At 34.9% G+C, this 288,358-nt stretch overlaps 1 protein-coding gene across 1 annotated transcript; it reads right to left on the reverse strand.

Moving 5' to 3' along the window:
* Nucleotides 1-33,710: 33,710 nt before the first annotated feature.
* FAT4 (FAT atypical cadherin 4) lies at nt 33,711-185,491 on the reverse strand. Its single transcript, XM_045552311.1, has 17 exons — nt 180,317-185,491; nt 115,294-115,425; nt 106,016-106,277; nt 104,347-104,697; nt 98,123-99,045; nt 97,300-97,474; nt 83,010-83,190; nt 72,251-72,501; nt 66,378-70,727; nt 56,973-57,077; nt 52,576-52,883; nt 48,021-48,106; nt 47,290-47,469; nt 45,608-45,732; nt 43,678-43,895; nt 39,057-39,318; nt 33,711-36,748 (listed from the first exon to the last, which is right to left on the reverse strand). The coding sequence occupies exons 1-17, from the start codon at nt 185,489-185,491 to the stop codon at nt 34,884-34,886; spliced, it is 14,949 nt and encodes a 4,982-aa protein (XP_045408267.1). The 3' UTR covers nt 33,711-34,883.
* Nucleotides 185,492-288,358: the final 102,867 nt, after the last annotated feature.

The following is a 288,358-nucleotide window of genomic DNA, read 5'->3' on the forward strand; positions in this document are numbered from 1 at the left end:
TTGCTAGAATAAAACCTAAAGGAACAAAAACCTGGACAGTATTTTGATTTCTAGAATTTAACATGATATTAGATTTTCATAAATCTGTGCCAAACTTATCCTGGTATTTAAGACTTTTCCCAAGTATTTTGTGCATTTGAGGCTTCTTACAAAAGGAACTTTTCAAAATTGAGATTAATGAAAGTGTTCTTTATCCCTGTGAGTGATGATAGTTTAGCATATCTGTCTGTCTATTGAACCTGAATATGTCAAGATCAATTTTGACAGAGATAGTGACAGATTTGCAAATGTTAAGGCTCAAAAACAGATGCCACGTGGTTTTTATTCATTAATAACAGTGACTAATATAAAGATATGTTGTTCTCCTTTTATCAAAGTGTATATTCATGTAATTTAAAAGTATTAGTCAAATATTCTTTTTCCTTCTTAATACTATAGTATTTTAATGGTTATATAATTCAACATATGAAGTTTAGTAAAAGAAACTTTTCAATGGCTGTATTTTTTTTCTGGCTTTTTATCACTTCCTGATTACTACTAAAAATAATTTTATTGCATAAAATCAGGGGTATTAAAAATGATCCACTTTGGGTGTTAAATACATTAGAAATGCCACTACCGAAGGGAAAAACGAAAAAGCTGATTTCTAACATTTTTTAAAGACAAATTTGACCCAATTGGAATAAAAAGTTTTCAGCCAATAATGAGTATGTAAAAGATATGTTTATCCTGTGAGAAAAAAGTTTCCTTTCTCTGGATGAGTTCAGGAAGAAGCTGTGATCACTTCAGTGAGTTAGTGTCAGAGATTCAAACACAGACAAAGAATTTGGACTAAATGGCCTTCTAGCTCTATGTTTTAACTCTTGAGGCAAGGCATTTCCTTCCTATACTTTCTCAAGTAAGAGAAAAATGTAATTGTGTGTCTAATATGAAGTGGATACATCTCTTGTCAGGTAAATCTTGCTAACTGTTTTCCTCCAATTTTCTTGATTTATAAAACACTTAGGTGTATTTCTCAGGACTCTAATGAGCCCTGTGTATACCCAAGCACATCTAGAAAATTAACACTGCAGTTGCATTGTATGATGGTTAATTCAAGTCATCAACTTGCCTGGGCCAACGCTATTAAAAATTATTTCTGGCTGTGTCTGTGAGGGTGTTTCCAGATGAGATCAGCACGTGAATTGGTGGATTCAGTAAAGCAGATTGTCCTCCCTGTTGTGGGTAGACATCCATCCAATCCATTGTGAGTCTGAATAAAACAGGAGGAGGAGGAAGAGGAAGAGGAATTTGGCCCTTTTTCTCATACCTTACTACTTGAGCTGGGACATGCTATCTCATCTTGCCTGCCTTAGACAGGGATTCACACCATCATCTATTCTGGTTCTCAGGCCTCCAAGCTCAGACTGGATTACATCACTGGCTTTTCTGGATCCCTGGCTTGCAGACAGCATTGTGGGACTTTTCAGCCTCTATAACTACATGAGCCAACTCCCCAATTCCTCACAAGGAATCTCTCTGTCTCCCTTCTCCCCATTGGTTCTTTTTCTCTTAAGAACTTAAGTAATATACATTGTAATCCAAAGTATTGGGGAAAAAAGCAAAAATTGATTGTACCTAACATCAACAATCCATATAATGTTTTATTTTAGCTGTGGTTTTCCTTAGTCCATATTGCTATTCATAGTCCATGGAGGTTTTTACAAACATCAATTTAATTACAGTAATTTTTCACCTGCTGTCTCTGATTTTGATTTTAGTAATTTTTAAACAATTATATTACTGGAAAAATATTGTATAAGGCCTGAAATTAAGGCCTAATATTATATGCTGCCTTAATATGTGATAAATTGGAAGGGCCTTACCTGGTGTAATGACAAGTTCCTTTCCTCAGAGAAGGTCTCCTAGCCAGCCAACCCTCCTCCTCAAGGGGGCCAGGCATAGTTCCTTGTCATTCTTGAGTAACAGGTTTAAGTTTCCTGCCAGCCCATGGAATAACTCAAACAAGCCAATCACATCCTCCTGCAGGAATAAGGGGCACCTCACCCTACTATAAAGCCTGTCTCCACAGCTCTGGGCTCTTTTCTCTTTCTCAAGTGCAGCTCCCGCGTGGCCCTGTGTGGCATATAGTTTCCTCCTCCCCAGGCTGTGAGTGTATGTGCTAATAAATCGCTGTTTATCTCAGCTGCCCAGTGATGGATGTTCTGTGTTCAACCATTTCCTTCCTCACCAAGAGGGTGAATAGGGGATGATTAAACAAAAGGAAAATCCCATAGCATTTATAAATATACATGTCTCTATTTTATTGGACTGTTATGTCACAGACATTTTAGTCTATTTATAATTGGCTATTCAGTCTTTTAAAAAATGGGATTTTTTGAAACCATTCAAAATATGCGTATTATCTTCTTAGGTTTTAGAAAAACTGCTATTTCACATAGTGTGAGAGTAGTACATAGATTCTCCTCAAAAACAGACAAGAGAAAGAAAATACGCATTCTTCCTGGTAAAAAATAAAATAGCCACATTTGATGACCATCACTGTTAGGTAATAAAAATAAGAAAATAATGTGTGAATTTTTGTATGTATGTGTTTTTATGTGTGCATGTGTGTCTATCCATTTTCTCATTGTTTCAACGTTTTTTATTTTATTGATTAAATATTATTGATTGATATTTCCTTACTTTACCTCTCTATAGTCTTATTCCAGACCACTAACACATTATTCTCATTATACTATTGGAGATAGGTTCATATATAATTCACAAGGTATGTGCCATAAGTACTGAGCTTTTTTAAAAAATTATTTTTAATATATTATTACTATAAACCTGGATATGTGTATATGTGTGTAAGTATGTGTGTGTATGTGTATGTACATGTGTGTATATATTTAAATTGGTTCTAAATTTTTTTAAATAGTATTTTTCAGGGGGCAAAAATTCCCCCATTCTTATTTTTCTATGTTAGCAATAAGTTTCACGTAAAAAGACAACCCTCTGAAAACTTTGAGAGTCACTCTGTGTTCTAGACTGAGTGTTAATTGTTTTATTATGTGTGACATGATCAGAGGCAAAATAATTTGTGGCACCTCAGTCATGTGCAATAACCATTTCACATCAAAAAGCAAACAACCAATCTGACTTTTACTATTACACGGTTCATATGAAATGTGGTTACTAGACCTGAAGTAGCAAGCAAGCATGAAATGCAATATTGTTTAACACTGATGTAAAAATAATTGAGGGGGAAAAAAAAGGAAAAGAAATTTTAAAAGTAAAGGGGGTGAAATTGGTAGAAAGAAAAACTCTGTGAGGAATAAAGTCCCTAACCAGTTAAATTGTTGTAGGCCCACGTTCTGCTGGTGATTGCTTGTGATGCTGGAACATACAATTGAGCAAACAATAATTAATAAACTAAAGATTGTAACTGTGGGCCATTCAGTTTTCTCTAAAACAGTGGGGGAAGCTTTGATGTGAGAGAATCTCTTTTATTAGGAGGGAGTCTTGAGAATCTATGGATAAACACTATATTTTGATCAGATTTCTCCAAGGGCCATAAATAAATATCTTCTGACTTGAAAATTAAAGCAGTTCAAACTTATATAAAATCTTTGAGAAGAGTAAGGTTTAATATTACCTAACCCTTTGAAGGAATACATAAGACAGAGAATTAGAATTGTTTAATGAAGACAACCTCTGAAACTTTGTAAAAAAAAATTTTAAATAGTGGGCAGAAGCTATTCATTTCTCACTAATGGTTGTAAAATGCATGACTATAATTAAAACATATTCTGGAAAGATTAGATGAAAAGTAGAGAGGCATCTGTGAAGTGAAAGAAATATATTCAAATAACGTTATGCCATGAATTGTTTTTAAAATGTCAGTTCAATAGTCACTAATGAGGTGGGTTTTTTGGTTTTGTTTGTTCATTTTTTTGTTTTTAATGGAGTTGGGGTCTCGCTCTATCACCCAGGCTGGAGTGCAGTGGCATGATCATAGCTCACTGCAGCCTGGAACTCCTGGGCTCAAACAATCCTCCCACCTCAGCTTCCCAGTATCTGGGACTATAGGCGCCCAACCACTGTGCCTAGCCACTAATGAGGTTGAGTTGCCAATTCTGAAGTAAATAATTTTTTATGACTGCAATCATTTCATGACTGACAAATAAGCTAAATGAGTATGCATAAATATGGAGGAACTTCCAAAACCTTAATTTTTAAGTAAATAAGACAGATATTTGCTTGTACTAAACTTAAAATTGAGTTGTTTTCCAATAAACTAATATAAACTAAATTAATATATATTTAATTCAATGAATATTTATTGTACAACTTCTCTCAAAATGCAGTTATGTGTGATTGCTGATAGAGCTAGTAGTTAATATTTGGAATAAAAAAATAATTACAATAAAAACTTAAAATGTTCATCGTCATTCAGATATGGAATTATATATATATATATATTTTTTGAGACAGAGTCTCACTTTGTTGCCTGGGCTAGAGTAAGTGCCGTGGCGTCAGCCTAGCTCACAGCAACCTCAGACTCCTGGGCTTAAGCGATCCTACTGCCTCACCCTCCCGAGTACCTGGGACTACAGGCATGCGCCACCATGCCTGGCTAATTTTTTCTATATATATTTTTAGTTGTCCAGATAATTTTTATTTCTATTTTTAGCAGAGACGGGGTCTCGCTCGGGCTGGTCTCGAACTCCTGACCTCCAGTGATCCACTCGCCTCAGTCTCCCAGAGGGCTAGGATTACAGGCGTGAGCCACCGCGCCTGGCCGGAATTTTATATTAATTACATTAATTTATGTGGGGTAACACAGGAAGGAAACACAATAGGTGTATACCAGAAGAATTTTTTAAACCTCAGGAGTGGCGGTACCTTTGGGCAGCAACTTGAGGGTGAGCTACTACAGGCACCTTGTTGTCCTGAGTGAGTCAGGTGTGGCTGGAGGGACTGGGGAAGGTGAGGTCAAGCTGAGGGTAGTCTCATTTGGCAGGGGATGGCCTTCTTGCAAGATATGGAAAGAAGTAGCCATTGAAGAGGTATAGTGGAAGATGACGAATGCCAGGCTGGGATAGTATATTCATCTTTTAAGTAATAGAAATCCACTGAGAGCTTGAGTAGAGGGATTATATGAAGTGCTGATGCTTTCAGGATTTTATTTTTTTACCCAGCATTTCCCACTGGAGGGCCTCTGTCTCACCTAGAATTGTATGTCTTGGTGTGTTTGTGTGTGGCTGTGTATGTGTGTGTGTGTGCAGTGCTTCAAGGTTAAAACCTAAGAACATTCTAAAACTACATTCTTCCACTACAGTCTTGCGATGGAATTCTCTAAGAGGCGGACTTTTTGAAATTCTTTCCTCTAAAGATATTAATTTTTGTCACTTAAGATGCCTGGCTCATTCATCAAAGTACTTTGAGCCATTTAAAATATGAAATGGACTTTGCTTGTCTTTTTTCTTGTTATTACCAGTATTATTATTGGATTTTTTTTTAGTTTTTTCCCCCACTTTTCTGTTCTGACCAAGAATTACTGGTATTATTGATATTAATTTATTACTTTGTCACCTACATTGCCATCAGATCAGAATATATTTAAGCCTTTGTTGTCTCTATATATGCTTATATTGTCTTTTCACATTTTACTGCATATGAGATTGAAATAACATTAGGAATTGTCTTTGCCCAAAGCCAGGGAGGATAGAGAATTTCCTCCACTTTGCTCCATTAAGGCCCATTATTCTCCCTAGTGTAAGCAGTTTCAATCGCTAGTCTCTCTGTCCCTAAAAACGACCCTCTAGAAATGATTTTCAGTTTCTCACATTTAAAAAAATTGCTTTGGCAACTCAGAATTTGAAAGCAGGATCCTCTCATTACCTCCATGGAATTACAGAGTGGGAAGTTAATAGCCAAAGAAGTCTCAATGGTTAACGGGAATGTTGATCTGCCTAGATAAGCAATAGCCAGTAGCAATATATATAATGTGAATTTCAGATGAACTTTTAAATTTTCTAGTAGCCACATTAAAAAACAAAACATATGAAATTAATTTTAATAGTATATTTGGTTTAACCCAATATACTTAAAATATTTCCATTCAGCATGTAATTAATCATAAAATTATTAATGAGATAATTACATTCTTTTGTTCATACTAAGTCTTTGCAATCAGGACTGTATTTTCAACTTACTGCACATTGTAACTCAGAGCAGTTGTCAATAACCATATGTGGTTTATGACTACCATATTGGATCATTGTTCCTTTCTCTAGGCAGAATAAAAATTCATGTAATCCTTGGGTTATCAGGGAATTTTCAGTCTATAAATGAAAAAATTTTTGAATTAATATTCTTTGCTTCAAATCTATGTGGTTGGAAACATCATACGTACCCTATAAATACATACAACTGTTATATACTCATAATAATTAAAAATAAAAATTTTTAAAAGACAAAAAATTGTTGAAATGGTAAGTTTTATATATATTTACCACAATAAAAAATTTCATTGTGAGTAAAAAACAAAAACAGAAAAATCTATGACTGGAAAGTTGTGCTAAAGAAAATCTCTGCTACCGATTTAATTTCAATAAAAATCCAGACAATTGTGAACCTTTTATAAAGGTTCTAGATGGCGATATCAATAAGCTATTGGAATCTTCTCTTATTTCCAGTCTCTTTGTAGAAAAAGAAAATGACAAAAATTATTCCCCTACCATCTAGGGAGATGTCTGGTGTTTGTGCTTTACAACTTCAGGCAAAGAGAAGCTTGCTGGCTATGCTAGAGACAATTCACAGGAGGAAAGTTGAGAAATTTCATACCCTGAACCTTCCAAGTTTCAGTCTGCTGGGGCTACCATTATAAAATACCATAGACTGGGTGGCTAAAACAACAGAAATTTAATTCTCACAGCTCTAGAAGCTAAAATCCTAAACCAGGGTGCCAGCCAATTTCCTTCTCCAGTGAGGATTCTCTTCCAGGTTTGCAGATGGCCACCATTTCACTATGTCCTCACGTGGTGGAGAGAGAGAACACAGCTATACCATGTGGCCACACAATAGATTGATGTTTAGGATGACTTTTAATTTTGGTCCATTCTAGAAAAGAGACTGTGGTTTGCTTGTGGACAGTGGTCTGTAAGAGCTTCCAGAGCAAAACATCAAAATAAAAAGATAATTTTATGTGTAATGTATATATTTTAAAAAATCCTTTTCCATCCAAGTAAGAATGTTCAGGGACAAAGATGGTGAATGTGATAAAGAATCTCCTTCTGTCCTATGTCTATTAGTTTTTCTTTAAGAACCCCAAACAAGACTGATACAATTTTTAGTCAAGTCATATAGCCCCTTTAAATTCTGTCTATTGGGATGCTGGGTTGTGTAAAGGAGATGTGGAAAATGTTCAGAAAATGTAAACAGACAGTGTTTTCGGACCAAATAATTTGTATCGAAGAAATAGTTGGAGATAAACCTGGAAATAAAGATACTGGATAGATTTTGGAAGATATTTTATCTAATTTGTACTTTTTAATAGACAATGTGCCATGTAAAGTGTTGAACTAAGGTATATAGCCAAAACTTTAAAATTATAATTCTGGAATGAGAGTTAAGAGTCAGTTAATTGAGAGCCAAATGGGAGTGAACAGGCTATTCAAAGGATATTCCATGATCAAAGCATGATGCTAAAAAAAGAAAGCACCTAAATTAAAATAATTGGAGTGGAAAGAAAAAAGTAAGCACAAGAACCATTATTAGGCAATAAGCAATAAGATATTGAACATGATTGGATGTGGGAAAAATGTAAGAAGGGGTTATTGATTATGATTCTAAGGCTTCAAACCTAGATTTGTGGAAGTACAGTGGTGCCATTAGCGAAATAAGTTTAAAAAAATGAAGGTTATATTAAAAACTATTTATATTTTATAAATAATCAATTCCTCTATTGTTCTTGGAAAGAAATTAATTTAGTGAAACTAAAATATTCATTGGAAATATCCAATTTTTAATGAATGAATGCAAACATTGTTTTAAATGCTTTCTTTATTTGGAAAAAAACAGTGATGATGGTATGACATTTAAAATTGTCATTTGTTAAATGACTAAGTTGTGGGTATAAATATTTGTTCATGTATATGAAACAGATCTACAATATTTAAAGAATTGTGATCTATTATTATTCAAAGCTATAAAAAAGTGAAATGGAATTTTATCCAAGATAGAAAAATAATTTCTTTTTCTTAGGTCTCAGGAAATGCTAGCAGCTTCACGTTAAGTATTTCAGTGAGAAAAGTGAAAATAACAGTCCACATTTTTAACACTATGTTTTATTATAGTAAATAGAATTATCTGCAACATTTCGCAGTTTCTTTTCTCTTCTTCAACTTTTCCATCTGTTATTTTTAGGCTTCACACCTACTGAGTCTGAGGAAATTGGACAGATCACAACTAGAGAGATTAAAACAACATTTTTATTTTGCAAAATATATATTTATAAAATGGTTTGTTCTGAAACTAATAAAAATTGAAAATATTACTTGAGATTTTGTACGATCTCTGATTTTTGGAAAATATAAACTATTTTAATAAAATAAAATTACTCATCCGCATGGATGAATAATTTTGAGTCATAAACATCATTTTCCTAAAATGTTTTTCCCTAGGAATTGATTGGAATAAAGTAACATTTTGGTACTGCCATTAGCTTGTGTATATTAGCTGACTCACTTTATAGTTTTTGTTATGCATAATATGAGAAATAATATCGAGTCACCCTTTATAAATTATATTTTTATATGACTACAGTATTAAATTTTATCTATTGTTCAACTGTGGATAATTTTAATATGTGTGTTTATATATATTAACTTTTATATATATATAAGATATATTTATATATATATTAAAAATGGCAAAGAGGTATTGCTATTACCTGAGCCACTCCTACAATATTAAGGGAGTGAGTATATCCAACAAGCATTTTGAGTAACATTATGTATTACAAACTAGAAAATACAAAAATTAATAAGATTCCACATCTGATATTGGAGGGCTTGTGGGAAAAGTGCAGAGAAGTGTGTAATGAGGAAATAAGCGAACTGTGTGTTAAAGTGCTATAGAGGTACAGGCTGAGAGATGTGGTAATAGAAACGTGTACCATTTCTGAAGTCTGAGAAGTTTCAACATGGGTTTATGTTTGAATAGTTTTGAGGTTGAGTAGATGTGGCAGAAGTAAAGCCATGCGGCTCCTCAACCGTCTTCACTGCCCGCCCCCACCCCTTGCAGGCACAAAGAGCACATCCTCCAGACTCCTTGCACCTAGATGAGTCTGGGTGACCAGATCTGGTGGTGACATGTGAGCTGGAACCATTCAGGCCACTTCCAGACCCAGTCCTTGAAAGTCCCACAGGATCTTCTTTCATGTTTCTTCTTTTCTCAGGCAGCTGGAAGTAAAGGCCTCTCCTATGGTCGATCACACAGTGTAAGGAACTTGGATCCCTAAGCTGGTATTAAGAGTACTGCTCTCTAGTAGAATCACTCTGCTTAATTAGAGCTGGGAAGGAAGCAAGCCATGAGTTGGTGATGTGTGTTAGGGCAACAGCTGTTGGCTAGAGCCACTATCACTGTTGTGCTGTAGGAATGTCCCCTATAATATAGAGATAGAAATGATTTCAGGAGTTTTGCAGGGCTTTGCCCTGAAGGAACATATGAACATGTTAGTTCACATATTAAAAGCTGCCTCGCCTCAGGAGGGCATCTCACCGGTCAGTCAGCGCTTTCCACGGCGACGCTGGGTCTCAGACCTGTTGGCTTTCGCCTGCTTCTGTACCACAGAACTTGGCATGGAACCACAGGGTGAGAGCTGATCAAAGAGTGCCCACCCAACAGAGACAGACACCTGCGGCTAAAAGCAATTAGCCCAAGGGACAGTTCCTGCTTCACTCCTGACTACCTGTCTCAGTGAACAAAAACTAGATAAAGAAATATAGAGCCACTATATCTCTGTTTAACCTTTCTGCTAAGTGATAGTTTTATCTTAGAACTTAGAAGTTTGTCTTTGAATGTTTTTGTACCCATTTGCTTATGTAGATAGAGTTAATTAAGGAATCTCTAGAAACTTTTGCGAGACTTTTAACCTAAAACAAACGACCTGTTATTATGTAAATCTGTTACCCCTGGCAACCGATCACTGTACCAATAAATACTGATGTGAAACTTTACTTGGGGCCTCACAGCTTGTAGGAGTGCTGGGGGTCTCCTGACTCCCCCAACTATAAAATCTATATTTTATAAAAACTGTACTTTCATCTCTGTGTATTCTTTTATTTCTATATTCTATTATTTTCTATTTTCTAATATTTCCTTATCCCTTGTGATGACCCCTGCCAAAGGGACCCGATTTTTTGCTGGGAGTGTAGCTAACTCCCTGCATATCACCTATGTCTTTTCTCTTCCTCTCCCCTTATTTTATTTTAAAGATATCTTTGAGCTAGAAATGGCAAGATTTTGTGACTGATTAGATATGGTGAAGGAAAAGGACAAGAGTCAAACAGCACGAACTTTCTGGTTTAGGATAGCCAACACCATAAACTGAAATAAGAATAACTAGGACAAATACTTACTCACAAGTGACAGGAGCTGGTAGAGGTGGAGATATTTTATTTGTGATAATAGTGTCACTTTTGGGACAAGATTGCTAGATATTAATAGAATTAATGCTCTTGAGCTCAGGACAGAATGTGCCACCAAAATATGAGATTGCCCATAAAGATTACTGATGATAGCAGGCCTCATACTGGGGGTCCATGGGCCTTTTGATACACTGATCAAATTTATGAACCATCTTCCATGAAAAATACACATTCACCATAATAAGTGTTCATAGACTCTTTTAAGATAGGACTCAAGTTAATGAATATGAACATAGATAACAGGAAACACAGAAGAATAGTTTCTAAGAAGCCAGGAAAATAGAATATTTCAGGAAAAATTTGTATTGCCAATAGTGTTAAGTGTTGCAGAAAGGAGGCCACATAAGGTGAAAGTTCAAAACAGATGATTAGGTTAATGTCTTAGAAGAGTCTTTTGACTGTTGGCATGGTGCTACAATGTGATGAGTGGTAATGAGATATTATCAGTAAGAGCAGACCATCTTTTCAGGAGTATCTTTAGTGATAGAAGAGATAAAAAATGAGTTAAAGAATAGAATTCAATAGCAGTGTAGTGACTAATAATTAAAAGTAAAGATATCAACAGAACAAGGTCCCAAAGGAGTTTGCAGGGAATGCACCCAAGTTCACAAGGGGAAGATAAGCCTTGCAGAAAACTTAGTACAAAGGTATAGGAAGCTTACAGGAGAGAGGAAAGTCATGGTAATCATATCTGATGGCTTCAGTTTCCTCTATAAAGGAGGCTGATCATTCTGGTTTTGTGAACTATACTGAAGATGAAACGCAATACAAATTTTTCTAGACAGCACTTCACTCCCAATTTAAACTTATTTGCTCTTAATATCATGAGTATCAATTGTAAGATGAGACATAAATGCCACCTGTGTTTTCAAATATCAATTTTTTTCAATGCATTAAAAATATATTCCAAACTTACTCTGTTAATATGTATTGGAAACTTAGTAGATGATGAGATTGATAAATTATGCAATTTTCTTGCCAGAGGTAGCTGTTCTGGGAAAATACCAGAGATCTTGATTAGTTATATTAGTTCTATATCAAATGTCAAAGATAAATAAGCCTAGACACTAGTTAAAGTGGTAAGAACAGATTTTAAGCAGTAATATACTATTGTAATAAGGAAAAATTGCCCAGCATGAACAGAACTTTGTGCAGAGGTGACTCAGCACTTTAAAGAGAGAATGAAGGGCCGGGCGCGGTGGCTCACCCCTGTAATCCTAGCACTCTGGGAGGCCGAGGCGAGCGGATCGTTTGAGCTCAGGAGTTCGAGACCAGCCTGAGCAAGAGCGAGACCCCGTCTCTACTAAAAATAGAAAGAAATTATCTGGCCAACTAAAAATATATATACATAAAAATTAGCCGGGCATGGTGGCGCATGTCTGTAGTCCCAGCTACTCGGGAGGCTGAGGCAGTAGGATCGCTTAAGCCCAGGAGTGTGAGGTTGCTGTGAGCTAGGCTGACGCCATGGCACTCACTCTAGCCCGGGCAATAAAGTGAGACTCTGTCTCAAAAAAAAAATAAAATAAAATAAAGAGAGAATGAAGGAATGGGGAGCTTGTGAGCAATGGTTCAGCAGAGTCAAGAAAGTGAAAAATTACAAAAATTTGGAAAGGGAGATTGGTCCATGTGAAATCCACCTGGGTTTGTTAACTGTCTCTTGCAGAAGTTAGGCTCCTACTGTCTCACATAGACGGGGAGGCGGGGGCCCTGTCTTCGGGTGCTGGCTGGAACAAACAGTAAATGCATTTGACAGCTTTGAGTTTTCTCAGGCAGACCCTTTAAGCAGGCCTAGAGTCATCTTAGGGATGCAACCTTGAACTGTTAGAAAACTATGTTAGTATTTTGTTCAAGTTTTTATAGGTCAAGGTTGAGGCCAACAAAGGGCTCCAAGGAGTCTGGCTAGAGTTTGGCCATGGGAAAAAATCTTTGTCAATGGCTAGTCCTGATTCTATGAGTGAAAAACAACCATTGTCAATATTCATGTTTTACTTTCAATGCCTGTGATAGGACATCCATACTGGCTGCCAGACTAGTCAGTGTTTCTGTTTCTTTAGAAAATTCTATAGTATCTCTCTTATTTTTATATTCTTTGAATTGAATCTTCAGAACCTGATTCAGCCACTTTTTGTTTCTGTACAGATTTTTTTGTCTTTTTCTGAAATAATATAACCCATCCACTTTAGGAGCTCTTTACTCATTTTGATGAGTTAAAAAGTAAAGCATGGCCAGTTGGCACGTGTAGCAAAATAACTGGAGAAGACTATGGAGAGGAATACAAAGACACTAATGAGAGGTCAGAAAGGAGAAGAGGGTGGTTAACTAGAATCCACTAAGTATCAACAGTGTGCTAGGGACTCTGCTGGCTGCTTGATCAATGGTTTAATTTGTTTCTAATAACCATCTAATATCCAGACAAAGACACTAAAACTTAGAAAACAAATTTGTAAAACTTTCACAATTTATAAGCACCAAACATTTGGCTTTAAAACTGCTTTTTTTTTTTTTATAGAGTACAATATATTGTGCTCCCTCCCAAATAATACTCTACAATCTTTACTGGTTTCCAGATTGCCTTTGTTTGCAGTGTATTGAAATATATTACATTTGTGTAAATATTGAAAGAGGTTGTGTATTATACCAAGTGAAGTGCTTGGGTTTTTCCAGTATAGTCAAGTTCATATCCCGCATCTGAAAAGGAAGGATCTATAGTCACAGGACAGACACTCTCCTCCAACCTTTTCTCAATGGTAAATGTACAGAGATACTTCCAGCATATTCTACTATCTAACATATTTCTAGCAATTTACATTTGATTTAATCATACAACTCTGCTGTTATTTTCAACATTGGTAGCATTAAGATTAAAAAGAAAATAGCAACTAGAACAGAATTTACATCTAGGATTTGCTCCATATTCTATACTTAGAATAGGTTACCGCTTCCAAACTAACAGGTTCTCAGTGTGTTAAAAGTTAAATTGCTCATATGATTCTCATCTGTATAGGAAAAATTTAAAATTATTCCCTTTTATTATACTTGGGAATAAGCCTAAGTAATCCTAAAACTGAATAATAACAGCAGAACTGTTTGTTTTGGAATTCAGCTTAATTCAACAAATATTTATTGAATACCTACATTTGGAAGTCAGTGTGATGAACATTTAGAAGTTAGTGGTCTGTTCTGAAATTTCATTTTAAGTTCTCTGATTTCTAGTTTTATCATTTGTTGCAAAGCTTAAGGTATTAGCAACTTGATATATAAACTGAGAATAAGCTTTTATCCCTGTAAAGGTTTTGATAGAAAGGAGCCCTCAAATCACAGGAGGAAGTTACATGGCAACATTGTGTGTGCTGGTACATCAAGTATTAAGCTGTATACAGTGATTACTTTATACATTGTTTTCTAATCTGAGAACTCACACAATACTGACTGTCACAGATATGAATGATACATTGGCATCCACGTCTCCCTAGTGTTTGGGTTTCTTCTCCTACTTATGTATTTTCCATGTAGCTCAGCTGCCAAGTCTCACACCTAAAGGGTCAATCCTTCACTGTATGTAGTTTAAGTAAAATTCCACATTTACTTCCAAACTGATGCCTATAACAAGGGATTTCTAACCATTTGGAAAAAAAAGCTAGGGGGTAGACATATCATTTGGTACTGTCTCACTTACAAATTACTCATGCAGACTTATGGAGACTTCCCTTACTCACTAATGACCAGTACAGACCTTCTCAAATGGTTGTCGCAAGCTTTTCTTTATACAATCCATGTAACTGACGGTAGTATTTGTGAAACGGGAATCCAGCCTCCAAAACTAGAATATTTTTCCAGCATTGCTAGATTTTTCTGCAGGGATAATTTCCTGCTGCTGCTACTGTGTATTGTTAGGAAAATGATACCAAGTTAAAATAGCTTGGGTAGTTAATGCAAAATCACAAAGTCACCTGACACTGACTTTCTCTCAGTTTCTTGAAAGAAATAACAGGGGAGATGTAAATCCAGTACCAATGAAATGCTAAGCAAAGCAAGTTAAAAAGGAAAAGGTTTACTTTCCACTTTAGTATTGTTATGCTTTTAGAGTGGTTGTGAAAAGATGTAGGCTTAGTCTTGGGTTTTTGTCCACATTTGTGCAAGTTCAATGATTTGTGTAAGGCAGTGACTTATTTTAGTTGTAAATGTTTTTATCTATTGAAAGAATTATGTACCCTGCCCTATCAAATGATAGAGAATCTTATAGGAGTCTGATTTATAGAAATAAATAAATAGTGATTTGAAACTCCACTCAGATATCTTCAGAGTTTCCTTAGGGGCTGATAAATCCTAGATAAAAATTCTGAGTGTATGCAAGCCATTGGATTGAATATAAAAATAATGACCCAAAAAGTGGGAAATAAAAGATTAATGATGACTGAGTGCCTACAACTTGCCAGGGATTGTGTTGTGTGTTTGACAGACATTATCTAAGATAGTCATTGATACTAGAAACTTACTAATGGCTTCTAGCTGATATATGACTAGAATGTAAGTGACTGGGAATATTAACAATTAAAATTTGTCTTACTTAAGTATAGCAGTTGGAGATAGGCCCAGGATATTTCAAAGGGATGAAAGAGTATGAAAGCTAATGATTCTTTTTCTTATTTATTTTTTCCATGAAGATAAAGAGAAGAGAAAAAGAAGCATAGAACAGAGAAAGGAGAAAAAGAATTCATTTTGCCATATATTTTTTAAATGCTTTGCTGATCAACCTACAACATCTAAGGGAGGAGTAAAGTGCTTACTCCCATGTAGTTATTGGCTTTGCTGGATGGTTAGGTTGGATGGAAATGATTTCATACCTTTCTGAGTTTCTATTTGTTCTTGAACCGCATGGAGACACCTGGTCAGCCTAAACTCTGGGTTTTCTATTTTGTTTTTAATTGTTTGTTTTGTCTTACTTATTTTTTAATATATCATGTGTTAAGTTTTATAGTGTTGAATTATTTCAAGAGTCTAAGAATATGTATTATGTGTTAGCATTAGCCATTTTCTATGAAGAATCTGTAATAGTACTCATTAGATTTATCCATAGAAATGTGTCTCTTCTGCTGCCAATATTTCAAGTAATTTATGATACCTATAATGTTTTTAGTAAACTCTCTAAGGAATTATTTGCTAGTTAAGTATTCTCCCTTCTTCAAGTGATCTTGGAGAAGAAATACATTCAACCTAATAAAACTAAAAATCTTTGATCATAACAATAAAGTAATTCTTTATAATCTGCAGTGATTTCCACCTATAGCAGAGTTAATTTGTTTCCAAAAGTAGTGTCTGAAGGAGAAAAAGGAGAAAGGGAGGAGGAGATGAGGCAAAAGGAAAAGAAATATACTACAATTTGCATGGTGCTTCCCAAGGCTAATTTAAGTCTCTGTGCAGTTACCACCTTAGAAGATGAGGGAGAAAGAAACCAGAATATTTCACCCCCAAATATATTTAATTGACATAGTTTGAGATGGCTACTCAGAAGGGCTGCAAACACAAAACTAGCCCTGAGAAGCTATCTTTCGTGGGCGATGTTAACTAAAAATAAAATCCTAAGCCCTCTGATAACTGAATGGACCCTCTCAGCCAAGGTGACCTCAGAAACACCTTAAAACCAAGTTCCCAGCCATGACAGGATGAGAGAGAGATACAGCACAATTACAAATACACATGATTTCCCTTTTCCTAAATACTCATGACTCCTCCTATATATATATTTGACCATCTCACTCAGTATAAAATCTTGTTCCTTTTATCTATCCTTTGAAGCATGTTTGCCTGGCTCCTGGCCGGGGCTCTGCTTTCCAGCCTGTTGGAATGGCCCCCCAACAGGCTGCTACCCTTTATGACAAATAAAGCTCTCCTTTTTTTCTATACTATAAACCACATTAATTTTTTTAGTTAACAGGGAGATTTGCATTTGTAGGGGAAATCTACATTAGTGAAATGAAGTAAACAGTAGATGTAAACAGACTTTCTCTGGGGCCCTTCTTATCTGGATCTAAGAAAGATTAACTCACCAAAAAGTGAAGTCTGACACTTTTAAAGGTCTTACAGAGAAACTTTTACCACAGGCCACCATCTATTCTTTTGAGAGCAGCTCCTAGAAATTACCTTTGAAAATTTATCTGCATGAGACAACCTTGGCTCACAGTGAAGTTCTGCCTCTCTCCGTCTCCCACCTCCCCTAGGGCTTGGGGGCAGTTGGTCCCAGACCATTGTTCTTTGGATCATTCATTTCCCTGAAAATCATTTACTCCTACACTCCTCCCATCTCCTCTATCCCTAAAGAAGAGGGCATTTAAGGCATCAACCCTCCCTTCCACCCTTTTGTGAGTTTTCATATTTTATATGACTCTTGTGCACACATGTGCATGTAATAAATTTGTTATGCTTTTTTCTCACTAATCTATTTTTTGTTGTAGGGGTATAGACCATGACCCTTTATAATGGGGAGGAAAGGGGGTAATCCCTACATAGGAGTGGAATACACAAGTGGTGTTCATTGTGGGAATTCTTAAAATAAATGTCTCATTGTTCAGAACCTCTAAGAGCAAAATGTCATGACTCAATTCTTGAGTGACTTATATATGCAAAATAACCTTTCCCCCTAAAAAAGTGTCTGATTTAGTTTTTAAATGTAAAACAGGCCGGGCGCGGTGGCTCACACCTGTAATCCTAGCCCTCTGGGAGGCCGAGGCGGGTGGATCGCTCAAGGTCGGGAGTCCGAGACCAGCCTGAGCGAGACCTTGTCTCTACTAAAAATAGAAATAAATTATCTGGACAACTAAAAATATATATAGAAAAAATTAGCCGGGCATAGTGGCACATGCCTGTAGTCCCAGCTGCTGGGGAGGCTGAGGCAGTAGGATCGCTGAAGCCCAGGAGTTTGAGGTTGCTGTGAGCTAGGCTGATGCCACGGCACTCACTCTAGCCCGGGCAACAAAGTGAGACTCTGTCTCAAAAAAAAAAAAAAAAAAAAGTAAAACAAATTCAGAAATTTAAACTTTATTTTTGATAGGCAATTAAACCAAATCTGATTACTTTAGATGTCAAATATATTATAAATTTTTCGTTACTATTTTTGATGAAAAATCTTTTACATAAATAGGGAATGCATGTACAATTTCAATGACAGTATAAAAATATTAATTGACCTAACAGTCAATTTAAAAACTGAAATTTAGTAACTTTGAAGGTCCAGTAGAACACTCCTTAACCAAATATCTTCTCTCCTTCCTTTAGTGTTATTGAAACTGCAAGGGGGTTTCAACCTAGGTCCTTTTGCTCGTTGCACAAAGATCCAATTATTGAGACAGCTAGGATTGCTAAGGAAGAAAGAAATTTTTTTTAAGTACAAAAGACATCTTGTTGGCAGAACAGGAGAAGCTGCCTTGAATCTGTCTCTCTTCAGCTAACAGAGATCATGGGCTTTTTAAGGAGGGCCATGTGCCTTGGGGCAGGTTGAGGGTGCTGGTGAGTCTTGGCATCAGGAATTCTGCCCTGGGGGCTTCAGAATCTCAACTCTTTTGTACTTCAGAAAATTCACCATTTCTGGGAAACAACACTAAAGATCAAGGACTAGTTAAGGGAGAGGATTATAAAAAACATTATAGGGGTTATTGAAATTTGTTCATGGAGTTAGTTATAACTCCCTCCTTCTTGTTAGTTCATCCTTCAATCTTGGGGAATTAGGACGTCACTTTATTTGGCTGCTTCCTGTTGAAATGGGACTTAGTTGGGGTATGAGGAAGAATGAAACCGTTGGGCCTGTAACTGAAACTTTTTAGTACATATCATTGAATTGCCACCTTCTCCCCACCAACGTAGTAAAGTATATCAAAAAAAGTACCCATCCCTCTCTGGCATCCCTTCTGGGAAATATTGGCCCAGTGTCCTCCAGATGGAATTTCCATTCCAAATTCCTCTAGTCATTCATGAAAACAGTTTTAGGGAGGATTTCCAACAACAAGTGTCCAAGGATTTTGTTTCTGTTGACACCACAGGCAAAAATATACTCAAAGAGTGTACCAACAGAACCTGCTCCTGTTTGCCTGTCCCTCTGGGAGCTGGTGTGTTATCAGTTTCCCCAGACTTTGGGGAAACATTATTTCCTGACATACTATTGTACAAATAGGGGCCCCCTGGCTATCCAACTGGAGGGAGGGGATTAAGGCCAATTGGTCAGACAATTGCTGGGCTGCTCTTTTGGCCCTCAAGTCTACCATAGACAGTTCTCTGATGTCCCTGACAGTGCCTGATGGTACCTTCCTGGGCCGTAAGACAGCTTTTAATAACTCAAGAATTTGTGGTCCATATTTAATTTTCTTGTTTGCAGAGGTATGGTACCCTATTTCTTCCAAACAGCTTTAAGAGCGTGTACCACTGTAAAGGCATACTTAGATGCAGTCTAGGTAGTGCAATTAATTTATTCTTCTGGGCAGATGTCCCAGGGATAGGGCTTGTGGCTCAATTACCTGTTGGCCAGGAACCACAGCATACCCAGCTTTGCATTGTCCTTGTTCCATAAGGCTGCTTCCATTGTTGAAGAGCTCCTTATCTGGGTCCAACAGGGGCTGCTCGGTCAAATCCAGGAGACTAGAATACACTTAGTCAATAATCAGAATGTAATCATAGAATGGGGAACAAGAGTCCATAGGCAGAAAGGTGGCTGGATTTAAGGTGGACATCACCTTCAGAGTTACATTAGGATTATTAACAAAGTAGCCTGATATGTAATTTACCCATCTGGCCACTGGCCATTAACCAAAAGACTCCCTTTTGTTATAGTGGGGGTATTATACATAATGTATGATGTGAACAGTCACCAGTTGCCCAAGGGTAAACTTTTCAGCTTCCTGTAAAATATCATAAGTAGCAGCCACTACTCTTAGACAAGTGGGCCATCCTTTTGTTATCATGTCTGATTGCTTAGAGAAATAAGATACAGGTTGCTTATGATCTCCCATTATTTTGTTTATTGCCTTTAGGTATTGAGCAAACTGGTAGACATATCCAACCTCCCTTCCATTCATGGCAGGGAACTCAGTTTTAATGTTTGTTTGCTTTTTGGGGGGTCCCCTTGGCCAAAAGTATTGACGAGCCTAGGATTTTATTTTAGTTTGCATTTTCCCCCTCTTTGCCCAAGTTTGGCCAAAGGCGGCATTGATAGCCAAACTTTTATTTTGTCCCATCATTGCTGGGTGGTATGGCCCCTTCCCCTGCTCCCATCCTGTCCCTTGGTGGGACCCTTATGGCCAAAGGACTTAAAGTCAAAAGATGTCTAGCTAATTAAATGTTTTATACCAAATGGGAATGGAGGTGGACAGACATTTATCAACTTTTAAAATCTTTTAACAACATAAGAGCAAAAAATCAAATGCCAAAGCAAGGTTATAAAATGAACATATCTATAAGCATTGAGCTATTATAATCTTGAGTTTAGTTACAGACTTATGGCAATTTGTTTTATAAAATATAAGCATTATTAATTATTTAAGCTAAGGTATTTAGAGACTTTTCTTTTACAGCAATATGATTTGCCGGTCACTTTAGTAATTTGTCCTAAGGTGGCCAGTAAATTTCTTATTGTATGTTTATTTGCATAAACCTCATAACTGGGAACAACTATACCCAGGAAGCTCTGTCACCGGGTATCTTGATAGCTACCCTGTAATTTTCTTTTACATCTATGAGAAGCATGAAATTCTTTATGATTGGGATGGGACCAGTGTTCATAAGGGTAAAGTCCCTCATTTTGCCAACTGTTTAGGCATCTGTGTGTGCCTTTAAAACTTACACTATATTTATAGATCTTACAGATGTTACATTATTTAAATAGCAAGTCTTACTAGAATACCTAATGTTTGCTATCTTGGTAGGTTTTTTTAGGAGTTTAAAGTAATATTAAAACTATATTTTCTGACTGTTTCTTGGTCTATGTTTTAAAATTCTGTTCCTTTCCTCAATTTTTAGGGAAATATGTTCAGTTATTAAATTTGTTTAGACAACGAATGACTTTATTGAGGGCACAATTGATCACACTGGTTGTATACCTAATATGCATAGGCTATAAAAATGGTTAACAGGAAAATAGCTTGAAATGATAACTAGAATCTAAGTAAACTGCTAAAATAAATTAGGTAAATATAAATGAGATAAATGCTTATGACAGGCAATTCAAGATTTCTTGCCCCCTAGGTTTTCACTAAGGTTTGCATTACTGGGAGTTAAAATTTCTGGCTAATGTATGTGATATTATATATAAAGTGAGGCAAAAATAAATATACAAGATATATTTTTATAGAAAAAATTATAAAATGAGCATAAGATGCTGCTCTTTATTAAAAGGAATAATTTTGTTTAATTCAGGTTTAAACCTTAATTAAGTAAAGGCTTAAATCTTTAACTGTATTTAAAGGTTTTTATAAAATAAGATTAAAAACTAGTAAATAGAGAGAGATGTAGACAAAGTTATAAATATAAAGATATATTTTGATGAATAAGGTTAAACAGAAAAGAAAATAATTTTATATGATCAGTTTGGTCAAAATTGACATCTTTATAATATTTATTAAAATACATAAAGAATATGATACAGCTGTTGATTTAAACATTTTTAATTACTGAATGCAAAGTTATGCTTTTTAAAATAAGGAAATGTTAAAAGACAAATGAATCTGAGCAGCCAGTTTTATAAAATAGAATAAGAGCTCCCATTGGGCAATGGCAGAACAGTGGGTCTTGTGAGGTAGAAACAAGAAAAGAGAACAATAGGGAAAAAAAGCTGATGGTTAACATTAGGTTATTTCAGGTTATTTTTTGGGGGAAGAATTAAAGCAGACGGGTCTTTGTTATTATACTGATTCAGGTAAACTGGAATCTCTAGTGTTTAGGAAAAAGGTGTTGGAGGATGTCTATGCTTCCTTAAAGTTTCAGTTTAACTATGTGACATTTAGCATGAGTGACTCCATTTTGGTTTGCTCTGGTCTGTTGGGGCCTAGTACAGGAGCTTAGGCCAAAACAAAGACCTCCTATAATTTTTGTTTAACAGGAGATATTAAGCTTTTGTTAGATGTAGTTCTCCATATTTTACAGAAGATTTAAAGGTCATCTCCTTTACAAACGTATTTGAAATGATTGTTAATACTAAGCAGAAATGGTATTTATTTGTAAATATTAATGATTTATCCAGGTATTAATGAATTATATGTGTAAACTTTTTAATGGAAACATATTATTTGCAATAATGACAATATGTGTTTCCTTCCAGTCCTCACATCCTGTGCTTCTTTTGTCTTGTAGTATAGCAGCTTGGACATCTAGTAAGATGCCAAATAGAAATGATAACAACTGACGTCTTTACATTGTTATTGATTTTATTGGGAAAGCTATCAACAGTTTGCCTTGAAGTGCAATGTTTGCTGTGGCGTTCTTGTGCATACCTTTTATCAGGTTCAGAAAATTCCCTTAATTTTATGTCCATTTATAATCATTTGACATAAAATTAACTTGAACAATACTTTTGTTACAATCTTTAATTTTCTAGCATTATGATTTTATTCTATTTGAGCATGATGTCAATGAGACTTTAGTCCTAGGAAAATGGATTTAAGATTAAATAGATGACAACTCTCTGAGAGTTTGGAAAATAATCGTAGGGCATGCCCTTGCAATTCAGGTTAATCTTTACTTGAGTCATTGAATCATAGCCCTTAACATTTCTGCTTCACAGTGGTGGTGGGGGGGACATAGAGAATCTTTTGCTCCAGAAGGGTAAGAGACTTGTTTAGTAGGAAAAAAACACTGCAATCTCCAGGTGGTTTTACATGAACAGTTAATTGAAAAGCAAAATAAGTTCATTACTTAAATAGTTAAAAATAATTGACAGCTTATAAATTAAAAAAAATTATCTGATACTTCAAACTTATGACTTATAATTGCCCTTGAGTTCTGTAATATTATCTCCATTTTACAGATTAGGAAACAAATGTTTAGTTATAAATATATGACTTTACAAATTTCTCAGAGCCTAGTGAGAGAGCCAGAAGAGCAAGTCAATCTTGTTATCTTTAACCTTTTTACTTTACACCTTGCTACAGTTTTTCCATCTCTTTGAATCTAGCTTCAAGTCAGCTTCTCTTACAGAAGAAAAGCTATGAATTGAATTCTCACGTAAAATTTAGTACGTAAATCGATTACTTGATTATTATGATTAAAATAGATTTCTGCTACATCTTATGGAATGTTTTTAATTCTCGAAGTTCTTAATATCCTTTACTGTTCATCATCCAAATGTAAAATGTAAAATTCACAAGCTCCTCCTGATGTCAGCTCTGCCAAAATCTGTCACCTCATTGGGCTAAATATTCTCTTTCGCTCTGCAACTCAGATCTGAGAAACAGCTTGTCACCTTAAGCTGCATAAGCAAAACTTTCTGTATAATCTGTGACTGACTTGTTCTGGGAAATGCCCAATCAGTTTGACAGTGACTTCAATTCTGCTGTATCAGGCTGAGATTAGTCCAATCAGATCAGACTCTGCAGGCTGTCGGCTGGTGACCCTCATTTCTAGTACATTTTATTAATAATATCCTCGGCTTACTGAGAAATTTGATAAGGCATTAAAGGTATTGCTCATCTTGAATTATTCTTCTCATGGAATCTGTTTACTTATCCACTCAATGGTAGGGACACATCTCATTGTAGGGAAACCAAAATTGAAGATTTCAAAGATCTTTGTAAACTTAAAAACCTAATATCTTCATTATAATTACATATTATATATTAATACAAAATAAAGTATCAGTATATAGTGTTATATTTAAAATAATAATATTGTTATTGGCGTAATTTTCCAAGTATAGTCACATCTTCCAGAGCCAGAGATTGACTATAGGTTGGTTATCTATTAACTACCAATTGTTTAACATTTTAAATTAATACTTAATAATGTTCTCAAGTCAACATTGCTTTATTTTGACTCCAAAATATTTATTAACATAGTACAGAACTTTTTTCTTTTTGTTTTTGAGACAGAATCTCACTCTGTCACCCAGGCTAGAGTGCAGTGGCATGATCATAGCACACTGCAGCCTCAACTCCTGGGCTCAAGTGATCCTTACTCTTTAGCCTCCCAAAATGCTAGGATAAGAGGCATGACCCATCACACCCAGCTTGGAACTTCATTTTCAACATGTTTTTCATAAACTTTTTCCTATAGACTAATACAGTTTAATCAGACTAGTATGTGTGTGTGTTGGCTGCTACTGAAGCTGCCAAGGATGCAGAGATGCCCACATGGTTCAGAATGAGGGTCCACAGCTGAGAGGAAGGAACCTCAGAGCACAGAATCTTTCCACAGTGATTCAGAAGCATCACAGTGCATTCATAGAATCTATACGCTCATCTAAAAACAACGTTTGAGAAAACCTCTCCATTTTTGCCATATTCAAGTTGAAGTTTTATCTTTGTGTGCTTGTTTTTGACCTGAAATCAGCTCACTAATAGGGATGTTGTCTGAAATTTTTTATATTTTCTATAAAAAGTAATTTTAGAAACATTTTTAAGTGCCAGGCTTTCATTTCAGGAAAAATATCTAAACTTTTAAAGATTCATTTTGTGTTAGTTGAAGACCCAGAATTTTTTTCATTTCATTTCCATTTCTTCAATATTAAGCAGAAGCAAATGGATAATAATTATTTAATTACCATAGCAACAGAGATTGTCTGAACCCCACATATTTAAAAACACAATTTTTAACAGGCTTATAACTTGAACATAATTACTTACAGAAGAATAAGATCTTAGGATGACCTTCTAAGTGATTTGCTTGGAGAGCTGAGACATGTATTTTTAAAGTTGAATATTTTAGCCAAGAAAATACACACACAAAAATGTGGTTCTTTCCTTGATATGCATCCTCCAGAGCCCAGCAGGCATCAGGAAAAAGACTCCCGGGAACATTGCTGAAACAACTGAATTGCCTTTAGGGGCAGACAACCAAACCCAGCTAAGGAGTTTTGGGCTATATCCCAGACAGTTTATTAAAAAAGCAAAAGGGATAAAAATTCCCCAAACATCACACACTAGTTGTGCCTTAAAACTGTGATTTTAATTCTATGGTGCTGAAACTCTGTCAAATAGCCTATAGCAAGATATGTACTATGTGCTGCAAAATGATGCAAAATAAATACTCAGTGTGTTTTGAGAACAAACTCATTAGTAGAGGAAATACTGTACTATACACACCCTAAGGATATTTGAGTGTTCACATAAGCACACAAATGTTGATATGAAATGTCATTCATAGGTGATGGTAGCTGTACATTTTTTCATTGACAGAACTATTAGATTTCTATTAAGTTGACTAAGGGCTTTATGAGATTTGTTAGTTTAGGGAAAAACACCAGGATAAAACTAATTATCAAAATGGCCATAATTTTAAATTTTAATGACATACTCCCTTTTAAAAATATTTTTACTTTCTCATTTGAGAAACAAAATGCTATAAGTAATAATATCATTAGCCCAATTTCACAGGTAGAGAAATTAAGGGGATCACAGTTTGAATTTCCCAGGACCCTGACATGGAGATGTGTGTGCATGGTATTTATTAAGAAGTGTGTTTGTGATTCATACTTGTGGAAGGGAAGTGTGTCTGTGACTCATACTTGTGGAAGGAAGGAGAAAGAAGCAAGATCAGCAGAGGGAGAAGCTGAGGTGAAAGCAGACCCAACGAAGGCATCAGTAGACATCATGTGGGGGGGAAGGGAACTCTAGATCTGGTGTGACCCTTCAGATTCACATCTGAAGGGTATTGGGCCTATATCTCCCCACCGTTATCAGTCATCCCATGAAATCTGCTCATGAAAAGAGGTGTGAAGCTGGGGAAGGAAGTTTTCTTCAATTGCAGTGATCCCCAAAGAAGGTGACAGCTCAGGAGAGTTGTGGTGTAGCATTCCCAGCAACTAGGGAATGAGTCCTTCATTCTTGAAGGGATATCTGGATAGGACAGCATCCACCACAGAGGGCGGGGAGCTACACAGGTAAAATGCGCATGCACCAAGATACACTAGAGTTTACAGTTCTAAATTCTATTCCTATGTTACCACACCCTTATAACTCCATGTTAGCATTTTGTAAATTGTTCTAGCATTTTGTATGGATTTGTATTACTTCAGTCTCCACTCATAAATTCATCTAGAACTGAGTTTTAAAATAGCATTCAACTATAAGCAAAGGAGTCTGTTTGCATTACAAAAATAAAGTAATATTAGTAATATTTATATTAGCTTGCTTATTTTCTGAGATGATGAATCTGTTCAAATATGTAAAAACAGTACTGAATATATATCCATCTATTCAGTTAAAAACAAGAGTATATGAAAACTGAATATAATGATATTTTTGGTTTGAAGCATATCTGGATATCAACAGAAGCAGAAGATCTGAGAATTATAAAAGAATGGGAACCTGACAAAGGACCAACCTATTATAGATCCTCAAGCTTCTTTTTCTTTGGCTACATGGTAGTGATTAAATCATGAACCATACACTTATTCTTTTTTTTTTTTTTTTTTTTTTGAGACAGAGTCTTGCTCTGTTGCCTGGGCTAGAGTGCCATGGCATCAGCCTCGCTCACAGCAACCTTAAACTCTGGGGCTGAAGCGATCCTCAACCTTGGCCTCCCAGAGTCCTTAGGATTATAGCCCTGAGCCACCGTGCCTGGCCTCACACACTTATTCTTGAACCTAGAGTAATGGGACAACACACAGAGCAAGTATTCACGAGAAATAGTAACTGATTTTCTAGACACATGTGATTTGTGATACAATTTCTAAGTTTCCATATGAAAATAAAATTGGCATGTTTTAATGGTTCATTGAAATACATTCAATGATACTTGCATATCATGTCAACATCTGTGTCTTCACCTGGAACAGTATCTACTGATTACTCCCTTCTTAAATATCAACAGCACAGGCTGTTGATAAGACAAAGATGAGTTGATTGTTTATCATCTAACTGAAAACATGGCCTCAGCAGAACTTTGGCATTGCCTTGCAGGGAGAAAGACAAGGTCGTGTTTTTTTTGAGAACTTAAATTTTGGTTTAAGGTGAGTTTTTCAATTCATGGGCTTGATTTGGATTGGGTAAGTTAAGGTACACTAGTTTAAGATTTGTGAAAACAGGATGGTGAAGATTTTGAGGCAAGGAGTTTGGATAGTCTTAGGGCATAAACCTCAGTGAATATTCTCTACTAAAGAGCTAATAGGATTTTGGGGAAGTTCCCAAAATGAATAATCACATTTTTTGGACAAGAATCTCCTGGAATTGTAGTAAAGTCATGTTAATATAGACAGTTGTGTTTGAGGGAAGATGATTTCTTTCTCGTGGTACCAAAAGTTCAGCTCTCGTCCCCAAGGCTGTGTCAAAAGAATGGGGACAATGGGGTTTGAGGAGAAGGAAGGAGGAATTTATTAATTTGCTGGCAAATGAGAAGGTGGACAGATCAGTAGAATTCAGTATCTAAATATATATTTAATTTAGTTTGTGACATTAATGATAATAACATGTATATTATGATAATATTAAACTCTATTTACCAATTACCTCATGATAATTATGGAGTCTATAAAATATTTTTTGCCTGTTGCTAAATGCAGCACCTTTCTGAAATGTGTGATTTGCTTAAATGCAAGGCTTAAAATGTAATAACAAATCATATTGAATAATATAGAGGAAATTTACAGTAAAACCAGGACACATAGGGTATTTTATTTAGTTTCAGCACAATAGTCAGAAAAAATACGGTTGGAAAAACAAAAATGTCTGAGAAAACATGAGTCATTAGGTTCTTTTTTTTTTCTTCACAGTTTCGAATGTCTCTTTTCCACAGAATATAGCCACAAATGGGTCCTATAACCATTTGAATGAGGGCTAGAGAAATTAAAATGGAAAATTAACAACACTGAAATTGGAAAGCAAAGGGAACGCTGAGATAGCTAGACTACTGTCAGAAGTAATTATTCAGTCATTTTACCCAAGCTAAACTTTAGTTCTACTTACCACAAACTCAGCAAAACATGATCAGTCTGGATAACCTCACATACTTTTTACTAGGGATGACACCAGATTTGTGAAAAAGTATAATCCTGCAACCAAATGAACCAACTTCAAAATAAGTAGCATATGACAGGAAAGAAGCTGACAGTAGTTAGTTTATGGCAATAGCTTTCAAATACTAGAGATTTTATTAAGTCTTGCATAATTAGACAGTACAGGCACTGCTGAAAAATATTAGTAAATTCCCTGAAATGTTATTTAAAGCTCACTAAACCTATTATTTTGTTACTTTTGAAAATGTAGTAGGTAACCAAAGCTTAGGAAGTAATTGATTATATTAATTGTCCAGAAGACTGTATGTAGCGCACATATTTACATTAGAAATATTTAAATAATTCTCTGAAAACACAGCTATGTGAATCTTAAGCTACTTCAGAAAAGGAAGAGAGCCTAGTCACCAAAAATTGCAAGTTTCTTGAAGGCAAGAGTCATCTTCCATTTATCTGGCTCTCCACAGTGCTTGGCACACAGTAACTCTAGTGTTGAACAAATTAGAAAATGTATGTATCACCAAGACTCATTCACAGACTAACTTAAAAGGTGTAGTTATTTAACATTTGTAACTCAATGCTCTACACATATCTATTTAAAAGTACCTGTTAAATTCAGAATGCCCAGGAATTATACTTTAATTTGAATAGAAAGCTACCTATGAATTATAAATAATTGTCTTTGCTGCTGCTGTAAAATCTATAGAGTATTTCTTGGGCTGCTTCTGTTCTTGATCTGAAGTTGCATTCATTAAGATAATTTCAAATGAAAAATATATTTTTTAAATATCTTATAATACTGACAGCCCAATCCATCATCTTTCTTAAAACATTATCCAATATTCACTGTCTATAAAGCTTAAACGAAAAAAAATCTAGTTTAAATTCACTCCCCAGATCCATGTACCAGTCTGCACAGTATGTGCTACTGCAAGCTTTTTGCCTGGATTAGACAAAACATTTATAAGACATAAATGGTTCCTTGTTAAATACTAGATGATTGTCAAATTAAGTTTCTTGATGACGATTCTGCCAAAGCAAATGAGGACAGTTCTCTTTTTATTTTCTATTTATCCAAAGCCATTTGTCAAACTTATCAGTTTCCTAAAAAGAGTACATCTCATTATCTGACTTTCTGAGTGGAATTACCCCAGATTCTGTATACAGCATCGTTTTCTGTCCTCAGACTCGTAGCTGCGAAAGATTTCACACATTCTTGGAGTAAGTTATGCTGCTCATTGTCTTAATCATACTATTTTTTGTAAAGAGATCTTTTCCTGGAAAGTTTTACTTTTTGACTTCAAAGTCAATTATCAACAACTCTGTTTTCAGCAGCATTCTGGCCTGTAACTGCGCAACCAGAGTACGGGGAGGATGATTTTGAGTGAGTAGCCTGCTCTGGCAAAACAGAATCTTATTTTGATCAACATCTGCACCACATTCAATATGGTTTCAATGAAACGGGGAACTCAGTGACATTGCCAAAGAACTTTGTCAGTTGTTGGTTATTTTATTTGGGCTAGAATGGTACATAGATTAAGATCTTAACTTTCTGCCAGAATACCATCATGACTGCACTTTGTACTTTGCAACCTGAGTTGGGAGTTTGGATACATAAGCTCATAAAATTTCAAATGGGTATTTCAAATGGGTCACCTGAAAACCATTTGCCTTTAGGCAGTATGTTTTTAAACATTCTGTGAGTCTTCCCATGTCTTCAGCTATGAAGATTCTCTCACAAATATGTCTTAGTAGGTCTATTTTGAATATATCACACATTATTATGAGGATTTGATGAATTTGTCATTTATTCAACATATTCCTTTAATCCGTGTAAACAGTCTTTAGATTATCTGTATTATTGTCAATTACACATTTTCAGAATTGTGTGAATAATAGCACAATTTTGGCTCCAACATATGCATATTATACAGTGTGTAAAAAGACTTCCCCAAGAGTTTTCATGGTCAATGTCAAAAATGTCTTTATATTTTAATCCTATTTCAGCACACTCCATTTGGATCCTTAATGAAATTCCAACATACTTTGACAAAAAAGTTTATTAGTGATGGACAGATGGAAGTAACTACACTCATTATAAACAACTCATTAAAAGCTCTTTGGGCAACCCTTTGTTGCCTTGAATTCAGGCATAGATTACCATTGTGTCTCAGAGGTATCTTATTTATCATCACTCCCTCCCATCAATATGAATCTGTCTCGTTCAGTTTGAAAAATTTTCATTACCAATAATCCACTTCTAAAAAATCAAAATCAATTTTCAAAATAAAAAATTTCTACAACCTCCTTATCAGGATGTATCTCATACTTTGGGTGTATACATGACTCAGCAGTAAAGCACTACATTACCTTGCTACCATATATCTCACACTCTTCCTATTACTATTCCTTGAGGTTTGGGGTGGTAACGAAGGATAGCATGACTAATCAGTGTCAGCACAGACAAGCATCTTGAGTATACATGTCTTGCTTTTGGTCTTCTGGATCTTAGACGTCAGTGCAGAGTGAGTGCATATTCACATTCTCAGAATTCATTGCACATTTGAAGATTTGCTTCAACAATAGTTCTGTTTCTGGGTCTGTTTTGAGTTATCATTATTGTTTAGTATCCTCACATACATTCATCCCTAGGCGTTTTATGGTTCAGTCTTTGCGGATGTGTTGACAATGACCTGGCCTAATTGACCCTCTTGCTGTTCCTCTAACATGGACTGTTCCCCTCCTCTGCGGTTCCCCTTGCCACTGCGTCTGCCTGCAACAGGGTCACACGTGTGTCCACTCACCTGTCGCATTCAACTCTCTCCTAAGATGTCACCTCCCCAGAAAGGTCTTCCTGATCAATGCATCTAAAATAGCATACACACTCCCACATCACTCTTTCTCCGTGATCTGTTTTAGTTGGCTTGAGAGTATTTGCCTCAACTAAATATTACAATACACAATTATTACTGTATTTATTGTCTACCTCCTCTACTAGAATGTAAGCTCCAGCAAGGCAGATGTTATGTCTGTTTGTTCACTGCTTTATTCCCATGATCTATAAGAGTGCCTGGCATGTAAAGGGCATTAATTATTATTTGTGATTAAATTTAACCCAGTTCATTAAACTTCTTTGTGTCATAATGTATTTCTCTGTTAAGGAAGATTATTGTACTTCATGGTCTTTAGTCCAGAATATATTTATTTACAATGATAATCATAAATGTATAGGTTACATTATATTGAACCACTGATATCTAGTTGTATGAACCACAATTGTATTCACCAAAATCTATCAGAAAATAGTGCCTTTTCCCTCATTAAGAACAAAGGAAAATATCAAGTTCATAGATAACACTGACCTATTACACTTGGACTGATAAACCCTTAAAAATACTAGCTGGCTCAGTAGTAGTAACCATATAAATTATTAATGATGTGGCATTTCATTCAAAATATCTTTAAGGGACATATACTAGATTAATCATAGACTTTAATATTGTACTCCATACTGAAATGTTTAATAATGTGTTAAAATGTATTTCATTTCTAGGTTTATTTTTTCTAAGGGAAGTTAAGTTCAGTCATCTTGAAATGCTTGTCCTTTCAAAATTGAATCTATGACATAAAATGAATGGGAAAAGAGAAATTGCATGGCTGAATTATTGATTTATAATTTTAAAAATTTTACTTTTCACAGATTTTACCATAATGGTAAATTCAAGTAAAATTAAAATGCGGTTACATGACAATAGTGATTTGTTCTTAGACAGACTCTCTGGAAGTAATAAAGTTACTAGATGATATATTCTATTTTCCCTGTTAAATAAAATATTTATAAAGGATACAACTTGCAATAGTGTAAGCCAGTTGTGTTTCTCCTCAGCCTTAGTGTTGGGAAGCATTTTGTTAACAACATGTAATTCAGGAGTTGTGCTCCAGGCCCTTCTGATGCTCCATTTTCTTAAAATGATTTTAATTTATCTTAACAAGCTATCAGTAAAATCAGCTCATTTCGAAAATTCCAGAAACAGCTTTGAAAGAAACAGAAATGTGTTCCTTATGAACTGAGTAAGCGGAGTCCTATGTCATGCTGCCACTCAAGCCCACAGATCTCGTGGCTGAGTGATCACAGGCTTCTTTTCCTGGCTCAAAGCATAACCACTGGGGTGTTTTCAGCATGCACCTGAAAGAAAGTAATGTTTTCTCCACAACACAGATGCAGGAGGAGCCCAGAAGAGTGACTGTACTCCAGGCAATCTAATCAACCTTTACTGGGTCTGGATTAAACTTCTGAAAAGCTCATAATTTTATGTGTGAACATTCAGGTCACTACTGACCATTTATTTGCGAGGATTGTTACCCTGTCAACTTGCCTATAATCCCTTCCCCCCAGGATATGCTATGTCACTTCAACACTTCAATAAGTTAAGTATTAATCTCCATTTTAAATGAGAACTTAATTTCATACATTTCTGATTTGTTTTGCTATAAATATTGTTCTTGCTTCAGTGGAAAAGATTTCCAAATGGAACCAAAGTCTACAAATTTTCCTACAAGAATTCTCTCTTGTTCCTACACTGGAATTGATTAGTCAAGGGAATAGTAATTCTCTATCTCACAAAGAATTCTTAGAGAATAAGAATACAGAATCTTGGCATCAAGTTCTATCTATCTCTTTAACCCTTAGCTATAATCATGTTTATCATTTTACTTTGAGCTCTGTTCTAAATTATAGAGTTTATATTCTTGAGGACATTGAGATGCTTCAGAGTTTCTGAAAAAAAAAAAAAAAAAAAAAAAAAAGTATTCTGTTTTGAGTTACACACAGCAATCAACATGTTCCCATATTTGGAACAGAAATTTATAATACTGAAATTCGTAGGGAAATACTAAAACATGCTGGCTCATCACAGGTGACAAAAATAAAGAAACAATTAGATTAGAGTCTTACATTCAGTGTCTAAACCACATTATTTTACTTCCTATTCTGAAACAAAAATTAATAATCTCATCATTATTAAATGACAAAACAATTCTAGCATATATCTCAACCTGTCGTTGATTTAAAAATATTTTATTGATTGAAACACTCACATATTGTTAAAATTCCTATTGAATATGGTATAGTCAGTATTATAGGAGAATATTTTAACGATTATTATGTTTGGGACAGATATTTAATTGCAAGTGTTCTGAGATTGTGAGGTAATTTTTAGAAGTCCTGTTATTTAAGATGTAACTATATGACTCCTGATCTGGGTGATTCTTTACTTCTGAGTAGTTTTCCTCTTGGGTGACTATAAAATAGAGGATTGTCTTGGCTAATATAGCATGTAAAATTTGTTTAGAATTTATGCAGCAGGGTAATCAATAAATTAAAAACATGTATGTGTAACAGAGCTTTTGCTCTGTTTTCTACCCACCATTGGACTTAAAAAATTTGGGGCTGGATCCTTGAAGAAAATCATACTCAGGCATTTTTCCATAATTAGCTTTAATTCATTGCTGCTTCTATAACTATAAGCCTGGTCCTGAACTGAACTTCAGTGAAAATATTCTACTGGGAACTTCCAAACATTTATTCCAAGAATGCTTAAACCGGGTTTATAACAAACGTAGCCCCTAAGATCAACCTAGTCTAGACTCATTATACTCCAGGGAAATCCAAGAATCCTGACAAGTAGGAACGCAGTAAAGTGACATCAAAATATCTGTTCTGGCAATGATCCATATTCCTGTTTTTTAAAAGAAAATGATGCTGCCCATATACTTGCCATACCCTATTGACAAGCAGAGATTATTCTCAATTGGTCATACAAAGATTATAGAATGATAAAATATTATATTACACTCTGAATACAAAGTATTTTAAATAAATATTTTAATTCTATTGTTGACATTTACAAGTAGAAAGCATACAGTATGTTACAAATATCAAAATGTGGAAAATATGAATGTTACATAAGTAACAAATGTAAAAAAAGTCTTTTCTTACCTTCCCCGAAAGTAAGAAAACTATTCATCATAGGAAAATATCAGTATCAAAAACACAGCTTAGGTGTAAAAAAAGTTTTTACACAGTATTAAAAAAAATGATCTAGAAAATGACAGAAAATAAGTGTTGAAATTGGACTTCATATAAATTATAAAAACTGGGTACTTGGTGTAAATGTTAAATGGTTGAAAAATAAGTCCAATCATAGGCTTTCCTTAGATCAATTCTTTAAGATGTTAAAAGCATAGAATATTTTTTTCAATAAATAACTTTTGAAAATGTCTCTTAGGAGTGCTGCTGCGAACACCATTCGCAGCAGGAAGATGGCAGTGTTCTGGGGACAACATGCAATCATTTTGTTCCAAATGGAAGCCTAATGAAAGTCAGGAGACTATAATCATCTGCAAAAAGGTTCAGAAGTTTTAACACAATTTCATAAGAAAGCTTTAAAGTGCTTAACAAAATGACTTAATTTTAGTACCCACTGTCATGTAAAACTTACTCCAATGCTCAGGTATTTCTGAGCAACATCAAACACGGAATCTATAATTCTGAAAAATGTTAATTGTACTTAGTCTTTCTTTCATTCAAGGATAGGGGGGGTTCTTTACTACACTTCACGAGGATTGGTTAAACCTTCTGGATCTTGCAATGCAAAATAGAATTATAACAATACAATGGAAACAGTACACTTACCCCACTGTGAAAGTACAAGTTCATCTCTGCAATGATAAAAGTATTAATTTTAAAAATCACAAATCAAACACTGGTAAATAAGAAAAACTTTGCAAAATGCTGCATGCCACATAGCTAGTTACAAAACACAATGCATGCAGGAAAAGGAATTCAACCAAGCATATTTAAATTAAGAGTTGTTTTGAGTCTGTTTTCAGCAGCATTGTGGTTATTATTCTTTAAAGTTTCCCTCCACCACACCAGATCCTACTGGCCTGTGTTTCAAATGTGACCCAACCTAGTCGGCAACCGTACGTGGTTTGAGTGTTTCTTGTTTTTATATTTTTATAACGCCAGTACATAAACTTCACACATACTGTTCTGCCTCCCCGTCTTTGGGGCCTGGCTTAGTTGTCCCAGCTTTGCCTTCTTCATTTGCTGCTGCTTTTTCTGGGAGAGACGCCAGATCTTTAAAAACATCTACATAATGGCCAAAGCCGGGGCCCCAGTTCAAGAGGTTGTCCCAGTTGAAAGTCCCCACCGGCTGCCCGAGCGCCAAGGGCAGCGAGCTGTCGGCGGGCCCGGGCGCTGTCGCCTGGGTCCCCGCGGGTCCTCCCTCCGCCCTGCGGCCGTGGTAGCGCCGAGGCTTCAGTCTGGCTCCGTAATTATCTTCATCATCTGCGTCAGACTCATTGACTTGAGATAACTTGGGCATCCTGGAAGTGTACACCATTGGCTTCTCCCTGTCATATTCCATTTCTGAGCAGGTGAAAGACTCATGCGAGTCACTGTCAGAGGAAGATTCTGGGGCCGGAATGCCATCGGCTGGGTTCCTCGTCCGGGACAGGGGCCTTCTGCAGTCGTCCTCTGAAGACGACCTCCCGTGGTCCGCGCTGCAGATGCTCGGGTTTCTCGGGCGGGGGGTGTTGAGCCTCTCCACCTCCTCGATGGAGAGCCCCACCGGAGGAGAAGATTCCAGAGGGATCTGCCCCATTGGCTGCTTCAGGCGACTCCCCGGTCTGGAGCCGTGCGAGGCCATGGCCTGAGGGCTCTTGCTTCTCCTGCCCAGCCTTGTGGCATAGTTGAAGACGCCAGGCTGGCAGGCGTCCCCGTGCATGTCCAAGGCGTTCCCGTCCCTCACGGGCAGGTGCAGTTCCCTGGCGGGGCTGTTCCTGTAGAAAGCGGCGGGCTTGGAGAAGGGGGCCGGGCTGTGCCGAGCCAGCGCGCTGGGAGTCGGGCAGGCGGCGTGGCTGAGCGAGCCGGCTCGCAGAGCCTGCCCGTAGGAGGGCTGGTAGGTCAGACTGCTGGCTCCCAAGGGCATGGGCGATTGCCTCGCAAAGCCCAGCGGACTGTGCCTCTGGATAGAAAATTTCGGGGTGTGGCTCCGGAACTGCTTGTAGTGCTGGATGATGTCTGCATCGGAAGGAGCGATGCTGCTGGCGTTGTCAATGTCGTAGTGCTCTATCTCCTGCTCCGGAGACGCCAGAGGGGCGCTGGGGACGGTTTCTGAGTTGTGAGGAAGGTCCGTCTCGTCGTAGATAAGGTAAGGGTTTTCCCTTTCGATGATATCTGGCTTCGGGTTCCCTTCAGGCTGCTTCCTCACGGTCATGTCGTCCCCATACGGGGGGATGTTGTCTGGATCATCGAAAGCAACGTTCTCACTTCCTTTTTTCTTCTTTTCCTTGGGTTTCTTCTCCTCTTTGGGATTTTTGGCCTTCTTCCCCCTGCACTGATTGCACAGGATCAGGCTCAGGACCAGGAGGGCCAGGACGGTGGCACAGCTGCCCACGATGGCAGGCACGGCCCACAGCGGCAGGGAGATCTCTTCAGGGGCTTGACTCAGGACACAAACATAGCCCCCGGGACTTCCAGCTTTGCACACCTTCCCCTGAGGACAGAGGACCCCAAGACAGGCCACCACCATCTCACAGGTCCTCCCCGTGTAGGACTCTGGGCAGCTACAGGTGAAGCCAGAGTGCAGGCCTGGCTCACAGCTGCCCCCGTTCTGGCATGGGTGGGAGGCGCAGTCTCCAGGAGGAACACACTTGTAGGCATACCACTGATTAATGCACAGTAAGTCTCCCCAGCAGGGGTTGCTGGCACAAATGTTCGGGCCACGACAGCCAATCTTCACCGAGGGATCTGTTTTTGAGATGGAGGCCAAGCTATGCTTCCCACTGAAAGGAAGACTTTCTCCACCATACAGCACAGAAGCAATGCAGCCATCAAAACCTGCAGGGGGAAGAAGTAGCAGTGAGGCCTTCGGGAAATGAAGCAAAGGCTTACACTACACTGCTTGGATTGTAAAGAGAAGCTTCACGATCACCTCTTGAGAGAGTAGAGAAACCACAGTCTCAGCCACCGTCCAGTTCACAAGCAGTCAAGCTGTGCATGGTACATCTTAGCACGACGTGTAAGGTTACCATGACACACACATGGAGCACAATGCCTGGATCCGGCTCCTTCTGAAGATTTATGAATGACTTGGACAGGCTGGATTTTCTTTTTCTCTCTCTTTGCATTTATCTATTTCTTTTGTTTTTATAGTTTATTGACCAAGAATTGCATACATAGAAGTAAAACGTTTTTTAGACAACTTAAAAAGAACAAAAATAGGCTAATAACTTCAACCACTCGATCATGCGTTGCCAATGAAGGTGATATTGCTCCCAAGGAGTTAAATGTAGGTTCTTGGGGAGCAAAAGAAAAATTTTAGCTAATATGATGGTTTCTGGGCCTCGAAAGTACAAATGAAAAATATGACTATGATATTAACATTTCATGACCTGGGGATGGCAGGGGTTAGAAAAAAATATCTACAATGTCTCTTTAGGATGCTGATAAAGACAAGATGAAAAGTTGAGAAGCACCTTGTTAAACTTGAGTGCACTAATACCGGTAATGGTTCTATCTCAGAGCCCAAGAACCTCTTTTGACACTAACAAAAAAGCATGATTTGTTTCTGCTTCTTTTCTTACAACATCTAAATGAATTAGTGTCTGTATTCTAAAATAAAGTAAATACATAAGTACTTGTGACCTGGACTTTAACTTTTATGCCTTAACTCTATTACTCATTCATGCATTTTTTCCAGTGTTCCTTATTTGATGCATCATTTCTCTCTAGTGACATTCCCATCCCTGATACCCACTTTTTCCATAAGGGTCGGAACATCGGCTTCTGTTCCTACACTGCTGGCTTTATTCCTATTACTTAGTCTCCTTTCTGACTCATTCTACTCTAAACTCTTAGAGATAGTCCAGGGAGTACCCTGGGCATATTAGGTGGCCACACCCAGGCCCAGTACTTCAATTACCTGCTTGACACTGACAACCCCTAAATGTGTATTTCCAGCTACAGTCTAACTTTGAGTTCCATCCCATCCATCCAAAGGTCTTTCTCAAATATGTGTCGAACTCAAAAAGTCCCAAACCCAATCTGATGTTTCCCAGAGATGGGCTCCTTTTGCAATGTTCTGCAATTTCCTTTCTCAGTGGCACTATACTTCTTAGAGTTGAAAAGTCAGAAACCTCCCTGAATTTTATGTAGTCACCACGACCTTGTGGTGACATTAGTTCCCAGAATACTTTTTGCCTATCCATTCCTTTCTAATTCTTCAGCCACCACACTAATAGGAGCTCACAAGAAACCTTGCCCAGATCACTGAAATGTCTTCCCAAGTAATTTCTGCAAATCCCCTCATGCCCTTCTCAAATTCATTTTCCATGTGGTAGCCTGAATGATCTTTCCTATTGCTGCATATCTAATCTTAACACTCCTGTGATTAAAAAGTTTTCAATAACTTCACATTCTTCTGCGAATAACAACAAAACTGCAACATGGTCTTGAAATCCCTGCTTCATTTCCAAACTCATCTTTTGCCTTTTGACATCAGCCCCAATGTGCTGTGTTCTGTAACCTTTACACAATCTACTTCCTTTTATTTAATTCTCATCAATATAAATTAATCTTTCATATTCTTTCATCATTGTGTACTCATCATTCAGATTTCAGTACACATGTCAATTTCCAGCTAATTTTCCTTTCTTTCTTCTTTTTTTTCACTATATCTTAGAATTATACATTCTTCCTTCACAACATTTATCATAGCTTAAAATAATACATTTACTTGTGTAAGGATTTGATTGATGTTTGTCTCCCTTAATGAATCATATGTTCCATGAAGAGTGTGGCTATGAATGAATAATAAAATAAATAAATGAATAAATGTATAAATAAATGTTTGGTGGACAAGCAAAGCATGGAAGAACCATGGGCTGAATTATATCTTGGTAGGACCGATGCAATTAGCTAAAGGAAGTGATGGCTGATAACTTACTACAAACTTTCTAAAGTTAATTATGATAGCCTTAGAATATGGGATCCATGCTAAATGAGTAGATTTTAGCTGCTCTTTCCACCAAAACCAATTACTTTTTTTTTTCATTTTTAACATGCTCCCCAGAAAAGTATAAACTGATTACTTTTTGAGGAACAATTTTACTTTTCCTTTGTGACTCTACTCAACATAAGCATTTACCTGTTTGAGTGTCTCGATGAGCTTGATTGGGTGGAATTCCTCCAAGAGATATAGTAAGCACATCAAAGCCACCAAAATCTTGAGTAGGATGGATGATATCTCTGTTATATATTCTGTCAATGGACAATACTGTGGCTGTTCCATTTTTCCCAATTAGGAAAGTATGCCAGTGGCCATCGGCAACATATACTTCAGGAATATTTCTCTCCACTTTCCCAGCAATTCCTGCATCTGATGTAAAATGTACTTTGCCATTCTTAATCTGTAAAACATATTAAAAATAATATAAAATTAAAATATAATATGCTTAAATAGAAATTCTTAGGGAAACTAAAATTTTGATCAATCTCAAACAGAGAGCATAGCTGAAGTATCTGGTTATATTAGAGTATACTTACACATCTTGTCTTTACAATTTGAAGTAAAATATCCTTTCACATTTAATCGTTTTAATAGTTTTTAGAGTATTCTTATATTTATACCTACTTTTTCAAGATATACAGAATTATTTTCCAGAATACAATTAAGATAATACAGGGGTGAATAATCATTTAAAAATAAGTAAATTACACCTTCTTTGTGATTATTTGTATTTCAATGGAAGTGGTGAGTATTATATTATTAAGTTTAGTAAAGGGCCCACAGTAATCAAAAAATGTGAAAACCACTTGCAAAAAGAAAAATGAATGCTCAGCTAAAAAGGAAACATAGTTGGAAAAATAAGGACGAAAATAAATTGTTTTACCTCTCATCTATTACTCACTGGAATTTTAGGAAAAATAATGCCTATTATTTATATCACTTATTGAGATGAAAAGCTATGATGAATAAATGGTGAACTCTTAATAATGAGGTGTCTGGGCAAGTCTTCACTTTGGCTGTCTTTTACAATTTATCTAAGGGATATTTGGTTTCTTTTACTTTGCCCAGTAGAACATTGGGTAACAGGATGCTCCTACTCCAGTTTCCAGCTACCAATTTTCCAGTATTTTGAGAAGACCACTTTAGAACATGAAATAATTTATGAGGCAGGATGAGCATTTGGTTCAGGGAGCATGATCCCGTCACAACTGCCAGAGCCGGTGCCTTGGCTAGGGGATGAGGTGGCACTGTGCCTCAAATAACGGGAATCAAAGGCTAGACCGGTTTGTTTTGTCACTCAGATCAAATGCTATTTCTACATGCAACAAATACATCTGGTAGAACTAAAAATCAGTTCATTTGTACTCTGTGGAAAATATGCCTAACACATTTACATACGTTATTCATACAGTAATATTTTATTAAAGCAACCTTTCCAGATAATAATATGTCAGATAGGAAAAAAAAAAAAAAGTTAAATGACAATAACATTTCATCAAATGGGCAACATCTCATGACACAGTAAAAACAGCAACTTCTTTTTAGTTATAGCCAGAGTCGTTTTTGAAAAGAAGCATAGGAAGCAGCCTCCTCCCAGTTTCTCTCCTAACTGGTCTCACCATGTCATCCTTCACCCAGAGCAACTTCCAGTCCTGCAAGCTCCATTCATGGTCAGAACCCTATATAGGTGTACCATTTTTTATCTTTTATATCATATTTTTACTGTACCTTTTTCTATGTTTAGACATGTTTAGATACACAAATACTTACCATTGTGTTACAATTGCCTACAGTATTCAGTACAGTGACATGATGTACAGGTTTGTAGCCTAGGAGCGATAGGCTAAGCCTGGGTTTTTGGCAGGCTAGAACATCTAGGTTTGCGTGAGTACACTCTACCATGTTCACACAAGGATGAACTCACCTAATGATGCACTATGCACTTATCAGAATGTATCCCTGTCATTAAGCAACACATTACTGTACTTATTTGTTCATTTATTTGTTTTTGAATTTATAGAGCTTTAAATCTCTTATTCCAATTCTGTAGACTCACTTAAACAAACACACAAAGAAACACAAAATGATAAAACTTATTTGGAGTAGAAATAAAGTCCATTACCGGCCTATTATTACAGAACTCCAAATATGGAGCTACATCATATGCTAGGAATGATAAGAGATTTGTGAAATGCTTTAAATATCATGTCAATAAAGTTACACAACAGTAGTCTTTCTTTTTGCCTTTCTTTGTGAAATTTTCTCTTTTTATGTTTTTTTTTTTATCTGAACAGATCCAATCTATTCTACATATTCTTCTCTCTCCTCATATTACCATCTTTACCTCCTCCTGATACCTTCTCTCTGCTCTATCCACATGGAACCCCACTGGCTCAACCCTCTTCCTCATTTTTCAAAAAATATCTTCATCTTCTGCCTGCCTGTCTGTGTGTGTGTGTGTACACATGAGGGAGAGAGAAAAAAAGAGATAGACTGAGATAAGGAGAGAGATTGAATCAGAGTATGCAAAACATAAGAGAGAAAGAAGAGTGGAAGAGTCAAAAGAAAAGAAACCCAAGCACCTTGGCCACTGATAAACTAACTCCTAAGTCAAAGTACATTCTAACTAGCTTTCTAGCCTGTACAAGCAGATCATATTCTGGCCATCCAAATAATTTGCCTGCTTACAACAGCCACTGTCTTCTAGGCTTATTTAGTTCTTCTTAGTCACTGTCTTTATTTTATTTTATTTTTTATCTATTCTCTTTACCTGCCAAGCCCATGAATCTCTGAAAAGCTTCTTTTAAAAATTTTCATGCCCAAAGTATGCATTTTGGTTTGTATTAGTCACGATTTTTATCAATTAGCACTTATGTTCCTTTCAGAAAAAAAAAATCTATTAATAAGTGTTTGCTACCAAAGGAACAATCTAGAGAAGTTGCATGCTACCGTCCTGTTGGAAATGCAAGAATTTATGGTGACAAAAATGGTTTTTAACTTTCAGCTTCTTCCTTAGAGAAGAAAAAATTTTGTCTCTGATTTTTTTCAACCACATTGTATTTTGACTGAATTCCTTGGCTTAAAGAGATAATGAAGAGAAATATTCGTATGTCATTTAAATGGCACAAGGACTTGGAAGCAGCTTAACAGATAATGCACAGACCTCAAAGTCAAAGCCTCTCAAAGCACATAAAATATAAAATACATTTCTTGTAGAAGAAGATTTACTTCTTTCTTTGCTTCTTTAATTTTACTTTTAATATCTTTTCAATGAAAATTATAAATACCAAATAATAACATTATACAATGGGGTACGTGTTATGTTTTACAGTTGATTTATTAATTCTCAAACTGGGACCTTTGCTTCAATAATAGAGATAAAGTTATAACCTGAAGCTGTTCTTTTGTAGGGTAGAGTATCTCCAGTTGGCACTACTGACATTTTGGAGTAGATAATTCTTTGTTGTGGGTGCTGTATTGTGCACTGTAGGATGCTGAGCAGCATTCCTGACCTCTACCCACTAGATGCCCATAGATCCTTCCCACCCCTCCAACTATGACAATCAAACCTGTCTCCAGACATTGCTGAGTGACTGTCCCCTGGCCGGGGAAGGCGGGGTAGGAGGGGAGGTAAAATCACCCCCAGTTGAAAATGTCTGGTCTAGGAGGATTATAATTTGAGAAATTTAAAAAAATGATGTTTGTACTACTTATTAAAGATATGTACATGCAACATAACAACCAGGGTTGGCTTGGGCAGACTGAAATTTTGAGGAAAAGAAGGCTAAAGTTTAGAGGTGAACTTCTATTTTTATTTTTAGTAGTTTTTTATGAACTAATCTTTTCAGTAATTATCAAATATTGATTTATGGGTGAAAATACGGGCTTGGTTTCCTAAGAATTTACTAAAATTTATATCAAGAATTATCAATAGAATTATACAAAATAATATTAATGAAAAGTAGTTATAATAACTAAAGAAACTGTTGTCTAAGACATGATGACTTAGCTGTGGGAAAGAAAGCAGAATAGTGTTTTAAAAATTCAGAAAGCTAAAAGCTGATGGAAAAGTACATTTCTAATAAAATTATTCACCAGTTCAGCAACTATTTACAGATGAGAAAAAACAAAATTATGTAAAAGGCTAATGAATCAATCCATTGTTTTCATGAAATGCAATTTTAAAAAATTATTTATTTAAAAATTATTTGGAGAGGTTAGGTAAAATTTTACTTGTACTAAGTTCCAAATATACTTAACTTCACAGAGTTTACCTAGATGGTAAATTGAACATATGCTCTAGAGTAAAGTTAGATAATTTCAAAATGTTTTTCCTTATTGTAATCCTGCCAATTAACGTATACTTATCAGAATTTGAAATAATTCTTAGAGAAAATCTTTTTCCATTTCAAAGCCACATTATATTTTTGTTTTGCTTTGTTTAAAAGTAGAAAAAAAGACATATAAATTTCCACCAGAAAAATAGATTGCAACTAATTCTTTCTGAGCTGGCCTACCTGGCAGTGATCTCTCTTCTAAACCAAAACAAAAGTGTTTAGAAGCCAGACCATTCAGATCTTTGTTACTCTGGCCAATGCCTGGGGAATAGTTAAGACAGATGATATTGGAATAGTGCCCAGCATTAGTCGGAACTCCAATGTGTTGTAAAGAAAAGGACAGAAATTATGGGAGAAGTGATTTAAACCATGACACAGCAGGCGGTCTAGTCAAATGAAGTCACCATTAGCTTTTATCTTACCTTCACAGTAGTGTAATTGCTGCTTTCTTGGATATGGATTAAAATGCCATTCTCGCTTCTTGTCCTGAATTTTATTTCCAGACTGTTCACACCAAAAGATTCCAATGTGGCACCTCGTATGCTCTGTCTTAACAAATACTCCCGCTTCTCATTCTGACTCATGTGGTAGTCCAAGCGCCCTTTGCCTTCTAGAGATAAGGCAGTGTCAGGGGTAATGGCTGAAAGCCAAAAAAAAAAAAAAAAAAAAAGGGGAAAATGAATGCACCCATTAGGCATTTCCTATAGAGTTTTCTATAGCGACCAAACATTTTTAAAAAGGACAATGAAAATATCAAGGTTTGGATTTTTAATGTACCTTAAATCTACTCTTGAAAAAGTAATTTCTATATGTGAATTATTATATAAGTTGATTTCAAATACTTAAATCCATTTCAGAACCATGAAATGTAAAACACTTTCTAACAGTCATTAATCATTTGGGAAATAGTCAAAAAATATTTGCCACATGATATAAATCATGAATATCTGAAGACATAGCCACCTGGAAATATACAGTTGAAAAATTTGTTTGTAATGAGTTTAACTATATTTCCAAAATTTATAACGGAATATATGTTTTCATAGTTACAATGACTTGGGATCTTTAGTCTCTAGCATATTATAAATTTGGACAAATGTGTATGATCAAAATTTATATTTGTAATTAATTTTATTTTCAGTTATCATTATATATAATTTAATTTATCCTCATGTATAATCAGCATATATAATTATAATTTATGATAATCTGATAAAATGTTCACATTCCAGAAATATAGAAATTTAAAGTTATGGTAACAAATAATATAGCTAAAGAAAGGACATTAAAAGATGAGCTCAAAAGGATTTTAGCACTAACTGGTACAATTTGAAAGGATAAATTTTATAGTATGCGACTTATATCTTGATTTCAGAAAAAGAGGCTCAGCCATTTATCTAGCCAATGACTCATCTGATATTCCAGATATATTTAGGTTCCTATCTAGTAAATTCTCATTACTTTAAAAAATCATGTGACAACATATTTTTAAAAATGTTTTCATTATCTCCGAAATAATTAAACATAATTATACTTTCTGCTACTAAGATATTTTAGATTATACTAGAGCCTAAATTTTGTCATACATTTCTATTCATTTCCATATTATAAGTGAATCAAATTTCTCCTTACAAAGTGGTCATGTACCTGTAATTAATATAACTAGTAACCACCTATTTGAAAATGGAAGTACTTTTTATAAAAGAGGCCCCATTAAGGTTAGTTAGTGTGATGCACAGCTTGAAATTAGGGCGTATCATTTTCTAATGATGGCTTGCACATATTAATGTCCTATAACAATAACATTAGGTCTTAAAAGATAATTAACTAATGAAGGGACTTAAAAACTAATATTCAAAACTAATTCCAGGACTTTCAAATTAAAATGAAAGTATCATTCTTAATTTTAACATATTGTATTGCTATTGTATGTTTTGAGCGCAGTGCTGAGTGCCTTAGTGTGTATACTTTTTTTTTACCCAAATACAGAAAATTCAACAAAGAAATATTCCCCAAAGGCAGATAATATGAAACCAAAGCCTGAATAAAGTCCTTGATCTTTTAAATTGACTAGCATTCCTATAGGTAAAACAAAAATAACAGAATGATATATTTATAAGACGGAAGCTAAAGATTTAGTTAAGTTTAAATAATTCTTTATATGGATGTCACTTTTCTTCAGGTTAAAAAAATAAATTTAATATTGTCACTGTATTTTTCCAATTATTTTCCATTTAATATTTTCAATATTTAGTATGAAAATATAATTTCTAATTCAATCACATATTTAGATGCATATATTTGTCTTCTCATGGTTATAATTTCCAGTGAAAGATGGACAGGCTCACATACATTTTTCACAGTATTTCCCAGTCAATCCTTCTTTGCATTGACATTGCTGCCATGACCAGTAGTCCATACAGGTGCCACCATGTTGGCAGGGGCTGCGAGTACAAGCACCTTCTAGTCTAGGGCATCTGTAATAAAATCACAATAAAGAGCTATAAAGCACATGCAAGATAGGGGGGAGTTTGCAAAAAGTAGACATCAACTTTCATGAACCTGTTTAATTTCAAGCACTCTATTATTTGAAGCTCAAGTTCTAACTACATTTAGACTAAATGTAGTCTAATCAAACTAGCAGTTGTCCTGTAATATATGGTCTACCTCATACTAAAGAAGAAGATTAAATAAAAATAATAACTTTCATGATAAAAAAAAGGGGTTACAATTTCTTCTTGAAATTAAGTCTTATTTGGACAAAATACCTCGGTCAAATAAGCATTTCAGCTCAGACGATCCAGGGGCCACATACTTGATACCTCTCTACCAGGCTACTCAGGCAACTAAGGTTTATTGAATGTCTACTATATGCCAAATACTGTTCTAAGCATGGAGGTAAAGTGATAAAAAAAATCCATGCATTCATGAAATATTTATATTTCCTTGTGGAAAAGACAAACGATAAAGAAAAAAAGTTGCTATATATGTAGTTATGTTAGAGAGAGGGAAGTCCTACGGGAAAATTCAGACAGAGAAAGGGCATAGGGAGTATGGGGGTTTGCTGGGTCTTTAGATTAGGCAGTGAAGGAAGGACCTGTCTTTGTTAAGATCTAAACAAAATAAGGGAGCAAAGTATTTCTGGTAGAAGATCACTCCAGGTAGAGGAAACAGCAAGTGAGAAAGCCCTGAAGAGAAAGTGTACTGCCATGTTTGAGGAACACTAAGAGGCTCAATGTGGCGGGAGCTGAGTGAACAAGAAGGAGAAATTAAGGATTCAGGAAGTTAAGGGGTCAGGAAGTTAAAGGGGAGGCCATATCATAAAGCCTTGTCACTCAGGGTAAGGACTTTTGACTTTTACCCTGAGTGAGATGGGAAGTTATTGAAGCACTTGAAGCTGAGAAGTGATAAGACCTGACTTGGGCTTTCAAATTGTCATTCTGGTTGCTGGCACACTGGATATAAGGTCTGACAGAAAGAGAGGAGTCAACGGCAAGTCTAAAAGTTTTGTCTGAGCAGATGTTGACCTAAAAAGATGTTCACAACATATTTTTAAAAGAAAAAAATATTCAATATTTAAAAAAGTATTTGTGTGAACATGGAGAAAGATACAGGATCCACTCCAAAGTATTACCAATGGTTGGCAATCATGACCCTGTATTTTTCTATACTGTTCAATTAATAATAATGATGAGCTAGAAATACTTTGTAACAGAACAATAACAACATATAGAATAAGAAAGGCAAATGCCAAATGTATTCAAGCACTTAAGTTACAAACATGAGAATGTATTCACAGCTTTGTCTTTGTAATTTTATTTCTAGAGATCACATCCAAGAAACTAATGTGCAAAGATTTTTGTGAAAATGTGTTCATTGCAGAGTTATTAATAATATTTAAAATTCAAAACAATGTAAGACATTTGGTATTTTTAGGGATTTGAGTACAATAATTTCATCTTTCGATGCTCAATTACTGCATCATATACTTTTTGCATTTCTCTTTAAAATTGTAAGAAATAAAATTGCCTTACTGATCTAGTATGCCTTGTGCTGCCAAAGCTTGGCTGGGTTCCAGAGGCCTCCCATTGACTGCAAACTCCATTATACACCCAACAAAATCGTGGCTTTCCACGTGTCCTCTCCTCTGAAGGATTGGTTCCAGTGACCTGATACCTCCAACTGTGACTCTATTTGGCTGAACATCAAGAGTCCTAAATAAAAAAGCAAAGGTAAGAATATTAGTACCAACAAAAAAGATTTTTAGTAGAATGTTTAATTTTAAAAAAGAATGAATATGAATGATGTATCAATATTTATTTTTCCCTCTTTGTTACTGTTTCTATTAAAATCACTTATTTTTTGATAGACGAATGGTATATTTCAGCTTTAGGTGCTATTAAAAAAATCTGATTATCATCACATAAACTTTTACAGAATGTGTTTTGAAAGAATTGGGGTCCTTATCTTACACTTCTTCCAGGACCAAAATCACATGCAATTATTTCATGAAGTTTTCCAAAAAATACTGGTGTCATTAAACTTTCTTCTCTCTAGTTTTATTTTCATTCTAGTACTTTATTTCACACCTTTTTAATACAATATTCTGTAATTTAATTTATATTAGAGTATTTTATGGTATGAAAAAGTTTTGGGGGGAAAAATAAAGTATCTTAAACTTTTATGTAATAGTGTAATTATTTTTAAGTGTAAAATTTCTTTAATTTCAAGTAATAATGAAGATCATACTAATTATTTTACTTACCAGTCATCTGAAACTGCCACATTACTGACAGTACAATATCCTGGTTCTTGGTTCTCAGAACAGGAATCCACAGTTAAGGAAGCGGCCTATAATGCAAGAGAAGGTAACGTTCAGCTTGGGTCCAGTGTCCCCATGAGCCTTTCCAGCCAGTACTATCCAGGACTTGTTTCTACGTGGACATGATTTCAAAACTGTGATAACACTTTGATTTGATGTACTATGAAAGGTAACATAATATAATTACAATGTAACATTAAATTATGAGCATATATTTCCTTTATATCTATAAAAGTAAAATTGTTACTATCTTTATATAAAGAGATGGAAGGGTGCTTTCAGAAATCTTCTCCTGCTCCTTGTTTTATAGATGAAAGGATAAAAATGCCATTAATATTCCTTAGAATCTTCCCAGAATACCTTAGGTCTGGGACATCTTCCTCCGGTTACAAGCTTAAAGAGAGAATGTTTATTCTACTATCTGGCTATTCTAACAAATTGAAAAAACATTCAATTTTTGATTTTCAAAAATCTTATTCTAGGCCAGGCATGGTGTTTCATGCCTGTAATCCTAGCACTTTGGGAGGCTGAGGTGGGAGGATCACTTGAGGCCAGGAGTTTGAGACCAGCCTGAGCAAGAGTAAGACTCTATCTCTACAAAAATAGAAAAATTAGCCGGGCATAGTGGCCTGCACCTGTAGTCCCAGCTACTTAGGAGGCTAAGACAGAAGGATCGTTTGAGCCCAGGAGTTTGAGGCTACAGTGAGCTATGATGACACCATTGCACTCCAGCCTGGGCAACAGAGTGAGACCATGTCACAAAACAAAACAAAACAAACAAAAACCTCCCCAAAACCCATGGAAAATCTTATTCTAATAATATTTCATCCTTATTTACAAAAGATTATGAAAATATAATATTTTTATAGCAATCCAAAAATTTTAATCCTCAGATTAAAGTTCAATAAAATAAATAAAATCAATGCTTTTCTCATTTATGTTAAGAATTATTTATAAATATTACAGCATACCTATATATAATCAGAATACCTTATTATATAATGCTATACAGTAGAAACTCCCCAATTGTATTTAAACCACAACTAACAGTACTCATTTTTGCATTCTAAGGGATGCATATCCCCTGAGACAAAGGCTTTCTATTTAGTAGAACATATATATATATATATATATATATACATATATATATGTTCTATATATGTGTGTGTATACACACACACATACATACATACATACTACACTCCATTCAATCACTAACCAAAGTCATAAATTTATGGGCAAAAGGCCTGAGATATGAAAGAAGTCAGTGTTCTCCATATTGACTATCAGCAATTGAAGAGGGCTGTAGTTCAGTTTAAGACCAAAGTTGTATATCCATATTATTCTGTACTCTGCAGGGCTGTGATGCCCCTCCTTTGTTCCCTAAAGTTCAGTAACATTTGACTGATGACAAAACTTTGCATATTTTTTTTATTTCAGCATACTACGGGGGTATAAATGTTTAGGTTACATATATTGCCTTTGCCCCGCTCGAGTCAGAGCTTCAAGCATGTCCATCCCCCAGATGGTGCTCACCGCACCCTTTAGGTGTGAACATACCCACCCCTTTCTCCCCCCTCCCACCTACCCTACATATTTTCTTTGTTGAAATTATAAGGAAGGTCTTCAGATTGTGGCATTTCAGAAAACGGTCAGTAAATCACAAAAGAGGCATAACTCAATGCAGAATTACAGCAGGATTGAGAGTTTCTCCCAACAGAGAGAATAAAGGGTTCTACCTAAATTTATGAATGCCACAAAACAGGACTAGTCCAACATCACAGAACTTGTCTAAGAGAAATATACATACTGTGCAGGTATCCATTTATCAGAATGCTTACCATTTGAGGTTAATTTTAATAAGAACAAAGCAAATATAGGAAACAGCACAGGAAGGTTAAGCAAGCTAATGTGACACCTCCCCTGCATGCAAAGAGGATAAATATCAGATTTTCTGTCTTACAGAATCAGGTCACTTTCATTCTGAAAGGAAATGATTCATTTCCTTAATATCCCAATTTTATCAATATTACTTATTATTTTAGGTGCTGTCCATAAAATATATATTTAGATGGGATATATTTAGATGGGATATTTGTAAATATTTATATTTATCTTAAATAGGTCACATTTTAAAAATAATGACTGACTGGGGTCAATTTATAATCACCTTATAAACTGTGCATCAAATATTACTGTCCAGCATACTTTTAAATATTTCTATGAGTTAATTATTATAAGCTCCATGCAATAAATAAACTCTGGTGAGCCATGTGAATTTTTTCTTGCTGCCTTTTCAATTAAATTATAATAAATACTAACATTTTTAGGAAACATTTGCACTTTTAATTCTTTGTCAAGACATTCATGCCTCCTTTAGTTAAATTTTCAGTAGTTATGATTCTTTTCAGTTTTCTATAAAATGGAGTGACATTCAGTCTCAAAAGCAGTATTAGGTTTTCATGATACAACTTATGTTGCTTATGTCGACTATTTGATTTAACACATCTCTCTCTACATACAAAGTATCCATTCTAGAGATCCCTGAAGCTATCATAAGCTAGACAGTATCACATGAATATTTATGAATACCTCAACTAGAAAAATAACCTTAGAATTATTTAAAATTTTGTGTTAGTTATTGTTTCTATTTCATATCAATATATTTTTCTTATTTTCTAAAAGCTTAGTGACACCACTCAAAGAAAGAATAACCAAGGGGCTGTTTTATTTGAACAGAAGATCATGCAATTTAATCTTCAGAGTTAAATACTCCTTCTTTTACTGTTGAATTTTTCTACCAGTACCACTGTAAATTGATATGTTTCTATCCTGACTATGCAATGATTTAAAGCTGAGAGGTTAATGATATTTCCAGTTTCCAACAAAAATCATTTGAACTGTAGAAAATAACAAACTCACAATCCAGTAGGGGGCTTAATTTGGATATTTTCAGAAATAGGGAGACTTTTTTCCTATGACCGAAGTAATAATGGAAGAGTTTTTTTTCACTTTGGTTTTATTTAAAACTTGATTACTATGGCCACATATCACAAATGAGCTGCATACTTTACAGAATTTCTTCCACTCACCTCTCATTCCCAGTCTTTGTCTGATAGAATCAAATGTACATGAAGTTTAAAGGGACTTTGGAGGTCATCAGGTAAAGTTGTCTCTTCTACAGAATAGTCTGCTTGACAACATCTCAGAAATATGGTTATCTTATCTATGCTTGGAGAATTAGGGTAAAGTGGTATCTACTATCACTCATTAGGGTCACCGATCAGTTTTAGAATATTATTGTGGCTATAATAACCCCCAAACTAGATACACCAATCTCCAAATATTTATTCTAATTATGGAAGGCTCAATATTCATGGTTACATCAATATTTATGAATATGCCATAAACTTAGTCAATAAAGCAGCAGCAGGGTTTGAGACGATTGACTGCAATTTTAAAAGAATTTCCACTGTGGGTAAAATGCTATCAAACAGCATCATAGTCCTAGAAAAATCTTTCATGAAAGGAAGAGTCAATTAATATGGCAAACTTCATTGTTGTCTTATTTTAAGAAATTGCCACAGCCACCCCAACCTTTCACAACCACCACCCTGATCAGTCAGCAGCCACCAACATTAAGGCAGGACCCTTCACCAGCAAAAAGATCACCACTTGCTGAAAGCTCAGGTGATTGTTAGCATTTTTTAGCAATAAATATTTTTAAGATATGTACCTTTTTTAGATATAACGCTATTACACACTTTATAATAGACTACAGGATAGTGTAAATATAACTTTTATATGTACTGGGAAGCCAAAAAATTTGCATGACTCACTTTATTTTGATAATTGCTTTATTGTGATATTTGCTTTTTTGCAGTGGTCTGGAACCGAACCCACAATATCTCCAAGGTATGCCTGTATGTAATCTGAAAGTCTCAGATATAATGGACTTGTCATTCTGAGAATACCTTAGATAGTCCAAAAAAGCCCATTTCATTCTAACAGAGTTTTATATCATAGACTTCACAGATTACAGTATATTGAGGTGCTAGTGTAATAAAGATTAATAAGACTAGTACTACATTGAAGTAAGTATTAAATATCATCTTTGGTGAGTAATGTATTCGTAAAAAAATATTCTCCCCTTGTTCCTAAATTGTTTCTTCTGTTATGGTAGAAATTCTTATGAAAGAAAAGTAGCTATTTTAAGCATAGTCCTGACATGTCCTTAAAAATACACAGGAAATATCAATAAAATTTTTATGCACTAGGCTATTTACTTTCTCCCTTTTAATGTTTTTGAGATAGCAGCATAGTCATCATGAGCAAAAGAAAAATAGCACTTCTAATACTGTTGTAGTCCATAACTAATTTGGTCAAATGATGAATAAACATAATTTAACTCTGCACGTCGATTCATGCTTTACTTGAAGGCCTGATTAACTGGATATACAACAACAGGACAAAGTTAATGTAGGATGAACCATCTTACCATTCCTGCTCTCCGGGCAATCACAGTGTGAAAATGTCCATCTGATACTTTCTTCATGGTAGTGAGTTTATAGGTACCACTGCCTAAATTATAAGAAAATCTTAGTCTTTCTTCGGCAATTTCAAGGGCCAAAAACTCAGCCCGGTCCCCTGTCTGGTTGTCATAGTTGTAAAGCAATAAAGCATGACTTTTGATTGTTGCAAATTTGACATAAATATAGTTGTTATTGGGGTCCAAACTTGGAAATTCCATGTATGATAACTCCTCAAATCCATAACTGTTCAACTCGCAGTGTTTTCCAAAGACACCTGTAGGTGGGAAAATTGGCAAATTGACACATAAAATTCCAGTGAAGTTTCATTATATCATTTTGATTAAAATATTTTAAGTTACAAAATGAATCATGCTTTTTAACAACTTTCTTATTACTTTCCAAAGAATATCATCTAAACTAAAATTGAATCAGAACAAATTGATGAACTTTATAAAAGACATGATAAACTACTGTAATTATTTTTCATTGGCCAATTAGGGAATGTATCCAAATATGACCCACTTCTAAAACTTAGGGACTTAGTGGAATGGAGTATACCTAATTAGATTTCTTTCCTGGAAAACTCTCAAAATTATTTTGTCAATCTTCTTAAGATTTTACTATGCTGTAATTTTCAACCAAGATACTTCCTTCATAATATGTAATTCTTAAAAACAATCTAAATTCAATTTAGGATGGCAAACTCATTTGTTTTGACTTTTAAAAAAATCAATTGTTTATATTCATGATATTTTCAAGGGTCATAATATTAGAGAAGGGGAATCATGGCTTATAGGGAACGAAATAACTGTCTTAAGTCTTTATCTCTTTCTTGTTTTATACCCTCTTTGGGTATGAGTCAAAGAAGACTACATTAAAATAGCTTTTTGTTTTTCTGAAATTCAGAATTCCCATTTGTTTGTGCTGGTTCTTTTTCAAACTTGAAAAGTTTTATTGATGTTACAATGCTATGCCAAAATTCTTTTCCCACAAATATTAGTAGACTGTGGCAAATGATTGGAAAATTAACCTATGCCAATACATCATGATTCTCATTAACTTGCAAAGGTTTTATTTCTTAATTTTGGCTTTATAGCTCTAGTAAATGCATTACATTGACTTATATATTTATTTTGCATTACATTTAGAATCAGAGAATTGTTCAGCTGGAAGGAACCAATGCCATTATTTTACAAAGTATTTAAAATTTGCCCAAGGTCACAGAACCATGGGAAACAACCAAAATTTGAGACCAGATCTACTGACTGTTTAGTTGTTTTGACTATATCACATTTTATATCCAAACATTCTTTAAATTAAAATGGCCTAGAAGCTGATATAAAAACTGTGTCATTTATCTTTTCCTTTTCTGTCCAGACTGAGATAATATTGATTATAAATGAGTAGAAAATATGTATAATTTATTATTTTAAATCTTTAACTGAAGTTGAAGGAAAGGCAAGCAATTATAGAAATGATATATATTATATATTATATATATTATACATGGTATACATGTATTTTCATATAATACATAATACATTCATTATATCTATCATATAATATTTATATGGCATATAATTAATATATATGTATAGTGAATTATATTTACTTACATTAAATATATATTATATTATATATACATTATATATGCAGCAAGAGTAAATGAAGTTAAAGAAAAAGCAAAGATAAAGCATACAAATGAAATAGAAAGATTATAGACAAAAACTTATACTATGTCCCATTCTTGTCTCTCCCGATTAAATTTAAATTAATCTGTAAAGGTGTACTTAAAATTTGAACATAAATATATGTAGAAAATATAGAGATACTGGAAAGATGTTTCACATTTCTATTCAAACTGATTCTGTATTTTCAAACATGAAAATTTTGTTGTGGATTTTATTTTCTTCTTAAAGGGTTTTGTTACTGTTTCTACAGAAAGGTAGCTTCTTGTCTTTGAAATATAATAATAGAATGTAATGAGTATTTTAAATCTGCCTTTCAGATAGAATGCCATGAAATAAATCTAAAGGTCAAGAGAACTCATAAAAATTACTCTAATATGGGATAATGTGTATACATATTATATTAAATGAAATCTAAATTACTTAATGGAGAAATATATAATATTTTAGTAATTACATATAATACACACATATATACACACTCTATAGTTTTAATATATAGGATATTATGCATACATACATATATATACTGTGTATATATATTACATATATAATACCAAAGCAATTCTAAGAAGTTATAATTATACAGGCTGTCTTTGTAAAGTTAGAAAGCACTTTGTTTTTCCTAAAACAAATCCCCAAAAAATAAGCATCTAAAAAATTTTTAAAAATCCAAATAGCCAGTCTTTTACTAATGAGAAGATAAATAACGCAAAAAAATTTTCTTATCTTCAGAATGATAGTTTCAGTGTTGTTCTGTGGGATACATGTGTAACTATCTCTGGCTGTTTGCTTGAGGCATTCCATCTGCCATTATTATTTGTATACTTCTTCTCATTCAATATGAGAAGAAAAATCCTTTTTCCTTTTAATTCTATCTTTGTAGTCTCAAATTATGTATTGGTGTGTCAGGGTTTTTGTTTTGTTTTATTTTGTAAGTGTTTATGCTGTTAACTAACAATATCTAAGTTTAAATGTTTTTTGTCTTTATCACTGGAAGGAATACGGGAGAAGTCTACCCTGCCAATTACCTGTGATCTGTGTCTATTTTATGTTCTGATATTACCCTTTCCTTGGAGATGTCTGGTAGGGTGAGAGGAAGGTACATTTGGACCCCAAATCACTTCACCTAATAATCACCAACTGTTTTATCAGCTATACCACTGCAACAACTTGTCACTATTTGCTATTGATTTTCTTAAATCCTCATGTTTGCACCTGGAATGTAAAGGAGTCTCTAAAAATATAAACAACTCTGTTCAGTCGTTTGAAAATCATTTTCCACTTTCCACTCCAATCCCCTTATCTTGTATTCCAACACACAAGTAAAACCATAAAACCTGACTGCAGTTATCTGTAGAAAGCAGCACCATTTAAAATTATAAGAGACCACGGAAAGAAAGGAAAAATGTTAGGACATCTAAAGTTGTGGTTATTTTGACCTTATATCTTCCTTAATTACTTCCTGGGCATTCCTGGTGAGAATCTCAAGGTCATTTTATAAAGGAAGGGTGCCATGGATGTCATACTGGACTGAAAATAAAATTTGTGTTCTAGTCACTATATCATCCTGGGGTAGTTTTGTTTGAATTTCATTTCTGGACTTTGGACAAATCATTCAATTTCTGGGTCTCAAACCCATTGGTGAAATATGTGGATCAAAATGAGATATTTTTATATTCTGTTTATCTATATCATTCTATTGATGTTATGCTTAATAAAAAATAGAGTCATAGAATTTGTTGAAAATGAATAACACAGTATATGTTACTGGTTCCTAGAAAGTTCGTATTTCAAATTCTATTCTGTACTATAAATGGAACTTCACTTTTCAGGTGTATATATCATAGTAATACATTCAAGGAAAGTTCAGAAAAATCTTCTTTCTTGCTTAAGGAAAAGGACAGGGTCATTTGGAGATAAATTCTGTTTTGGGATTAAGCAACCTTTAAAGAAAGGGAATGATCACAAACTTATGACACAAAACAAGTTAATATAAAAGGTTCCTCCTAAACTGCTCTCATAGTCCTTGGCTGGCCCAGTAACGGGTAACATTTGAGTAAGATCTGGAAGAAATCCTTTAGTTCCTTCCACTAAGATGAATAAACATGTATGTGCAAAAACAAAGTTCTCTTTAACAACTTTCTTCCTCAAAATAACACATTAGTCTGAATTTTTATGAGTCATGTATTATTATCTACAAAAAAACCTATGAAAACTACAAGTTTGAGTTATTAAATTCTTCTAATAGCAGTGGTTGGATTAATGTAAAGAACAAAGTAAAAAGCAAAAGCAAAATAAAAAAACCCACTTTGACTATTTTTAAAGATTTTAAATAGAAAGTGATGTCAAATAGTGCATAAAGGATTTTTTATTTGATAAGTTCTAGGCTCAAAATAAGGCATCCATAAATATTGGAGGTGAAATGTCTTAGGGAGACAACATTGATTCAATTATCTTAAGTTGATTATTTTTCCAGTAATTATCAATGCTATTTAGTAAAAGGAATTTCCATAATTAACTTCAAAAATTTTAAAGATTTAAGATTTTATTTTAGAAAACTTCTTGTGTAAAACAATATTTTCTTAATCACTCGTGGCCATAATAAAACAAAATTGCTAAACTGTGTGACAAAATAGACTGATATTTTATATCAACAAATAAGTTATACTCACCAAATGGACAATGACAATAATATGAATCCACACCACTCTGGCAGGAACCACCATTAAAGCAGGGGTTGCATTCACAGTAATTTACTGAGGATTCACACAATTTCCCTAAAATGTATCAAATTTGTTTAAAAATCTTATAAATATATTAACATTATTACAGCATTACCATATGCAAAAATTTATCCCAAGGCATATCTTAGAGAAAAGAATTATAAAAACATTTTACTTGACATGAGGAAATGGAAATGATATTTCAGAGTTCAAAATATTATTTAGTTGTTCTATTGTGAAGATACATACTACACTCTTTAGCAAATAATTTACTTAATCATTTTGGATGAAAATACTGTTTTCAGGAAAATGACATGGTGAAAATATTTCAATGCTTTCACTGACTTTATTTCGTTTGTCAATGTCCCTTCATCTTTTATGTTTCACAGATGGAGAGTTTTCAAACCTTTATAGCATTCTTTTCACTGTAGGGATTTTCTTGATTCAGATTGTTCAAAGGTAAGAATTCATCTTATTTAACTTATTTGTCAGACTATAATCCTTCTACTCTCAAGAAATATCCCTTAACTTATACATACCTGTTGTAAAGCAAAATAAGAAATGATAAAACACATCAAACATTTTCAAATGTTTATGAAGATGTCCTTTTTTTTTGAAAATATATTACCTAAAGAGCATATTTTTCAGTTGAAAAAGACTTTTTTCATACATCATCTGTTAAGTTGAATCAACCAGTATTGATTATCATGGGCCAGGCTTGATAGTAGACGGGAATATAGTGTGAAGAAAGCAAACAAGGGTCTTACATGATGTTTGCATCTTAGTAAGGGGAATTAATCCATACAAAGAAAATATTTATATTTCACAGGTGAAGGAGAAAAGGCCCTTGGAAGCTAATATCTTGCCTGAAAAATTTTAAGACTATGACACAGACCAATTGAGGTCATCTGCTTCCATATCCAGCTTTAACAAAGCTTTGATTAAATAGTTGATCACACGGTAGACAAAACTTAGGGTATAAATCCCACTTGTTCTTATTGTTGTTTATTTATTTTTACATAAACTTAAATATGTTCTAATGCCACTGTTCTATAACTTTAAATTATTGTAATAATTTAAAATATACATTAGAACAATCTAGTTTTTCCATAAGACATATTTCATAAATTCCATAAAATAGTGAGATGTTTTAGAGTTCTTATTTCATATTCATTCATTGACAGTAGGGCTTTAATTACCATAGAGTTTGTTTCTGTAAAGGTATTTTCTACTTCCCAACATGATTGTCCTAATGCAAATATCTCATGAAAGCATATACATTTTACATGCACAATTAGACCTAATGTTGAGCATAGATAATCCATTTCAGCATAATAACTATGCTTAAAACATTGCCAAAGTTTTGTTTAACTTAGTTTTGTTTTTGTGGTTTAATTATGGAGCCATGATTGTTCTGGTCTGAAATTATAAGTGTGAGTCAGATCTCATGACACTGCTAACTGAGCCCATTTCTGTACATCACAGGATCATAAGCACATTTTTTCCTTTATAAATAATCTTGGGAACCTGCTTACAAGGCAAGACACTGAGCTAACAGAATTTCAGAATACTTTTCTATTCGGAGGGGAGAACATGGACATAAACAAGTTACTAATCCTGGGGCACAGAAATCAGGTTTTAAGTATTGTAGCAGCGTGTTGTTACATTTGAGAAACAGGTAGGAAAACTTTACTCCTGCAAGTTTGTGCTGGATTTCAAACCAGAGAGTTGCTGTTTCACAGAACTCCTTCCTATTTGGTTTTCCAGCTGGGTATCTGACAGGCCATTTTAGAGACATGGATTTTGTTTTTTTTTTTTTTTGATACAACATAGTAAGGCCCGGCAGAGAGTACGTAAGACCTGCTAGTTATACTTTTGATTATTTGCCATCAGGAAAGTTACATCCCACCCCTTCAATTTTTTTCACTATAAAAGCATATGTAATTTTCACATGTGCTACTGGATTAAGTGTGGCTTTTGTTTTTTTGCTTTCTTTTTCTGAAAATTTAGTTTAGACTTGTGTTAGAAGTAACATGTATTAAATACATAGATTCGTATATTTTATAGTGTGGTCAACATAGCCTTTATATCCTGAAAACCTGTTAGTATATTATAAGATTGCCAAGACTGGAAATGGGGAACCAAGGATAACAAACTTGGAGAGGTACTCTCATGTACACTTTCTCAAATACTTGGACATAAGTACTCTCGACGAAGAAGGTACAGGTATAAAAGCTCAAGTAATTGTTCCCAGAAATCTCAACTATATCTTTTTGAACTTTGCCTGGAAATACTACTTTTATAAATCTTGGTTTAAACAACAATGATGGAAATGTAGGTATTGTTCTTTTTGTGTATAATTTACATAAATCAGTTATCTTATTTACCCATTACAAAATGATATAACACAGACATCTGAGTTTAATTCAAATATAAACTATAGGCTATTGCAGTTAGTCCAAAGTGAGGGGTGGAAAGACATCCTAAAATAAAGATTTATTCATGTATTAAAACATACAGTGACTACAGAAGTAGTAGAAGAGGTTACAGACTAAGAAAATATTAGCTTTGAGTATGAATTTCCTTTAAAACTTTAATTCTCAATAGAATCTGATTCTTTGAGTATATAATATTCTAAGTGGAAATTGGTAAAAAAAAACAAATTCAAGATTTCATTTAATATTATAATTTAAAATAGATTTTATTTTCTTATTTTATCTTAGTAGATAATTATCAAAATGTATAAGATAGCTTTGCTTGCTTGGGGTTAAATAAAGAAATGTGTTGTTGAATTTGGGAAAAAAATAGACTTAACTTGTTGGTGATAAGGTATGTAAATGTTTACCATTCAAAAACTTAGTTTGAGTTCTGTATGTAATGAGTAAACATTTTTACAATTCATGATCTCAAAGAGGTTGTCATACTAGATCTTTAGATTAAAAGACAGTTTGAAAACTTAATGTTTTAATTTAAATTATTATTTAAGATACCTGTTTCTTTTGTATGAACAAAGGGTGTCATAACTTTACTTAGAATCAAAAGAAAGGCTCTAAATGCATATTTCTCAGATTTGGAAAGGTTATGCTCTATTACTCATTTAGAAATCAACAACAAATTCTGCATTGTTCTTTGCAAGTCTATCTACTTAAATTGTAGCATTAATGGCATAATGATTATCAGAGAATGCAGTAGTTTGAATTACTCGAACATGCTCCTGGTAAAATGATGTGTTGAAGCACTGTGAAACAAAATCTTGGATCATTAACTTAATTAATGCGGCAAGTCAATTAACAATAGTGTCATTGCCTTCAGGCTTGCAAGGAGACTGATAGGACTTGCACAAATTTAGGCATCCAAGCCTCTTGAATGCAAGAGGTCTTTTTCTAACAAGATATGTTTGCTGTCATAGCAGATGTTTAAAAGAATAAACTGATCTCATTGCTTTGACATCCATCAATTAATTGTGTTGACATACACTATTTATCAGAGAGAGAAGAAGATGTGCCTCAAGAAGTGTAAATTCTTAGCACATGAGGAATAGCAATTGCTGAAGATGAAAATAAATGCATAATAGGAGGCCAGGGTATCCAAAGACTTTCCAACATTATGCTTTAAACTTCCAGGAGAAATTGAGCCTGTATCTTTATCTTCAGGGACAGAAGATGTGATGATGTGTTAAACATAAACGGAATCTATTGTGATCACCTATGGTCTTTTCAACAAGGACATATCTTCAAGTTTTACTTGTCCAATAGCACATTTTAATGCTGAGCTATGTAGAGCAGAGCTGAATTTATTCTCAGCTGTTAAACTAGACCACCCCATGAGGATATGCTAACTTTTCATATCCTATAATTCATGTAGCCTTCAATTTAATATCTTAGATCACAGATACATATGCATTAGACTAGTACAAGTATTATTTTTGTATCTCTTATATTTATACACAGAGGGGGGAAGGATGTGCAACTATCAAAGTCCACATTATATCTAAATTGGTTATGTTATTAATAAATATAATTCTAAAATATGTTTGCTATTCATTCTGAATATTTATGTACTTATGTTTATAAACAGCAGCTGTTTTTTGTGCACCATGCAATTGTTTCCTGTTATTATTAAAGGCACTAGGTAGGAAGATGGTGCATCTAAATATCCTGCTTAATAGTATTATGGGTTTTTTACATCAAAACAAAAGAAAAAATACCATGTTTTGACAAGGGTTGCCAGTAAGAAAAGTAAAAAAAAAAAAAAATACCTTTTTTATTTTTATATTTTTACCTTTGTATTTGATAACAAGCACAAATACAAACATAATTTCAATGAGGCTACAAATGATTATGTATGGTTACATACATAATATTCATGATAAGCTTACAAACACATGCTTATTTTCTGTAAAAATAAGAAGCATTTAAGTTAGTACAACCATAAGGCATTAATGCCTTAAAAAGTTAATGTATTACCTAAGGTAAACTGCCTAATTTCATTCTTGGACATAAAATGAAAACAAGACTTGCATCCTTTATCCTCTCTTACATCAGCCACTCTTCTATATCTCAAAGAAAATTTCATTTCTTATCTATTCACTAAATTTCTTTAATATTCTATGGTTTTCTGGTCCCACGATCAAGATTAATATATGACTGTAGTGATTTTAAAAGAATGCCTCTTAGTTACTCCTTCCACCTTTACAAAAGCAAATATTTGGCAAATTTCTCAGTAAAATTACTATGCACAGACTATATATAACTTTTTATATCTCTAAAAATATTACTGATTATACTGTCAAATGACATAAAAGTGATGAATGGACAAATCTCATCCTGCCTGAAATATCAGGACTTGGTTGAGAACACAGTAAAACTTCTCCATATGGTAATAAACCCCTGGCATTATTCCAAATACTACACCTAAAATGCATCCAGATGTGTGAAAGTGAATGGAAAAGGTTAAAGGGACTATGAACTAAACATGTTATAAGAGATCCAGGTTTAGAAACAAGCTCTGTCTACATGCTGCATTTTACAATACCATTCATTACAACAGAGGACTTAATGCCACGGATGTGCTGCAAGCAGTGAAAAATTGGGAGCAGGAAGACAAATGCCGAGGTGGTTACTGGCTGTAATTGTGTTTGCTAATTATTGTTCTATTAAATGCAACACATTTTCATTTGTATAGGAGAAGAAATAGCAGATTTGTAGCTATTAGGCTAACGCTTTCCTCCAGGATCCTCTGGAATTCTGAGGCATGAATAATGTGAAATATATGTTTTTTTGATTTACTGAGATATATTGACAACTGATGTAATTTTTTGTATCATTAAATTTTGTGAAAATTTAGAAATTAATTTTTCGCATGGCATATGTTACGAAAAACTTTATTCACTTTTCTAGTATTCCATACTACAGCTAATCAAAGTTCCATTTAGTGGTATAAAAATTAAATTATAGGAAAATTTCCTTAGCAAAGAAACATAAAGTGATTGTAACTGAATATGTTACAATCTATTTTTTTGTATTTCCTTTTGGTTCTTTTTCCAGTAACTAAGAAAAAGACATCAGAAATGCAAGTTACACAAGCAAATTCACCCCTCAAATCATTCATTCATTCAGAAATACAGTTATTTCATATTTATTTTATATGCATGGTTACAAATTTAAAAATAAACCTTAAAAATATTTCAGGAATAAATTGGTGGCAATATGATAATAACTACATCCCTTCATATTGTTTTCTGTAATTTTCATTTTCACACTTGCATCCTTATGGGATGTTCTCTACACAAAATCTCTGTTCGGCTAAGACATAATCACTCTCTGCGGGATTCTGAGGATAACGTCTCTCAGTTCATATCAATTCATAAGCCCCTCACTCTTCTTATCTTTAGCACAATTTCTAACTCCACACTGATACAGTTTGGATGTTTTTGGCCCCTCCAAATCGCATGTTGCAATCTGGTCCCCAGTGCAGAATGCGGGACCTGGTGGGAGGTATTTGGGTCATAGCGATGGATCCCTCATGAATGACTTGCTGCCCTCTCTGAAATAATGAGTGGGTTCTCGCATTATTAGTTCATGTGAGAGCTGGTTGTTTAAAAGAGCCTGGCACCTCCTCCTCCCTCTGTTGCTCCCATTTTCACCACGTGACACGCCTGCTCCCCCTTCACCCTCTGCCTTGATTAGAAATCCCCCAAGGCCTCCACCAGAAGCAGATGCTGGCGCCACACTTCTTGTACATCCTGTAGAACTGTGAACCAAATAAACCACTTTCCTCTATAAATTACCCACTCTCAGATATTTTCCTTATAGCTATGCAGATTGACTAATACACACATAAACTATGCAGTGGTGTTTGTGAAAGAGAGAGAGAGTGAGATGGGGGGTCAGTGGCTGAGGATCATTTTAAGCAGAAAGCTCAGAAAATCTCGCAGCTCCAATTTGCGATTCATTAGACTTCAAAAACCACTGATAAAATGCAGGGGAAAGTTCACAAAAGCAAATAGAGTATGAAAAACATAGGTGATTTGAAATATTTCTGATGGTCCAAAAATATGTGAATATATATAGTCCTTGAAGCAAGGCTTTACTAAGGCACTAGTATTCAATTAATGTTAACATAGTAAAATTAAGCCAGTATGAGTAATTTTTTAAAAATTCATTTTATGAGGCACACATATGTGTAAGTATGAACACATGTGTATATATAAGTGTGCATATATAAATATGTACTATATATATATGTAAGTATGAATTTTTTCCTCTGGATTCTTAGCTCTGACTAGATTTTTAAGATGTTTTAGTGTATCAGTGTTGTCTTCCTTACCTGGCAGAGATTAGCTAAAACGATTAACTCAACAAGATCCTTTAGAAATTAACTTTACAAAGAACATTAACCATACAATATATTCTTAACTTAAAGTATGGATTAACATTTGTGACCATGTTTTTTGTTATGTTATTTCCTGCAAAATGAAACAAAAGAAATAAAACTATCAGACTTTAATCTGCTAGTTTTACTGGCTGATTTGGTCATATAGAATCTGAAATAATGAATTGCATGATTTCAAAAACTGTAAGTCATATTAGTGACTCAAGTTTATGTTTGTTTACATCAGTCCTGATCGGTTGGATTATGTCCATATGTGCAAATGGGGACTGCAGTGAACTCCGAGGGGAAGAATGTAATGTTAATATGTAACTTCAAGTAACCTTCCTTACAGAAAGAGGCTGTGTTATAGACTTTGGCAGCTCTGGCCCTAGAGTCACTAGAGTGTAGGTTCAATTTCCTACAATGTAAAATAGGCAAAATAATAATAGCTTTTTATGCCAGATATTATCTGTTGACATTCAGCATCATTCCTATCTTTCTGTTGCAGGGGCTGGAAGTCGGAAAACTTCCTTTTCCAGTCTCCCTTCTAGCAGAGTTCAGCTTTATATTCTACCAATGAAAAAGACTTGAATGATATTTGATGGTGAAATCTGCTTATGGTACCTTTGCCCACACCAGTGGCACTTTTCCTATTCCCTATCAAGACCAAATGCTTTTGCACTTTCTTCATCCTAGGACTTAATGTAAACTCAATTTAAACCTGTGTGAATAAGTGAATTCTACTATAATAGAACAAGGGAAAAAAATCTTTATTGTTGAGTTCTCAGCTGAGGGAGTAATTTTTTTGGGTGGGTAGGAAAGAGTGAGGAAAATTTTCTAGAAATCCTGAACTCAGCATGTATATAGCCCTATTGCTCATGATCCTAAGACACAACTCTGGTAAGACTCACGGTTATATTCTGCTACTGAGGCTTCCTGTCTTTTTAAAAATTTTGTGGGGCACCTCTATTATTACCACTATACCAATACTATTACTAATATTACCAATTGGCATGACCACTTATAGAATGCTGGGCACTGTGCTAGGTATTTTACAAACATATTTACTCATTATAACAACCCTAAAACATAAGTAATAACAATTGTTCCCATTTTCCAGATGGGGAAATTGAAGGTCAGCAAGGTTAGGTGACTTTTCAAAAGCTATAATAAGTCATATTCTACCAAAGCTATTTTTCTTTCCATTATACATGCCTTTTGTCCCTTTTCTTCATTTATATTTCAAGGACATTATTTTGTTAGAAGGCAAAGCTTGTATGTTCTGATTCAACTTTTTCAAACTTGCTTTATATTACTATTAAGAAGTTTAATTCTCCAAATATAAAACCAGAAGTATACACAGGGTGGACCATCTCAAAAATATGGTACCCAAATGTATTTGCTTAAAAATTTCCTTTAAAGTATTATTTTGCAATACATCTATAAAAATCTAAAACAATCTATCCTGATTCTACCTATAGTACTAGTACGTTAACTTGTGCTTATAAGCACTACAGAGCAACCCAAGGTAATATGTATGTTCTAAAAATGTATAGTGTTCAAATTATAAGGTAGAATTTTGCTGTCCTCAAACTTATCAACAGCATAACATTTATTCACATTCAAAGGAACATCAACCACTGATCAGCTAATAGATGATAGATACATGGATAATTATGATAGATAGTTACAATGATAGATATCTAGATAGATATAGAGATTAGAAATAGAAACAGAGATATTTGTATGTACAGATATCACTTCCTATTAGGATGCTAAAGACTAGTTGAACAGATTTTCTGCTATATATTTAATGCTGCTTCTAAAATGTCAAGGTGAATTGTGGCTCAGTTTTGTTCTGGCTTTCTTGAGAAATCCGCCAATTATTCTTTCTACCCAACTACTAGAAATAACATATCATTTTAATCTCAGTCTTAAAACATGATTCTTGCTGCATTCTCCTCACAATGTGGATCACATTTCAATAATAATGATGATTATGATTTTAAAAGATCATGAAAATGCCGATGATAAAAGAATCAACAATAATTGTTAACTATTATTTGGCATGCAAAATGGCCCAGGTCTTATGCTTTATATATACCATGTCCTTTAAACTTTAGAACACTCTTTTAGGAAGGTATTATTCTCTTTCAGCTCTTCTTAAAGACACTGAGCAGATTGACTTAAGAGCTCAACCTCTGAAATTAACTGTGTAGACTTGAATACTGACACTACAACAAAGTAACTGAATCACCTTGGAAAACTTGTTAACCTCTCTCTACTTCTACTTCCTTGTCTGTAACAACTGGAAAATGTCCCTACCTCGGAGGTTCTCTTGCGAGAAGTATAAATCCTTAAAAACATTTGTTATGATTATGCCTGTTTTTGTGGAAAATCATTTATAGATGACAAAATTCATTCCTTTCTATGATACTTGACATGGCTAAAGTCAGTGAGAAAAGCAAAACACTGTCATACCTGTGTATCCAGATTTGCAAACACAGTTGAAGCTTCCTGGAAAATTCTGGCAGACGGCACCGTTCTTGCAAGGACTAGGCAAGCACTCATTGATATCTCTCTCACAGGCTCTACCCGTGAAGCCATCTGGGCAGCTGCATGAAAATCCTCCCACTAAATTGTGACAGGTGCCCCCATTGTGGCAAGGGGACGGAAGGCATTCATCTATATCTATTTCACACCAGCTACCGGCGTATCCCGGCAGACACCTGCATAAGAAAGGCTGCAGAGGTTCATTTGCTACAATGATGACTGGAAGACTCTCGCGGCTCTTTAACACGGAGCTCACAGCCAGTCTTCTTATGCAGCTCCCTCCGTTCTGACATGGGCCATGAACGCATGAGTCGTGGTCCACAGATTCCACCCTTACTCCACTCTGCCGGAGAAGGATCTCTTTGATGCTTTCAAAGAAGGTGGCTACACCACTGGGGTTCACATACTGATTATTATTTCGCTTCACAGCTGCCAAAAGAAACGTTCTGTTGTTTTCTTCATATGCGCCATACAGTTGCACAGCGGTCCCGAGGCCTGTCAGCTGTGAACTGGCAATGCGTAAAAAATGAAGGTAGTGGTTAGTCAGGAAGTCCTTTACCGTTGGTACACCAAGACGTAGTAAGATGCTGTTGTCCACTGTAGCATTGGAAAATCCAGCAAAGAACACTCGGATGTTGCTCGTGACTGTGCTGTGAACTCCATCATTGCTAAGGACGGTCAGATCGAATGTGCCATCTGCGGACCTCGGCTGGGAACTCAGATCACAAGTACCCGCCGGAATACTGAAGAGGCTTGTAACTCCCGAAGTTAGGGAGCAGTGGAAGCTGTCTAATACGTCCGGATCCTGTGGCTTCACAGAGCCTAAAATCCCACCGGGAAACAAGTTGCCATAATAATTTACAAATATCTCCACCGTCCGAGACTGTGAAGGATTGTCATTTTGGTCTATAACTGTGATATGCACGGTTCCTGTGGAAGACATTTGAGGAACACCAGAGTCCCTAGTAACCACAGACAGGTAGAAGTCTGCAATCTGCTCTCTGTCGATCTCTCTAGTTGTGCTCAGAACTCCAGCAGTGTTCAGACTAAAATAATTGGTGGCAGGGCCCGTGCTCAGCAAGTAGTAGGTAAAGGGACCTTGATTTGGAGGGAGATCAGGATCAGTGGACTGGAGGGACATCACCAGAGTTCCTGGGCGTTTGTTTTCCATAACTTCTCCTTCACTGACGGTCAGCATAGGCCCATTATCATTTATATCTTCCAGGGTGACCAATAAAGTGGCGCTTCCTGTAGCTGAGGGGGTCCCTGAATCAACAGCCAAAACCGAGAGATTATAGATGGGTAGAGTTTCTCGATCTAATTCTGCTGTAACAGTGATCTGTCCTGTCTGTGGATTAATAGAAAAGGCACCATTTTCATTCCCTGATCCAATGAAGTAAGAAAACCTGCTCCAGCTGGGGATAGAGTCTGAGTCAAAGGCACTGACAAAGGTCACATGAGTTCCTATTGGGACCCCTTCGCTGATCTGAACGCTGTAGATGTTTAGACTAAAAATGGGTGGGTCGTTGGCATCAAGCACAGTGACATTTACAGTGACCTCATCTATGTCTGCACCCCTAATGCTGCCAAAATTCTTGGCCAATACCTTCAAAGACACCCTTTCTTCTTTTTCTCTATCAAGAATTCCAGAAACATAAATTTGTCCTGTCTTCTTGTTGATCTGGAAACCCTTCGTTCGACTATTACCAAAAATCAAATAGTGTACCTCCCCATCAATGCCCAAATCGCGGTCACTGGCAAACACTTCTCCAACAATAGTACCTTTAGGAGCTGCTTCTGAGATTTCAAAATAGTAAAGTTTGGAAACAAAACGAGGCACATATTCATTTGTTCCTTTTAACTGTATATTAACAGTGGCGAAGCTACACCTTTCTTCATCGGGGACATTGAAGGCTTTCACAGTAAGATGGTAGCTCTGCTTGGTTTCAAAATCCAAGAAGCCTTGAGTGGTTATGACTCCTGTGTTAGGGTCAATGACAAAGAGGTCACTGTCAGATGACTGTACAGTATATGCAATCACAGCATTTGTCCCAGAGTCAGCATCTGTTGCATTTAGGTGGATAACTGTTGTTCCACTTGGGGCATTTTCCAAAACAGTAGGGAAATATTCATCAGAGGGGAATACCGGAGAATTGTCATTCACATCAATCACATTTACAGTCACACTGCAGTAACCGGTTCTTGCAACCCATCCTCCATCTACAGCACTGATCGTCATTTCATGTTTCTGGCATAGCTCATAATCGAGAGCTTTGGCTAGTGTTAATATACCTGTGGAGGAATTGATTGCAAAAATGCCTTCTTCATTTCCTGAAGAGATGCTGTACCTGATCAAGCCATTCATAGCTGCGTCTCTATCTCTGGCAGAAACAGTTCTGACAATGGCGCCTACACTGTGGCTCTCAGGGATAGTTGCACTCATGTGGCTTTGAGAGAATTCAGGTGTGTGGTAGTTTTCCTCAGTGACAGTGATCTGAACAGTTGCTTCAGAAGAAAGTGGGGGGTTTCCTTTATCCCTTGCAGTGACTGTGATCAGAAAGTTTTGATTTAAGTCAGAAATCAGGGAAGATGCCACTGAAATCCACCCTGTATCATTGTCCAACTTAAATTTTCCTAAATGATTTTCATTAGAAATGAAATACTCCACTTCAGAATTCAGTCCAAAGTCTTTGTCATCTACTGCAGTAACTTTGATTAACTTTGTACCGACTTTAACATTTTTGGTGACCGGAGTAAAATATTTAATTTTAAGAAACTGAGGGGCATTGTCATTACTGTCCACTATGTTGATGGTAACTGTTGTCTCACTAAGTAAGGAAGGATTACCTCGATCTGAAGATGTCACTATAAAACTATGCCTGTTGATGTTCACATTACTGAAGCCACTGACATTTTGGTATTTTAAGATCTGTTTATTAAAAATCTCTCCACTGGTGGCATTAATCCTGAAATACTCTGACTGAGATTTTATAAAATAAAACACTTGTCCATTTGATCCCTCATCGGGATCTGTTGCAGATACCTGAGTCACTTTGGAGCCAATCTCAGTGAGTTCAGGGCAATCTAAATAATAGGAGGGTCTGCTAAATCTTGGAGCATTGTCATTCACATCTGTCACAAATATTGTGACATCTGTACTTACAGTCCAACCAGAATCATGTGCAGAGACTCGGATTCTGTAACGTTCTGTATCTTCCCTATTTAAAGGTCTGCTAATGACAATATCCCCTGTGCTGGGATTAATTGTAAATGGAAGACTTGTGTCCATTATAGAATATCTACTAATTGCATTAATACCAATGTCTTCATCAGAAGTTGTGACACGTGTAACTGTGTATCCTAAGGGGGAATTCTCAGGAACATGGGCACTAAATATCTGAGAAAACCTAGGGGCGTTATCATTTTCATCTAAAATATTAATGATGACTTTTACTGAGGTACTTTGAGAAGGGGAACCTTTGTCTGCAGATTTTATGGTGAGCACATAATGAGATACCTTTTCCCTGTCTAAAGGTCGAATGCTTCTAATTTCACCAGTAGCATGATTGATACTGAAACTATTTTCTTTGTTGCCATTAACAATTTCATAATCTAACTGTCCGTTGGGTCCACTGTCCTTGTCCATTGCCAAAACAGTAAGTATTTTTCGAGGAGAGAGGTTTTCCAATATTTCTGATACAAATGGATCTTCCTTAAAAACAGGGGGATTATCATTGACATCTAATACTGTTATATCAAGTTTTTCATAAGAGGAGAAAGGAGGAAAACCTCCGTCTCTGGCCTCTATCCACACAACATATTTTTGTGTCTTTTCAAAGTCCAGAGGTTGACTAATAGACACCTGCCCTGTCAATTGATCGATTTGGAAAGTATTGCCAAGATTCCCACTTGCAATGTAATAGGACAAAGGTTCTCCTCTCAAGGAGGATCCTGTAATGGTGGTGACAAGAGAGCCTACTGGTTGGTTTTCAGGAAACATGAATGTTTGTTCTTTGGCTCTGACTTTAGGGAAATCTGCCTTGTTCACAAATCTCACAGTCACTGTTGTAGAATCTGTCTTTGGAAATGAGCCACCATCCTTTACGTGTACAGAAAATGTCACTTCTGAAGCTCCGTTTAGTGGTCCAGCTGCCATAATAGCTCCCCTCAGTGGGTCAATGTGAAATTTTTCCGAGTGTCTACCCGAAAGAGAATAATGCAGTTCAGAATTTGGCCCAATGTCAGCATCTGTGACTGTAACCGCAAAGACAAAGGAACCTATAAAAGAGGGAGTGTGCAGTTATAATCAAATGGAACACCAAAGAAAATATTTGGTAGTAGGTTAATTCACATAAAACACTATATTGCTGCCTGATATGACTACTGTTGATTCCTTATATCCACTGTTCTATGCAAAATCCCTTTATCTGTGAGCTATTGTCACATGCAAATGAAGTATATACATAGATCAATTAAAATAATTATAAAGTAGTAAGAAATAAGAACTGAAGAATGGACTCAGTTTGGATTCCAAGAGTTAGTGCTTGGAATGAATGCCAATGGAACAGATTGTAGTAAATATATGCAGAAAAGCTGCCATAAGAACATGTTTTCAATATACTCATTCAGAAACCATTCCCAAACTCGCACTTCCACCCCTACAGAAGACTTTGTAACAAAGTAAAAAGTCTTTTATTTTAAAAAAGTCCAGTGATTCCAATTAATTATAATAAGTCTAATGAGGAAAAGATGCTTAAGCATACCTCATTTTGCGTAGGAGATGCTATGCCGCATCACCACACGTTAGATGTTATTAGACTCACGCCTGCCAACATCATTTCAGCTAAAGATCTTCATCAGGTATTTGTGACTTTGATATTGACATTTCCGTTTGACAAAAAGTTGGCACATACATTTATGGATTTGATACTTTAAATTGGTATCAATTAGGCAGACCACTGAGAGGAGTAATGCTGGATTCATTTATTTTATTTTTTTAATTTTTCCCTTGAATTAATAATATTTTCATGCAAGGAAGATTAAATTAATAATGTGCCATATTTGTGTATTTCCCTATTCAAGAATGCATTTTAAAAATTACAAATGGATGAAGATTTGTGCAGTTCTTAATAGAGTATGTGCCATTCTTTCAAAAAAAGAAAATGATATCAAACTAAAATTTTTAAAAGATACAGGAATGAAAATACATATTGTCACATGAAAATGGTTCATAAATGGCTCTGTAAACTTACTAACAAAAAATTATCCAAAAAACTGAAATAGAAATAAATATTAATAAGAATATTCATTTATTCACATTTTTGAAAATATATCTATGAAAATTGAAGTAAAATATTCATTTTCTACCAAAAAATATATATAAATACATATTGCCGCTCAGATAATGTTTCTGGCACTGGTGTATGGCATGAAAAATAGAGACAATGTCCCTATTCTTAGGGAAATTACACACAAATTATACCTCTGGGCACCACCATCCTTGACTATAAAGTGATATCTATTTCAGTCATTTACAATATGCAAGTAATATTATGAAATAGTAATAGGAAAGATGTGGCAATTATAAAATCCTGTACATAATTGGTCTGGGAAGAAAGAACTCACTGAAAAGGTTCAAAGTTCCTTCAATTTCATTAGGCAAAACAATCTGAATTTTAGAGGATTTGCAAAATTAGGCTAGATTAGAAATACATATGTAAAAATGACACAAATATATTTATAGAAAATGTCTGAGATCTAGTTTGCTTATACCCATGCAGCCTCATAGTTAGGGTGATTACCTGGAAGAGTAGGAGATGGCACGTGCGTGACGTATGGGTGATGCTGAAATCGTGGTGGATTGTCATTGACATCAGTCACAGTGACGAGCACACTGGTGGAACTAGAAAGAGGCTTCGGGGACCCCGCGTCACTGCAGACCACTACTAAAGTATAGTTATCTTTTGTTTCTCTGTCTAACAATGCACTGGTGATGATTTGTCCTGTGGATGGGTTGATGGTGAACTGAGAGTTTCCTCCAATGATCCTATAACTAAAGCAGACATCAGAGATAGGCATATTTCTTAATAGTTTTAATATTATAACATCTATTTACCATAACATAAAAACTGAGGCAGAAATATAAGCAAACATTACAAGTGAGATCGCACAACAATAAAAGCATGAATATGGCTAGAAGATAAATATTTCAAATTTTATGTGAATACCACATTGACAATCTTTATTGTGAGATGTCCAATGACATTAAACAGGTCTTCACAAGTCATGCAAGGCCCCCAAATAAACCCAGAAGGCTGTTGTGTTTGAAATAAGTTAGCCTGAAAGCATAAATCAGGGCCTTGCTCTCATATTGTGGTTAGTGGCCAGGATTACAAATTAATATCTTTTAAATGAACCTCAGTAAAATTATTTTTCTGCTGTATACCATAGTAAACCAGAGATAATCAGTTGAAGATTTTCTTCTTTCAAGACAAAATTCTGTATCTGACTTACATTGGCTCTCAGAACAACTGAAGAACTGATTATTTATACAGAGACCATCCTAGTTAGTAATTCTCTCATTTGTCATCCCTCATATGGCTTTGTTGCTTTCCTGTCAGGAGAGGTATGACGTCTTCATGGCTATTTTGATGCTAGCCAGATTGGTTAACGGGCAGGAGTTTCCACTGAGAATAGCTTCTCTCTTCTTTCCGAAGAGTAAAGCTGTCTGTGTATACTTCTGATTTTATGTTTGAGTTGGGGTCCCAGAGATCAGCCAGGAAACAAGGAACTAAGCTTGGAGGTTCAGAAATTGGCTGTGGTCCATAATTTTTAAAGTTGGAGAGTAGCAAAAAAGTAGATATCTTTAAAGGGTTTCTTCTTTATAATAGCAATGAGATACCTTTCTTGGAGTTAACCGCATGTTTCTGTAGTTTGGTTCCTGTCCCTATAAACATAGCAACAGCATGTATCTAATAGAAATGGCAGGGGAAAAATAAATAATCCCCTACATTGCAGCCAGTAGCATATACACTCCTCCCATTATGCTCACCGCTTAAAACAAATATTTCAAAGTTTTTATGCTATGTTAGTGAAATAATAAACTATTGGGGACCTTATATTTACAAGCAATAGAGGTCTCATAAAATGACAGCAAAATAGAAAAAGAATACAGAGGGGGTTTGGTTGAGAAATGATTTCAGTATTGATAAATTACTTGGTATTGCTCGGATTTTTAAGACTTTTTGGCACACGCACATGCCACAATCAGGAGTGAATGAGAATAACACTGACTATATTTCTTGGACTAGAAGAGACTCTGTGTAAAGTATAATTATTGCTCTCATACAGTAGATAATATCTATTGCCTTTATCAAAATAAAAATATCAGAGTTTTATAAATGAAGCCTTAAAAATTAGAAATTCAGGGCTCACAAAATAATCAAATTACCTTACCTTTTCAAGAAAGTCTGTAGGAAAGTGGATTTTAGCATTGTGTGATATTATTGTGGGAATTGTTGCTCTCAGTGGATAGCAAGTGGATTAGGCCATGAGGTTCCACCACCATAAATGCATTAATGCCTTTATCTCAGGAGTGGGTTAGTAATCACCAGAGTAGGCTCCTGATAAAAGGATGAGTTTAGCCTTATTACTTCCTCCCTTTGTCTCGTGGGCTCACTTGCCATTCGATGCCTTCACCCTTCCACCGGGAAATAACATAGCACTGAGGCCTCACCAGATGCTGGCCCCATGTTCTTAGATGTGTCAGCCTCCAGAACTATGAGCCAAATAAAACTTCTATTCTTTATAATTTGCCCACTCTGTGATATTCTGTTAGAGCAACAGAAAGTGAACTAAAAACCTTATGGTATAAATTCTTATTTTTTTAATTTTGTGCTATTGTATACGCTATGCACCATACGATTGTCTGTTTAAAAGTAGGTAATATATTTTTACTTTTAAAATGAAAAAACAAATTCTTATACTATGTGATTAATTTTTTTCTAGACTTCATTAGATTCTAAAGCATATAAAAAGTACATTTTATTTTATTTTATTTTTTTTGAGACAGAGTGTCGCTTTGTTGCCCTGGCTAGAGTGAGTGCCGCGGCGTCAGCCTAGCTCACAGCAACCTCAAACTCCTGGGCTCAAGCAATCCTCCTGCCTCAGCCTCCCGAGTAGCTGGGACTACAGGCATGCGCCACCATGCCCGGCTAATTTTTTCCATATATATTTTAGTTGGCTAGATAATTTCTTTCTATTTTTTTAGTAGAGACGGGGGTCTCGCTCTTGCTCAGGCTGGTCTCGAACTCCTGACCTCAAGCGATCCACCCGCCTCGGCCTCCCAGAGTGCTAGGATTACAGGCGTGAGCCACCGCACCCGGCCAAAAGTGCATTTTAAATATGAGCTATTCTGTAACACTGGTTGCATACAAACTTATAATTTTAAGTTAAAAAGAAGGGAGACAGAAGCTGCACAAGGGGCCCTGTCAGAAGACTGACAGCTAAGATGCTCTGCCCACACCTCTCTGACTTGAGGTTTGGTTCTGTTCTCTTCTCTCATGGAGACCTCTCTTGTTTCTTTGGCTGACATTAATTTGAAATGTTATGAACTTGATTTGATTGTGTCTTGTGCTATTTTCTTAAGATTTAAACATCTATGCTGTTTTTTTAAAGATTTCTGGCAACTTATTGACTTAGTATATGCCAAGCACACAACTGGGCAATTTATATATGCTCTCATTTAAACTTCAAAACAATCTTAACAGTTTGGTTTTAGTTTTGGATTTTTATAGATGAGGAATCTGAATCTAAGGGAGACTAAAATAGTTGCACAAAGAAACATACAATCTATAAACGGTAGATCCAGAGTTTGAACTTCTGTCCTTATGATTTCAACGTGCACTTTTTCCTTTATACCACAGCAAAAGAAGACAAAACTCAACTGAGGGAATGTAGTGAAGACAAGAAATGCTGTCCCTGATTGCTCAGGCCAAAGTGGTTTCTTGCTTATGGTGTGACAATGTAGAATTAGTTTACATTGATTTAGTTCAATGCAAATGAACAAATGTGTTACTTTTTTTCTGATTTGAGAATAAGAAATTACTGTTTCAAATTGTTTGTATAAACTGAGACCATTGTCATCTGAACTCTGAATCAATCATTGTATTTGTATAGTTAAAATATCCCCCAGTTGAGTTTTTTAAACCTTTTTTGCCTCTGCCTGAGATCTGCTGGTGTTATAAGGGCATGTTTGTGTTCTACTAACACTTTACAGAAGCAGGCACTGGGCAGAATTTGGCCTGCAGGTGGCAGTATGCTGAGCCCTGGTCTATGATACAGAATGAATTAAAGTTATAAGGCTTGGGAAAGCGCAGATTCTCTTCCCAGGAACAGAAAAGGATGCAGTAAGGCTGCATTGTGACTATATGTTGGGGATTTGTGCACAATAAACTTGGGAAGGTTCTGGGGCCATTTATGGAGTGACTGGAATATGGAGACTGGGTGGCTTGCCATAGGCAAACTGGAAGTTGAAAGGTTTTTGAGGAAGAGAGTATCACTGTTAAGTGCAGAGCCAGTGGATGCTGAAGCTGATTTGCATTACTGCCATTGCCTCTTCATTCATTGCCTCTGGCTTTGCTTCATACAAATTATTTCCTACAACACTGGGGAGGAATCACCATAAAATATAAACTAGTCATGTTATTGCCTTGTTTAAAACACTTCCATTGTTTCTTTCCTTAGATGAAGAAAGAAATGTTGAATTTTTTATACACTGCACAAGGTCCGCTGTTAACCCACACAAACCTACTGAAAGGCTTTGTTTCTCTAAGGCCATGCTTCTGCATAGCTCTTTGCCTTTGTACCTGTTCTTGTCATTATTGTCTTTCGTCCCTTCATTTGCAGCTAAATGACTTTGTTCTTCTAAAAATCATTAACTACTTGAAGCTTCTACTTATTTTCTGAGTAGTATTGACTATATTGTTCTTTCTACTATTCTGTGTTTAAATTATAGTCGTTACAAGGTACAATAATTACAAGATTACGAAATAACATCTTGTATTAAATTGTACTCCTTATGGGACTTAGAGTGCCTAACTCCTCAGAGTTCAACAGTGTTTGGAGGCTCCATAATTGTACAGTATGGTGTGGCATATAGAAACTAGAAACTAGGGATTAGAAACTAGAGTCAGGGAAGTAAGTTAATTTTTATTATAATAGTCCAGGAATAACGCATGGACTGAACTAGGATCTTGGCAGAAGGAACACACAGAAAAGAACGGATGCCAGAGACATTAGAAAAAAAGAAACATGAGAATGTGTCCACTGATTGAGTATGGGGGTAGAGGATGACCCTTACCCACAAGGTGTAGATGAAAAAGCAAGGTGACGTCATTAAGAGAAAACAGAAAACCAAATGAGAAACAGTAATGGTTAGGGGTTTCAGGTGCATTGTGTTTATGATGCCAACAGAACCTCCAGGTAAAATATGTCTATCAGAAAGTTATAAATATAGGTAGGAAGCTCTGGAATGGAGTCAGAGTTGATAGTACAGATTTGGAGGTTTTCTACATAAAATTCATGTTTTCATCCATGAAAATGCATCTCAGTCAATCTCTCTCTCTCTCTCTCTCTCTCTCTCTCTCTCTCTCACACACACACACACACACACACACACACGTGCACATGCACACACACACAAATATAAAAAAAGAAAAGAAAGGACTGAAAAAATAATGCTACGGGGAATGTTCAAATTACTTTGTAGGGAGATAAAAAAGACAAACAGAAGGCAAATTAGATGTGGTTGGAGATAGGGGTGACAAATAAGCAATAACATTTACGTTGACATTGAGAAGGAAAAAAATGCCAGAAAGAAAAGATGACCGGTAGTGTGAACATTGCAGAAGGTAACAGAGAATAAGGATTCAGAAAAAGTCACTGGACTTGACATATTGCAGTAGAGTCTTCTGACAGAGCCTTTTTTAGTAAAGCAATAGAGGAGAAAATCAGACTGAAAGATTTTTAGGAATAAATGGCCAGAGAAAACAGTGAGGTTGTGAAGCCATCCTTTCAAGAACACTGTAGTAAAAGTAAAGTGAGTGAAAGCAGCACTTCTAGAGAATTTAAAATCATTGATTCAATACATTTATTTAAGTGACAGCCACTATGATATGCCAGACGTTAGGTAAGAAAGAATATATTGGTAAGAGATAAAAGGATAAAGGATAAAAAGATATAAGGATAAAAAGGAAAAGAAAACTAACATTAATTTAGTGACTTCTATGTCCTAATAATTGTGCCAAAGACATTTATGGATATGAACTGATTTCATATGTACTGCTTGACCCATAGTAGGGGTCAATAAATATATAATTCTCACAAGTTATAAAGTATAATTTCTTATCTCCACTTTTATTGTTGCAGAAACTGAGACTGAAAGACATTAAAATGACTTCCCTAGGTCATGGCAGGCAAATAAAAGAACCAGAATTCAATCCCAGATACTCTGAGCATTTCTGTAGATATGCTAACTTATATAGATAAGCATTCATGTAGATAAAAAATAATCAAAGGAAGAAAGATAACTTGAAGGCACAAGAGAGAAATGCAGTAACTGTTGAATTAAAGTCTTGGAGGGAATTGAATGGGATGAGATTAAGAGCACAGGTTAAGGGATTTTCCTTAGAAAGTGGACCCTGTCAATGCAGTTTTATGATTTTCTCCTGGTTAGGACATAAAAGAATTAGAAGTGAAGTTTGAATGAAGGTTTGGACCAGTTGGTAGAAAAGGGGATAAAAAGCTGTAAACACTAAGTTCTAGAATGGGTCTGTGGAAAGTAAAGATACAAGACTTAGATAGATCAAGAGTAGGAATTACCACGGACTGCTATGCTAGAAGGGAAAATATTAAAGGTGAAGTAAAAGGTATAACTCAAAGTAAGTACACCATGTGTAGAAATGCATAGTTTGATCAAATACAAATAAAAATATAAATAAATATCTGTTGGCTGGTTGCTGTGTGCAAGATGATGCTAGAACGTAGGGGAAAATTAACAAACTATAAGCCACATAGAGGTTTGTGCTTCTAGAGAGCCCATCAGTGGTTGAGTAAATAACTTAAATATGTAAAATTAAAATGGGCAATATAACAATTAAAAAAGTAGCTCTTTTAACAAGAAGAGAGAATGGAATTTCTCCAGGATTCTATGAATAGCAAGGAGTCATTAACACTTACTATAAAAAGCCATTACATTCCATTAAGGTTTTATTAGGCTGGAGTAAACAAGGTTAAGGTTGTCATTACCATTTACTTTACCTATGCAAATATTTTTAATTTAAACTAGAATATTGTTTGCCTTAAATTAATTTACAAGTGAAAATTTTTTTTCACAAGATAAAAGCAACTTCAATTTTTATTTTAACTGATTCTGTGATAATCTCTATAGTAATTTCAAGATTTTTACTGATGGGTTTTTTGGATTTCAGTGAATGGGAAAGTATAAAGTTAATTCTATGATATTAAAAAAGAAAACAAGGAAATTCAGCCAACCAAACAACCAAAATACATGCTACTAAACCAAAACAATCATATCAGACCTACCTGTACAACTCTGTAAAACATTCTGAAAATATGAACAAGATTTTCTAGACCAATTTTACAAGCATAGTTCATAAGCATAGGATGACATTTTTCAATGAATCTTTGGCATATGCTAGAAGAAAACAGCCTATCATAGCATTTTATTCTAACAATGAACAAATGGATAAATGGATGATGGGATCAAATTTGTAAACATTTAACTGCACAGTCAGGAATTTAAACACCTCAGACAGGAGAATGGGCCTGTTACTGATTGGCAATATTCTATATCTGCCTTAAGTAGGAGAAAATTTCCTCTACATGATAGATTAATAATTATTAGATTACCACACTATAAGGGATAGGATTTCTCTTCCAAAATCATTATCAGAAACTTACTGAGCACTAACAGGTGATAGATGCAGAGCTAAGTGCCTTTCATGGATTAGAATATGGGTTGACAGTTATTGAGCATTTTTTGGTTCCACTCACTATTCTAAGTAGCAGCTCAGTTAAATTATTTTATTTATTCTTATAAATTCAGTTTTCTTATTACTATACCTAGTCCATTGATAAGAGAACTTTGTCCAGAAATGCTAAATAAGTTTCCCATACTCATGCAGTTCATAATAGTAGAGTCAGGATTCTATTCCACACAGCTTGATTCCCAAGGCTCTGCTCTTCACATTAAGCTAAAGACTTTGGACTTAATGTCAGGATATGAATTTCATTATTTCTATGCTTTGGTGTAGGACAGGTAAAGGAGAGGGCCTTTTGAAGCTCATACCCTGGAAGAAGTTCAGTTGTACCTGCCTCTCTCTGGGTGGTTGGTGGAAGCACAATGACCCAAACAGTCTATGACCCTGGACAGAAATGTCCCCAATCCACAGTGATTTGACTTCATAGGCCTCTGGGAATTCAGCTCTTCTCTTGGAATTAGATCCGAAAGAAGTTTGTATGTTGTTTTCCCTCCTTTCACAATGCATGTAAGTGTCCATTCTGTCCTGGATTTTCCTCCTTTATCTACGGCCAGGCCTTCTCAGCTGCCCTGGAGATTTTTTCTTCTAAACCTGCTTTTCAATGTTGGCGACCATTTCCAGCTCCTCTTTCCTTCTCTTGCTACACTCTCTCCTAACTTGTTCTCATTGTTTTTAAATGTCCTCTAAACACTGATGACTCCCAAATCTGTTAATCCAGCCATGACTCCGACCCTAAGCTCCATACTCATATCTCCAACTTCCCAGCTGATATCTCTACATGAATGACTAACAGTCATCTTAAACTGCATTCAAATAAAAACTGATTTCTCCCAATTTTGTTTCTCCTCCAATCCAACTCACTTCAGTAAATGATATCACAACCTGCCCAAGTATTGGAGCAGAAAACTCAGTAAATGATTCTGATTTCTCTCTTTCATTTACTCTCATTTCCAATCTTAAGTGTATAACCCAAATCTATTCACTCAATTTTCATTTCTCCATATAAGTACAAGGCCAGTCCACCTGGAATACCTATATTAATTAGTTCCTAAATTGTTTCACTAGTTTCTCTCTATAAAACCTTTCTCTACAGTCCTGTCTCCTCAAATCCAATCCAAATACAGATCAGTTTATCTTTCTCCTCTGTTTAAAACCTTCCAACTGTTTCCCATTGAAAAATACATTTTAAAATTCTAATTTTTTACCATGACTTAGAAGGCCTTATATGGCCTGTAGGATCTGGCACCTGCCTACTTCTCTGATTCCCTTCTCATTCTGATCCAGACACACTGACTTCCTTAGATAAAACCACACACTTACTTCCAATCCCACTGCCCAGTCCTAAAGATCACTTGCTTAGAGAGGCCAATGCTATGATCCAAATGTCCCTACAAAATTAATGGTTGAAACTTAATGGCCAATGTGATAGTACTAAGAAGTGAGGACTTCAGCAGATGATTAAGTCTTGAGGGGAGCCTCTCTTGGACAGGATTAGGCCCTTAAAAAAGGGCTTGAGGGAGTGGGTTCCCTTTCTTTTGCTCTTTTGACATGTGAGGACACAGCCTTCATCCCCTCCAAAGGGTGCAGCTACAAGGTGCCAGCTTGGAAACAGAGAGCAGCCCTCCCCAGACACCCAACCTGCCAGTGCCTTGATCCTGGACTTCCCAGCTTCTGAATTGGTGAGCAATAAATTTATGCTGTTTATAAATAACCCAGTCTTAGGTAATTTTTTACAGCAGCACAAATGGACTAAGATACCATCTATAAAAAAATCAAATCTAAAACCCCTCCTTATTACTTTTTATTTATTATCTTGTTTTATTTTCAAGGCTGTCATCCCTATATGAAATAATCTTGTTTATTTATATTTAATTGTTAACCTCAAAACAAATATAAGTTCAAAGACGGCAGAGATACTCTCTTGTTCATCACTGTTATTCATATCGGCAACTCAGTAAGTGTTAAAATGCCTCTGAAGCCTCCTGCCTTCACTCAGTCATCTCTGACATTAGGAAGAGACTAATTAAAGTCAGTTTCCCAAGATGACTTTGTTAACTGGAAATTAGTAACAAATGATAAAATAAATCATTAACCAGATCATCACCATATCAATACACAGGCTACTCACAGCCAGTGATTCCTCTGAACTCTTCACATTCTATCTTCTAATCCGTTATTTTCATAGCCATCTAACCCACTCTAATTTCCCTAACACTTAGCACCAGCCTATAGGAGGTGGAGGGTATAAAAATATTTATGTCTGTGAGGTTTTCTCTGAAATTTTTGGAAATCTTCATTTCCTACAGTTTAGAATAGGCATAGAAGGGGAGAACCTGGATCAACCAAAGGTTACAACTCAATTGTTTTCATGTCCTTTCAGAGCAAGCCACCATATTGCTGTTCTCCATTTTAAGAAGATTTAAGCAGCCAGGCGCGGTGGCTCACGCCTGTAATCCTAGCACTGTGGGAGACCGAGGTGGGAGGATTGTTTGAGCTCAGGAGTTCAAGACCAGCCTGAGCAAGAGCGAGATCCCGTCTCTACTAAAAATAGAAAGAAATGATCTGGACAGCTGAAAATATATATAGAAAAAAATTAGCCAGGCATGGTGGGGCATGCCTGTAGTCCCAGCTACTCAGGAGGCTGAGGCAGAAGGATTGCTTAAGCCCGGGAGTTTGAGGTTGCTGTGAGCTTGACGCCACGGCACTCTAGCCTGGGCAACAGAGTGAGACTCTGTCTCAAAAAAAAAAAAAAGATTTAAGTAGAGTAAAATAAACTTCCCAAACTAAGAAAACACAAATATTTTTACTGGGGCCAGTGGTGGGTTAAAAATGGCCATCTTTGACATTTCTCCCAACAAGGCGTGGTGTGTGTTTCTCCTCCCAGGGAATCTGGGCTGGCCATGGCTATTTTGACCAATAGAGTATTGCAGAAGGGATGCTGTGCCACATCTGAACCTGACCTGTAAGGGAACTGGTAGCTTTCACCTGAGGCTCTTGAAGCCCAGAGCCACCAAGTAAAAAGTCTAACTGCTCTGCTGAAGAATGGCATCAAGAAATCCTGAGACTACATGTGAAGAGAGAACGGGCCTCAATGAATCCAACCTTCTAACCATCCTGCCAAGGCACCAAGCATGTGAAGCCATCTTGGACCCTTCAGATCTCTAGTCACCAGGCAAATACCACAAAGTGACATCAGTCAACCACATGAAGCACAAGAGCCACCCACCATAGTCCTGCACTACAAAATCTACAAAATCATGTGATGTAACAATGTACATAAAATTAATAAGTAGAATAAAATTTTAGTATAGTAAGTAAATTATTTATTGCTTGAATCCTCATTTTAGGGATAGTTATTTTATTCAGCAATACATAACCAGAATAGCATTATGTGTTAATATTATAAAATTTCCAGTTAAATTAAACACTATGTTCATTTAGTCTAAAACTATTGTTTAATGAGAAAATATTCAAAGTTTACAAAGGAAAATGTACTGACCTTATAACTGCATTTGTTGAAGCATCAGCATCTGAGGCGTTTACCAATAAAACGTCTGTTCCAGTTGGTGCGTCTTCAGGAATTGTTGTGAAATACATTTTACTGGCAAAAGTGGGGACATTGTCATTGACATCATCTACTATGACATTGATTGTTCCAGTTCCAGTCAAGGGAGGAGATCCTAAAAGAAAAAAAAAATCAAATCTTAATGCTTATAAATGACAAAAATAATAACAAATTTAGCAATAATTAGCTGTAGACAGAATTACTGAAGAGAATTTAGAAAACCTCAAAGTAAAATTTCTGACCACATGAGACAAGTGACTGAGTGAGTTTTTAGTTACAAGAAAAATATTTTCATTTATGAAGTAGAATTTGAACTCTTTCCCAGTGATTTTGCACAAAAAGCATAAATCATGCTCTTATTCTATTTTAAAGGTGCTGATTCAACAATGTAAAACACAACAATATCATTTAAATGCCACAAAAGATGCACTGCTGGTAATTTATCTGAAATTACATTAAAATAGCACAAACCAGATTTGGAGAATACCCATGGGCCTAGAAATGCTGACTGGGCAACTAACAAAGCAGTGTTAAAAACTGTATTCCTAGCTGTGACTATCACCGTTACTATCAAAAATCCCAAAGAGTTTCTGAGGTAATTAAGTCCATTTCTCCATACTATTCTATACATGTTTGTAAAGAGAACAAAAGCTTCAAGTTATATCTCAAAAGTGTAATCTTCCACCTGTTGGAAATAACTTTATGTGGATAAGCTAACTTAGGAACCTTTTTGTTGCATCTATTTAATACTTAATAGAATGTGAAATACTTTTTTATTTCCTATTGTAGTGCTGTTACCATCATATAGTGAAAACCCAACATTTATTAAAAACTTGGAGTATGCTATCTGTACTACACGAAGTTAGCACACTCTACTTTGTGGTGAAGGCCAGATGCCATATTTGGTTAGAATTCTGTGGGTTGTCCCCATAACTAAGAGGCAAATCATCTTCTTTTGGTTGTGTTTTCAAAACCATTTTTCAAACTCTAACTCTTCTAAATTGAAACAATAAAATTCCATTTAACTGCATTCATCTAAAATAAAATAAAGCCCTGGATAGTCTCTTTTTCTGCTTAAGATATTACTTTTTCTCCAATAAAGTTATTTCTCTTTATATGAAGTTTAAACCTACATATTTTTACTATTCAGTATTCTGTAAATAAAGTAATTCATTCATCTTTAAAATGTTTATGGAATACCCTTATTATCACAGAATGGTGTTGAGATTCACAAGCTTCCAATATTATTTTTTTCTAATAATCTTGTGATTTGTTGATTTTTTTTTACTACCATTCAAACTTTTTTCCTACTTTCTTGGATTGTCATTATGGATAGCATACTACCAAATCAGCTTTTTTGCTTAGTAGTAGACAAACCAAAATTAACAGACTAGAAAATTATGGAATGCAATGGTTGTAGCAGAATAACTCTCAGAAACCTATGTCATTAAATTTAAGCTACACACTGATAATTGTTGCCATATAGATCTTTCTTAGTAAGATATTTTATATTAAGCATTTCATTTACATTAATATAAAATTCATGACTGCAGAAATCTTACCTATTAGTGTTTGACTTTGCATTAGAGGAAAGAAAATTAGTCTTCACTATAACAGTTACATGCATAATTAACTACAAGCTTTTTAAAAATAGTGTAAATGCCTTTTTACTAGGTGCTTAGTGTAAACAATGGTAAGATTATGCAACAAATATTTCACACACCCACATAGAGTTGAAAGTATTATAAACACTGGAGAAGCGCATCAAAGTAAGACTTTAAAAATCCCATGTAACATATTAATATCAATAATAGCAAGTATTTATTTAGTACTTAGGTATACATACGCTGGTTAAAAAAATTATGTAATTATCTTATCTAATCCTCATAAATTAGTACCACTGTCATCTCCATTTTTTACATGAACAAATTAAAGTTTAGAAAGTTTAAGTAACTTTTTCAAGGCCACAGACCCAGTGAGGAATGGCACCAAGATTTGATCCATGTTACACAGCTCTGAAGCATTTACCACTGGCAAACAGCCGGCAGGTATTGCCAGCAGTTGGACCAGGGCTGCTCCGTGTGATGCTCTGGGACTCTGGACAGGCAGTGCTGTCGCTGAGCCCAGAGAACAGAACAAGGCAGGAGCTAGAGCCAAGACCAACGGTGACTCTAGCTATCTGCCAGTTTAAATTGGTGAGGCTCTAGGGCACAATAATCTTGGCATAGATTTTATTTAAATTTATCACAAGCAACATGTTAAAACGGAAATAAATATTTTTGAGTGTTGTTGAGGACTCATGTTTGGTCTAAATTTCTTGAATGTGTGCCTCATTGTATACAGTTTGGTGACATAGAAGTTAATGATCTGAATAATGTTAGTAGTGGTCCCACTGGTTGCATTTAAAAAAAGACCAATTTACCTAGGGAATATCTATGCATTTGCGTGTTTGTGTGAGCAAAAGGGGGAGTCATGAAAAGGAGAGGCTGCATATGATAAATTGAGAGAAGAGATAAATAAATCAAGGTTCCAGAGACAAAGGATGGGAGGAGATGCAGGGTTCTTTAATCTCATTTACTTATATCTTGCTCTACTCACCAAAAACCAGCATTCATCTGTAAAATCAGAATAATCGGAAGAGACTCTATCCAAAGTGATGTTGAGGAGAATGTGATGTGCTTAGGATAATAACAAGCACACAGCAAAAATATATCCTGTTACTCATGCTTGTTCTTGAACATTTTTTAGAAACAAAAAAAAATAGAAATTGACTAGATATAAAAAATCTATTTTTAATTATATAGATTTCTGTATTATGATTCTCAAGGTTTTTCTCCCCACAAGTCTTTCAACTCAATCTTATGATAATATTATTCAGGAACACATTTTGAATCATAATTCAACTCAATAATTGATTTGTAGTAAAAATATATGAGACCCAGCTCTCAAAAAATTCATAGCTTTGTGGAAGACATATTAAATTGGAAATTTGGAAATACAAAATTTAAAAAATTATAGTGAGCTTTTAAGGAAGACCTGCATACACTCAAAATCACAATGCTTAAACTCACTAAGAAAATAATCCAGCAACTGCAAGCAAAGGTTTTATCTTTGGTATTCTAAAGTGTCTGGTGGTACACATATGGAAAACCACATAAAATGATGACTGACTCATTTGGTCAGGGACATGTGATTTCTTTCTTTGTCTATAAACTACATATTGTTGCTCACATGTTTTCTGAGTTAGTAAGCAAACAGAGGGGGGGAAAAAAGCCTGTTTACCCAAAAAACTTTCAGCAAGTTCAGTCTCACTGTCTTCATACCAGAGAATATTTTATTTTTCCAGATGACTTTCAAAGCACCCAGTGACAACCAATAATTCTGGCTTAAGAACTAGCCCCACAGGTGATTCTACATCCACATGGGTCCCTTTCTTCTACAGCCAAGAACTTTCCCCGGAGTCCTCTTTTCTTCCCTTAGCATCTGTCACAACCCACTTTATAAGCACTTAGAGTTTTCTTCTTCTTATTTTTCCCTTCTCAAGAAAAATGAAGCACAATCTCTGCAACTGTCTTGACTTCCTTGTTGCCCCAGGAGATGTGCACAAAGGTCTTGTTATTTTGTTTTTAATTTTTTCAAGAAAATCTTCCAAAAACTGTTTTAAATTTATAAGTCTTTTACCAAGATTTTATTAACCTGAAATTTGAATTCTGCCTTTAATATTTCTGCCTGTCATTCTTGGAAATGGAGCTTACCATCCCTCCATACCATTCCACCTTCTTACTTGCCCACTAATAGCATGAGCTCCAGAAGACACTGCCTCTCAGATTTAGGCAGGAAAAAATAAAATCAGGGGAGGAAAATGGAATGTCGCTTGATTTCCAGTAAGTCTCATGGCTACAGCATTCTTGCCAGATGAGGGACCCACGCTCCCTAGTCCTTGGCGATCACAGATCTTGGCACTTACTTTATGTGCTAATTGAATGAATGATGAAGTCATGTTTTTGCTGTTACTTTTCTGTGTTTGTTTTGCTTGCTTATTGTTTAACCCTTTGTTTTAACTGTGTGAAGAAGTCATCTAAGGTGCTTATATTTCTGTTTCCCAACATTTTTGTGTATATATCTCATTTGAAGTGCTGCACAGTGTTTACTATTACTTTATCTTCAGTCCAGAGCTTTTTGCTATCTCCAAGCTAATACACCCAACTACCTATTTGTTGTCTCCTCTTGCAAGTTACCAAAAAGCCCCAACATTAGTATGTCAAAAATTTAAATCATAATTATAGTTTGCTAACCTAGCCCATATATTTATATATAAATGGAAATATATGTAAATATATAATACATATGTATTATATATATTTTTGAACACTTATTTGATACCCGATCTATATATTATATAATAATTATATGTATTACTCATTTAATATGTAGATTCCATGAAGTAGGTATTATTGTTTAATTTTTATAATGAATACCTTGAGACTCAAAGAACTTAATTGATTTTTTTATATTCAGCTAAAATGGACAGAGAGCCAATTTTAAACTCTTAATAAAATCTTTTCTAAGTTAATTCGGGTCAGATAAAACTATGCTACTCTTATTGCAGATGTTTTACTGTATATTATTATCATTATTGTCAACATAACTCCTGCCATATCCTCTATTAACTTACAAACTAATTGAGGGCAGGAATAATTCTGTTTAATTAATTTTTATTATACATAGACCTATAATGCATACCATGATGCCTCATGCTCTGCATTTACTTCTCCTTTCACTTTATATATGGAAATATGGTCTAGTGACTACATGGCTGAAAGTTCAAAGAATTGAATACTTCTAGAAATACACAATCTGGGACCATAGGCCTTAGCCACAGCTGGGGTCAGAGAACAACACTGCAGACAAAGGTCAAAGCTTGGAGATAGTATGCTGCTTAGAAACAGAGGGTCCCAATTAAACCTGAATCCCATGAGAAGAATCAGAATACTAGGGGCCAACATTTAGCTCAGCTAGATCTGATAATGATGAATTATATAGGTGGTGGCGTAATGGGGCAAAATTGTTCAATTTCATCTAGGATTGATTTATGAGAACCAGATGCAATCTGAAAGAAACAACAGGATGGAATGACACAGGTTCCTGCTGGAGGATAGTGAGCCAATGAAAGGGGTGGAATATAAATGAAATAAAAGGTCAAGTTCTCAGAAATTTGTATTTGAGTCTAGGAGGGTACAGTGGACATTTGAATTAGAAGTCAGAATTACAATTAAAAGCCAAAAGTCTACTTACAATTAGTAGTCAGCAGATAAAAGAAAATTCAAATTTCAATTTTTTAAATTATATGTATTTTATATATATATGTATGTGTGTATCTATACAAATATAAAATAAACAGGTAAATTGATGAGGGCTTTTTAAAATTTTTAGAGAAAGTAGTAAAAAATACATATTATTCTAAATGGCATTTTTTAAAGTGTGCAAAAACCAAATCATGCACGCACACATGTACACAAGCACAGACACACACACACACTGTCCACCAATTAATCCTCTTATTGTTCATTATATTATGGCTAGTCCCAAGCATTGTCTGAGTCACATGTTATACTCTTAAATTTGGAAAATGATTAAACTCGTATTGCCTTTTAAGACTTGTGTCTTAATAAGCTCAAATATATCAAAATGGAGTTCAAGGAAATTTAAAATAAGATTTCAAAACGAAAAAAGTTTCAGGCAACTGCTCTATCAGAAAACACACAAGTCTAATAAATGAGTCTAAATGACTAAAGTTCAAACGTTAGGCAAATTACATTTTTATGTTAGTCCCTATAAATTAAACATACTTTCCTGAAACATGAAAAACTATTCAGCAGAAATAGAATTTTTGCTTAACTGAAATCTGTTGCTTTGCAACAAATCCGATTTCATTCTTGACATCAAACATTTGGTGAATGGGTCCCCTGACTGGGTGTGTGTTTGTTGTAATAAAGTATTAGCTTCTTTTTTCCCATGAAGTAAACTCATTTTTCTCACAGTAAGTAAGCCATCCACTGAAAATGTATTTAAATTCAGCCATCCCATATTAACATTGAAGATTATGTGGTTATATTTAAATCTGAATCTAGAAAATACATAAAACAAACAAGTATACAACATTTTACATATGAACAACAGCTTTGTATTTTAAAAAGTCCATTTTATAAGATAATTTATTACTGCTAATTAGTTCTATAAATATGCTTATATAAATTACATATATACACGCTTAAGTATCACTTTATTTTCAATATTTATTCAGACATCAAAAACACTATATTTCCTTAATATAAATTGTATACTATATAGAGGGAACAAGTAAAACTAAAAGAAACAATTTAGTAATACAATGAAAATGACACTGAAAAATTGCACAATGTGAATATGTTTAATGTCATATGCTTAAAAATGTTTAAAATGGTAAATTTTACCTTATGCATATTTTACCACAACTTAAAAAAATCATAAAATAAAATATTAACTAAATATTATATCCCTACAAAAAGCACACTATGAAGAATTACTATTTAGAGGACATTAAAAAACAGATATTGAACAACGCAGATATTGAAACTCTGAAATGGTAGAGGCTACCACTGAATTTTAAACTCAACCTATCTCCTACCTCCTTAGTGAAATTATCAAATCATGTATGTATGGAATAGTAATCAAAATAGGCTACAAAAATTAGCAAGTTTTAAAAGGATAAAATTAGAAAAAAAGAAAAAAATTCTCATAATGAAATAGTTATTTTCTATTGTATATCATGTTTATCTCTCAGGGGATACAAACTTTTTGGTTACCATTGCAAATAATTTATTGCCATTCAAAGTTGAGTTTCCATTGTGTACTCAGATTTACAATTTATGTGGAATAAATGGATAATGGACTAAAATCGTTTTATCAAATTTTAATTCTATGGAATATAATGGCAATTCTGGTTCTCTTTCAATAGAATTTTGGAAGTTAATTTTTTTGTATTTTTATCTTATGAAAATATAAATAAAATTCTATGTTGGAAAATTTTTCCTACTAAAGAGCAGCTGATTTAAAGATAGCTATTTAAAGAAATGATTTATAATAACACTTATGTCAATAAAGGACATGGTGCAAAGTCTTGCTTTAAATAAGAGGAAGTAAAACAATAACCAATTATCAACCTTGGAAACAAAATTCCCGTCTAAGACAAATACTCCAATGGAAATAACCAAAGCTGCCTTAGACTCAAATATATAAGTTGAAAAAAATAAAATAAAATAAAAATAAAGTCTAAAAAATATATATACAAGTAAGTTAAATGTAATTAATTCCTGATAATCGAAAGTAACTCTAGCACTATTTGATTTATGGAATCATTGGCACCTTATGAAAAGTTTTCAAGCAATTTTCATTAAACAAAGCAAGCTTTCCTACCATATTTTCCCACAAATCATACTGACAAAATGCCATCTTTCTGGAATATTTAGAAACAACTGTCTTCAGATGTAAAATGTCATATTACAGAATTCTGACCTCTCTTTTAACGAGGGTCATTTGTAATGAAATGACCCCCTTTAAATAATATGAAAGACAGTATTAATTCAAATTGTTATCACATCCTCACCAAGAAAATAAAGCATGATGATTAGTCCTTTTTGTTGTTAACATTAACTTTTGCAAAAGCATCATGTTTTCCCTCCATTAAAGAGTAATTTTCAATCCCTGCATAAGAATGAAGTTTATTCTATCTCAGTTGGATGATAAATGCACTTAATAAGAAATGCTAATAAGTGAACTTTTCCCTGAATACTTATTAATTATGCTGATGCACAGACACTTCATAACTGAACTTTGGGCCAAATCTATAGTTGGAGTATCTCCATATCCCTTTAGTATATTAGACTATAAATAGGGAAGGATAACATATTTAATTTGTGCACAGATTCATCTCCCACCCCTAAATTAAATGCAAATACACATACAGCCCAACTCATTACATTGTCTATGCATCTATGTGTATATTATACATACTGTTTATTCTTAGTATAGTATCTAACATTTGCTTTGTACTTTGTACCTTATAAAACTCTTAGACAGACATGTCTTCACTTGATGAAGAGAATAATTCTGTGATTTCTAATTTATGAATATTCTTACCTTACAAACCATTTTAATGACAGAGAACCACAAGGTTTTTTTATTTCTAATGTTCTTTTTAATATAAAAATGATATTTAATCCACAGTGAAGAAAATTTTATAAATATGGTCTATATAAAACAGAATATGGTAGACAAACTGACATGAGGGAAGCAGTGAGTAACGGTTAACAAATGGTCCCTTGATCTGGTTGACTGGCTTCAAATCTTGTTCTCACTGACAAACAGCTGGATGAGACCTAAGTCAAGTCGCTTACCATGTTCTCTCTCAGGGACTACTGTAATGGCCTCCTCACTGTCACCTCTATTTCTAATCTTCGTCCCCACCACTGCTCCTCATACTTTGTCCTCCACAAAAATCAGATCTTTTCAAAATCACCTGCTACTGCCCTGTTCAAAGCCCTAACAATCCTCCACCTGTGAATAAAGTGAGAGCTTCTTAATCTGGGCTAAAAGGCTGCGTGATCCAGCCCCTGCCTGCCTCGTCATCACAGCTCTTCCTCCCTTCTGCACGAGCCCGGCCACCGAAGTCCCCTTGCTGCTCTTTGGTGGTAACAAACGTGATCCCTACTTTAAGGTTGTTTCATCTCCAGGCGACACTATTTACCAGATCTTCACAGTGAACATTCCTGATTCTACCATCAAAAATAACACCTCCAACTTGCCACTCTCCAGCCACTGAGCCTGCTTTATTTTAACTTCATCACGTTTCGTATTACTCCCAGTGTATGCATTATATTTTTATTCATTTATTGTCTATCTCTCTGTCTAGAATGTAAGTTTTGTAAGGACAGAGATCTTCTTTTTTCAACACTGTCTCTCCAGTACCTGGAAGACTACCTGGAAGAGAGTGCTTCATAAACATTTTCTGACAAAATAATATCAAGATGCTTGTTATCTATTAATAAAACCCACAGAAGCATAACAGCCTCATTGACTGTAATCAGCACTTACAGATAAGGTGCATTAAGTTAGCATGACAATGATTTTAATAAATGCAAAATAATAATTGGCAGCAATAATTAGCAATATTGTCATCTTCTACCTGCAAAGCCTAATGAATTCTTTATATCTTTTCCTATAAAGCAATTTAATTAGAATAATGTCTAAATTTAGCTTATTTTGAAAAAAATCAATATAGAAATTACTGATTCCAATTAATTTGGCTTCACTTAAAAATGTTTTGAAACATGTATTTATTTGGGGAAAGAAAAATAACAGTTGCATGTTTTATTTATTAAAGTAAAATGAATGGCATATGAGAAGAAAAGGTTTTTAAATTGCATGTTTGGAAATCTGGCATGCAGAGAGTCAGCAGTATATTTTAAGGAATATTCTGATTTCCTTAAAATATTTAATAAATATGGTATAGGTGAGCAAGAATTTGGTTGAATGGCAGAAATTCTAGATGTTGGTCTTTACTCTGCTGCTACCTGAGTCTGCAAACTCTGGTAAATGGCTTACTTCTTGCAGGCTTCAAGTCTCTTATCTACAAAATAAAGGAAGTGGGCTGGCTCATCTCCCAGAAATCTGCCGGCCAGAAAATCATCATTTTAAGTCAGATTTCTCTAACTTAGAATTTCTTTGCACATAGTTCTCTTTAAAAATCCCTCCAAACTATGCAATGAATTATAACTGTAACATCCCCAACTGTCATACCAGCTTGTTTTACTGCCTTCTCACACACTAGACAGATATTAATGGCTCACAGGCATAAGATTATCTCTAGTTAAAAAAAAATTCTAAAGGACCTAGAAAAATTACTTGCATAGATGTCTATCTATTAGAATAGTATATACAAACCCTAAATGTTCCAAAATAAAATTCAAAATAAGCAAATTTTTCAAATTCAGGTGATGTGAAGAGTGATGAGCCCTTATATTTAAGCTATGTAAAACCATATATGCGCTGAAAAGGTACTTGGATATTTAGGAAATATGGAAGACTCACAGTGTTTTTGCTTTGGGATACCTAGGTTTCAGAGAATTGCCAAATGGTAAAACTTCTCAAAAGCCCATAGTTTCTGCTTATGCAGATTTTGAATTAGTGAATCAAACTAAGAAAAGGTGAATCACAAAGCACAGAGTAGCAATAAGACCTGTCCAGAAATGTCTAATAGATAACAGAATTGAGTAAGAGCCAGAAAGTTCAGGGGTAGAGTCATGAGAATATAACTCAAGCAGTATTTTAAGCACTTGAAACTGAATTAAAGCCATAAAATGCTTCAGTGGATCCTTACATATGACTGCAATTTATCACATCACACTAAACACCACAGAGCCTTAAACACTTGTGCTGCTTTTCAAAACAGAGGTCAATGTGAATGACCACAACCAATGTAGCAAAAACTTCTGGAATTTCAGCCATGATTTAAAAAAGATTTGCACTTTCCCTGTTGGAAGTTCATTTTAAAAATCTGTAAGTGGTAAATACGTAACAGTAAACTAAACACAAGTATGTTAAAGAAATATAAATAACAGTTGCTTATTAAAATAATATGTTAGCTTTAATTGATAACTAATTATCATCATTTTCCACTCATTAAATCATTCACTCATTCAGCAAGTATTTATCAAGCACCTATTATGTTACAGGTCCCATTGTGAGTGTTTCTGGGAATTCAGTTTTGAGTAAGATTTAGGAAATTTACATTCTACTGGAAGGATGATGAGATTGATGAGACAAACAAACTCTACTTACTCATATATCAACATATTTTATTATATATAAGCGTACAATTTTAGATAGCAATTAGTGTTAAGAAGAAATCCCAACAAGGTGAAGTGATGGAGAGTGACACTGGGCACTGAACATTAGATCACTGATCAGATAAAGTCGTCTCTGAGAAGTTGACATTTTACCTAAATATAAGGATAAAATGACATGAATGCCTCACCGTCAAACAAAACAAAACAAAACAGCTGGCTGCAGAGTACATAACTCCAGGCAGAGAGAACTCTAAGTGCAAGGGCCATGGGCACTTGAGAAAGGTTGGCATTTTTAACAAAGCCAGATTGACTGGCATTGGCAGTGTGCACTAAACGTTTAGCAGCTGCTCCCAAGAAACAAGCCACCCCAAGCAGAAGCATTCATTGATTTCCATAGTGTAACTATATCCACGCTGGTGGATTTCAACCTAACCACATGATGACACTGAATGCAGGGTTGGGAGGAGACAAAGGTTGAGCCGGGGCCAGTGCTCCAGGGCTTGTTCAAGACAAAGGCAGCCGCAGGTGGTGGTAGCTGGGTCAGATAGGTGGGCAGAGGCCGGGTCATTTAATGCCATGTGGTCAATGGTAAGAAATTTAAGTTTTATTCTTAGAAACCACTGGAAGGTTTTTTTATTTTGTTTTGTTTTTTTAAGTCTGTCTGTTGCTTGTTGGATAAAGTACTGTGTAGGAGGAAAGACAGGGAGTTAGGAAGCTATGATACTAGCCAGGGCTTAGAATAAGGTGGCAGTATCAGAGGTAAAGAAAAGCAGGTAAATTCAGGACACTTTTGGAAATTTTTGAGTCAGGGTTTACTTGTTAACGGACATGTTGAGTGCGGGGAACAGAGGAAGAGGAATGAAGGATAATAAGAAGTTGCCTTTGGCAATTGTGAAATGAGGGACAGAAAGATATCGCTGGAGGGCATGGAGGTAGAGGGAAGTCAGAAAGTGTTACTTTGGCCTTACTAAGCTTGAGATGTCTAGCAAACTTGTTGACTAATATTCTATTAATAGCTAAAATAAACCATTCTCTTATCTATTCTGGCCAATAAACTGTTCATGCAGGTATCAGTATTTCCATATATAGATACGACCACGAAGGAACAGGCAGGTTTTCCAAGTTTATGTAGCTGGGAAATGGCAGAGGTACGATTTGAACCTAGGTTCAAATCCTATATATTTAAACCTAGGATACACGTTCATTTTAATTATTTAAAATAATTTTTAAAGTGTGCTGTTCTGATTTCTCTAATTCCCTGCTACTTGCCACATTAAAAATATATTATTTATTGCACATATGAGAAAATGGTAAGGCATAAGGCAGACTCTTGTAAGGAAGGCTACTTAGGAATAGAATGTCAACCATGTGAAGGACATTAACTGATTTCGAGCAAGCTCCCCTCTTAGAAGAACCCACGTAGTAGTACCTGCGTTACTGTACCAGGCAGATGCTTTAGCCTCCTAGGACTTTCTATAATACTTGGTACAATACATATTTCTAAAAGAAATAATAATAAGCAATGCATAATGAAGGCAGAATATCCATACTTTTAATTATAGATAAAATATCATCAATAATTGAGTTATAGTCTGCTTAGCAATTTAATCCTATAGGAAAAGAATGAGCTAGAATTATACTCCATTCTGGTTTTGTTATTTAGTAATGTAACATTCAGTCCCACACACATATGATAGTGTGGTTGTAGCTTATTTTGAGCAGTAGACAAGAGTAGTTAGAGAGTTTCCAGATGTGCTACTCTACAGCCATGCAGTCAGTAAATAAAAAATATGATGATAGTTGGAATGCTAATGTCTTCTCCCCCCAAAAGTCAAAGATTTAGAGGTTTGCATGATTAAAAAGCTGCCCCTTCAATTTCTACTATATTGCCAAAGTTGATCTATCTTTGGGCTGCCATCAAGCAAGAGCTTAAAAAGAGCAAAGGAAAAGTGATTTGTGAGATAAGGAATAAAACTCTCAAACTTTTTTCTTTGGAACATTTTGATATTTTCCAGGTCCCTAGAACACTACGAATTTGAGAATAACATGGCATCTGGGATCTAAAAGATGCCATATTTTTTTCAATTTTCACATGTCATCTACCAATTTGACTTTTAAATCATAGCAGTGAATATGTATTTTAAGATTCGTGTCAAAGACCTCATTCCTGGAAAACAGGATCAAACTGCAGATTCTAAAACCTGATATCTAAAACTCCCACATTCTCCCAAAAAAGTGGTTAAAAAGTGTGCATAGAATTGCGGTTACACATGAGTTTTAATGATATCAAAAGTATGCCAGGGAAGTAACTGAACATACAATTGTGGTCACATATGAGTTTTCTAGTTTGACTTTTTTTTTTCACAATATCTGATTGCTTTCTACATCACCCATATCAAGTGATGTTCAGACATCTAACTGAATACTTTGCCCCCAGTGGTCTCAGAAACACCAGTCCATTTTGGGGCAGCTTGAATCAAAGCACTCATAGAGAGTTGTGCTTTGGGACAAGGGTCAAAGAATTACTTTCCAAGACTGCCAAAATACTTTGACCTAAGGTACCAGTGTCACTGAAACTCATTTTTGCCTCTCATCATGCTCTTTAGCTCCATTTTTAAGGCCCAGTATGGCAGACTTCCAAATACATTAATTTTACTGATAATTTAAATTTTCACTCTTTATAACTCAGGACTCTCCATAACTCATAACCCCTCTATATCAATATTGGGCAAAATTTTCCCACACCTGGTTGACATTTCTCATTTAATGGCAACAGTCCTTCACTGAAATTAGTTACACTTCTGCTATTTGTCCTTATATTAAGAATTCTAAGTCCCTGGTTTTCCCCCAGATTTCCCAATTTGGCTCCTTGGTACCAGGACTTGGTTCTTGAGCAGTCTGTGCATTTAGATAAATGCTTTACTGAACCAGTTTCTTGTGAAAGTTCCTCCTAACAGTCTGACTCACCCATGTCTATCATGAGAGAATAGAGGGCTAGAACCATCTGAATGTTTTCAAAGCTAAAGTATTTTAAATGCATCCTCGCTCATGCAATAGAGTGTAAGGTCACACCCAGAGGTACTCCGGTAGCTTAGTGGTCAAGGATGCATTCGTTTTACAGGAAGAGAGCTTTGCTTGCGATGTTCTTAAGCCCTTACCACTTACATAGAAATTTCATAAAGTGATTTATGTGCTATAAATTACATACCTATAATCCAGAATTTCAAGAATTAGTAAATTTCAACAAATATTTAATTTACTGGTACACAAAACATACTTTCTTTCACTCATATTATGAAGAAATTATTCACAACTGAACAAGGTTGCAATGGACTTACCTGAATCTGTAGCTGTAATCATTAAGACAAAGTGCTCCTTGGTTTCCCTGTCCAGACTCTGTGTTACTTTAAGTTCTCCACTGGCTGAGAGAGTAAAAGCATTGTCTTCATTACCACCAAAAAGAACATATGAGAGTTTGCTGTTAGATCCTTGATCATCATCTCTTGCCACCACCTGTAGGAGAGAATAGTACATGCCATGGATGTGAGCAAAATAAAGACAATGCATCCCATGGGATTAAATGTATTCGTTAAAAATAACAAGGTAGAACGACACTCAAAGATTCCTAAGATGTATTTTTTCAAGTAAAAAATGAAAAAATACAGTATGGTGTATATTGCATAAGTCTATTTATGTAAAAATATGCATAAAACTAATGCATAGAACTAATACATAGCATTTTCGGAAGGCTTCACAAAAATTTTTAATAGCAGTTTCACCTGGGTAATTGAATTTATGAAGAGAGAAGGTAAAACAATATTTGTAACAAATTTTTTAAACATTTACGTCATTTTATTTTCTTACTATGTGCAGATATTACTCTCAGTGAAACAAATTCAAAAACACAAATACATAAATGTGTGCAACATGGATATGCACAAAAGAATGTAATTGAAATGGAATATTTTCATCTATGAGGAAATGAATAGGTTCTTAGGTTTGGTGTTTATACACCTTTTCAAGATTTGCTATATCTGTAATTGAGTATTTATGGATGAGAATGGGGGAGAGGGTGGGGAAGCACGAACATTGTAGAAGAGGGGGGATTTTCAGTTAGATGTCTTATAGTGAACACATATTGTTTTATTTAAATATACTGACCTGAAGAATTGTTCTGGGTAGTGTCTCTAAATTCTCAGGGACATTTACAGAATATGGAGATAGCTCAAATATCGGAACAAAATCGTTAATATCCAGTAGGACAATGCTCACGGTAGAGGTATCAGTTCGGGGGGTGCTGCCCCGATCTGTTGCCTGAACAGTTAAAAGGTAAGTAGGGTTCTTCTCTCTGTCCAAAGGCTTAGCCACAGTGATGGCACCTGTGACAGAGTCGATTCGAAATTCCTGATTGGCATTACCATCAACAATGCCATAGCGAACCTGTCCATTTGTACCTTCATCTCCATCTGCTGCAAATACTTGTATTATATCTGTTCCAGTAAGTGTGTTTTCATTAATCTCCACTTTATACAAAGCTTGTGCAAAAACAGGGTTGTTATCGTTGATGTCCAGTACCATAACCACAACTTCTGTAGATGAAGAGAGAGACGGTTGACCTTTGTCTGTAGCCACCACTGTCAGAGTATAATTAGAAACCTCTTCTCTGTCCAGTTCTCCAGTGAGCCTCACTTCACCATCAATGGTTCCAATACTGAACTTGTTTCCCAAAGGGTTCAGCAGGGTGTACTCAATGTAGCTGTTTGGGCCACTATCTGGGTCAGTTGCTTGGGCTTTGAAAACAACAGTATCAATAGGTGTGTTTTCTGGAATGTATGTCAACTTAGGGGAAAGAAATGCTGGTGGGTTATCATTTACATCCAACAAAATAATGGAGACTTGAGCAGTGCTTGTGAATCTGGAGGCCGCAAGCTGGGGCAGGTCATGCACCTGAACAACCAAGTTGTAGAAGGACTGACTTTCCCGATCCAGGGCTTTTAGAACTTTAAGTACGCCATTCTTGTCAACTGTGAACTGTCCGAGGCTATCACCTGAAGCAATGCTATAAGCCAATTGAGAGTTGATGCCTGAAATTGAGGGAAAAAATAAAACTTTCTTAAATGTATGCCGATAGCAAACTAAGCTGCAGCAAATCTTCTGGCCTGCTTGATATATCGCGCACTCAGACACACTTTAAAAATGATTTAGCTACAGTTAATTTATTTAGTAAATAATGCAAACATATAACTCTTTTCCTGCTAACTTTTGATCTGAAAAGATGTTTACAATCTGGTGAACAAATGATCTATATGTTGCTTGCTATTTACTAGGGTGTTGAAATGTTAAATTACAAAAGTAAAAGTATTCTGTAGAGCGGATATTTTTCTATACTTTTCCTTATTTCTACCACATAATTCCCGATGGTCCAATACTAACAGTGCCACGCTCCATACTATTAGCCAAACATTTATAACTTCAGTAATTTATTGAAGCCAACACCAATTTTCAGAGAAGGGTAATAAAATGTTCTGATGTATGGCATTACTCATGGATGCTGTAAGTCTACTTTTACATTCCTTGTCAGAACCAATAAGTACTTATTAATTCCTATTAAGCATTTAGCCAAGTAATAATCTTCGAGTAAGTAGTTCTTTCTCAAACTTTGTTATACATATTTAAAGTTTTTAAAAAAATTTTTCTTTAAAGGAATCGTTAGCATGTTGGGAATATTAGAGGATATTGTGATAAGAAACATATTATGCACCTAGATAATCCATCTTTAGCAGAGATTCTATATTCTGGGACTTGGGAATATCTACTGAGTAATATGAATTGCTTCAAATAGCTCTTATGTTTCTAAAGTTAATTAACTATCCAGGTTTCTGAATTCCACCTATCAGAAATGATACCTACTCTTTCCCAAGAGTCTTCTAGAACAATTTAATCAGCTTTTTGCTCTTTATTTATTTTAAATATTCTTTTTACAGTACTCTATGACTGCTTCAGTTAGCTTTTGCCTTTTCTTGAACTTCATCAAGTTTTTTACAAAGGCAAGCTTTACCTGAGTAATGAGATTTTCTTTTCTACCATGTAGGGCTTGTTCTTTTTAAAAATGCCACAGTTACTTTTTTCCTGTGATTTTATGGTCTTTAAATAATGTCCTTTGCCTAACTTGATGCATAGGAAAAATATTTATAAAGATAACTTTCAGGCACTGGCTTATTGACAACAATTTCTAGGGTAAACAATGGTTGAGTCGATCTTTGAAGAGGTAGGGTTTCCTCCCTCATTATAAGTCCTGGCTTTTAATCTTTACAGTTTATTTAAGACTATTCACAAGTGAACAAAGCAGAGGTTATACAGTGTGGAATACTTAGGAGCCTGAGGATCAGGAAAAAAATGAATAAATAAAGCTAACACAGGTTACCGGTCAATTCACCAGCAGGAGAGAAAGAGAATTTTAAGATCTGGATAGAACAAAGCCAACAGCCTACTTCAATACCTTATAATAAAATTCCAAAGGTTTTGAAGGATAAAATGTTCTAGCAATTTCATATACACACACAATTGGTGGAACTTTTTATTTCTGATTATGTGTATATATGTATATTCACAAATATTTATATATGTTATATATATATAAAATCTAATTACTTTTTAAGGAAAATTTCTGCATTTCTTATGACCAATCTACCAGCAAATATTTAGTTCCTATTCTTTTGAGGCCCACACTCAGACATTATTAGAAACAGTTATGAAAACACCTGAATAAAAATAATACCAACAGAGATATAAAATTTAGTTCTACGAAAGCATATAAAATCTTTCCTATCTATGATCAAAGGACGTTAAACAGACTGACAAAATTTCACATGGCTGTGAAGTGATGGTCTAACATGTCCACATAAATCAACAGCAATGGGAGCAATTAAAGCAAGAATCTGAATATCCTTAGTCCACCACGTCTGCTGCTTCCTTGGGTAAACAGCTAAATTACAGAGGCAAAAAGAGAACACGATACTGAGATTTTATGGCCTTGCTGTAAACTGCAGAACAGCCTCTTTTATAAAGGGGAAAAGTGTGGTAAATGGGTGAGTGGAGGAAGTAATAAATTTTAAACTAACTAGAATTACAAAAAAAAATTGATCTTATACTGTAATCCATAATGACAAATACATTAGGTAGCAATATTAAAAGTGAACTGAAGATAACAGTTATTATCTTTGATAAAACAAACACAAAAATTTAACAACTTTTGCACAAAATATTACAACACTAGGAAATAGTTCTTATCTCAGGAACCAAAACCCAACTGGTGCAATTATAGGCCACGGAAGCCGTCTACATTTGCTTTACTGTAAAGAAAAGGACTTTTCATTTCCTGACAACTCTAATAAGTAACATTGGGCATATGCTCTACATCTAAAAATACATGTGGACATATTAAAACTCAAAATTCTCCCTGTACATTTGTAGTATTCTGAAAAATACTAAGCATGGACCATTTTTCTCTCTCTTCTCTTGGTATCAAATATCTGAACCATGAAACAATAAATATATTATTTTTAAATTGTACACTTTATCCATAACTGTTGGAACTTGAATTTAGTGGGCCATAAAAGCCCACTTTAACTTAAAACAGCCCACATTTCAAACCCTTTATGTTCAATGCTCTGAAAATCATTTAGTTACATGATTCTTCCTAGCAGTTTTATTGTTGTATGTATGGTTCCGTTATAGATAGACAGATAGATATAGATTGGATTTCATCCTTATGAATAATTTATCTCCAGGAAGCATAGCCTATAAAATATATAAAAATATATATACATAAGCATATACAAATAATAAAATATTTTAAAAAATGATAGGTCTATGGTCCCATGTTTAAAAATGTATATTTATTCATAATCTATAAATATTATCTTATGATTTCTATAAAGAACTAACATTTGTCAACTTTTCACATAGCTGCAACACATACAAGTGTTCTGGATAACATTCATTTTTATGAAGCAGTTTCAACAAGGTCAAAAGATCACTAGAATATGAAACTCACTGACTAGTCAAATGGTCTTCACTGTGCACTAAGAATATATGGGTATATTTATTCAGCAAAAATTACCATTGCTTTATTAGTAAAGCATTCTTACATGATTCCCCAATATTTTCACATGTATTATTCTAGAAATTTATTATTTCTAGAAGCCTCATGATTAATACGGATATTACTTATCTTGTGAAAACAGTAAAAGATTTGCTTTATTCTTATGAAATGTCATGTGACCTAAATTTTAATCTCTGAGAGAATCCATATGCAGATAACAAAAAATGTTAAATTTATTTTCATATAAAACTACTTCACTTAAGAAGATGACAATATTACGTTACCAAGAATTTTCTGATTAGAAATTAAGAATAGTTAATTTAAAAACATCTGAACAATAGTGTTTGAGAAAAACTTTGAGAATCTTTAGTGTAATTGAGATTGGCACATTTTGCATGCAAGGTTACCCTTGCGCAGCCTTATCATTGTCCTTGAAATTCAGCAAGAACAGGAACTCTGTCCTATATTTCAGGCCAAGGTACAGGAAATTACACTGATAAAAGTATTCAAAACTAAAACAATGAATAAAAGTGGCTTGAAACTTTTACTCTACACAATTAAAGAAAAAAAATCCATGAAAAGTGACTTGGAGTCAATGGTTAATGTATTTCTTTGCGTACATGTGCATGGAATATTCCATCAGGTGTTGACAAAGAAAGCTTATTTTATGCTATTTTCCCAGTTTCCCTACACTTGAAGCTATGAAGATAAATGAAATTCATTGTAGAGGAGCACACAATCCTATGAAACAATGGGCTCTCTTTGATGCCAAACAAATCAAAAAGGAAAATGGTGGAAAATTCTTCATTACAGAAAGCTTAAGCACAGTCACAGGGACAGAGAACTTAAAAACGTATGAGTAGCATTGAAAATATTCACATTCAGGGAACAGGTAAACTAACCAAAAGTTATGATAACAGAGAAATTAATCTCCAAAGTAACAATTAACCTTATGTATAGATGACTAATTGGAGCCCATCCACAGACTTGAGATGAGGTATATGAAATAGCATGTTCCACATTCTTAGGCCAGGACTTGGTACATACTAAATATTTGACCTATCTCAGTTATTGATGCTATTATTAATATTGCTATGATGAGTAGTAGTATTATTGGCAATAGTAGTAGTACTAGATTACAGCTGTATCTATGGTAGACATATTCATGTATCCAATTTTAACTGTACTTGAATAAGAGGAGGAAACTTCAAAAGGCACTTACTCAATGAATTCTAAAGAAAGTATTTCCAATTTCGTTTATTGAAACATATATAAAATACTGTGCTTTTTGCTTCTCATATCTTTCCAAGTGCCATTTCTAGACACTACTGAAAAGAAACTAAGTATAGAATAGAATGTTAAAATAGAATGGTATTCTGAGATTACATAAATCATCAAAGTCGTAAGAATGAGAAAATTCTAAATTGAGGTGGATATGCCTATGGTATTTGGCATTCCTTAGGTTAGAGACCTATTTCCTCTTCCCTTGTTCTGTATACTGATAGGACATTTAATTGCATCCAGTGGAAGGGAAAACAATATATTAATTTTCCAAATAATTTGGCTAAAGACTGGTGATCTCTACAATGCTATCTTTAATGCTATCTTATCTGATATGCATACTTATAAAACAAGTCTTGGAAGAAAGGCCAGGGTGAAAGCTTTTAAAAGAAAGCATACCAAATGCTTTTGCAATAAATAGAAATCAAACATATGTAAAGTACAGAGTAAGTGCAAAATCTCAACTTGAGTATATAACTTAAACAGATTTGAGACTGTCCTTTGAGTCAAAGCAGGAAAGCTTGCTAAAATATTATTAGCAATTCTGGGGTCAAAAATATAAAACTTAGTTATACACTTCTAAGTATTTTTCTTTAAGGCTTTAGTTTCCTTTAGCTTCTAAATTTTATCATTTTTAAGTTCAAATAATATATATATACACATAAATATTTTTATTTATATAGTAAAAACCTACCAAAAATTGTTATGACTTACTTCTACATTACTAAACTTTTACTGGAAAAAAAGAAGATAGTTTATAAATTTTATATAATGATGAAAGGCATGCTGTGTAATTACAAATAAGAACTCAACTGATAAAATATTTAATTTTTAAAATCTTCTATAGTTAAATTATAATTCTATTCCTTGACTTTGGACCTATAGTCACAAAATGAAAATTTGTGACAGCTGAACGGGTTAAATAACTATAATATAAATGACATTTTTTTCAGTGACATTTTAATGAAGTTTTTAAAAGTGTATTAAATAAAGTACATACCATCATCTGCGTCAGTAACATTAAACACAAGAACAGTAGATCCTAGAGGTAGATTCTCCATTAAAGATGTGCTATATGAATTCAAGCTGAAAATAGGTGGATTATCATTTACATCTAGAATATTGAAATAAACTCTGATGGTAGTAAATTGTCCCCCACCGTCTTCAGCTCGAACAGTGAGGATATAATATTGCTGAGTTTCAAAATCTAATACTCGAGTCAAATTAAAGACTCCAGTAACTGGATTCAAGAAAAAGATGCCATCTTCATCATCTTCATTCACAATGTATGTAATTTCTCCATTCACACCAGAGTCATCATCCGTAGCTAAAATAGCTGCTACCAAAGAACCTATCAAAAAGAATAAATTAATAGTCTAAAATTAGTGAAACAAAGGTTATTACTGAGATAATAAATACAAAGTCATCAAAAATGTATTTTTACAGTAAAATATCTTAACTACAGCACCACTGTGAAAACTTAGTGAACACAACATTCCACAGATTTCTACATTAACACTGATACCAACATTCCCATGTATCAATAAAACATATAACACATTAGATAATCAGTGCATCTCAGGATGCAGTATAAATATGCTGGTTGATTAATCCTAGTCTGATATTATTTTTCCACCTAGCAGTACCAATTCATAAACATAGTGGTGAATTGGGTGAACATATACTGTCACCCAATGCTAGTGTCAAGAACTGAGGATGCCAAGAAATAATATAGATTTATCCCCTGGGGAGATCACTCTATAGCTCATATGGTCATTGCTATAATTAAGGCAAGAAATAAACGTGATTGGAATTTCATGAAGGATAATGTGCAACACATCTTGGGAAATAAAACTGTAGAAAGAAGTAGTTCCCTATAAATGTTTAATTCCTTTGCCAAATGGTGTTTCCAGACCATATGTGTTATCATGCACACTCATTCCAAATTTAATTCAGAATAAAATTTCAATTTTAGATAAAAATTTCCAATAATGGACATGAAGCATACACACATACCAGAAATATGGATATTGAGTACTCAGACTCAACAATCCCAATATAATATGTTCAAAGAGGCAAGATTATAAATCAAGGTTCAGATTTTAGTAATACTGGGCACCTGCCAATATCCAAGTCTCATGATACAAACTCACAAATATTTTCCAAGTTAACCTTTACCCTAATTCTAACAGAATTTAGTTTTTATTTTATAGAAGAAAAAAATTCAAGCTAAGAGAAATGAATTAATTTGTCCTTGGTCACACAGTAAGTGTTTAGAACCAGTAGTCACAGTTTTCCATGTACTTTTTCTGTTCTATTTATACACAGCAGCATAAGCACATTAGATATTTTTAAAGTGGAAAAAGAGTATCAAAACCGTAGTTGCCAGAAAAATTAACAACCCATGTCACAATACTTTCAGACACAGAAATACCTATAATTAGTAATCAGATAAATGGCTAGCCTCATTCAGTCTCAAAAATCTAGCGATTTGCTTGGGAATTGTAGCAAAGATGGCTAATTAAAAGACTCAGAAATCCAGCATATATATTTTTATAGCTAGTAGCATATGGTAAAAATTAGTCACTAATTGAGAGCAGCCAAAATATAGTCTGTAATTTTAGTCAAAGGTGATCCTTGCAAAATGCACTTAAGGGCATGTCACCTACCAGGGATGGTGTCTTCTGGGATGTCAAAAGAGTACACAGGTCTGGAGAACTTGGGTGTGTGGTCATTCACATCACTGACAGTGATATTAATTCTCATGTCCGAGGACTGAAGACCATCATCAGCACGAACCAGCAATGAATATTTGGAACGGCGTTCCCGGTCCAACCGCTTGGTTGCTATCAAATCTCCAGATTCAGGGTCAATGCGGAAACTATCATCAGCTCCACTAATGATAGTGTATGTCACAAGAGCATTTGCACCCTAAAAAAAGAGACCAAGGAGCTGAACTATTGGAATTAGAACACTAGAAGTGAGAGCATTGCTCCTTATATTTCTTTTGAACATGTATTTGACAAAGTGAGGCTTTTTGGCTTTAAGTTCACATGATATAGGATTTCGAAAGGTAATAGGAGATAAACTTAACTAAGGAGGTGAAAGATTTGTACTGAAAATTATAAAACATCGATGAAAGAAATAAACAAACAAATGGAAAGATATCCCATATCCATGCATTAGAAGACTCAATATTGTTGAAATTTCCATAATATCTATGCAATCTGCAAATGCAATACAATCTATATCAAAATCCTAATGACATTTTTTACAGAAATAGAAAAACAATTCTAAAATTTATGTATGGAACTACAAAGGACCCTGAATAGTCAAAACAATCTTGAGAAAGAACAAAGCTGGAGACATAATGCTTCTTGATTTTAAAATATATTACAAAGTTATAGTAAATTTCAACAGTATGGTACTGGCATAAAAACAGATATATACACCAATAGAACAGAGTAGAAAGCCCAGAAATAAATCCACACATAATGGTCGACTGATTGATTGTCAATAAGGGTGCCAAGGATATACAATGCCTAAAGGATAGCCTCTTCCAAAAACGGTGTTGGGAAAACTGGATATCCACATGCAAAAGAATGAAATTAGACAGTTTTCTTACACCATATACAAAAATCAGCATGCAATGTATTAAAGAGTTACATAAGACATGAAACTGTAAAATTTGAAAACTAAAAGATGGTCTTGGCAATGGTTTCATGGATATAACCCCAAAAGCACAGGAAACAAAAACAAAAACAGACAAGTAAGACTGCATAAAACTAAAAATCTTCTGTATAGTAAAGGAAACCATCAACAAAATGAAAAGGCAAACTATGAAATAGAAGAAAAGGCTTGTAAATTATATATCTGATACATAAATAAATCTTCAGTTATGCAAGGTAAATAATTTCTAGAGCTCTGCTCTATAACATTGTGCCTATAGTTAACAGTACTGTATTGAACTCTTAAAAATCTGTTAAGAGGGTAGATTTCTTGTTAAGTGTTTTTACCACAATAAAATAAAAAATAAGAAAGGTAACAGATGAGTATACTATTTTACAGTCTTTCACCATTCACTCCCCTAAATAACATAACAAGTTTAAGCCTTCAATATTAGCTTTATTTTTTTAACTCATAAAATATGCACATGGAAAGGAGTAAAATAGTCACTGTGGAAAATACCAATAATACTATTACTTGGAACCACATTAGCCAGAAGGTTTGCTAAAGGCTCGCTCAGTGCCAGGCACTGTGGTAGCACTATGCACACATTATCTCACTTTCATTCGTTACACCACGAGGTACACCTTCAGAAATGAAGCCCCTGGGTCCTGATGTGCAAGTTCACTCACACACAGGCACACTCTAAGTGTTAGTGCGGATTTCAAACTCAAGTCTGCCTGACTCTGAGCTGTGTTCTTTCTGATATATCCTGAAAAGGTAATTAAATGACAAGGCAGGTGCTAAATAGAGGAGGCTTGCAGTAGCACTGTAAGAACCAAGACAAGCGAGAGGGATTATTTGGAGTTGCTTTATTTAGGGAAGATACAATGGAGACTACGGAGCTGTACTGAGTTTTGTAGAATGAAATTTTTTTTTTTAAAAGTAAAGACTAATAAAAATGTTTGAGTGTAAGCAAAAGTGCAGAAGGAGGGAAAATGATACGCCTGGCTTACTTTGCTGTCGAACAGTTTGTTAGAGTGGAGAGTTTTAATCTAGAACAAAAGAAGAAAGGCTAAAATGTTAGGTTATGACTATATTTTGCAGAATCTCAAATGGAACACAACTTGGTTTGAATTCTATGGCCAAGAAACCTGTTTCTTGTTTAAATTGGAAGCACCCTTTAAAAGTTATTGATATAGTATTATGGACTAGAGTGAGAAAAGGTCAGAGAAGGGAAACACCAAGTAGAGTTTGGGACCAAAAGATGGGCCTCATTTCCCCAAAGTTGGTGAAACAAGTCCCAAGTCCCCGTCCTGTACAATGAAAGCGTGGGTGATTTCATGTGTTCTCTCAGGTCTTTGAACTCAAAACTCTGAACTCTGAACTAGAAAGTTGGCAGAGGGAAAGGAAAGGTTGGGAAAAATAGAACATCCATTAAGTGCTTACTAGGTGCTAAGCACTGCTTTGAGCACATCACTTCAAGGGCACTAATTGATTTAATTCTTAAAGGCAAACTATTTAGTTAAGTACTATTATAATCCCCATTTTAAATATAAAGAGACTGAGACAAAGGAACTGAAATCCTGGCCATTTTTGCCTCAGATCTTAGATTCTGAATCACGATGTACGCAGCAAAATATACAAGTCGAATTAGTATGATCTGACAGATTATTGGACATAGAAATAATAATGTCTCTCATTTGTTCAACATTTTCATATATGTTCTCACTTCTTTTAACAATCGCATGTGATGAGTAAAAGTGAAAGAAAAGAAAAAAAAGTTTTTAAATTTCAGATTACTTTGGCTGGGAATTACTGAAGACATTTCAGAAATAGGATCTGGTTTGACGTAGGAAAAATTATGAAGTGAAATTTTACTTGTGGTGTGTTCAGTCACTGAAGGCTAGCGTCGTAGAAACGGTGATCTGGCGATTAGAGATTTGGGAATGCGGTTTGAGAAAAACGTCTGGGGGTCATTGTATGAGGTATCTTGAAGCCGCAAAAGTTGTCCAGAATTTAAATTAGAAAAGATAAAGAAAGGAACAGCAGCAGCATAAGGACTGAACAAGAATGTGTAAGGAGTGAGAAGCAGCAGCAGAGGAAGGGATTGGCAGTGGGAAGAATGAAGAGAGATATTTCTTAATTATGTATGTCATAATCAGAATATTGAGTTAAACATATACTGTTTTGATCGGGATATAACATTCTGGGGCTATACTTGTGGGGCTGAAGCTCTGCTCCACTACTTACTAGTTGTGTGGCATTGGGCCTCATACCTAACCTCTTGGAGCCAATGTTTCCTTATCTGGAATGATGATATTACCCCCCAAATAGGGTTGTTGTGAAGATTAAATTGGTTAATACATGTTAAAAAACCCAGAACAACACTTCAGAAATGTTAAGTATAGGAGAATGCCAGCTATGATTTTATCGTATTTTTACTATTTTCTTATAAGAGAAACGTGATGGGTTAGATGTATTTGACAATTTAAGCCTCTGCAAAAGAGCAATTTAAATCAAAATATGGTTAGAGTTGCTGTATATTCTAGGGAAAATATGATTTCCGATTTCCTATTATGTGATTATTGATCTTGACTCTCAGGTATAAGTTCTGTTGGAATTGACTTCAAAAATTACTTTTTGTTTTAGATATATAAACAAATGTACCTATTACTGTTATTAACCTCTAAAAATGTGCTTATTAAAATATTCATACAAAGAGATCTTAAGAAGAATAGTAGGGGCTGGGCACGGTGGCTCACGCCTGTAATCCTAGCCCTCTGGGAGGCCGAGGCAGGTGGATCGCTCGAGGTCAGGAGTTCGAGACCAGCCTGAGCAAGAGCGAGACCCCGTCTCTACTAAAAATGGAAAGAAATTATCTGTCCAACTAAAAAAAAAAAAAAAATATATATATATATATAGAAAAAATTAGCCAGGCATGGTGGCGCATGCCTGTAGTCCCAGCTACTCGGGAGGCTGAGGCAGTAGGATCGCTTAAGCCCAGGAGTTTGAGGTTGCTGTGAGCTAGGCTGACGCCACGGCACTCACTCTAGCCTGGGCAACAGAGCGAGACTCTGTCTCAAAAAAAAAAAAAGAAGAATAGTAGGGAAAACTTAAGTTTTGAGTGTGTAGGAATTTAAAGCTGACATACTGGAAGATTGTAACATCCACGTTTCTATACATCTTTTTCCTCATTGCTTACATATGTTTTTTCCTTCATGTTCAAACATATAAGGGAATGATTTCTAACAGTCTAAGGCAAGAATATTCCCTCTTTCAAAATTTATGTGTAGCGATATTTGCTATCTTTTTACACTGCATTCCCCAAGCCAATCCGAAATTTAGTAAAATGAATGCCTCCAAGCACACTTTAATTTAATAATGGCACAGCTGAGTCTAACACATTATCCATATTCATCTTGTATATTCAGGTGTACATGGAGTACCTAACATATTTATTATAATTTTATGGTTTAACAAAAACATTCCGTAAGAATTTTAGACTTCTAATCTGACCATATTCTGTACTATTTGTTCCATTTTACTAGGAATTCTAACATTTTAGTAAAGTAGCCCACGTATGAAAACAACTACATTCAATTTTGACCTATTACAATGGTAAGTATTTGGAAATTAAGGGAAAGCAAAGAAACAAAAACCTATTTAAAGCTATTACAAAAATTGATATTTAGAAATGTCCTCTCTACAAAATGACTGTAATAATAATATTCCTAAGGTTGTGATAATTCTTCTGAAAAGAAGCAAAGACACATCAGACTGTGTTGATAAAACAATATTTTTTCTTATTCAAAATCGCTGATGTGGTGAATTAATACTAGTGAATGTCTGAAAATGCCTCACCAAGAGTAATGATTTAATTAGGTTTTTTTGCAAAGTATATTTATTTAATATCCAAAATGTGCCATATCAGCAAAATGTCAAGAAACAAATATTGTGTTTCAGCTGCAGTGCAGTGGAAATAATGCTGGGTAAAATATTCTACTCTCCTGAACCACAGAGACAAAAGCACATGGAAGGAATTCTAAAAATAAATAGCTATAAATTGCAAATGCATTTTACAAACTTAAATAGTATTTTCAAAAACAAGTATGCTACCATGAAGCAAAGTGTGAGTATCCTGGCTCGTTACTAGAATAATCATTCTGTGTGTAAAAGGGAACAACAGACTGACAGAGTCATGTGCTTCCAAAAGATGTGTATCTTCATCCAAAACATGTTTCAAGTGATATTTCAATTAAGTTGAACATGTACATATTGCTTTCTAAAACTGTAATTCCATTACCCAGGTTTTATTCTCCAGAGCCCTTTCTCTAACATACTAATACTTATATGTTAGCTTGAGTAATTAAGTAAAAGTGTATAAATAATAATAAAAAAATCAACACAATTTGCTGATGACCTACATAATCTTGAGTCCTACTCAAACTAGATGAAAAAAGAAAACAGAGCCATGATTTGGTAAGAGGGAAAACATTTCAAGTATTTTTTTCCAGGTTCAACTAAGAGTAAGGAACTGAGAATAAAGTAGAAAACAGAATAAAGGTTTATCTATTATTAAAAGCATCAATATTAATTTATTTTAAGCAACTCAAAAAAGGGAAACAGCCAAAAATTCCAAATGCCCTAAAGCCATTCTGCTTGGCATAGGGCCAAAGAAATGTGGGTTCGAGTCAAGAGTTCTAGTTGATAGTTTTTAAAACACTATTAAAAATTTTTAAGAGAAAATGTATTCAAGAAGAAAACAACCTCATGAGCTTCAACTTTAAAAAGTAAGGTCCTAAAGCAGTTTTACAAAAATGTCTCCCTTGCCTTTAAAGTTGTAGGTGCACCTACTTACTCCCTTTCATCATCCTCTGCTGCCTTTCTATACACATACACACACACACACACACACACACACACACACAGATCCCATTACAAAGAATGTGGTGATCTTTATGCCTTCAGGCATAAAGTCACACCTTGCACATATTGTCAGCATTCCTCTCTCCCCAGGAATTTTAACAACCCTTCCTCTATTTCCCTTGTCTGTTCCTACTTTATAGCTTTACACTTTCCACCTGGTATTAGCCCACCCTGTCTCATCCCAAATGCAGTTCTTGTATATCCTAGATATCATCATTTTACATTCAGTATTTTTTAAACTAAATGTCTAAGTGATAAAACCTGCATTGTTCATTAAGTATTTTTTAAACTTAAGAAAACAAAGCTCAATAGAAATAAAACAATATTCATTAAAATAAGTGTTAGTATAAATACCTAGATACATAAAGACATTCAAAAGATGAACTTGAAGGCAATGGAAGTGTGAGCACATATACACATGTACACACACACACACACACACACACACACACAGAAGTCAGAGAAAAATAAACATGCAGGCACCATTGCATTTATATTAACACTTATTTGTAATATTCCTTAAAGGAAAATATAGGGAGAGAAATAAAATTATAACAGTATCAAGAGCATAATGTTAAAAGCTTTGAATGTTGGCATCTCTTTGACATAATCAATTCTTAAGAGAGAAGTATGATGATTAAAACAACTAAATTTCCAAATACAATTTTATTTTTGACTCACTGTAATTTGTACTGAATAATCCCACTCTAATTATAATATTCCATGGAGTAAACAGCCATCCATTAGAATATATATTATAATTAACATGATTATTGCTTCATTCTTTTGACATGATTAGAATAAATCATTTCAAACAAATGAGTTTTATTTGCTCTATTCCTACAGAGAGTATAGCCAATAACATAGTCATTACAATTTCAATTGTTTGATGTGAATTGTCTTATGTCAATTACATGTGGTTTTTTTGGTTGTTATTGCTATTTTCAAATAAGTTAATGAAATTTTATGAATTGATATATCCAAATATATTACAAACCTTAAGAAAATGAAATATTTATTAAATTATAGCAACATTTATGTTTAAATGTTTACACATATAAACATTTACTAAATAGTGATAAAATATATCTACAATAATAGAAGTGTTCAGTCACATAACTCTTTTAATGACGGCTAAATGTGGCATAAGTGTGAACTTTTCTCTACATAAAATTGAGGGGAAGGTACTAAAAACAAGACACCAGATCTTTTCTAACAGGAAACTATAATTATCTAAATGTCTATACTTTATTCTGTTCCGTTTTACTAGTTAGATTTTGGTAAAATTTGTAAATGACCGAGTCATTACATTTCTGTATTTGCTATTAAAATTAGTCTTACTTATTCACCTTTTTAAAGTTAAAGAAATAAATTTATGAGTTTACTTATAAACCAAAAATCAAATTTTCAGATATTTCTGGAGTTTGGAAGAGAGTAAGGAAATTAAATTCCCTTCTCTGTGTTGGGGTTGGCTTAAGGGGCAAAAGGTAAGGAGATCCTGGTGTCTGGGAAGGTTATTCCTCTTTCCTCAACACCAGAGTGTTAATTAAACTCTTTACCCAGTAAGAAGGCAAAAACAAGCTGTGAATTTTTTTCCATGGGAAAAATATGTAAATGACAATTATATAAATTTCCATAGCATTTGGACCATGGTGATTACATTGTTCAACTTAAAATATGAATATAGAAAATAGTGATCTAAATTGTGCCCCCTAAAAAGCTTCTGCCCAGCAAAAGAAGTAATCACCAGAGTGAACAGACAACCTGCAAAATGGGAGAAAATATTTGAAAACTATATATTTGACAGAGGATTAATATCTGGAATGTACAAGGAAATCAAACAACTCAAAAACAAAATCAAGAAACAAAATAAAACCAAATAACCCTATTAAAAAGTGGACAAAAGACATAAATAGCCATTTTTCAAAAAAAGACATACAAATGGCCAACAGACATATGAAAAAATGCTCAACATCACTAATCATCAGGGAAATGAAAATTAATACTTCAATGAAATATTATACCAGTAAAAATGGCTATTAATAAAAATGCAAAAAATAACAAATGTTGGTGAAAATATGGAGAAAAGGAACACTTATGCACTGTTGGTGAGAATGTAAATTAGTACAACCTCTATGGAAAACAGTATAGAGATTCCTCAAAGAAGTAAATGAAGACCTACCATTTGATCCAGCAATTCCACTACTGGAGTATTTACCCAAAGGAAAAGAAATCATTATATCAAAAAGATACCTGCACCCTTACATTTATTACAGCAAAATTCACAATAGCAAAGATGGGAATCAACCTAACTGTCCATCAATTGATGACTGGATAAAGAAAATGTGCCATATATATATATATATATATATATATATATATATATATATATCTACACACACAATAGAATACTATTCAGCTATAAAAAGAATGAAATCATGTCCTTTGCAGCAACATGAATGGAACTGGAGGCAATTATCTTAAGAGAAATAAGTCAGAAACAGGACAAATACTGAAAATTCTTCTTTATAAGTGGGAGCTAAATAATGTGTACACATGAATGTAGAGTGTGGAATGGCAGACAAAGGAGACTGAGAAGGGTGAGGGAGTGGGAGAGGGGTGGATGATGAGAGATTACTTAATCAATACAATGCATGTTATTTGGGTGATGGGTTACCCTAAAAGCCCTGTCTTCACCATTACATAATCCTATGCATATAACAAAATTACATTTGTACTCCATAAATGTATAAAAAAATTGTGCCCCCAAATTTCACATTCACCACTACACATGAAATTTCTGTTTATTAAAGGAACTGAAAAAGCATGAGCTTGCCAAGATAATATCCTAAAAATATATGAGGATATTATTGAACTATGTATTTTGTTTTTAAAGATATACGTGTGTATATATACACATGTATGCAAATTAAATGAAAAATTGTAAGGTAACCTTAAAATTCTGTAATTTTAAATTATTTGCTTGTTAGAATTACAAATAGAAATCAATCCTTAGCTGCTATAAGACAGCCAATTGGGATAATAAAGGTATAAAAAAGAGATATGTCTTTAGATATTTTTATTATTTGAGAAAATAAAATAATTTGGCTAAGAAATCTGAGATGCAATCAGCAATTAACTGAGTTGCGGATTCCCAATAAAAGGAAAATTACCTATTGATAGTCTCTATCTTAATATTCTTACATCACATTTCAAGAATCAATATTCTTTGGAAAGGGGCACACAATGCTTAACCTTGATTATTGGGTAATTAAAGTTGTCAGCATATCTAAACATTTGATAAATCACTGCAATACTCAGTTTTAAAGATTCAAGACATGTTCTGAGCTACCTCATCAGCATCCATGGCTGTCAGTTGCATAATCTTAGAACCATCTCCAATGTTCTCCTCTACAGTGAGATCCAGCATGTCCGTTGGAAATACAGGTGGATTGTCATTGATATCCTGAAGTGTTATTTCTACCTACAAAGAGAGAAACAAACAATGCATGAATACCACCATGTGTCTGCAAGATACCAAGTAAAATGTATACCAAGAACCCATGGAACTAAGACTACCAAAATGAATCTGAACCTTTGCATATAACATCCAAACAACAGAAACTACTCCTAGGGAAAGTTGTGAAATTTTTATGGGAAAACATAAAGTGGAAGCTAAGATTGTTTGACTTTTTGATAGTAACTGATTTTACATAATTGCCATGGAGTTTATACAAGAATAGTCACAGATCACCTGTCATTTTAATCCCTAGATATGCGTATCAGTGAGGAACTGCCAAGGATTGGAACCATCTGTCATTCAATCATTAAATGCCATCTGACATGTAGATGAAGTGGTGTAAAATTTCTTCCTGAAATGTTTGCATATTGACAACTAATGTCTAGGGGAAATAAAAAAGTTATCATATTGTTTTAAGAAACACTCAGAATTTCTCCCTGTAATGTCAACCCTCAACCTTTCAGGGAAGAGAAACACACACATCTTCTCTTCTTATTTCCAATCCTATTAGCACTTTTTATTTGTAACTGAAACCAAATGATCACAGTTGTCATGTTTATATAGGTTACAAATATCAAAAGTTTTGCTTGAAAGATCCTAGCCAGGGTTACTTGTTTGTTTCCCTACCTAAGAAAAATTGTTTAAAGGATTTGTGAAGTCTAAACAATAACTTCAAACCCTGTGTTTTGTCTTTTGAGCTAGGTGCTAAAAGCTGATGTTCTGATTAGAAAAAAGAAGACAGCTGCCAGTAAAACTGAAAGCTTCCCCAGATGGATCACAAAATGAAGTCATGGAGAAAAACCCACTCATCCATTTATCTAGGATATGACCAGGGCATTTTTTTCTTATCAGATAGAATGTCATCTTTTAAAGTTATGCTGCAAAAACTCCATCAGATCCAAGAGTGATGAGGGTGGACATGAGGAGAAGGGGAGAACAAAAGAATTCCGGTTTTCCTCCTTTTGGGGGGTAGGGGACAGAGGTCAAGGGGAGAGGGAAAGACAATATGTTGGATTGTCATTATTCTTTGACAAGGAATGAGTGGGAAATATAGGAGAGCTGGACAAAGAAATGAATGAGAAATTGATAAAAAGAGAAAACTCCAGAAAATAATATACAAAATTAAGTACTAAATAATTGTTACACCTCTAGTTCCACCTTTTAGTGGGAGAGTTAGGATTATAAAGCAAATGCCTCAAATGACTCCAGGGAATGGTTCAGACAGGAAGCCTCAGGAGTTGGAAATCTGCTACTTCTGATTTTAGCTAGCATCATTCATTATCTACACCACTTCCTTTAAGAAAAGACCCACAATAGCCACAACTGCATCCTATTAGAACCATTTCCAACTTTCATGTGTTTTAGAATTAGAGACACATGAAGTTCAAATTCTGATCTGCCACTTACTAGCTGGATGAACTTGGGCACTTAATTTCTCTTAGCCTCAGTCCTTCATCTTAAAATGAGGATAATAATATGTGTCTTAGAGCATTTTAGGAAGACTCAACTTTGATGATATAGGTTAAGAAAGGGCTTGGAGCACGCAGTTCCTGGAATAGAAAGATGTCAAGATCTTGGATTTTATGCTGTTTGGGAAGACCTAGGAGGTTCTTTAGAGCCAGAGAGAGGCTATGAGAAAAAGTATTCAATCAATAAGAATTCTAGTCCCACAACCAGATTCAATCAGTATAATCTGTTGTTCATCTCTGGTACATATTGAATGTGTACTAAGCATTATGTAGGGAAGAGCTTACATAGATGTATTTCCAAAGACTGAAAAGGTTGAAAACTGCTGATTTAAGAATAAGTGATTCTGGAATCTGATCTTAGCATAGGTAAGTGTTGCCCTGCAATCCCTTCACTTATCCTAATCCCTAGTGTAGATCTTTCTATCTACAAAGAATTGCAAGATTGTGGACCCATATGCCTGTGTTGTGGTCACTCAGTCTAACATTCATTCATTCAACATTTTAGAATCTATCACATAACAGGTATGTGTTAGTCACTGAAATATGAAAGAAAATAAGACAGGTCACCATACATTGCAGAAAATAGGTGAAATACGTTAATAGAATGTTTTTAAATAGGAGCATTTACATTTATCCCTGGGAAAATATATTGTTGACATCTTTATTCCAAGAAGCTTATCCCTCACACCATGGGTAATTTTTTTTAGCTGCCTTACCTCTTGCTGTTGGCTGTTACCATTTTTTCCTGATGATTCCAGATCCTAACATGTCCTTGGCTCACTCTCTTGGATCTGACACCAACCATTACTATACCCTCTTTGGACTAAGATTTGGTATGATTTGTTTTAAAATGTTAACACACAAAACAGGAATCAAACATTAAAAGTTTAGAGAAAATATCTGGAAACAATAATTAAGACATTATAATGTATTATAGACCCCTTTCTTTCTATGCAAATTGGGTCATTTTAAAGAATACAGACAATGGCTATTAGCAGTTTAAAATTCTGAGATCTTGAAACAACCTACAATATTATTCTAAAACTAAATAATGTATATGTTGCAAAATATACTCTATTCTTTTAAAGACAAACCAAACACTACTGCATAGCTAAGTTTTTAGTGCTAGCATTGCCCATTTGGTGTTTTACATTTATCTTTACATTTGTTTAGACCAGAGGTAAAATAATATCATTTGAATACTCATTTTGCAAAAAAAAAATCACGTTTCAAACTCAGAAGCTTTTCTTCATGAGGTTGCTGTATTTTAAATAAAAAGAAAACACATACTGCCAACAGATTGATAACTTAAGTTGGGGATAACTTTAAGGTATCAACTCTGAAAGTTGTGCAAAATGCCCTTCAAAGATGAAAGAGACATTACCCTTAAGATAAGGCACTCTCATATTTTATGCATGCCTATCAAATGCTGACTGTTGTGCTTAGATATTTGGCCCTTAAGGAACATGTGTGATTTCACCTGCTACAGTTAGAAGAAAGGCATTTGGTAGTTTTGTGTTTGACTTACCCCTAAAAAATAACATCAGCCACAGCTAATGGTTGAACCACAGGTTTTGTCCACTTCCAGGACTATTGTGACTATTTGGGGACCTTTAGAATAATAACTTTCTTGACTAAGATGCCTGCTCCCTAGACAGTGAAACCTGGTAAATAAAATAATTTTATTTTGAGATAAAAGATGACAGAGATTGAGGTATGACCAATTACTTCAAAAATGGTCTGTCTTTCAGTAGTTTTGTAAAGGTAATGTTAAATTAAAAATACAGCTTTAAATATTGTTACCAAACCATGTTATGCTAAAGAAATAAAGTTCCTGGTATTCAGCTTGCTGAATAGTCAAATGGATATTAAAAAACTAAAAATAAAACTATGGGAATAGTGCTATAAAATTTACAATGCTTTTCTCTTTTAATTTTTTTCTGTAATATGCAGTCTATCATTTTATTTTGCACTGACTCAAGAATGATATTATATCTTGGAGATTTGTTTTTAATTTTTTAAGTGAATATATCAGCATATAACTACATGATCATTATTTAATAACAATTATCAAACCATTAGTCTAACTATAAAACTAGATCTAACTATAAAACATGACATTTCACTGACTTAAATTGATATTATGAAAGTAAAATATTATATGCAAGTTTCAGGAATTGACTAAAATAGCAAAGTCCATGATGAGTACATTCCCCAGTTAATAAACTGATAATTGCCCTGTGGTCACCACCTCAACCACAATTAAAAACATATTCTTAAATGCATAACCTCTGGCAAGTTAAATAAAATGGTTCTTAATGAAGTAGATGAAAAAAACTCTAAACCATTTTAATTCAAATCCGTCCTGCAACCTACATAGAATGGTTCTCAAATGAGAATGAAAAATAATATATTTTCTTTTAATTTGGGAGATTGTAGGATTTATACAAGACACTAAAAGTTCAGAAATCCATTCATTTGCAATTAGAAGTATTAATATTTTTGAAGAATCTTAACTATCATGAAGTCCATCTCTCTTATGTTACAGAGAATAAAAACCAAGACATTGAAGTGTCAAGTAATTTGTCTAAGAAAAGAAAATTTAGATCTCCTAACTCTAGCCCATTGATTTTTCCAGGGACCTGTAGGGAGAGCCAGACCTGGGAAGCAAGCTGAATGACGTGCCTAAGACCACACGGTGCCTCTGATCTTTGCACAAAGACAATGATCTTTCATATAAAATATGCATTTGATGTCAACAACAAGAAAATGATTTTTGAGAAAATTAATATCTGATGGGCTGCTTTACAAACACTATTTTATGCACATCCTTGTCCATTTTCAGGTTATTTTACATTTACATTAAAAGAAAATAATCTGAGTGTTTGTCTTATCAATCTCACTGGAAGACTATTAGTCATTCAGCAGGAAGGTCATGGGTATACATTACAAATAAAGATAATTTAGTTAAATTCTCTGTAGATACCAGTGAAAGTGATTGCTTTTAAAATGTCTACAAAAAGCTATTCCTTTCTTAAAAGATGCAACCTGTAAATATTCATTTTCAGAAATGACTGACATTTAAATAGTTGGCAGGATACACAGAAAGTACAGGAACTATAAAATAGTAAGATCTTATGCATCAAGGCAAATGGTGCTTGATTATTTGCTTTGTTTAGTGGCAATAATTATTTACATTATTAATTTTTTATTTATGTGAAACTGATACCCCTAAACTAAATTCCTTACATAATGTTATCACCTAGACCAGTGGTCCCCAACCTTTTTGGCACCAGGGACCGGTTTCATGGAAGACAATTTTTCCATGGACCCAGGTGGGGCAGTGGTGGTGGAGCTCAGGCAGTGATAGACGCCCTGTTTCTAACAAGCCATGGACCAACACGGGCTCATGGCCCGGGGGTTGGGGACCCCAGACCTAGACAACAAAAATTGTGACAAGCTTCACCCTAAAAATATAGTTTAGAATTCACAAATATTATCTCTAAATATATTAAAATAATGACATCAAGATTGCATTTAAATATACCTTGTAATTAGGAGTTCTGTAAAAAAAAATTGATTTCAAAAATAGTATTTTGTAGCATTCATTTGTTTAATACATTTATATATTACATAAATTGGTAATTCCAAATCTCCTCTGGTTACTGAAGATCATTGTTCTACCCTGGACATAGTCTAGAAATTTAGAGACTTCCAGATTCTGAGATTTTGAAAGCAAGAATTTGTTCTGCTCATTCTAACAACTTATCTATATCTAGTACATAACTTTTCCTTTACAGATATTTCCATTTTTATAGCAAATCTGGGTTATTTTTACATTTGTATTAGAGTTACATGTTCAACAAGTGTAATAATAAAGTAGATATTTTACTGGTATATAAAGAGTATTAATCAAAGTTGTTCTCTGTTACAATGATATTTAGAACCAATTTAATCATATCGATTGCCATATGTGCCCCTTATGCCATCATATATAATGTTTATGTTATGAAATCAAATGAACTACTGACTTTACAAAAATGCAATAACTTCACATGCATCATGATGACTGAAAATTAAAAAAGCTTCAGAAAAACAGCTTCTATATGCTTAATTTAGAAAATCTCTCATTTAGAAGATTGGAATAAAAGGTCTTAAGCAATCCCCGTCCCTACTTCAGAAGCTGCTACACTAAATACCACGAGAAGCACGACTAAACCTGAAAGAATAACTGAGCTCATTCAAGTGTGCATTACCCTTAATAGGCCATTACGATGTCATTCCAATAACCCTTTGCGAGATGATGCCCTAGTTTATGTTGTGTAGGTAGCACTGAAATTCAGTGAGGAAAAATATATAATCTTACACTCAGAACAATTTCACTTGGCCGGAGTGAAACAAGACTCTGGAAACCTACAATTTAATGTTCTATATGGAGTTTCAAGTGAGGAGTTGACGTTGAAAGCAAATGAACCAAACTGAAACCCACACGAGAATCAGTACAATCATTATGCCTGAGCTGTCACTTCCTTTGGCTCTGAAAAGGAAAACTCCACCTTTCCTGCCCAAGTTGAGTTCGGAGTGTGGAGTGTGAGTTTGCCCACAGTGCAGTGACAGGCTCGGTGCATCAGTGTGTGCAAAGGAATTCCATGCAACTTGACCTTAAACGAGGGAATCAAGTAGACAGTCAAATTCAGTCATTAGGAAAAAAAAAAAAATTCAACACCTTCTTATATTATCATTTATGGGTTTAAGCTGTAAGTACTTCCATTTCTTAACAACAGTAAAGAGCCGTATTGCCATGAAGGGATGGTGCCAGAGTCTGCATATTTCCTTTAATTTTGTTCTTCATTTCTTTCCCTATTTTGGGTGACCACGGGGAATTCTACTGCCATGAGTCTGGGTGAAACGTTTCACTACATCCAGAACACTTCATCATGTAGCAGAGCCAAAATCTATTATGGTTTGCAAGTGACTCATATTTTAGTTATGAGAAGGCCCTAACAAAGAACAGTTTACATTTAAATGCCCTAAATGTCAGGAATGTAATGTTTGGACTATGTAGGTATGCAAGGTCTGTTCTTACTCTATGAACGATATGTTTAGGTATTTATTTATTTATTATGTACAACCAACCTAATTCAAAAGAGTCTGTGGTGGCTGAAATAAGTGTGCTGTCTCATCTTGATGGTATTACTGAAATTTTGAAACTGAAATCTTGAAGAAAATGGGAGAAATCAAACTTTGGAGAAAAGATCTATGATTTTATTCCACGAAAGACTGGCAGGGACTAGATGTGACCTATTAGGGGAAAAACAAGAGGGTTGCTACCACAAAAGCTTGAAAACATAAGTCTGTTGTGGGCCCAAACTCTACTGAAGTTTCAGGAATCATCAGAAAGTAGATCTATGCACTTGGGTATATATTTGTTCCTCTAGAACTCAAAGAAAAAATTGAATAAACATTACATTTTACTAGAAGATGAGAATTTAAATCACATATACTAAACACCATGTTACTATACTGTTTTATAGAAAACACTTAAGTAAAAGAAATATGATATAATGATAATATTTGATGAAGTAACTTGTAATTAGAGAATTAGAATATTCTTCTTTTTAGAACTTTAGGCTAATGAGCATTTTTTTTTTTTTTTTTTTTTTGAGACAGAGTCTCGCTCTGTTGCCTGGGCTAGAGTGAGTGCCGTGGCATCAGCCTAGCTCACAGCAACCTCAAACTCCTGGGCTTAAGCGATCCTGCCTCAGCCTCCCGAGTAGCTGGGACTACAGGCATGCGCCACCATGCCCGGCTAATTTTTTTTATATATATATTTTTAGTTGGCCAGATAATTTCTTTCTATTTTTAGTAGAGACGGGGTCTTGCTCAGGCTGGTCTCGAACTCCTGACCTCGAGCGATCCACCTGCCTCGGCCTCCCAGAGTGCTAGGATTACAGGCGTGAGCCACCGCGCCCAGCCAGCATTTTGTCATTTAAAACTTTATACCTTAAATTCAAATGAAATTATATATATTTAGAAATGTGTTCATTTACTTTATACAAAAATGTACTGATCTAGTCCTAGTATTCTGAAATATTAGGAATAAAGGAAGCATATATATTTTAGATTCTTTTTAGTTTCATTTTTAAAAGAAAAGTTAAATTAAACATAGTGAGTTTTAAAGCAATGTATTTCTCACATAAGCAAGATGTATGTAACTGTGACCAATTATATTTCTTAAACAAAAGCAATTACATTAATCTCTCACCACTAAAACTCTTCTAACAGTCAGCAGCATATGTTCCTGGGATTTTGATGCATTTCTTACTAGGAAGAAATATGTATGAGTAACAGGCAGGCTTGGAGAGTAGCCAGAAATGACAAGAATGGCTAGAAGTATGGATAAGACATAGTTAACTCCATTCTTGAAACAAAATGCTTTCCATAACTCACTAAATGTGTGGTGACTTAATAAAAAGCTAGTTTTGTTGTGCTTTCAATATTGTTCAAATTAGAACCAAATAAGGATTTCTTTTAAGGCAAAGGCAACCATGTGTAACCACTTCAACTTTTCCTGAAATCAATACTGCATAATTTCTGCATTTTAACAGATTCTTAAGGATGCCCAAAAGTAAATGCAGAATAAAAGATCATGTTAAAATATGTGTGGTTGCATATGAAACTTATGGAAATTTTTATACTATTCTTCAAAACAAACACCCTGCAAAAGCATTCTGTACTATACTTTTTAATAGATGTTAGTCTGAATGTGGTAGACACATATCAAAGGGAAAATTCAGTATAAAACAAACAAGCAAAAGCATGCCACTAATTTTTCCTTCACTTCTTTTTGCATAATACTGGATACTCTGAAATAGAGAAGGCTTCTATTAAGACTGTTGGAAAACAAAAAAATTGTTTGATTTGTACTAAAGGTACAAACTGTGGTAGACTGGATTACTGGTCCCAATTTGTCATCTCTCCCTGTAAGTAACTTTGCAGTCCCTTCCACTAAAGTTGGAATTTCTCTCCCTGCCTCTTGACTTTGGGCTTACTCATGATACTTGCTTTGAACAATAGGATATTTACAAATATGACACAAATAAAGGCTTGAAATGTTCTTGTTCTCTTGTAACTCTGCCATGGTGACTTGAACAGTTTGTCCTTGCTGGCCCACTAGTACCAGGAGGAGGACAACAGATACTGAGTAGAGGAATCCCAGTAGAAAGATTTGTAGACCGAAGCAAGCTTTCCAGCTGAGCCTAGCTTAGAGCAACCCAATCACAGTTACTCACCAATGTATGAGAATAAATGTGTATTTTCATGGGCCTTTGAGATTTTGTGGCTCTTTATTGTGCAACATTATTGTGACAATACCTAACAGATACACGAGCCAAAACAAGAGATTCATTAATTGAATATTTTAGTTTTCATGTTCTACATAATGAATTATTATTCTGTCTAAAATAAGAGGCACAAAGAAGAGAAAAAAGACAATGTATATTGATCTATGGTATGTCTTATACTGTGAGTTAAGTTTTGTTGCTCTGAGCCTATTAATAAATTGTCCTATCCTATATAAACTTCTCAATCTCACTTAACAAACTATAATACTATCTGTTAAAAGGAGCAACTCAAAATAAAATATATCAAGCTCCTCTTCCCCCCTACAATCCAAAGATTAGGGGAGGAGTTGGAATACATGACCCAAGAGGAATGAATCATAGGCTGGGTTGAATCAATCAGATTATCTTTTTTAAAATTAGAAAATAATAATTTTTTAAAACCAGGAGGAACACTACAAGAGAACAATAAATGCACAAGTACAATAAGAGAATGCACCCCCACGAGAGCACAGACTTCATCTTTAGTGGCTTTCTAGTGCCCAACATGAGACCTGGCTATGGTTGTTTTCATGGAATTACTGCAATGTCAAAATAATCCTTCTGCCTCACTTCACCTTTGCATAACAGTCTTCATCTTTGCAGAAATTTCTATGACTTGATTAAAAAAAGACAAAATTTTCACTTATAGCTACGCTATGCTATTTCATTTGGTTATTAGTCTATAATGCTTATATTTCCTTATATCTTTTAAACAGCTATCTCAAACTTTAAAACTAAAGGCCCATTTCAGAGTTTTGTGTTCTTTTTTTACTTCAAAACTATAACAAATTTATGTGAAACCAGCATTAGCTCATCAATAAACAATAATAAATAAAATTTTTATATGATCTAAAATGTAAAATATGTCTTCTAAAAGTCTTGAACTCACTTTTCAAAATATTTTTTTAACTGAACTGTGCTTTAAGTATATTTAGAAATCCTGTTTCAATGATCTCAGAAAGCTTGCTTCTCTGCTGAACTTCAAACAGTGAGACATTTAGATTAGTTTTTAGCATAATACCTAATACAGAGTAGGCACTTAATGTATGTTTAGTCAATGATGTAAAAGCCAGTTTGTCCACTGCACTAGTGTATTTCATTGCTATACAAACACAAATGAAGAGAATGGTGTTTTATGTGCGAAATGAAGAGCTGGGTGAATCGCGAACTATTACAATTAGATGGGGTAATGAAAGTCCTAAGGATGATCCCATGATGATTATCAGAGTGAAAACTAATAAACAGAAGGAAAATTTTTTAAATGTCAAAAAATAAAAAATGACAAACTAAATTTTCTTTCCCAAGGCATTTTGGCATGGAAGGTTATTTCTTTGCTATTTCTCATTGTTAAAACCAAAGTACCAAAGTTTTTAGTGGAATAACAATATGACAAAAAGCTTAAAACATATTTTTGATATTTCATTTTCAAGAAATATTTGAACTGCTACAGAAATGTACTCTCCAAATAGAAAGAAAAAAATGTTCAAAATAAAACGTGTATACTGATGCAAGATTTGAAGTTAGTCTCCCGAGTATTGGAAAAGGCTATGCCAGTTATAAATACTTACTGACTACAACTAACCATCCCTGTAAAATAACATGGTTTGATGTTATTTTCCAATACAGTCATTCTGACTCCAATTTTGAAAGAAGTTCTACCGTGAGTAAAATGCTATCGAACAGCATTGCATACTACAGAGAAATATTTCATCAAAGTGTCACTCTACGCCGCAAACTTCACTATTGTCTTATTTTCAGAAATTGCCCAGCCTTTAGCAACCACCCCCCGATCAGTCAGCGGCCATCAACATCGAGGCAAGACCCTCCATCAGAAAAAAGATTACAACATGCTGAAGGCTCAAGTGACCATTAGCAATTTTTAGCAATAAAGTACTTTTAATTAAGGCATGTACTATTTTTAGACATAATGCTACTGCATACTTAAATAGACTACAGTATAGTGTAAAATAACTTTATATGCACTTCAAAACCGAAAAAAATATGAGACTCACTTTATTGTGATACTCAGTTTATTGCAGTGGTCTGAAATCAGATCCATAATGTTTCCAAGGTATGCCTTTATTTAAAGATCAAAAATTCAAGTAGCTACTCAAAGTGACCATAGCAATATAACCATAGTCTATAAGCTTTGAGAAGTACAGAAGGGCATAAACAGGTCAATAATGTTTGTCAGCTGTATCATGGGGCTTTTTGTCCCTTCTAAATACATACCAAGAGATTGACTAAATGAGTAAGTTTCTTGGTTTTCTCTTAATATCATGTTATTGATGGCCTAATATGACTATAATTAGTACTAAGAATGCATAGCCTATAATTTGCAAATTTATTTTAGTTGCTTAGAAAAACTGTTTGACTGCTAACATTAGTTTTTTGGCATTGAAATGTTTCTGTACTAAGTAATTACAGGTAGTACAAAGATGAATTCATGGTATCTAAATAAGGTAATATATACCCATGTTTACCCAAAAGAAAGCAAATATTTAATGTAATCTTCTACTAGTTTTTTTCTACTTTCAAATTTAAGAAATTACTGCATTTTTAAACACCCAGGAAATATACAAAAATTAAACTATATCAATGTAGGGGATTTATAGAAACCTGTTTGTGCAGAATTGCAAGCATTTCAAATCTGTCAAAATGAATAGACAAGACAAAAGAAACGTTATACTTCTCCTGTCCACGTTAATAGAATTCTCACAGTGTGCTTATATTAATAAATTTTACAAGAACTCTATTGCTTTTCTCTACTGGTTGTATTTAGATATTCAGGGACTATGATTATTTTTTCAGCAAATCAGGAAATAGTTTTTAATAAGGGAATAAAGTATAATTTGAATAATTTTTATTAGCTTTTTAAACTAATACTAAAGAGCAGTTAATCCTTGTCAACATGTTTTATTAATGGTAATTTTTAATATTCTATTATATATGTAACATTATTATGCAAATTTTAACATGAAATTTCCCTTAAACTGTCAAAGGTACATTACACTCTACAGATATCTCTTTTTACAAGTATTTTCTTTAAAGAACCTCAACATACACTATTCATTGTGCCAAAAATGACTTGACCTTTGCTGGTTAATATCGCTACTTAATTGTATTATTAGTGTTCTTAACAGCCAAAGTTTACTTCTTTCAATTTGTATCTTTTTAGTAGGGTACCATCTTCACTCACCTAAAGTCTCTAAGAGTAAACTCCATAAAAGCATGGAATTTAGTTCTTTAAGATATAGAAGGTATGAGATAAGTTCAAAATTTGGTGCAGAGAAAGGTTAAATAAATACAACTTATTTACTAGAAAATATTGATGTCTTTTTTTTGGAGGTCTACAATCTATGATTTCACTTTCTAAAAGTTAGTTTAACGTGTTAATATTTTTCATTCATTTTAACATGTTTTTAATTATGTCAATAAAGAAAATCTGTTATATAATTTTTTAAGTGTATTCTTTGTCAAAACATAGGCATCACAAGCTTTGTGCTTCCAAATAACTGCAAACTCAAAGAAATGGGAATGGGCCCATAGCCATTTTCTACACTTCATTTAATCAAGGATTTTCTGTTGACCATTGTTCAGACACATTTCTTATTCACAACATGGCATCTTTTTTTTTTTTTGTATAGGATGAACTTACAAGGCAATCAATGAAGTTGCAAATCAAGCTATTTTCATAAACATTTTGCAATAGAGAATATTGTTCCCAGTTACTCCATGGCCAACAAAACTTCCCTTTAGGAAAACTTAATTTCAATTCAGTTTACTTCCTTACATTTAAAATTGTCATACTTGAAACTGAGAAAGTAATCTAAGTTATGTTACAATGATAAATATTGAACACACAATTTTTCTTACTTTATGGGACAGTATTTTGAAGGTTGTTACATTTGGAAGTTATGCTCATATCTATTTGAGAAATTGTATTGCACGTTTTGATGAGGAGGAATGACAACAAATAACTTAGTCATATGATAAAATAATTTTCCAAAACCAAAGATTAGAAGATATGTATCAAATTTCTGGAGACAAAAATCTATAGCACCACAAATATTAAAAAGAAAATACAGTACAAGTAATAATTATCCATTTGGGGATAAGGATAAAATTTGAGATTTTTCTATAATTTTCAAATTAGTTTTATGATTAATCTGTGATTAAGACACAAGTTTCTGGACCAGTATCCATTTCAGCAAATCTCATGAAATTGCATTGCATTTTTATATTACCATTGGCTGATATGTCATATGTTGTTACTTTCCTGAAAAATAACTATGCTTCTGTAATCATATTTCATTTATTTATTTAATAAATATGTAAGTAGTACCTACTATGTGTTTGTTGTAAGTGGTGGATATATACCAATGAACGAAACCAACCATATTTTCTACCTTCATATAACTTACATGCTAGTGGCATTCTTAAAGCTATCCTTTATATTGGGCTCTTACAATGATATTTTGCTGCAAACAGTTTAGATTTCAAAAGACTAAATATTCCTAAATCCATTGGTCTATGTGTCCAATTGAGTACAATATATGCAACCAATAATGCATCAACAGATGCAACGTGGGGCAGAGTTGGCATAGTTTTTTATCTGGCAAAAGCTATGTTGTTGTCTATCAAATTTTCTAAATTGTGAATGTTTAAAGGCTTACATTTAAGCAAATCTTGGCAAAACTAAAATTAACTTGTTGGGGGTCTAGTTTCAGAAAGATATTGGTTGTAAGGCAAATAAAGCATAAGGATAGGGAGGAGCAGTGGCATAATCTGGAGTGGAAACTGTAAATGAAGGTGAGTAACTCCGAAGTTTCAGTTAACGGCTTTCTCAAACAGCATTAACAGGGACCTTATCCCTAATTATTTCAGTAACAGCTGTTTGTTTCAAATTCAAATATTGCAAAGATCATTCTTTTAAAAAATATAATCTTGCATGGCTAAGTGTCAATTTAAACTGTTTTAAAACACTACTTTAAATAGTTAAAAATATAAATTTGGTAAAACCTGTGGAGATGTATAGATCTTATACAAATGAAAAACCAGTACAAATTTGCAAATCAAAGAATTTGAGTTAATAGTAATAGTTAGGTATGACAGGTGTTTTGCTGAAATTAAGTTCTTATCCATTAACGGCGTGGAACTTGGGTAGAGATGCCTCTACTATCTGTGTTCTAGACTTAATGCCATTAACCAGTTATTTGAAAACTTTTCTAAGTCTCAACTTCTTCATATATAAAATGGTGTTCCCAAATACAAAAAGAATGCAGTTTTACATAATGTCAGGTAAATATATGGTAATCATAAGTTTTGTTTAAATGTAGTGCAGATGACTATAAATCTAAGTACTTACTAAAATATAAAGGTTACTGGTAATTGTTACACATTAAACAGTTCATTAATAAAATCTTATAATTGGTTAAAAACAGAAATTAATTCCTTAAAATGCATTTATGGATGGCCTCAAAAATCATGAAAGTCTTTTGAGCCAAGTTACAAAAGACATCTTTGGTTACTGAAAACTACTGAATCCAGGGCAGAGAACTGAAAGAGTTTAATTATTCTTAGTGCAATGTTTCTAACTAGCTTTACAAATTAGAATTATTGGATAGAATTTTCAAAGTACACATTTCCAGGCCAAATCCCCAGAGAACCCCACTCACCAGGGCACCGAGTTGGTTGCCAAGGCCTGGGCAAGTACATAAAGAATGACCATTCAGTGACAAGAAGACGAACACTCCAGCCAATGCTCACTGGAGGCACAGGGGAAACAGGATAGAAAATTAAAAATTCATGCTTTGTTTGTCTTTTATGTTGCAATAACTGCCCCAGCCAATCATATACATGAGAAATAATTTAGCTGCTTTTCTAAATGTGTTGTGCTATTAAATTTTAAGACAAAGAAAGTTGCCAGTGAAAATGTTCTTCCTGTACTTAAGAATTTAGAGTCACCAAGAGGGAATCTAAAATAATGATTAAACTCTCCTTTCTTTGGTTTTATGAGCTGCTAAATCACTAAGGCCTATAGGAAAATTTCACACTTTGTCATTAAATGTTATGATGCAGCCTTTTCTCAAGCGATAATCTATTGAAAAGTAAAAGAAAGAACTCAGGAATGTTAATTCATTTTGCTCTGAAGATGACAAGGTGTGCCTATGAATTTAAGCCACACATAAAGTTATTCAAGATATATAAGGAATAAATGTTTTATTTGACCACTTATCTGATGTTAAAAAGCCTACATTATTTTTCTAGGTGTTAATATTACAGCTAATATTACAAATAAATGTGTTTTTTAATCATTTATTTATATTTTTCTTGAATTTATATCTGAATATTTAATTATTGTTTCTGTTTTTGCAAGCTATTTCATCTGAGTTTAGCTAGGATTATCTGGCCCTTTCTGCTATACCCTTGTATTTATCAAGCAATTTATTCAGCAAGATAGAATGTCAATGTTGCATACTTTACTGGGCAGGATGCTCTTGAACAAGCAAAAAGAGAAAATAAGGGTCAATCTGAACTGCCCTGTCAATATACTAAAAATGCACCCTTCAAAGGAGTGAACTTTATGGCATGTGAATTATATCTTGCAAAAACTCTTAAAAAATAGGTAAGAAGCCTTTTGCAATTAATGTCTATAGAATAAGAAAGTGAATCTTATTTCATATAACTTATTCATTTGGAAGCCAAGCTGGCTCCTTACAGATAGCATCTCCCCTTCTGAGTTTTCCAAAGAATATTTTTAGTAATCTCTCATGGAATATTGTCAAGCTCACTGATTTTCATTGATATATTCTGATGCTTCATCACTTTGAAAATAGGGCACTTGCTTGTCAGCAAATCTGGAATGCTGTAACTTCAAAGACATTCACATGTGACTATAGGTTTACATTATTTCATTAAACTCGGTTTCACTTTACAACTAAGAATATAAGAAAAACATTTGCAGAAGACTGAAGCCATCACTTGCTCTATAAGACCCAAAGACAAGAGATAACATAGAGGGTGAGAAAAGGATTTTAAGATTGGCAAAAGCTGTTGAGATCATTTCATCTGATACCTTTGAATAACAAGTCCCAGGCCAAAGAGTTAACACTGGGATTGGTATCCCCAATTTTAGGGTTAGTAGAGGTCTGTGATTAGAACTGAGATATTTTCCAACACTCACCTTGTAATGAATATGCTAATTATCCTAATTTATTTAAAGAGGAAATAGTCTAAAATCAAATGTATACAATTCTCATTATTTTCTAATACATTTATTGTCTTCATATAGATGCTGTTTGAAATTACATATTAAAGAAGGGTTGTTTCTTGCCCTCAATTAATTTCTAAAGAAAGGTGTGGATGCTATAGTTCTATTCATTAGCTTAAATACTGCCTATGTCATTTTTGCCTGTGTGACCCTGGGAATTTTTTAACCTCCCTGTCCCCCGTTTCTTCATCAGTAATTTTAACATAATAAAAGTACTTTCCTCATATGGTTGTCATGATGTTTAAATGAGAAGAAGTATGAGGCTCATAGAATAGTGTCTGACACACAGTGTTCATTAAAAGAGAGCTGATAATAGCATTAATATTATTTAATAGCACACTGCTAAAGTTTCATTTGTTACCAACAGAACACAAATATCCAATAAACACATATATGCATATATAAACATAGATTAAAATTTTAGAAATAAAGCTTCATTTAAAGTAGGAGCATTTTGGGCACACAGTAATAAATATCAAAGTTCTTTTAGAAATCAAATCCATATTCTGATTTCTACATCTCCTTTTGGATAAAATTTGTCTGTTAGAGTAATTAAGATAAAAAGAAAAGTATATATTCCTTGTGTTGACTTCCTTTATATATGTAAAGCTACATCATGGCAATTCTGATTTGAACAATTCGTTGAATTATTATTATTTCACTAAATCTAAATTTAAATAATAGTTTTAAATAAAATCATTCTCTAACTTTCACACAAAACATGATTCAACTTTGTAATTTTACAGGAAAATGACACAAAACATGCTTCAACTTTCATAGGAAAAAAGGATTTCAATTACTCATACCAAATTATTACTGGTGGTCATTCCTGTTTTGTTCTTTTGTGTATTTTCTAAATTTCTTATAATAAAAAGCTAACATTTTATAAGAAAGAAAAACAGCAAAGCTATTTTTATTTTAAATGTTTTAAATAGCAAAGCTTTCAGGTTTAGAATTTAAAAAAAAATATTTGACTACATAAAAAATCCATGAGAGCATAGATTCTTAGCTCTAGACCCTAGATTAAGAACACAGCAGGCTGAGGAGAAAGAAGAGAAGCTGGGCGCTTTTGTGTGCCCCAAGGACAGAGACTGCCACTGCTGCTGAGGGATGAGAGTGTAAGCAGACCACAAGCCCTTCGGCTGCCTGCCTCCAACGAGGGGGACCTGCACTCCCTGGCGACAGGCCTATGGCACAACCACCCTGTCCCACCAGAGCATTTCAACGGTAGCTCAGCACCATTGTGGGAGCCCAGTCCCCAGAGGTTTGAGCTATTGCAGTCACTACCACTGCCACTGCTGTTGCCAGGCCAAGGAGGGCTCAGGGAAGCCAGACGCTTCTATGTGCCCCAAGGACAGAGACCTCCACCTGCTGCTGAGGGATGGGGGTGCTAGCAGACCATACACCCCACTGCTCACCTCCACTGAGAGGGGCCTGCTGATACGGTTTGGATGTTTGGCCCCCCACAAATTTCATGCTGAAATTTGATCCCCAATATTGAATGTGGGCCCTGGTGGGAAGTGTTTGGGTCATACGGGGTGGGGGGGGTGGATCCCTCATGAATGGCTTAGTGCCCTCCCCTTGATAATGACTGAGTTATCCCTTTATTAGTTTGCAGGATAGCTGGGGACAAGTTCACCAGCCTGGTCCTGGTCTGGTCCTGCCAGGAACTGAGCATGCTGTCCAGGGGCCTAGGGATTGGGGATATCTAAACTAGTTTCCCATTGCTGGCACCTGAACACTCTCCCAGGGATCTAAGGTGAGGCTGACCCAAATTGCCAGCAACTCCATAGCTAGTACCCACTCACACAGGCTGAAAGGTGGGGCCCCTCTCCCCATCTACACAGAGCAGCAGCATTCCCTGGAGGAGGACAGGAGGGCTGCAAAGCTGTCTGTTGCAGACTGAGGGAAGAGGTTCTGTTTCCAAACCATTTAGGCAGAGAGCTGTGGGACAGGATTTTTCTGCAACTCTCTGTGACATGTTGTCGCCTGAAGGTAGATGATAGTGTCAAAATGAACTGAAAATCATAAGTTCTGGGACAGGCGCATGATAGGGGAGTGGATTGTATTCCTGCTGGCCTAAGACATGGAGCTGGTACAGCCCTCTCCCTGCTGCCCCTGATGGAGACCGAGGTGCAACTTACCAGGCGCTTCCCCCAGCACCCCCATCAGGGCCAGAGCCTGCACTCATGGTTGTGGCATCCGTGGGTGAGATTGGCAGTCCAGCCCCTCCCAGCTTTGTCCTCCACAGAGCAGGAAATTTAGGCCATTGGGCATACCCTGGCCCAGCTCATCACCTAAGAGAACAGAGACCCCATCCCAATAAACAAAGATCAAACACATACCCATCAGCTTCTAGTGCACCCAGCTCTCACCTGTAAGTGCCACCTAGCTTGGAGGTTGAACTGCATAACACGATATAAAACCTTTAGTCAGAAGGGAACAGAGGAGGAGAACCACATAAGCTTCCTGAGACAATCACAATCCCAGTCCTATAGAAGGCAGTGAGCCTGCTCTTCTGCCCAGCAGATCTCCACTACGATCAGCATTTGAGAAAGTCACTGCACAAAGGCTACCTATAACGAAGAAACTCATTCAGGGTTTTGGCCCCCTGAAACTGCTCAAAATTGAAGACAACCAACCAGATACAACACAAATTACAGTTATACCCTCAAGAAGGAAAAATTTTTAAAAACTTAAAAATATAAAAATGTCCAATCTAAATGAAAGTTCAAAAGCAAAAGCAACAGTTTCTCCAGATGAGAAGGAACACAAAGGAAAAATACTGTATGATTCCATTTATGTAAGTTGCCTAAAATAGTGAAATTCATAGAAACAGAAAGCAGGATGGTGGTTGCTGGGGCTGGGAACCGGGTAATGTTTAAGGGGTACAGAGTTTCCGTTTGGGAAGATGAAAACATTCTGAAGGTAGATGGTGGTGATGGTTATATAGCAGTGTGAACGTACTTAATGCCACAGAATTATACATTTAAAATGGTTTAATGGCAAATTTTATGTTATGTATATCTTACCAGAATTTTAAAAAACTCAATGTCATGACCACACTTTTGCCATTTATAATAAACAACAGAATGAATTAATTAATGCAGGTGATAGTAATCTCCCAAATTGTTGCAGGAAAACTAGGCATTTTTCTTCTTGGCCATTTCTGATTGTAGATAGTTATTCTCTCTTCTTTTTAAAAAAATATATTGATAAGATTTAAAACATTAAGTTCCTATTAGAGGTCTGCTAATTTTGCGTTATTTACCTGAAATCACATCTCACTTATGCCCTCCAACCACAGCATATTTATGTCAAGTATCTGATGGGTATTTGTTTTAATGAAAAAGCAAAAGGTTGACATATATTTGTCTAACATAGGGATATGTACATATTATGCATGAAAAATGTAATTCAAGCTACATAATATGATTCTCCCTTGGCATATTCATTCTTAAAGTATTCTAAGATTGCATAGTGCCAAACACAATATTTTTCTTTTGTCACCTCGCCAAAGTGAAACTTGACCATTGAGGTCAGAAAGGATGTACAGCAACAAGGCACAAATAGATGAAACTTTAAATTCACTCAAGTAACGTTTGGGGCCATGAAACTATGGAAAACATGAATGCCTTAAAAAGTACAGTTTCCAGAAAGTCTCATAAGAACTCCCCAGCATGCATTTGGCTAGAATCCAACTTTCTCCTTTTCTGAAAAAAAGAGGTTTTGGATATTTCCCATCTTGACATTTTAGAGAGATCTGGGGCATTGCCAAATGTCATGTGTGCATGTGGTATTTTTTAAATCATACTTTTAAAAAATCTTAATTTGCATTTGGTTTTGAGTTTCAGAATCAGAAATGTCCCAAATTCAATGGAAAGAGTTAACATTTTTTTTATCATACACACACACACACACACACACACACACACACACACACACACACACATCCTAACTAGAGAAATATCACAGACTACCTGGCTTCCCTCCAAAGACTCTACCAGTCAGGCTCATTGGCTCAATTCCGATTCTACTCTAAAACATCTTTTTAGTTTGCTTTTCTTTGTCTTTTTCATATTTTAACCACATAAATTGTTTACTACTAATGCTATGGAGCTTCCCTCCAAGTAAGTCAAATAAAAAACAGAGCTATTGAATAATCATGTAACCGTGCTGGAAAAAATGACTTTCTCAATCATGTACCTTATTTCCACAAACCCACACTGCTCTCTACAAATCTGGATTTGCACTTCAGTCCATTCAAGTTCTTCTACCACAGGGAAAGGCCATTTCAAGATCCTCTATATTCTTTGCCAAAGTTTCTGTCTATAAATACTTAGCACTTCATACTGCCTCCAGAAAAATAATTTTGAAACTAGTAACAAATACTAAATTGCCTATTTAGAAAGTCTTATAAAAACTAAAACAGAAGGGGTAAAAAACTGAACTGGCAGATTTAAAGAGTTCCACACCATCAGGTAGGAAATTGCCTTTTCCCTTTCTATTCCTATCTACCTACCTGAGACTGAGTAGAGTTTCCACACATTTCCCCTGATTTAAAACATTGGCACATTTGTTGGCAAAAGTCACCAAACCCAATTTTTCTATATAGTACTTTGTGGCAGTTTCTTACATGCTACTTAAGGAAAGGTGAATGTTATAGATGTATGATAATAAATAGCAATGGTCACCCTTGAGTTTCCCCTAAAGAAACTAGAATCTTTTTCATTTCAGCAATCTCTCATTGAACTCAACTGACTTTGAACAACAAAATAACTTAACTTTCTATGATATTCAGTTTAAAAACTACTTAAAGAATGTGTTCTTTTTCCCCAACCTGGTATTTAAACTATGTATAAAACTTCTATGGGAAACAATATGGTGATTTCTCAAAGAACTAAAAGTAAAACTACCATTTGATCCATCAATTCCACTACTGGGTATCCACCCAAAGGAAAAGAAATCATTATATCAAAAAGATACCTGTCCTTGTATGATATCACAGCGCTATTGACAATAGCAAAGATATAGAATCAACCTAAGTGTCCACCAGTGAATGATTGGATAAAGGAAATGTGTTATAAACACACAATGGAATGCTATTCAGCCATAAAAAGGAATGAAATCATATCATTTGCAGCAACATGGATTGAACTGGAGGCCACTATCTCAAGGGAAACAACTCTGAAACGGAAAGTCAAATACCGCATGATCTCACTTATAAGTGAAAGCTAAAACATGTGTACACATGGATACAGAGTGTGAAATGAAAGACACGGGAGATTCAGAAGAGTGGGAAGGTGAGAGGGGTGTGGGTGATGAGAAATTGCTTAATGGGTATAATGTACACTAGTTGTGTCATGGATACACTAAAAACCCAGACTTCACCACTACACAATATATGCTTGTAACAAAATTGCACTTGTTCTCCTTAAATGTATATAAAATAAAATAAATGAAAATAAACTATGTTTATTTAAATATAGACTCATGCATATTTTCATACATTCCATAGTTCTTAGCACATTAGTAGGTGCTTAAAACATACACAATCCTTTACTTTCCCAGATTAAAGTACATATCCTGGAACCAGAACACCTGGGTTCAAGTCTCCTTCTGACAGTTACAAATTGCGTGACCTTGGGAGAGACTCTCCAGAACTTCTGTGTCTTCATTTCCTCATTTGTAAACTGTGATGTGTTTCATAGAATTTTTATAAACATAAAATGCTTTACTATATATGAAGTATTTAGGAAAGTGTCTGGCAAATACTTAATTCCTAGCTCTTCCAGAAATTGGTTCAAATCAATATTATCTGAAAGAACTGTTATTGGTAGATGATGCTTTGTAGAGTGGTATGGTAAAATAATTTGATGTCATTTGATACATACTTGCTATGCTAAAATAAAGAGGAAAAAGTTCTAGTCTACTTATGTGTTAAGGCATTTCTAATGTTTCTCCTACTAATTCTAGACAAATATTCATTTTCCATTCTCCTTTCTCATATCCTTTATTTCTTAAATCTATTCACTTTCCTCTCCCTACAGCTGATATTAATAACTATGTTCAAACGACAGTCATAATCTTGAGCTTACTGTAACAGTCTATTAATCCTGGCAACCAATCTTGCTACCCTTAAATATATAATAGCTCTGGTCAGAAATAACAAGACTCTAATTAGACTATTGGAAATAGAAACGGTGACACAAATAAGAAAGATAATAGAGAGTAAAACTGATAAGATTTGGCAACTGATTTACATATACGGAACAAGAAAGAAAGAGGAAGAGAAGTCAACTTTATTAAGTAGCAGTTTTGAGCTTGAATGATGATGTTTAATATGCAAAGAGGGCCCACTCTCTTTTGGATAATACATCTAAGTTCATGGCTACTTTCATGAATACTGAACTCTGGATCTAAATTTTCACTAGACTACTCTGCTGTGCCCCAGATCACATATCCATCTGCCTGCTGTATATTTCCATTGGGTGTCTCAAACTGACCACACATTTAACAGAACGCAAACTAATTTACTGTCTTCTTCTTATTTTTCCCCCTTCACTGTTTCCGAACCCACCATCCACTTAGCTGTTCAAGTAGGAAACTGAGTCATTATCCTTGCCACTTCCATCATCCTCCAGTTCATCACCAAAAAATACCAGTATTATCTCTTCAGCACATCTCAAATCAATGCCTGTACCACCAACTTCACAGTTGGTAAACTGTTAGTCCAGGGCCCCATATTCTCAATGATGAACTGCTAAGACCACAATGCCCAACCTCTACCTGGTTTCTTTGCATTCACTCTTGGTTCCATTTAACTAGAAGGCTTTTAATGAAACATAAATAGGACAAAATCAATAATCTGATGAAAACTCTCAATGAATTCTCCTTTTGGTTTGAGAAATATCAAACTTTTATCCTTACTCTGGGAGCTCTACTCACTCATACCCAGGCCGACTCTCCTGGGTCTTCTCTTTCTTCTTTCCTTTTAGCACTTCATTTGTCAGCTCAGTAAACGTCTCCTTCTTCAGTTACTCAGCAAAGTTGTGTGCTCTCCCACCTCAGGGCATTTATGCATGCTGTTCTTTCTGTTTGGAACTCTGCCTACTGACTGTTGAACTTTGCCTAATTAATTTCAAGTGATCCCTCAAGTTGCAGTTTAAATATCACTTCCACAGAGACTGCTTCAGTGACCCACAGCCCAATTTAGGCTCCCTTCCGATATATTCTGAAAGTCCCCTGTTTGTTTTCTCCTTATTATATAACCATCATACTTTATTAAAGTACTTTGCTAATAAGTGGCTTTCTGAATAGACAGGGTGAACACGAAATGCACTGGGGGCTAAATTTCCAGGTAGGAATTTCCAGCACATAACCAGACTATGATGCAGAAGAAAAGCAGGGAGAGAGGTAAAGAGTGATCAACATAAATGTGGCAGGTGATTCCCTAAGATTGCTAAGGAGACAACGCAGCGAGAGAGATGTCCAAGAAAAGGTCTTTGAAAAAATCTATATTTAATTTGTATCAGGAGGAAGGTTGGGGGGAGAAGGGGGTAAGAAAGAGAGAATGGTAACAGTTAGAAAAGTAACCAAAGAAAAAATGAGTTTCAAGAATGACAATTGACAACTGTTTCTGCTCATTTTCATATCCTTAATATCTAGAATGATGCTTAACACATAGTAGATTCTAAATATATATTTGTCAAATGAATGACCAGTGTCAAAAGTTTTCCAGGAACTATCAATAGGGAAACATATAAATGAAATACTAAGGAAGCCTTTCTGTTAACTGAACGGTGATGATGACATAATAATCTATAATCTTTGTAATTCTAAAAACAACTTTAGTTTTTTTTTTTAAAAAAGTAAAGTGCATTGCTAAGAAAAGAATTAAACAGGTAAAATGACATGACTTAGTCTAAAATTAAATTTTAATTTTAGGACCTCACTCCCAGTTTATCACTCTAAAAGAAGGGACTAAATAAAAGGAATTATAGGTGAATATGAATATTAAAATGTACTTACAGATATACTTCTATTTTCTTCTCTCAAACTAAGAAAGTATATATAAATATATACAATAACCCAATTTTATTAATATATTTATTATAGCTGACTGTCTTTGAAATTAGGCATTTATTCCTATCTAAGGACAAACAAAAATGTGCATATAGTTTGTCTTGCACAGCATTTCCATTGCTGTAAAACCTGATGATTATTTCAGTCTTATTTCTTTTTATTTTTAACTATAGGAAAAATTTCTTTTTGCTCAATTGCAGAATTTTTTTTGTAACAAGCTCTAAAAGGTTTACAACCTTTGTGTAAACTATCTAAATAATGTCAGGCTAGAAAAAGATTACCTTTCCTTTTGACATGGTCATAATAGCTGGATCCCCTCACATGTGTTTCATAGAAATTCTCTTACATCTATTTGTCTTTTTCTTGACAAAGTTCTTTATTCAAATGAGAATATACAGTTCAATGAATTTTCCTTATCAATAGCAATTTTGGACCTTTTACTGATATTTTACTAATAATTTAAATTCATATTATATTTAATCATGTGATAAAGGTCAAACAGTAAATCTATATATCTCCAGACCCATTTCTAAACTGAAGTATCTGTCTAACCAATTATTCATTTGCATATTTTGGGGAACTTTATCGTTTTTATCCCTCCTATCAAAGGAGAGGAATTATTTCTTTGCCAAATCATACCACCAAATGTCTTAAATTACTGTTGTCAAAATGATATCTCCACCTATTCTTTCAACCAGTATCTTTCAATGCATACTTGATGTCTGGCCAGGTTCTCAGAATATTGCGCTTCACAGCGCATGATGCTTGCCCTCAAGCAGTTTACAAACTCTTCTCTTTTTGAAAGGACGCACATAGACTGCATTTCCCTAAGGGTTGAGAAAGGGAAAAAAAAAATGTGACCGTGTAAATATGCACATGCTGTTAATTGATAACCATCAAAATGGAAGGGTCAATATAATGAAATAACAACGGGAAAAATAAACTTATATGATATTCTCAGTGGGTCATGGATCTGGAGAGTGGTACAATCACCAAGAGCATCTAGTGAGAGAGAGGACTCGCACAGCAATTGGTATAAGAAAACTGCAAAGGTCCTTGGATGAGAAAATCTGGTCCAAAGTGTACCCATGGTTTGTCGGGAAAATAATAGAAAATAAAACTCGAAATAAACAGGGCAATAGTCTATCCATGCAGCAGAAGTCTGATTTGAGTCCAACAGTGCTTTGTCCCCACTGCTTGTGGGCGTCTCTGTGCTTCATGAGTGACTTAAGTTCATCCAGTGAGTCTGGGATTTGCACATGAGGACAAGTGAATAGAGCTCATGACTGAAGTAGGAGGACGTCAAATGACAGAAAATCAGAATGACTGCAGGTGATAAAACTATCACCTTTTTACGTGAACAATCTTGCCTCCCCACAATATCACTCCTATTATATTTCCTGAAACAAATATATATGTGTATGTGTATACACACACACACACACACACACACACACACACACATACACACACACATATATGTAGAGAGAGAGGGAAAGAAAATCAGTACCACCTTTCTCGGATCCTGTGCTACCAACAGAGTAACTCTTTCTCTGTGTGGCTTTTGTCTCATATAATAACCCCCAGGTCACAAATATCACAATTTTAAAATTAATTGTTTGGTTGCCTATTTTCCTTGTTAGGGCACAGTTTATGTCTTTTTATATCATCTAGCACAGTCTTTTGATCAAGGTTGCAGGTTTTGAAGGAACAATTAGCAGATCACCTCTAAGCATTATCACCTGCACACTCTCTTTTAGAACAATGACAATGACCTCTTATTTTGAGTGGGGGTCTCACTCACGACACCTTCCAGATTAACACAATCTGATGGATCTCATTTCTTTTATTCCCCCTGTATCTTCTTATTGTCTTCATTGTCAAGTCCTACTGAACTGGTTCATATGTGTAACTGCTCCATGTGTTTCACTAATAATAGATTGAAATCACCAAGAAAAGAGACACTTTTTTTTATTATCTTTGAATTCCCTCCAACACTTATCACTGTACCTCTCCGAGAGAGTTGAGATCTAATACATATTCATCACAGCTAATTGGATTTGAACTTTGCCCCATAGGGAAACAAATACAATATTTAGCTATACAGTAGCTAAGAATTTGACACTGAATTTAATGAAAAGTATCTGAAACGATACACATTAATGTACTCATGTTCCTAAATATTTATCTCAGAATTTGTGAAATTAAGCCAAACCATATTTTACACATTTACAATCTTTAGTAAATTAAAATTTTAATGAAGATGGCTATGCCATTCATATTATATCTGCAATTCATCTTCCTCTCCCAAACTCATGTTAAGTTTTTTGAGTATAGTCAGGGGAGTGGCTACAATTAAGTGCATATGTATTAATATTGTTCAATACAAATAGTATAGGTGCATTGTAATCATCCCTTAGGTCATCAGCCTCCCCAACCAGACAGTGAGCTCCCTGAGGACAGTAACTACTTACTCAGGTCCTTCAATATAATAGCTTTGATTAAATAGTTCCTGAATTAGTTGGTTGTGTGAAAAATAATGGCTTCACAGTGGGGTTTTATTGAGGGAGCAATAATAAGAATAGGTAATCTGTGATCTATGTGCCAAGCTCCCTGCTAAGAACTTTATATTCATTACATAGTTGTATCCTCTTTACAAGTCTATGAGGGAAACACTGTTATGCGTATTTTTGCAAATGAAGAAACGAAAGCTTAATGAAGTCAATTGACTTGCTAAGGTCAGGAAGCCAATAAATTGGGAAAGTAGGATATGAACCCAGACAGGAGGACTCCAGATCTCCTAGACATTTAGGAAAGAGGGAAGCAGGAAATAATTTTTGAAGGAGTGGAAGGGCTGGTGTTGGCAATGCATAAAGGAGAAATATTGTGAAGGAGCATGAGAGATTTTGGAATGCCAGAGACTTGATTAACAGAAAAGAATAAACTAGATTAAACAAGAGAAACTGAGGAAATGGCCATGGCAAGAAGGAGAAAATAAGAGGACTTTAGGATGCTTGAATTTATGTTTTTTGTGTCCCAAGGGAAAACCCATATAGGGAATTTGGGTGAGTGGAATCCAGTGGAGAGTCAATAAGTATTAATAGTGTTTTCTGAGTAAGATTTAGGAATGTAAACTTTGGGGCGACATCTCCCCAGAGATCCGGGCTGGAGCCTATGAGTAAAAGAAAGGTAAACAGTCCAGAAACTACAACAACAACAAAAAAACCACCCACAAACAGGCCAAAACATAAGGGCATTTATTCCCTGAATGCTAGTATCACATAGTGATGTTTCAATATGAATTGATATGAAAGTACAATTTTCTTCTGAAAGTTACTCTCCACTATCTCAGTTTTCTCTTTGAAGCTTCTGTTTTCTTTTGAGTTACTATATTCACATAACAGGAAGGTATATGTTTTTGATTTAAAAGGAAAGTTAAACAACAATATAATTATAAATAATAATCTCATAAATAATTATGTTTTTAAAACTGATCAATCTTATGCCACCCATTAGTTGATTTATTGAGTAGTAGTATGAAAAGTCGCAGTGAATTAAATTATTTGCATTTGAATATATAAGCAGTATATTGTCCCAAAATATCCCATTTAACCAAGATGTATGAACCCAGTTAAATTGGCCAATGGTATGTTTATCAGCTTAGCATTCTAATTTAGATAACTCACTTATTAGGAAAACAATAATATCCATTAAAATAAAAGATATTTAACAAGTAACCTAATTCTAGATTAAGAAGATTTTTTGCATTTGGCTTTAATGACCTTGGGTGGATTATCTCCACCTGTCTATGATTCTCTTTTCTCATCAGGAAAACGGGGAGTAGCAGTACCTACCTCACAGGACTGTTGGGGGCATTAAATGTGCTACTTATGGGTCAATGTGCTGGAGCAGAACCTGATAAATGCTCAACAGATGTCTGTGCTGCTGCTTCAATTATTTGTTGAACATTTGGCCACTAAGTCTGATCATAAATGTAAGATGGGCAAATCAACAATGGCCATGATTACTACTGCACAATTAAATATTTTCTAAATAAAACAATGGTAAAATACTCAAACAGGTTTTGTACAGCGAACACAATGGTATGACTTATAGTAACTAGAACGTGAGTTCTAGAGAAAGTACGTGGGAACAAATGTACTTTCCACTTCTAGTTGCTTGCTTTTTTCTACCAGATATAATTTTTAAAAATTTTTTAATTTCAAAATATTAAGGGGGTACAAATGTTTTGGGTTACATAGATCGCTTTTGTAATGCTTGAGTCACGCTACAGATGTGCCCAATTTTAGCTCCTCATGCCCATAAACCCACACCAAATTCCACAAAAGATGAAAAATGTGGATATAGATGGTAATAGAAACTCATATTCCTCACAACATAGCAGTCAATTTACCCACAGTAAAAAATCCCAATTATTTAGAAAATAGAAACTTTAAACATTTTTCTAAAGAAAAAAAGGCTAAATATCAATTAAAATTTTATTTCTTTTTTTTCCTAAATACCCACTCATAGTAATACAGGGGTTTTCTCCCTACGCTGGCTTACTTAAAAGATCTCTAGCTGGGTTTATGCATTTAAAGATTAAAAGACTACAAAAGAAACTAATGCCAAAGGGCAAAAGGAAATCATCTTAGAGCTCTATGAATTAGTTAGCGTTTCCTTTCATAAGTGAAGGGGAAGGCATATATGGCCCCATTACTTCATTAATCTGTTGAAGTTGACAAACAATGTCAAGACATCTTCTGAAGCTGTTCACCACGATGAACAAGAGCATCCATAGTAAATGACAACCCCCTAGGAGAGGGTCTGAGCCCTTTGTACAAGCCCTTGATTCAAACATATCAACGGGGCACATGCCAGCAGCATTCAACAATTTATGCCTTAATGTTCCACATGGGAGGGGCAATGAGGAGATAAAATATTTTGTTTCTCTTTACTAAAAGAAGTAAAATCTGTAAGAATGAGTAGTTAAAAGAACATCTCCTCTGTCTTTGTGTGAGAATCTAATGTTACCAAATACAGGCGAAATGGTAAATACAACTCATTTACTTAATGCTCATGAGCATATTAGTAAAATAATTTCTATTAAAATTCTATTGATTCCATTGTTTTGTTATTATTAAAGAACCAAAATTGTCTAAATAGTATCTAAGATATAAATCTACCCTAGAGCTTATTTCATAGATTTTTTTGCTCTGTAGGAATTTGTATCAATTTAAATTAGCAAATGGTAATTTTTATTAAGAGGTTATACGTCTGCCTAAATTCATAATAAAATCTGAAATAACTTATTCAGACATATCTATTCACTAAAAATGAAATTAGTATTTTACTCTACGATCTTTTGTGACCCCTAAAAGGTTTCAATGGTTCTTTTTATTTCCAGGTGCTCAGAAATACAGACTTTAGTGGTTGAACACAATAATGATCAATTTCATTCATGTGAATATCATTTTATATTGTATTTTATGTAATGCATAATATGGTATGTTCACTTTATATTTCATTCATTCATCATCATTACCACATGCTTCATATGATAGCAGGTAATGAGAGGTGTGGGGGAGGAATTATGGTGAGATTATAAAATAGAAGAAATGGAAAGACACAGTCACATCCTCAAGGAGCTCAATTTTTGCATTTTCACATTCATGAGTGTTCAACAGAGAACTACTGGAAAAGTAATGCAGTATGTAATAACCCACCATCTATCTATTTATATTCTATATATATTGATATATAGCTATCTATTATATTATAATAGTATATTATTATATTAAATGTATATTGTATTATATATTTATAATATATATGGATTTATATCTATTGTTATTCATATCTGTCTAAATAATATTCATAGGAAATGCACATAAAGACAAAAATTATATAAAATATTCTCTAATTCAACTATTTTCTACTTATATTACTTGGTCTTGTCACCTGTGTTACACAGTCACTTTTTAAAATAACTAACTCTTACATAGGATACTTTGAAATATGTAAACCTGGCTCGTGACCTATAAACGGCAAAAATAAAATCCCAGATCTACAAATTTAGAGCAGAATATTACTATTATAATCTGCTGCATATGTAGAAAATGTTTTTAATGTTTCTTTAGTTAATCAAATAAAAAAACCTTCAGATTGCTTATGTAAATACCAATCTGGTACATATTAGTTCAAGTATCTTTATAAAATAAATATTGATTCAGACATGCAATAAATCCATAAAGAGCACTTCTCCACATTCACTTTGAAGACAAATTACCCAGGGTGGTAAAGATGTCATTTCTTTTATCACAGATCCAATTTTAAGACATGTCAAGGCATAAAAATGTAAGGCTCGTAGGCGACTTTGCTGGTCTCGAGTGGAGGAATGCAGCCAGGGTACACTGTTATTGTTAGACTACAAAGATGAGACCACCCTGAGTGGCTCGTGTGAACACTGTCGCAGCTGCTCCTTTTCTCTTTGAAATCATTCAAAGTGATGCACGCAGACGAGGCTGCTTTTATCAGCCTCCCACTCGGGGTCTGTTTAGCCCACTGAGGAAAATACTTGTGATATACTGCTGACAGAAAACAAAACACGATCCAAACAGCGGGGCTGCTGCTCACAGGATATTATTATGTCAATCAAGGGGTGCAGCTGTGATAGAAAAAAATCCTCCAACACAAAAATATTTTGGGGGAAGAAGAAACTAGATGGCTTCTGTGTATCAGTGTTCGGCACAAGTTCAATGGCCCTGTAGCAAGATGGTCTGTTAAAATAAAATTTTGGAAATCACCTTCATCATCATCATCATTGCCACAAAGCACCCTCTCTGCCTCAAGTCCATTGATTAGTGGAGAAAGAAAAAGATTGAACTACCAACTCCATCTCATCACAAATAAATGAGATAAAGATGTGTAATATTTGACCTGTATCATAGCAGGTATACATGTAATTCATAAATTACATTCCTTAATCTTACAAAGCCCTAAATGTAGGTGTTTTCCCCATTCACAGACACAAAAGTAGGAAGTTGACATGAAAGCAGAAGTTCAGAAAAATTAAGGAACTTTACCAAGAGCATAAAGCTGGAAAAAAAGAGCTGAGACTCAAACCAAATCTGTAATATTCTTTCCTTCAGATCACATATTTACTTTTTTGTTTTAGGAATTCCACTCACTTTTGAAAGATTTGTTAATAACAGCATAGATATCTATCCACCCATGATATTTAAAATACAATTCAGTCTAAAGAAAGGATGATTGATTACATAAAATTTATGAGAACTTTGGGTTGACTCCGTAATTATGGCTTTGCAAATTCTCCAACTTCACAATTCAACCAAAGCATATTTTACTTAGTCTTCATGTGGAATTTCATAGTCACTAAATATTGTACTCTGAAGATCAAAATGTAACAAATGTTCATTTTAATAAAGTAAAGATGTGCATGTGTGCCTAAGTCACATTATAGAAATAACAGACTTCCTTTATAACACAATACAAGTCCTGAGACTTTCTACTTAGTGATATATACATATAATATATATATAGGAATATATATGTACAGTTTATATAATGATGAGCTCTGCTACAGCACTGTTTTACTCTAAAACAAATGTTAATTTCTGGTTTGAAAGATAATATCAAGCTTTAAACCAACTAACAGATTGATAAATGATAGTAAACACATGATGAAAGGGCTTACTTTAAAACATATTTATCTCATTTCTGGGCCAATTCCAACTTGGGACATAGGATGATCTTAAAGTAAAGAGAAAATAATGAAAATTTTATGTATATCATAGCCTAAAACAATATAAAAATGGACAAGTCAACAGTGGACAGATGTTGAGACGATGCCTAACAGGCAATGAATAGTTTCTTTGTTTGTGATGAAGTAACATCTTGGTTAAACTTCTGTAAACTATCATCACTAAATGCTGGCTGGTTTTCATTTTCAAATTGTTATAGAAACTGCTTGGATAAAGAAGTCATGCTGACTGAATGCCAAACTTTCTATGCTACTAAATATTTCTTGAAAAATAAGATTTAGTTTGGGTCATTTAAAATCTTTATTAGTTATTAAGAATGTACCCTTTGAATCCTTCTAAAATTTGCATCCTTCTTCAATGTCAGAAAGATTTTTAAAACATCTTCCAATTAGAGTGAAATCATATTTTAACATGACCATACAGAAGAGGGCTAGTGGGGAATTAAAAACACATTCATCAAGGGCCTATTATGTGCAAGGCACTCTGCTGGGGACAGGGCAATATGGAAACGAATCATGTGTCTAATACTACCACGGCATCCAATAGAATTACATGTAGTCTTATGGCTTACACAGTTGATACTAACTTTTCCCTTTAACGTCAAGGGTTGCAGTGTGTTAAAGAAGCATAGGAAAGCCCCAGTTTGATTTCAGAGAGGAGCAACTTCTATGTGTCGGCCATAGAAGGACGACTGGCCGCACTCAGAGAGGAAAGTGCCCCCACCATTAGTTGCACTATGGGGAAGCAACCTGAACAACTGGTCTTTGAAATCGGGGACCCCTATTCCCTTTTAAAAATATAAACAAAGTGTTTGAATACTGACTGATAGGCTTAAAAGTAACAATGGAACAAGAATTCTTTGTTTAAAAGGGGAACAGTCAAGCACAGGAGATATATTTGCAAAATCTGTTGGTGACCTGGTTGCTGGTGCATTTTCAAACAAAACATTTAGCAATTGCTTATTCCGTTCAAAATTTTTCATAAACAATGAATTGGTACATTAAAAATAAATGTTAGCTGGAAGAAATCATTTAAAACTGTTAAACTTGGAGCTACTTTGGTTGAAATGCTGAAGAGGGCGAGAAGTACTGGTGACAAAGTTTCCCTGCCCCTGGTCCTCGAGGTTTCTTCAACTCTAGTTTGGAAATCACTGCACTAGGTAATAAAAAATGCCTCCTGAATATTTTAATTACTCTTCCTATAACACTTAGAGTTATACCCTATTTAAGCACAGAATTTCAACGTATGGTAGTCTTCATAATTACTATTCTATAGATTAAATAAATCATGAAAATTAAAGTAATATAATCCCTTTATTTAAAAAATATTTGTTGGAGAAAATAAGTTATACTACAATAAAGCCAAAAGTCTGGTATATCTATTGTTTCTAGAAATGCCACTATAAAATGTGTCAATAGGGAGTATCTACCTTTCTGAAATGATTTGCATTGGTGCATTAAATCTTGTGCCTAAGTGGGGTATCCCTCAAAACCAGGTTTATCCTGAGATGGGAGAGTCAAGAATTTTGTAACAAGTGGGGGAATTCTGAAATATTTATCCTTCTCAGGATGAACCAAGTTTATCATCTGAAACAGCTCAAAAGTTTATGGTATAAACAAGAATTATTACACATGCAGTGAAATTGAATTTATTCTAGTAAAAGAGAAATGTGAAGATTCCTAGTAATGCAGACAGGCTGATACCAATAATGTGACTAGGAGAAAATAATTTCTTGACAGGACAGCAGAGAGAACAAAAGAAAATGTATCATACTTTTCATGGTTTCTCAAAAATGTGAAATTCTGTTTTACTAATTGATTTATGACTAATATTTCCAGAAATAGAAGCTGTAAAACTAAATGTAAAAAAGCACATTGACCAAAATTTACATGAAAATGAGATTTATGACACATTTTAAAGTAGTCACTGTATCAGTGATGGTTCTAGTGTATTGTCTGTACATTTAATTTCATATTGGTGGCATCAAACTTATGTCCACATATATTTTAATCACAAAATTAGAACTTCTGAGGATCATTACCTTTGACTGTAAGTTCACTGAACAAAAATGAAGTAAAACAGAATTTAAAAACCAAACAACAACAAGAAAAATGAGCTTTGCTTTAATTCCACCAACCAACCACATCATACAACCACTAAATACAGGTTCTGGTTGGCTCCTGAGTGACGCAAGGGTTGAAGTCAGGAATTCTCTACTGAGAAACTTTAGTTGCAATCTCCATTCCTCTAAGCCAATAATAATAATAATTTAAGGGTCCTTTCATTCCAAATTGTCATAGTGGGAAATATGATAAACTACCCTGACTTAAGGGTCAGGCATTTCTCTTCAAATTTAAAGGACTGTCTGACTGGGCAAGATGAATAGATATCTCAGAATCTTTCTGCTTAGTGCCTGTCCCTAGTAACATTCAATGGCTCACTGCAGTGCATAAGGAGGGAGGACTTTCAAGGAAACCAGCAGGAGCTCTGTAAACTTGCTCTGTTTTCCTGTGGATGACAGCCAGGACCCATTTCTCCAAACTTGTAAGTATCCAAGCCTTCCTGGAGGCCAGCTCTGGGGACAAAGGTGCTTCTCCAAAGCTTGTTATAGATAGGAACATTTGGACTGAATGAGAAACACAGTAAACAAAAGCAAAAACTACCAACTTCGAAATACTGGCTATACAACACATACTTCCTTCCTAGCCTTTCACTCTTTCTTTACAAAGACCAAACTGGATTCTTTCTGCTGTACACAAGAAACTAAGTCATTGAAACTGATTTTTTTTTTTTTAAATCAGCATTAAGGAACAAGTTTTGAAAATATCATCTAAATGAAGTAGGAACAAGTTTTGATTTTTATACTTGGAAAGATAAAATGACAGCAAATGTAAGGCCAAACCCAAATCTATGGTTTTCTTATTTTCTTTGAATTGACTTGGCCCAAGTAGAAAAAACCTTCAAATCTCTCATCTTGTTGGGAGAAAGAAAAAAAAAAAACACCAACTGTGACCAAAGATAAAAACAACCAAGCTACTTTGGCATTCCAACTGGCTCTAGAGAACATGAATTAGTGGAACCAAAATTTACTATTCCTTTATATTCCTGTAACAAACAGTCCTACCCCAGGGAAATCATAATATAAGTTAATCATTCATTATTTCAAATGTACATTTTGTGAAGTACCAAATAACCAGGCTCCAGTAAACAGAGATTTACTGAATCCAAATTTATTTGAAATTAATAGATGTACACATGAAAAACTGACCATAATTACAAAATAAATTTAATGTAGTCAGTAATTGCAAATTTAGTATGTGTGTCTGAAATTTCACGTGGAGTTGAGGCCCCAATGAAAGCACTTTGAATTGTATTAATATTAAGCAAGATTTAATCAGTTTCTATTGTCATTCACCTTTATAAAAATTGATGAATTATTAGTTTCTATTTCTGAAATGAGACATCATGCATCTTTATATAATATGAATCTAGTTTATGTGATGATATGAATGTCAAGGAAAATGACAATATTCAAAATGAATTCATTACTATATTCCAAAATGCACTTCTGGTGCATTTAAAAGTAGGCACACATATTAAATCATGCATGGCATATACTATATATAAAATTCCACTTGTGTTATTTACCTGCTTAAATCACCATAAATCTTTCATGGTATGAACTTTAACCCTAGAATGTAAGAACTTCAGATCCATGTTGCATTAGGTTCTCTGACTGTGGAAGCACAGAGCCACTTGTACAAGGATATGAAAGTCATTCACAAACTCATTTAAAACTCTTTTAAACTTATTTTTTCAACCCATTTCTTCTCTTGAGATATTGGTGTAATTTCAATCCATAACATATGTGTTAATATAGTATATATAATGGAATACTGTATACTATATTACTTTTGCTAAATACATCTCTCTCAATGACAAGCGTTATTATGCATCAGTTTTAATATATTGGGAATTCTGAACAATGCTGTTTCAGTAATACTTTATATCACTTAATAAATATCAACAAAAATACCTTTTATATTTTCTTCCATAGACTTGAGTCCCAATTTTTTAATTTTCAGTATATTCTTTCAAACTTCTCTAGATAATTTATGTCCCCTTTTCAGAATCTTTCTTAATTGTAGTAACCAAAGAATATAAAATATTGCCAATGAATAGATTCATTATTTCTTATATAATAATTTATTTTAGTTTCTAATCTTGTTGATTATTTTGGACTTCTGGAAAATAACTCCTGTTGTCTATATAGAACCCCTAGATTCCTTCATGTTCCTCAGCCTATCCTTTTAGGAAAAAAATGTCTGCTTCAATCACAAGTAAATTATAGCATGATCAATATCATCTGGGCTGAGATTATCCATGTAGACAGCATTAAACAGCTCCAAATTTGAATATTTCATAGATTATCTGTACATATTCTCCAGGATTATTACTTTATGTATTCATACAATAAAAAAGCAGCCCTTCTAGTGTACAAACTTGGTTAAGATCATAATGTTTGCATGAATTAATTTTCTCCACTCTAATACTGTGGTATTGATTCAGTTCCTCAATAAAGCATTATTGATCATTCTCTAGTTACCAGGCACTGGGACCAGCACTGGGGATACAATGATGAGGAGGGCAAATGAAAAGAGAAAGGATATTTCACCTTCCTGAAGTGCACACCGTAGGTAAAGAACTTCATTCTTTTTCATATTGCAGATGTGGGTACCTTGCTATTTTGTGGTAATGTTCTCTGGACTCTGAAGTTGTACATTAATTGGGCTATTTTACATATAAAAGGCTATATTTCAATTTATGTGATAAAAAATTATTTCCTTAGGCTTATAGTACAGACACTACTATATTAGGTTTATTGGTATATTAACTAATTAGGACACATAGTAACTAAAGTAGGTATTACCATCATTATTTTATGGATAAAGAAACTGAGGTTCAGAAATATTTAGCTACTTTCTCAATGTCAGAGCTAGTTCAGAATCTGAGTGATGTGAAATTTGAACCCTGGGCCCTTTGATTCTAAAATGCATGATTTTTCTAGCTCATATAACATTGTATTATAATGCTTCTCAGCTATCGACATACAAGCTAGTAGATGCAGATGTTTTAAGCATCAGTATGATTATTATGATAAAATAACTAACTCTTAACAACCGATAGACCAATTAAAATCAATTCACTAAGTGAATTGCTTATATATCCAAATCTAAAAGTCAATTAATAAAAAATAAATAAATAAATAAATAAAAGTCAATTAATTTTCAGTCATATACAACCTAAAGTTCCAGTTAAAAAGTTCTGTGTCTTTTCAAAATTTTAGGAAGTATGTACTAAAATCATCTCAGCATTTAAAGTAATGCAAATTGATTTTTAAAAATAAATGTAATTTTTATTTTATTCTGATGAAAAATGGATTCAACCCCCAATGGTAATATAACAAAGTGAGCATTCTTAGAAATTTTAATTTATTAGTAATACATATTTATGATTTATATTTATGCTTTATATTTAATATAATATTCAAATTCTATATCAACTATATATTCAATCTCACACATTAATTTTTATTTTACAAAATAAACGTTTTTGGTTAAGTGTTAGCAGCCATCTCTTTAAATATCAACAAATTGAAGAGTTACTGGAAAGGGAAAGGCAGTTCTAAAAAACTATTTTTCCACTGCAAGCAATGTTGACATTTACTTTTACTTCAAAGAATATATATCAATGTTACTATACTGACTTTTCTTATTGTTCTTTTACCTTTTGTTGTATCATTTTTAATTAGTACTATTAATTGACTGGCCTTTCTATATGTCTATATCTCTCTGTATAAAATATATAAAATAAGTAGGTTATATGGTTGAAATACATATATAGAAAGAATATATGCTATCTATTATGCATATTATGATAACAAAAACTTAATAATAAAGAATTCAAAGATCGTTGTTTTTTCATCAGTTTTTACAAGGCTACTTCATTAAAAATAAATATTCATTTTCATCATTGCATGATATACTTTATTACTCATTAAAAATGCAACAAAGATCTATTTAATGTTAGCTACTGTTTTCTTCATTACCTTGTCATAATTTATCGATGTTCTCACTTGTTAGACACAGCATTTACTAAGTCCCTAATGAATATATCAACATTGTCAGTATTGGATCCTGCCAACATTGCTGATGAGTTTTCATATAATCAATCCATATAAAATATCTATGAATTAAGTAAATTGATATAAATTATATGATGCCTCCTAAAATTCACTAAGGCAATAAGTATTAATAAATTCAAAGCCATATTTTCATATGTGATTGAATATATAATAAAAATATCCAAATTTATTCACATTAAGTTTTAGAAAACCAAAAAATTATGCAAAGCTATTAATTCATTGGTTTGTAACAATGAACCCATTAGTATCAGTATTCTTATACATGCCTTGACTAGCACTTAGCCAGGTCAGGCTCATACTTTCTCATGGCATTTGCAGTTAGTTGTTCCTACCTTATTTCTTTCAAGAAGTGTAAATGCTCCCACTCCTAAGAGTCACTGAATTATATCTTAAATATTTCTCTTACCACAGGATAGCCCTTATTTAGAGAAAAGGAGAACATTTTCATGAAGCACTACAGAGGAAAAGTCAGCTTCAAGACACAAGAACTACTGTTCCTATTCACAGCTTTGTTTTAAATCTTCCCTTGTTTTTCCTCAACAAACCATGGCACAATGCTGCTGCATGTTCCACTCCCAAACTAGGGCTGTCAATACCAGGTTGTTTGGCCCCTGAATATGCGAGCAGGCTAGAGTCAGTCTTCCCATGAAAATTAAGTCAATGACCTGCCTCCTTGGCTTTTTGTGAACCAAAAGACAACCATAATTTTTCATCCTTTCCATTCTCACGTGTTGTAAATGTTCACTCAAGTTGCAATGCAATACAAAATGCATTAATTCCTCCAAAGTGACTTCACCATGCATGATTTAATTATAGCCAATTGGACATACTTTCCCTTTACTTTCTCAAAAAATAAATTCAAGGATCTATCTCTAAGAAATTTTTCATTCAATAGTTTGCATTCCTTATTATCTAATCATGTGGAAGAAAATGAGGTTTTGTCCTCATTGGTTTATCCAGAAAAAAAAAAAGTATGGCCATAAAAGTTCTTTCTGCAACCTTCTTAGTCACAGACTCAAGTTTAGTCAAGTGACAAATTCTCCAATTCCCAGCCCTCACTGTACCCCAACTTGAAAAACAAAAAAGAAGGAAAACACAGCTACCGCTTTTATTTTAAAATCCCTCACATTTTTCAGTCAGAGTTGAAGTCAGATACACAAAATTACACACAGCTTTCCAAGATTTGCATTTAAAAGATCGTGTACAAGCTTCAATACAGGTTGCTCTACCGTGACCATAGAAACATCAGAAAAGTTGGAAAATTCAGTCCACTGAACTTCAAATGACTTTATTAAAGTGTCACTAATCAGAGTTAAAAGACACAAAGTTTTAGTGTTTGGGCTAACAAAGTGAATAACTCTCAAAGTCTAATGACCTACTAACAGCACTACTTAAAATTTTTTTTAAAAGTGGGGGGGTACTTGTTGAAAGCAAATTAAATAATAAACCTCTCCAAAAGATTGATCTCACACAGATAACAACTCAGCTGAACTGTGACACTGAATACAGCACTCTGTGGCTGAGCAGCTGGGAAAAATCTACCTGGTTATCAGCTCTAGCACTATATGTATAGATCTGCTTAAAATACAGATGAGTAAATCATTTTAATGACAAATCTTTAATTCCATTTATATAAGGTAAGTTATATAAACTGTAATACTTCAAAACTCTTAAGTGCATTCTAACTGAATTAGACCCAAAACCAAATTTCAACAGGCAAATGCAAATCAAAGTACATAAATAATGCATGCTAGATAGCATTAAGGAGAAAAAAAAATCATGAAGCGCTCCTAAAAGTAATCATTAATATTAGCTGTCTTTAAATGGTAATACAGCAACAGAATCCTAGAAAAAAATTAAATAAGAATAATTTCCTAAAAAAAGTAATATGCTTTATTATCACTACTTTTCCCTTGCTTTTTTAATGGTTCTTAGGAAGCCCTTAGACAGTCCTCTTGGGTCTAAAGCAGAAGTTAACAGGGAAGAAACCTAAGTGCACTGGTATCATTTCAAACAGAGTCCCCAAATCAAAAACACAGAAAAGGCAAAGTTGGCGTGTTAATTGCCCGATAGTTTTCTTTTTCAAAGAATTTTTTTACCAGTCTACTCCATTATAAAAAATTACATTGTGGATATTAAGCAGGTGGATGATCTCCTTCATTCACTGTTTCCTCCAGGAGGTACCTGGACATTCATCCAGTTCACCTATTTCAGACAATTGTTAACCACCCATACTGTGTAAATGGAAGTATTAGCTACTGTAGGAACTTAGATAAAAGATGATCTTTCTTCCTACTAGCAATTCACAATGTGACCAAATTACACATGTACCTTCTAAAGGTAAAAAGGGAACTCTAAAAGTAACTACAACAGCACCAAAACAAGCAAAATTCATTTATTCATACAATTCACTTCAATGTATTTGTTCTCACCGTATTTATGGATTATTCTATGTGCCAGGCACTACTGTAGACATGGAAGACCCAGAGATGGATGAGAAATAGACTAGGCACAAAGAGGGTATAACCAGATGGGAGAGACAGAAATGCAAGTAACTGTACTTCAATGTAGTAAGCATTGCATTTGGGGTGTGAATAACATGTTACAGAATTTAGAAGAGATGAATTAATTCTACCTGGAAGGCAACTAAAGATTTTTTTTTCCATAGGGTTGTTCTTGACCTAAACATTGAGTGATGAGAAAGAATTTCCCACACGGGAAAGGTGAATAATGTCCATCAGCACAAGCACCCAAAGTAGCAAGAGTGGCAATCAGGTATTCCAATGCAGAGGACTGGTGTCTGGGATATGCTCTAGAATTCTCTGGTCAATGAAAACTTTGGTTCCAATGGATGATCTCCACATCAGTAAGCTCACAAGGAAAAGTAAATTAAAATAGTACCAGGTCTCCTAGTTTCACCATGTTCATGCTGTTTGTTTGATTACTACAAAAGGTGTCAGCCATGATCACATTAAAGTGTGACAAATATACAATTTGTTTTATGAATTTTTAATATTTCAATGTATATTAATAGTAAGAATATAGTGAAAAAAATCTTTTTAAAGAGTAAACTTTCTAATTCTGGAGCCTAAGCAAAAATAAAGTGCAATGCAAAACATGATTCTTTAGTTTAAAATATAAACTATCAACAAAAAACTCATCACAGTTTTTAAATTAGTACATATATATGTGTGTGTACAGGTATATGTGTGTGTGTATACATGACTACTCTATACTATATATATAGCAGTTTTGGAACAATTTGACAAACAAATCTTGGATGCTGCCCTTGCTACTTGTTCTAAGAGCCTAAATAACACTTCTTAGGAAAAGAAATATTTGCAAGTCTTATGAGATGATTTATAATACAGATCAAAATGTACTGTCTCACACAGGAAGCACAAAACCAAAAGAAGAAAATATGTCCAACATTCAGTAATGATAAGGACATTTTAAAAATCAAATTGAGAGAGATGAAATTTAGCACTCTGAAAAATAAAAGGAGCCTTAAAAAGTAAAAAAGCAGGAAACTAAATGCTTTAATATGAAAAAAATCTAAGAGAATCATTTTGTACATTAAGTAAAAAGTAGTATACTAAACTTAATATACTCTTCTAAATATATACAATATATCTCATGCTCTCCGTGTTAACAATACAATTTAAATTTAGATATATTTACATTAGGACCCTCACATTATAAATTTAACCAAAAATATATCATGTAAAAATTAATAAATTTGCCCTAAAATATAATTTTGATTAAATAGCTTACTCTTAGAATGCATTTGTTCTAGGTGAGAACCGATAAAATATGAGTATATTTTAATTATTTATTTTCACAAATAATTTTATTTACTTATTTTTCTAGCAAATCCATATGTTTCTCATGCAAACATAACCAAAGAAGGAACTCAGCAATTCTTATATTGTGTTAGAATGATAAACCAAATAACTATTAAATCTAACTATAATTATTGGTGAATTTAATGGATGCCTTTCATAGGATAAATGGCCTATTAATAATTTTAAGCACCATAAGACAGGCTTTATGCCCACACAACATGGCATTTTTAATATGTGGTTTTATTTTTTATTCAGAATATGTGAATGCCAGTCAGTGAAAAGGACCTCTTTCTGATCAGCCAATAAAGAGCTAATTGCTTAAATTCAGTCACTTCCCAGTGGGTTTTCAGGGTTTTGTTCCTGGTCTGCATTTTTTTGTTGTTCTTTTTGTTGGTGTACTCTTGCCCAACCTATGTATATGTAGTTATATAAAACAATCTCATTTATTTGAATATAAAGATTTGCATGTGTCCTGGACAAGAAATGACAAAAATCTGTTTTTCTTATGACCACTCCACATGAAAATTTTACATTAAAATAGGGCACTGAAGAAGTGGCTCAGGTTTTCATATTGACTATAAATAATACATTTATAATTTCAGTTATATAATCTTGGTAAAAATTTAAAATAATATTCAAAAATTAAAATACCAATAGCTAGAATAATCGGACCAATAACAATTTCATATTTCATAACAAAAAAGCTATATTCTGATCACTTGAACTATGAGATTTAGGGTTATTTCAGCTTAATAAAAATTTGACTCTCAAAAATACCTTTATTCAAACTACTTCATAATGATAAGACCAGATCTGGTTGATGTTTTCTTTTAAGTTTATCAACACCGATCACCATGCTGAAGTTTTAGAATTTATAGATCAAAAGTTAGAATTATTTTACAGCACTGCTTAATGTGTTCATAAAAATCACTTATATTTTAATAATATTAAGATAATTATAAATTTATTTATTCAACATTAACTATCATTCAATAATGCCAATCTCACTTTGAGAAAAATCTATATTATAGATCATTTAATGAATTCTTGAAACAAAATACTTTGGACTATTTCCTGGCACCTTTGTTCACAGATCCTCAAAGATTTCAATTTTCTTAACCGTATGTATACATTTTATAAAATGAAGACATGAAAGGACATTTAGGAAATCATTAATCTTTTGTATATGATGAAAAGCCACACACAGTCTCAATAAATCAACGTCTTTGGAAGACACAAAAGAATTCTGGTTTAATTCAAAATCCTTTATTTAAGATGCCAAATGTCTTTATATTATGCAGAAGTGCTCCAGATGGCTGGGCACATGTCTCAATTAAGCTAAATTACAATTTTTTTCAAGTGTTCTCTTACTTTTTTACATATAGAATGTTACATTTATGGCCACTGATTGTACATTGACTGGTGCAGGTAAAAACATTCTTACTTGTAAATGTAAATGGTTTTTAGATAAGGAAGAATATACAAGAATTATAATACTGCACAGTATACCACAACTTCAGAAAAATACTGAGCATATGATAGATCCTAAAAGTTAAAAAATAAAAAGTTCTATTCATCATTAATCATTTTTATCATAAATGGACATTACTATACTTCTTATGATTTCACTATTAAGAAGACTTCAGAAATAAGAAACACGTTGGGACTCTATATTAATTGTAACTCCACAATTATAGAACTATTAAATGAAAACTGAGAGGCCATATGCCAATAAGTCAGTATCATTTACTATTAAATCTAAATCCCTAATATTAGTATAAATTCCCATATGTCCACTGCCTCAGGCCACCTCATGTACTTTTTAAACCATCTCACATATTCTGTTTGAGGCAAAAGATCCTTATTTTAGTTCGTTTTAAAGACACTTTGCTAGGGATGGCACATAGAGCCATTCCTTGCTCTTGAAACACTACATAGTTCTTTCACACTTTCCAAGTTTTTCCTGCTTTTCATAAGAAGCTTTAATCAGTTAATGTTCGCTTATACTAATAAAAAACCATTGGTGTTATCTTTTTAAAAATAAATAAAAGCTGTGATGTTAAGTGTAATTTATGAAAAGTCAGTGATGTATTCTGAAAGCTACATAGCTATATATACACATTTATACAAACTTTAGTTAATAAGTAGGACAGTGTACAAAAGTTATAGTTTATTATTTTATTGGTTCCTAGAGATACTTATAATAACTTTTCAACTAACACCAAAAATATAGTATTTTTGAGTAGCTATCACATTAAAAAAATAATTATCCATTGGTGCTCCATGTGTTAATTCTACTATTATAGATACTACTGCTACTATGCTGCTCCTACTACTGTTACTACTAATGCCACTACACTGCTGCTACTACTGGTACTTCAGAGTTCTCTCTTATTAAAAAGAGTTGTTTCTTACAAAGTGCTCTATGGGTCATTTGCATAGAATCAGTTGAGGGACTTGTTAAAAATTATACATTTCACAGACTTTCATTAATTCTTCTGAAAAATCTGCATTTTAAATAAATATCCCCATGAGAGATTCTCATGTACATTGAGAACTAATCAAACTAAAATATATCACCACATGAAAATTGAATATTTTATAATATTCATCAAAAGTTTAAATTTTGCTTTAAATGAATATCTACAAAATAGAAACAATGAAAGCCCTTGAAAAAAATATGTGGAGAAACTAATATTTTCTGAAATACCCATATTCTGTATGCCCGTGATTTTAAAGAATATTTTCCCACATTTATTTGATTAAAATCCTACTTCTACATTCAAACTATTTTTTATGATTCGTTCCAAAAAGGACTTAAAATATTTTAAAACTGTCTATGCTATATACACGTATACAATTATACCAATATATATCATGTATAGCAACAGTACCCAAACTTTTTGGCACAAGGGATGGGTTTTATGGAAGACAATTTTTCCATGGATGGAAGTTAGGGGAATGGTTTCGGGATGATTCCAGCACATTACATTTATTGCACCATCAAACCTGTCTGCTAATGATAACCTGTATTTGCAGCCACTCCCCAGTGCTAGCATCACCTCCTCAGCTCCACCTCAGACCATCAGGCATTAGATTCTCATAAGGAACCACAATCTAGATGCCTGCATGCGCAGTTCCAGTAGGATTCGTAGAAACTAATGTCACCACTGATCTGCCAGGTGGAGATTATGCAATGCTGCCAGCGATGGGGAGCAGCTGTCAATATAGATGAAGCTTCTCTCCCTCACTTGCCTGGTGCTCACCTCCTGCTGTGCAGCCTGGTTCTTAATAGGCCACAGACTGGTACAGGTCCAGGGCCTGGTGACTGGGGACTATAGATACATAATGAGACTATTAATTACTTTAAAAAATTCCCAAACTGATACCTTTATCAGAAACCGCGGTCAGGATGTACTATTGTTAAGCATGAGTTTTGCTTAGGCTCCAGTCCTGGCTTAGGCTTTCTAATTGTATGATTTGAAAATAGTTAATTTATCTGCCTTAAGTCTCCATTTTTTCATCTGTAAAATGTTAATAACAATATCTATTTCATACCATTATTCTGAGGTTTGGATTAAATAGCATAAATAGCCATTTGTTCTTAATAAATGTTGGTTTTTGTTGTTTTAGATATAGTGATTATTATTGTTCAATAATTCTTATTTAATAATTATTGCCATACATAGAAATAATGTTGGAGACAGATGAATAAATACCTTTCCTGACCAGAGTGTACAAATATGTCATCAAATATAGATGTGCATCAGAGCATCTTAGGGCAAAGGAAACTCTTCAGGGCAGAGGTGACAGCAGCCCAGAATGGGCCTGTGTCCAAACAGGAAGGAAAGAGAAAGCACATAAGGGTTGATAAACAGCCCTAGACAGAGGTACACTGGAGTATCCCTTGGACGAGGCCCAAGGTGAGCATGTTTTAAATCAAACTCAATTTAATTATATAGTAATATTTCATAGCAAATATTTTAAAAACAGGAAAAGAACAAAGGCAGGTATCTTTTTCCAGATGTTTTCTCAGCTATTGGCTGATCAAGAAAATGGCTCATTTCAAATAGTTTAAAATATGCAGAAAAATTCTTAAGTATAAAAACCAAAAGCTCAAGTAGGATGAATAATCTCAATTGTGTGAAACCAATTACTATAATCAATTGGTGAAACTTCTTTTCATCATAGCAATCTTCTGGATATTCTGATGATGGTTTATGTCAGTTTTGTCCTCCTATTAGACTGTCCCTTAAGGGCACAGATCTGAACTATTCATATTTGAATTCCCAGTACTAAACACTACGTCTGGCATATTGAATACTGGAATGAAAGTTGAGGATAGGAAGGTAATATAAAATACAAAGGTAAATAAATTATTCACAGTAAAAAATAAGAACCAGATCCTAGTACTTATCCCTTCTGATTCTGAAGCTCTTGGTTATTGTCTAAATGACAATGCACAGAATCAAGATTTTGGTAAGGTAAACATAGACAACAAGGCAAATGGCTGGGGAAAAGGTTAGCATCCCTTCTATTTCCCTGTCCATCTTCCATCTCAGAACAAAACCATCAATCCTAAGTAGGTTTAGTCCTCTACCAAAACACCCTCAGAAAACTCCCAAACTTGTTCTCATCTAAGGGTAGCACTGAAAAGATGACGTTTCATTTACATAGCTCTCAATGTTGTGTCTTTGCTGTCTTGTTTCATCAATGACAAAACTAAGACCTATGTAAACAAAAAAAGTGAGAGAGAAGTGAATGGATATTTATTTTTGGTGAATATCATGCATGCATTTTAAAATTTTATTTCTCAGACCAGCTCTGTGAGATAGATTTTACAAAAGAAGCAACTGATACTCTGACATATTAGACAACTTTCCCAAGGTCCTGATTGTACTCAAGTATGTCAGAATCAAATATCCTTGCTCTGACCAGGTGCAATGGCTCATGTCTGAAATCCCAGCACTTTAGAAGGATAAGGTGGGAGGAACACTTGAACCTAGGAGTTTGAGATTAGTCTGGGCAAGATAGCAAGACCCCTGTCTCTACAAAAAAAATAAAAAAATTATCCAGGCATTGTGGTGCCTCTGTATTCCCAACTACTTGGAAGGGTGAGGCAGGAGGATCACTTAAGCCCAGGAGTTTGAAGCTGCAGCGAGCTGTGATGGTGCCACTAACTTCAGCCTGGGTGACAGAGTAAGACCCTGTCTTTTAAAAAAAATAAAAGTCCTTGCTCTTCCCATTATATTACACAACCTCTGTAAAAAAGCTTTATTTCTCATCACAGGTTCCCTAGATTTGAATTCAACAATCTTTTTCTGTTCACCTGCTCTTGTGAGGAAAACTGTACATACAATAACACTAATCCTCAAACGAACCTCCATATAAATACCCCCGTTGTATGTATATAGGTGTTTTAACATATAAATGTAGTTTACAGTGTAGGCTCCATATCACCCCTCCTTCCATTACTAAATCTATGCTAATTATTATTAAGTTGAAATCAAGTATTTCCTTCCCCCAGCACCATTATTAACAGTAAAAATCAATTCATTCGTTTTTAAGTATTTAATTAGAAGACATGTTTAGGTATATTGGTGATAGAGATGTCCCTTTCAAAGTTAGTTAAACCCCTAACTGAATTCAGTTAATTATAAATGCGACCCTTACATAATATAAACTTTTCTATGTTTTCTAAGTATGTCTTTTCTTATAATGTGATGAATTAATGTTTAATTTAATATGATTCATTGATGTTCTCTGAAGCAAGGTTAGTAACTCAAAAAATATTGTTTGATTAGATTTTCTAGTTAAAGAAATGTGAATATTCATTATACTCCAAAAAAAAAAGTAAGAACTGGTTATAATATGGGTCAACCCTCAAACAAATGCTTTCTTTTATGAGTTTTTCTTTTAATCGCCTTTCTATTACATTAACAGGCAATGATTTATAATAATTAAAGCACAGTGGAGTGTGATGCAAAGAACAAGCCTTGGAACCAAATGAACTCAAGTCTAGCTCTACCACAAGACAATATATTAAAAGTGTCGTGGTTCCTGATGCTCCATCTGTGAAATGGAGATACCACTATTTACCTTACGTAGCAGTTGAGAGAATTAAATGACATGATATTTCTAAGGCATATAATATAGTACACATTTAAGTTGAAAATCAACAAAAACTAGTTCCCTCCTCTGATTCTAGTTCTGCCTAAATTTATTTATCTTTACAATAATAGTACATTTTAAATGTGTCTGATATAATTGCCTTGATATCAGAATACACACATTAAAAGAGCAGTACCTTGTTTCATTTTCCCTGTTAGAACACAGAGAAAGCCCCTTACTCAGAAAAGCACAAACAAAATGAAGAGTTTTCAAAATAAATTTTCTTAGAAATAAAACTCATAAAATTGCAATGCTTATAATGATTATACATTGGATATTTAAAGGTCTATCTTTACTAAATGTTTCAAATATGCTATTAAATTGAAAGAAAGGTCTTTTAGAGCCTAAACATATTCTAAATCTATTCTCATTTCTGGCATATTTGTTAACAACTCACTCAACCTATCTTTCAACAAAGGTTTTATTTTTTTTATAGTTTTCCCCAGGTAAACTACCTATACTTTAAAAATGTTATTAAGTATTTGACATTCATATCAAAACACAGTCTATAAATTGGATAATATTGATCTAGATTTGCATTATGTTACAATTAAAAAAGAATTCTCCAACTTACTTAAATATATGCAACATCAGTATTTTAAAAACTACATCCTTTCCCTTTCTTAGCTCATAACCTTCCTGTTCTTAGCTATGGGTTTCAACTCACTAATGACTCTCAATTAAAATTATTTTTCTACCTGATATAGTGTAATGAAGAAATTTACTATAGAAGAAAAATTACCAAATTTATAATGCATTTCCTTAATGAGTTCCTTAGAACCAAGAAATAGAATTTGTAAATTTGGTTTTGATTCCTATGTATGCATCATCATTAGAAATGTCATCACAATTCTTGCATGAACAGTAGCTATTTACATGACCAGTAGTTGTTTACATTTTTTTTAATCATTGCCTTCTGGACCACACAAGGAGTAAATAAGTGAATGTAGCATCAACAAAAAGTAAACCAAACAGTCTTTTAGGAAAATCTGCAATGCTATGTGTACTGCACATTTTCCTCACGACACTTATTAAGGGGTTGGAATTCTCCCTCTTTAATAGATGAAGTCACTGTGTCTCAGAGAAGTTTGGTTTCTGCCTCAAGATCACACAGCATGAAAAGGCACAGTCAGAATTTGAACAAAACTATTCTGACTTTCAAATTTATATTTATTTTACTATGTCACCATGCAGAACAATGTTAATAACATATGTTAAGAGTAACACAGAACTCCTTCAGAAAGAGAAGTACATAATAAATCCTTTAATGAAGGTTAAAAAGATTGACTTTAGGAAATATTGAAATTATGAAAATAAAATTTAACTTACAGTTTTACTTCTTCCAATGTTTGCCCAGTGCATTCTAAGTTATATTATTTCACTAATAGAATGCATATACTTTGGCCATCTTTCTCAAACAGTATTTGAGGTAGAAGATAGAGCTAAGCTAAGAAGTAAAATGTATGTGATGTATTTAATTTTAGACACATATAACAAACAGCTCTCCTGGAAAATCACCTCTGCTCACATTATTATTACTTAATAGCAACACTCCCCCAACCCCACTATCCAACATCTACCGCCATTTAACAAAAATGGATTCACTTAGTGTATTTTCTCTTGGTTGCTGAGCAACAAAATTTTTCATGTAAGTATAAACATGCTGAAACACACACACACAAAGAAAAATGCTGAGAAGAAAATATAGTAATAGACACCTCTATCAGCTACAGCCATCTGTGTTCAGTTTGACCCACGTTTTTGGCAAGCCTATATTGTCCCTCCCATCCCAAACTATTTTGTCCTGTAAAGAAAATGTTCACTCCTACTTTCTTCATTTTTCAGAAAGTCAGGGGTCAAGCGGTATTCTAAATCTGCCAGGCTCTGGACTTGGAACACTAAAAATTCATTACTTGTAACTAATTATAACCTCAATGCATAAATAATTTCCCTATTATATTATGCAAAGTAATAAAATATTAAGCTGGCGTTGTAACACAGGCTGTCCTATCCCATAGCCGTACCACAGATGCATTAGTATTTTAATCTTTTTAGTGGAGAATTTAATGTACTGTTTTAAAAAATAGACTATGGGTCAACTTCTTGTAGCAATTAAAGGACATTCCTACAGCTACTGGTGAGGAAAAATGCTTCAATAAAACAATATGATCAATTCAAGTAACATTTAGTAACTCTGAATTATGTTTCAAATTTGCCATTAGGTAGTTAGACAAAATCATAATTGATATTAGTATTAAAGTAATAAATAAAACATGTCTTGTTTTAAGCAATACTTCTGAGGCTGTCAAAGATCTGAAATTGTTATAAATTTGAAATTACTGTGACAATAAGATTCAATATTTTGCTTTCTTTTTATGGACAGGTGCATGGAAAGGGGTGAGAAGGTATAAGGGAAAGAGCAAGAAGCAGGGGTCCAAAGGCTGCTTCTTGATGCTACATTTGCATAGTAAAAACAATCCCTGTTTTAATTTAAATTCCATATTTGTTCGGGATGTCTTTGGGGGGATGCCAATGGAGACACGAAGATCATGAGGAAGGTGTAGTCTCCTTTTCTCCCTCCCCATTTAAGGACTGGAGTCAACACTGAGTATAGGTTTGCATACAAGGCATTCTTATTGTGTGACTCCTCTGCCAACTACTCGGGCCATATGAGTGGGTTACTTCAACACCATTGTTTCAGTTTGTCATCTGAAATTGAGGTGGCAAATGACTGTCCTAGAATTAAAAACCTGAGACTCCCATTCCCATCCTAGTGCTCTGTCCTTTACTCAGGACCGATTCCTCACCTTGCTAGCCTTAGGATATTAGTGAGTCCACTGGAGAAAAAATAAGAGTCTATGTGACAATTCTTTTATATTTTTAATATTTGAAAATATTAAATTTAAATATTTAAAATAGCATCAATATTTTCAATAGTTAATTTTGTTATCTAACAGGATAATTGTTTCCATTTCTTGAAAAGTGGCAACAGTCTAAGACACACATTGCTAGAAATTTGTGCCAAGTTATTTTAACCAATTGCAGTATAGCTTAAAAAAAAAAGTCAAGTCTCCTCATGGGTTACACTGAAGTTTTACTGGAAATCTCTATAGTCAGGTTTTCCTTGTGATATGCTACAGATATGTTAATATGAAAAACTTCTATAGGAATATTCTTTCTGTGATTATAAAATATTAATCCACAGCATGAAATAAAGCTAAATAAAAGCACTTTACCAATGGGGAATCTCTTTTGATCCATAAATAAATTATTTGCCAGAATTGCACTTTTAGCATTTGCTGCAAACCCACACCAAAAGACATCACAACAAAGAGATGTTGAAAATCTGTCATTGAACTAGTGAAGATGCCATTGAGAAAAATCATCACTTTAAAATAGATCTGTTTTTGAGCATCTGTGGATCAAATTCTGCTTAGGTCCCTGGGTTTAGAAAATCTGTATTTCTTTTGTTTGCTTTCTATCTATGTATGTGTTTGGTTAGTCTTAGAACACCATGACTTATATATCTGATCTTCTTTTTCTGTTTGATTTGGCCTTTCAAAAGCTAAACGTAAACTCAGCAGGTTACCTAAATCACATATTTCTGTATGCTAATCTTATATAACTCAAGATATTTTTAGCACTTATTTTTACTTCCTAGAGATTCATTTAACCATTTTTTGTTTTTGTTGTATATATACTTTTTTGTAGCCTGCTACAAATTCATTGTAAAATGAAGTAGATATATAAGTGAATTTACAACTAGTAATTATTTTGACTAAAGAACAAAGAGTGATATTCTATGTAACACTATACCAAGCATGAGGGAAGCCCATCTTCTTTATTTGCTTATTTTGAAAATTTCATAAAGTAATAAAACATTTTTCTTTTAAGGTAAATGTTTTAATTATTAATTAGAAACCCCTCAATTAAGAAGTTACTAGAATTTATATGCATTGTGAAAAGCAGAGCAGTTTTGAAAGAAAGATAGCTTTGCCTTAAGTTGATTGGAAAAGCCAATTTGACTTTAATTAAGAAAAGTGAATTAAATCATTAACAAAAAAAAATTTCAAGAAAGATTCACAAATAGACACACAATTTCATGGTACTCAATATTTTACCACTGTCACTGAAAACTGAGAGATGAACATTCCCCATCTAAATCAGAGATAAGGCTTCAAAATGAAACAACACTAAATATTCAAATATTCTAATTTGCTTTTTTCCTGAGCAAATAAGCCTCTCAACAAAGTTTCAGAATTCATAAATAATTTCCCTTAAAGGACCATACTATTACTAACTTATGTTAACAACAAAATCATAGGTGAATAACACTAAGTTAACCACAGACAGGGCAGCATGCTTTAGTGTCAAGCATGTTGACCCCAGTCAGAAAAACTTGGATGTTAGTCTATATTTGTGGTCACACAGATATATAGATACAGACACATCTTTTCCTTAAAATGAAGATAAAAATGTCTGACCTACCTACCTATAGACTTGTTGAGGAAATCAAGATTAAAAAAACAGCACTCTAAAATACTTTAGAAATAGAAAGTGTTTTTTTAAGGTTAATGGTTCCATATTTTGGAAAAGGGGAAGGGAACTAACAAACTTTATTTAGTGCCTCATGAATGAGGTACTAGCATTATAATTCCAAACTTAGGAAAATAAGATTCTGAGAGTAGCTGGGACAACATTTGAATCAAGCTTCTTCCAAATCAAAAGCAAGCACTCTCTCTAGTAAACCTCAGTCAAGATCAATTGTTAAGCAATATTTTCTTTGCTGAATTTTCTTTATCAAGTTTATTGATAAGATCTTTATCAATAATCTTCATCAAAATTATTGATGTTAAATGTTGAACAAGGACGGTAAATCTGAAAAAAGAATGATACTACTTAAACTTATCAATATTAAAAGTAGTAATATTTTAAAAGTTGCTAGGTACTCATCTTTTTGCCAAGGAACAACATGGTTTACAATAAGTTAAGATTTGCTCTGTAAAGCAAAATTAAGTAAGTTCAAAGGAAATGAGAAGACATGGTAATAGCATACCATACATTGTGATATATATATTCTAAAATGTTCTACTTTGCCAAAATATCTATAAAATAAGCATTAGTGGTCCCATCACACTTCACAGACACTATAAAGACTTCTGAAGATTGGGTTACAAGGCTCTTAGCCAGTAACAGTCATGCAGCCACTCTCTTTTTATTCAGGAATATCAGTCCTTGCCAATTAGCTAGCTTCGCTAATTTCAGAAGAGGCTCCACAGACTTGGCTTGAGAGATGAAAAATGACTTCTTCAGCACGCATCACTGATTGAGCTTCTGGAGATTAAGCCGCACATTTGCAGCAGTATCAACAGTAATTCTTTAGTTCATCAATGATTTACTGAGCATCTGCATTGAGTCAGTCCCATCGCGGGTACTGTGCATACAGCAGGAACAGATGAAAACCTTTCTTCTCGTGGAACAGATAGTCTAGAGCAAGGACACACCATAAACACAGTAAAGAAGTAACATATGTGTTATGTCAGGTGATGATAAGGACTAAGAAGAAACAAAAAGAAGGAAAGAGACCAAGGAAGATCAGAGGGAAGGAGGACTTTGCAAAGAGACTTGGAGAAAAGATGTGAGGGAAATGAGGAAGGGAGCAGTCCAGGCCAGAGCTGGCACAAAGACCCTGAGGAGGAGCTCCTGAGGCAAGGGCCTGGGGCTCTCATCACTGCTGCTGAGCAAGCTCAGTGAGGGGGAGCCAGGAAAAAGAGGTCTAAACAGCAACCAACACCAGCAGTCACCTAGGGCCTTCTGGGCACTCTAAGGATTTGACTTTTACGATGAGTGAAATAGGAAGCTTTTGAGCAAATGAAATGATTTAAAAGATTACTCTCATTCCAGCTACTAGACTAAATTGAAGGGAGCAAGAACAGAAGCAGAGATGGCATTCAGTCATTCATTCAGTTATTCAACAAAAATTTATTTTGTGCCTAGTATGTTCTAAGTAATGTTCTAGGCTCTTGATATACATTGGTGAACAGAGCAGATAAATACACCTGCTCTTGTGGAAATTCATTCTAGTGGGAAGAAGACAGATAAAACAATCAACATTATAGACTGTAAAGTATATCACTCACATTTGCATCTATACATATATAGTGTATATATTATATTTAAGTAATGAGATTCGTTGAGCTTTTCAATAAAATAGAGTAGATTAAAAAGAAAAAGAATTTCAAGAGCTGATTCCAGGGGCACTCCAACATTTAAAATGTGGGAGATAAGTAGAAGCTGGTGAAAGAGGCTGGTAAATCTTAAAGGGGAGGAACATGAAAAACTGCTGCAAAGAAATGGAGATCAAACGTCATGAGAGGGTGGTTACAGCAATAAGTTAGTAAAGGAACGTTAGGCCTTATTTAGAATGTGAGATAGCAGCACATACTTGAAGTATGAGAGGCAATTTTCCAAACTGATGTCTGGAGGAAAGAAAGTTCTATGCAGAAGGAAGAGCCAAGAGCAAAAGCCCTAAGGCCTATGGGTGTCTAAAAAGTTGTGAGAATAGCAAGAAGCCGGTGTAGCAAAGGCAGAGTGAGCAAAAGGAGGAGAAAAACAGGAACAGATGTCAGAGATCACTAAGATGTCTTCAGTCATCCAAGGGAAGGGCGATGGTGTCTTAGGGGAAAGTCGTAACAATGGACATGATGAGAGATGATCAGTTTCTGAATATATTTTGAAGAGAGAGCCAACAAGATTAACTGACAGATTGTATGTAGAGAAAGAAAGTGAGGAATCAAAGAAAACGCCAACATTTTTTACCTGAACAATCAGAAGGTTGGAATTGCCATCAACTGAGAAGATAGCTGCAGATAAAATAGGTTTTTATTGGGGAGGATATCAGAAGCTCATATTTGGAAATGTCAATTTAAAATATTGATTAGGAAGCCAAGAAAATAATGAATAAGTGGTTGTTTATCTGAATATAGAATTTGGGAGAGATCTATGGGCTGGAGATAAAATTTTCAAGTCATCAGTGTATATATGTTATTTAATGTTAAGAGATTGAGATGCTCAAGGGAATGAGCGTAGATTGAAAAAAGAATTTCTCTGATTCTTAGATCTGATTCTAACGATATTTCAACCTTAAGAGTTTGAGGAGATAGCAAGATACTGGTAAAGGAGGCTGAGAAGGAATTGGGTCCAAGAAATAAAAAAAATAAATAAAAATAAAAAAAATAAAAATAAAAATAAAAAAAAAGATGAAAAGTCACAGAGTATGATGACTTGGAAGCCAAGTAAATAAAACATTTAACAGAAGTGAGATCAACTAAGTCAAATGCTCTTTATAGGTTAAATACAATGAGTACTGAGAAATGACCATTGGATTTCGCAATATTCCTATCAGGGTAAACTTTGTAGGAGAAATTTCAAAGGAGAGGCAGGAGCCAACCCTGATGGGAGTGGATTTAAGAGATAATGAGAAGAAAGAAGGCAAGTATAGGTAGCTCTTTCAAGAAGTTTTGCTGAAAAGGGAAGAAAATAAATGGGTCAGTAATAGAAATGTACTCCTGAATAGAAATAATAGAAATAACATTCCTGCCTCAGGTTTAAGAAATCAAACTGAGGAAAGGACAGATTCCACGCCTAAACCAAATAAAGACGGATAGGGACCTAAAGTAATCCAACTACAGGGCCATTACCCAAATTTCACTTTACCCTACATTTCTTCAAACACCAATAAGAAAAAAATATTGAAATATGAGACAACACTTTACATAATAAAACTAAGATACCTACAACAGTACTGAAACTATTAATCATTCTTATAATAAGCTGTGTTAGGACTAAACAGACTCTGGAGTCAGACTGCAAAATTCACATTCTGCTTCCACCATAAACCAGCTACATAAAAACCTCCATGAGCCTCAGTATTCTCATTTGTCAAATGATGATATGTCATACCTGGCTCCAGAACTATCACAAAGGCAAGACAATGCCTAGTGCTTACCAGTGTCTAACAATAATATAAGCACTTTGTATATGTTAGAATCTATGAATGATAAAAAACTGTAGAAAAATGTCAAATAATCTGTTATAAATAAGCATCAGCAATGCCATTTGCTCCCAAATGCCAGCAGTGAAGCACGTTTGTAAACATTTTTCAACATTTCCTCAAAGCCTTAAAATGTCTGTAATGCCAGTAGTGAAGCATGTTTTTAAATGTCTTTCAACATTTCCTCACAACCTTAAGATTACTCACTGATTGTTTCTTAAGTATGCAGAGATATGTCTGGAAACTGAAGAAGATTGTGTTGCAATTAGATTATATTTCATCTTCATGGCTTCATTGTCCAAATTTGTCTCAGGATATTAACATCAGGGAAAAGCTAACACTCTTTGTATAATGGCTATATGTGTGGTAATATATAATTACATATATATATTTTATCCATAACATTTGTCTAAAAAAGTTTTTTATTTCCCACTTATCTGCATTCCCGGCACTCTCTCCTCCTTTTTAACATACTACTAAAATAGGCTACTCATGTCACAGACTACTTAAAGTCTGAAAGCATTAGAAAATGATTACCATAGTCTACAAAAAATTTAAAATACCCCAAAATCAATCTAACCAAGAAGTGAAAGATCTGTATAAAAAAATCTATAAAACTCTGATGAAAGAAACAGAAGAGGACACAAAAAAGTGGAAAGATAATCCATGTTCACAGACTGGAAGAATTAATATTGCTAAAATGACAATACTACCCAAAGCAATTTATAAATTCAATGTAATCCTTATCTAAATTCCAATGGTATTATTCACAGAAATAGGAAAAAAAAATCCTAACATTTATATGGAACCATAGAAGATCCTGAATAGCCAAAGCAATCCTGAGCAAAAAGGAGGCATCACATTACCTGACATCAAAATTTACTACAAGGCCATAGTAACCAATACAGCACAGTACTGGCATAAAAGCAAACACATAGAACAATGGAACAGAATAGAGAACATCAATATACATCCACGCATTTACAACCAACTCATCTTTGACAAAGGCACCAAGAACATACAATGGCGAAAGGACAATCTTTTCAATAAATGGTGCTGGGAAAACTAGACAATTACATGCAAAAGAATGAAACTAGACCCCTCTCTCTGACCATACACAAAAATCAGATCAAAATAGATTAATGATTTAAATCTAAGACCTGAAACTACAAAACTACTAGAATAAAACATTGGAAAAATTCTCTGGGACATTGGTCTGGGCAAAGATTTTTGTGTAAGACCCCAAACGCATACATAGGTGACCAAAGCAAAAATAGATAATCGAGGTTACATCAAGCTAAAAAGCTTCTACACAGCAAAGAAAATAATCAACAAAGTGAAGAGACAACCCACAGAATGGGAGAAAATATTTGCAAACTATCCATCTGACAAGGGATTAATAATCAAAATATACAAGGAGCTCAAACAACTCCATAGCAAAAAATAAAATCTGATTAAAAATGGGCAAAAGATCTGAATGGACGTTTCTCAAAAGAAAACATATGAATGGCCAACAGGTATATGAAAAGAGGATCAACAACACTTATCATCTGAGAAATGCAAATCAAGACCACAATGAGATATTATCTCACCCTAGTTAAAATGGTTTATATCAAAAAGGCAGGCAACAGAAGATGCTGATAGGGATGTGCAGAAAGTGGAACCCCTATATGCAGTTGGTGGGAATATAAATTAGGACAGCCACTATGGAGAACAGTATGGAGCTTCCTCAAAAAACTAAAAATAGAACTGCCATATGATCCAGCAATCCCACTAGTAGGTATATAGCCAAAAGAAAGGAATTCAATATATCAAAGAGATACCTGCACTGTCACGTTCATTGAAACAGTACTCACAATAGTCAAAATATAGAATCAATCTAAGTGTCCATCAACAGATGAAAGGATGAGGAAAATGTGATATATACACACTCTCACACACACACACACACACACACACAATGGAATATCATTTAGCCATAAAAAAGAATGAAATGCTGTCATTTGCAGCAACATGGATGAAACTGGAGGCCATTATGTTAAGTGAAAAATATTGTATGTTCTCATTTATATGTGAGAGCTAAAAAAGTGAAAATAATGAAGAGAGAGAATAGACTGGTGGTTACCAGAGGCCAGGATGGTGGGGGAGGGAAAAGGGGGATGAAGGGGAAAAAAGAATATAAATATATTTATTACCCCTGAACTATACACTTAAAATGGCAAAGATGCTAAATTATAAATGTATATTTTACCTAAATAAAACATAAACAAATAAATTAAAAGATAACACACACAAAAAAGAAAATACCATATTCTATATTGGAACACTTTATATTCATCTTGACCCCTACCATTTGCCAGTTATTTTTTCTATTTCCACTTATAAGCTAATAATTCAGAATACTGCCTACTTTTATGAGTATTATAAAGAGCCAAGCCTTAGATTTATTAATTCTTGAAATAGAGAACTCACCTCCGGGCCCACACAGTTCTCTACAGTCACTAATGCAGCAATCCCTCACAGCTAATGAGGTTCTTAGGCAGTTTTTCATTCTAATGGTGACAAACCGCAAGCTACAGACAATGCAATGAAAAATCGATTCCACAAAATTCTGAGTATTTTTCAAAACTATTCCGAGAGTAGTTGCCTCAAAATCTAATGGAACAATAAAGGATTAAAATAATTAGGGTTTTAATAAAGGCAAAAAAAGAAATATATAGTAAATTCATCAGAAGATGAATCATTTCTATGGAAATCTATCACAAAAACAGAGACCAAATCAAGCATTCTGAAGACATATATATAAAATATGAAGCATGAACATAATTGATCATCAATAATCATGTTTGTGATACAAATTTGTACATGTCTTGAAAATTTATAAAGTCCTTTAATTCACAGTATTTTGTTCAATAAATTTAAAAATATACCACTAGGGAAAAACAAAATCAAAAAATCATGACAGGTTGTTTTTTAAAGAAACACTCTGAAAATCAAAAGCAGAGGAAGCAGTAAAATGTTTTCCTCTCTTTAATATAACTTTCATATTCATTCACTCCAACCTAATCTTCCTAGGAGAGGAAGATTTATCATCTGAAAATCCAAAAATAGATTCTCCACCTCCTTAAACTGTGGTGACTACTTCTAAATTGGACAGTGTTGTGGATTAGGAGGGCCCTTCATTCATCTGTACTCTTCATGTGTCTGCAGCTCCCTTCTCTCACATTCTCACCTCCTTCTCTGCTCCAGAAACACTTTCACATATTCCTAATTCAATTCGGGATTCAGGTCATTGCTATCACCAGGAACTGAACCCTAGGAAGGTAACTGATAAACTGATGGCCTTGACTGAAGGAGGGAAAAATTGTTTCCCCTTAGTTCACACCATACATAATCATACTTCTTAAAAGACTTTTTCAACAACAAATAAGAAAGTGAAAAAAGGTTACCAAAAAGCATACATATATGCTCATATCTAGAGAGCAAACAGGCTTTTTCTTAACTAAAACCACAGATTATCCTAGCTTGACAGAACAGTAATTATGAATACAAATTCTGAAGTCTGGATGTCATTTTCTATTTATGTGAATTTAAGCAAGTTATTCAACTTATCTGAGACTGTTTCCACTGCTATAAAATGGTAATGATATTATTAGTGGTGTTGTAAGGTTCAAATGATGAAATCTCTATTAATGGATTATCACTTAGCCCAATGACCCAATATAGCAATACTTAATAAATTTTGTAATGATAATAATTATCATTTTTATATTCCCAGCTCTGTTGCCTATAATCTGCCTGTGAAAAATACACAAGATATACAGACATTTAGTCTAGGTATACTACTCTGATTTTAAGTCCTCTAAAAGAAAATGATTTCTAAACTTTGTGGTTGAGAACTGACCTTACAAATGTCTCCATCATCCATCATTTCTCTTGGAAATCTTAATGGTTTCATTGTGAAAATAAATTTATTGTCCAATTGCTAAAACTCATTTTTAACTTTTAATGAATCATAGTCCAATCACCTAATATTCTAAACATACTTTTAATATATTATTTCTAGTGGCTCATTTTTGTTTGTTTACTGAATTGCCAACATCTCAGTACCTCTACCAATGGTTTTCATGGACCTCTGGGCAAACCAGAGATCCATTTAATGAGCCCTGGGAAATCAAAACTATTTTCATAATAATGAAAAATATTATTTGCCTTTGTTCACTGTGTTGACAATTATACTAGAAGTGCAAAAGAGTGCTGAGTAAAACTGCTGGTGCTTTAGCACAACAAGTAGCTCTAAAGTATTTGAGTAGTAATTGTACTCTTCACCACCAGGTAGTCACAGCTAAAATAAAATGTCAGGTTCACTAAAAATGTAAAGGAATTTCCTTGAGGAAACAGCAAAATTATTAATTTTATTAAGTCTAGACTTAAATTTTGACTTTTTCCAATATTCTGGGTGACAAAGAGCAAAATGTGTACAAGGAACCATTACTCTGTTTCCTAAGTATTGTGATTGTCTCAAAGAAATCCACCTGTGTGACTGAGTTGCAAGCTGAACTAGCCACTTTATTCATGGAGTATAATTTTTACTTGCAAGAACAACTGACAGAAACTGGCTTTTTTTAGACTTGAGTATGCAAAAACATTTTTTTGGGGGGTAATGAATAAATGAAGAATGATACTTCAGGGAAAACAACTAACAATATGTTACTAATGATAAAATTTGAACTTTCAAGCAAAAAATCAAATATAGAAAACTTCATCACCATGAGGTTCAGAGTCAATATATTTAACGACTTTTCTAATGAGTTCCTTATCAGTTATACTAATATTTTCCAAATGATCAATGTCTGATATTTCCAATTTATGAACAGGTAAAAGACTCATTCAGAATGCAAGATAGTTCGATGCATTTTTATGTAACGGTGTATGAAAAGTTCACTGTTGAGGTTTCATATTCCACATTGCAAGTTTTAAGAAACTACCACTTGTGGACATCTGGTGTAGCACCAAAAAAAAAAGTCAACAATCATCTAAAAAGGATATCAAATTGAAGTACTTCTGCATTATCCAACTCAATATATCTGTGTGAGGATGGATTCTTTTCAGATATTTCAACAACAAGAAAAAAAACATTGCAATAGACAGAAAAAGATTTGAGAATCCAGCTGCATTCTGTTAAGCCAGACACTAAAGAGATTTGTAAAAATGTAAAATAATGTCACTCTTTTCAATTTTTTTTAGTTTGGAAAATAAAGTTTTAAAAATAAAATGAAAATGTTATATGTTTGATGCAGTTTTTAAATTTTCTCAGTTTTAATGTTCAAAATGGTAAATATCAATATATAAGACACAGCTACACAAAAGCCAGGCCTGGGGGTCCTTGACAATTTTTAAGAGCATAAAGGGGGTCGCAGTACCAGCAAGTGTGAGAATCGTGGCCTGGTGATAACCTGGATGCATACACATCGCTTCCTTATATTTGAACCCTACGCTCCATATCAGACCACCCACCTAAGTTCTTCTTTCCTTTTTAAGTTTTCTGACAATTCTCAGCTCATTTGTAGAGCAGAGGTAATTAGTATTTTGTGTCCTTAGTTCAATTAATTAGCAGGACCAGATTTACCAACTCCCTCCCTTTCTCCAGCTTTTCTCTGTTAATTTATTCCTGAGGCACAAAAACGTATATTCTAATCTTAGCTCTTCTACCATGTCCTTCAGCAAACATGCACAGAGCTCCTACTCTATATCAGATATTATACCAGGCTCTGAAATGACAAAGATCAATAAAACAAAGCCCACGACCGTGATGAGGTCCAACCAAGTCCCTAAGTTGCATGTTTCTATATAATACATACTCAAAGAGAAATGCTTACTGAAATACTACATGTCCATTTTTTTGTTGTTGAACCTAGAAAAATGGTACAAACTTTATATGAGCTATACAAGACTGCGTGAACCCTTCTGAGAATACAAAGTAGATTAAAAGGATAGTAAATCTTATGTCCGTAACTCAAATGCCACCCTTCAAAGACATTCCTATTCATGCCAAATCATTAGATATGAATGAAGGTGTACAACTGCACAATCTCTGGAATGAGCACTATCAGGGTCACAGACCTCAACTCACCACCCCAAGTGTCAGAACTAGAAAAAGAATGCAGATGAAATTGTTTCTCTTTTACCCACTGACCTTCTGCTTGCCCATGGAATGTGATCAGCCATGACTCTGGCCAGAAACCTGAGTAAGCAACATAGACGCTTATCGGTGTACACAAATAAATTTTTAAAAATGCATTGGACAGAGTCTGCACTTGGAAACAAACAATTAAAAAATCACCTCTGATAACCGGAGGAAACTTAACAACTTCTTTTTGCAGAACTGCAGTAAATTGATTGTTTGAACAGAGGAAAAGAGGACTTTACTGTATATACTTGAAAGATACAACCAATAATAATATGAAATTCTAGCTCTCAACTATTGCTTTCAATATTCTTTGGAGAAACACATTTGCTTTTAATTTTAGGAGTGGTTGGAGCTTGGGAACTTAAACTTGGTTTACAATTTCAGCACTAAGTTCACAGAAGATATCCTGACAAACATTTTTTTTAATAAAAAAAATCATCATATTGAATTCTCCCTGGATTTTTAAATGAATAGAGTACAGTAAATATGAATGATAACTTTTAATATTGGTGCTACTGAGCTATAAAAAGGTAATTGGCATATCACCTGCATTACTAACAAAGTTATTTCTAATTATTATTTCTTAATTCTCATGCCTATTGCAGAAGTAGCACTACATATGCTAAGCCAATCTTTGCATATTTAATGAGTAAATAAGACATAATAAATCTTAAAATATCAATGAACATTTATTCTCATTCTCCACAGTATTCCAGTAAAATCTAGAGCACTGAACCAAAGAACAACACATAATTACAAAATTAGTTTTAAGGTTTACCAAATTCATCTCAAGTCTGGAGTGACTTAATTGCCTGCCTTCAATAAATATTGTAGTTCTCAAACTAATCAAATCTCTTCATCTAAGAAATAATTCCAAAGAAGGGAGGTAGAGACAGTGGGTGGGTTGACGAGAGGGGTAACTCCAAATCAAAATAAAATTACATATAAATCATGGCCTGAGTTAAACCAAATAGCTCAACATGTAAGACCTATATTATTTTTAAAAAATAGTACGCAAAAGAGGATATTTGACCTAGAAATCCTTTCAGGGCTATGTATGTAAGATAAAACTGAATTCCACTTAGAATTATATCTCTAAGAATTTATCTCTATTAAGAATTACATCTCTAATTATATCTCTAATGTCTTCTAAGCCATGAATATGCTGCTTCATCCACAGAATGAACATAGACAGCTATTATGAAAAAAATAACCACAAAAAATACAAAAGGATATTAATAATAAATAGCATTTTAAATGAAGAAAATCTCCACCTCGCCAAAAAAGAAAAAAAGGCAAGAAAACAAACACACAAGCCTCAATTTCACTAGCATGTTGCATCTGGGTCACTGTCCAGTATCACAAACCACATTTGATATTTTGTGTTTTTAGCTGATTGACACTAGAATGTCTTTGAGGGAAGTGGGGAGGGAAAGAGTGAACTTAGAAAACAGCAAACAAGACTTTTCCACAGTATAGCTGTATCATTTCTAGTTGATTATCAAAACAACATTGGATATAAGTCAATTAAAAACAAATCAATGATACATGGAGGTAGCAGCCTAAAATACACCCCAGGGAAGGCTAAGCTTGGAATTCTTTTGACTTCTGCTATGAAACATTAATTTCTTACCCACCAGCAGACAGAACAACATGTACCTATACCATGGCATTGAACAACCCAGTTTTGTCTGAAAAAACAGTTCATTTTGTCTGATCATTCACAGCACATCACATGCTTTAGTGTAGGAGGGAAAAGAAAGGATTACCCTAAATCAGAAGATAGTGTCTAAAATGTGAAGGCAAATGAAATCAGGAATCTCCCAAAACTTGGCTGACCACATTAAAATTAGTCACTGTCTATAAAGAAACTGCCAAGACTGCTGAGGATGTGAAAGTTAATACTGCCCTGGTGTAGACTGTCAGCCTGGCCTCCATTGCCACTCCCCCTAACAGGCTATGGCATAATGCTGATTTCCTCCAGAGCTCCTCATTTTGGAATAAGGATTTCTAATTCCAAAAGTGACCACCTTCTAGTAGACTTCTTTACTGAGAGGAGAGGTGTTTAAGTTAGTTCAGTGATTTAGCTTAGATAAATGGATTTTTTCCCACTCTGGAATGGCTAAAGGTTACTTCTTAGCCTTATACATTTGACTGCTATGAGGTCAAATGTAAAGTGAAAAAAAAAGTTTATTAATTATTTAACTTCAACCATGATTAAAACTAAATTTACATCATCCTTTGTTAGTCTTTGTGACAGAACATTTTTATATCTTCATGTTTGTAAAATTAATAATAAACAATAAAGGTAAATAGTAATGATTGTAGAAAGTGACCATAAAGAGAAAGATCTTTCTAAGAAGCACCAACAAATAATAAATGACCACAAAACCATTACCTCTGCTTTCTGTGTTCTGGGAAAAGCAGTTGATTTTTCTATGGCATAAACATCCACCAGGTAAAGACATGCTCCTTGCTCCCGGTCCAGAATGGCTGCAGTCTGAATGATGCCAGTGTGTCGTCCAATGGTAAAGAGGCGGCCAACAGTTTTTTCTTCACAACGAACTGAAACAATATAATACTCCACTGGGGCTTCAGACCCTCTGGGGCTAGCTGCTTCTATTGATATTACATTGGTGCCAATGGGCTCCCCTTCCTTCAAAATAGTTATATATTTGGGTTGAGTAAAAACAGGTCCATCAAGGCCCTGAAGAATGACTGTCAATTCAGTGGTCGATTTCCTCCTTTCAGGGCCAAGGTCTGTGGCTGAAACTATAAGGTTGTAGATCAACTGGGAAGGCACCAGTGCTGAAGCTACTCTCAAGTCTCCACTGTAACGATCCACAATGAAGGTGTCTGTGTCCCCATTGATGATCTCATACTCCACCTCTCCATTAGCACCTTCATCCGGGTCGGCAGCCATAATTGTCGTCAGAACAGAACCAATCACAGCTGAAGGGTCTGCAGCAAGAGCGTTTTGTGATATAAACATTGGGACATTGTCATTGAGGTCTGTAACCAAAATGGTCACGTTTTTCAAAGCATACCGTCTAGTTTCTATGGGTACAGCTTGATCATTGGCTTTTACAGTTAACTCAAAGAGATTAGCAAATTCCCGATCTATTTCAGCATTAGTATATATAGTCCCTTTGACTTCATCTATGCCAAAGTGGTTGCCTCTTGGCATCTGTTGAATGATCGCATAGGACAGTTGCCCATTAATATCTGCATCAGGGTCGTGTGCAGTCACCGAAATGACAGATGTACCAATGGGAATGTTCTCAACAATAGACTTGAAAATATCTCCAGGAGGAAAGCTAGGAGGATTGTCATTAAAGTCCCTCACGTGAATAACCACTGACATTGTAGATGAACGAGGAGGCCTTCCTTGGTCTTTTGCTGTTATATTTAGTTTATACAAAGACTGCGTTTCAAAGTCCAATTTTTTGGCAAGAAAAATACTCCCAGTGTTTGGGCTAATGCTAAAAGTTCCATGGTTGTTAGTCCCAGTAATACTGTAATGTAAATCAGCATTATCGCCTGAATCAGAATCAGTTGCAGTAACAGAGGACACGAGTTCACCGATTCTCATGTTTTCCAAAACATCAACAAAGAGTGTTGATTTAGGGAAAGAAGGAGTATTGTCATTTTCATCTAAAATGTCAATATTTAAGGTACAAGTTGAATTAAGGGAAATTGTCCCTGAATCCACTGCTTGAATTACAAGGGAATAGGCAGGTGTTGCTTCATAGTCTAATTTGCCAATGAGTGCTACCTGACCAGAGGAACTGTCTATAGCAAACTGTCTTTCTTCATTTCCTTTTATTATAGAATAATGAATAAGTCCATTATTACCTTCATCAACATCTGAGGCAGATACTCTTAACACTTGTGTCAGGTTGGCTGCTGATTCTGATATTGTAGCTTGGTAAAAGTCTTTTAAAAACCTGGGAGCATTATCATTTATATCCTTCATGTAAACATGTACAGTGGCCTGATCCTTGAGAGGCTGAGGGAGCCCCTGATCTGTTGCTATGACTGTAAAGCTAAACACTGCAGTTCCTCTCCGCCTCATAAGAGACTCCCTGTCAAACTGATGAGTATTTGTAATTTCCCCACTGACAGCATGCAACTCAAAATCTGGCTGCACCATTTCAAAAGAATACCTTACTTCTCCATTTGGCCCAAAGTCTTTATCTACAGCACTTACTTTGCCCACAAATGACCCAGCTTTCTGCTCCTCTTCAAAGTAAAATGTGTAATTGGTACTGTTAAAAAGAGGTCTGTTATCATTTACATCTTCTAAAATTACAGTAACATTCACAGTAGCACTAAGGGGTTCCACTGCTCTGTCAAAAGCAACAACCAATAAAACATATCTGTCTTGAAGTTCACGGTCCAGTTCACTTTTTATATACAATTGACCATCTGGGAATATGCCAAAAGCATCCCCTGTATTTCCTTCAGCAATGGTGTATGCAATTTCACCATTTGCTCCTGAATCCTTATCAGAAGCTTGTACTTTAAAGAATCGAGAATTCACAGGTTCTGACTCAGAAATGGTGACCTCATAAGACAGTTGGTCAAACACTGGTGAATTGTCATTTACATCATGGACATAAACTGTTAAGATAACACTAGAGGAGAGCTGTGGAACACCCATATCAGATGCCAAGATCTCTATTTGGTAGGAGCCAGCATGAACATCCAACGGTCCTAACAGACTAATGTTACCATTCTTTTCATTGATAGCAAACAAGTTCTTGGGATTTTGCTTCAGACTATAGAGTACCATGCCATTGACACCCTCATCAGGGTCCACTGCTTTGGCTTGGAAAATGCTATGACCTGCCTGCCAATTCTCTACCACATTTACACTCTCTACGGCTTGAAGGAAATGGGGAGAGTTGTCATTCAAATCCTTAACCGTTATATTAACCACAGTATCTCCAGTCACTGTGCCCCCACTGGCCACCACTTTCAGCTGATAAAAGGATTGCTCTTCTCTGTCAATCACACTTGCTGTGGTAAGCTGCCCAGTGACCTGGTTGATAGCAAACATACCTTTCTGATCCCCAGTAGTAATGAGATAACTGATGTTGGAATTGAGATCCATGGTGGATGCAGACACACTACCCACATGATATCCCAGAGCTACATTCTCAAAAACCACGAAGCTGTAGGCAGCCTGGCTGAATACAGGTGGGTTGTCTTGAGTGTCCAGTACAGTGATGGTTACTATTGCCTGGTTGGGAGACTGTAAATTGCCACCATCAGTAGCCACTATTTGCAACTGGTAAGCTGTTTTTTCTTCTCTGTCTAGGGCCATTCTTGTAGAAACAACCCCACTCTGAGCATTGACCTGAAACCGAGACCTGTCTCCAGCTGATATACTATATTTGACAGTTCCATTGGGACCCAAGTCTGGGTCAGTGGCAGACACTGTGGTGATATAACTACCTCCAGGCTCATTCTCCTGAATATGAGCGAAATATTGGACTGGGTAGAACACAGGGCTGTTGTCATTGATATCCAGAAGACTCACATTTATGCGAGCCATTGATGACTGAGGAGGAGAGCCCAGATCTGTGGCTAGAACCAACAGGGAGTAGAAGGCTTGCTCCTCTCTGTCCAAGGAGGAAATAGTACTCAACCTCCCAGACACAGGATCCAGACGGAAGGACCTCTGGTCAGTCTCAGCCTCTTGTAGGGAGAAGCGCACTGTTCCATTGTCACCCAGGTCCCCGTCAGTTGCCCTGAGTATCAGTAGTTCTGTCCCTGTTGGGGCATTCTCAACCACAGACACATCATACCCATCTGGTTGGCTAAATACTGGCTTCTCATCATTCACATCTAGGAGAGTTACCACAAGCTGGGCATAGGAAACCTTTGGATGAACTCCCTGGTCCCGGGCACTTATATTCAGTACAATCTGGGAAGCAAGTTCACGGTTCAAGCCCCCAGCAGCTCCAGTGGTCACCAGGCCGCTATGTTCGCTGATATGGAACCATCCTAGTCCATTGCCAGAGACGATGCTGTAACGCAGATTAGCATTGAGACCAGAGTCGCCATCAGTGGCAGATACCCCACTCACATAGCTTCCTGGAGGCGCCTCCTCGCTCAGGTTCACTCTGTACACTTGCTGTGCAAAGACAGGAGGATGGTCATTGATGTCATTGACGAAAATTACCAGGCTTGCTACAGAAGAGCGCGCCTGGACCGCTGAGGCAGGGGGCGCCCCGTAGTTATCAGAGACGGAAACTGTGAGGTTGTAAGAAGGGATGCGCTCGCGATCCAAGGCGCTGGCCACTTTGATTAGGCTCAGGTTCGGCACTTTGCTGCTCTGCACTTCAAAGTGGCGCTGCTCATTGCCCCCTAGAATCTGCACCGAGATGTTCCCGTTGGCCGAGGGGGAATCTGCGTCAGTGACGGTGAGCAGAGCCACCACAGTGCCCACCTGCGCGTTCTCATCTACTGAGGCGTAGCGCGAGGTGGCAGGGAAGTAGCGGAACTTCACCACGGGGTCATTGTCGTTCACATCCAGCAGCTGAATCAGCGCCTCGGCGCGCCCAGTGAGGGAAGGCACGCCTCGGTCCATCGCCTGCACCGTCAGCGAGTACTGGCGCCGGGCTTCGAAGTCCAGGGGCTCCCGCACCGTGATAAGTCCCGTTTCCGGGTCCATTTGGAAGGGGGTCCCTTCGTCCTGCAGCCGATAGCGGATGTCCGCGTTGGTGCCCTCGTCTGCGTCCGCCGCCGCCACCTGGAGGACGCTGGAGCCCACAACCGCATCCTCAGGCACCCCCGCCTGGTAGTGGGAACTGCCAAAAACCGGGGGGTTGTCATTAATGTCTTGCACAGTCACATTTACCTGAAGGTAGCCCCGCCGCTTCGGCTCCCCCTTGTCCTCCACCTCAACCAAGAGCTGGTACTGCGGCGTGACTTCGCGGTCCAGTCCGCCCTTGGACACCAGGTGCAGGAACGCGCCCTCCCCGCTGGGGTTCAGGGTGATGTCCAGGCGGAAGCGGCCCGCCTCGTTGCCCCGGATGATGCGGTAGGAGCGGTGGTCCACGCCGTTCGAACCGATGTCCGAGTCGGTGGCGGTGTCCAAGATGACTTGGCGCCCACTGCTACTGTCCTCCTTGAAAGTGACGACGATCGAGGGGTCTGGGAAAACTGGGGCGTTGTCATTGAGGTCCCGCACCAGCACTCGCACTTCAGTGGGGTAGGTGGGTGCGCTGGAAAGGACCACCAGGTTGATCACGTCGCTGGGCAGGCTCTCGCGGTCGATGGTGGCGGTGGTGTACAGGACTCCGGTGCTACTGTTTATGGCAAACAGGGCGTGGCTTTCGCTGAGCCGGTAGGTGAAGCCAGGGCGCGTCTGGATGGTGCCTACCAGAGTGCCCGGAGGTTGCTCTTCCAGCACTTGGAACACCTGGCGCTGCTCGGCTGCACGGACCCAGGCCGGCCCCGGGAGCAATGACAGCAGCCAAAACACTCGAAGGAGCTGAGATGCCGATCGAGTGTGCAGCGGGAGCCACGGACGGCCAGGAGCACCGTCTGCTGCTACGTCCATGGTCCTGGCTCCCTGGAACCTTGCGACGAGAAGGAGGGGGTGAAGCAAACGGAACGATATTTACAGGGATCAAGTAGCGCCAGCAAAGATGCAGCCGACGGCTCGGTCTGCGACCGCTGCTATTTCAAAGAACCTCCAGTCCCGCAAAAGCAAGCTGCATCAGCAAAAGGCTTCAGGTAGCCTGCGGGACGCGCAGTGCAAGAGAGATGCCGTGGAGAAAAGCGGCAGGGCATTCCGCGGGACACTTGTGAGTTGAGTTCCCAGAAAAGTTTCTCAAACCTCTTGTATTTTCCCCCCTTTACTTTGTTTTTGAATCCAGATAGTCTGGGCGTTCTCGCCTGGGTGGGTGAGAGTTGGAAGAGGTGGCCTGTATTTAAGGTATGTGAGGAATCATTGCAAGTAATTGTCTTCAGAAACTTTAGAACTTACCCAGGGCAGAGAGACCGAAGAGGGAAGAACAAACGTCCGCAGCGACGGAAGGCACAACTGCGCACTGGAGAGGGAGCGGTGGGGAACCGGGAGAATAGAATTCCTTTCCCAGACGCAGGAGACGAGGGATTTCCTCGAGTCCCCACTCCTCAGAAACAAGGCTGCAGCGCCCCTCCAACAGGGCTCCAGCAGTGGCCGCCGAGGCCCAGGCGGCGGCGTCTGCGCGCGGGCAGTCCGGGAACCGCGTCCCGGGCGCTCGGGTTCGCGCTCTGGCTCCGGAACCGGGAGCGCTCAGCGCCGTCCCTTCCCCTCCGGCAGCCGCCGCCGCCGCCGCCGCCCCTGCTGCGGCTTCGAGCCCGTGGTCCGGCACAGGCAGCAGCCGACGCTCCTCGGCATTTTTCACCTCTGCCGGGACGCCTGCCGACCCATTATTTGTACATCCAAATCGAGCTCAGGTCCCGCTTTCTTCTCGGCCTCGCAGGGGTCTGGCAGCAGCAGCGCGCGGTCCCCGAGTCCCCTCCCCTCACCATGCCAGGGGGAGCGTTCTCCGGCGGCCGCAGTCAGAAGCCCGCTCTAGTGCGCCTTGCCCCTGCCCTGGTTATCTCTGCTTTTATTGTCCCGTGACAGTTTCACTTTGTAATCCACAAGGCTTTTTGTTTGGGGCGGGGGGGTGCTTGGTCCCTCTTTCTGCTTCACCACAGGCGGTGGAGGCAGGGAAGTCGGCGCGGGGCTGTGGCGGCGCCCTCCGCAGCTCCGGACGGCGCCTGTCAGCGCTCTCCCTGTCGCCTGCCGGGGCTGGAGGTTGGACGCTGTGGAGCTAGAGCTCAGCGAGCCCCTCTCAACCTCCGCTGGTCCCTCACAGTGTCCCCGCCCCTTCGCCGCTGCACACACACGCGCACACACACGCACACACACAGCGCGTCGTCGAAACACAGAGGGGGAGGGAAGACCGCGAGCTGGAGCCGGACTTAGAAACTTTGCTCGCCACTCATTGATCCCCACACTTTAGTTCGCCCGGACTCCCCCTGGCTCCCGGTCCTGTCACCTACTGCCCCTCCCTCGCCCCAGCCCCATTGGGCCGCGCGAGGCAGCCCCGCCCGGCACTCCCACCCGAGCGCCTCCGCCCTCCCGGCCGCCGACTGGCTTCTCGGGATGCTAATCACCCCGGCCTCCCGGAGGGCCGGAGGCGGTCTGGTGTGGGAGCCCAGCGAGGCGGAGGCGCTAAGAAGGGGGGTGACTTTTTTCCTCTTTTTTTTTTTTTTTTCCTTTTTGGTCAAATCTTGGCCAGCGTTAGAGCAATAACAGCGAAAGGCTGCCGCAGAATCCATGGGGGTGGGGTCAGGCTTGCAGATAAATAACCTTGGTGGCGGAGTCTGGGGGAAGACCGTTAGGTTGTTATGCTAGTAATAACTCAGGGGTAAGGGGGTCGAGAGGAATAAAAGAAAGGCGGGGGGTGAGGGTCTGTTAAAGCGGGGAGGAAGGATTAAGCAAAGCCTGTCTGGGAATGCACAGCGCAGATTTACTTTAACCGTTTCCTGCCCCTTCCCTTTCTGTGCGAGGGAGAGATCTGCTGTACAATGTGATCGGACAGAATCCAAACCAAATCTTCCCCTTTCGTCCTCTGTCTACACAGCGGGCTCCCTGCAGTCTAGTGCAACCTAAACCCTAAACCTGCACCCTCTGGCCCCTCTCCCCCATCTTCCGGGTGACTAGGGGCACAGAGGCCTGGGTACCAACCGCACTTTGGACTTCCTATAGGAAAAGCCAGAGGAACTCAGTGTTTGTTATATTTTGTTTTCCTTCCCAACTGGATTCCAGGTGTCAGTAGCCCAAACCTTAGGGTTTCAACAACAATAACAATGGCAGCCCTTTGAAAAGAGGGAGATCTTTTCCTGTTGGAAACTTAGTTTGGAATTTTGTTCCCTGGTGAAGTATTTCCCCCTCCATATCTTGTAGCCAAAGGAATCCTAATAAAGTTTGTTTTGTTTTTTTGGTCTGGCGGAAGAATAGATATGAGAAAATAGAAGTAAATAAGATAAATTTAAACATTTTTTTTTTTTAAATGCCCACATGTGACGTTCTGCACTCAGATGAACTCTCCTAGTATTCACTCTGGCTAATTTTTGTGGTGGTATGCATCGCTTCCTTAAAGAAGAAAAAAGTGAGCAGGAATCAGGTCAGTATTTTTTCCCTTTAAGGGAACCAACTTAGATAATATGAATTTAAGCCAAACAATGCAAAAATATAGGGCATATGTCATACATTTCTGCCACAGAGACCCCTCCAAACTTAAAACTTTCTGTGGCCAGGGAGGATTCAGGCATGAGTAAATACTGCCCTCTGCTGTTCTATGTCAGTCTTACATCTTTAGTTGCCTGGTTTCTTGCTTAAAATTAAATGCAGATACTAAAAGGATACGGTTACAAGGCTAATTCCGCCTCCTTGCCTAGGGATAGGCAAAGAAAAAGATCTTTAAGAATCTCCTCGTGCCTTTCTTTATTTAGGGTAAAAAAAATCAAGAGTAATAGGGCAAATCTTGCTGATGCAGACAGCCTGTAACCCAAAACTTATATGTGGAAACCTGAATTCTAAAACCACCACCAACTCCTTTAGAACATTCACTTTTACATATTCCTCTACTATAATATAATGAGTGAATTGGAACCAGACAAAAAAGTCAAATTTAACCATTTCTGAATTTTTAAGACTTGAAAACTATTGAAAGCATTAGACTCCAGTCTTTTTTAAAAGAGACATTCTAAAGCCTTTAAAAAAAATCATCTCTGCCAACAAGTTACAATCTTAATATCATTATTTTTGGTGTAATTTAGCAAAGAAAGATTTGTAGATTAAAGTAGAACCAAAATTTTTACAAATCATGGCAATGATGTGTGATTTTAAGAGAATATTACTGTTTTGTTTTGTTTTCTTTTTCTTTTTTTTTTGAGACAGAGTCTTACTTTGTTGCCCTGGCTAAAGTGAGTGCCCTGGCATCAGCCTTGCTCACAGCAACCTCAAACTCCTGGGCTTAAGCGATCCTACTGCCTCAGCCTCCCGAGTAGCTGGGACTACAGGCATGCGCCACCATGCCCGGCTAATTTTTTCTGTATATATTTTTAGTTGCCCAGATAATTTTTATTTCTATTTTTAGTAGAGACGAGGTCTCGCTCAGGTTGGTCTCGAACTCCTGACCTCGAGCGATCCACCCGCCTCGGCCTCCCAGGGGGCTAAGATTACAGCAGTCCCCAACATTTTTGGCACCAGGGACTGATTACATGGAAGACAATTTTTCCACGGACGGGCTGGGGGGGCTGGTGGGGAGTTGGGGGGTGGGGCGGAGCTCTGCAGACAGGGATTGGGGACGGGTGTTAATGCACCATAATTGTATCATTCAGATGGGAAGAAATAGAAGGAAATCATTCATATACTTGTAGGAGATCATGGACTTTTGTTGGTTTGCTTGTTTGTTTAGAAAGCCCGTGGGATAATCTTCAGATTTAGTCTCAATAATAAATGGGGAGTGTTCAATCTGTGTAATATGAATATATTTTTAATTTAAAAAAGATATGGCAAAATAAATTAATACAGAAAATGTATACATATTCAGTATATATTATTAAAGTAACTTTTGGACAATTTCAAAAGAGGATTATCAAAAATGATTTAGGCAATAGTATGGATATTTGAATAAGTACAAGTTTTTCATGATGACTACTTTATTTATGTATTTTATTTATTTATTTATTTATTTATTTTGAGACAGAGTCTCACTCTGTTACCTGGGCGAGTGCTGTGGCGTCAGCCTAGCTCACAGCAACCTCAAACTCCTAGGCTCAAGCCATCCTCCTGCCTCAGCCTCCTGAGTAGCTGAGACTACAGGCATGTGCCACCACACCTGGCTAACTTTTTCTATTTTTAGTAGAGACAGGGTCTCTCTCTTGCTCAGGCTGATCTTGAACTCCTGAGCTCAAGCAATCCTCCTGCCTCAGCCTCCCAGAGTGCTACTATTACAGGCGTGAGCCACTGTGCCCAGTTGATGATGATTACTTTAAAGTAATACATTTATTTATAGAAAAAGCCTACACATAAAATTACAATTTATGTTTAGATAGGTATATAATTTAAGGTAAGATATAAAGAATAGTTTTAATAAAAGATGAGAAATGAACCTTTATTATATTTTATTTTTATATTTATCTCTTGGGTTTCCAAAATTGTAGTAATATTAATACATGATTAAAAAGTATGGATGACATCAAAAAGTAAAATGAAATAAAGACATAGAGGCCATTTTACACATGAAATATGAAAAAACCATGAATATATTAATAGATAGATATTATAGTGGAACACATTAATAGATATTTTAAGGATCGTTTCTCATTTTCTTTAATTAATTGCCTTTCAGAAAAACAAGTTTATTTTAGTTTTGCCTTTCCACCAAAAGTTGAATCATTTTATGAAAAGTGCTGTTTAGTCAAAGCTTTTCATAAAGATGAAGTTTCATGCTTCTAAAGGAGAAGATATTCATAGACTGTTGGGAACATATTTTTATATCCAGACATAAAAGGAACCAGAGAATACAGCCCACTGAATTTTAGAACATACATTAAAACAAATAGTTTTATAATGAGTGGTTATAATCCATACACATTTGCCACCATTATTTCATTAAATGCCTGATTTTTTTTCATGTTTTAGATTCCAGGTGAGGAAAGTTAGGTTAATCACATTAATTCCTAACACATTAGCAACAATGTTCCAGGAAAAGATATTCTCGCTACCTCCCCCCTTCCTCCCCACCTCTCCCTTTCCTGCTCTCTTCTTTTCCTTCTCCTTCCAGTCCCTTCCCCTTCCTGCCCTTCCCTTCCCTCCTCCAGGCTCTCTGCCCTCTCTCCCCTCCCTCTTCTCCTGCCTCAGGTTCCTCTTTACACCATACTTTACACTTCACTCTTTGTTCACTTTATCTTACTCTACTTTATTTCCTTATCATTCTTCACGCTCATTGTACTGCACCCCCAGAGGCAAACATTCTAATGAGTGGAATGTGTACCTTTTTGTTTCTGTATGTTCTTGCCAAATGTGTATCACTTAGTTGTCCTGTATTTTTAACTGAGATAAATGGTATTGTGTCATATTGTGTATGTAGCTCATCTTATTTCTTACCTTTTCCACCAAGTACTATGTTTTTAAGATTTAAACGTGTTGCTATGTGTACATCTAAACTGTTGTTTCTGACTTTTTCTTTTTCCTATAATGTATGTAGCCATTATTTTCAAGCTATTCACTTACACAGTTAATGACATCTAGTTTGTCTCCAAATACCTGGTATCCCAGTTAAGACTGCATTTAGCATCCTTGTAACTATCCACATATAGAAGTGAATGAAAATATCTCTGAGATATATAGTGTCAAAGGAAGAGATCTTCACTCAATATCTGAAACAAAAAGCTAAATGAATTGCTTGCTAAGTAAGACAGAGCTGTGTTATACCCCACAGCCTTTCTGAGAAAAGCCAAGAACTAATCTTATACAAGTTTGGGGAAACATGGAGTCCAAAGATAACAAACTTTCAGAAGTGGGAGGACTTAGAGATTGGTTAACTTTTAACTGTAAAATTGAAGTTATTAGAGTGCAATTTTTGCAGATTGGCTGAATTTCAAAAGTTTTGTTACTGATATGAATTCAACAGTTTTGGGAATGGTTCTTAGACCGTTTTGGTAACTGGTTCTTGATAACAGCAATACAGGTGGGTAGGATGTTTGTCTTCATCTATGTTATTTTCTCTTATTCTTATGTCTGTGTTCTAGTTCTGTTCTTTTCCAATTTCTAATGCTAAATGTTTGATTCAGTATTTTATATTTTTTAATTTCCTGATAAATAACTTTAAAGCTATAAATTTCCCTCAAAATACTACATTAGCCTAGTTCCACAAGGTATCATATGTAGTAATTTCATTATCCTCCACCTTTAAATATTCAGTAATTTATGTTTTTCTCTGTACCATGAGATTATTTATTAATATATACTTACATTTCAAAATACATATAGACAAAGAAAGAGCCCTCTCCTTCAGCAAACCCTTCTGTCTTTCACCACCTTCCTTGGTACATAGAACTTATATATTTTTGTTATGAATTATTCATTATATTATATTCCAAGTAGATAATCTGTGATAGAAAGAAATTTCCAATTTCTCTACTCCCATTTTTTCTTAATCCACTCCAATCAGAGTTTTGCCCAAAGCACTACACTGGCATTTTTCATATTAACATTGCAGCTGATCACTTCCTTTTCCTCCATTTGCTTTATTCATTTGCCCTCCTGCCTCATAGACCACTCACTACTTCTCAGTCTCAGATATTTTACAATGTAGCACCTCAAGGCTCAAGAAAGAAATTGTCCCTTTCTGTTTTCTATGCACTCGGTAGTGCTTTGGTTACCTCAGCCTGCCTTAAGACTTCAAATAAGTTGGTAACACTCAGAAAAGAATGTGAATTCTGCAGTTCTTGGGTGCATTGTTCTATCCATATCCATTATTGGGTTGTTTGTCAATTATGGTATTCCAATCTTATATATTGTTACTGATTTTCTGTTGGCTTCCTATATTAATTACTAAAAGAGGCATGTTAAATATATATTTATGATTGTAGATTTAATTCTTCTTATATGGTTATGTATCTATTAATTGAGTTACATTTTAAAGCTATGATACACACATACACACACAATCATCTGTCCGTATCCATGGGAGATTGGTTCCAGGACCTCAACGAATACCAAAATTCAAGGATGCTCAAGTTCCTTATATAAAATGGCATAATATTTGCATATAGCCTATGTATATCCTCTCTTGTAATTTTAATCATCTCTACATTACTTGTAATATCTAATGCAATATAAATGATACATGCATAGTTGTTATACTGTATTTTTTAACTTGTATAATTTTTATTGTTGCACTGTAATTTTTTTATTGGTTTTATTTAAAATATTTTCTATCAATGGTTGGTTGCATCTACAGATGTGGAACCCTTGGGTAAGGAGGGTCAAGTCTATACATGCATATAATTTTTATATATTTCTGATAAATTAAAGCTTTTCTAATTATGATGTGACTCTCTTTATCACAAATAACGTGCTTTTCCTTGAAGTCTACTTTTCTCTAATACACGTTCAGGTAACCAGCATTCTTTGGTATTAGCATGGCAGATGTCTTTTTCTATCGTTTTATGTACCTCTGTGCCCTAATGTTTTAAAGTGTCTTTTGACACACCATTGTAGTTAAAAATTTGTTTTTTGTCAACACTTTAAAAATCATTGTATCTTAACTGGAGCTTTCAGTTTATTTACATTTAATATAGTTACTTTTACATTTCTGTTTATATCTCTTATCTAATTTCATCTTTTGCTATTTTATCTAGCCTTACACATTTACTTCTATGTTTCTTACCTGCTTTATAATTAATTAGATATTTCTTTCACTTTCCTTTTTTTCCCTTTTCTACTACTTGGTATGTTGTAAGCTTTGCCTCTGTTTAATTTTACCTATAGAAATTACAAAATACATTCTTCTCAAAGCCTATGATAATCAATGCCTTAAGATTTTAAAAAAGTCTCCTTGGACATACATTTTAAATACATTCATTAGTTCTCAATTTACATCTTAATTTTGTGTAGCTTTTTAATTTTTCATTTTATCTTAGCCCTGCATAGAATTATTCTTTTTTGAAAAAGAATAATGTAATTTTCCACATTTTTTTCTTTTCAGTCTTTTTTCTATCCCAAGCATTCTATCTTAGAACACTTGTACTCTGCCTGAAATACATCCTTCTGAATTTCTTTTAGAATGTCATCTGCTGGTAGAAACACTTTATTGTATCCTTCTTCTTAAAAGATTTTTTTTCCTCAAATAATACAATTCAAAATGATTTTAGACTCATTCAGACAGATTTTTTATCATATGCTATTCTTGTACAAATATGCAGAAAAATGTGAAGGAAATAAATGAGGGCATTTTTAATACTACACATTGATAATTCAATTCATGTGAATTTTTTTTGGCTCAGAATCATCACTATCCATATTTATTAGCACAGTTTTTTTATATGGAAGTTTGGCTTTAATTTTGCTGTCAATCTAATATTTCTTTTTAAAAGCAGTCTGACATTTGTCAGAACTTCTCACATCTTCCATGACTCAATAATTGTTTCTTTTTGTTCTTTATGCTTAATTCTGAATCATTTCTTCTGATTTGTCTTTCAGTTCACAAATTCTATCTTCTGCTGTTTCTAATCTGTTTCTAAATTCATTCATTTGATTTTGTATTTAATTACAGAATTATTTTACCTAAACATTCTGCTATGTTGGTTCATAGATAACTGTCCCTTCCAGATATTTTCAAACTTATTTTCTACTTCTTCAAGAATGTTATAGTTTTCCTGTTTTAAATTTCTGACAATTCCAATATCAGAAATATTGAATGTTCTGTTTCTGCTTTGCCTTGTCATTGTTAGTTTTTGCTCATAGCAAATCATCTTGTTGTGTGAAAAAGTGCTATATTATTATCTGTGGGTTTTTTCTCTAACGTCCTGACACTGCCTATTTGATGCTAATGTACAATCAATAGTAATTAAATTACAGCTGCTTTGGGCTTTTAGCCCTAATACAATACACATCCTAATTGTTAAATGTTATTTTAGGAAATGTTAAAATGGGACCCTCTAAAAAAGTTAATCTTAAAACAATGGAATATGGTAAATTTCCAACTTGAGGGTTTTTTTTTTTCTTTCTTGTACCTCCCCAGTAATGTGGTTTTTGAGAGCTGCCTTGTGGCTTTAACTTATCAAGAATTGATCCCCCCCACCCTCCTGGTCTAATCAGTGCCAAGGCAACTTCAATTTCAGTCTTTTGGAGAAGGCAAGGTGACTGCGTGCGCGCGCGCGCGCACACACACACACACACACACACACACACACACACACACACTCTCTCTCTCTCTCTCTCTCTCTCTCTCTCTCTCTCTCACACTCTTAGCTGAGGACTTAGTATTTGGGAACTCCAGCTTTAATAGGAGAAATTTCCTGTTAGACCCCATAGCTTCAGAAAAGCCTGGGCTTTTCCTCTTAGTTTTCATACTCTTCCACACCTTAATATTCAAAGCCCAAATTTGCAAAGTTTGGCACATGTTCTCAGGGTAAAGGCTACTACTTTATTGTTGAGTTTACCTCTTAGGACTTTCAGTTTTTCCTAGACTTTATATGGTAATTCCTAACTATCATGTCAGCTCTTTGATTTTTGATTTTTTTTTTTGAGACAAGGTCTCACTCTGTAGCCCAGACTAGAGTGCAGTGGCGTCATCAAAACTCACTGCAACCTCCAACTCCTGGGCTCAAGTGATCCTCCTGCCTCAAGACTGGGACTACAGGCACTCACCACCATGCCTGGCTAATTTTTTGTAGAGACACAGTCTCACTCTTGCTTAGGCTAGTCTTGGACTCCTGACCTCAAGTGATCCTCCCTCCTCAGTCTCTCACAGTGCAGCTATCACAGGCGTGAGCCACCACACCTGGCCAATCTGTTAAGAAAGTATTTTACAATTCAGTGATTTTCCTTGTTTTTATTGGCATATTACCAGAATAGGAAGGATACCTTCATTATCTCTTCAAATAGTTTTCTCATTTCCTTTTTCTCCTTTGGGAAATCTTATTATTTGGTTCTTATCCATCATCCATATCTCTTTTGCTTTTCTTGCTGCCTTTTGGGAAAATTCCTAAATTTGATGCTTCAACTTACTAATTCATTCTTTAGGTACAGTATATCCATCTACTGCTGACCAATATTTTTGTTCTCTTTATTTCAACTCGTATCTTTTTATACCTAATATTTCTATTTTATTTTAAATAAATTTTAATTCCTGTTTTGTATTGACAATACATATCTATCTACCTATCAATCAATCACCTATCTTTAGGAGATATTTATTTTAGATTCTTGTTCATCTGTTAAAATTCTTTGCTTCCTGTGACATGTATTATCCAGTTTGAATTTCCCTGAGATATTCATTTCTTTATGTGTTCAGTTATTTTAACCCATGATCTTTTTGTTGTGATGTGTGTCAACTGCACTGGTAACGTATGTTGAGGAAGAATCAAAGCCCAGGCTTTAGTCTGTGAGTTTAGAGCAGAGGCTGGCAACCTTTTTTCTGTAAAACACAAGATAGTGAATATTTTGAGTTTTGAGAGGCAGACAATCTCTGTCATACTATATAACCCTACTCTTGTAGTAGGACAGCAGCTTTAGATACTACAGAAATGACCTGTTGGGTGTGTTCCAATAAATCTACATTTACAAAAACAGGAACCAAGGCCAATTTGTCCCACCAGCTATCATTTGCTGACCCCTATTTTAGAGCAGAGGAGATAAGCCCTGTACAGAGAACTTCACAGGTGACCAGTGTTAATCATTCCCATTCGTAATCTTGAATTTTAAACTGTGAGGTGAAGCAGGATTGGGAAGAGACAAGCTCCCTAAATTGTAATACTCAGCCTTGGGGATTTTTAGAGTGTAGGGTTGGGATGCTTAATGCCTAAGGGCAACTGGCCAGTTTGCACCTATTTCATGAGGATGCTGGTGCTGCTGCTGCTGCTTTCTGCAGAGAAGTAGGTGAGAATTGCCTCAAGGCAACAGAGGGTACTGGCAAAAGCAATTTTTTTTCTGAATAATCATCCTTTCTTGCCTTTGCATAAGCTTTCTGTCTTTATTTGGTGCTTAGCTATCTTCTTTCATTATCCGTATCTCCTTATTTTATATACTTATATATAAAACTTTTATGTGTATATGTAATTTTTTTCCAGCAAGTATTTAATTTCCAAAGATTATGTAGAACCATCATTGTATGTAAATAAGTCTAAAACTACATGATGGAAACTAGAATCATATTTTTTAACATCACACTTATGGGAGAAACAAAATGAAGGGTTTGCTTTAAAATCTTTCATAATATAGTACATGTGAGTATGTGAGCAAACCCACTGGAATGGAAATTGCTTATACTAAATGTGAGACTAGGTTTCTGAATGTTGTGGCATTTGCCACAAACTAGTGATTACCTACCATAATTTGGAGAAACTTCTCAGTCCAACAACTGTTTGTGACAAGCTACCATTTTGTTGAAATATACAATATGTTGAACTGGTCATATTTAAATCTTTATTATATATATAATATGTATCCTACTTATATCAAACTAAAAAAATATTAATATAGGTCATGATCAAAGACTGTATATTTCCTATCAAAAACATTAAACCTGGCATTGCATTTCATGCTAGAAAACGAAGAACAATAGATGCCTTTAATTTATATGAAATATGTATATTTGTCATGCCAGAGAAGTGTTAAGGAGAATGAAAGTCTAGGTTTACTAAACTTTTAACATACAAAACATTTTGAATATACAGAACAATTTCTACTGTAACTTTCATCAACAGGAGAGTGGGGAACTAGATGAGACAACCAGAAGAGTTGATTCTTAGAACACAAAAAACCTTTACTCACAGCTAATATTTTATCACCTTTTCTGATTTTCTGTTTTAAATTTATTTGAGATAATAAAATATAGAATACTATAATACTACATTATTTTGGATTATCATTTAATGAGCATTCCCTTGTTATTAATATTATAATAATTTGACATAAATATTATTTTCTTGGCTGAATAACATTCTGTCATGTAAATAGTTCAAAAATTATTAAGTTTTCCTTGAATGTTGCCATTCCAGGATGTTTGTAGGTTATTTTCCTATTATGAATAATGCTTTTATAAGTATCATTCAATTGTTCAACAAAATTTATTGAAAAACAACTATATGTCAGATCCTTTCAAAGCTAAATATGATACAGAAGGGAATAAAATAGACACACAGTTCTGCCATGTTTAGTCAATTTATAGAAATTTTAAAAAGAATGTAAATGCTTAATCTCTGTTATTACTTATTGCTAAGTTGCTTTCCGGAAATGATGTACCAATTTATAATTGAAACTGAAGTGTATCAGCATTCTATCAGCAAAACAAAGAAACAAACATGTTTGAACCTAGCATGTTTTAAATCCTGACCCATTTAAGGGGATAAAAGAATGTCTTCTTTTGACATGAATTTCTAATATATTTTTCATATATTTGCTATTAGTATGTCTTTTCCCCCAAAAAATTATCCATGCTCTTTGCCAATTTAATCAACTGAGGTCTCAGCGATTTTTTTCCGGTCACTGCTGCTATTGTTGTTAAATCTATTCAGTTTCCTTTGTGAACACCTTTCTTTTAAATTTGTAACTCTTGCCTTTATCCAGAAACAAAATAAGTATTCATAAAACTTTAATTCTAGTCTTCTCTTTCTGCTCTTCCTTCTCCTTTTTCTTAATTATGTTGTATCAATTGGCCTCACACCACAAGAGCTGGGAAAATAAATATTTAATTTTGTTTTCTCTGTCCCTAGCACATTGCTTGGCTTTCAGATAGGATTCAATACATGCCTATTCAATTGCATACCTCACAGGGTGCCTAAAATTTAAAAAGTAAATCAGAAAAAAAAGCAGTAATAGATGGTTTGAACTCCACAGTCTAAAACAATATTATTTTCTGAAATGTAATAGTGTTGGTACTCACAGATGATGCTGGGGATTTAGAAAAGGATTTTGAATGGTACAATAAATGAGAATTTTTTTATAAATTAAGAACACTGTGCTTGGGTATTGTGGCTTGACCTTCACCTTCCATTAAAACCTCCGCATCCTATTTCTAGTGTGTGTTTCTAGAGGTTTTATTCAGACACTCTTCATGCAATGTTCCTCTGTTTAGATGCATTCACATGGAATTTGTGAGCAAACATAGGGCAGAAACTGTCTTCCTTTTTTTAAATTTCAAAATATTAAGGGGGCACAAATGTTTTTGTTACATGGATAGCTTTGGTAATTCTTCTTTTTGCCTGAGCTGTTTCTCTGCCAGCCAGCAGAGCGGTGGATGCATGTCCACTCGGTATGCCAGTGGCTGGTCTGTGTGTGTTGAGAAGCAACAGTCATGCCATTTGCAGTTGTAACAAATTTCCGATCCCTGGATCACAGTTATTTTGATGAAATCAATTATTCCAGTGGTGGCCTTCAATTTTTCCACCTTGCTGATTGTGGCAGAAGTCACATTGCCCTTGTAGGGCATTTGTATTTCTGTATCCTTCTCAATAATTTTGAAATCATCTAATTTCTAATAGTAAACGTACTTTTTGAAACAGCTAGACTGCCTTATAGTTCCAGCAACTGAACCTTGACTGAAAAATCATAGGTTATGAAAATTATTCCCTTTTCATTTCTCTTTCAAGTAAAGGAGAGATTTTGTGGTTGGTATCAGAATGTTTTACCTCCTCTATAACATTGCATATTTTCCTTTTGAATAGAGAGTTATCTAAGTGAATAGTCCTGCATGACAAGTATAATTCATCAAGATTTGATTAGCATGATACTGTTTGAACACAAGATAAATTCTCTTTAATAAAGAAGATTAACATCTAACATGAGTCAGAGGTAGTGAACACAACACATTGAAATAAAGAAAAAATTCAGACCTTGGCATATGCCAGAAGACAAAGGAAAAGTAACAGAGAGTATCAGTAATACTTAAGCATTTTTTATATTTTATGATGCTCAAAGCCCTTATTAAAAGAAAGAGTGCATTATCTGTACTACTTATAGTTGGAATATTCCGGATGTTGCTAGTCTTTATAAACATATCACAACATCTTAATTCTTTGTTTATTTGAATTGCTCCTTAGTCATGTCTCTTTTTCATTCCATTCTTAATCACTGAGTCTGTGATTAAAAATGGCAAACATGTGTTTTGAGAAGAAACTAAGCTATGATTTTGGTTGTGGGTAGTAATTTCTGAGTGGCAGAACATATTAACCCCTTCCTTTCCACCCTGCTTATGAACTCACAAGAAGACACAGGGAAATAGTAAACACAAAATAAAGCATATAAAAATAAAACACTTTTCAGTTCAAATATTTGTGCAGTTACACTAAGGAGATATTTCTGGAGAAAGAAGCAAATAAAAAGTGACAGTTTAATATTCACAAGACAATGTTAAGTTAAAATAGTATGGGCAATCACAGATAGGATATCATTAAGACTCTTAATTTATGGCTTTAAATAAAGGTCAGTTTTCGAATCTGAAAAATCTTTGTATCTATTCCTGACTCTATTTTCTATTCTCTGTAGGGTCACGTGTAATTTCAATATTCCATGATTAAATTTGTAATATATTTTTCTTCATTTATTAAATGAGAGAAATCAGCTCATGTGGTAACTATGAGTTGATTACCACCAGCTAGTGTGTGAGATACATCTCAGTTTAATTAGAAAAATTCTAGATAAAAGTTATATACTGTTGGTTGTACAGACATTGAAGAAAAGTTAAACATATAATTACAATTTTTATGGAAGGAAAGCATAATTTTATTCACTTAACAGTACATAGTGCAAAGTATATATACATATACACACACACACATATATATATACACACATATATGGAATTTGGCGATATGTAGTAATTTTCTACAAATCTTGGATGAAAACAATAAAAATAATATAAAGTAAATATATTGATATATTTATGGGTAAATAAAACTAAATGCCATAATATGGTAATGTGAATGGAAATACAGATAGTGTGTTTATTTTAAATTAAATTTAAATAAATAGCAATGGAGTAGATTTAAACAGGGCAATATGTTAGTAAAATTTATTGCTAAGAAAACACCAAAACCATATAAAGTTGAACAGAAGCCTACATATATAGACATAGTAACATATATACAAATATTTCAGAAAAACTGATAAAAGTTTTATTGCCTCCAAATAAAAAATACATTTCAGGAAATTCTAATGTCATGTTAACACTTTCAGTAAAAGCAACTATGTCAATAAATATTACTATAGGCAGTAATCAAAATACTACTCTATAATTTTATGACCAGTTTCCTATGGAAATCTATACATCAAACTTGAATTTAACTTTTTATAAAAATATTTCTGTTGCTTTTGAGTTAGGAGATTGGTAGTAACAAACTTATACATGCTATAGCATGCATGTTAAGAGAATAGTCCAAACTCCATCTCTGATCCCCAGTGGGTCTACACTTTGTTATTTATTTTTTTCTTTTTTAAGGACTTTCTGTAAAAGAACAATATGATTTGAAATAATCACTTTGGCTTTGGTAATTTGTGTTTCATCTTTGCCTCTTGGGGAATGTTTCATGGTCAATGCCTCATGGTAGACTCTGGCTTGCAAATGGTAAATCTCTGGCTTTAGTTGTTATCCTTTCATGATGATTGCATTTATCATATCATTATATAACTCAAGAAACTAAGTTGGTGCTATTAAGACAATTGAATGTATAATATTATATCAAGGAAACCCCAAAAATTCAACCAAGAGACTCCTGGAATTGATTAATGAATTCAGTAAAGTCTCAGGATACAAAATCAATGCACACAAATCAGTGGCTTTAATATATGCCAATAATAGTCAAGCTGAAAATCAAATCAAAGACGCAACACCTTTCACAATAGCATCAAAGAAAATTAAATATTTAGGAATATTTCAGCTAAAGAGGTGAGAGATCTATATGGGGAGAACTACAAAACACTGAGAAAAGAAATTATAGAGGATTTAAACAGATGGAAAACCTTACCATGCTCATGGATCGGCAGAATCAATATTGTTAAAATGCCTATACTATCTAAAGTGATCTACAGAATCAATGCAATCCCTATCAAAATACCATCATCATTTTTCACAGACCTAGAAAAAATAATTCTATGCTTCATGTGAAACCAGGGAAGATCCTGTATAGCCAAAGCAATTTTAAGCAAAAAGAACAAATTGGGAGGCATCAGTCTACTAGACTTCAAGCTACACTACAAGGCTATAGTAACCAAAACAGTATGGTACTGGCACAAGAACAGTGATATAGACCTTTGGAACAGGACCGAGAACCCAGATATAAAACCATCCTTATATTGTCATCTAATCTTTGACAAAGCAGAAAAAAATATACACTGGGGAAAAATCTCTATTCAATAAATGTTGCTGGGAAAATTGGATAGCTACATGCAGAAGATTGAAATTGGATCTGCACCTCTCAACCTTTCACAAAAATCAACTCACAATGGATAACAGATTTAAACCTAAGACATGAAACTGTAATAATTCTAGAAGAAAATGTTGGGAAAACTCTTACAGACATAGGCCTAGGCAAAGAATTTATGAAGAAGACCTCCCCTTAATAAAGAATTTATTAAGAAGAAGCAATCACAGCAGCAACAAAAATAAATAAATGGGACCTGATCAAATTAAAAAGCTTCTGCACAGCCAAGAAAACTATCATTAGGGTGAATAGACAACCTAAACAATGGGAGAAAATATTTGCATGCTACACATCTGGTAAAGGGCTGATAACTAGAATCTACATAGAACTTAACAAAATTAACAAGAAATAATCAAACAACCCCATTAAAAAGTGGGCAAAGGACATGAACAGAAATTTTGCAAAAGAAGACCGAATAATGGCCAGCAAACATATAAAAAAGTGCTCAAAATCTCTAATCATCAGGGAGATGCAAATCAAAACCACAATGAGATGTCACTTAACTCCAGTGAGAATGGCTTTTACCAAAAAGTCCCCAAACAACAAATGCTGGCAAGGATGTGGAGGGATAGGAACAATCTTACACTGCTGGTGGGACTGCAAATTAGTACAACCTCTGTGGAAAGTAATTTTGAGATATCCCAAAGAACTAAAAATAGAAATAACATTTGATCTAGCAATCCCACTATTAGGCATCTACCCAAAGAAAAAAAGACATTCTATAATAAAGACATCTGCACTCGAATGTTTATGGCAGTACAATTCACAATTGCAAAAATGTGGAAACAACCCAAGTTCCCATCAATACATAAGTGGATTAATAAAATGTGGTACATTTATACCATGGAGTTCTACTCAGCCACAAAAAAACAATGGTGATCTAGCACCTCTTGTATCATCCCAGATAGAGCTAGAGCCCATTCTACTAAGTGAAGTATCCCAAGAATGGAAAAACAAGCACCACATGTACGCACCATCAAATTGGTATTAACTGGATCAACACTTATGTGCACATATAGTAATAACATTCATTGGGTGTTGGGCAGATGGAGGGAAGAAAGGGGGTGGGTACATACACACCTAATTGGTGTGGTGTACACCTTCTGGGGGATGGACACACCTGAAGCTCTGACTTGGGTAGGGCAAAGGCAATATATGTAACCTAAACATTTGTACCCCCATAATGTGCTGAAATAAAAAAAAATTAAAAAAAAAGAAAGCATTTACTTGCCTATAGAACTAACACTAAATAATGGTTATAAGGTGATAATGTACTGTTTAATGGACAAATGCTTTAATAATATAGATATATAAAACAGGGATAATGCAGAGAGGATATGAAAAATAAAATGTTTGCCTGTTGCTTATTAGTTATTAACTTAAAATTAAGGAGTATTATTTCAAATCAGGTATTTTAGGGGAGGAAGTGAAGAGGGGAAGAATTATCAGCTAAATTCAACGTAGCTTATAATAAGGTATCAATAGACAATAAATAACTAAAAAGGCAGATGGCTGCCACTGATTTAAAAAACAGTGACAAAAATGTAATATGTTGACATTATTTGGGTTCTGATTTGAAAAAAATCAACTGAAAAGAGTAATTTTAGGGCAATCAAGGAAATCTGAATATGAGTTAGTTATTAAATAATGTCAATAAATTAATGTCGATTTTTTTAGGGATGATGATGGTATTGCAGTTTTTCAATTCTCATTTCTTAAAGATGCATCCTGAAGTATACAGATAAAATTATGTGCTCTCTGTAATTTCCTTTAAAATACTTACCAGAAAATAAATAGGGGAGGGAGGTATATAGGTGAAACAAGATTGCTGAAACTTTAACTGTTGTTATACTGAGTTATGTGTCATGGGGGGTTCAATTATACTATTTTCTATACTTTTGTTTCAAATTTTTTATAATAAAATATTTCATAAATAAAAAAATGTGTGATGAGGGTACATGCTTGCATTGTTTCTTATCTTAGTGGGGAAGCTTCTAATTTCTCACCATTAAGTATAATGCTAAACTCTGGGTTTTTTTGGTAAATATTCTTTATCAATTTGAGGAAGTTCTTCACTCTTAAATTTTATCACAAATGGGTATTTGATTTTGTGAAATTGGATCACTTCTTTGATCCAATTACCCTGCATTTATTTTTTCCCAAATGCGATTTCCCGTAAGGCATTTTCACTTTCTAATTCTTTCTGGCTCAATTCTCTTCTCTAAGGTGTCTGTATGGTTCTCTCTTTCTTATCATTTAAGCTTCCAGTTAGATGTCCCTTTCTCAGAAATTTTTCATCCAATTTCCATATTTAAAGTTGCCTCCCAACAGTTACTCGCTATTAGAGTATTTTGCTTAATTTTCTTCAAGGAAGCAGTCACTATCCAAAATTATGCTATTTATTTACTTGTTGATAAACTGTCTATTCCACTGGAATGTAAGCTTCACGTGGGTAAGAGCCTGGACTTATTGAAGTTCTATCCCCACTGCTTAGAACAAAACCTACCAGGCAATAAATATTCAACAGACATATGTCAAATGGATAAACACATGGTATATTATTACTAGTTATATCCTCCCCACCTGAATTGTCTAAAAGTTCCTTTACCTGCAGTGTAAGCGGCTGTCAAGATCTGTTTCCTATGATGACTTCAGACAGTTGTGGAATATTGCAATATACACTGAATAGGAGAGGTGCAACATCAATGGATTTTTTTTTAAGTAACAAAAAATTAAGGTTAACAGGTCTCTCTGGTGCTAAGTCAACTTAAATCATGAGTATAGCAAATACAGTGTTATACCTTAAACTTTTGAGGGTACAGTAGCCCCTCCTTATCTGTGGAGGCTAAGTTCTAAGATCCACATTGGACACTTGAAACCTCAGATAGTATTGAACCTTATATATACCATGTTTATTCTGATCTGATAACCAAGTCAGTTACTAAGTGACTAATGGATGGGTAGAGTACTCAGCATAGACATGCTGGACAAAGGGACAATTCAGGACCTGTGCAGGATGGAGCAGGGCAAAGCAGGAAAGTGTGAGATTTGATCACACTACCCAGAACAGTGTGCATTTTTAAGCTTATAAATTGTTTATTTCTAGAATTTTCCATTGCATATTTTTTGGACTATGGTTGACCATGGGTAACTGAAACTGTGGAAAGAGGGGATTTAGGTATCTTAGTTTAAAAAAGTTGGAGAAAGATCAACTCAGCACAGTAAGGCTCAAATTTAGCAAGTTTTTGCTTGTGACTTGTAAAAAAAATGTATTCAAAAATTTCCCCGATTTTTTTTGGAGATCTAGTCCACAGTTCTTGCCAGCAATTTTTTAGAAGAGTGGTTGACAAACAGCCTCTAGACTCTTATTTTAAAAGTTCTATGCTTTCCTCTACCTATAATTTTAGAGGGAAGTAAAAAGTGGTTGTTCAGTCACTCTTTCTCATACAACATTATGAAGAAGAAAAAAGAAAAAGATGTGGAATAGAGAATTATTGTTTCCCTAACTGATCCTTTAACTGACAATTGAGATAATTCCACAACAAAAAGTAAAGCATATAAGACCAGTTCTTAAGGAAATAGATTCTTTTGATCCTGTGATTCTGTGAAAGGAAAGAAAACATTGTGACAGAGGTTATGGATAATTCTAAGGGTAAGAAATATGCAACCTTACCTTATAAAACTTATTGCTAGGTCCAAAAATATAAATTTTAGCTTAATCAAAGTACATTGCTATAAAATGCTATTAAATAAAATTAGTGATAATTCTTCACACAGTGATGATAATTTCTCATCTCATTACAGTAGAAAATTCATAAAACAAGCACATATGTATTTATCCATATCACAGCACATGTTATTTTTATGTTCTGTTGTGGTTTGCTTGACACAGTGTGAAAAGAACAACTTGGAAATCCTTAGGTACTGATTCTTAATAAGATAACAATTATATTAGTCAGGGTTCTCCAGAGAGACAGAACCAATAGGATGGATAGAAGAAAGGGAACTTATTAGGGGAATTGGCTCACATGATTATGGAGGTTGAGAAGTCCCATGACATGCTGTCTGCAAGCTGGAGACCCTGGGATGCCATAACCTGGCTCAGTCCAAGACTAAGGGCCTAAGAACCAGGTATGCTAATGGTATAACTCTCACTCTGAGGTGAAGAGCCTGAGCACCTGGAAGGCAACTGGTGTTAAGTCATGCAGTCTTATGGCTGGAGAATCTGAAATTCTGATGCCCAGCACAGGAGAAGAAGTGTGTATCTCAGATCCCAGAGAGAAAAACCAATTTGCCTTTTCTCTGTTTTTGTTCTATTTGAGCTCTCAGCTGATTAGATGGTGTCTCCCCACTTAGTCCATTCAGACTCATACTCTAATCCTTACAGAAACACTCTTACTCTTGGAATTCCTTAATCTAGCCAAGTGGACACCTAAAATTAACCATCACTAGAATATTTATCTTCTCACAATAATACTATACTATACCAATACTAGTTGTGCTATTAATTTTATGTCAACTTAGCACAAAGTGAAAGCTTAGATATTTCAGCTATTTGACAAATATAATTAATATACTAAAATATCTAGAAATTCCAAGGCATGGAAAAATGTTTAGGTCTTAATATATCTAGTTTCAGTGTCAGACTAAATTGGGCTTAAAATCCAACCCTACCATGTCATAGTCGTGTGATGCTACATAGATACAGCTAGTTGACATTACAGTTCAATCTATTATCTAAGCATTCCTGTTCAGGGCTTGCGTCAGGTCAGTACTCCATGAAGGGTGAGGGAAATATTAACAATACTTGCAGACCAAGGAGAGGTCTTGTACATCTATCTCACAAACTGGTAGTGAGAAATAAATTATTTATGTGAAATTCTTTGTATAATAATACCATAATCACAAATGAGCTTTTTATATAGATTAAATCGGCTTACCAACGATGGAATTTCACATTGTATGTTATATACCTTTCTGCATCTAAATGCTTAAGAAAAATCACTTCTGAAAGTGTTATTTTTCAAAGTAGCCACATGGTGGCAGACTTTAACCAAACAAAGACAGTTTCTTAAAAACTCTTTGTCATATAATTTTTCTTTAAAGGATTTGTAAAATCCAAACATTTACAAAATTAAATACAAAAACAGGTACTATATCTTACTTATCTTTATAGTCCCAAAACACAGAAATAGAATTTAAGTTTAAGGCATAAGTTTAAGGTATAGAAACAGAATTTCTTGAACTAAACAGTTCTATTTTGGCATCAGATGGAGAACTTTTTTTAAGTCTGAAGGTGCTATGTAGGGTGGAAAAGGAACACTTTTCCTTCTACTGGATAGTTTTTCTCTTCTAAACTTACTCTTTATCACCAGGTGGAGAAAGGATCAACCTGATAGGAAAAAACCAATTGTATAATAAAAATTTAAGACCATGAATATTGGGATCATAAGGGTAAATGTTTATAGATTCTGTTCTGATTTTACTACTTACTTTCTTGGATGACCTTGGGAAATATTTTAACATTCCTTACCTCAACTTTATCTGTAAAATGGGAATAATAGAAGCATTTGCCTCAGAAGTTTCCTTTAAGAATTAAATACGCATGCAGAGTACTTAGAAGAGAACTTGCATGTAAGAAACATGTAGTACACAGTGTTGTTATTATTCATTATCATTAACAAAAGGTAAGTAAACACTGAAGGGCTACTAAGCTTATTACCTGTATCTGAAAATTGGGAAAATATCATTACAGAGTAAATTTGATTTGCAGAATTTTTAGATAGTGAAGTATACTTGGAAATCTTAAACCAGCACATATTTCTTTTTCCTTCTCAAGTATCCTTCCATCCTCTCTTCCTTGTCCATACTCCTCCTGCATTGAAATACTCCATAAAACACACACACACACACACACAGCAACAAAAGCAGCAGCAGCTGAAGGAGTAATAAAGGTACCACTACATCTAGAAACAACGATGTATGAGCATGGCATGGTGAGAATTCTAAAAACAAAGATAGTTGTAGCATAAAGATAATAATTGTGTGTGCAGGATATAAATAAAAGAAGACTGAATAAATACCCCAGTATCAAATCCTCACTATTCTCAACTTCCACGCAGTGCTCCCTGGGCAAAGGGAGAAATGCAGAAGGATATTTGCACAAGGGACTTTTGTTTTACAGTTTTCTCAGAATTCAATGTAGGTGGTAAAGGAGAATAGTTGTGGGGGTCAGAAACTATGGGGGCAAGAGCCACAAAAAGAATGACTACTGAGGAACAGAGCCTACCAGTTGAAAGCATACATTTCTTCAGCTTTTCTTACCTAATCAGAGAAGGACATGAACAAAAGTCTAAGAATTCAAATTAAAATGGCTATTAGCTCATCATGGAAAGAGTTAAACATATTTATATATTTCTTCCATCCTTCATTCATTTATTCATCCATTTATTCCTACAAAATCATTTGTGAAACTGTATTATATCTTAGAAACTAGGGGATGCTGTGAGTGTGTGTCTATGTGTGTAGTTTAAACAAATATGACAATTATGGTTTAGTAATAGGAAAGTTGCTGGAAAATATGAGAAAATTGAAAACAGGAGATAGGGTGGAAGTTAATGGAACACATTCATATATGTTATTCATAAAATATAGCAATTTGTATAATTTAAAACAATTATATAAAATAATAAAAAATAATGCCTATTATTGAAAATCTGAAAACTGATTATGTGGGACAAATAAATTAAGTTGCATTAATAAAGATCATATATAGCACTTTATGGTCCCAACATTTCATGAATGATCACTGAAAATTGATTAAAAAAATACTCTAGACTACATGTTTGCCTTTCCTTTAACATGCTTTACTAAAAATTTACTCAAGTATTTTTGAAAAAAATAGTTTTATTTTAATTAAAACAGCCAAATTACACATGACTGGATCTCACAATGTTATGGTAGTCCACTACCAATCTAGATTTTGCGATTTATCGCATCAAAATGATTTTCCCTAACCAGCTGTCAATTATTCCTTACATATGTATAGAACCACCTCACTCTCATTGCACACCCTCTCAATATAGACTCATTGTCTTATGCAGGGATCATTACAATAGATTAACTTTCAAAGTGGGAGCACAATTATCCTTTCAAGATGTACATGATTTGTGTTTTATAGTATATTTGTAGGTATTAAAATCACTAGAGAAGAAAATATAACATAAGTAAATAAACATATTAGCAATTATATAAAATCACTTGTTTTGTTATTAAAACCACAAGGGGGTTTCAACCTAGATCCAGTTACTCACTCACTGCACAAAGATCCAATTATTGAGACAATGAGGATTGCCAAGGAAGAAAAGAATTAAAATGCAAAAGACATATGTTGGGAGAATGGGAGAAATGCTCTCATTTCCATGTCCCTAATCAACAGAGATCATTGGTTTTTTAAGGAGGGGCCACACGCATTGGCGTAGGTAATATGTACTGGGGTAGGTCATTGGGAATGGTGATTCTTGGCATCAAGAATCTTGCTCAAGGGACTTTGGAATCTCAACTCCTTTGTCTTGTAAAATTCTACCATTTCCAGGAAACAACTCAAAAATTTCAAATAGCTAGCTAAGGAAGATTATAAAAAAAACCATAAAGGCCATTGAAATTTATTCATAAAGCCAGTTACAATTTCTAAGGGGTGCTAGCAGAAAGCAAATGGGTTCTTTTTCACATCTGCTTGTTACAGAGGGAATGGCCTCATAAAAACAGCAAGAATGTTTTCTGTCTCATTAAAATTTTCCCCACTCCTTTTGGAGGACTAAAAGCTGCATCCCTGCCTCAGGCCAGTGGTTGGGAGGAGAAGGGGAGCCTCCTTTGCTCTTTGTGGTACAGGCTATGGCTCAACAGAACTGTTTAGGTGGAGGTCCTGGGCGGGGGTCATGGGATTGTCTTCAGCAGAGATGGGATGGAGATGGGACTATGGGAGTCATCAACTGTATTTGTAGTTGAACAGCAATTGCCCAAAGCTGAATGGCCTCCCTTTAAAAGCTCTGAATTTCTGCTTAGTAGGAGGATGATGGCATTTTAGACAGGAGTCTCCATCCTCCTCATTTGCTGGCAAATTAATAAACTACTCTTTCCTTCTCCTCAAACGACTTGTCCTCATTTTTCTGATGCAGCCTCAAAGACAGGTGTAGAGCTTTCAGTAACATGCTCGTTTCATGACTCCATCCATGGGCTACTATCTCTCTAATCATTTGGATAAAATCTTGGTGACTTGCAAAGGCTTGGGTTTTGTCAAGTCTACTCCACTCTAATACAAAACCTTCAGATGCTCTTCAAATGTAAAGCATTTCTTGTTGTTCAACCTTGAGCTCGCTTCAAATGTGCACACTGGCAGTGTGGAGAGTGGGTTGTGGTTGACAATATCTATTTTCTATTTGTGCTACTCCATCTCCTCCAGGTTTGGAAAGTTGGGAGGAGCAGCAGTGAAGGACAGAAAAAGTCTTCTCAAGTGGCCTAAATGTAATCGAAGGTGACAAATATCCATAGCTGCCTCACACTGTGGGTTCCTCAGAGACACTGTGCTTAGGTCTCCAGCTGAAGCCCTCTGTGCGGGTACCTCCTTTCCAGCTGTGCACTGTCACCCCCCCACCCCACTGTCACACTCAACATTCACCTTCATGCTCCCTCTGCTGAGGTCACCTCCCTTGTGTCAGGGAAACATTTTGAATATTCAAAAATGCTTGTTTTCATCCAGGTGACCACAGAGGACCCATGGAGATGAGAACATACCTTTGGCTCTGACAGAAATTAGAAATATTTTACTCCAAAATATGTTTGTATGACATATTTCGAGATGGCTGCCATGAGTCTCAGAGATAGAAGTGACACTGCAAAGCTGGCTTTTGTGTGTGTGGAGGGGAAGGCGTGTGGACGGCTGGAGAATTTACATCTGTAGAGAATCTGCATTAATACAGCCAACTCTATCCTTTCCCAATCTAGAAAAGATTAACTGAGAGTAGTCTGACACCTTTAAAGAAACATTCACCATCTATTCTCTCTGAGGGCTGCTACCTCTAAGGTTTCATTTACATAACAAGACCACCTTTGTTAGCTACACAAGCTTCTTCCTCTCTCCCTCCCAAAACCTGTTTTTCTGTTTTCAAGCCCCCATTCTTTAAAAACATCTGTACCTCATTGAGGAGTTGAATCTTCATTCTGAGGGTTCCTGTGTATACGTGTTAAATAAAAAATAAATTTGTATCTTTTCCTCCTATTGGTCAATCTGCCTCACGTCAGTGATTTTTCAGTGAACCTTAGGGGCGCAAGAGCCTTTGCTCCCCACAGCTCTCTGTAGGTGGAAGTGCAGCTCACTCCCAGACTGGGCTCTCCTGAAACACTCACTCTAGAAGCAACCTCTTTATTTCAGTCTTTCTAGATTTGTCCCTTTCTTACTCAAATTTCAGAGCATATACATCAAGCTCCCCCTCTTGCTTGGCCTCTAAGGAGTGAGTAGGGCATGACATAATAGAGCTTTTCGTAATTCAATTTAATATTCACATTTTGTCTTCTCTTCCGTAGGCTGGCTGTGGGTAATTTGCTAATACTGACAGAAACAGATTCACAGTGTTCTGAGTAGGTGGTATAATGTCTCACTTTCGAGTAAGAAGGTTTTGACAGTTAATCACATTGATCTCAGCATTTGGGGCTATGGTGAAATTCTAATACAATGGAAATGTCATATTCAAACTTTATGTCATACATATTTGTATTTTATCAAACTGAAAGTGATGTGCAATAAAACAAATTCTAGATCACTGATGTAGTAGTTAAAATACAAACTTTGTAGTTGGTCTACGTTTGAATTCAGGAGGGGATTATTATTAGCTGATCATTGTTAGCTGATGCCCTGTAACTACAGTCCCCAACCCCTGGACTGCAGAGCAGTACTGGTCCATGGCCTGTTAGGAACCAGGCCTTACAGCAGGAGCTGAGTGGTGGCCGGCAAGCAAGTGAAGCTTCCTCTGTATTACAGCCACTCCCCACTGCTCACATCACCACCTGAGTTCCGCCTCCTGGCAGATCAGTCACTGTCTCCCATCACACCCAGATGGGACCATCTAGTTGCAGGAAAACAAGCCCACAGTTCCCACTGATTCTGCATTATGGTGAGTTGTATAATTATTTCATTATATATTACAATGTAATAATAATAATAAAATGCACAATAAATATAATGTGCTTGAATCATCCCAAAATCATTCCCCTGCTCCCCAGTCCATGGAAAAATTGTCTTCCATGAAACTGGGCCCTGGTGCCAAAAAGGTTGGGGACCACTGCCCTAGAATGATGGGACCATTGTTAGCTGTGTGAGCTTAGGCAAGTTACTTTACTTTTTTGAGCCTCATCTTCCTCTTAAGAGGAAATAACAAAAAATTGCCTCATAAGTTTATTGTATAGAATTACATGAGATAATGTATAAAAGTGCTTAACGTAGTGTCTATCTCATTAAGTACATTTAAGAAATGGTAGTTTCTAAAATATCTTCATTCCATTTTTCTTCTGCAACCATGCTGTCACTCCTCAACTTGGTCCTATTGCATTGATGTCAAATTGATGCTTCAAATATCCCACATTTATCACATGCCTAACCCTAACCCTAATCCTGAAAACCCTGTTTTTTTGTGTGTGTTGAGACAGAGTCTGCTCTGTTGCCCTGGGTAGAGTATAGTGGCATCATCACAGCTCACTGTAACCTCCAGCTCCTGGTCAAGCAATCCTCCTACCTCAGCCTCCTGAGTAGCTGGGACTACAGGTGCATGCAATGATATCTGGCTACTTTTCTATTTTTAGTAGAAATGGGGTCTCATTCTTGCTCAGGCTGGTTTTGAACTCCTGAGCTGAACCACCTTGCCCGGCCAACTGTACCTTTTCTTAAAGTGACAGTCAGCATTTCTCTTTTTACCGAGACTTCTCATGCACTCATGTTCATTATGGAGAATGCAGGTGACATTCCTTGGAGTTTTATGAGCAACGCCCTAAAGAATCACAGCTTTGCAAAATGCTGTTGAAGTGACATGTTGCGTATGTGCTCATTCCCTGAATCCTGTGACCTCAAGTGTATTGTGCTACCTCAAAGGAACCCACTTCTTAAAATTCCTGAACATAGTTAATTGTCCTGATTTTTCAGAAAAATGCATTGATATTCAGTAAATACAGCTATTTGTTTATGAAAATTCTTGTTTATAAATGTCAGTTTATATTAAATAGATAATGAACTTAATTGGAATAACCTTGCTTGTATTTGTTTGCTTTGTTTTGATTTACTTGTATTTTTCTTCCATGTTTAATGGATGTATCTAGAACATTTTAGCACTGGCATTTATGTTGCTTATTTAAAATTAACTTTGTTATATCTGGGGTTATCGAGTTTCCTTCAGAGGAGCACAAGAGTGAGTTTGCACTGGCTCCCTAAAGCAATTGTGCACATCTCATTGCAACTCTGTGTTCAGGTGTCACATGGGTATCTTTGAATCAGTCATGATAGGACTATTTATACCACACTAATGGACCGATGTAACAAACCAGGGCTCCTCCTACACCACGGAAGCTGGCTGGTAAACATTACTACTTATTACTTATTTATGCATTTTCTGTGCTAAATATACTAATGGAAGTGTATTGCATTTAAAAATTGAATCTTTTCTATTACAGTTTAAAATAATTAACCAATTTTATAATTTTATGAGTTAAAAAATTTCTGCCATGTATTAGGTCCTATGTGTTTTGATCACCTTTAAAAATTTAGAGTAAAAAGTCTATTAAGTTAAACTTCAAGGAATTGTGTTAAATATTAAATAAAATAATCAATGCAAATACTTATTCCAATGTGTGCCTTATAGTAAATGCTTAATAAATATTTTGTGAACAGCAGCAGAATTAGAAATAATTATATTCATAGTAAAAGAATATTATATAACTGCCTCCTTCCCCATATGCCCTTCCTACCTAGTACAAATTCTCAGAAAAAGTTTATGTCCTTAAATATGAAGTTGCTGATTTGTATAAGATGATATAAAATAGAATATATAAGAGAGTAACATATATTTCTAGTTATTGCTGTGTACATTGTTATATGTAAACACATACCTTATGCACACAAACACATATATGTATTTGTTTTAATGGAATTATGCCATATTTTAAAAAACTTTTTTAAAACTTAATATACAATAATAATTTTTCCAAGTTAATACATATATTAAGAGATACAATGCAGTATATATTTGTAGGTCTATACTCCCTTACCTGAAACTCTTGGGACTAGATACATTTTGAAATTCAGAATTTTCTAAAGGTAATATGATGCACATAGTGTATATTATTGTAGTATTTCCAGTTATGTCTTGGGTAGCACCCTCTCATCAAACACATTCTTCCACAGGGACCTGAACGAATAGTCACTAAATAGAATAAATAGAGATTGTGAATAGCCTTATGTCTGCTCAGGTTAGGTTTCATCTCCAAATAAATTCACTTTAGATTTGCAGAAGAGATTATAGATCTTTCTAATTCCCTGACTTTTTCAAAGTTTGTTAATGAACACTGTATCTAAAAAAGTGCACTGAAAAACGTTGATCTGAATGAAGCGGGGAGGAAGTCAGTTCAAACGGCCAGAGAGTTATCTGGAGCCCAGGAGTGTCCTGACACTCCAGGCAAGTAAACGGTCTACTGCATGATGGTTTTGCCCAATCTCTTTTGTGACTGTAAAATGCAAACTAGGCACAGAGCCACATTCAGCCTTTTGATCAAATCCTGACATGTACGCACCACAGGCGTGCATTCTGTACACTCTGGGAGGTGGGTGGTGTGGAGAGAGCTTTACAGATAAGCTGAAAGATTTACTGAGTCATCTGAAGACAACCAGCGTGGGAATATTCTGTTTTGCCAATATAGGGAAATAGCAAGAAGAAATGATTGGCTAATGGATGTGCTGCAGTGTTCCCACACGTACCAACAGGCACAGTGGTGTCTGCTGGTCACACATCTTTCAAGAATATTGTGAAATAAGGAAAGTTTGCATCCTTGGATGGGTTTCAATCTCTTTGAAGGAATTCAAAAAACTGATTATGATTCATATGTACTAGTCCTGAAAATAAAGCAGTATTTCTTTGCAATCTCATACTAAGTAAACTGAAATATCTTCACTTTGAAAAATCAAATGTATCTATTTATGTCCTCATTATCATTAGATACACTAAACCAAAACAAGGCAGACTAAAACCAAAGGCATCAACTTCTAGCTCAGGGGTATCTATCATTGCCTTTGATTTCCTATGAAAACGGCTGTAAGTCAAGAAAAATGGAATTTAGAGTGTATGCTCAGGTATATACATGCAATTATGAGTTTATTATATGTAATAATTTTAAGGGAATGTTTCACATTTTTTGCCCATACTGTTAACTAGTCTATTTAGTATTCTAACATGATTTTATATTTTTATGATGTATTTAAGTTAATGAACAACAACAAATTGAGATGGACTTTATAAAAGTAAATAAATGAAGGAGTTATATGTTAAAATCCATCTGATGAAATAGTTAAAAATATAGATTTGAAACCAGGAAACTTGATTTTATTCCAGATTCTACCACATTTGAGTATTATAAAATTTTTCAATCTGCTTCACTTCGTTGAAACTATCCAATTGTTCAAAGAATTATTGTTATCATGTTTTAATATTGGGTAATTACTATGGAAATATTTTAAAGAAATTTAAATTTTTTTATGCATGCATTTATCAAACATTCATTGAAAGAAGACATACAAATGGTCAAAAGGTGTATGAAAAATGCTCGGAAATCCAAATCAAAATCACGATGTAGTGTCATCTACCCCAGTAAGAACAGCTATTATTAAAAAGACAAAAAGTAACCAATGCTAGTGATCATGGAGTGAAAAAGGTACTCTCATACACTGTTGATAGGAATGTAAATTAATGTAGCCATTATGCAAAACAGTATGGAGTTTTCTCAAAAAACTACAAGTAGAACTACTGTATAATCCAGAATTCCCACTACTCAGTATTTCCTCAGGATTTATTCAAAAGAAGGGAAATCAGTATATCAAAGGGATACCTGCACCCTCCTGTTTATTGCAGCACTATTCACAACAGCCAAGGTATGGAATCAACATATGTACCCATCAATACATGAATAGATAAGAAAATGTGTTATATACACACCATAGAATAATATTTAGCCATAAAAAGAATGAAATTCTGTCATTTGTTGTAACATGGATGGAACTGGAGATCATTATAAGTGAAATAAGCCAGGCACAGAAAGACAAATTTCACATGTTCTCCCTCATATGTGGTATTTATAAAAGTTGATCTCATGGAGGCAGAGAGTGGAATGATGGTCACCAGAGGCTGGGGAATATGAGTCGGAGGAAATGAAAAGATGTTGGTTAATGGGTACAAACGTACAATTAGATAGAAGAAATAGGTCCTAATATTTAGTAGCATAGTAGTGTGACTATAGTTAATAATAATTTAATGTATATTTCAAAATAGCTAGAAGAGTTGAAATATTCCCAACACAAAGAAATAATAAATGTTGAAGTGATAGATATCCTAAATCCCCAATTCGATCATTATACATTGTATGCATGTATCAAAATATCACATGTACCCCATAAATATGTACAATTATTATGTATCAATAAAAATAGTAAAAATAGATAAACTTTTATGTTTACTTATCCTGAGTTACCTATTTTACCTTGTCTATTGGGTTTCACAATTATTTATTAAATCTTGTGCATAGTAATCCTTGAATGGCACATTCATAAAAATTAGGGTAGTCCATATATAAAAGTTATTATACTATATTAAAAGTTTATAAAAATACTTTGGTGGTGAAACCATGAGAAATAGACACATATTAACACATTTTTGATGAAACGATGAATTACAACATTTCAGAAAAGCAATTTAAGGTATTTAAGAAATTGAAAAAGTACATATTCTATGACCTAGCAATTTCACTTCCACAAAATCTAATTTGTAAAAATGAATGTCCCAGTCTTTTTGGGTATAGACACAAGGATTTTTATTGCAGCAATCCTTATACAATTCTACAAACCATTTACTAAAACCTTTAGGGTCAGATAATATTTAAGAATTCTGATGTTTTAGGATTTTATAACAATAATATGAAACATATTTCACATATAATTAATACCACCAGTTTGTCTGGGGCAGCACCTTATAATCAAACACATTAATATTTCTTCACAGAAATTTTTAAATATTCAAACTAGGTTAAATAAAGATTATAAATAGCCTCATATTGCTTCAGGTCAGGTTTCCCACCAAATGAATCAAGAAAAATTTTAATTTTAGAATTGTAAATAAGGTTTTTATGGACCTATAATTTTAAAAAATTTATAAAAACAACCAAGAAATCTGGATGCATGCCATAGAAAATGTTATGTTTCTATTTAAAATATATATATATTTTTTTTTTTTTAAATGAAAGAAGCCACACAAAAGGCCATTTATTGGAATGATTATGAAATGGCTAAAATAGATAAATTCATAGAAACAGAAAGATCAATGCATGCCAGGAAGAGGGTGCCTATTTAAAATATTAATATAGACTTATAGGTATTAACCTGGAAAAATGACTGTCATAAATTGTATAATGAAAAAATAATTTTTAGAGAAACATTAGTATCCCATTTATATAAAAAAATTACCTGTGTATGTATATTTTTGTTTTGTTATAAGCATGGACAAAAGTATAGGAGTGTGTATGTACAGAAAACTGCTATGTAATACAATGTTTAAACAAAATGATATACTAGAAATGTTAAAAAAATAAAGCAGGAATTATTGGGTATATCAGAAACTCTGACCTCACATGCTTGGCTTATAGCAACATGGCTACTTGTAGATAGTTGGAAGCCAAGTATATGGTATTGCTTCAAATTCTTTGGTGAGTTAAGCAGTTCACCAATGTGTGATTGACATTTGCATGCAAAAATGTAATAACTAAATTAATTAACTTTGCAAACAAAGCAACTAAAATGTGTAAGGAGTTCACCAACACTTGTTACCACTTGTCTTTTTGATCATGGCTATCCTAAAAGGTGTGAGGTGAAATTGCACTGTGGTTTGAATTTGCATTTCCCTGATGATTAGTGATGTTGAACATTTTTTCATATACGTGTTGGCCATTTGTATGTCTTCTTTTGAGAAGTACCTATTCCTGTGCTCCTTTTTAAATTGGGTTATTTGTTTTCCTGCTGTGGAGTTGTTTGAGTTTCTTATATATTTTGGCTAATATCTCCTTAGCAGATGAATGATTTGGAAATATTCTCTACCCTTCTGAAGGTTACCTCTTCACTCTGTTAATTGCTTCCTTTGCTGTGCAGAAGCTTTTTAGTTTGATGTAATTCCCTTGCTTTTTTTCTAATTAATCTTCTCAACTAAAACCATAATTATAGGTAATATATAAAGAGGCTGATTCATTTATGAACTAATTTAATCCTCACTGAAACTGCATTATTTCTATCCTTACTTTACGGATGAAGAATTTAAGGAAATAGAGGTAAAATGCCAGTCTTACCAGGTGGCAGAGCAAGGAGTCAAAATAATACAACCTGGAACTTACTCATCTTGCATGAATGTAACATCGTACCTATTATTGCCTTGATTGTGGTGATGACAACACTAATGTATACTCATCAAATTGTATATATTAATTAGATCTATTTTTTTGTATATCAATTACACCTCAATAAAGCTGGGGGGAAGGAGAAAATAGGGCATTAAAAAGCAAAGCAAGTGACAAAATAAACCACATGTCTCAATGAGCTAAAATAAAAATTTAAAAAAAGCAATCTCTCTTTCATTGCCCTCATAATGATAAAGCAATATGGTATAGCCACTTTAGAAAAAAGTTTGGCAGTTTCTAATAAATTTAAGCATATGCTTTCACACATGACAGTATTTTACTCCTAAGTATTTATTTAAGAGAAATAAAATCTTATGCTCTCACACATACATACACAAAATCAAGCAGTCTGGGTTCTGATTTCATCTTCCAACTACTACTAACCACTTTGTACGTATTACTTTTTTTTAAAAAAGCTATGTGATGATTATTTTTTAAATATCTCTAGAAACCCTTTCTGTTCCATGAAAATTTCTCTAATGATTCAGACATGGCAATATCCTTCAACTTTACCCTGAATTCTATATAGAGTTCCTGTTTACTAACTTTCCCACCAAATGGTCTTTGGAGCACAATGTAAATTCTTGCTTGTTTGGTATATATGTTAACTGATATTTACTTACATGCTGATAATTTTCAGAATTGTTTTTCAGATTTTACATTCTTCAAATGAAAGCACCTAAAGTCATTTATCTAGTAATTCATATTAATTCTCACGATGACATTCTGTGGTTACTTGAATATTATTGATGGAAAAAAATTTAGTTTTTACCACTGCATTAGTAGTTTCCTTGAAATTTTTAGTCCAATTTCTTTCTCATGTAAGAATTATTTCTGCTTTAACAGAAGTGAATTGAGGCTTCTTTTTTGGTTTTTATTTTATTTATTTTTAATTCTCAGGCTACAATAGATTCCCATCTTGCTTCAAAATTTTTGATAATTAAGGTCACAGTTTACAAACAATTGGATTAAATGTTTGGAAGTCAAAATGCGCATATCTATTAGCTATGAATAAGAGCTCTCATATATACCAACCCCATATGAGGGAGGAAGGAAGAAAATGGAAGGAGGGATTAAAGAAAAAAATCATAAATGTTAAAAACATAAAATAATTTTTGTTTTATTATACAAAGAGAATCAATTTATAGATGAGAATTGCAATTTATACAAGATGAAACAACAGATGGAAAGAAATATATGAAGAGGAAAAAAATGAAGAACTGAGCAAAAAAAATAAAAGAGAAGAATTAGTTTTAGAAGTAATGGCAAGTGGGAAATACATTTTAGAACAGATAATAATAAAATAAAAATATTTATGATGCTGATTTATTATTTAGTCTAGTTATTTTAGTCTACTTATTAACTAATTATCAATCAAATATTTATTCTCTTCTATAGGTTTTTATTTTTATTTATTTTTTCCTTTAGAAACTCTTCAGCTGAAGCAACAAATGTTAATTTATACTTATCTTAAAGCTGCAGTCCCCAACCCCTGGGCCACGGACCAGTATGATCTTCAGCCTGTCAGGGGCCAGGCTGCAGAGCCCTGCACCCCTCCCCCACCCCCATTCCCATCGATGGAAAAATTGTCTTCCACGAAACCAGTCCCTTGTGCCAAAAAGTTTGGAGACACTGTCTAAGTCTTGGAAAACTTGAGGGTATCTTTTTAATTGTCATAGACAATTTATAACTATTATAAAATTACTATACACATGTGGGAATAGGAAAAACACAGAAAGCAATAGTGACAGGCTATCTTATTCTAGAATATCGTCATGTATTTTTAAAACTGTCTGACTGTAGTCATTTGACATTTGTTGACTTTTAGGCTCTTAGCAATATAACAAACAATGGTATTATCATCTTCGACCAAATGAGATAAGAAAATTTACTTCTAAGATTTTTAACCCCATTTTCAGAAAGATTTTCCAAGTACATTGCTAGCCCAAGAAAAGATCAAAATTCAAAATTCAAAGTATGGTTTCTACTGAGTACATATTGTTTTCACACTATTGTAAAGTCAAAAAACACAAGTTGAACCATCTGTAAGTCAGGGACTATCTGCATTAATATTCACAAAAAAGTTCTAATTCATTGCTAATCAAAGGTGTTTGAACAATAAATTAGTATTCTTGTAGTTATTTATGATTTGGCTATTTATGTATCTATAGCCCCTTATAAACTATAGAAGTGAAGATGTCAGTTCCTATTTGACTTAAACAGTATGCGCATTAATTTAACAGTGTATACAAAGTCATTTTGAAAAGAAGGTGCTTTCTCTATTGACATTTTCTTCATTGATAAAAGATTACATTAATCTTTCATCAATGGAATTTAAAAATGTCGGTAAGTAATTTGTTTATTTTTCTTTGAATGGCTTAGAGATCTCCATCCTGTTATTTTAGATTTTGCATCACTAGAGGCCACTGTTGTCTTTTAAATATATTTCATCATTATCAACATCTTTCAATATTAGGTCGGAATAACCTCAAAAGTGATCAATTTTAGAAACAGGAGGAAGACATGTATTGTCTTTTGTGCAATCTGCCTACTTGAAATTTTAAAAAATGATTTTTAAGTGATTTTAAAGCAAAATATGAATTTTTCCTTTAAAAATTGTCATTATATGCAATTGTAGATATTACTCTATAAAATGGCATTTATTTTACCCAAAGTCTATGTTCTTTAATAGTTATAGTGGTATCATAAGCCTACTTTCAATGAAATATCTTAGCAAAATGATGGATTATAAAACATACTAATAGAAATCAAAGATAAAGTTGAATGGTTAAAATTATTGAGTGCCAAACATTGTTCTAAGAATGCTACACTCATTATGCCATTTAATGCATATAACAACCCTATGAGTTATCTACAAATGATGTATAGTTGAGGAAACAAGGCACAGAGAACTTAAGAAAATGACACAAGATTGCATACCATTAGCAATTTGTTACAAGAACTAACTACAAAAATAATAGTAGATATGAGATATATATATGTGTGTGTATTTGTATATATGGAATTATATATGCATACACACAAATTTTGGTAGTGATGTCATTATGCAGAACTGTACAGCGTCTTAGATTTTATCCTACTTGCAATCTAGAAAATTAGACTGTTACTGTTTCATATATGCTGACAAAAATCACAAAACTCCTATGTCAGAGACAAAGGACTTTATCACTCACAGCAAAAGTAGTAACCAGAGCTTCATACTGGTAGGGGTTCCCTCTGTCCTCCAAGTCCCACGGGTGTCTACACACGCAGTGAATTGCATTGCGACAGAGAAACACTGAGGTTGTGGGATTTATTATTTTTACAGCAAGTTGGAACAAGACCGCCCTCTGCCAAGGGGCAGATGCTACCTCATCTTAAGGTTACTCACCACAATCACAACCTTGGAAAATGGCTAAGGTGAAGATCACTCAGAGCTTTGCATTGTTGGAATACCCAGCTAGAATAGGCAGGGATGTTTAGGCTCCATGGCAGAGTGCCTCTACAAACACTTATCATTTGATTTTGATATAAAGAGGTTTTATTTTATTTTTTTTATGTCTCACTCTTTATCTTCCAAAGGACAAATAAATAGATTGATGTAGTGTTGTAAAAGCAAGATAAAGATAACTCTTTATATTTTCCCCAACTGCATTTCTGCCCATTTCTTGTAGTCAGTATTAATTTTGCTTGGCAGTCTCAGCTTGTTTTGTTTGTTTTCCCATTGTCTTATTATATTCTTACTCATTTAATAAAGTTTTATCTGGTGCCCACTTTGTGTTGATAACATTTCTGGGCTGAGAACATTTTCATAACTTTAAAATAGAAATTTTATTCAATCTAATTATTTAAGAATTTAATAGTGTTTTTAAATGTCTAATATCTGAGACTGTCAAAAGCATATTCTTTTTAACATTGTTTCAAGTACTATGTATCCAAGACAAATTGCCTTTATAAACACCATCCAAAATTTTATGAATATTATAAGCTACATGATCATTAATATTGTTTCTTATTTTGTGAAATAGCTTCCATTATTTCTTAGGTATTCATTTGTTGAAAGCTAGTAGTATTTTCTTAAAACAACTTTATTCACAATGCTTAAACTTTTTTCAATATAAAATGATCTAAAAATATCACATAATAATTTGCAAAAGAAAAATACCTTAAATACCTTATAATTTTCTTATAATCTGCTTTAGTATTTATAACATCATCCTTTACCAGAAATCACAGAGTAAGATGGCTAACTTCACAACTGAATTTCTAAATGTTCATGAATCCAGAAGTTATAGAATAAAATTTAAAATAAATTTTAGATGGTGGCTACTTAATACTGAAATTGAGAAATTCAATATGTTGTCTAAATCCACAGCAATTTATCATTCTTTCTGCTGAGAATATATGCTACAATCTAATCTCAAATTTCAAAAATTAGTTGCATAACATTGTCCTATTTATGTCATGCTTATTATCTTGATTCATTCTGGGAAAAGCAAGTTAAAAATATTATCAAAAAGTTTTTCTAAGATTTTTTCTGGCATAATTAACATATGTTAGTAAAGGGATTATACAAATTTGTCACTGTACATTTGTACAGTAAGTTTCCACTTTTAATCAAAATTCTAAAATTCTAATTTTTGAATTATTAAATTTCAACTCTTGGACTTCCATTTTTGCAAAACCATAGACTTTTGTAATTGGCAGAAGCTTTGAAGATTCCACTTGTCCACCTCATTCAGAAAAGAAGATGTGCCTGAAAATATGAGGTGCGCCCCTATTCTTTCCATGAAGATAGCCCATGTATTTACTCAAATACATGGAGCCAAATTTATAATATACTATGGAGGAAAGAATATGGGTCTTAGAACCAGACAGATTGTAACATTGGATCTGCCATATACTAATGACAATATTGGTGTTTATTCTTTTTGAATCTTGATTCTCTCAATTTTTTTTCATCTTTAAGATGTCAGGATAAAGGTATGGAAAAGATAAAATTGTTTTAATCACAAGAACTAACACAGGCTAGAGACCTACAAGTCTGCCTAGAAAAGTCAGTCAACATTATCTACTCTTTTCTTGTGCTATCTCCTTATATAAATTTTTATGATGTTTTTGTAGCCCAGGCTAATTATACAGCATTCGCACACACAATCTTACATACAGAGAAAATATAGACCTTTAAATAATAAGAATAATAGCAACACTCAAAATGATTAAAAAAGATATTTTTCATATTTCACTTTAAGCTGTTTTTAGTCTGTTTTAGTAAATATAATTCAGAAGTATTTTACCAGATATTTCTTTCTTTGAAAGATCAGTGAGTAAATCTCAAATCTATCACTTTTTAGGCAGAGATTTTTCAATTGTTGGTCAGTGATGATGAAGTTATACTATTTTTAAATCTCAGGTAAGTTTTCCATCAATTGCATAAATTTATTTCTCTGAAAATCTGGCATAAAAGAAGATTAAATAATGGGAGGAATATACTTTCTTTTGAAAAGAGATAGGGATAGGCAATAATAAATATCCATTCTCTACAGTCAAACACATGGGGCCAAATTTATTTGTTATACAACAGGCATACAGATATCCATAATAAATTTATTACAGGAAATGAATTATTTTTATCTGTATGCTTTTTATCAAAAAATGGTGCCTTAAAATTAAATAAGGAGTTGATAGGATACCTGTGAGGATTTATCAGTGCTATTAACATAGCTAATTACTAGGAGAAGCAAGAAGGTGACTTAGACTACAAACTTCCTGAGAATGTGAGGAAATTTAGAGTCCATTCTATAATAGGACAATTTCCTGTTAATCATATTTCACAACTAGAATCTTTAAGCTCCCGTAAACATCAGCAAATTTTCTCAATCAAAAATATTTAAATAGACTCTTAAATATTACCTAAATTTATAGGTAGGATACTTCAAAGCTATTGTGGCATTTAAGGAAAATGAATTCTTCTAAGGTGCTCTACTGATGCACTAACCATATTAGATATTTCTCCTAAATACTTAATATAAGAACTGTAAGTTATCCTGTTAGTTATAGAATTGCATCTGTACATGAATGGAAGACCATAAAATTAATGAAGATAAATCGTTGATTCTTGGCTTGATTATATTGTATATGTTAAAGATGGTCCTGAGCAAATGAATGCAGCAATGGTTGCATCAAATAAAGGCTCTTATACAAACTGGCATGACTTTTTGGTTAACTAAACCTGTCAATTCCCATTGCATTCACTCATGCAGATCATATTTTAAACAACTGGATAAAGTAGTCAGAGTTACTGTTATTGTTATTTAATTGTGGATATGATCAATTGGACCAGAGATCAGCAAACTTTTTTTGTAAAAATGCAGATAGTAAACATTTTTGGCTTTGTGGGTCATAAGGTATCTGTTTCAAGTAGTCAACTCTGCCATTACAGCATCAAAGCAGTCATGGACAGTACATAAATTAATAGGCATGGCTGTGTTTCAATTAAACTTATTTACAAAATAACAGCTGGCATGTGGGAGTTAGCATGTGAACTACAGTCTGCCAACTCTTGAATTAGACCAGTCATAATATATTAACTTATGAATGACACCTAAAATTGCCATGGGGACTGAGACCTCATTTGTCTTGCTTACCCTTTGATCTTCAGCTTTGCATAACACCTGAGAGTTACTAAATTTTGTTAGTAAACAGACTAAAATTTGTTAATGAAGTTTGTTTAATTAAAAAGTTAATATGTATACACTATAAAATAATTTCTAATGGTTTTCCAAATTATTGTTTCATACTCAATTTTTATCAATAATTATATTTTAGATGTATACTAAGACATTTGAGTGAATTTTATTGTAGTTCTCAGCAGAAAAACACATGCCCCAATATTTGACATAATTTCTAGGATTAGTGGCATATAACTTAGATCATTCTTTCTTACACTTTGTAGGACTATTTCTAAAATAGAAAAAACCACATTTTTTTTTTAACATTTGTGCTACCCATCAAAGGTTTTTAATGAAGAAGAGCACTCTCCCTAGTGCATAAACCATGCAGAATGTTTATGTACATTTTGCTCATCTATTGTCTTAAAATACAGCATGCACAATAAGGATAGTATCAAATGTCAAATTGAAAAATGAGACCATATATGCAGAAAATCAGTCACACAGAGATCATTTTAAAGGGCAATGAGAATGCAGATGACAGTTACAGAGGGAAGAAACAGCAATATGCAAAAATAAAAGCCAAAGATTACAAATGTTGAAAATAAAGTACAAGGAAATAAAAGCCAAAATATATGAATAATTCATTGATAGAATGAAGAGTAAATTGAGATGCTAAACAAAACCACTGGATTTGAGAGGTATGTAATGCCAAATCAATACAATAAGAAAGGGAATGACAATGGAAAGTACAATAGATTATGATGTTATCTGTTCCTTGAGAAACAGATATAGTATTTGATAAATATATAAATAAAATATCAATTCTCTAACTGAAGTTTTTGGTAAGACAATTAGAAATTCTAAAATGAATGCTGAATGAAAGAGAATATAAGAAATAAAATATAGAACAAAGACAGAAATAAACACTAGAGTGATAAGTTATCTCAGTAAAAGCATAAATGTTATATATCTATATTTAGATTTTAAGTTTTCTAAAGAATCTGCTAATATCTAATACAGTTTTCATACACAGAACAAACTCCTTCTGCTTAATAAATATAAGGGCAAATATATGAATTAGGATTGCTTATGCTGAAAATAACAGAAATAGAAACTATACTGCCTTAACCACATTTAAGTTTATATTTCATACATAATAAGAAGTCTCAATGTAGGTAGCTCAGGGCTGTGGAGGCCACCCAGTGGAATCATTAGTCATTGAGATACAGACTCCATCTAACACCCTATTCATGTCTACAAGATGGCTGCTTTATCTCCAAACATCAATTCCATAACCCAGACTGAAAGTGGATTCCAAGTGGTGATATTTTCCAGCTGTACCTGCCACATTTTAACATGAAAAACTTTTTCTTTCAAAAAAATCCATTTGGTGAAGCAAAGAAGCTTTGGGAATTAAGACATTTTGACAAAACATATCTGACAATTCACATACCAAAACTGAGGACAATAATATGTCAATAAAGTAAAAAAGAGAACGGTTATTCATTACAAAACTGGTAGAGAAAAAGAAAAAAAGATAGATCTATATATCTGTATCTGTATCTATATCATCTATATCTATTATCTATCTATCTATAAGTAAAACTTGGTGAAGATGGGAAAATATCTTGCTCATATTTTGACTCCATAACTCATAATAATAATAATGTTGTGTACAAATAAGTCTTCAGGAAAAAATTGTCTTCCCAAGGAAAGTAAATTGAAAAATAAGAAGAAGCAACTGTTACACCAGATATGCAGAAATCAATGGAAAGACAATGAAAAGATACAGGAAACATAAAAAAAACAAAGAATACTCTCAAAGGAACACAATAATTCTTCAGCAACAGATACTAACCAAAAAGAAATCCTCAAAATCCCAGATAAAGAATTAAAAATATTGATTTTAAATAAGCTCAATGAGATGCAAGAGAAGTCTGAACACCAATACAAAGAACTCAAAAAATCAATTCAAGATAAAAATGAAAATTTTACCAAGGAGGTAGATATCTTAAAAAAAAAAAAGTAGAAATTCTGGAACTGAAAAAATTCATTGAAGGAAATATAAAATACATTCAAAAACTTCAAAAATAGACTAGACTAAAGAGAAGAAAGAATTTCAGAACTTAAAGACAGGTATTTTGAAATAATCCAGCCAAACAAAAATAAAGAAAAAAGAATAAGAAAGGATGAACAAATGTTTTAAGACATTTGGGACTACATAAAGAGGCCAAACTTATAAATTATCACTATTCATGAGGGTGAAGACAGATTAAAAGGCTTAGAGAACCTATTTAACAAAATAATAGATGAAAACTTTCCAAGGCTAAGGGTATCTAGATATCTAGATAAAGGAGGCTCAGAGATCCCCAGGGAAACACAATACAAAAAGACTTCATCACACCATGTTATAATCAAATGGTTTAAAGTCAAAGTGAAAGAATGAATTCTAAAATCAGCAAGGGATAAATGTCCAGTCACCTATCACAGAAAACAAAACAAAACAAAAACCCATAAAACTAACAACAACAGACTTCTCAGTAGAAAGCTTGCAGGCCAGAAGAGAATGGGATAATATATTCAAACTGCGGAAAGAGAAAAGAAACTGCCAATCAAGAATTCTATATCGAGCAAGATTAAGCTTTGTAAATGAAGGAGAAATGAAGGAAATGGATGATACTCATCACCATGAAAATACATACAATTATAAATTTCACTGGTAAAGCAATCACACAAAGGAGGAAGGGGAAGGAATCAAATGACTCCACTACAGAATTCTACCAAGCCACAAAGACAGAGAAAAAGATAGCAACAAAGAATTTATAAAACATCTAAAAAGCAATTAACAATATGACAGGAACAAAACCTATGTGTCCATCAATGCATGAATGTGTAAAGAAAATATGGTATATGTGCACAATGGAATACTATTTAGCCATTAAAAAAAACATGGATGGAACTAGAGGTCATTATCTTAAGTGAAACAAGCCAAGCACAAAAGTCAAATATCACATATTCTCCTAAGTAGGTGCTAAACAATGTTTACACAGGAATGTAGAGAGTAGAATGATAGACAATGGATACCTGGAAATGGTGAGGGAATGAGAGGGGGCTGGATGATGAGAAATTACTCAATGAGTACAATGTACATTATTTGGATAATGAATAACCCAAAGCCCTGACCTGACCACTACACAATCTATGCATATGACAAAATTGCACTTGTATCCCATAAATTCATTAAAATAAAGTGCTCTGTACGTACAGATGTTTGTTAAATTAATGATACTCAACACTTTAGATTTGGAAGAGGTTTTAGAGATCATCTTTTCCTCTTCCTCATTTTATCTGAGTCATATAAGATTCACAATAAGGAAACTGACTTGCTCACAAAACATGACCTAATCTCCTGATTCCCTATTCTTCAAGTCTATTCAAGTCCCTGAGTACTCTTTTTTTATTATTATTATTACTGTTTTCAAAACAACCAGCTCACAGCATAGCAGAGCATGGGAGTCTAAATCCTCTGAGGTTTAAATAGGTTTTATTCTGAATAGTGTTACCATGCCTATATGTAGTAGGTAGGAAGCTGAAGAGAAATTATGTAGAGAATTAGAAAATGCTCATTTTGCTCAAACAGAAAACTTCCTTGGCAGAGGTAAAAGCACACAGGTATAACCTAATGTTGAAATGTAACTATCATCATACATGTCTAGAATGGGATGGGAATGAAAGTACAAGAAACACATATGAATAATGTCTATAAATGTGTGGAAATGGCGATGATAGTGCATGGAAATCTCTGTGTAACAATAAAAGAACAGAAAATAATGAAGAAGTAAATCTCTTCTAAGAGCATAGCACACATATTGAACAAAAGCAAAACAATGTGTATGTAGAAATATTTCCAGTAATGCTTGCATTTAAATTTATATTTAAAGTTTAAAAACATGTGATGTTTTGAATTATATTGATTTCTTCAAGCATGTTTAGTCTATTTATGGCAATAAATCTTCTGTAGAACAAATATGCCACACATACATTTGGACAGAGATGAATAATTCCCAAGACTTGCCTAATTCTTTAAGAGATATTGACAGGAATTCTTATTGTAACACAAAAGAATACAGTAATTTTTCCCCTTTTTGTTGTTTGTCATTGTGACTTTCCACCTTTTTATGTGGCTAAAATGATTTTCTCATGTAATTGTTCCTCTCTTATAATTTTAACTAATACTCAAAGAGCAATAGTTAAAGAGAGGCAATTAAAATAATAAAAAAAATTACTTTCTAAATAATGTTCTTGCTTTGTATCCAGGCTCTTCCAGGCTCTGCATGCACGTAGCTTCCCATGGTTTTATGTATAGTCCATGTTCTCTATATATGGCTTCTCTCTATATACGGTTTTTTTAAGTTTGTGAAAACCATGTTTATATATATTTTATATATATATATATGTATGTTTCATGTTGCAATGCACAGTCTTTATTGACATTGTAAATAGGAATTCTGATTGAGTTTCTCAGCAAGCAAACATGTATTAGTATTAGTTTCAATCTTATAATTCCTTTATCAGTTGTCTGTTTCAGGATAGTCATACTAAGGGGGGAAAATATCTGCAGCTACCATACTTTCTCCACTAGTAGGAATTCCTAGATGCTATCAGGCTGTATCAGCAGACAGGAGTCTGGCCTGGCTTACTGAAATTTTATAGCCCACCTGGGCCATGGCTACTTTTGTAGCACTTAAGCTTGAATCCTCTCCAGCACTACAATGCATGATCTGGCAATAATCTGGAATCAGTTACTTTTGTTTTTTTGTGGTAAGATTGGTTTTCAATCAAATTGATGCCTAGCAGCTGTGAATATCAAATTTTGCATGAGCTTCTGAAAACAAAAGAAATAATTGTAGCATTTGCTTCTAAAACCATATAGTCAGTCCCCAGGAGTTCCTGTAATATAGTTACAGATACTTTTAGGTCAAATTGATAAGGTCTGTTTGCTATATTGTCAACAGCTAACATTCCACTCTTAAAAGTATAGGAGTCACAATCTTGCAGCTATCAATTTAGTGGCGATGGCATGTGAAACACTGAGCTATATACAAAAGGATAATGAAGAAAGAAGGAAGTTTAGTTTGGATCACTTTAAAAGATTGTGCTTATTAAATTAGTCTACAAATATCAGAAAAATTGCTTAAATGAATTCAGCTAAACAAAGATCGTTATTAACTACCTTCTACGATATAGAAGTATTATTATTATTACTATGTCAAATAATAAATAAACTAACAAAATAAACTCAAGTGGCTCTTTAGATGGGGTTTGTTTGACTTGCTTTCCCCTTTCCCACCCTGAATCTCATCAGTGAGGCGTTTAAGAGGGTGCTGATACGTGTGAGCACAATTCCTTAAGCTCTAATGCCTGGCTGCTTCATAGGGCTAGATGCTAAATTTTGTAACTGTGGACAGTGATCATTATTGTTTTAAGACCCTGACATGTGACACTCAGAGACAGGGCCAGTGGAAGGGAGCAGCTGCTGCTTGCTCAGCCACTCCGCCTGAAACTCCTTTTCTCTCTACCCCAGTGCAGAGCCAAGTGAATTTTTTAGAGGCAGAAAATGGATCCCTGAGTTTTCAGTAAAAGTAGCTGGAAAGGAAATGTTCCACATGGTGTGCAAATACTCTGCCAAAGCAAAACTCAGGGATATTTTTAGTAGACACTTAGCCAACTTCTGATATTTTGTAAATTTTCATAAATAATATCTATCATTTTAAGTAATTTTCCCATTTGTATACTCTAGCTCACAAAGTGTGCTACATGATAAATTATTTTTGTTTGCAAAAATTCCACATATAAAATGTCCATGGAAATGTTGTAACACCCAAGATTGTAGTCAAACTTCATTTTAATTCCTAACATTTTTACTTTTTCTTTACAAAAATATAAATCCTATTTTTAAAAGATAAATTTGATTTAAAAACAATAAAAGTTCTAATTCTCCATGAGTAATGTGCATTAGCATTTTTCAGTACACCACTGAGCTATTTTGATAAGTAAGACTGCTTACGCATGAAAAGATGCAGAATTGAATTGAATTGAATTTGAACAATACAGGAGGAAGAAAGGATGTGAATCTAAAGCAGGCACCACCTGAACATCATGCTCTTGAACAGAGGAAGCAACAGGATTTTTTGTAATTATTCAACCAAAAAACAAAATAACACAAGAATCCAATACAACACAACATAACAAAAAACTTTAAGAATGTATCTTCCATAGCCTTTTGCAGTGATATTCATTATTTCTCCAACTAAAATTTTCTGCTAGCTGATTCAGCTGGCATTGAATTGCTCATGCTCTAAGACCCTAGCGTAAAATGGAGATGTGAGTTCTATGTCTCTTTTCCTTCAATGATCCCCCAAATGACAAGCTGTCTGTCACCCCCAATGTATTGCTAAGGCTTCAGATCTTCACAACAAAGTCTAGCCAGTTAATCTTTTGAGGTCCTATTTAATTTTAGGATCTAATTTTCTACTAATTATCCATAATTTTGTAAAAAATGCTTTAAATAAATCACCTTTTGTAGTGCAACCTGCGTGGTATGTGTAAAATCACTGGGGCATTGTGTGTTTTCCTTTCATAATATAGTGGTTCTTACACGTATATGTAACAGAGTAGTCACTCCTCCTCCCATAGATATGGAAGCATGAAACTGAGAGTGGGGAATATGTAACAGAGGGAATGGCCTGAAAAAAAATGGCAAAAATATTTTCTGTCTCTTTAAAACATCCCCCACTCTTTTTGGGAACCGAGACCTGACCTGCATCCCTGCTTCAGGCAGATGGGGGGGGGGTGGGGGGAGAGGCAGGAAAATGTCTTTTGTTCTTTGTATTACAGGAGATAGCTCAGCCATTCCAGGCTGGCAACCACCTCTTAGGTGGGCCCAGGTGGGCAGGGGTCCCAGGCTTTGTCTTAGGCAGAGATGGGATAATTAGAATCAGTAGCCTAGAACTGAGGGCTCTCCCTTTAAAAGCTCTGTATTTCTGCTTATGTCCAGGAAATCTGGATTTTGAGATAAGAGTCTACCATTTTTCCTCCTTTGCCAGCAAAGTAATAAACTTGCCTTTCCTTCTCCTCTAACCACTTGTCCTCATTCTTCTGATGTGGACTTGAGGACAAGTGTCAAGCTTTTGGTAACATATATAACTTTTGCAGATCCAAAACTTAATTTGCTACTCCTATATAAAAATGCTATATAAATCTTTAAAAACATTATTAATATTTTAAGTAAAGTTTAATTATCCCCACTTTTAACTGTTATTTATGTACATTTGGATTTGTATCAATGAGGTTAACTACAACAAAGTTATTCTAGCATATGCCTTAAGATAGAATGGAGTTCTTACATAGAATCTTTGTGTTTCAGACTCAATTACAAAAAAAAAAAATGTAATTGACCGGTTGACATGAGTTATAGGTACTACTATCTGGGAGGTTTAGGAACAAATACACAGAGCTGGGACCCACTGCTTCCCTAACCATCCTGTAATGGCACACCCTTCACTCTGTCCTTGCTTTGCCCATATTGTTTTTCTTCCCAAAACATGTGACTACCTGGCATTTTATTTTATACACAGTGTCTGCTTATTATTTATGTAAGCTTCACAAGGATGGGGACTTTGTCTTATTCTCTACTGTGCGCTCAGTCCCTAGAACTAGAAGGACTTCCCTGGGAAAACATACTTGTTGCTCCATAAGTGACATGGGACACGTAAGTTTTATTATAAACTCTGCTTCAAGAACTCAAGCAAGCTTCTCTGTGGCAAGTGTAACGTGAAGATAATCCTACCTGAATTTTTACATCAGATAAGATTTTATTGAGTGCTTACTCTGTGCCAAGCCCTATTCTAATAACAACAGCAGGGTGAGTGGGTGGGGGGGGACCACAGATGAGGGCCCTGCTCTAAATGAGCTTCCATTGAAATGGAACATGCAAATGATCAAAAATAAATTCCCATATTATTGAGGTTATATGGTACCATATTATCATTAAACAGTCACTTGCCACCATCAATAACACTTTTTATTCCACAGAGATTTATCAAGAGTCCATAGGGGCTTATTAGGCTGAAACCAGGAGTCCTTAACACAGACAACCAATGAGTTAGAGCTGTGGGTCAAAGAAACCTGTGAAAAAGCTGAAATCCTGAATGCCAAGAGTAAAGTCAGGGAGAAAAGCTTATGGAGAGGAGTAAAGACAAACGCATTTGGGTTTCTGAATCCAGATTTAAGGAAAAGAAGCATGAACATAAGCAAGTTGGGATCAAATCCATTGGGAGGATAGAAAGAGTTTCTAAGCACAAGGTAGAAAAGCCTGCGCACAGTGCTGGAGTAGAAGAGTCAGGATTTCAAAGGTGTGAGGTGTGAATAAGAATTTTCCAGGGTTGCATTAATCAAGTATTTTTAAATTTTTTCTATCTTTCATTTCAATTAGCTTTTTAGTGACTCATTCTTGCATCACTCTTTTAGTAATTACCCTATACTGTATTTCCCTGACCTATTACAATTCATCTTAAATTAGTAGTTTTTACTACTCTCTGAAATATGCAAGAACTTTAAAATCATTCAGTTTCATGCATTGCCTCTTGTCCTCTTTGTTGGCCATATCCTCAAAATCTAGATGTCAGAGACATTGTCAGAAAGAGAAATGGGTTCCCTTCACCATGCCTATAAAATCTGACTTGTATGTTTCAATTTCCTGTCTGAACACTTGCCAATTTCGTGGTTGATTGACATTAAGAAAGATCCCCTTCTTCAAGGCAGACCTTAACTTATAGCCAAGGGATCTAACCCTCCTTCATGTATCAAAAATGCAATTCTTTCAAAATAATTTACAATAAACTTAATATCCATTCAAGAGAGTATAAGGGTGAGGGGAAACTTGCCCTTTTCCCCAGAAGTTCACTGAAAGATCAACTCACAATTAAGGCAGATTAAAAACAGAAATGTTTATTTACCAATACCATGCGCATGGGGAGAATCACATAGTGATTATCCCATATCCCAGTGAAGTTCAGATATTCTTATACATGCCTTTTAGAGGGAAGAGGGGAAATGAGGAGTATAGGTAATTCGGTTTAGGAGCAATAAAAGATAAACCGTTGCTAGAGAGGATGAATGAATGGGGGAAATAGACTGACTTATAAATTAACCCGAGAGACAGTTTTTAAATATTTTAAATGATTTGGGGCAGGTCTGGCTATATTCTGTGATATATTGAGATAACAGGGAGAGGAAGGGAAGTCCATGTCCCCTTTGGTCTTTTGATCATGTCAGTCAGTTTATGCAGATAGAAGGAAAGCCCCCTCCAATGCTTTGTGGATCTTGTGGGGCCTGTAATTCAAAATATTCTTTATACCAAGGAATCATATTTTGGGGTAAAATTTCCTGAGCTCCTTCAAGAGATATATGGAATTAGGTGGTGGTAATTTTTTTCATATCCTTACTAAGAAGATTTATGAAACATCAAATATTCCAAAATATAGGCCAATGAAAACAATTCTGAAAGCCAGAGCTGGCATCCAAAAGTATTTTAAGAAATGGAACTATAATGGACGCTTAGCCACAATTACCGCTTTATAGAACTTTGATTTCCACTTGAATGATCCTTTTGAAGCAAAACTCCGATGTCTTGTTTTAATTCTGTATTCTTTGTCTATAAGAACACCATTTAACATCTTCTTGCTAAACCACCAGAATAAAGCCCTAAGTATTAAACTTTGTAATGATGACAATTTTTTTTTTGCTGTGAGTGGTTTTCCTGTGTTATATGTTTATATCTACCTTGAATTTACCTCCAGTTTTTAACCATTCAAACATGTTTAATATTAATTGTATTCTTTAGTTCACTTGTATTTAATGTAATAATATGCTTTGATTCATGTATTTTATCTTTTGTGCTGTTGTGGTCATTTCTTTTATTTCTGCATAACTTACAATTCTGCAGGACATTGCACCATTGTATTTTTTATTGAATAATAAAATACATAAAGGAGCATGAAGTAATATGATCTTGGGTTTTCACCTTGGTTTTATACACCCACACATGCAGAGAGAGAGAGAGACAGAGAGTGCCATGGTATAAACTTCACTTACAGAAATGTATAAAACTCATAAGCTTCCAGTGTGCCCCTCCCAGACTATAACCCCTCAGAATGAACCACGACTCTAACCTCTTATATAGTATGTAATCATTATTTTCTGGTTTCTTTCTCTCAACATATCTGTGAGATTAAAATATACTATGTGTAAATCAGTAGTTCGTTATTTTCCTGTGAAGTGTTCCATCGTGTGAATATACCTCCATTTCCATCCATTCTTCTGTTGATGAGCTTTAAGTTGCTTTTAGTTTCAGACTATTACTAATATAAACAATTGATACAAACATTCATATAATGTCTTTTTCTGGACATATTTATTCATTTTTCATTAGTATATGCTCAGTAATAAAATTGCTAAGTCATGAGGTGGGTGTATTTTAGTTTTAGAAGGTAAGTGCCAAAATCTTTTCAATAATACATATACCCCCCCCATCTTGGTGCTGCCCCACCTTAATCTTGTCCCGAGCCACGCCTGGGGGAGGTATAATTTGATAAATTTTTTAAATTAAAAAACAAACATTTTTAAAATGGCATTCAATTAGGTCCTTAATATAGGAACTAGAAATTGAGTTCTTCCTTTGATGTCAATGAAATTATTTCATTCTCTGTTTCTCAATTTATCATTGATAAAACAGGGAGAGGTAATGTTTCTTTTAAATGAGTCAAATTGGAGATCCCAAAAGTAATTAAGTTCTTTTTGTTTTTTAAGGATTATTATCAAAACTGCAAGTGGGTTTCAGCCTACATCTAGTTGCTTGCCACACAAAGAGACAATTATTGAAACAACGAGGGTTGCCAAGGAAGAAAGGAGTCTTAATGTGAAAGACGTCTGTTGGGAGAATGGGAGAAACAGTTTCAAATCTGTCCCCCCCACCAACAGAGATCAGTGGCTTTTTAAGGAAGGGACATGTGCACTGGGACAGGTCGTGGGGGATGGTGATACTTGGCTTTAGGAATCTAGTTCTGGGGACTTTGGAATCTCAACTCTTTTGTCTTGTAAAAACTCTGCCACTTCTGGGAAATAACTCAAAAAGTTCAAGTAGTTAGTTAAGGAAGGAGATTATAAAAAAAAACATATAAGGGTCCTTGATATTTGTTCATAGAGCTGGTTACAGGATCAGGTATTATTTTGTATTTCTGGTATCATCTTCTTGTATATTCTCCCCCTCCACTGCCTTAAATCTAGGCTGACTACTATATCTCTTTTTCTTTTTCTTCTTCTTCTTCTTCTTTTTGTTTTTTTTTTACCAATGATACATATTTTTACCAAAATGATACTGTGTGACTTTTAATCCAAGTCACAAGAAGACTTGAATCTTCTGCCTGTAGAACACTTGCTTTGGGAGAATTTAGCTGACAACATATGATTCTTACTACCCTAAAGCCGGCATGCTGTGAGGAAGGCCAAGCTGGCCACGTGGAGAGGCCACTTGGAGAGAGAGAGGCCTGGCCAGCCCTCATCTCTTCAGTTGTCCCAGCTCCGCTCCAGACATTTGAGGGGAGAAGCCAACTTGGATGTTCAGTGTAGTACAGCCTTCAAGTAAGTCCAGCCGCACCCTCCTACTGAGTGTAACTCCAGGGGAGATCTCTAGTGAGAACCACCCAACTGGGCCCAGCCAATCCTCAGAACTGTGAAAGATAATGATAAATTGCTATTTAAGCTTCTATATTTGAGATGGTTTATTATACAAAAATAAATAACTGGAATACTTTGATACTAAATGTGAAGACGATAATTTTTTAGAAACCATTTGTTGCAAATAGATACAAGTAAATAAATAATAATTGGAAATGTATCTCTTCCTATCTCTAAAATTATGCACATTTTGGGTCAGAAGTACAAGTCACAACCTGGGACTTGCAACTGACCTGTTGAAGTAGGGGGCGGTCTTGTGGGACTGGACCCTTAACCGGTGTGATCTCACTCTAACTTCAGGTAGATAGCGGCCTAATTGAATTGAACTGTAGGACACCCACTTGGTGTGCTGCAGAATTGCTTGGTGTATGGATAAACATCTCACACACATTTTGGTGACCAGAGGTAAAGTATTCTATATAGAATGTTAAGTGTAAGAGTAGGAAAAACAGTTGGGTTTTTCCTATCTCTAACAGTTCATAAATAATTAATGAAGAAAAAATAACAAAAATACCTAGACTCAGAAGTTATAAAAGAAAAGCTATAGCTCTGCTATATTACTAGAAAAAGAAGCATTTTCTTATGCTTTCTTTTTGTCTATTTAAAAGTTTGTAAGAGGTTATTTGATTCATAGTGAGAGATATATTTAAATAAATGTACCTGAATATCAGGAATGAGCAGAAGTTCTTCAGCATTGACTATTTCTAAGAGGGCAGGTAACTATGGTAGCACAATAGCAGATAACACATTCCTGTATGGAGGCATTGCACACACAGTCTTAAAAGAAAAATTCTCTTCTGTTCAGGAGAAATTTTCTTATAAAAAGTGATGAGAGGCAGGAGAGAATTAAAGGTCCACAGAATAATTTTACATTTCTCCTGATGAATTATAACTCTGCATGAAAATTTCAGCACAAAGAAAAAATTGTGATAGAATAAATCTTAAGACAATTTTTACTGAATTCAGTTTTAAAAACATTTTAAAGAAAGATAATTCGTTTTTATACTTGAAAGCAAGATATTTGTGTTCCAAAGATATGTAAATTACCATGTTAACAATATTATTTTAACTCTATACGATTACTTCAAAATCTTTCAGTCTCTATATTATTAGATTTATAGAATCTGTTAACATTAATATTGAAAGTGTTGGGTTGGCTTAAAATTGAAGACATAACTCAACTTCCAATGAATATTTCAACATGTGACAAATATTTTCATGGAATTTTGGCTGATGGGTTGAGAAAATTCTGATTTTGAAATCAAGTATAATTTGTTGATTTTCAACAGTTGTTTCTTTTACTGAACTTGACTTTTTACTTCTAACACAGGAAAAGATGATGTGGACATAAAACTAATTTTTTTCAGAAGTGAAAGTTTCATTAATTTATTTTCAAAGGATATATTAAGGATCTTTAGCCTTGATATAGTCACAAAATAGCATTCCCAAGATGACAAACAGTATTTCTTCATAGAGACTGTTCAGAATTAACTTTATAACAAGATTGGCCCTGAAGAAAACAATTTTTTATTGTTGCAACTAATACTCCAACCACACTTAAAAGTCTGTAGCTTACGAAATAACCCCCAAACTAAAGCAACCAAACTAGATCAAACCAAACAGCAATTAACTATAACTGAAAAAGAACTCTAGTTGTGAATCCCTGTAGTGATAGAATAAACCTTTACTTCTGCTTAGCTAAACAAATTCTTTAAACATTTGCAGAGCCATTTCATTGTTATAAGTAAAGGGTATAGAAATAAAGTAACTACATTTTTTAGAATCTGCTCCAGATTTAGCAGAGAAGAAATAGTTCTTCTGTTAAAGCTACAGAATGCTTAGTCAAAAGCCATTACTAGTGTCCCTAGATATGTTTCTAAGGATTTTATATTTACTCAGTCATCGTGAAAATACCCTTTTACATAGTAACTGATTCATATCACTCTGGTATGCCAGTATGAATGTCTTGTGTCCCCAATTATACCTGCAAGAATCTATCTTTATGTAACTCATAATTCCAGTAAAAGATACTCCTGCAATAACAATAAGAAAGATAATGTGAAGTAGTCATGCTCTTAATAGATCCTTATGAGTCTTCTATGTATTCTTGACTTAGTATAAATGGGGTCCATGTATAATACTGTGATGTGAACAGAAAAAGAAAACCAATCTCTCTTGCTGCTTTGGGAGGCCAAGCAGCCCATTCAGTCTTACTGAGCAGTTTTTTCATGTAGATACATAACTTTCACAATATTCACAGTTCTTACACAGCTGTGTCATATCATTGTGAAGATTTGCATAAGACTGATATTTACAAATCTGTCAAACTCAGTTAAGGCAGACAGAAATTCCTTCTAAGATGTTGCCATATATTGCAAATAATCAGTACCAAGTCATGTCTTTTGCATTCTGACTGGAGGTTATTCTAGTCATATTGAAAAGAGTGTTAGCATCAAGAATACTCTTACTTTAAAATATTTTCCCCAAGGAGATAAGTCAAGATAGTTTTGAAACCCTAGAACTGTCAAAAGAGATACTACACTATAAGATTTGTATATGTTATATATGGGTGAAGGACTCAGAATTCCTTGCTGCTTTCAAGTTTGTGTGTAGATACTGCTTAAGACTTTGATGTTCTATAACTGGACACAGTGATGTTACCAACTTTAGAAAAAGTTGCAAAAAAATAAGTTCAGGGATAGGTATAAAGATTGCCATGAAACTGTCTTCCATGAAAATGTCAAGTGATTTATAATAACTTATATGTGCTTCAATTTTTTTATGAAGTAAGCCATTAGCTTCTCAACAACTCCTAGTATTAGTGGATAATCAGAACCCCAACAGCAATTTAAATTAAAGCAATGGTGGTAAAACAAACAGCCATTTGATCTTCTTGCCATTTTCTTTTGTAGTGACCACAATGAAATAGGACTCTTTGTCCTTCAGGGAAATTAAACACAATATTCTTTGGGTCAACATGAAGAATAGTCTCATTCTCTCCTGAATTAAGGACAGATTAAGACTCTAAAAAGAAAGTTTGGAAGAGTTTATAGCAATTTACAAACTCCTCAAAGTGCCACAAGAAAGCTTTTTGATGATGTCTGTCATTAGATAAAAAATAATAATCTAACTCACATTTTGAAGGTGCATTTGTGACCAGTACTTGTAGTCCTTGTTCCAATTACAAATTTACAAGTATAACAGGAGGGGATTAATTTTATCAAAGTTTGTTATGTTTTCTGTTTTTAAAATTAGGATTTTTGGAGTTATTTAATTAGATCTTTTGTTGGGTCATAGTCTCTTCTCTGTTCTTGGTGTGCTCTTGGCCAAAGAATGAACAGACACACCAAAAGCAAGGCCAGCATGAAAAGAAGTTTATTGAGGAAGGACAAGATAGGTTTATACAGCAAGAGCAAGATACATTTGCCACAGATGACAAATGGACCCCCTGTCATAACAAAAGTGTCTTAGTTATGGTCTGGGATCTTATTTTATAGTGTCTGGACTGGACCCTCCTCATGGTTCAGATGTCACCATGGAACCACTTTGATGGACAGTTGGTAGTTATATGGCCTAAGTCTTACTGTGCATGCAGACCTCCCATGAGCCTCTCTGAAATCCCATTGTGGGGGTGGTGAACCACAATGTAGATTTAAGCTAGTGACATAATAATTAGCCTTAGGCTGTTCTAGGTCACCTTCCAGACCCTACTGTACCTCTGCATCCTTTTGCAGTTGGCATGCCAAATTATGGTTGGTAGATTGATGCTGCGTTCCCTCCTCCCCCAGGTGTGGCAGTTGCTTGGGGCGCCTCCCTTTGTCTCCAGGAGGGGCCGGAGGTCCTCACTGTCTACCTAACACTTTGATGGGAATATTCTCTATCATTACAAAAACTATGTTTGATTAATCCATTCAAACTCCCTGCACTTGCACCAAATAGGACAGGGGGTAAGTTCATAGGCTCTGGCAAAGACAACCATGTTTCCAGCCTCAGTTTTACCATTTTATAGCTATGTGATTTGGGGTAATTGCTGAAGTTCTTTAAGCCTCAGTTTCCTCATTTGTAGAACAAGAATAACAAAAATCCTAACTACTTGGCACATAGTGAGAACACATACATAACAGCTAATATTACTATGTATTCAAGGAAAAACACTAATAATGAACAACACTCCCTGACACTCTGACATTTTTCCTATCATTAAATTATTCAAAATTTAATAATATTTTGCTACAATCATTTAAAAAAAAACCTCTATGAGCAGTAGGTACACAGGCCAAAGCAATTCTGCTGTTGCAGATTACTTAAAATTTGAATATCTAATTAAGATGATGGTCTCTCTCTACACAAGAGAACCATGTATTCTGAACTCTAGTATTAATAGAATGCACGGTGATTTGATTCCAATTCTTGTGATTTGTTTTTAAGTCCTAGTGGGATCTATCGATAAAAACAATTTTTATAATCCAGCACAGTATTTAGTACTGAATAGATGCTGAAATGTTGGTTGAAGGAAGGAAGGGGAGAATAAAGGAAGGACAGTAACCTAAGACTTTGCAGTTATATTTTTAGACTAACAAGTTCTCTGACACCAGAGAGGAAAATGTATACTGCTCTAATTTTTTGTGATTCATTGCCAATTTGGGGAATGATGCAAAATTATTGTGGTATAGATGGAAAATAATATTGCCTTTGGAATCCAGTAGATCTGGGTCCAAGTCTCTGTTTCGCTGCTTACAAGCCTATGCAAGCTACATGACTTCTTAAAAGAGGCATCGGCTTATTCACATATAAATGAGATAATAATAGTACATATGTTAAGAGTAGTTTTCAGATAATAATTTCAAAGTGGGAACAATTGTGGTAAGAATTAAAGGATACAGTAAATACAGAAAAGCTGGCCTCTGTTTTTAAAGAAGTTATAGGCAACTTTGGGAGACAAGTTACAACTAAGTAACATAAGAATAACCCAATAACTTCCAAGTGTTACCGCCCAACTGGCTTCTTTGCCTGTTGCACAGGAGGAAGCCGATACACTGGAACAGCAGGTGTTCCAACAGAGAAAGAGTTTAATATTGCAGGGAGCCTAGTGAGGAGATGGGAGGAATTTCTCAAATCTATCTCCCTGAGAATTTGGGGATCAGGGTTTTTAAAGGTAGTTTAGCAGATGAAGGGCTAGGGAATTAGGTCTGCTAATTGGCTGGGGATGAACTCATAGTTGGGAAGCAGAAATTGTCTTCTTGCATTGAGACAATTTCTGGGTAGAGGATTGCAGGACCTGCACGGTCAGTCCCCGAGTGTGGCCACTAGTCCAGTTTATGTCAGTCAGTCCCCTCAGTGCAGAGTATGGAAAATATCTCAAAGACCAGTCTTAGGTTTTATAATAGTGATGCTATCTACGGAAGTGATTAGGGAAGTTACAAGTCTTATGACAGTCAGAGATACGGAGCTGCCAAGCAATAAGCAACTATAGGATGGCAAGCAATGAAACAACAGCTGGTTAACTTTTAGCTATGCCTATACTTCTGTAGAAATCAGACTTCTACCCCAGTTTTTGCCTTATGGCTTTACGTTATTTTAATATAGGCAGTTTCACAAGTGATATGATAGCAACAACAAATGTCTTTTTAAATTTATACTGCTGATTAAAGTTAACATGAGTAATAACACAGTGCAATTGGTTTTGCTTTTTTGTATGTAAGGTTTCTTGGGTCAGGATTCATTTGATATCAAAATCCATGTAACACTGAGCCAATGGTATAAAGAAATTCTACCAAAAAAGCAAGTGCATTCTATCTCATGTATTCTATATGCCCATATGCCAAGGAACTGTGTAATAAGAGAGAAAACATGTTTATTATTTTATGTCATCTTTATATAAGAAAGTGATCCCCTTCTAAGATTTTGAGTCAAAATATAGTTTTATATAAAACAGGGACTGAAATCCATGATTATTCAAAGATTTTTCCATCCTGGATTTAGTTATATTTTCATTTCAAGAGATATTATCATTCTACTCTTTGTGGCCAGTGGATTTGGAAGCCTATTTTACTTTTGGGTAATTTTTATTCAGTGACATTCAAAACTGAAAGAATATGTCTGGATGACTAAAAAAGAAAAAAGAGATAATATTAGTACATTTGAAGTAACTGCCAAAGAAGCGTTATATCTATATTGCTCCCCTCACCAAATCAATCGTACTAAAAGAGTTTATTCAATACAGACAGAGCTCATACTCAGTACTTTAAATCATTTATTTTTTTCTAAATTGTGCAAACTCACTTTATATATATATGTATATTTTATGCAAAATTTAATTCTCACCATATACCGTGAATTCAATACTTTCTCAACATAAAATGGTGAATAAATCTGGATACTGAAAAACCAATGTTCTTTTTAAAAGCTATATCTATATTTGATAAAATTATATGAATTAAAATAATAATCATCTGGCCAGGCCATGTATATTCTAACCTCAGGCTACTTCTCTATCCAGTGCCCAAGTGTGCTCAAACCTTGGCCTACTGGAGGGATTTTCCTTTGCTACCATCCTTCGAGACAAGGCTATAGAGTAACTGCTGTCCACTTTTGGTTTGTACCTACATGCCAAGTCAACCCATCCATAAAACAAGCTTGAACTTTTTCATTCTTTTCCAGCTGATGGTAGAGAGTCCTCAGTATAGCCTCAGGCATGAACTGAAGCAGAGGCAGTGAAACAATGGTAGAGAGTGCCAAGGGGTCAGGTGTCTTATTTAGGCAGCTTGCCCGTGAACTCTAGCCTGTTTGTGCTCAGTATTGAATGTTCTACTTCCATCTTACTTTAAATTGTTGCTGGATCTTCCTGATTATGTCCTGGTGGTCTGATAGGACCCAATGCATGAAGAGCAACTCTGGATTCGTGGTCACTTGGTATCTTATGGTCAGACATTCTATTACTATCAGAGCCCAATGCATCCCTAGAGCTGTTTTTCAAAAACTATATGATTTTCTGTTATAGTTGTCACGGTCGTGGTATAGAATCACAGCGACCATTCTGATTCTTTCATGGGGGTTTGCCACAAATTCCATATAGGTAGCTTTTTTCCCCACTGATACCTCCTACAAACAGGGTTTACTGTATCTTATAGCCTAAACCACAAGACTGATTGCATTGTAGTCTCAATCTGCTATAGAGATATTTTCTGCTCTGATTCCCACTCAAAGCTATCAGGTTTCGTGCCATCCAGTGTATGGATGGGAAGAATATCCCTAGGTGCAAAATATTCCACATCCAGAACCCAAAGAGGATCACTAGGAGAACTTTTTTCTTCCTGGTTGAGAATGCAAGATTCAACAATTTTTCTTTAAAGGGAACATCCCAATAAGCTCCTGACCCCACTTCTCCCTGCCCCCAGACTCCTAATTCTTTCATTGATGTGGTATGCCCCAGAATCTCCATACAGTTCATCTCCTACAATCTGGAGTACATACGAATTACCAACACCTGCAGTGTACTAGCTTCTTCCTCATCAGGCCCAGTTAACATAATGTCATCAATAAAGTGGATCATTTTGATCATCTGTGGGAAATCCAGATGATCTAGATCTCTTTGGTCTGTATTGTATTAGAAGGTGGCCCTGAGGCAAAATTGTGATGGTGTACTGTGGTTTCTTCTTTGCGAAAGCAAACTGTTTCTGACCTTTTATTCTGAACAAGATAGAGAAGGAAGTAATCACAAGTCAATAATCATATATTAACATCATGTTCCTGAGACTGTATTCATCTTCTCCAGCACAGATGTCTCATCTGGCATTAAGACTGCCTTTTGGCTATTACTTGGTTGAGCTTGCAATAGTCTACAACCACTCTACAAGATTTATCAGATTTTTCCAGGGGTCAGCCTAATGAATTAAACACAGATGTGATGAGCTCTACAATCTCTGCATCTTAGATCTTTAAGGGTGGCATTGATTTCTCCCATTACCCCTGGAATATGATATTGTTGTTGATTTAAATTCTTAGGAAGGATGGTTGGTAGTTTCACAGACTTCTGCTTAACCTTCCACAGTATAATATCTTCCCAACAGACCGTGTATTCAATGTGAGTTTTGCACCAACTGCCAAGTATGTCAATTTCAATTATTCACTGACAGGGGAAATGACTACCGGACTGTGTGGGCATAGCAGGGCCACTGTAAATCAGACCTTGGCCATAACTTTGTAAACCTAAAAGGAAGAGGCTGAAGCACAAAATGTGATTTAAACAATTTACTTGAGCCAAAATAAGGACAGCTACCCAAAAGACTCAGATCCAAGTAACCTTGGACATGAGCTCTATTTGGCCTTTGTTAACAGGCAAGTTTTTAAAGGAAAAAAATAGGGGTAAGGGGAAAGGGAGTGGGCTGATAGAGAGTTCTGTCAGGAATTCTCATTGGTTTACAGAAATATCATTAAGCTATAAGGTGTGGGATATAGTGGTATCAGGTGAGGCATTATTAAGTTAATTCAAAGCTACTTGCGTTAATAGCAAGCAGTTTCAACAGATGAATGCATAGCTCAAAAGGGGGGAAGTGGGACATGCTTGCAGTCTATTTTAATGCCTATCTGGACCTAATAATTTGAAAGGGCTCACATTCCTCACATAAAAATTCTTTTCTTGCCTCAACTTCATATAGAAAATAGTGTCCTCATGTCCCAAATCTAATAAGAAATCCATTGTGATACTTTAGGTCTCTAGATAACAATGTCAATTCAGATATCTAAAATAATTGAGTATCCCCTTTCTCCTGGTGTTCAGTAATTGAGCAATTGGCCCTAATCCTCTTGGGGTTTCACTACATTATATACTGGCTTTGGTGCTGCAAGGTTCTGTCTCCTTAGGACCCAGGCACATCTTTTGGTGGGGTTTGGGTCTGAAAACTTGTTTGGGTTTAGAAACTGGGTAAGAGATTTTAACTTTTCATCAGGACCTCTACTTCTAAGTCATCCACCCTTGATTTCTTCTGTTGGTACAAGTAAGCGGTGGTATTAATATTATTGTCTGTCCATGCATTTTGCATCCATGCATTTAACCATCTGCATACCTCTCTCTTTATAGGTAAGGTTCCCTTGGTTTTCACTCTGACCTTATTATGAACATGACCCTTGGCTTCTGGCTTTCAAAAAATACTATGTGACCCTTATTGTTTTGATGTTCTATCATCCCCACTGATACTAGTAAAGCTAGTTCTGTAACAGCCTTTTCTGCTATAAGCCATGAACTTCAGCAGATATGACTATTTATCAATGCTGATGTTCCTCTCACTAGCACATTTCTTATCATCTTAGTACATGGTGTGACCTTTAGGTTTTCTAGTGCAAAATATCATTTAAGAGTTATTTTATCTGCATGCCCATTTTCATGAGTTTTTTTATAGCTTCCTCCACTATATGTCATGGCAATTCTTCATTTCAACTTCCCCCCAGTTTGGGCCATCATTTTTTCATGCTTGTAGGAAGTAAATTTGCATCCTATCCTGGAGCCCTTGTCAATATTTTATCCCTGCTCTATTGATTAAGAACCCTTGGTATCAAGTCCCATGCATACTGTCCTGGCTCTGCTGGTACATGCCAGCTAGGTCTTGTGGCTCCTTGGGGTATAGTTCCTCTTCTCTTTTCTCTGGCAATGCATGTTTCAGTTGGGTTATGTTAAAAATTAATGCTAGTTATAGACCTGGCGGCATTTAGGAGGGTAGAGAAGGATCTATGTTAACTTATGTGATTGAAACATTTAGAAGATCTCAAGGGGCGAAATTTTTCTTCTAGTTTTGGGGAGAGTATTCCAGCTTTCAGTCAGAAGGGTTTTGCTACATCTCCATGATCAGAAGAGCCTGGTGAAGCGAACTATATGGGGACATCTGTCAGATGTCTGCATATCAAGTGTTAAGCTTCCAGTTTTCTCAGCTAGGGCCCTGCTTTTGTTATAACGGCCTGCTTTTGTTGTTTGTCTTGAAGTACAACCACACTTATTAATATACCCTAGCCTTGGTCCTCAGCTTTCTTTGCCCTTTGCAGAAAAAGATGAAGGCTTTTTCTGTATGTAAACAAAGATTGCCTCTGGCTTCCAAATCATACCTCTTCCCCCACCCCCCTCAGTTGTTTATTATCATTTTGTAAACTATCAGTTGTGCTTAGTTATGGCTACCCAATCCGCTTTCTCTTCCGTACATCTCAAATATATCGTGCATTGCTCCATTGAATGCATTCTCTCCTACTGGTGAACCATCTCAACTTTCTGTCTACTACAGGTAAAGATTTTAATGATTAGAGTGCTACCATTTGCTGGCTGTTGTCTGTGATGAGATCCTCCCACTAGTGATGAGATCCTTTTTGCCTGCTAGGTGATGAGTAAGCCAGCTCCCAAATTTCACCTTATAGCCTGGATTCTTGAACCACTTCTGGTACCAACTGGCACCAGCTGGCACAGATAGGTTTTCCAGAAGTGGATGCTAAGATGGAGTTTGTTGTGCAAGATATGAGATGCCCTGCAAAGGGCATGGATGGACCTCGGCTGGGGTATAGCTCATTGAGGTTGAAGTATTGACAGTGGAATTGACAGTGGGAAGAGTTAAGCAGTTGGGCAACTGCTTGAAAGGAAATCTCCATGACTACCACACCTGTCTTAAACGATTTGCTCAACATATTTCCTGAGCATGGAAGGCTCTTTCCCTGACTTATTGCAGGACTGGCTCCTACTCATCGTTTAATCATTAGCTAAAATTTCAGTTTTTTAGATAGGCCATTCTAGACTAAACAATTTAAAGTAAATAAAAATGCCTTTCCTTTAATCTTTATAACAACTGCTATGGTGTGAATATCCCCCAAATTCATGTGTTGAAACTTAATCATCAATGTGACAGTATTAAGAGGTAGGGCGTTTAGGAGGTGATTAAGTCAGGAGGACAGAGCCCTCATGGATGGAATTCAGGTCTTTATAAAAGGTCTTCAACATGAGAGTTTGTTTCTTTCCATTCCTTCCACCATGTGAGGACACAACAATAAGGAGCCATCTTGGAAGCAGAAAACAGCCTTCACCAGACCCTGAACCTGCCATTTCCTTTATCTTGGACTTCTCAGCATCCAGAACTGTGAGAAGTAAATTTTTGTTGTTTGTAAATTACTCAGTCTCAGATATTTTGTTATAGCAGCACAAACAGGCTAAAGCAACAATGCAGCAATGCTCCTTTTTCTTCATGCTACTTACTGAAAGTTTTAATTATAGATTTATTTGTCTAACTATTATCTCTCTACTCAAGTAGACTAGAAGTCTCTGGGTCAGAGCTCATGCAGAAAACAAGGCCAGGTAGGAACAGCTACATAATCTGCTTGGTCTAGTGCAATATGAAAATGTGGAGCTCCAAGAATGTCAAGTCAACAACAGCAGAGCATTAAACCACGTATAGGGTCCTTATTAGCACATGTGATGGTGAAGGTTGCAGACCCATGAAGTCAGCTCTGGGTCTGGTAGATATCAGCTCACACTGTGTATGTATGTGTGTTGAAAAATTACATGTTATTAAAATGACCCATGACTTAAAAAGATTAATAACCACTGTTTTCTAAATTCCTACTTATTCTTTGTCAGAGTCCTATCAAGAATTGCTTTTTAATTTTTCTGATGAGTCCAGTTTCTGAAAAAAATTTAAGGGACAAACATTTTCATCTTGAGCCTCACAATGTGTATTGAAATTTTCTGTGAGGCTCAAGATGAAAATAAAATCACAAAATTTTAAAATTAGGTATACTAAATGATTTCATTGTCATTTGTACTCAGATTCTAAAAATGTATTTGCCTATAAATATTATTAGTGGGTAATTACATTAATCAAAAACATAATTTTTATTCTGAAATAAATTAAGGTTGATATTGATGTATTAAAAGATCAACATTTCTATCATTTATAAAGTGCTTATAATCAAATGTATTTGAATATTTTGTGCTCTTAGCATACCTTGAGTTCTTCTAATGACAGAAACTTTATTAAAAATAAACTCCTAAATTTTATTTGAAACCTCAAGTTGTTGAAATATTAAGTTTCTGAGAAAAGGTTCAGTTGTAATTTAGTGTAACTTATCTGTGGAAGAAAATATATATTTTAAGGGAGAGCAATCCAATTTGTACCACAAAAAGTACTGCCATGCATGATAATTGCCTTTTTTTCTTTTTCTTTTTTTGAGACAGAGTGTCGCTTTGTTGCCCTGGCTAGAGTGAGTGCCATGGCGTCAGCCTAGCTCACAGCAACCTCAACCTCCTGGGCTTAAGTGATCCTACTGCTTCAGTCTCCTGAGTAGCTGGGACTACAGGCATGCGGCTAATTTTTTCTATATATATTTTAGTTGGCCAGATAATTTCTTTCTATTTTTAGTAGAGATGGGGTCTCGCTCTTGCTCAGGCTGGTCTCGAACTCCTGACCTTGAGCGATCCACCCGTCTTGGCCTCCGATAATTGCCTTTTGAAACAGAAATTTCTTCTGCATTCAGGTGAGTTAATATTCTAAACTCAGGAGTTTGCAACTTCAATCAAACGTTTAATAGCCCATGTAAATTAAACCATATTGCAATGCTATAATTGGTTTATAAAGAAAAAGCCACTTTGATTTAGTTGTTTTTTTATGTGCTATAAGAAAAAAAAGGTTTGTTTCTATAAACTTGAGAGTTCTTTAACATGTCATGACTTTCAGAAAATGAGCTACTAGACTTTTTATTATAATATCATGCAAACATATGTCCATAACATAAAGAATGTAAGAGATGCCGGGGATTGATTTTAGATGTAAAATAGCTGACTGTGTGGTTCAACTAAGGAGAAAGCGATTACATTTCTTTATAATTTGAACAAATGTAATTACAGCTTTTGGGAGTTGGGGCAGTGCCTTTGAAATTACTAAAATCAACACATTCACATGTATGCACATACACACATCTGTAAGAACATTTCTATACTAAGATAATAACTTGACTTTAATCTTAGGAGCTAATCTACCCAACCATAAAATATTACTTTCTCAGGACCTTTCTAAGCATTACTATAGCAACATGTGCTGTAAAATTCTACACTGAATGAGAAAAAAAATCTAACAGTGAAAAACAATATTGCTTTTGTCTACAATTGATCCTTCTTTGACTAGTGGAAGCATGTTATTATATAAAGCTATATATATATATATAGAGAGAGAATTTTTAATAGAAAAACATTTTATCCCCAACTTCTATGACAGAAAATGTTGAAAAAATATCTAATGAATATGGTTTTGAATGATACAAAACGATTAGCATTAGCTTACCTGAGTACCAAATTTTTAGGTTGCTCTGGGCTAGATACATAGATAAACAGTATTGGGTTACTTCCTCCCACCAACTACATATGGGAGTTTCAATTATCCTGCATGTTAAAATTTTCAGAAAATTGCTTATCTACTAGATTTTGCTGAGTAATACAGAATTCATAAGCAAATGTCAAATTGTTTAAAAACAGATTTCCAATTTTATTCTTTTTGGCTCTACTTATGGTGTAGGTTGCTTGAAAATAAAATGCAGCATGTCTGTAGCGTTAGTGGGAGAGGTGGGAAATGTTGAATTAAAACAATTTAAACACCATAGTGGATTAAAGAAGGCTATAAATCCTCTTTTCCCACAAAGAAAGGCGTCTATTTATCCACCTACTTAATCTGTTTTGACAAATAGAGCATGATGGAAGTGACGCATTGCCAGACACAGACCTAGTGTTTAAAAGAAATGTTACTTCCTTATTGCTGCTCCTTGGAACCCAGCAGTTAATCAAACTCAAGCAACTACAGGGAAAGGGGAGTGCAGAGGACAATGGATCCTCCTATGGAAGAGCAAGTGCCCAATCTCCTGCCATGTGAATGGACTATCGTGGGAATGAATTCTTTAGCTGACACTATTTGGAAGAGAGATAAGCTGTCCAGGTCAAGTCTGCTGAAATCACAAAGTTATGAATTAATAAGGTATTGTTATTATTTTAGGCACCTAAGAATTGGGTTGGTTTGAGTTATACAGCCACAGATAACCAATACAGAATCTGGAACTTGGAACTGTGATGGTGCTAAAAAAATCTGTGGCATTGTCTTTAGTACAGGGGTGAGGAGGTGGAGCAGGTGAGGCCTGAAGGGACTCAAAGAGACTCTTAATGAAGATTTGAAAGAAAGTGAAGAAATTATTATTAGAGCTCCTTTGTTATGCACTGTTAGAAAGTTTGGCAACACCATGATCTGCAATAATATAGACAATAGAAAGGGTACCTAATGAACTCATGATTAAAGAAATTCCCAGGCAAAATTTTAAAGTACCAACTTGCTCCTTTTGAATGCACAGGATTCTTTTGAGTAAATTTGTCAAGGTAAAAACTGATCCACGCTCATGCCTGTAATCCTAGCCCTCTGGGAGGCCAAGGCGGGTGGATCGCTCGAGGTCAGGAGTTCGAGACCAGCCTGAGTGAGACCCCGTCTCTACTAAAAATAGAACGAAATTATCTGGCCAACTAAAAAAATATATATATAGCAAAAAATTAGCCGGGCATGGTGGCGCATGCCTGTAGTCCCAGCTACTCGGGAGGCTGAGGCAGCAGGATCGCTGAAGCCCAGGAGTTTGAGGTTGCTGTGAGCTAGGCTGACGTCACGGCACTCACTCTAGCCCGGGCAACAAAGCGAGACTCTGTCTCAAAAAAAAAAGAAAAAAAAAAAAAAACTGATATGCAGGAAAAATATATTAAAATACTTATTATACTTTATTTGATTTGAATCTTTAGAGCACCGTGTTAAACATAAAAGTGAAGACAGACTGTCTCAGCCTTCTCATATTCTTCCCTAAGATGGTATTCAGGTAGACAGGGTATTTACAATCTCGTGGAGGAGGGAGGCCCACGTTCTGTCTGGTTTTCAATGTGATAGTTTCTGTCTGAGATCCTCTTTGACACCAGGACAACTCTTTAATCATCGCCTGCAAAACTGCAAAATCTTAGAAGCCTGCTGAGTTTTGGGAAGTCCTTGTTTCTCACGTTCTACCCAGGCCTTCATGGTTATGTTGATTCTCCACTGGTCCACTGACTTTTTCAACACATCCATATTCTCTCACCAAAGAAGCAGGAATTTTAACCACTGATTATAATCTTCAAGTCCTCTACAGGCTATGGGAACCAAGAACACTGCCTCTGACTGATCTGTCCACCTCCATCTGGGTATAATTCTGATCTAGTGTTGGGTTTCTTCAAGGGATATGCAGAACCAGGTGTGTCTGAAAGACAAGCATTTGGCTTGGATGTCCTTAGTTATAATGTAATATCTATCTAGATGTCACCGAGTTGCATACAGCTACCCAAAGTTGATTTCCAGCTTGGTGATGAAAGACATTGATTGGCATCTTATCTCTTAGCCTAGCAGACTTGAAGTCGGTAGATGGGCTTTCCACTGGTTCCCGACTGAAAGGAAATTACCTTATATTATTATTTCTTTCTCCAGTCCAAGGTGATAGTAACCCTGACCATATCCAAGGGGCCATAATGGCAAAGGGAGTGAAGAGAAAAGAAACTGGCTTTCCCTGGGGAGATATTCCAGAATCAGCTCTGTTAGATGGGAATAGCTGGCTGCATACAGATAGATACATACTAATAAAGAGATGAATATGAATAGATATGACATTCTTTTGTACTTGAATGTCTTCATAACAAGGGAATGTGTCCCTTCTCTTTGGAAGAATCAGGCTCAATCTATCTTAATAACCTGGAAATAGTTTTTGAGGATTCATGAATATGAATTAAACTGTCAGTAATCAAAAGAATATTATTTGATTTCCTTCTTCTAAGATACATAGCATTCATTAGGAATGGTATTTAAATGACAAGGCACAAGCTAATTTGTGGCAATCATAATACCTCATTGTCTTTCACAGCTAACCCACCAGAGGGAGGGAAATGCATACAAAATGCATATACTCCCATCTTTCTAGTTCCTGACTTATTTCAACAACAATGAGAAACTGGCCCCCCTACATGGAAAAAATATTTTGTTATAACACAAAGGCCAAAGAAATTACAAAGACTTAGTTATAGGCAAACAATTGCTGGTAGTTTTGTAATGTTACCCAAAGATAATTTAATGGGATTTTTCCACAAAGTTAATTGCTACAAAAAGTAAAGCTGCATTCAAACAGCTAATTGCTATAAACCAAAAAGAGATTCCAAGAATTTCTTGCCTAATGAGTTTTTTACAATCTTACAATAAAGGCTTAGCATTGCTTAGATAAAGCAATTTCCCACCCACCTTAAAGGAACATGTGAACCTATAAATCCATTTTATTGAATCTTCTTTATTTCATTTATACTTATGCCTGCTTTTCATAAAACCTTCAAAGAACATTTTGTTATTAATCAAATATAGTGTTCTTTACACCCCCTCTCCATCTTTTTTGCAATTCACTGGGGCATATGAGACTGACAAATACCTTCATGTCTCCTTTTTCCTTCATCATCTAAATTGACAATTACTGTTATACAGTTCAAAGCAAATCTCCCATTATTCTTGAGAAGTAAGCATGGGAGTGTCTAACTTGAAATGCAAGCAAAGATTTAAAAAAAAAAAAAACATTAGGAAATGAATAGACAAAATTCCCCTTTTTACTTGATTTGACTTTCAGTTTATTCAATTTTCATACAAAGGAAATGAAAAATAAAAGGATAGTAGTAAATATGTGGAAATCATCCTCAAGAAAAATAGACATTTATTTAAGCTTGTCTCTTTGTGTGTGCAAGTTTAAGGTAAAAAAACACAATTGCCTCCAAAAATAAGAAAAAGATTAGGATTCCTTCTCTATATGCTCTGTTAGCCTCAGAATCTATTGTCTTCAGAAATGAAGCAAGAAATTTTTTTTTAAATTTTATAGTTTTAGAATAATGCTTTTCACAAACTAATGGAACTGATATATGAAACATGTCAAAGTCTTCATTTCTGATGGTACCTGCTGGGATTATTTCTTCCTCTGTTTCTCAAATGCAGTAGACATAAATGACAGAAAGAGATACCTACCTCCTATGTTATCAAAGAGAAGAGGGAAGTTAATATTGCAAAGTAATGTTTGCAAACATTGTGTAGGAATAGTTGAATATTCTTGGCTGCTTTCACTTTACAACATTTTGAATGAAGGAAAATGACACAAGTGAAGCCTACTAAGTATCTAATGATATGAGTAAATAAGAACATGAGAAAGCTAAATTTTGCGATAGCTATGTGTGTGTGTATACATATACACACACACACACATATATAGCAAAAATGTATATATATTTATATATAAAGAGACAGCAATTATCAGAGAAGACTATGCAAATATCAATCTGTGTGATTCTCTAATATTTTATTCATATTGCCTCTTTATTATCTAAGATAGATCACTAAATTTTGTTTTTATGATTTTACATAATGTATTCCTGGGCCCTTTTATCAATGATATTGGTGAAGAAACTACATTTGAAAAAAAATAAAGGAAACTCTGTATGTTGTTTATAAATCTCATTAGGGGTTACTTTATTGGTAACAATGAATATTAACTGAATGGAAGTGTTAAAATATTAAAAGCCCATATTAACTCAGGAGCATTTCAAAGCAGTAACCATCTTTTATCCCTAAACAAGACAAATCTATGTCCTTTGTATTAGAAAAGTGTGATGATGCAAATCGGGTTAAATTAAAATCAATTTTGTCCTAAATTCTTGAGGGTTTTTTTTTAATGGTTAGTGTATAAAGATGAAATATGGGATAGTGAGACAGTGAAAGTAATCATAATTTCAGGAAGATGAAAATGAACATACTGAGAAATAGTCTAGTTTAAGTCAGGTTTATAGAAATCTCAGTTACATGACTATATTTTAAAATAAAATATGCTAATGACCACTGATTAGACAGACTAAATTACAGTGTTTAGAAAAATTATTCAAAAGTTGGAAATAAGGCAAAATATAGTATATACCATATTGGAGCATTGTTTTATAGACACAGTCACGGATTATTTAATTATCTAGGGGAATACACCTGTGTTCTAATTGCTGCTCAGAGCCCACTAAATTGAAGGTTGACTTGAAAAGTTAGAAGTCAACTTGTATATTTCTGTCCAGTTGAAAAGATAACTCCAAAGGTCATGATTTTATTGTTCTGTGTGGCATTAATCTGTTGTAGTTCTAACTTAACAATCCTAATATTTTTTATTTTAAAATGTTTGTAAATGACCAGTTCCACAAATATTCTTAAAACCTGCTTTAATGTTTTACTTATTTCCTCATTATTGGGTTAATAAAACTTTGTTATATTCACTCTATATCTGTATGACAGTTATGGTTTTATTTTATTTTTTTAAAATTATAAGTTGACAGTTTCGGAGAACTGACCAACATACCAAAATCCTCCAGTGAATTTACCTGATGGAGCCAATTAAATAAAGTTCATTGTCTGAGTGCACCTCACGGACAGTTTAAGTCCAGGCACGTATTTTCCTGGCTTGTGTATATTTAAGGCACACAACGTGATGTTGTGGAATATATATAGTTAGTAGAAAGCTTACTATAGTGAAGCAAATTAACATATCCATCATCTCACATGCTTTTATTTTTGTGGCAAGAGCAGCTCAATTCTACTCATTTAACGTGAATCCTGTATATAGTACAATTTTATCACTATAGTCCTCATGTTGTACGTTAGATCTCTAGACTAGTTCATACTCCATATGTGCTACTTTGTGTTCTTTGATTTACACCCCTTCATCTGTCCCTGTCACTGCCCCAGGTAACCAATGTTTTATTCTCTATCTCTGCATATTTGAATATTTTTTTTAGATTCCACATATTAGTAACATCATGTAATATTTTTTTTTTCTATGTCTGGCTTATTTCACTTAGCATAATGTCCACCAGGCTCAAGTAGTTGAGCATATTCAAATATGCAGAGATAGAGAACAAAACATTGGTTACCTGGGGTAAGTGGTTCCTGAAATCTTGTATGAACACCTTCCTTCCTCCTGCGTACATGAGGAGGATTTGTTTCTTTCCCACTCTGTTTTTTTCTTTTATTTGTCCTTCTTGATTCTATATGCTTGTTTTCAGTCCAGTTCTCAGTGTTAAAAGACATTTTTTTCTAAAGCCTTTTTCTTCTTTCATGCAAGTGTCAGGAGCAAACTAATGAGTGGCCTGCAGTGCAGGTATAATGATTCCTACCATCTCAATCACACAAACCTTCCCCCATATTTGCCATATTGCCTGTGTGGCCAGCTGAGATCCAAGGCAGAGTAAGAGTCACCATCATCCATCCCTTATTTTGAGATCCTCCCAAATGAACATGTCATGGAAATGAGTTCTTAAAGGGAAGTTTGCCAAGCATAGTCCTGATGGAAGTGCAAAACCATTTTCCAGTTGGTTAGACGGGCATTTTTTTTTGATGTGTGATGTGAGGAGTGTTTATGATTCGTTCAACTTCACCAATACGCTTATTTTTCTCTCAAAGTTTCCACTGTGTTCTTGAGTATCCTGGATACTTGAAATATAAAAAGTCTGGCCAAATTTTACGGCTGGAGGACTTAAGGTGACTCCCTGAATCTGCTGCTGCAATGAAGTAGACACACCATGGGCTTTAGATGGAGGAACACCTATTTAAAATCCCAGCTCTATTAACAACAAGCTCAGGTACCTGGAGTAATCATATCTCCTCTCTGAACGTCCTTTTACTCATCTATAAAACAGGAATAAAAGCTATTTCAAAAGAATCATCAGAAACCTGATAGGAGAATAACTAGAAAATGCCTATTATAAAACCTAGTGTACTGGATAAGTGCAATAATCCAAGTATTATTATTAATCACATTAATATTATTATATTTCACTTAGGAATCATTTTCAAACCTATCCCCAAAGTACAAATTGTGGAGTTTTAGTTTTACTTCAGAACGTTTATGCTGATAAATGTTACAATAAAAGCCAACACTATGATGTGCCTCTAGCCTATCCTTTTAAGCAAATTGAAATTCTGTAGACACATACACATGCACACATACATCACAAACACACACACACACATTGACAGAGAGATAATTTAGATGTTCACTGGAATTTTCTTCACATCTCTTAAATTTTCCATAACCTGGAGCTCTCTGTATTCATTGGGTGATCACATCATATATTAAAAATGAATCAAGGAAAGATAATAAATGTTAATTGCTGTGTATCATTGCTGAGATGCCACCAGGCCAAAACCATGGCATGCATGAGTAGACTATAAAAAGTAGCTCTGGGTGAGAGAGGTAATTAACATAATTTTGTAAGTTTTCTCCCATAATGGTTTCCTATCTCTAATCATATTAGCCATTTCCCTTGGCTCTCAGCTGCATCCTTAGGTATGTATTTTGTGCTTTCCTCCATTCACTTTCCAGGCTCTTGCTTTAAATTCTTGATCTTCCTGCCTGATTCCACCCCATGATTTGCCTTTGCTTGGGAGTTTAACCTAGCACCTGCTTGCTGTTCTTCCAACCTGCATGCTCCTTGCTGGAATCTACAGACTTCTAGGTATGTCCATATCCTGCTCAATCTCACCTCCATGAGTACTGAAGAGGAATTCTCTGGGGCACATTTGTTCTGTGTTTGTGTGGGAAAGGACAGTGTCTAACTGATGGAGCCCGAGGCTTCCAGCCTCACTTCTATCGCTCACCTCAGGCTTGTAGGAAAAGTACCCTGTAAGATATGACAATAGGAATTACCTCATATTTTGACAACTCCCAGATCAAAGGTGAACCTTATATGGAGGTCAGGGAGGATATTTGATGCTATTCTGATTAGGTTCCTTATTTAAAGAATATTTTGGGTATATAGAACAAAATATATTCCTGATTTTATATTAGCAAATATCCCATAAGATCCTCAAGAAAATTTTGTACAAGAGCCCTGGCAGGCTATTTACCACATAAGCAAAATCATATTCATGACCATCAATAAATAAATTGGTCAGAAGCAGATAGAGAAAAAGCAACTCATTTCAATTTCTCTTCTAACAATGAATCATCTTCTAATGTGTGTAGATACTTCCCTGTAAGAGGTGACCCAGAGCACGAAGATGGAGCAGGATGAGACACTAGCAGTGAAGGATTCCTCACTCTGGCTCTCCCTTGGGTAGCCTAGACCCTTCAATCCTCTGCACTTAGAGTCGTGGTGAATCAACGTGATTGGCAGCAGCTACATGGCAGGGGCTGAGGACCCCAGAAGTGCAGGTAGACAGAAAAGCAAGAAATTGGTTTCCCAGCATGAAATCATTGGTTATTATATTCTTATACTGAAAAAGCAACAAGGTCTCATCTGCTGCACTGAGGTTGTTTCTTCCCCTTAAGTGTCCACAGAGTCGGTTTTCACTAAGGTTCATTGGGATTCAATGTTCCAACATCAGAGTCCCTTTGGAGAGACAGTTTTCCCAGACCTGTGCTAGGCCTGGTAGCTTCCCAGGGTATCTTTCCTTCTCCCTACTCTGATGTTGGTAGCCACAGGCACCAGATATCCAAGTCAAGGCATCAGCTTCTTTTCCCTAGAGTGGGATTGTTTCTCTAGGCACTTATATCCTGTTTAAGACTGATAATTCATGTCCTATTCTTTCCTGCAGGTAACATGGACTTTAAATTCTTCAGTATGTGTTTGCTCACCCTCTATCCCCAGAGGCAGCTTTCTTTCCTCCTTTCCAACTAGATCCTCAAAAATCATCTTTGTTTTCCTGGAGGTCATGCTTGCTTTTAACCTTGTTCCCGGAAGAGAGTGAACTAAGGTGTTAACTGGAGAGACACAATTTTCTGTCCATTTCCGGAAAAAAAGATGGAGGAGTGAGTGGGCCTGGCAGAAACACATGTCCTTAGTTTTTCATTTTGTTTTATTTGTAAATAAAATACCCATAAGTCTATTTGAAAATAAAAGACAGGTTAACATCTTTGCAATGAGAAATAAGCAATCAACATATTTCAGATTCGTGTAGGTTTTTAAGCATATGAGTTAGAATTAAAGGCCATCCCTCTGTTACTTCTCTGTCATTTTGCTTGACCAAAATAAACTAGGAATAGTCATTACCAACTTCTACTGACAATTTGTACATTGGCCTCTGGCCAGGGAAGTCTGTGCAACTAATTCTCCAAGCTTGTGACCTTAACTGCCTCTGGCTAACACTGCCATGGGAAGCCACACAGTGAAAAATCTCCAAGACTTACTTTGTGGTTTTTTGCCTTTCAGCTTTTTAGTCACAGCTATAAATCCTGTGAGGTATACACCTGGGAACAGCAACAATAACCTCTGGCCTACTGCTCACTGTTCTCTGAACCATGGAAATGTATTTTTCACATAGTTTTGAGTAGATCTTTGCTTTTATTTAAAATTTGAAAAGGCACACAGAGTTACTAAGGAAACCAGAATTTGCTATATGCCACAATGAGGGCACTGTGGTGCTATATGCTTTATGCAATGCTCTGTCTTCTAGTTCAACTCAAGCAAGGGCTTCTGCCAGCATCCAGGAAACAACTGTGGAAAGGAAATTCAAAACCCACATCCTTACTGTTCCCCAACACTTGGTATGGATCATTTCCTTTCTTTGCAGTAAGATCTAGGGGAAGGACTTTAATATAAGATGTGTCAGCCATCCTTGCAGCATGAACAAATATCAACAAATCAAGTTTTAACAAGTCTTAATAGAAAATGTCAAGAAAGTGTTATGAAACCTAGGCAAAGAGAAGTGAAATGATAATGACTCAGAAGAAAATTCTCCCCTGAATTGAATTTAGTTTATGACACAAAAGAAAATGTAGAACACATTTGTTTCTTATTCTTAGCAATATAAAATATTAATAATAACTTTAGTTCTGTTAAATAAGGACAGGCCTAGATAGGTATGAAATTCAGTGGGAAATAATTGCCAAATAAAATGTTCACTAGAAAGAATAAAAAGCAGATTTACACAGATGAAATTCATATTTACAATTTAGAGAATAGACTTCAAGAGAATTTCCAGAATCTAAAAAGAAAAATAAAGATGAAAAAATTGAGAGGAGTATATATAGGAATTTAGACTTAGAAATCTGAGCTATGATTGAAAAGGAACAAGAAAACTTGAATACAAGTAAATATATCAGAACCAATAATCAAAGATATAAGTGAAGATGCCTTTCTGATTCTGATTGAAAATCGAGCCCACTTTGATGGCCTTTCCATCATAGTCTCCTGGATCTTGGCAGAAGCTCCTGGTTGACTTGAAACTAGAAGACAGAGAATCATGTAAAGCAAATGGTACAACAGTTTCCCTGTGGCATTTAGCAAAACTGCTTCCCTTGTATGCCTTTTCAAATTTTTCAATAAATGCAAAGACTTACTCAAAAATAGGTGAACTATATAGCCAAAGCAGTGTTGAACAAAAAGAACAAAGCTGGAGGCATCATACTACTTGACTTTAAAATAAACTACAAAGTTATAAAAACCAAAACAGCATGGTACTAGCCATGTAACACACAGACACATAGATCAATGGAATAGAATATAGAACCCAGAAATAAATATGTATATTTACAGCCAGAAAATTTTCAACAAAAACACCAAGAACTCACACTGGGGAAAGAACGCCTACTTCAATAAATGGTGCTGGGAATACTGGAAATCCACATGCGGAAGAATGAAACTAGACCTGTGTCTCTCACCACATATAAAAGTCAACTCAAAGTGGATTAAAGACTTAAGTAAGAACCAAACTGTACAACAACTAGAGGAAAACATAGAATAAATAGTTAATGGCATTGGTCTGGGCAAGGATTTTTTGGATACGTCCTAAAAAGCACAGGTAACAAAAGCACAAACAGACAAATGTAATTATATCACGCTACAAAGCTTCTGCACAGCAAAGGAAACAATCAACAGAGCAAAGAGACAACCTACAGAATGAGAGAAAATATTTGGAAATTATGCATCTGACAAGTGGTTAATATGCAAGAACTCAACTCAATAGCAAAAATAAAAAAATTATCTCATTTAAAAAATGGGCAAAAGAACTGAATAAATATTTCTCAAAGAAGATATGCAAATAGCCAACAAGTATAGAAAAAAATCTTTGACATCACTAATCATCAGGGAAATGCAAATCAAAACCATAAGATATTACCACAGCTCAGTTAGAATAACTATTATCAAAAACAAAAACAAAAAGTAAGAAATGCTGATGAAGATGTGGGAAAAAGGAAGCTCTTATACACTGTTGGTGGGAATGAAAATTAGTACAACCATTATGGACGACAGTATGGAGAGTACTCAAAAAATTAAAAATATAACTACCATATGATACAACCATCCCATTACTATAGATCCAAAGGATATATATGTCAAAGAGATATCTCCATTCCCATCTTTATTGAAGCACTATTCACAAAAGCTAAGATATGGAATCAATCTAAGTTTCCATCAATGGATGAATGGATAAAAATAATGTGGTGTATATACACAATGAAAAACTATTTAAGCCACCGAAAGAATGAAACTCCTATATTTGTGACAACATGGATGAGCCTACAGGATATTATATTAAGTGAAATAAGCCAGCACAGAAGGACAAATACTGTATTTCATTCATGTGTGACATCTAAAAATGTTGATCTCATAGAGGTAGAAAGTAGCATAGTGGTTACCAGAGGCTGGGTAGAGTAGAAACAGCAGCAGTGGGGAAGAAATGGGGAGCAGTTGGCCAATGGGTACAGTTAAATCAGAGCAATAAGTTCCGGTGTTCTGTTGCAGAATGGGGTGAAGGTTTACAAGTAAAAATTTTATTTATCAATATATTGGTTGACTACTTGGTTGGATGGAAAATCTTAAGGCTCATCCTTACTCATTACACCTGGGTTAGGAGCTCCTCAATCAAACTCAGAGACATCACTCTTGCTGTGGCAGCAACCCTCTTAGAACAAGGGTGTTAAAGTATGCCCCGGGTTGACAGACAAAATGGACTCCCTGTGGCAAACTAAGGTGCTTAAAGTTAAAATAGAACAGGTGGCCAAGGCAGGATAAGGGAGCAGTTAGGTACTCTCAGCCAAAAGTGTTGCAGGACCTGCCTTTCCACAATCAAGCTAAACCAGCTCCTGTTGTTGGTACCAAGATAAAACTGTGGCCTAAATGCCCATCCATCCACTGGCCATTCAAAACATAAGGCAGAGACTTCTGAACTTGGACTTGAAAGCCACCCAATCAAGGCTCAACTATTTTGACCAATCACAAATGAATGAATTTAAATCCTTCATTTGTATAAATGGACCTGATTGAGAACCATGGAGAGAGCTTTTCCTATTTAAACCGACTCTAGGTTTGTTCTTTGGAGAGCATACTTTCACTTGCTCTGGATGCTGTGCCTCCCAATCTGCGGATTGTTTTTTTAAAGAAAATCAAGCTTTTCTGTTTTCCTCCATAAATTTCTGGGTCTTTTGTTTTGTTAACGTTTCTTGGTGACAATAATTAAATTTAAAACTATTTGGTTATGTTCTAAGAATGAGGGATATATATGTAATCAAAGTTTAATCTTAAAATTTCCCTATCTCTTAGCAATTTGTACTACTGGCTTATAAATAAAAATAGAGTTTGAATTAGACAAACTTATAAAATATCTATATCATAATATTAAAATATATATTACCTCGGAGATATTTCTTCACATTTAAGTATTTAACTTTAAATTTTAACCTAACTTTAGCTTCAAATAATATCATAAATAATAGTCTCCATTTCATTAACAAATAAATTATTTGTAAAATAAAATAAAATTTTATTCCTGGGAAAGGGAAGTCTAAATAATTTAATTTTCTCAACATTATCACATCACATTTTACGGCTTTGAGAAAACTGGCCTTGGCATATTAAAATATTCTTAATTTCCAATTTTATTATAGCTGATAGGATAGAAAAGCTACTATTTTGAAGTATTTTTGCATTCCAAATACCTGCCTGGAAACCCCCTTTCTCAAATGTGAAGGTGCCATTTTTATGTAGCCCTTCCTGTAAGCTTACATTGTTCCCTGGGACTTTCACAGAAAGCATTTTGCTAGTTATCTAAATATAACAATCTATTTTGTCTTTTTATCAGAGTGACATGAGATGTTCACCTGATTCTTTCAATGTGCATTTTCAGCACTGAGCACAAATATTCTGTCGAAATCCAGTTAGGCCATGCAGCCAATTCAGTTAGCAGCAGAAGAGCCAGGCAAGAATTCGGTGATGAGAGATCTCAGGTGTTACCATCATCCTTGACTCTGTGATGACCCAGTTAATGTAATATTATCCCTCTCCTCCCTGGTGCACACAAATTCATACCAGCCACTCTCACACAGTGAATTTGAGGGTTACAGTTCCCTTCTAGGTACTTTTTGAATGGTAAAGTTAAGGGCTAAAGTGGCCAAACACCAACACTACTGGGCTTTCCTTAACTTTTAAAGGAAGAATGGGAATGAGTTTGATATAGAAAAAGAAAAGAATGCCTTTGGATTTTTAGTTTACTCTTGCCATGCCTCCTTTATTCATAAACCCAGAAATGGGCCTTGAGGAACCCAAATTACAGAAGATGCATACCAGGTTAACACATAAGTTTTGTCTTCCACACCAATTCTGATCATTTTATACTGGTTTTCTGAGGCCATTTTTGACATCAGTAGGGGGTAGTCGATTTAGTAATTCATAGTTTCCACAAGGGAGGGTAGAAAACAGTTATCCAGAATTTAGGAATGGGAATCTATGATATGAAAATACTGCTATCTGCACGTTGCGTTGTATAATTTTTAATAATGATGTTATTAATAAAATGGTAAGTGAATCTATCTGTTAAAAAAATAAGCCATGTTTACAAAGTGTCATAATGTCTCCTTCTGGTCTTTATTTTTAGCCATTTAAATAACAAATCTGAGACTCAGAGACTTCTATTCCTAAGTCTCATAAATTTTTTGTGTACAATAATTGGGTTTTTATATTTAATATCATTTACTAAATAATGAAATACTCCATTATTTAATAATATTCTAAAATATAGAGCTAAATCTAATTTGTATTGTCAGATGTGTTATGAAATATGGGATGTCCTTCCTTGAAAAGACAGTCTAATAATCTCAATTTTTTCCAAGATTCCAAGTCACAGTTACAGTTTGGAAAGGTGATTTTAATATTTAATACAATAATCTATGTCCCTTGTCCTGGTTGAAAATTATTGGTCTGGTTGGATTTAAATACATTTGACAGTAAAGCAATAAATATTTAATCATATAAAGTAAACCAAATAAAGAAAATTGATTTTGAGTAGAGAATAGCCTGCTTTGGCGTTGACCAAATAAAGAATATCGTACACTTTCAGGCTATGCCATAGCATTCAACGGAATGTAATAAAAAAAATATTGACTGTTTGGTTCTTTTCTATATATTAAAAAAAGAAAACAGTATTAGATAAAGTTTCAAGTGTGAAATAATCACGAAAAATCAGCTCTTCCCCACAACCATGCCCCAAAATGCAGCAAAAAGAGGAATAATTTCTTATGGATGTTTTCTTTGATATGCAAACAAATGATAATAAATCTGTAGATTTGATAGCTGAACCCTATTTTTATCATCTTACTTGCTTTTTCCTGATTTCTTTTTTGCACTGTTTTTTTAATTGACAAATAAAAATTATATATATTTAAGGTACAAAATTTCAATTTAGATGGAAGAATACATTCAAGAGATCTATTATACATCATGGTGACTACAGTTAATAACAATATATTGTCTACTTGAAAATTGCTAAGAGAATACATTTTAAGTGCTCTTGGCATTCGTAGTAAAACACTCTTATTTATACCTGCAAGAATCCCAGTTGCATTTTTACTTGGTGTACACATAACCTCTTGAGAGCAGCAGTTTACCATGTCCTATTGAATCTTTTGTTACCAGTTTCATGGTGGTGTACTTACTATGCAGAACGTACCTGCAAGGGAACTATATCCCTCAAATTCTCTGTGCAGAAGTGACTGGCATGAATTCTGGTGCATGAGGAAGTAGAAGGGTAATATTACATTAACTGAGTCATCACCGGGTGGATGCCCTTCATTCGAATGTGTATTAAATAAATGGTTTGGTGTGGAGGTAGCTTAAATAAAGTTTATTTCTTCTAGCTTGACATACATTTTGGTCTTCGCTGACACTATGGCATTGCTGAACATAGGATATTTTACAATTCTAATTTACTTCATCAATATGACATTGGAAGACCTGTATACTCTGGCAAAAGCATCATGATTCTATCCTTCTAATATTACATTTTTGGAACATGCCATATTTGGAGTCCTAAGTATAATTTAGCACAGACAACACTTATGGAGGTTGGCCATCTTAATAGGAGTGTCATTTCTCATGGTGGGATGGAGAAATGAACATAATAAAAACAAGCAATTTTGCAACTCTCAGTAACATTGACATTCATGATCTGAATAAGCATTATTATATCAAAGTAATAACTTTTATATGTCAAAAGTTTTTTATGACTATTTTGGTCAACAGTAAGACTAGTGTTTCAATATGTTATTGTCGACCAAGATTAAAGAAAATTTTCTATTGTTTTCATTAAAACTAAGTCTGTCATATTTTTGCAGGTTGGCTGCCATCAGGGGAAACAAAAAACAAAATCAAACAAGATATTGCAGAATTAACCACCACAAACTGATTTGCTATTTCCAAATTTGTTTTATGTTTATGATTTCAACTTTTGTTTTCTCTTATGTGTACAATGAACTTATAGACATCTGTATAGCAAGTATGAGTTGAGAATCTATAGAAATTTTTATAATCTTTATGCCTATATTTTATGGTTATTTCACTCACACTTGGCTTAGCAGCAAATTCTTTTCAAGAAAACGTCTATTATCATTTTCATAGTATTCAATTTAATTTTTATGACAGTAATTCACTTCTTACAACCATATATCTTTGTTTGTTTAATATCGATTTAAATTGCATAATGGCAATGTTAAGTAACACTGGCACACACAGGTTTGAGCACGACACATAGCAAATTCTGGTAAGCAAACAATTCAAATGGTGTGGAGTCTACTAGCCTTGAGTGTTCAGGATTTTATAGAGGCACTGGAGACTTGGTTAATCCTAGGAGTCAGTTAAGCAGAACTCAGTAAGAGAGTTTCTGAGGTTTTCTGAATTTTTCGCAATTAATATGTATTACTTTGGTAAAAAGAAACCAGCAGAAGAACTCAGTTATCATTCGTGATTAATAATATTTATTTTTATAGCTATTATAGGCAAGCATACTCAAAAGGGTCACAGATCACATATGTTTAATGAATATCAAACAACCTGTATCTAATATGTTTGAGGCATGTGTTGAATTTATGAAACTTCCAGAAATCGCATATTCATCCAAGCATAAAAACCAGACTTATTGTATGTTATACAAAATTCATATAAATTACTATTTTTACTAACTCTAAATGTGACCTTCATAAAAAATGGGAATTATCCTATCTCTCATGATATATTGAAATATGAGGTAAAAATAAAGTTAACAGTAAGATATATTCATATGAATGTATCAATAGTGAAATTAAAATGGTATCATACTGACTCACTGTTTTGTGTTCCAAAGATTTTTAGCTATTTGAGAAGTTTATAAAAGTGGTGAACACATTTTAGCATTATGCCTCATTTATTACAAGGTTGTCAAAGCTGACCCAATATTCATTACTGGGAAATGTTCTCAGAGTCCTATTTGAGGAGTCATAAAAATTTTTATAAACTACGTAGTGCTGAAATGCAAGATAGAAGACTCAAAGGAAAACCATCTAAGTACAAGGTCAGTAGAAATAATCTGAGAAGGTTGTCCCTCGACTCCATCTCAAAAAATGAGGGCATTATCAAATAAAACTACAGTTCTATACATACAGTTAATAAATAGGTACATTTAAGTTTTACTTATTTGGATAGACTTTAGGCTACCTTTACAAATGAATTTAAAATGTTTATGTTGTTCTCTGCCAACAGTGATTGTGGTGCAGAGATTATCATTAGATTTTTATCTTTCATGAGAAATACCCATGAGAAAGAATATATAATAAAGAAGTGTCCTCTCACTTTCCTCAAAGTTATAATTTTGGTAAGACTTAAGTCTAATAGTTATGACTTCATAAGATACATATTTTTTGTGTCACAAAATATATATTTTTGAAAGATTTTACCATTAATTATTGTAAAAAACAGTAAGAAAAATGAACACATTTTAGGTTTATAATATCAATATGACGTTTAAACAAAAAAAATGAAGAAAAAGGCACTCCTATCAAAGTGTTAACTGTCCACTTCTTAAATCACCTCATACCATATGGTAACTCTTCTACCAAAGTGCCATATATAGCAAAAATATATATGTAAATTATATATGTACTACATATTTTTATAAATATACATACACATATATATCTAATAAAATGCCTCTTTTTCTCAGAAGTAGGAAATGCATTTTAATTGTGTTTAAACAAATGACATAATAGGCTCATTGTCAGGATCATGGACTGGATATCTTTTTCCAAAATTCTATATTATTCCTAGAATGATAGGGAGAGATTTATGTCAACATGAGTGGGACTATAAGCATATACCACGAAAGGGCGATTTGTCGTAACCGAACATGAATACAACTCACCTTCTCATTCGCTTACTGAAGCATAGTTATTCTGGGTGACCTGTGGGTTAAGATGTCTGATGCTACCATGATGCCTAACCTGCTTCCTCTTTCCCGATTACTCATAAAAACACACAAAATAATAACCATTTGAAGCAGAACCAGGAGCTAAGTCCTTCATTGTATGTGTTTACTAGCACTTTTATAAATTCTGGATTTCCATGGTAAACAGGATAGCATGATTTTTCTGTTCCTGTGGAATGTCCATTCTAGTGGGGAGAGAAAGGTGAGGAATGAGCACACAAACAACAGTAAAACCCTTTAATAAAATGGGAATTGGTGCTGCCCAGTTTAACTGTGTAAAATGAGGGCTGTGTTATATCAAAATTAATGGTTTAAACTGCCTCAAAATGCACAAAACTAAAGACAGTGACAGGTCATTACTTTCCATTGTGGCCATTCAAGTCCTATATTCACTCACCAAACCTAGTGTTTTTTCAGTTCTATAAATTGCCTAATAACACTTGTAGGCTGCCCTTCTATTTAATTCCTAGAGACACCATGGTGACTTAGTGACTGAGAGATCCCAGACACACAACAAAACACCCTGGTTGCCAATCTGCCTCTCCTGCCCATTATGGTAATTTTACCCACCTAGTCTGTTACTGTTAACAGCCACTGCCAGGCCTTGGTCGTGCTCCAGGATTTCAGAAAGCCCCTTTCAGTGTTTTCTCCCACGACCGTTCCCTGTCTCCAGAGGACAGAGGCCACACAGCCTTTTAAGGATGCAGGGGCTTCTCCCACTTGCGCTCAATGCTTTGTTGTGGGATTACCCTCTCAGCCTTCTTCCCACAAGTGCTTCTTACTGACCAAGACTAATAGCAAGCAGCTGGAAATGCATTTGCAGGACTCAGCTCTCCAAGATGCAACCAATGGGGAGGAAGTTCAGGGAATAGCTCATAGAGCAAATAGGTAAAAGAACACCACAGTCATGCCCAAACCTTCAGTTTGTTTTAGTTAATGATAGCCAAAAATAGTTAGAATCAAATGTGGATTAGTCACTTCCTCCATAACAAAATCAAACCTTAGAGCACAAAATTTGCCCAAATTCCAATTATTTTCTCCTCCTCCTCCTCCCTCTTCCTATTCTTATTTATAAAATCATTTATACAGTTCTTCTGTAAGCTCTTTTATGTTCCAGGTTTCTTCTGACATGCTCTAAATACAGCTTGCATGCAAGAGTAATTTACAGATGACATAGACAACATTTTATACGATTCTATGATAACATAGGTTGATATCAAGCAGTCTTCTGGATACAGCATCATTTTAGATTTAAATCACAAGCATTATTCCTAAGGATACCTGCAACAAGCTTTCTAGAATGTTATCCATTTCCAAGCTAAGGTGAGATGTCTTCTCTAAAATGTTTTAGCCAGTCCACATGGTTGGATATCTCTACTATCACCAAAGAGACCTCATTTTAAATAGCCATTAAGGTAATTAGAAAACCACAGATTCCACTATTGAAATGAAAAAATGTAGCTTAATTAATGAATATATACATTTTGATGACTGTCCAAGATAATGAAGTATTAATAGTTTAAAACAAATTATAGAAATTATGTTAATGGATATATTTTTGCTTTCAGTGGTGGCAGGTGAAATTTTTTAATTTTCCAAATTGAATTCAATCTCCCTCTTTCAACAATGGAAGAGAGGTGGTGTGTACATAAAGGAGCCACTGCAATCTTAGCTTCACCAGCTGTCCTCCCTTCCTTCAAATAGAACTTTATTACCCTTTCCAGAGTTTTCTGCCATTCAATCTTATTTAGTTTCTAACCTTTAGTCTTGTCAACTTCTAATCCATTAATTATTTATATTTGCCAGAATGATCTTTTTAAAAAAAATTCAATTCTAATAAGTACAATTCCCTTTTAAAAATCTTGCAAGGACTTCTCATTGCCTCTTTGTGACAACTAAGTCCAATGTTATTTATGATCGAGCCTCTACTTCTCTTGTGATTTTCACTGCTGACCATTCTCTGCCCCCTTTTTCATAAATTCTATCTATTCCACATTTCCTATGGTTCCCCAATATTCTAGCTACATTGTGTGAAATTACCAAATGTTTACATATCTGTTCTTTCTACCTGAATTCATTTACCTTTCTTTTTCATCTGGTTAATTTTGAGTCATCTTTTAAATTCATTCACAAAATACATTTTTTTCCTGATGGACTGGGTCACAATGGGTCAGACACTCCACACGAACCTCTGGGAAATCATAAGTTTCTTTAAAATATAAAGCTTAACCACTATAATTATCTTTTCCTCTTCTCTTTTCCAATTGCCTCTGAGCTCTCCAAGATCACAGACTGTATCTTTGGCCTTTGTATCCTCAAATCTTAGAGCACTGTCTAGCAAAATAGAAATACAATATTGTATCTTAATTTGGTTCAATTAAATTTATAGGTCTGTGATCTTGGGCTTGTCCTTCACTTTTCTTTAGCTTAGTTTCTTTATCCATAAAGTAGGGACAACTGTACATACTTAGTGTGTTATAATGAGTACTAAAATAGATTATCTATGTAGTTCTTAGTGAATATTAAATGTTCAACAGATGTTAATTCACTTCATGTTTGTACCAAATGGTGTAATGGAAACTTATTGTATAGTCTCCCCACAACACTTCTATAGGATTTTCTCTTTTTCCTTCTATCTACAATGTGTGTTGAAAGAGCACCACTAGTATTTTTTATTACATGGTTCCCGTGGCCACAGTTAATGGCCACCTGACATAGCTGTACTAATTCCTTTCCTGGTACCCTGGCCTGAGAACCAGGAAGAGTCTTTCTCTGTGTGCAGATGTGTTGATGTGTAAATGTATATACCTAGGTAGATGCAGAGATAAAGTAATAGAAGGACCTAGAAGGCATTTATAGTCTTTGCTTTTAGTTTTTTTGGGTTTTTCTTCCCTGTAGTCCAGATTGATATATTAATAGTTTGGATGTTTGGTCCCTCCAAATCTCATGTTGAACTTTGACCCCCAGTTTTGGAGGTGGGGCCTGGTGGGAGGTGTTTGTGTCATGGGGGTGGACCACTCATGAGTGACTTGGTGCTGTCCCCTCAATAATGAGTGAGTTCTCACTTTGTTAGTTCACATGAGAGTTAGTTGTTTAAAAGAGCCTGGCACCACCTCCTGCCCCTCTTGCTCCTGGTCTCACCGTGTGACACAACTTTCCCCTTTGCCTTCCACCTTGATTGGAATTTCCCTGAAGCCCTCACCAGAAGCAGATGCTGATGCAATGCTTCTTGTACAATCTGCAGAACTGTGAGTCAAATAAACCTCTTTTTTTTTTTTTTTTTATAAATTACCCAGCCTCGGGTATTCCTTTACAGCAGTACAAAACTGACTAACACAAGATATATTTCTGTCCTTTTCCTGTGAGATGTTCCTTTATTCTTATAATATTAAATAAATTCCTAATTTGCTTGTCACTGGGTTTCTGTTTTTGCAAACAAAAATTCCAACTAACACAAATAGGATTAAATTCTCTTTAGAAGAAAATGTAATAATATTTTATGATCTGTGTTACAACAGACATTAATAAAATAACCAATGGATGATTAGCTTGTGATATGATGTGTTTACATTAAAAATATGAGCTGGCAAAATGTGATTCAAAATAGTGAGTCACGGTTTTCATGGTATTCAACTTTCAAATTGTATAAAAGAAGCGTTTAGAACTTATTAGGCAATCAAGCCTTCATATGTGTTCAATAAGCAGATGAAGAATGTAATAAAGGTTGATTTAGTGGATATAAAAAAATATTTTATCATTTCAACGGTAAGGCAATATAGAAATTGTAAAATATGTCCTTGCTGTTCTTGACCTTCATATTATGGGTCATTTCTCTAATTAGTAGCAACTCTCTTCACCTTAATTCAGGAGGTGAATTAACTCTCTTCAACTCTCTCACCAGGTATTCAGGAATCTTAACTATCTATTATTCTCTCCATCAAGATCGATGCACAAAAAAAATTGTTTAATTCATTTGCTTTATAACTTAATAATTTGAAATGTTAATGCACAAAGGATTATTTCATGTGGGATAAGCAAAAAGATAACAATCCCTTACTGCCTTTCAAAAAGTACTAGGAAAGTACTTTGGGAAAGTGTGGAAGCAAGATTAAAGTCACATAGACAATAGGGTTGGAAGAAAACAATTTTAAACACATATTTTTAAATATCAAATAAAAATTGTAGTTGTTTTCTTCCACATAGCCAAAAATCATAGTCTTTCAAATCTACTCCTGGAGTGAACCACTCTCCAGATTCCTACTGCTCAGAGTACATTTGTGCTGGGCTTTGATGTACTAAGTGATCCCCAGGAGCTTTCAATTATGCAGGTCCTATCTCCCTTAGCATTTTCAGAGTAGTCCTATCTGGATTGCATTGTTGTTCCCTTGCACTTATATATTCCCTATTGGTTTTTTGGTCTGTCTTCTTATCCTCCTGCTTTCCTTTATGTTTCTCTGTCTCCTGCCTTATATCCCAAAACAACAGCAACAGCAAAAAAATGTTATGACAAATAAATGCTTCCTTTGGGGGATCTAATCATCAATTTGTGTATTAAGAGATCTCCTTTCTCCATATTACCTTGTAGATTTCCCACATGGTTTACAAAAGGGGTGTCAATATTATTAATGTCCTTAAAGAGAAGTAGCCTGACCCCTCTAACCAGATCATGGAATATATGTGTATATGTGTGTGTGAATACATACAAAAGAAGATATATATATATGTATTTATGGTAGAGATAACTAAATTATATTTTAATATACATATGACTACATATTATATAATATTACATAGTATATATATATGATTAATATATTTATATTATATATAACAGGTTTATATAAAAGATGTACTCTTTTTTCCCCTTTAGAAATTTGCAATTTCTTCAGCACAATCATTTTGTGATTCTAAAGTCATCCATTCTGCATAATATGTGGTCTCAGGTCACAAGATACTTATAACTAATCTTTGAATTAGGAAAAACAGAAACATAAATATCTCAGACACTGGACTTATTTCAATTTCTCAAACAAGCCATTTATCCCCCACTTAATAGCCTTCACATGAGGCTTTCTCTACCTGAAAGACTCTAATATTTGCTTTACCCTTAATCTCAGAGCTGTTGCTCCTCAGGGGGGTCATCCCCGAACCTCTAATCTAAATTATGCCTCTCTTTCACCACTTCTCATAGCACTATAATTTTGCTTTGCATAACGTATGCCAATGTATTTGTCCATGGTGGTATACCCAGTGTCTAGCATCTATCCATCCATCTTGGTCTTTCTATCTATCCATCTATCACCATTATCTCATCTATCTGCTGAATGAATACATAAATTAATTAGTGAGAGAGAAAGAGAAATAAAGACTGAACAATGCTAAGAATCCTAGCAGTGCAGTCATATAACAGCCTTCAACTTTTTTTTTTTTGAAACCAGGTCATATATTGCATGAAGAGCTGAGACCATTTGGGGACAGAATTATAGGATAGTTACAACCAGTCAATTGTATACACAACTGCCATAGCTGCAGTCCTTCCCCTCCAGACAAAGTGCTTCCATTGCTTTGCTGAGTAAGCTCTCATTCTTGTTTGAGGCTCCTGCCATTGGACTCCGGTACTACCTTTCCTCCTTGTTGACATTTACTCATTAAAAGTCAGTACCCCTCATTCAGTGAAGGCTTTGAGAACAAGTACAGTGCTTTCTTTGCATTCTCAAATGTTATCATAAAGTTGAGAGATTTCGAAGTTTATGGAGGAAACTCATCTGAAAAACTAGTATTAAAATGAGCAGTGTTCTTTAACATGATGACCTTTACCTCCATTAACTTTGGCAAACACTTCCATTGCCAAACCTGGGTCTAGTCATCACCTGGACCAGCTCCACCTTATACATCTGAAATTCAAATATTTCACTCTTATTGTTGCTTTTTCTCCTTGTTCTCTCACTATGTCTCGCCCGCTCTACCTGCTCTTTAACCTCATGAAAACTCTTCTGAGCTCCCCATGTACTGTCAGACTGTCACTTGCCCCCAGTTTCTTTTCCATCCTACCCAGCCAGGACCACCTACACAGATGACCCTTCCTTTTCTTTACTTTTCTTTTCTCTTTCTTTCATTTTTGGCTACTGAGCCCCTTGAACATGCCCCTTGAACATGTTCATGTTGAACATGAACATGCTTCAATGGTCACACTCCTAGAAGGCAAATACTTGCTTTCCCAGGCTCTAACGCTTGGGGATGTGTCCTAACCTATGCCAGACAGATACTTAATGCCAAATTGCAAATTAGTGATAAGAAAAGTCAGCACCATTTAGATCCACTTCTGGGAAAGGGTATCATGAACCACATCCAGTTTCACTGGCGGGAGTAACTGAGGTTCTACTGATAGCAACTAATCCCCAGCATTGGCCTGCACTGTGATGTTTTCTGTGCAAGCTGAAGTTTTGTGCTGTGCAAAGGGAGCTGTGTACTTCATGTGCACAACTTTGTCAGGTGATCCTGTGTGCTTTCCTCTTCTGCACAGCTTCTAAGCCTTGCACTCCAGCTCACTCCTGAATATAATAAATTCGTTTTCTTATTAAACTAATCAAAGTCAAACACCCATGATGAAGGCAGTCATCTGCTGATGTTTAAGAGCACAGACTCTGGATTTGGACTTTTTAACCTGGTAAGTTATTTGTCCTTGGACAAGTTATTTCCCTTCTCTGTGCCTTAGTTTTCTTATGTATTATGTGAAGATAAGAACAGTAGCTATCTCAGGAAGGTTTTACAACGAGTACTCTGCACATCGTAAATGCTACATGAGTTATGTATTTGCTATCATTTCAATTAGTAGTAGCATTTGATTGATCATCTAAACTACTTTCTCACCAGCAACTTTAGTTTTATTTTTCTAATATAGTCATTCATGAAAACCCAACTCTAAATCAACATTATAAAATATTTTTTCTAGTTTATTCTCTGGTGTGTTCAACTTTGGTAAGGAAGCCTTATAAAGATTAGGCAGACTTGTTGCTGTGTCACATGAAAACACTTTTGTGTCTTTATTCATCAACTTTCACTAGTTCTTGGTCAAAATCTTCTATTCCTCAAATAACTATATTATATCATCATTTGATGAAAAAGTTTGATAACTTAGTCCATTTGATATCACTTATTTTATTCTTGCCACTCAGATTATTTTAAATGGGTGGTCTGTATGCTTTTTCTCCACTTCCTTAACTTACCCACCTTAGTATGTCTTACAACTTGATCTTATGGAGATCATTCTCATTAAGGTCACCAAAACTGTTCCAATTGCCAGATCCAAATGGTACTTTCAGTCCTCATTACACTGTGACTCTCTGTGCCATGTGATAGTGTTGCACACTGCACCCTTCTTGTATTATTTATTTCTTTAGTTTCCATACTAACATATTTTTCTGATCATTTTCATACCTTTGTATCTCTTAAGAGCACGTCTTCCATTGTTCCTGCTTTCATTTCTGGTGTCTCATATGATTCACCAGAAAGCACATACTTCTTTATCACTCTCCTAGCATCAATTACCATCAACAAACTGATGTTTTCCAAATTTGTATCTTCAGTGCAGAGCTTTGACTGAGTTTTATAATGCATTGTAGACACTATAAACACGTGCTCACTTGAAAGCTTCTTTGTATGTGTGATTATTTTTAGGTAACCGGGATAGGTACAAGGCTTTGTACTCAACAGAGTCTAAAGATGGTAGGCACAGTGATTAAAGAAATACTATGAAGTATCTTCAGTAAGAGGGGGTCAGAAAGTGGAGAAATATTAAGAGAGAAATGCCTGGTAATTGACAATCTAACTTCTCAGTGAATGACTTGTCTGCCTTAATGTCTTATCATGAGATAAGCAGGCAACTTTGATGATGAGGATTGTGAGTGTAGCAAAAAATAATAAATAGTGAGGGTGACATGATTAAACAGAAATGGCTCCTGGAGCCAGAAGCAAGTTGTTTAACGGTATTGCACATAGAGGGTTAGATTCTATTATTTCTGCCCAGTGGGGGATCTGATTTCAGCTTAGACCCCATTAGGAAGTTCCTTCCTATACCATAAGGAGTGGAATATAATAAACTCCTCTTTTACTGCTATGTGACAAAGAGTATAAAAGGCACCAATTCATGGAACCCATGAATTGGTTACATTAGCACATCGAACATCTGAGAGAAACATCATTCCATGGGACCTGGAAGTTGGGGTAGGCTTTTTTCACAGCATATTGGGGAGATGTAGTTTCTTTAGCAACACAATTGGTATTTCTTTTATTTAAAATCTGACACTGGGACACATGCAGTGAGTATAGTCTGAGCAATCATTGTCCTGACACAGAAAGTGACCTGTGGGGAAGACCAAAGTGGAATGGGAACATTGCCTGTCATCAGAAGAGGAACAGTAGAACTCTTACAAGGACAGAGAGGAAGAGTTCAGACTAAACAGAGAGAGGTATTCTGTCAGCCTCTGACTATACGCTTTACTGGAACCTCAGTAAAAAAAAAATAGAATTAATATGACAATTGTTTATATTTTATATATTGTGAAAATAATATTTTTCATATTATTACAGCTAAGTTATATAGAGAGTACATAGTCCTATTTCAGAATTTGGATCAAACATTAAAAGGGAAACCTTTATTGTTTTCATAAAAGATGAATTAAGTTATCTTTCAGGAATTGTGACATGGACTATATAAGACACTACCTAAGTGATACAGTGAAGCTTTACATGCTCAGAGTAGAAAATGCCAGACAAGGCAAGCAACTAAACCCACAGACTACTGATTTAATTAACTGACTTTTATCTGTAAGGTCTTTTTGTTGTGCTTGAGTACACCTGTAAGGGTATATATTGAACTAAATAACCCTGCCTTTAGTGTTATTTTTATCATAATGTTTATGTTTAAATATTTTATGAATAATTTTTATACTAAATTAAAAATCATGGTTCATAAATACACTCTACATGTGACTCATTTGGTCATTCCTTTTTGCATCAATAAATTTACTGAAATTATTTTAATTGTATAATCTATTTTTGGTGGTATAGATTTATCAGTAATCAAAGCAGATTAAGTCCCTGCCTTCTTGGAATTTTTGTTCTAATTAAGAAAAGAGTAAATTAATACATTAGTAAAAATTAAAATCAATTTAGGGTGTAAATCAATAATTACAAGGAAAGGTAATGGTAGTCATGAGGAGGATTTTGGGGAATTTGTGACAACGAGACTTGCCCTACAAGTAATGTTCAAAAGTGATCTAGATGCCAAAAAGAATGGTCAATATTCACTGGTGTAAAAACACTCTAAAGTGAAAATTCACAGCCCTTTAAAAAACAATATTACACGGGAGAATACAAAACAATTAGGTAACAATCAATATGTTAACTGAAATAATATCTCACTTATCAATATTAACAGTGAATGTAAGTGATCTAAATGCTCACTTAAAAGATATAGAGTGACAGAATGGATTTGTAAGACCCCAAATACCTGCTGTCTCCCAGAAACCCATTTAACACATAAAGACTATCATAGACTCAAAATAAAGGAATGGAAAAAAAAATATGCCACACAAATGGAAGCCAAAAATGAGCAATCATAGCTATCCTTTTACCGCATGAAACAAACTTTCAATCAACAAAAGTGAAAAAAGTCAAAGATGGTTTTTATATAATGATAAAGGGATCAAATCAATGAGTTTCTAAAAATAAAGACACTGAATTAGATGTCACTTTTCCAAAGGGTAATTTTTGGCAAAGTCAGCTATAAAACAAAGAAACAGAGACAACAAAACAGCCAAGGATACAAATTATAATCACCATATGAATTTTAGATGAATCTTTCACTTATTAAGAAAAAATTATGAAGATGGACAATAACACATTTTTAACATAAAACATCTCCCAGGTTTGTAACAACAAAGATGAATAAAGTATCATAAATGTAGAGCAAAAGGCTGGCAAGAATGAGGGAGACTAGGGATTATAGATAATGATAATAACAGAAGATTCCAATACCATTCCGAACATTTATATATAATTTCATTGGTAAGCTAAAAAAGCAAAATGTCAGTTTTCTTAACTCATTTAGAGAGGGAGGCAATGCAGTTACTTTTTTTAAATGGATCATTGAGAAGAAGGTCTTCTGAAAGGCCAAAATGCTTATCAAGTTGAAAGGTCAAATTAAAAACTTACTTTTTTGTTAGTTATACTGTGAAACATGTTGATCTGATAGCTAACCAACTGAAATTGGTAGAGAAGGTAATATCACTACCAGTTCACTGATTTTTTTTGATTGTCAAAAACAATTCAACAAAATTTCAGATGTGCTATTTCAAATTGAAAATACAAGGTCATAATACTAATATGATGATCTAACTTACACTACCAGAAATTTTAAGGAGCACAAATTAAATATTGGAGTTTCAAATTTTGGCATAAAATCTAAAGTTATCTCTTATTATTCTGTTAAAATCAATATTATTTTTGTTCAGAATATACTAATTATCTAAAGACGGGAGGATTAATTTTAAAAGAAAAGACTTGCTAAATTTAAATTCAGTATTTGCTTTATTTATATAAGTTCTTATGTCTCAATTCTTTCTCATTTTATCTTGAATCTTATATACGCTTTTCTACTTATATACTAAATGCCTCATCCAGAGCAGAACAATAACGAATATGGGCCAGCTAATGTCATAAAAAATGTTCATAATTTTAAAACTTTAATACTGTGTTCTCTGCATATGTGGCAATTATTCCTTTAAAAAGTAGAACATTATGAAAAAGGGCCTTAGTTTTAAACCACATGACTCCAATAAAACACTTGCATAATTAGAAACACAGCAACAATTCAGTGGAATTAAAACTAAACATAATCAGGAACAGAGCAATTAAATTATAATAAAGAGTACAGGACCCATCTGTACTGAAATATACATGGTGGAAGTACATTAGAAATATTGATGATGGATTTTACATGAGATGGGAAAATAATGACTTCCCTATAGATTTTTTTATAATACAATTGCCTAATTTGTTACTACGGAATCCTCCAGCTTTGTCTTGGTTTTTTTTTTTTCCCCCAATTGTTAGCATTAAAATTGAAGGCACTGCACTATGCTAAGACTGAGTTTAAAGCATTCCTTACAAGGGTGATTCAGAACTTTTGTTTCCACGTAAATATTTGCAGTAAGCCTTTTAGCAGAAGCCATAGAAGGTTTTTCATACTACTCGAATGGTATGATCTAAGCCATGGAAAAAAGAAATAAAAACAATCCTCCAGAATGTGTTAAGAATTAGAGAGAATCAAATTGTTTAAATAATATGGAATATTTTTAAAAAATTAGAGAGAAGTAAATTCTGATTTGTAATCCCTTCACTGAGACAAGTGTAATATATGAGTATATATTCGCTAAGGCCAAACTTAGAAGGTTTTGTTTGTTCATTTTTGTTTTTTATGCTTTTATTTATTTTTCTGTGTAAATTGCCACATCACATAAAACCAGAGAACACATCTTGAACCTTTTGGGAAACATATCATCCTTCACATAGAAAGCTGGTGCCTCTTGGTCTTGATCATCTAGTGTGTGTATTTTGGTAATAATAATTGATTTGTGTTATTATCTCTTTATTTTAATACCCCTCAGAGCCCATAATAACCGCTATGGCCTCAAACGTTATAGGGCATTATAACCAGCTTCTGGTTCTGAAGACATTTATCACTTAGCATTGTTAGAAGTGAGCAAGTTTAAGTTAAGAAGTTACTTCTCATCTCTTAAGTAACATTTTCCCATTAGAAGCAAACATACAAAATGATAAAACCTTAAAAATATATACAGGGAAGAGCAAGAAAGAAGAGCATATAGTAAAAGACAAATAGTTACCATTATGATTTTAAACTATTAACCATAAACATATTTGTTACTATAGATATAGTATTAAGCAAAACTAAATATATGCGTTTCCCTCATTTTCACACATATAAGCAATATCAATATAAATTCCAAGACTGGGTATAGATGAAATAATTTAGAGTAATGGTGCTGAATAAAGAAGGAAAGTTATTTCTAAAGCAGGATGTCTCATTTGAGAATTCATGGCAATTTCTAGACCTAATTCTTCTTAACTCAAGGGAGAAAAGACAAGAAAATTTGACTACTGGTTGACATATTTCAGTAAGGAAAAAAAAATTGATAAAGTCATAAAATCCCAGTAAAGTACCTAAATTCTAACTCTGCAATTTTTCCCATTCCTAGTAAACACAAAAATAATTGCAGAAAAATCTGTTTCCCACAGATTAGCTTTTATTTTTCTTCTGATTTTCCTAACTGGTGGGTTTTGACATGACAGAGAAAAGAAACTTATTGCCCATCTGTAGTTTGGCACTAAAGAGAACTTCACATTGAATTAGTAGTAATTTCCTAGTAATTTTATAAGATGGGTCACATTTTTAAATGATTGTCTGGATTTTGTAAGAATTATGCATAAACTGGAATTATCTGCTATGATTGTCACTATTGCAACATGTCTCTCCTCAACTGGCTCAAGTAGCATTTAAAATATGTCATCTTCTAATCAGTTATACTCTGAATGATACTCAGATATCATTCCTCCAACTTCTCATAGATTTTCTATGCAAATAATACCAATGAATATTTTCTCAGCCAGAAAAGTTCTTGGTTTTATCTAAGCAGCTACAATATTAAAACATTTTTTTCCCCTAGAAAATGCAGACATCATTTTAAGTCACTATAATATACTAGAGCTTGCTGGTGCTTTGGAGTCATAGACCTGAGTTTCATTCCTGAGTTAGTCACTGCAAATGGAAAAAGTTTCTTAAACTCATCAGCCTCAGTTTTCTGTAAAATGAGTATAATAATGTCTACCAAATACAGTTATCATGATGATTACAGACAATGTATGTTCTCAACACAGTGTCTGCTGCTTAGTTGGCACCCACTAATGGCAAAAATATTATTTTAAATGTTTTCCACACAAGAGGAATGACTATTTGAAGATCTCCATATGTGTATGTATTCATTTAATGCTGAAATTTATGGCAGGTGAGTTTAGTGTCTCAATTTCTTATATTTTGTTTTTCCTTCCTATCCTTCTCCTTTTTCATTATAACCCATTTAAACTTTATTTTTTTTTCTTCTTGGATTCATCTATACACAAGGCCTTGTGTAAGTGTTTTCAGAGTGCTTGGGGAATGAGGTGGTGCAGGTTGGAAGTCACAGACAGCAGGGGCAGCAGTGAGGGCTCTGATCTCTCACAATCCAGCAGAGAGATGCAGGTGGGTAGGACTCAGCTGGGTCCCTTTGGGCGCTGTTCTCAGAGAGGGACTCCATTCTCCTGTGGTTTTCCCTTTGAGCACAAGCACAAGCATGGACTCATGAAAGGGATAAATGTTTGGGGGTCAAGGCCCAAGAAGGTTGAATTTTTGTGCCAATACTTGAGGAGGATGCTGGTAAGTGCTCACTGTCCAGAACCTTTGGTTCTGCAGCCCCATGAGACACGGAGTTTAGGGGCAGCCCTGCTGCTGGAGGGCTTCCATAAACCATGTGGAGCTAGGCCATTCACCAGATAGTGTCACTGGTCTTCACAACAGAGTAGTGATAATTTACCCTTGAGGTGTCCATCTTAGTTTCTTTGTTCACTACTACTAGTTCTTTTGTTTGGTAAAAAGAAAATCCTACCATCTTTGATTGTGTACAAGAATGTCCTGTGAAACATAACTTCTCTCCACTGACCTCGGAGGGACAAAAATTGTAAAAACCACTGGCTGGAAACTATTAGTGAAAAACTAGATAAGGGTACCATAGTGTTCTAGAGTAACATGAAATTCTCCATGGGATCCATATATTATATCGAATAAGATTAGACAGTTCAAACCATGGGCAGTTACATTATTTCTAGCATTACAAGTTCCTCTGTTTCCTTGGTAAAGAGGTATTGCAACATAAAAGCTGCAAGGCCTTCTGTGCAGTTCTGTCTTGGTAAGTACTCTGTAGATAACATTTAAATGTCACAGGTGCCATTGAGATTATGCACGAGAAATAAATTTCAGAAAGTGCTTTGTGAACTCTAAAGTGCTATAAAATATTAATCATTTTTTAATAGTACTTCTGCAGATTTTGAGAAAGAGACATAAACCTGAGCATTTGAGTCAATGCTTTCAAGGCCTTGAAAAAGACAAATGTAATTAAAAAACAAATAATAATAATAATTGCAGGAAATTTAGATTTCTCTGCCATAAGTTTTGCTTTCACTAATTTCTAACAATGTAAGTAATAAATATTATTGTTTGCTCTATTAAATAATCTTTCTATAATATTGAGTGCTATGCCAATAAGTAAAAAACCAATAAAACACTCAGAGCCAAAAATTTTAACAGTGGATTTCTCTGTTGGGAGGGGCCACAGAAATTCTATTTACTACTCATATTTTTAAAATTCTCTACGTTTTATATGTATTCCATTTAGTTTTTATGATAAAACAGCTGTTAAAAATATAAAGATACACAACTATTATGTACTCAAAATAATTAAAAATAAAAGCTAGAGTGATATAAAACTGCTTCCATAATACTTTTACTTATTTACAAATATTCAAAATCCATACAGTATCCCCTTCTTATCCAAGGGGGATATGTTCTAAGACCTTTCCCTCCCCCAGTAGATGCCTGGAACCTTGGAAAGTACAGACCCCTATGTATACTATGTTTTTTCTACACATACATACCTACGGTAAAGTTCAATTTATAAATTAGGCACAGTAGGAGATTAACAATGATAATTAATAATCACATAGAACAATTATAACAATATGCCAGCTCCATTACTCTTGCACTGGGGCCATTATTGAGTAAAATAGGGTTACTTGAACACAAGGACTGCAAACCCTTGACAGTTGATCTGATAACCCAGATGGCTTCTAAGTGACGATCAGGCACACAGTGTAGACAGCATGGATACTACACAAAGGGAGGATTTATGTCCCTGGTGGGGCGGGGCGGGATGGCAGGAGATTTCATCGGCTGCTCAGAAAGGCACCCATTTACAACTTACAACTTGTTTATTTCTGGAATTTTCCATGTAATATTTTCAGACTGTGGTTGACCACAGGTGACTGAGACTGCGGAAAGCGAAACTGCAGATAAGAAGGACTACTGTGCTGCCTACCTTGACTTTTTGTCTGTTTATCGACTGTGTGTACAGGCCACCACCCTTCTCCTCTGATTTCAAGTATTTTGTAAGTTTTCAAATAGACTATGAAACATAACATTTAAAAATTTACTGTGTGCATTGTTAGCATAACCTGTGTTCTACCCTTAATTATATGAGATTTAACACCCACTTACAAATTCACTGCTCATTCACGGTATTACCAGAGTTGCTCTTCTCTGCGGGACATATATTTTCAATCACATGTTTTAACTCCTCATTTTATGGTAAATTGAAATATAAGGTCAACCTAAATAACAGCCTAATTTATGTATACTGCCAAAGTAATGAATATCCACTTTTCTCTAATACTTTCTTCTTGTTTCTGCAATAATACTTAAATGCTCTGAGTCATTTCTGATTTGCTATTTATTCCTACCACTAGTTTTATGATGTGAAAATAAAATTTAATGGTTACTAAACTTATTCAATGAGTTTCTAAAAGTTTTCTTATAAAATAATATGCATATATTAAATAATATTTCTAAATGATATTCATTTTATTGAATAATCATTGTCATGAAAATGTCATTTAAGAATATTAACTGTTGCTTAAACAGAACTCACAGTTGGAATGAAATATTTTGACAGTTTCATTACAGTTAAGATGTGCTTTCAAATTCATCTTTTAAGCCAGCATCTTTCTGATTTGAGGACTCTTCCATAGGTACTGGATATAAGTATTTGTGAACTATTTTAAAAATTAGAATTGTTTTCTATTCAACTAAACTTTGCATTGTGGCCTCTATTGAGACATTTTAATGGAAATATCAAGCTGCAACTCACTATTGTGTTGATTTTGAGACTATTAATGAGGATTTATTCTACCGCATAACCTAATATCCCTTTTATGAGAACCCACATGAGATGCATCTTTCAGAATTCAATATAAGGAAAGCTTCTCATAATTACAGTGTTTATTTCAATGTCTGAATACCATAGAGAAGTTTAATGTATCAGGATTCTTTGTGTTCTCTGGCTAGCAGGAACCATTAGATCCATAATCCTCCTCCAGCAACTAGACAGAGTCTGATTTTCTAGATCGTATTTAATTATTGAAAGAATGCCTGGATTCAACACACTTTTAAAATTTATTTTCCTTCATCCTCATTTACTCATTTTTTATCTTATTGTATTATGCTTTCTCTGTAATTTACCTGATTTCTCTTTTTAAAACAGATTAGGTAACAAGAAGGATTATATCTTATTTCAAGAAACAATTTATACATAGCAATACAATGTTACTGGGAAAAGTTGGACAATAGAGTTCAGATATGTGTATTCATTTAAAAGAACACATTCAATTTGAGTATTGGAGAGCCACATGTAGAAGACTGAAACAGGATCTGTAGTTCTCACCTCTCACAAAAATGAACTCACAATGGATAACAGATTTAAACCTAAGTCATGAAACCATACAAATTTTTTAGAAAAAAAGTTGGAAAAACTTTTATAGACATTGGCCTAGGCAAAGAATTTATGAAGAAGACCCCAAGCAATCACAGAAAAACAAAAATAAATAAATGGGACCTGATCAAATTAAAAAGCTTCTGCACAGCCAAGGAAACTATCACTAGAGCGAACAAACAACCTACAGAATGGAAGAAAATATTCACATGCTACACATCAGATAAAGGGCTGCTAACTAGAATCTGTATAGAACTCAGGAAAATTCACTAGAAAAAAATCAAACAACCCCATTAAAATGTGGGCAAAGGACATGAACAGAAACTTTTCAAAAGAAGATAGACTAATGGACAACACACACATGAAAAAATGCTCAACATCTCTAATCATCAGAGAAATGCAAATCAAAACCACAATGAGATATCACTTATCTCCAGTGAGAATGGCTTTTATCAAAAAGTCCCAAAACAACAAATGGTGGTGTGGATACGGAGATATAGGAATGCTCATACATTGCTGGTGGGACTGCAAATTAGTACAACCTCTGTGGAAAGTAATATGGAAATACCTCAAAGAACTAAAAGTAGAACTACCACTTGATCCAACGATCCCACTACAGTGAAAAAAAAGACATTCTATAAGAAAGACATCTGCACTCAAATGTTTATAGCAGCATAATTCACAATTGCAATGATGTGGAAATAACTCAGGTGCCCATCCATATATGAGTGGATTAATAAAATGTGGTATATGTATACCATGGAGTATTACTCAGCCATAAAAAACAAAGGTGAACTAATACCTCTTTTATTATCCTGGATGGAGCTGGAGCCCATTCTTCAAAGTGAAGTATCACAAGAATGGAAAAACAAGCACCACATGTACTCACCATTAAATTGGCACTAACTTATCAACACTTATGTGCACATATGGAAGTAATATTCATCAGGTGTGGGGCAGGGGGAAGGAGGGAGGTGGGGATGGGTAAATTCACACCTAATGGGTGCCGTGTGCACTTTCTGGGGGATGGGCATGCTTGGTAGCTCTGACTCAGTGCAAAGGCAATTTATGTAACCAAAGAGTTTGTATCCCTGTAATATTCTGAGATAAAAAATTAGGATTTAATTAATTATAAACAATTTCAGAAGATGAATAATAGACTTGACTGTGAATGATAGCCTCTCTCTCAAATCAATGGTTAGTAATCTATAAAAAACTTTTTTTTTATGGACCTGGACAATCTTACAAAAATAAATAAAATAAAATAAAATAAAAGAACACATTCAATGAACTATTCCTCATTAAGATTTCTATTTCTTCCCTATTTTTAAAAGTTGAAAGACTCACATGGACTATCACATTGCTCCAAATATTTTGAAAAAATTCAAGGAAAGAGATCCATTCAGGTTTCTTGCTGGATATTAAAATGTTTTCTTAAATTTGGTAAGGATGGTTTGTAAGATTCAGGAAGGTTTGCAAGATTCAGCATATTTATGTACTGAATAAAAGAAAGCAAAAGTTACTGTGTTCAGTAATCAGTAACTACTGATAAAATAAAATACACTGGTTTCTGGTATTGCCACTTATTATAGGTACAACAAAGGGAGAAATGCATAAAAGGAGGAAATCCGTGCTCCTGAACTTTGAAACTTAGTTGTGTATACTACAATAAGAAAGGAGTCCTTGATTATGACTTTTATGTAGCAATTTCAGTGATGATGGGCCAGTATCCAGTGGGCTGCTTTTGTCTCTAGGGAAGAAGTAACCTGGTCATGCCTCCCTGAGAATAAGCAACAAAGGAGAATCAGGAAGAAAAAGAGAAACTTCTTCAATAAAAATCCCAAATCCCATTTATGAGGGCTCTGCCTTCATGACCTAATTACCTTCCAAAAGACCCCACCTCCTAATACCATCACCTTTGGGGTTAGGATTTCAACATAAGAATTTGGGTAGGACACAAACATTGAGACCACAGCAGGAACACTCCTAAAACATGAAACATGGTATTTTTCCTCCTTAGAAGTTACCTATGTAAACATTTGGTCCTGTGCCATTGCAGTGGGTTGAATAGTGTCCCTCCAAAGTTCATATCCACCGAGAACCTCAGAATGTGATCTTATTTGGAAGTAGGTTCTTTACAGGTACAGGGCCAGTATAACATCTCTGGAGTCCATGAGACAGCTGATAAAAGTTTCTGAAGCCCAGAAATTGCATCTGAATAATGAGGGGCTGAATAATGGATGAGAATAAAACCACAAATGATATCTAGTAAAGGCTTAGAGCTTAATATCAGGAAAACCTTCAGGTACAGGGCTGGCAGGATGCTTGAAGTCCCCTGAACTCTATGACACTTGAAGATGGGTTTTTGGGGCTACGAATGTTAGGAAGCACCATGCATTGTAGTGCTTCAGCAGAGTGACCCAGAACCTCTGCTGCCTTGTGTATTAATAAAGGAGTTGGAAGGTAACAGATTCCCCTGACTGATTTGGAAGGCTCTGTGATTTGCAATTGGAGTGCCAGCCTTGTTGGCACAAGAAACATTCACTCCTGGAATGCCACTCTCCCGGGAGCTTGCTGACCAGGCTGGGTTTCAGCTAGAAGCCTTGCACAGCCATTGCTAGCCTATCACAAGGATGTTAATGCTTGTTTGACACGACAGATAGAAAGAGGCCATTGCCCTGAACTCATGTCTAAAGTGTCCAGGGCTAACATAAACAAGAGTGGTCGTTGTTTAAATTGATGAATTGTGTAAAATTGAACCAGCATATTATGTACTGGAACTTCTTTGTTTATATAAGACAAATGACACTTCATATTAATATATTACCGTGGATAAAACATCTGAAGGAGTTGTGCATGCTCTAATTTTTCTACAGACATTAAGTGATTTGATTTTATCTTTTATAGCCTTTCTTGGACCAATGAACTCCAATCATTGCTGTACTTCTCCATTGCATTTGATTCAAAATGAGCATTTATTAATACTACTTAGATTCTCTTCATTGTTGCAAAAGAATTGTAACATTCTGGAGTTCACAAAACTAACTGTGAATATATTTACCAAAAAAATTCAGTTTTATTATAGACCTTAATAATAACATGTCATGATACTTCTGTGTTTACTGTTATATTGTTTAATAAGTTTTGGGTTTTGTCTTTCTAAGATATTAGGCTGTAAAGGACTGAAAAGCATTAGAATATAAGTATTAGGAAATAAGTGGACATCAACTTTAGGATTTTAGTAGCCTTATATCATAAATGTATCCTTTTAATTCTATTACCTTCACAGAATGGCTCAGTAACTTCATTTTCCTAAATCTGAAATGATAGTTGGCTTCTTTGCAAGTTAGAAGTTCCTATCATTCGTCTTTTGTAAGTTTTGCTTATGTAATAGTATCATTTCTTATAATGGAAACCTGTAACTATGTTGCTAAGCAACACTGTAATAGAGATGTACAGCTATCACTTGATGCTATTTCATTTTCCCAGCTGAAAGCTTTCAATCATTGACATTCTAATTCAAAACTAATTTCATCCCAGCGGGTATTAGAACACAAAATGGTAAGATCAC

Source organism: Lemur catta, chromosome 5 (assembly GCF_020740605.2).
Source record: "Lemur catta isolate mLemCat1 chromosome 5, mLemCat1.pri, whole genome shotgun sequence".
NCBI lineage: Eukaryota > Metazoa > Chordata > Mammalia > Primates > Lemuridae > Lemur > Lemur catta.

What these genes read in the sequence shown, in the direction of transcription:
- FAT4 (XM_045552311.1), bottom strand. Translation starts at nt 185,491, where the DNA reads ATGGACGTAGCAGCAGACGGTGCTCCTGGCCGTCCGTGGCTCCCGCTG. An exon ending in TGTTACTGACGCAGATGATG is followed by an intron (nt 99,046 to 104,346) that starts GTATGTACTTTA and finishes CCTCAATTTCAG; the next exon opens with GCATCAACTCTCAATTGGCT. An exon ending in TACCCAGAACAATTCTTCAG is followed by an intron (nt 97,475 to 98,122) that starts GTCAGTATATTT and finishes TCTCTCCTACAG; the next exon opens with GTGGTGGCAAGAGATGATGA.